General features: G+C 37.4%; 2 protein-coding genes, 1 non-coding gene and 2 pseudogenes across 9 annotated transcripts; 3 read left to right on the plus strand and 2 right to left on the minus strand.

The window, feature by feature from the left end:
- Nucleotides 1-43,071: 43,071 nt before the first annotated feature.
- Nucleotides 43,072-189,317, minus strand: WRN (WRN RecQ like helicase). Of its 5 annotated transcripts, none has more exons than XM_045989643.1 (35): nt 189,150-189,317; nt 181,118-181,252; nt 154,200-154,358; nt 153,439-153,551; nt 149,891-150,036; nt 149,078-149,226; nt 148,682-148,831; nt 147,420-147,492; nt 141,275-141,389; nt 130,830-131,235; nt 128,486-128,566; nt 126,373-126,508; nt 124,980-125,055; nt 122,838-122,905; nt 122,466-122,574; nt 121,498-121,566; nt 118,778-118,860; nt 115,085-115,191; nt 104,697-104,884; nt 99,959-100,133; nt 95,510-95,691; nt 90,994-91,095; nt 90,597-90,689; nt 85,823-85,964; nt 78,607-78,777; nt 78,432-78,529; nt 77,077-77,152; nt 76,236-76,312; nt 71,806-71,881; nt 71,467-71,579; nt 69,170-69,284; nt 64,418-64,549; nt 61,788-61,950; nt 52,028-52,242; nt 43,072-45,878 (listed from the first exon to the last, which is right to left on the minus strand). In XM_045989643.1, exons 3-35 carry the CDS (start codon nt 154,293-154,295, stop codon nt 45,759-45,761), a joined length of 4,215 nt encoding a protein of 1,404 aa, XP_045845599.1. In that variant the 5' UTR covers nt 154,296-154,358; nt 181,118-181,252; nt 189,150-189,317; the 3' UTR covers nt 43,072-45,758. The 5 variants fall into 5 exon arrangements, with proteins under 5 accessions (XP_045845599.1, XP_045845590.1, XP_045845618.1 ...); XM_045989634.1 differs by having other exon boundaries at nt 154,200-154,336; nt 189,027-189,317; XM_045989662.1 differs by having other exon boundaries at nt 128,486-128,551; nt 189,027-189,317.
- On the minus strand, nt 62,210-62,372 carry LOC123937661 (annotated as a pseudogene).
- LOC123936956 lies at nt 158,924-164,481 on the plus strand (annotated as a pseudogene).
- On the plus strand, nt 158,934-159,074 carry LOC123937713. Its single transcript, XR_006817526.1, has one exon. It is a non-coding gene; the product is annotated as a U4 spliceosomal RNA (small nuclear RNA).
- A 403-nt stretch (nt 189,318-189,720) lies between the features above and the next one.
- PURG (purine rich element binding protein G) lies at nt 189,721-228,519 on the plus strand. Of its 3 annotated transcripts, XM_045989689.1 has the most exons (4): nt 189,734-189,950; nt 190,255-191,124; nt 203,322-203,323; nt 226,034-228,519. In XM_045989689.1, exons 2-4 carry the CDS (start codon nt 190,261-190,263, stop codon nt 226,134-226,136), a joined length of 969 nt encoding a protein of 322 aa, XP_045845645.1. In that variant the 5' UTR covers nt 189,734-189,950; nt 190,255-190,260; the 3' UTR covers nt 226,137-228,519. The 3 variants fall into 3 exon arrangements, with proteins under 3 accessions (XP_045845629.1, XP_045845645.1, XP_045845637.1); XM_045989681.1 differs by lacking the exon at nt 203,322-203,323 and having other exon boundaries at nt 189,739-189,950; XM_045989673.1 differs by lacking the exons at nt 203,322-203,323; nt 226,034-228,519 and having other exon boundaries at nt 189,721-189,950; nt 190,255-193,434.
- Nucleotides 228,520-279,324: the final 50,805 nt, after the last annotated feature.

Here is a 279,324-nt window from a genome sequence, read left to right on the forward strand (position 1 = left end):
AAATGAGGCTGAAAACTTTGAAACCCTAGATCCTTTTGAACCTTCCTTAAAAGTGGAGCCAACCCTTCCCCACTCTCCATCTGAGGGATGCAGTTTTCTGGGGGAGAAACATATTTCAATGGCTATACCTGAAGTGGTTGCTTCAAAAATGGATGCGTATTCTCCTCGGGAGCCAGCCCATCCACATTTTCCTGTCTCCAAGTTCATAATGGGAGTCCAGTGCTAACAGAGCCAAGCCAAAGGAGTGAAACATCTGTCACAGGATTCTGAAAAGCACGTACACAAGTGATTTGAAGAGTGTGACACCAGGGAAACTGAAACATAAAGCTTCATTGGATGGATTTATTGGCATGAGTACACTTAGGCAGGAATTAGAATTGAATAAATTGGCTTTAGCGCCCAGGAGTGGTGTTAACACTTGACTGGACTGGTTAATTAAAGTCTGGACTCAACAGGAACAAGCAGTCAATGATGTTAAAATCCCCCAAATTCTCTGGCTTACAAGTAGAAGAAGAAATCCAAAATCTCAACAAGATGAAAATGTTGGACCAGCTCTATTTTAACCAACCTGCTCAGCCACCCCTAACTTAATCTTACCTTCTAGAAGGAACTGAGGACACTCCCTCCATGAAGACATTAGGAAATTAAGATATTTACTAATGAGAGGGGAAGGTATTATTGGTGAGGAAGGATGGTAACTAGCCACTTTGAAAAGCTCTGTGGTAGCTGTCCTCTACCAACAACAGGGAAATACACTCCCTGATTTCAGTGGAAATAATGGGATCCCCAAATAGAGATGATAGGTGGTAGCCCTCATCACCACAGACAAGGTAGACACAATTGCCACAATAAGCCATAAGGACCAAGTTGTCAACAGAAGGTCTAGACTCATAGGACTCTGTAAGATCATCAGCTAATTGATCATGAAATCCCAGAAATAAAGTGGATGAGCAGCCTACAAAAGATGCTCCTTGGCATTTATAGGTGGAAAAATTCCAGGTCTGCTGAGCAGACACCTAACTCTAATTGCTATAGTGAGCAAATCACAGCCTCTTACCTAGTTCCCACACCTAAATAAGTTCACAGATCCAGAACTCCTTGGCTGAGCAAGAACTTTGAGAAAGATCCTGTAATGCAGTCACAGATACTTATCCATAAATCATCCTTCAAGGCTTTCCCAGAGGTGCCAACAGCCAGTTAAGAGAATAACCAGAGGGGCGCCTGGGTGGCTCAGTGGGTTAAGCCGCTGCCTTCGGCTCAGGTCATGATCTCGGGGTCCTGGGATCGAGTCCCGCATCGGGCTCTCTGCTCAGCAGGGAGCCTGCTACCCTCTCTCTCTCTCTCTCTGCCTGCCTCTCTATCTACTTGTGATCTCTGTCAAATAAATTAAAAAAAAAAAAAAAGAGAGAATAACCAGACACTGGAAGGTAAAACACCGGATATTTTAGAGTTACTAGATACTGCTCTGAAGTGACCCTATTCTCCAGAGATCCAATATCCACTGTGGTCTACCAGAGTGGAGGCTTCAGGTCAGGAGATAAATGGAGTCTTGTCCTAAATGGATTACCTAGTGGGTCCAAATGGGAGGAGAGACCCATTCTATTTATGGTTATTCCCCTAATTCCAGAATGTAGAGTGGGAATAGATATATTTAGTAACTGGTAGAATCTCTCTCTTGGTTCCCTGGCCTTTGACATAAGGGCCATTTGGGTAGGCAGGGCAGAATGGAAGCCTCTGGAACTACCTCAACCCTTTCCAAGATAGTGAACCACACACAATACAGCATCCCTGAGGTAACTGCAGCAATCAGTACCACCACCATTAAGTATCCGAGAGATGCAGAAATGATAATTCATGGGTTGGTTTGTTTTACTTTTTCAAAAACTGTGGTTAAAATATATATATATACATATATATATATATACACATATATATACATATATATATATATATATACACATATATATACATATATATATATATACACATATATATACATATATATATATACACACATATATATATAACATATAATTTACATCTTAACGATCTTTAAATGTACAGCTGAGTAGTGTTAAGTGTATTCACATTCTCGTGTAAAAGAACACCAGAACCTTTTTATTTTGCAAAACTAAACTCTATACCCATTTAAAAAATTCTCCATTTCCCCTTCTCCCCAGTTCCTGACAACCACCATTCTTCTTTCTGTTTCTATCAATTTTGACAGTATGTTATTCTCTTTTTTTTTTTTTAATTTTATTTATTCATTTGTCAGAGAGAGAGAGAGAATGAGAACAAATGCAGGCAGAGGCAGAGAGCAAAGTAGGCTCCCCGGTGAGCAAGGAGCCCCATACAGGACTCAATCCCAGGCCCTGGAATCATGACCCAAGCCCAAGGCAGTGGCCCAACCCACTGAGCCACCCAGGCATTCCAATTTTGAGAGGATGGTATTCTTAACACACCATTTAACATTTGCATTTGCACAATGCAAAAGCCAGATAGAGCATAAAGATGACTAGATTATCACAAACAGGAGCAAATAGTGATGCCAGTCACTAGGCAATTCAGATGTGGTATCAGCACTGGATTAGCATAGCCCCTGGCAATTAGTGTGCACTAGGCAATTTTTTTCATTCTTATTAAATACAATCAGAAGTGATGACTTCCTGTGGTAGGAGGAACCATATACCTACACTGCCTTGGGTCACAGCTATATACACAAATCCCAAAATTCAAAAGACATACTGGGAATAAAAATAAAAAAAAATGATGCAGGAAATAAAATTTAGTAAGAAAATGAACAGATCAGATCTAAATCAGAAAAACATAATCTCAGGGCGCCTGGGTGGCTCAGTGGGTTAAGCCGCTGCCTTCAGCTCAGGTCATGATCTCAGGGTCCTGGGATCGAGTCCCGCACCGGGCTCTCTGCTCAGCAGGGAGCCTGCTTCCCCCTCTCTCTCTCTGCCTGCCTCTCTGCCTAATTGTGATTTCTCTCTGTCAAATAAATAAATAAAATCTTTAAAAAAAAAAAAGAAAAACATAATCTCTTTTTAAGAAAGAGAGAAGAAATTATCTAAGAAAAAAAAATTTTTAATATTCCAGAAGTTCTCTATTGAAAATATGTACTAAGTGCCCAACACAGTGAACGAGAAAACACACAAAACACATCATCAGGAAATTTCAGAAGCCTAGCGATAATGAGAAGATCTTAAAAGCTTCCAGAAAGAAGAAGAGTTAAGTAATGAAAATGATTTCAGGGGTGCCTGAATGGGGCAGTCCAATTCTTGGCTTCGACTCAAGTTGCGATCTCAGGGTGGTGAGATTGAGCTCTGTGTTGGACTCCACACTGAGTGTGGAGTCTGGGCTTCTGTCTTTCCCTCTGTCCCTCCCACTCTCTCTTTCTCAAATGTTTAAATAAATCTTAAAAAAAAGAATAGCTAAAAAAATGATTTCAGACTTCTCAACAACTCTGGAGGCTAGAAGATAATGGAAAATTGTCCTCAAAATTGTTAGGAAAAAGTATTTCTTTCTTTTTTTTTTTTTTAAGATTTTATTTATTTATTTGAGAAAGAAAGAGTGCTCAGAGGCAGAGGGAAAGGGACAAGCAGACACTTCGCTAAGCTTGGAGCCTGATGCAAGACTCCTGAGATCCAGGAACCAGGATCATGACCCGAGCAGAAGGCAGACGCTTAACAACTGAGTCACTCAGGTGCCCTGACCAAAAAAAAAAAAAAATTTTTTTAATTTATTTGACAGAGAGATCACAAGTAGGCAGAGAGGCAGGCAGAGGGGGTGGGGGGAAGCAGGATCCCCCCTAAGCAGAGAGCCTGATGCGGGGCTCAATCCCAGGACTCTGAGACCATGACCTGAGCCAAAGGCAGAGGCTTAACCCACTGAGCCACCGAGGCACCCCAGAAATATTTCTTATGTAGAAAAAACATATATATATATATATATATATATATATATATATAGTTTTCTATGAACTAAATGTGTGTGAACCCTCAAAATTCATATGTTAAAGATCTTACCCCCAATGTAACTGTATTTAGAGATAGAGACTCTAAGGAAGTAATTAAGGTTAAATGAGGTCACAAGGGAGACAGATCTGAAAGGATTAGTGTCCTTACAAGAAAAGACACTGGAGAGCTCTCTTGGTCTTTTTCCATATTTAACAAAGAAAGACCAGATGAGGACATAGTGAGGAGGTCCATGTCTGCAAGCGAGGAAGGGTTCTCACCAAAAACAGAATCAGCTGGAACCTTGATCTCAGACTTCTAGCTTCCAGAACTGTGAGAAAATAAATGTCCATGTTTAAGCCACTCAGTCTGTGGTATTCTGTTATGGTGTCATGAACAGATTAACACATAGTTGAAACTACTTAAGTATACAAGTCAAATGAGAACATGTTCAAACATGCAGAATTTCAAAAAATTAACCTGACATGAACCCTTTTTCTAGAAGTTTTTAAAGAATGTGCTTGACCAAGTATAGGAATACACCAAGAAAGAGGAAGGCATGTGGTCCAACACAAGAAAGAGGCAAAAAGAATTTCCAGAATGATAGTAAAAAGGAAACCAATATTCAGAAAACCTCTTGGAGAGAATCTATTCAGACTGGGGCACAACTCAGGGCTACAGAAAGTCACCAAGTGTGGGTGGAACTAGAGGGAGAGAGAGGAGGAACAGAGAGAGATTGGCAGGAAGGAAGGAAGGAAAGGGAGAAAAGAAAAAGCGACCTATGTCTTAGAGTGTATTGTGATGAAATTTAGTTCTGACAGATGCAGTTTGGGACTCAACTAAATAGGACAATAAAAAAGCTAGAGGGCACCTGGGTGGCTCAGTCGGTTGAGTGACAGACTCTTGGTTTCTGCTCACGCCATGACCTCTGGTCATTGGATGGAGCCCCACATCAGGCTCCATCCTCAGTGTGAAGTCTGCTTTAGATTTGTCTCCATTTCCCTCTCTCTCTGCCCCTTTCCCCACTCTCATCGTCTCTCTCGCAAATAAATAAAAATAATAATAAATTTTAAAAGCTAGAAATTTTAAAATAAACACTATATTTAACACATAAAAACCTAAAGTTGTATAAAAAAGTAGACTACAGGGGCGCCTGGGTGGCTCAGTGGGTTAAAGTCTCTGCCTTCGGCTCAGGTCATGATCTCAGGGTCCTGGGATGGAGCCCTGCATCAGACTCTCTGCTCAGCGGGCAGCCTGCTTCCCCCTCTCTCTCTGCCTGCTGCTCTGCCTACTTGTGATCTCTGTCTGTCAAATAAATAAATAAATAATCTTTTTTAAAAAGTAAACTACATGCTTATCTGTGGATATGTTCACAGTCAAAATAAACTTAAATACTGATTTATCATATATGTGATAATATTAGTAGGATGGGGTGTTATAGGTGTGGAGGGGTGGGAGGTATAAAAGTTCTAAGTACTCATCTAACAAGTGGAAATTTTGGGGAGGGAGGAGTCAATAAATAGTGATATAAATATGGTGTTTAGAAATATGACAATAAAGGCATGCCTGAGTGGCTCAGTTGGTTAAGCGTCCAGTTCTTGATTTCAGCTCAGTTCATAATCTCAGCATTGTGGGTTGGAGTCCCACACTGCTGAGCGTGGAGCAGCGAGTCTGCTTGAAATTCTCTCCTGCCCCTCCCCCCACTGTCACGCACATGCACACATGCATGCTTGCTTGCTCTCTCCCAAATAAATAAGTAAAGGTTAAAAAAAAAAGAAATATGAGGTAAATAACAAAAGGAGTGATTAAAGGGTCAAAAATAGCAATTACGGTGAGAAGGAACAAGGCCTTGTCAAATATTCTACTTTATATACTGTTTCATTGTTCTTTATTTTATAATCATTATAATAGGATGCCAGAGAAAGAGTACCCTCCTTAAAAAGTATTAAACAACCATTTCTTTTTTTTTTTTTAAGATTTTATTTATTTATTTGACAGAGGTCACAAGTAGGCAGAGAGGCAGGCAGAGAGAGAGAGGAGGAAGCAGGCTCCCTGCTGAGCAGAGAGCCCGATGTGGGCCTCGATCCCAGGACCCTGAGACCATGACCTGAGCCAAAGGCAGAGGTTTAACCCACTGAGCCACTGAGCCACCCACGCACCCTAAACAACCATTTCTTTTTTTTTTTTTTAAGAATTTATTTATTTATTTGACAGAGAGAGAGAGATCACAAGTAGGCAGAGAGGCAGGCAGAGAGAGAGACGGAAGCAGGCTCCCCGCTGAGCAGAGAGCCCGATGTGGGGCTCGATCCCAGGACCCTGAGATCATGACCTGAGCCGAAGGCAGCGGCTTAATCCACTGAGCCACCCAGGCGCCCCTAAACAACCATTTCTAATGGTGGAACCCAATCCTTAAAATTAGTTTTAATTTTTAACAACAGTTTTAACAGGAGAAGTACAGTCTTTTTTTTTTTTTTAAGATTTTATTTATTTATTTGACAGAGAGAGAGATCACAAGTAGGCAGAGAGGCAGGCAGAGAGAGAGGAGGAAGCAGGCTCCCTGCAGAGCAGAGAGCCCGATGCGGGGCTCGATCCCAGGACCCTGAGATCATGACCTGAGCCGAAGGCAGCGGCTTAATCCACTGAGCCACCCAGGCGCCCCAAGTACAGTCTTTTTTTAAAGAGTAACTCTTTAATTCATGAAGAATCCCTTTAGTAAGCAATAAATTCAGGTCTTATGACTTTTATTTTGTTTCAGATGTTAAAACATCACTACAAACACCTGTGGCTTTTAAAAAATGGAAAGGAAAAGGAATATTTATTCCTCTGGTGACTTGTGGGGCTTTACCACCACAGACCAGGAGTAGCAATAACATATACCTGGTTCCATTAACTAATTGCTTCCACTCTGAAGGTATTATTCAAGATGAACTATTCAAATTCAAAATCTGAGGTTTTGGTAAATGTAGTCTAATACTTAACTGCCTAGAAAACCCACATGTGTGTCTCTTTGGTTAACCTGAAGGATTCACCCAGAACTAATACTACTAAATTTAGATGACTTTTTTTTCCTTCTGCTTTTATTGGGAAGCCTAAGGATTTCATGACCATGCTCTCTTGTATAAAAACTTAGAATTCATTATCCCATTTGTTTTGGTGTTGGAACACTCCTACTTTTTTCTTTTATAAAAACAAAATCAAATTAAGTAAAATAAAATCAAACCTGTGCCTCATTCATGAAAGAAAATCTTAACAGTTTTCTACCCATGACATTTGGCTACACCCAAATCAACTATCTAATACAGAACACCATCCATCCAGACTTCCTAAAGGAGTATAATCTCACAATTTTGCCATCCAGTGCTGATCAAAAGCAGTTTCAAAGCATGATTTTATGGGTAATTGCTTGACAATAAAAAGACCGTTCTTTCCTGACAATCAAAGAACTAAATACCAGGACCACATCATTTAAGTCCTCATAGGATGGTTTCCACTGAACTGTTAGTGACACCATGACAGCAGCTCGCTTTGACAGATGTAATAAGCAGCTCTACAATATCCTTTATAATATCCCATTTAACACATCTTGATCAGCACAGATTTATTATAAACCAATTTATGATGGTAAATTTTATGGGTCAACTTGACTGGCCTCTACGCCCAGGTAGCTGATCAAATATTATTTCTGGGTATGTCTGCAAGGCTGTTTATGGAAGAGACCAGCATTTCAATCAGTAGACTGAGGAAAGAGATCTGTCCTCACCAATGTGGGTAGGCAACATCCAATCAGTGGAGGCCCAAATGGAACAAAAAGACAAAGGAAATGAGAATTCCTTCTTTTCTTCTTGAACTAGGCCATCCATCTTCTGCCCCCTGATATCAGAGCTCCTGGTCTCAGGCCTTAGGTCTCCAAGATTTAAACACCATTGGCGACTCCAGTCCTCAGGTCCTTTAACTACACCAACTTTCCTTGTTCTCCAGCTTGCGGATGGCTGACTCTGGGACTTACTGGTCTCTATAACTGCATGAACCAATTCCTAGGATGAATGAATGAATGAATGAATAGATGGATGGGTAGTTAGATGAATATATATATATTCATATATATGAATATATATGATATGATTATATATATGAATGTATATATGATATGATATGATATAGATGAATATATATTCATCTATATCATATCAATATTTATATTTATATATTTATATATATATATTTATATAGTAGTTAGATGAATATATATTCATATATATGAATATATATATGATTATATATATGAATGTATGATATGATTATATATATGAATGTATATATGATATGATATGATATAGATGAATATATATTCATCTATATCATATCAATATTTATATATTTAATATATATTTATATATTTAATATATATATATTTATATATATAAATATAGATTTATATTTATATATATCTATATTTATATAGATGAATATATATATTTATATTTATATATATATATGAAACATGAATAGATGAATATATATATTTATATTTATATATAAATATATATATTCATCTATTCATGTTTCATTCTGAATACATATATATGTTTCTGAATATGTATATTCTAAATATATATTCCTGAAATATATATATTCATATAAATATATATATATTTCTCTTTCTTTATATATATAAAATATATATATGTTATATATTTAACATATATGTATATATGTATTTCTCTTTCTACTGGTTCTGTTTCTCTGGAGAACCCTAATGAATATACACCTAATTCTGAAATATCTTTCTAAATAGACATAAACTACTTTAATATGGAGTTTACATACCTTCCCAATGTTCTGCCTGCATTCTTAGGCACTCTTGATGACTCAGAGTCACCTGTTATATTAAGTAGTCCTTCTGTCTCCAACTTTGCTGTCAGCTGTCATTGCAGTTTCTTTTCTCTTAAAATGTCTCTCCTAGGCCATCTGTACCCCAATGTTCATAGCAGCAATGGCCACAGTCGGCAAACTGTGGAAAGAATCAAGATGTTCTTGAACAGACGCATGGATAAGGAAAATGTGGTCCATATACACTATGAAGTATTGTGCCTCCATCAGAAAGGATGAATACCCAACTTTTATATCAACATGAACGGGACTGACAGAGATTATGCTGAGTGAAATAAGTCAAGCAGAGAGAGTCAATTATCATATGGTTTCACTTATTTGTGGAGCACAAGAAATAACATGGAGGACACGGGGAGATGGAGAGGAGAAAGGAATTGGGGGAAATTGGAGGGGGAGATGAATCATGAGAAACTGTGGACTCTGAAAAACAATCTGAGGGTTTTGAAGGGGTGGAGGGTGGGAAGTTGGGTGAGCCTGGTGATGGGTATTATGGAGGGCACATATTGCATGGAACACTGGGTGTGGTACATAAACAATGAATTCTAGTGCACTGAAAAGAAATCTAAAAATAAAAATAAAAATAATTTAAAAAATAAAAATAAAAGATGAGAAAAAAAAGTCTCTTCTAATTTGCCACAAAGCTTTCTTTTAAGGAATCACTTCTACAAGCTGACTCTACATCAGTAGACACTCCAATAGGTCTCTCTGAGGACAGTTCATTCCCAATGGATGGTGGTTCTCAGAAACATTTGGCTATACCTTGGAGCCCTAGCCTTCTCACTGTCAAACTCCAGCCCTGATTCTGCAGCTTTCAAGCCAAACTGTCACTCTTCTAAGCTATTTTTAAATACCTCCTTCCAATCCCTCTCCCATTAGAAATTTGCTCACCATGCTCTCTCTTGCTTCAACTATTACATGTTAAGATACTATTAAAGTTCTTTTCTTCAATACCAATTAATCTCCCTTCAGTGAAGGATCAATCTCTCTTTCCCAAAGAGCCATCTTGTTGACCACACAGACCAAAGGCCAAGTCCTAATGCCTTCATATCAGAGTCTAACCTTGATGCCAGCTGCTCTACTGTTGGGTTGCTTGTACAAGACATGAAGTCCTCCTCCTCAAAAATAAAATAAAAAGATAAAAAATAAAGACATTAGGTTCTCCTACAACCAGTGTATAACTAAGTCCACTAGGTCTGTTCCCTTTCTTACCAAAATAGTGGTGCCAAAACCAAACATAGCCTAGGGGTAACATTAAACCAAGATTATTGTCAATAGGCCAGGCTCTTTGGAAGAAGGCTCCTATCTTCTGATAGGTAGTTTTGGGAAAATAACCCCAAGTATAGCTCAGGACCACCAGACATACTCTGAGACCCAGGACAGGACCCTAAACTCCAGAATGGTACTAAGATTTACTCTCCTTGGTGATGTAGGTTATCAGAACTAAGGAACTCAGGATCCAGGGAAATTAAGAGGACCCTAGAAGCCTAATCTGGGACCATCTAGGAACACTTTGACCCCACTGTACACTTTTTTAGGATCCATGATAATGTAAAACCAAGGCCAGTCTACCAGAGCCCCATCTCAGCCTCTACAGGCATCCTCCTCCATTTCCAGCAGTGTCTGTACACAGCCCTACACTTCTAATTAAGCCAGATTTTCTGCTATGCAGACCATAGAAACAAAATCAGGAACCCGCACTTCCACTAATATCATAGCACAGTGATATGGCAGAAAGTGAAAAGAAATGTCAGAGCCACTTATTAAAACTAAACTTGAATCATACCTACTCCTTGTAAACCCCCTCAATCACCACGAGTCTCTTCATTACTCCAACTGTTGATTTGCCTTCACAGTCAACTGTATTGCAAGATCTTCTTGACCTTTTTTGTTATTATATCATGGTGATCATCTGTGAGAGAGAAGCTTCATGGAAGCATTTAAGAATCTGGATGGAATGGAGTGGACCAGCATCATGACCACTATGACAAAGGCAAGAACAATTAATAGTCCCTATAAGCTGCTTCAAAACCAGGAATTCCAATTGCTCAATGGAGTCCAAGAAAACAAATCCCATAGGCCATAGGATCAAACATAGAAAGCCAAATGGTTTTTCCCTCAAGGTAATGTTTCATTGATCAAAGTACAACAAAAAATATTAGCAATGGCACAGACATCACTATGATTGTTAAACAAGAAACCTAGAGCAATGCAATCACTCATCATGACACATGACAATGAGTTTAGACTGATCTGTATTCTATTTGGGGCAGAGAAGGTGTCTTTAATGACTTCTGCTAGAGTTAGTGATAGGTTTACTTACAGTCTTTTCTATTTGTGTGATTCCCACCAATGGGAACACTGCTCTGATTGTTCTAATCTAAACAATGAGTCAGTAATTCCCCAAGATAGTATGTCTGAATAATCAAGAGTGACCTCATTTTGAAGGTCTCATGAAGATCTGAGTCCAAACTTGGTGACTTAGAGAGTTTGGATCTCTGTTACAGACAAGTGTCAGAATACTATTCCTAAAGTGTATGAGGTGCTAGTCTAAAGGCAAACAAGACCAGGTGTCCCAGCGACAAAGGACGCAGTATCCAGTAGGGGCACATGGATATACGGGGAAAAAAATGAATCATTCAGGACATGAGCTTGGAACCAAGACCTTCCATTAGTTGAGTCACATACTTGGATCCTTATGAGTCTCTTCCAGATTGTAAGTATTTGTCCCATTGCCCTATGAATTCAAATTTAGAATCACCTAGGGTCTGACTGATAGGTTGTAATTACTGGTTCTTTATCTGGGGCAAATAAATATTAGCAAAGTCATATGTTAATTTAAGGTCAGTTGTCCACATAGGTACAAGAGGAAATGCTATCAGCTGTAAATCCCTATGGTCACATGTGATGAAATCAGAATTGTCCAGAGGTTTTATCATGGGGTCTGGTGATGGACAGCATATCCAGGAGTCAGTAAGATTGAGAGAAATGTTTACTGTTTGTTTAATCTAAGAATGGTGTCGGTGTGAGTATGTCCTGACCTAAAAATTATAATAATGAGGGAGAAGGAAAGAAAGGGTTATTATGAAAGGAAAAGACCAAAAGGCCTATATAAAAGAATAATTATTATAATCAAGCAGATAAATAAAATATGAATTAGATAAGGGTCTTGATCCAACCTCTTGGGCAGAAGCTACCCAATATCCATTGTCATCTGTTTGTTCTAAAGATGCCGGGTCAGCTGTCTATTTCTAAAATTCAATGTTTCTGGAATACTCATTTTGACTTACCCTATTGGAGTAGACTTCCAATTGTGCAGGGTTCTGAATTTCTGTTTCAGTTGTAAAACATGGACCCAAAGATTAACTCCCTGGAGTTTCACTGCTGTCTTTGTTGTTAACGGTGCTTGTAGGGTCCCTTCCAACAAGTCTCAAGAGTAGTTTTTCTCCAAGGTCTCTTCCAGTAGTTGAAATCTCCTGGTTAAAAATCATGGAAAGACTACTTCAGACTATCAGGAAAATGTTGTGGGAAAGGTGGCTTTAACATGTTGGTGAGAGAACCTGGTATAGGACATGAGTCTCTTGCAATGTTTTGCCATGTCCACATGCAGTAGGGCAAAGCCTAGTGTTCGAGGTGAAATCCTAAATATACAGACTTTCCAACTACTAATACATAGGTGAATAACAAATGTGATCCTGAGAGATAGACTGCATGGCCATAAGGACTGATGGGAATACTTCTGGCCAAGAGAGCTAAAGAGTTTCTAAAAGTTTAACTGATTTTAAGAATACCATTGGCCCATTCAGTCTTTCAAGATTGAGACTATCAAGGGGTAATGCCTTACAGAGTTCTTTTATAATGGTTCCCATAAATGTGTGCCCCAATCACTTGATATGAAAGTATGAATGCCTTAATTTGGAAACTCAAAATCCAGCAGCTTTTTAACAACTGTAAGGACTATAACTTTTTGGCAAGAAAATGCCTCAACCCTTTCTGGAAATAGATATATAATAACTAAAACATATTCAAATACCACAGAGAATAGAAGTAGGATAAAATAGAAGTAGGATAAAAAGAAGAAGGATAAAATCCATCTGAAGGTGTTCTAAGGGACCTTGAGGTTTTGATTCCTAACTATGTCCCACCTTTGCAATTTTTCCAGGATTATGTATGTTGACAGAAGACACATGACCCAGAAATACTCTATGTCATCTTTTTTAAAGTTTCTGTATCAATGTTGATTGAAGACACTAACCAATTTCCCTAATCTATGATGAGAAGTTTCATGGAAATCTTAGCTAATATCCATTTAAAATCATTTGGTGCTACCAAGCAGTCATTTGAGAACACCAGAGATTATCTGAGTGGAGGGTATACAACCAGACTTTTTTTCTAATACTCCTTTTCAAAATCAGGGGCTACAGGTTGATATTTTATAATGGCCTCTTGGACTACCTCAAGATATTTATCCTTTAAAGGTTTAGTTAGGATCATAATTTTCATTAAAGCAGCTTACTTGGTATAGTGATCTTCTACTAGAACATTCCCATTAGCTTCCATATTATCTTTTTACATGGGTTCCAACCTTTATAATTGCCACCTGTTCCATATCATGCCTGGAATATAGGAGTGCATCTTGAAGTTCTTTAACTTGCTATTTGTAATAGGTATTCCAGCAGAAACGAGAAACCTCTTTGTTTCCAAAACATCTCAAAGTCATGTAATACTACAACAGCACGCCTGCTATTAGTACCTATGTTTGCTCTCTGATCTTTGGGTGGTTGACAAGCTCTAGTGAGTGCAGTAAATTCTTTCAATCTGGGCCAATTTTACCTCAGGTCAAGAACTGTATTCTTAGATGAGTGATTGTATATCCCACTTGATAACTTCAAATTTCAGCTTGAAGTATGATTCATCAGCAAATGATATTAGCTTAGCACTGGGGCACCTGGGTGTCTAAGTTGGTTAAAACATCAGCCCTCAGCTCAGGGCATGATCCCCCAGGGTCCTAGGATCAAGCCCAGCATTGGGCTTCCTGCTCAACAGGAAGTCTGCCTCTCCCCCTCTTTCTCTCCCTCTGCCTGCTCATGAGTGCTCACCCCCTCTCTCTCAAATAAATAAATAAAATCTTAAATATATATATATATATATAGGGTTAATTTTTTTTCAGTAAGAGTCTCTAATAAACCTTAGTGAGGTACAGCAAATTCCCCCCAAGGCAAGATGATCATGAGGCTCCCCTTCTTCTGGTAGGTGCAGGACAGGATTCAGTGTGTTTATGGTGGTGTAGAATTGTGAGGAGTAATAGAGTCCAAATGTTCCCCTGAGTCGCCAGTGGAGGCCCACATCGTTCTTGGTGAAGTTATGCCATTGAGAAAGACAGTCATGAGAATTAGGAGGTATTGAGAGTCCAGGTAAGATGCAGGCATTTTTTCCTGGCAGGGGAGAGGATTTAGACTTAGACAATCCCAGGAGATGTGGCAATGGTTGGAAGGAAGGTAATGCTTGTGCGCCTTGTGTCATGGGTTCCTTGACATTGCTCTACCATTTACTGGCCTAAGACTGGCTGCCTCTGAAAGCAGACCTGATCGTCTGCACTCCCACCCCATTCCAGGCAGAAAACCAAATAATGCTCTCTCAGCATGAAAGCCAAACCAAACTAACATGTAAGGAAAACCTCCTCCAGTTTTATTGGTGATTCACCACAAAGTTTGTCCCAATGGATGCTAGTCCACTCAGAACCACGAAGTCTGTGAGGCAGATTCAAACAGGCTTACAGGGCCTATGTCCTACCCTATGATTCTCCTTTTCTAAGGCTTTGAGACACCATAACACAAAACGACAATGCAAAGGATTGCAAAAAGGGATGATGAAAAGGAATGGCTTGTCTCTACCAATGATGCCCCCAAAATGGGAACCAGTAACAAAACCTAGGACCAAACTGAGAATAGTCAAGGAACTCAACACAGTAGAGCAGACTCTGCGTTGACTGACCATGTCCTCATGGACACAACAAGCCTCCAGCAGCAAGACAGAAGGGGCCACTGGGCACTGCACTTGGTTGAAGGCTTGGGTCTATGACAGCAGGCCATACAAATCAGGTGTCTGTTGCCTCTCCACAATAGCTGTGGCGTAAAGACCACCCAAATGGGAAGCGGAGGCTAGTTTTTCAGATCTTGCTATATATACCAAGGGACTCAGCCCCTGTCACTTGCATTTGGCAGAAACTTGAAGGCAGAGGAGTAGGAAAGCTTCACAATGGGAAAAGGGGACAGCCTCAAGTATGCCATGGCTGGAGGCTGTTGGCATGAGGAAGCTGTAGGAAAACTAACTGGAAGCAGGGATGTATTTGGCTTTTTCTTGTTGGTCCTAAGCTAGAAACAGACAAAAACTAGGGAAGCTGTCAGTTATTAATCAAGTCCTGGATGTTTTCCACCAACTGTTATGAGGGTTATTGTCTGGATTCCTGCATTATTTGCTAGAAAGAGTGGTCTGATTTCCCACAAGTCTGACCTGTAGATAGTAGGTGGCTTCCTGGGCTGTTTCCTATAGAAAATAGGTCAGTTTCCTGGGCCTTTGGATCATGGGTCAAAGTTCTATTTTTATATATGATTTGACCACTGTTCATTTGTATATCCAGTCTCTCTCAACATAGGGTAAGTACTATTATTCTCATTTTGCAAATGAGGGGAAAGTGACATAGAGACACAGTAAATGGTAGAGCAAGAATTCAAACTAAGGCAATCTTTGTAGGGTGTGCCCTCAGCCCTGAAGGTAGCTGTCTTGAATGTTGCTATCTTGGTGTTGGGTCCATTCCAGAAATTTCTTTTTGGTGAAAAAGTTCAAATCTTTGTTCTTCTATCCAGTTGTTTGGGGTCCTACCTCCTTGTTTTTGTGGCCCAACTAAAGAAGATGTATAAAGTATTGTTACATTAATAACTTATGAGATAATTTTTGGTTTTTAGTTTTTGTTTGCAATTTTTGTCCCTTTAAAGACTGGAGAAGGAGAATTTTTACAGTCGGGTTCCCTGAAGCAGAGATGAGTATAGAGTAAGCTTATCAGTGAAAGCTCTTGGACTCAACCCCTGAGGAAGAGGGGGAGAGGCGAGCAGAACTGAGCAGAGAGAAGCCGAGCTATGATACAGCCTCAACCAAGGTCTCAGCCACATGGGACTCAGTGGCGTTGGGATGACCCTTCAGAGTCTTCACTGTCTCCTGGCAACACTCCCAGCATCTAGGAGAATGAGTGCATCCCCCATAAAGGGGAATCACTGTGCAGCGTGTTTAGGTACTGGAAATATCATTCTAAGAGAGAAGAGCTCTAAGAAATCACTCCTCAGAAATCACTAACCATTAAAAAAAAGGTGAAGGGTGGTTTCGAGGGCTAATTCCTGGAGGTGCTCTATTTGGCTGCACTAAGATGGAAACAGTCAAGCCAATAAAGGACAAACCCTGAAGGCTGACTGACAACCTTCTGGGTAAGTGAACTAATAGAAATACATACCCAGAAATGTCAGGGATGGTGGGGGTCCCAGAAGAGCTTCTTCCAAAGATGCTTTTGGTCCACGCCTGATCCTCATTCACACCACACACTTTGGGATTTCCTTATGACACCCGTATAAGTACATGAGATTTGATTCCTGAACTTCAATAAGACCAGAGCATGGGTCAATCCATAAATTCCTTTGGACTTATTCCTACTTGCTCCAGGTAGAAATCTTCTAACCTCTGAGCCAGGGGTCTCTCCCTTGAACTCAAGGGTGATCTGGAAAGAGACTGAAAAGTTCCAAGAGGAGGCGGGGATGGGGCAACAAAATGGAAGAAGAGAGTAGACAGATGTCAATAAGGGGGAGAAAGGGAAAAAGGAAAAAAAAAAAAGAAGCAAAAATAAGACTAAGAAGGGGGAGGCCACTTACAGAGTGTCCTACCTAACCACTGGAGACAGATTAGGAGACACTTCAAGATTCTTTCATCCTCATGATTCTAAGATTAAGTTGGCATTGCAAGTGATTTCCTGGCAGAGATCATATGTCCATCTCCCCACCAACCAAGGCTGGTCTTATGTTTGGAGCATAAAACATTCTTCTACCCCCTGCACATCCTAGAGGAGAACACAGTAAAGCTTTAGAATATTTCCTTCCTGTCGGTTTTAACAAATACTCTATAGAAAGACACAAATTATGCAATGAAACAAGCCCTCCCCAAGAATAAGGAAAATGGGTGAGAGACAAAGCCAGGATAATACCTGAGTCGTGAACGCTGAAAGCCATCTTTTCAATTTGCACTAAATGCAGGACTACAAAAAGGAATCATCTGTTTTCCAAGTGATTTGCTCTTTTCTAAGAAAGTGCTCAACACAAAGCAAAAATGCTTAACAGTTCAGAAAATAGCTTTGAAAGTTCATATATGGGAACATTTTCTCAAAATGTTTCGCCTACACAAGACTATACCATTTGTGGGAGAAAACATGGCTTTCCCAAATGTTGAAGGGCAGAATAAATGCATCTCTTAGATTTTCTAAATACCCTAATACAAAATCCTTCTCTGTGTTGCACTGAATGATCCCATCAGAATGTTAAGCACAACTTTATTCTGAAAGTGTACTGCTTTGAGATTTGGATCTTTCTTCTTTTTCACAGGTCTCTGACCAAATCATTCAGGACTCCGGATCTCCTGCTGTCTCAGACAGCTCAACTCTTCACAGGTTCAGGCAGGTTTTGGAAACTTGGTTTTTTTGCTTACAATATAGCTAATTCCCAAATTAATTTTTTTAAAAGTCATTCTTACACAGATGTAGCTAAAACTCAAGTAGCCTGAACCATATTCACATTAGAAGATGTTAGAAAGTATAACCCTTGTGTTACGCAATAGGATTGTTTTTTCCCCCTTAGTTTTATTGTTTGGCATTCAGCCTATAAAAGCCTCGAAAATGATTCAAAGTTACTAAGAGGGGACGCCTGGGTGGATCAGTCAGTTAAGCCTCTGCCTTCAGTTCAGGCGATGATCCCAGGGTCCTGCTCTGCTTCTCCCTCTCCCTCTGCCACTCCCCTCTCCCTCTGCCCTGTATCCTTTGCCCCTTCCCCCCTCGTTTCCTCCCCCCCCCCCCACCTTCTGCTTGTGCTCTCTCTCTCTCTCAAATAAACAAGTAAAAAATCTTTTTTTTTTTAGAAAGTACTAAGACATGTCATAGGTATTTGGCAATCACTTAACTGTTACTTATTTAGCCAAACTGTCCACTGAGGTCACTTCCGGAGAGGTTTTTTCATTTTGTCTTTGGTTTTGTTTTTTATTTTGGTATTAGAAGATCCTCCTTCCTTTTTGGAAGCTATTAGAATTTTTTGGTTTTTTTGGTTTTTTTGTTTTGTTTTGTTTTTTTAATATTAATTAATTTATTTTTTCAGCGTAACAGTATTCATTGTTTTTGCACAACACCCAGTGCTCCATGCATTACCCACCACCTGGTTCCCCCAACCTCCCACCCCCGCCCCTTCAAAACCCTCAGGTTGTTTTTTTTTTGGCATGTACTTAGACCGGAAATTTCTTCGAAGAAATTCATAATGTTGAACCATGGAACCAAGAATATGCTCCAAGTTTTTACTGGGGGTGGGGCGGTCAGTCTGACTGAGTCTCTTGACAGGGATGACATCGTCATCTCTAAATGTGACATATCCTACTTCTTTTTATTTAGTGTTAGATGATAGTATTGTTGTTAGTACCTGAGACATAAAAAATAGGCTCACTTAGGCTGTCATTCCCCAGCCACCATAACACACTATACTAAGCACAACCCCAGTTTCATCAACATTCTGGGACCCTTGGATTTCAGAGTCACGGTGTCTCCATTGTAGTGACTTCTCCACTTCAACAAGGTTCTGAAATTTTATATGAACTGTTTCTATAACTCGTTCCATTTTGTGCAGTATTATGTATCCCCTGGCAGACACCACTTGGCAGGAAGGGGCTCTCAGAATAGAGCAAAGTACCATATCACAGGAAGGCAAAGCTCCACAGAAAATGCAGAAAAAAACTGATGCATTGCAGTCTGTCACAGGAAGGAAGGGTAAATAAAAAATTGTCACTTCGGCTCTGCTCCTATTTCCTAAATGCCAGTCTTACAGAGTGTGGATCTTGCTGGGATGGTGGAGATGACGGTTCACGATTTCAGAGGCCTCAGGGCCAAGAATTTAATTTTCTTTTCCATCAAGTTTTGAAGTGGTATTTTTCTATTTTTCCCAGAAGCACAGAGAGACTAACATAGATGCAAAAGAGAGAATAGGTTGGTGCTAGTGTTAGCAAATCACCCCAGTTTTGCTCAAAATAGACTTCGGTGAAATTCTACATAGGGTTTATGTTGTGCCAAACCAATTACATAACTAAGGTGCTAAGAGAGTATAGAGGAGTCAGCAAAAGTTTCTGTTTGAGTAGATCCGTGAAGGCTTCATGGTGGAAGTGACACTGGAACTGCCGAAGAGACGGCAGTTTCAGTGGTTGGAGGCCATTCTGAAGCAAAGCAGCATGAAAGCCCCGGAACCCCGTGGCAAGGCTGGCTGAGTGCAGGTGAAATGACTCATCTGAGCTCCTGGAAGAAAACAAAATATCCTGCAGTCACTTTCAGCCATAAAATAGTGCAAATCAAAAATTAAGAGAACAAGTCCCACATAACAGGGAAAGGTCCAGAACTTAATTTAGTGTCACATTAACTTTGCTGGCTTCCATTCAGAAGTGGGGAAGACAGTATGCGGTTCTTCGCCCTCTGCTCTCTTCAAGCTTGCCTCCTTCCCCAGGGGGAAGCTATAGTTTCAGAACTTTCCTGGGTCAAAACAGGTGGCAGCCAGGGAGGAAATAAGGGCTTCTTGCTTGACTGTTTAGTATTCCCAGATGGATCTGGCTGGTAACATCACACGGATTGTAGTAGTGCTTTCCATGAGCTCTTAGAAGTTCCCTGAAGTTTCCATGACCCAACAGACTGTTAACAACTCCTGGGCATCCAGATGGGCACCGCTCTTTCAGTGCTGAGTTTCCCTCACTCTGCCAGTCAGCCCTCTGGGACAGGCTCTCAAAAGACCCCACACCAGGTCGCCCTCCATTTGGTCCATATGTGTCCTAATCACACATGTGCTACCCTGACAAACTCTAGGATACCAGGCTGCTCCCAGCACACCAACCGCCTCTCCTGGCTCTGCCCCAGACCAGCTATTAGTCTCTCTCTCGTGCTCTGGATTCCTATACGGTTGTCAGACCCCAGTCCTCCCTGTCTCCCAGCTGTGGAGAACACGTTTCAAAGCTGTCCAACTGGCCCCATAGATGCCCTTGTAAGTTAGGTTTAGAAAAAAATGCTCTCAGGGCACCTGGGTGGCTCAGTCAGTTAACCACTGGACTCTTGATTTTTGACTCAGGTCATGATCTCCGGGTCTTGGGATCAAGCCCCAACGCAGGTTCCCTGCCAAGCCCGGAGTCTGCTTGTCTCAGTTCCTCTGCTCCTTCCTCCCCACCCCATCCCCCACCCTCAGGTCCTTTGCTCTCTCTCTCTCTCTCTCTCTCTCTCATAAATAAATAAAATCTTTTTAAAAGGAGAGGAGAGGAGGGGAGAGAAGGGAAAAAGGGAAGGGAAGAGAAGGGAAGGGAAGGGAAGAAAGGGAAGGGAAGGAAGGGAAGGGAAGGGAAGAAGAAGGTTATCCTCTCTCATCCTTCTTCCAAAAGGTGCATTTGTTTGTGCACAGGTATCAATCGGTGGATGAACGAATAGAGAGAAGAAAGATAAATAGGTAGATAGCATAAATGACATCTATTAAATGGGATCATACCTCTTTAATAAAGTGTATTGAATTTAATTTCACTTGAATTTAACTGAAGGAAAATGGTGAACATTGACTCAGTGTTCTTTCTTCACAGGAGATATTGTTTCTTAAAATATCCTTCTAAGGATAAGAAAACACATTCAAGAAAAGTTTTCAGTCATTAGTTTCTTTTGCTTACATGCTTCAATTTTAGACATAATTAACTAATGAAAGAACACCTTCTCCCATATCCCTTCTCCCAACTCCTTGATTTTTCTTAGTTATATTATTATTTTATGCTGTTCAGATTTATATCATTTACTTTATACTCTGTAACTATGATTCTCAAAAGCTGTAGTATGAGATCTATGTTTAAATGGATTTAATGTATTTCACATTTTATCAGTGTCTCTATTCTTACATTTTTATTTTAATTCAGCTTTTATTTTTCTAGGTCCATTGGCTAAGAAATTTAAATGAATATTGTAACTCTTAATGTGTTTTATATTAGGCAACAGGGACCAGCAGTCTTTAGCTGAAGGACATCTTCACTGGCTATAATATTCTTGGGTCAAAATTTCTTTCCCCCAGGGGCGCCTGGGTGGCTCAGTGGGTTAAGCCTCTGCCTTCAGCTCAGGTCATGGTCTCAGGGTCCTGGGATCGAGCCCCATGTCGGGCTCTCTGCTCAGCAGGGAGTCTGCTTCCCCGTCTCTCTCTGCCTGCCTCTTTGCCAGCTTGTAATCTCTCTCTCTGTTAAATAAATCTTAAAAAAAAAAAAAAAATTTCTTTCCCCCAGAATTTTGTGGACATTTTCCACTATCCTCTGACTTTGAACACTGGGGAGTTGGGGGAAGGGCAGGGGCCAGTCTGATTTCCCCCATGTAGCTGATTTGCTTCTTCTGTTAGGATGTCCAAAGGTACAAGTGGAGTTGAAGAAACAAAATATCACAGGAGCTGGAAAGGACCATTGTACCCATACAACAGCATAACCAAGGCAAGGTTGTTGGTTCTAGGCACAACCAAGTGCTCTCTGCTTGTGTTTTAATCACTCTCCCTAACGAGGAGCAAAGGTCTACAGGACTATTCTCTCCCCCATAAAAAAGCAATGCTTATCAGATCCTTGTGCCTGGTGGGAACAGCCCAGATAAAAGTCTGTTATCTTCCCCAAAAGTTCTAACACAAACAATATTGAGAATAGAATTTTAAAAGAAAATGAATAAACCAAGGCCTGTCAAGTATTTCTTCATCATAATATACAATTAGAACAGTACAGTCTAAATATTTGGAATAAGTATTTATAGAACCAAAGCAAAAGTTTCTTTGGTCCAGGCTTGATTTGAAGAAAATTACACATATATAGAAACTGGAACTTAAAGTTTACCAAATACATTTAAGGGGGAAAAAATCAGATCTAGGTACTAGTAATCTTTAACAAGATTTATAAATTTAAATATTGTAATGAATTTCTTACAGTACAAAAGTCAGTTAAAATTCAATGCCGGCGCCTAGGTGGCTCAGTTGGTTAAGCAACTGCCTCCGCCTCAGGTCATGATCCCAGAGTCCTGGGATCGAGTCCCGCATGAGGCTCCCTGGTCCATGGGGAGTCTGCTTCTCCCTTGACTTCTCCTTCTCATGCTCTTTCTTTCTCTCTCATTCTTAAAAAAAAAAAAAAAAAAAAAGTTTGTCCAATGCATACAGTGACCATTTATCTTAGAATAATTTCAAATTACAGTACTTCCCCTCTTACCTGTGGGTTTGCTTTTAACTTAAAACCTCTGGATACAACCAAAAAGCACTGGGAAACCTTAAAAGTGGAAAGAAAAACGTGGAATGCCCAGGGATCTCAAGACTTAAGACAGTAGTAAGCTACCTGGATGCATTATCAAGGCTCTACAGAGCAATAGAATGGATGGTATATATACAGATATACACGGAAAGAGATTTATTATGAAGGGCTGTCTCACGTGATTATGGAAGTTGAGAAGTCACACAATATACCAGCTGCAAGCCACTGACCCAGAAAGGCCAGTGGTGTAGTTCCAATCCAAACCAAAAGGCCCGAGAACCAGGGACCCACGGTGTAAGTCCTACTCTGCAGAGTCTGAACCTGAGAGTCTGAGCCTGAGAACTAGGAGCAACAATGTGCAAGGGGAGGAGAAGATGGATGTTGCGGGTCAAGCAGAGAGCAAATTCACTCTTCCTCCTTTTTGTTCTATTCAGGCCCTTGGTGGATTGGGTGATGGTCCACCCATACTGGGAGAGCAATCTACTTTACTCAATCTACCTGTTCAAATGCTAATCTCTCCCAGAAAATATAATAGACACACTCAGAAAAATTGTTTTACCAGCTACCTGGGCATCCCTTGATCCCGCCAAGTTAACACATAAAACTGACCACCACATTGGGTTTCTTTGTTGGCACACTTAAATCCCTGACACAGTGCTGAAAAGCCTCCAACCTGAGATCACCAGCAGGAACAGGTGAAGAAAGCTCAAGAAAAGTCCTCCTAGCTAAAGGACTGAGGAAAAGGTGAGCTAACAATAGAAAATCTTTTTGGTAATACCTGCTGTATTCCAGCCAAACACCAAAAGGAAAAACTATAGCCATCCCTATCTCCCTGTGGTCTCAAAGGGATGGGCAGGGATTCCATTTCCCTCCCACCACTACTCCACCTCTCCAAAGCAGGCACGAAGTGGTGTTGGTGTCAGTTGGGCCAAATAAGGAGGTGATCTTTCATCAACCCCTGGATGAAGCAAATGATGCCTTGACTCCCCCGCCGCCACCTGCCAGGAGAGTGCCAGCCGGGTCCAGGGCAGTTTTGCCTTCAACCCCACCTGACAGTAATGAGACTTGAATGATGCCATGCAAAGTTCCTGCCCTCCCACCCCCAGTATCTTCAGGACCCAGTGAGAACCATGGCCTCCATCCTTGCCCAGCAAACTAGAGAAACTGAAATCATGTCAGGTGGGTTAGTCAACACTCCACTCACCTTCTTCCTCTCCCTGGTGGCAGGGATGTGTCTTCTCTGGCAAGAGAAACAAAAGCAAAAACAGCTGGGACCGCATCAGACTGCAAAAAGCCTTTGCAAAGCAAAGCAAACATCAACAAAACAAACAGGCATCTTACTATATAGGAGAAGATATTTGCAAATTATTTGACTGACAAGTGATTAGTCACCAAAATATTTAAAGAACTCATATAACTCAGCACCAAAAAAACAATCAGATTAAAAAAATGAACAAAAGAGAAATCAAAATACATTTTTCCAAAGAAGACATATAGATGGTCAAAAGACACATGAAAAAATGTTCAATATCACTAATCATCAAGGAAATGAAATTCGATGAGATACCACTTTATACCAATCAGAATTGTTCTTACCAAAAAGATAAGAAATAACCAGTGTTGGCAAGAATGTGGAGAAAAGAGAACACTTGTGCACTGTTGTGGGAATGTAAATTGATGCAGTCACTATGGAAAACAGTATAGACATTTCTTTAAAAATTAAAAATAGGAATATAATCCAGTAATCCCACTTCTGAGTGTTTATCTCCAAAAAAATGAAAACAGTAATTCAGAAAAATATATACACACTATGTTTATTCCAGTTTTATTCACAATAACTAAGATATGGAAGCAACATAAATGTCCTCTGATAGATGAATGGATAAAGAAGATGTGGGATAGATGTATAATGGAATATTACTCACCCCAAAAAAGAATGAAATCTCGCCATTTCCAACAACATGAATGGACTCCAAGGTATTATGCTAAGCAAAAGAAGTCAGACAGAGAATGACAAAGACCATATGATTTCACTTTTTTGTGGAATCTAAACACAAACAAACAAACCAACAAACCAACCAGTAAGAAAAATAGAAACAGACTCATCAAAACAAAAAAACAAACCAGTAGTTGACAAGGGTCGGGGGAGGATGGGCAAAATAGGTGAAGAGTATTAAGAGGTACAAATTTCCAGTTATAAAATAAGTAAATCATGAGGATGAAAAGTATAGCATAGTCAATGCTGCATACTGTATAGTCAGTAATACGGCAATAATTTTCTATAGTGACACATAGTAACTACAATTCTGGTGAGCATTTCATAATGTACATAATTGTTGAAGTACTACGTTGTATACCTGAAAGCAATATAATTGTATATCAACTATACTTCAATCTAAAAAACTAAATAAATGGAGAGATGTTCCATATTCATGAATAGAAAGACTCAATATTGTCAAGATATTGATTGTTTCCAATTTGCTTTGTGGATTCAATGCCATCCCAACCAATATTCCAGAAATTTACTTTGTTAATATTGACAAACTGATTCTAATTGTGTATGGAAAGGCAAAAGACACAGATTAGCCAATACGATATTGAAAGAGAAAAAGTTGGAGTACCTATGCTACCTGACCTGAAGACTCACATAAAGCTTCAGTACAACCTAACACCACATAAAGACAAATCAATCAAGACGGTGTTGTACTGGTGAAATAACAGGCATATACATCAATGCAACAGAATAGAGAGCCCAGAAATAGACCAAAATAAATATAGTCAACTTACCTTTGACAAAGGAGCAAAGGCAATACAATGGAGAAAAGGTCATCTTTTCAACTGATCGCACCGAAACAACTGAACATATACATGCAAATAATTGAATCTAGCCACAGACTTTACACCCCTCACAAAATTAATCCTAAATGGATTATAAACCTAAATGTAAAACGCAGAACTGTAAAACTCCTAGAAGATAACATATAAAAAAAATCAAGATAACCTTGGGCTTGATGATGATTTTTATTTATTTTTTAAAGATTTTATTATTTATTTATTTATCTATTTATTTGAGAGAGAGAGACAAAGATAGTGAGAGAGAGCACAAGTGGGAAAGAGAGGGGGAAGTAGGCTCACCGCTGAGCAGGAAGCCTGGTGTGGGGCTTGGTCCCAGGACCCTGGGATCATGAACTGAGCCTAAGACAGACGCTTAACCAGCTGAGCCACTCAGGTGCCCCAGATGATGACTTTTTAGTATAACACCAAAATTGCCATCCACGAAAAAAATAACTGCTAAGTTGTACTTCATTAAAATTTAAAAATTCTGTTCTGCAAAAGACATAGTCGAGAGAAAGAGAAGAGAAGCCCCAAACTTAGAGAAGTATTTGCAAAAGACATCTGACAAAGGACTGTTTTCCAAAATACACACAAAACTCATAAAATTCAACAAGGTGAAAATGAACAATCCAATTTTAAAAAGAAGCCAATGATCTGCATGGAAAACTCACTAAAGAAAATATGCAACATATTTCTCCACTTCATTGCACCAATCTAAATTATGTATATATTTGTTTGTTAGGAACTGGATTTTGCATATTCCTAAACTCCCAGTACCTGGTCCAGTCCAACAGCATATCCAATAAATACCTATTGAATGAATAAATAATTAAATGAGTAGATGAACATAGCATAAATAAGAATGGATAGTTTCACTTGTAAACAGAGGAAAAGTTGAAGAGAGCAAAGGAGAGGGAGAAGGGAAAGGTAAATGGAAAAGAAAAGAAAATATAAACAAAAAAAGAAGAAATGCACATAAAATCAAACTCAGAACTTTTTGTTTCAAGTTGGTTTGGCTCAGGGTTTCAGAAGTTCTTATGAAGGTACAATTCAATTAATTATTCAAGAAAGTAACCTGACTGGTTCAAGTTTGGCATTCATGGTTGATTCATTTTGTCTCAGGAGCTGGATTTATAGGAATTTGTAGAGTCATGTAAATGAACATACATCCATATTCACACCCACCTAGTAAGCACTGATCAAGGAAAAAAATACATATAAAGATGACTCAACTTTGGGGTGCCTGGGTGGCTCAGTGGGTTAAGGCCTCTGCTTTCGGCTCATCTCATGATCTCCGGGTCTTGGGATCGAACCCCGAGCAGGGAGTCTGTTTCCTCCTCTCTCTCCGCCTGCCTCTCTGCCTACTCGTGATCTCTGTCTGTCAAATAAATAAATAATATCTTTAAAAAAAAAAAAAGATGACTCAACTTCTATTTCTCATCCCAGATATTTACCCAGCTTAAGAAAATGCCCATTAAACTAGAGGCTTCTTAATATATCTAGGGCATTTTATCACAAAAAGTCAAGGTTAGAGCCATCTGAATTAAACAAGTTCTCTCCCATTAGAGGAATTGAACTTTTGGAAGGAAGCGAATTGGTAGGTTCTACAATCACTCATCTCTAAAATTGCAAGGCACTTTTCTTTATTATGTTATATTGAAATGACATACTCTTGAGAAATTAGTTAACTTTTTAATATTATCAAAGCCAGGCAGCACGTTATTTTATTTTTAAATCAATAACCTGGCTCACTTGACAGAACTCTGAGCAGACTTATTGATGGATCAGCAGTCTGGGATCCCGGCATAGGAATTCTAGAGGAGACCTGCCACAGTACAGAGCAGGATTAATTAGGCAGGCTATGATAATCTGAGCGTGCCATTTTTGAAGGGCAGAGTTCATCTCATTAATTAGAAAATTACAGGGGGAACCCAGGGCATTTCTGGGAATTGATGGTCATGAGGGAAAACTAAGAACTTCAGATTTTGTTTACTCTTATTTTGCCCTTAATCATGAACCAGCCATTAGCTGCTCATTTATCCCCTGGATCTCCATTTTGTTGATCTTGCTCTAGAGTCGACCTCAGTTCCCCCATCCTGCCACCATCACTACCGCAGCCATTTGAAATTAATCTGGAGGAAAGTGGGTGGGAGGGGGGTGACCAACAGACACCTGGGATGTAGCATATGGGAGGAGGACTTTGAAAAAAAATGTGAAAAGCAATTTTATATTTTATTATAGAAGACTATACACTAACATACTTTAATCATATTTAATACTGTTGGTTGATAAAACGGATGCTAAAATCTGATGAAGTCCATGTGAATGCCTCAGCACTCATGAAAAACAAAATTGGACCAATATACTTCAGCTCAATAGTGGGAACTATCCTTCCTGCAGGCAGAGCCAAGTCCTGCTAATAAGAGAAATATTCTTTCCTTTTCTTTTCTTCCTCTCTTTCTTTTTCTTTTTTTCCCCTCTCTTTCTCCTTCTTTCTTTCTTTCTTTTTTTTTTTTGTCATCTTATCCTCATGCTGTACACTGTATCATTACATCCCCAGGACTTATTTATTCTATAACTGGAAGTTTATACTTTTGACCACCTTTACCCATTTCACCCATATTCCTTTATTTATAAAGGATTAGACCGCGTCGCATATTTTAAAAATTGCCTTCTAGACAGTTATTAGTTGACTGCCTAGCAGTTCCATTAGTAGGAAAATAATACTAGAATTAAACCTTCCCACCTTCCTTCGCCTTCCCTGGACTCCAGCCCATTCTCCTGCCTGAAAACATGTGCAGCAATATCTTTTCTTATAAATTCATTAGGTAGTCCTCTTTCCCCTTTTCCTGGGACTGAAAGATTAAAACAGAGACTCGTAGCATTTCTGGATCTCCAATTCTAACACTGGAAATTACAGGAAAATCTGCCTATGAGATTAAACTACAGAGAGAAATCACCAGACTCCTGGAAAAGAAGTAAACATGGGACACCTGGGTGGCTCAGTCAGTTGATCTTCTGACTCTTGGTTTCGGCTCAGGTCATAATCTCTAGGTTGTGGGATCAAGCCCAGGGACTCTATTTGGAGGTCCGATCTTTCTGCCTCTCCCGCGAGTCACAAGCATACTTTCTCTTTCTGTCTCTCTCTCTCTCTAACATAAATAAGTAAATCTTTAGAAAAGCAAAAATAAAAGAAATGGACTAGATGAGGAATGGGAAGTACATGTCCCTTTATGATATAATTTTCTTGCAAGAAACATATGGTAACCTTTGAAATATATTGTATTATCACTATAATTCAGAAGGATGTTTGTATCTAAGAAATGGGGGAAATCCAAGGTCAGGGAAGAATGGAGAAGATTGAAAGTCTAATTTGATAAACTCAGAGGAATGTGGAGATGAAAGAAGGACAAGAATGTGGGGGACAGAATCACAAGGGTTTAGCCTAGTCTAGAAGTCCCTCAAGTCTGGATCCAAATCCCAGCTCTGCCTAAATCAGCAACCTACAGAATTATGTAGCCTTTTTAAGACTTTTTCCCCCATCTATAAAGTAGAATCAATAATAATAGTATCTGAGTCATAGGGTTGTTGTATGATTTAAATGAAAAAAATGTATGTAATGGGGGCACCTAGGAGGCTCAGTTGGTTAAATGTCTGATTCTTAATCTCAGCTCAGGGCTTAATCCTGGGGTTATGAGTTTAAGTCCTATGAGAAAAAGAAAGAAAGAAAGAAAGAAAGAAAGAAAGAAAGAAAGAAAGAAAGAAAGAAAGATTTGTATGTAATGAATGTGACTCAGGGCTTGGCACTTAGAAAACACCTAATAATATCACTGTGGATGTTGTTGCTGGTGCTGATGAAAACGATGTTGTTAATGGCAATAAAAGATTCCGAAACATGAACACACTTGTGGTGAGAATTGCGGAACAAGAGAATGAAGTAGACAGTCAGCAGCAATATGTCAGAAAGGATGTTTTGGCCACAAGCAATAGAAAACCCCACAAAAGTAGTATAAGCAATAAGGAAGTTCACTGATTCACAAAAAAGATATCCCAAGGTAGGGCAGCAAGATCCAAACTCTCTCCTCTGTATTCCACTATCTCAGAGGGTGTCAGCTAATCTCCTCAAGTCAACCAGATGGCTTCAACAGCTCTAGGCCTCACATCCCCACATACCAACGTCTGCACCAAAAAAAGGTGGGGTGGGGGGGCTCTCTCCTTGCAATCCACTTTTTGAAGCAAAGAAACCTTGTCCAAAAATACTCCTAACCCAACAGACTTACCCATTGTCTCATTGGTCAGAACTAAGTTCCACGCTCATCCCTAAACAAGGACGTTGGGACACTATGATTTCCATTAGGCTGTCTATCTGTCCTAGCAGTTAACATAGCAGAGTTACAGGAAAGTAGACTTCTGGCAAGCCATGCTCCCTGACTTAAGTTTGTGTGTCTATCAGCAATGTGTCCAGGTGCTCGTGACAGGAAACACAACCATGACTCCATAGGTTGTTACGGGAACTTACCACCCAGAAGTCCCAAGCTTGTGCAACTTGTCAGCAATGCCATCAGGGACCCAGATTCTTTCTTCTCTGCCATTCTTTGCATGTGGGAGTTCCTTGTTAGGCTTGTCTTTTGCTGTACCTCCAAACATCAAATCTGCATTTCAGTGAGGAACTTTCGTGAGAAGGAAGGGAAAGGGGCAAAGCAGCAAAAGGGATTCTCCTGGTGAAGTCGGCCTTTTTGTTCCAGAAGCGACTCTGTCTCCAGGAACTTGGGCCTACATCTTATGACGCCAGAACTAGCTGTCAGGTAGACAGGATATTGAGTGATTTTAGCTGGATACATTGCTGCCCTTAGCAAAACCCAAGTTCAGTTTCCAGAGAAAAAAGGACGAAAACGGATATTAGGATACTAGCAACGCCGGTTATACTCGTAAAATGGGAAATAAAGAAGATAGACATTTAAAAACATCAAACACCCTGCAAATTGAAAATCAGTCTCCTTAGTAATCCTTGGATATAAGAGGAAATAGAATTATAAGGGGGCCGATTGGGTGGCTCAGTGGGTTAAGCCTCTGCCTTCGGCTCAGGTCACGATCTCAGGGTCCTGGGATCGAGTTCCGCATCCGGCTCTCTGCTCAGCAGGGAGCCTGCTTTCTCCTCTCTCTCTACTTGCCTCTCTATCTACTTGTGATCTCTCTCTCTATATCAAATAAATAAAATCTTAAAAAAAAAAGAATTATAATGCCAGCCATACCAATTATAATTATTACCATATAATAATCTATTAAACTTTATATAACTTAATAAAGTAATTATATAATAAAACATGCAAAAAGTATACAAAATAACCCCAAAGTGCTAGAGTTAAGATTTGGATATTTTTTTAAAGATTTTATTTATTTATTTGACAGAGAGAGAGAGAGAGAGATCATAAGGCAGAGAGGCAGGCAGAGAGAGTGAGGAGGGGGAAGCAGGCTGTCTGCTAAACAGAGAGCCTAATGTGGGGCTTGATCCCGGACCCTGAGATCATGAACTAAGCCAAAGGCAGGTGCTCAACTGACTGAGCCACCCCGGCGCCCCTGGGATTTTATTTTTATTATTACTTTTTTAATAAAAATAAAGAAATTAATTGAGGAAACTATAAAAAAAAGACCACAAAATTAACCAAATAAAAGAAGGAAATAGAAATGAGTTATGGTAAATCAGAAATCAATTAATTACAAAATTAAAAAGAATTACAATTGATAAATAAATACCAAGTCTGTTTTTTGAAAAGGCCAATAAAAAAAAAATAAGCGACACAAACCATAGGCAAATCTAACCAAGAAAAAAAGGGAGAAAGTGAAAATATAACGCATTAGAAATTAAATACAATTACGGATAAAGAGGAAAATTTTTTACTTGTAAGGCATGTATAATTTTTCAGTGATAAATGTGATGACTTTAATCAAACTAATAATTTCTATACAGATGTAAATTACTCAATTGACTCAGAAATAAGTTAAACTTTTTTAAAAACAATAAAAATGGTAAAAAGTATATAACTAAAGAAAAACTCAATTTTTTCATGAAAGTGGGACAACCATATACTGAAACCTATTAAAGGAAAGATGAAAAGAAGGAAGGAAGGAAGGAAGGTAAGAAGGAAGGAAAGAAGGAGATGAGAAAGGGAAGGGAAAAAGGAAAGAAATAATGAATCGCACTACAAACATAACACAAAGTAAGATATGAGTATATTAAATCTGGCTCTAATTTAAATAATTCATCACTACCAGAAAAATAAGAATTCTGAAATACTAGAAAAATATGTATATAATTAATCATGTTTACAAACCCAACGTAAAAAAGAAGATATATAAATCATTTGGACAGATGTCAATAAAAGTGTCCAATAAATAAAATATCCATCCTGGAAAAAAATTAAAAGCTTGTAAATAGAAGGAAATTTCCTAGACAAAGTAAAAATTATCAGAAATCACTATTAAATACAATCAATGATAAAACAAAATTATGATCAGAAACAAGACAAGAATACTTGATTTTACCACAAGTACTCAACATTGTTGTCAATGTTCTTTCAATGCATTTAGAAAAACAGAAGAATTAAGAGATATTCATAACACACAAGAAGATAAATCATTTTTGGGGCACATGAAATGCTAATCTGAGCTATGCTAATCTCTGGAAAGTCATAAAGACCCAATGAAAAATTTACAAAACTAACAGTGCTCGTTCAAAAAATATTATTAGTCCTACCATAACAACTGGGAAAAGTTTCTATTCAGGACACCTAGGTGGCTCAGTCAGTTGAGCGTCTGCCTTTGGCTCAGGTTATGATCCTAGAATTGAGTCCCGTGATGGGCTTCCTGCTCAGCAGAGAGTCTGCTTCTCTCTTTCTCTCTGCTCCTCTCACCACTTGTGCTCTCTCTCTCTCTGTTTCTCAAATAAATAAAATCTTTTTTTAAAAAAGTTTCTATTCAGTACACAAACAAGAATAACAAAAATTACCTAGGTATAAACTCAAGAGACATGATATATATAGAACCTAGACAAAGAAAACTGCAAAGTTTTGCTGAGAGGCATAAAAGAAATTTAAGAAAATCAAGAAATAAGCTGTATTCCTTATATGGAAATTTTTGATAATGTTGTAGTTCTCTTCCAAATTATGAAATTAATCCAATAACAATCAAAAACCCCCCAAAAATAGTCTTTTGGAACTTAAAGTAATTCTAAACTCATTTAGATGAACAAACTTAGAGTAACCAAGAAATTTTTGAAAATGGTAAGGAAGGATTCCATAGCAGATATTAATTTATTCGAGTCACAATATTTAATATAGCATAGCCCTGGCACAGGAATTGATAGGACAGTGGAACATAATAGACCAGAAGAGATCTAATTTCTAAGAATTTGGTAGGTAATACCATGAAAGCATTAGTTGTTCAGTAATTGGTCATGGGGCAACTGGCTAAACATTGGAAAACTCTCTAATCTCACTCTCCTTACTCCAAAACAAATTCTAAATAGAACTTTATTTCTAAGTAATTCTAAGTGGAGCTTAATAAAATTTTATAATATATATGTCTTTATTATGTTTGTAAAAAAATATATCATGGATACAATTAAAAGGTAAATGACTCCCCCTCAAAAAGGTAAAGGACAACCTGGGAAAAATTATTAAATAGGTACAACAGAGAAAAAGTTAAATACTTCACTGATTAAAATGTTTTTATAATTTTAAAAATTGCTTTTTTTTTTTTTTAAAGAGAGAGAGTATATGAATGGGATAGGGAGGGACAGAGGGAGAGGGAGAGAGAAAGATTCTTAGCAGGCTCCACACTCAGGGGAGCCCAACGCGGGGCTCGATCTCACAGCCCTGAGATCAGGACGTGAGCCAAAACCAAGAGATCAGATGCTTAACTGACTAGGCCACCCAGGCACCCCTATAAGATTTTTTTAAGGCAAAATTTTTGTTGGATAAATAAAAAGTATAAATTGCCAAAGAAAACCCATGAAGTAATGTTTGATCTTCATTAACAATAAAAGAAATTCAAAATATATACAGTGGTGAAACAACTTTTGTCCTGTCAGTTTGGCAGAAATACAAAAAAAAAAAAGAATAGTCCTGGAGAGGGTGAGAGAACGAGCACTTTCTGAAAGACAATTTGGTAATATGTATCAAAGCCCTAAAATGGGGAGTTTTGACCCTACAAGTCTATGGCCAGGAATTTATGCCAAAGGATTTTCATTTTTTTAAAAGCATTTAAGAAGATGTCCATTGAAGCATTGTTTATAACAGCAAAACTAGAAATACTCTAAGTATGGAAAAATAGGGGATTACTTGCATAAAGCATGGCAAATCATACACTAGAACTCCGTTAGCCGTGAAAAATGATGGGCACATGACAAAATGTCAAAACCTATTTCAAAGTGAATGAGAAAGCAAACCCCTAATGGAAACTGTGGTTAACTCTGAGTGCCTGGACTGTAAGAATTCATTTTCCTCATCGTATTTCTATTGTTTTTGATGAACATACGCTATATTTGCAACTTCACTGCTAAGTTTAACGTAAGGGAAGTTAGTGCCAAGAGCAAAAGGTCTTGCATTTCCAGCTAAGGTTCTTAGAGCCGGAAAAATCCAGACAGGACATCTTCAAATGTTAAGGAGCTTACTTCTTTCTGGCTGATTCTCTGCCATTCCCCTCTCCATTGTTCAGGATGAGCTCAACAGCTCCCAAATGAGGTCTAAAAAGGGAAGAAATCGGCCGAGGCTGCAGTCCCACCCTGGAAAACCTCTGGCCCCCACAGGATGAGTGTGTGAGTGGAAAACATCGCTCAGAGAAAGCCTGTGTAACAGTCTGTTTTCTCAGGATGAGGTTGAGCCATCCAGGAGCTCGGCGTGTTTTCATTTGCTAAGGCTCCAGGACCAAATACTACAGTCTGGGGGCTTCGACAGCAGAAACGTATTTTCTCACCCTTCTGGAGGCTGGAAGTCTCAGACGGGGGTGTTGGTCAGCACGGTTGGCTTGCTGACCTCCTTCTCCCCGTGTCCCCACATGGGCTTCCCTCTCTGGGTGTCTCTTTGCCCAAATATCTGCTTCCCATAAGGACACCAGTCATATTGGAGCGGGCCCCCACAACGTCGTCCTTTAACTGCATGACCTCTTGAAAGACCCTACTTTCAAGTACAGTCACAGTCTGAGTGGCTGCGGGAGGGGAGGGGTTAGGACTCCGATATCGAAGTGCGGGGGGAACACAACTCAGCCCACAACACAGGATCAGCCTGAGATTTCGGTTACTCCAGCTGGGGATGGGTGGCCTGAAGGTGGGTCTCATCTAGGATGACAAGCGGTGCAGTACTTACCCGAGGCTTCTGAGATGCTCTTTACAGAAGTGCTATCCCATCTTCAAGACACTTAGGATCGAGGTTTGGAGATGAGACATCATCATCCCATTTGTTACATGAGGACTAACCATTGCTCCCGTTCTGTGAGGCCCGGGGTTGAATTCTCTACATTGGGGTGGTACGGTAGATGAGAGGAAAGTTTTAAAAGCCCCTTTCTGGACTGTGGGAACCAAAGAATCTTCTACATCCAGGTCCGCGGAAGATTTCCAGTTGGGAGCAGAGAAATAAATCCTATTATGTCCTGCACATAGGAACTGATGAACAGGCTTAATTCAAATTCCTGCTCTATAAATGAATGAACAGACTCTAGCTTCTCTGTAGCTCATAAAAATTGGCCCAGAGTAAATGCCTCTCTCCTTCCTTCCAAATCTTGACACATTTGCCACGCAGCTGAAGCCCAAACCAAAACAAATGATCGGACTTTACCGGCGCACCATATAACCTGAAATTACCGAAATTGACCAGTAGGTGGTGCCCTTGCACCAGCAAGGCAAAGAATCCTTCCCTCCCTTCCAGTGTGAAAATGATGAGCCACAGGAGGAGCAAAAGAAAGAAACTGATGATTCTTGTGGATGCCTAAACGGTAAGAAATTCAAGTGAGTCAATGAAAGTACTAAACTGCCCCTATTAGAACTTAAGACAAAGAGGCTCTGGGGCCTTATCAAGTCCCATATCTTCTCTAAGGCTTACTTGCATGTTCAGCAATCCCCGGCTTAACTATCTCTATCCTTAATCAGCTACAAGGAGCCGTTGAGGAAATTAGAAGTAATTTATATTCAGAAATGTTGAGACTGGGTCTTAACAGAAAGCCAGTTCATGAACCAGAATATCTCATCAACTTCCAAATGTTTTATTATTCCAGTTACTTTTTTCTTTTTTAAGATTTTATTTATTTGACAGATAGAGATCACAAGTAGGCTGAGAAGCAGGCAGAGAGAGAGAGAGAGGAGGAAGCAGGCTCCCCGCTGAGCAGAGAGCCCGATGCGGGACTCGATCCCAGGACTCTGGGATCATGACCTGAGCTGAAGGCAGAGGCTTTAACCCACTGAGCCACCTAGGCGCCCCTATTCCAGTTACTTTCTTAAAGGCTTCTGGAATGCCCATCCCATCGTACCCTTTGTTAAATGCAAAATAACAATTACTTTAGTACATCAGGAAATCTACCTGGTGCCTTTAAATATCAAAATTACCTAACCTCTCTCTCTGACCAAACTACTAGGCAACCTTCTGATTATAATATGCTTCCCCATAGCCTTCCCCTAGGTAAAGGATGAGATAGCATTATTCCCACAGTGTACTAAGAACTGTGCTAAATCCTGTACTTGTAATTCTCCAACTAAGCCTGTTTCTTCTTCTATAAAATGGTGTTAATAAATGAGACTTATGGAGGATTGATTTGCTCAAGGTCATGGTGAAAGCTGTCAAATCCATGCTAATTCCAGAGTTCATTTCCCAGCAAGTCCTTCTGTGACCCACTTTGCAACATGCCCCACCACCTTCTCTGCTTTGTCCTCCTAATGCTTATCACCATGTAACATTTTACTTGTTCTGTTTTGTTATTGCTGTATCCCTAGCACCTGGGACAGTGCCAGGCACACAGTAGGTACTCCACAGAATTTGTTGAATATTTACATCCATCTCTGTCAACTTGGAAAAAGAGAGCCCGAATCTACCCTTGAAAGAAGGATCCACTTTACGGTGGGGACACCCCAAATTTCTGAGCGAGAACAATTAGGGGCACACACTGGACCATGGTGATTTCACAAGTAGTGACCAAGTAATGTCTAAGGAGATAGGTCGCCTCCTTTGGACACCCAACCACAGAGTGTCTTTTCCCTTGGAAATTTCTACAGCTACAACTAGGTGAATGCCAGCCATGTGTGCCAGCCATTGTTCAATGATATTCATGAACTGAGTTTAATCTCAGCTACTTCTCTTAGCGTTACAAAATGTCTAAATGAGCTCAAAGTATCTAAGCAATTTATCCAAAGTCACACAGCTAGTAAATGGCAGAGCTATGGACTTTATTGAACAAAGGGAAATTGGGCTATTGGTGCACTTAGGCACACCCTACTCTATCTGCCCTTGGCTCTTTTCTGCACCACAAAGAGCTCCTGTGCATACATGTGAACACTCAGCCTGGACATCCAAGCCTTGTCCTTTGTCCCTACAAATAGCCATTTTTTGCCCACTCTTCAGGCCAAGGAAGGAGCATACCAGAGAGTGAACCAAGGTCAGAGGCCCCTGCGGGCTCAGGAATTTTCAAGCCAGATACTCTGGGGTCCAAGGTACTGGGAATGTAGTTTAGAAAAGGGGAGAAGGTATGGGCTCCTCCAGATAAGCATGACCGCTGACAGCAAGGATTCCTCGCCTGCACAGAAAAGGCAAGGGATGTCTTCTCATGAAGGCTCAGCTGCCAAGGAATCTAGCAGGAGGCAGGTCATCAGAAAGCTGTCAAAGCAACAGGATAAGCCCCTGACCCTCAATCTCACAGAGTTCTCCCACTTGGGGAATGAAAAGAATTTGGTCTTCTTGTTTAGCTTCCCTTGGGTTCTTTGGGAGTCCAAAAGATCTGACACATCCCAGAAAACCCAAACCAACCTTCCCCCTGAGGTCCAGGCATCTCCCTGGGATCCTCCACACTCCTATCTTTGTCCTAGCTTTCCCTGATCCAGGTACCAGTCACCAGCCAGCGCTCTAAGACCTTGCTCGCCCGCGGTCCTAGCCAGCAAGAGCGGCAGATGAAGTTAAACTGGGACAGGGTGGAGGCAAACACACTGGTCTGCTGTCATCCGGGATGCCCTCCTACTCTAGTTTCATTTACATATACGTATATGTATACACTTTTTTTGTCCTGCATACTGGTCGTTAACAATGATTATTACACCAAAAAGGCATTTTCATTACATTTAGGTGTATGTTGATGTTTTGATAAAAGTGCTATTTTTCTCATTTCCCGTGGAGGTTTGGCATTATCTTACAAAAGCTGTAAAATAAAGAAAAATGTCAAACTTGAATTTAATTGTAAAGGAGGCCTCAGCTGAGAAGGTCACTTCCCCTACTGAGGTGCAGAAGAGCATTCACGGCATAAATTCTCACCTTCCCCCTTACTCTCTTCGGAACAAAGGAAGCAGGGCAGCTTCCATCTTTTTTTTTTTTTAAAGATTTTTTATTTATTTGACAGAGATAGGCAGAGAGGCAGGCAGAGAGAGAGAGAGAGAGGAAGGGAAGCAGGCTCCCCACTGAGCGGAGAGCCTGATGCAGGGCTCGATCCCAGGACCTTGAGATCATGACCTGAGCTGAAGGCAGAGGCTTTAACCCACTGAGCCACCCAGGCACCCCCAGCTTCCATCTTTTATGTCAGCCCCAGACTGTCCAAGCGCCTTCGAAGATGGCCTTCCCTACTTTCTGCAGCAACGGTGCAAGTAGGGGCCTCTTTCCCAGTTTCATTCCCTGCCCTGCAACTCTGCTGCTGAAACAGGAGAGCCCCGTGCGTGATGATGCTCCCACCCAAGGCAGAAGCAGGAGAACCGGTGGAGAACTTAGCAAAGATGATTACATCCCGAAGCTGACTGATAAGAAATCTAACTAGAGACCATCTTTCTACATAATCCTAAGCTCCCCAGAGACTTGCTGAAAAAAAAACCTACAGTTGACCTCATTTTAAAATTTCAGACCCTCAAGCGCCCACCAGACTGGTGTCTCATACCAGTGGCAACATTGGAAAGAGTCAAGTGTGACCTTGACATTCAGAGCACAGGGCCTCAATTGTAAATCTGCAAACAAGAAAACAAGGAAAACAAACAGGGGAGTTGGAGGGGTGAGCCAGGTTGGGGTCTCCTTCTCCCGCCCTCACCAGGAGCAATTTCCTGCCTCTAAACAGTGTTAAGCGCTCACAGTGGCCGCAGCAGCATCCCTTTGTTTGCTCAGTTCCCAATCCGCTGTTCTGAAGAAGAAAAAAAAAAGGCATCTTCCAGGCACTGCTTTCTGCAAGAGGCCTGTTACTGCTCACGAGGTTCCCCAGGGGTGACCTCCCTTGAGCCGATGCCGGACTGTTTCAGTAGAGTATCACCATTCTCGCATCCTGATCGAGAGTCCGTGAACAACCAGTTTTGCAGACACGTCCACAATCAATTTTGCTTTAAAGAGACTGGGTATGAATGTGTATTTACAAGATGCCCCAGGTTTTTGACATCAGTAGCCATTCCATTCAACATTTTGCTCCCATGTTATGTGACGGCGGTCTCTAAAGACCTATATATTGTCGAGTAGTTTGGTGAAGCTCTAACAGTTTTCTGTATGTATTTTCTTTGCAGATGAGGAGGAAATTTTTTTTTTTTTTAAACCAAAATCCAACCAAAACTGTAAGGATGGTACTCTGAAGAGTTTGTAATCTCTGATGTGATCTTAGGGATGGGAGTTCAGTTTTGATTTTAAAAGCAATACAGACTTCATTTAAAATAGAGATTATAAAAATGGAAACATCTGGCCCTTCCACCCATCCCCTTCCACCCCCGAAATAATGTTAATCATTAGGAGTGTCTCCGCCCACAATTTCTTTACATTCCTACAACCACATAATGGGCGGACAGGCTGGGGTATAAGCATAAGCTTCTACTTTTTCTAACTGCCACCGAGTGTCAAACCTCCTTCCCTTGACGTAGCGGCTCGCTTTATACTTCAGCCAAATTCCGGGGTTTTGCATCCCTTTGGGGATGTTGGGATGGTCTCAGTTCAGTTTTCCATCTTCAATCACACATATGATTCCCTGTTCTCCTTCCTTTCCCCCGACCCCAACTCATGCTAGACGGATGGCCGCAGCTGTCTCCCCTAAATCACCTCCCTCTTCTGCATACTTGTCCTTTGGAGTTTGGGGAGGAGGGGAGGAAGAGGAGGAAAAACACAATCCCATAACTGACTAGCAGAATTGCTCATTCCTTTTCGGTTCCGATTGTTTCTCTAATTGACTGGCAGTTGCTCAGCGTGTTGGCAGATACCCAAACGCCAGCTCTCTCCCAGGGTGCATTAGTTGGTGGTTTGTTGCCCTCCACAAACTGTGTTCCCTTGCAAACTAAGTTCTCCCTCTCACCCAATACTTGTCTTTCACGGAGAGGAGGATGGAGAAGTAGTACCACTGCCAGTTTTCCTTGGTTACATGTTCCTATCTTGTGATCTCCCCCCACCCCCACTTTTATATTCTGTCTACCAAAAGGTAAGCAAATACACGTAGGCAAATACAGGATTCTAACTCTTCATGTTCTGCTGAAGGGGAACTGCCCAGGGTGTGGTACACAGCAAATGCTTAATAAATGATTAGCTTAATGATTCCTTTATGGTCTCTTTTTTTCTTCCACATTGGTCTTTTTTTTTTTTCAATATATTAGAAGAGTATGTGATGTATCTTCTTCAAAATGTTTTGTTTGCTGCAAGAAAATACTTTTGTGAGATGCTTTTTCATTAATTCTTCACAGCATAAATCTTCCCCTCTCTTAAGCATGGGATCCATGTTGTGTTTCCTTCTTCTATTTGTTCCTTCTTTATGAGGCCAGTCAATTGTCTTGCAGCCTATGAATGAGAACGTTTACTGAATGAAGAAGTATTGAATGAATGAGTACACACTTCTCATTAATCATTTTAAATCGAGTTAGAAAATGAAGCTGGATGTAAAGCAGAAGTTTCATAAATTTCCTGAAAAATAATGAAAGCTCTGGGTTTAATGGGTACTAATATTAATATGAATCTTAGTAGTAATAGTACGCATAATGTTAGATCTTTTTTCTTTCTCTCACAAATAAAATTTGTTGGTGATACAATTCTATGCAATAACACGTTTTTTAATCCTTATTAGATAGTCCAATAATGTTTCAAACTTGGTGGGATTTCAGCTTTAAAAGAACAAGCATATGCTAATTTTTCAATGATACATATTTAAATGGAACCACAAGAATAATGTTATTCTAAAAGCTAAATTATCCTGAGCATTTTAGATGCTTACACTATCAAATATAGACCTCTTATTCCTTAACCCTAAAATATTACCACCAAAGGTTTAATTTACTTCATATTCGACTTATTTATAATTTCTTTCAACGTTTAAACACATTTACCTAAGGATGTCTGTATGCTATCCCAAATGATTTTGGGGTTGCCTTACTCCAAAAAACTATGTGTCACCTTTTCAGGTAGCTGAGATCCTGAAGTTTGCAGTTCCCCTCACTACTGTAGTGAACACTCTTCAATGTTTTTGTTGGTTTTGCATTTTTCTTTTTGCTTCCCATAAGACAGATTAATGTCTAGTTAGCTCTAAAATGACTTTACCGTCATGCCATTGGCTCTTTCATGTTCTTAGTTACTTCTATAGCAACCTCTCTGAACATGAAGAATCCTACATTCTTTTCTTACTCTATCTGGTAGCACCATAGACTTGTGGGTTTTTTGTTTTGTTTTTGTTTTTAAATTCTACATAACTGTCAGGGCATTGTCTGACTCCATAGTCAGAATTCTAAATGACAACACAAGAGATTATCATCAATACTTTGTGGAGGAGATAGCATAAGACAAAGACCTTAAAAGAAACTCCTTATTTTTGAGAACGAACCTGAGGCAAACTTGAGGCCTGACACAGCTGAGGAATAATGATACACCCGGGAAAGTAAAGCCCAGTTCATCAGTTCTTAGTACTTTGTGCTGTACTGAGTCATTTGGTACTAGACACTTGCACCTGGTGACAAGGCGGAATACAGCAGAGCCTCCCCAATGCCCTCTGGTGGTAGACAGTGATAGGGAGCACGCCCTGGTGGAGGGGAGTCCTAGGGAGCGCCCCTGGTGATAAGGAGCGGTAGGGAGCACACCCTCTTGTAGGGAGTGGTTGGGAGCTGGACGGGGTGGGGACAGCGGAAGGATATGCAAGTTCCACAGGGACTGTAGGCGAAATGGAAACCCTGGAGATTTAGGAAGTCTGCCCCTCCACCAAGGAGCAAACTGCTTTGTCGCCTACTTTGGGGAACTAGCTCTATGAGCTTCCACATCCTTCGCCATTTAAAAAACATCATTATCTTTTGTGCCTGTTGTTGGGGGTGTCTATCAATGACATGACTGTACTGTAGTGACATGTGCACAACATTGTAAGTTAAAAACGAACAAAAAGGGGCGCCTGGGTGGCTCAGTGGGTTAAGCCGCTGCCTTCGGCTCAGGTCATGATCTCAGGGTCCTGGGATCGAGCCCCGCATCAGGCTCTCTGCTCAGCGGCGAGCCTGCTTCCCTCTCTCTCTCTCTCTCTGCCTGCCTCTCTGCCTACTTGTGATCTCTCTCTGTCAAATAAATAAATTAAAAAAAAACAAAACAAACAAACAAACAAAAAAAAACGAACAAAAAACCCTTATTCAGGGCGCCTGGGTGGCTCAGTGGGTTAAAGCCTCTGCCTTCAGCTCAGGTCATGATCTCAGGGTCCTGGGATCGAGCCCCGCATCGGGCTCTCTGCTTAGCGGAGAGCCCGCTTCCTCCTCTCTCTCTCTCTGCCTGCCTCTCTGCCTACTTGTGATCTTTCTCTGTCAAATAAATAAATAAATCTTAAAAAAAGTTCTAAAAAAAAAAAAAACCTTATTCAAACAGGTTTAACCTCAGTAAGGGGAATTTAATGCCGTGTGTATGAAATATTCAAAGATATGTCTGACTTCAGGAAAGGCATGAACTAGTAGCAGGACAGTATCACCAATAACCTGATTTCCTGTGGTTTCTACTCTGCCTACCTCAGCACTGGGCTTCACTAAGCGATGACTCCTCAGGATCCTAAAATTGCTCCAACGTTCCCAAGGTTCATGCTTCCTCATTAGTATCAGCAAGGGAAAAAGAGAACATATTTGTGCCAGCATTACCATAAAAAGTCCCAGGATTCACTGTCATTGCAGTAATTTAGCCAGATCCAAATACTGCGGCCAAAGACTAGTTTACATGAAGTCATTGGTGCCAATTCCACATCCACATTGGAATTTTTCTCCTTGGAGCTAACTCAAACATAAATCAAGAGCCATGTATGCTAAAAGGCCAAATGACCACACAAAATTATAACCAAGACAAAAAATAATAACTCTCTCCCTCTGGCTATTTGGCATGAGATTATAACATATTTCATTTTAAGACTGTTCAAAGCAGAGCTTTAAAAGAGCAGAAAACTGGATGTGATTTAATGTGCAACAATAGGAAATCAGATAAATAATTCATAGTACATCTATATAATAAAATACTATGTCAGCAGTTCTCAATCTACTATATCTCAAGTTTCATTTATATTCTTAAAAATTATTAAGGACCCAAAAGAGATTTTGCATTAATGTGCGTTAAATCTATCGTTATTTAACATTTTAGAAATAAAACTGAGAAATGTTTAAGAAATGTTTATTAATTTAAAAAAAACAGCAGTAAATCCAGTATATGATAACATAAATAATTTTACAAAAATATCCCCCACAAAAATAGAAGAATGGCATTGTCTGGCTTCACAGAAGTGGCTGGAGTCTCAGTTCTGCTTCTCCATTCAATCTGCTCCTATATTCAATATATGTTCTTTTGGTTGATGTATATGAAGAAAGTGTAACCTTAATTAAGACTATTTTTAATAGCTTTTCCAGATAATTGTAGACACTCTTCTTTGAAACTATACCACAACTGGACACCTGTAGTTTCTTAAAGATTGGTTGCAGTGTATAATCTGAAACCATATAAATAAATGTTTTCATACTCTGCTACATTAAAATCCATTGGGCCACTGTGTAGTTTGGATGACTCTTTTACTCATGCATGATTTTATAAGATCATGTATTAGTCACCTAGAAAATATTAGAGTTCACTGAGTTGTGTAGATCTTCTAAAAATTTTGTTTAACCGTATGAATAATATCTCATTAGAAAAGCCTTTATATTATTGGAAGCTTTCAAACTCCTGGCAGCAGACACAAGTTTTCCAAAACTATAAATTCTGCCAGAAATCTCAAATTTTATCATTGCCAACAAATAACCATCAGTTTTCCTTGAAGTGACAGGATGACTTCATTCAATTTTGAGAAAATATCCACCAAATGCCCAACTCTCAATAACCAAACATAGTTTTCTATCAGTCATTCTTTTCAGTAAGAAATGGTATTCCATGGAAAAAGAACTAATTCAATTCACAATTCAAACAAGAGTTTTTCCTAGAGACAACCATCACACTTTGGTACAGAGCAGAAGTGTTTTATACATACTTGCCATTTCATCACATAAAAGATTGAAAAGATATGTTTAAGGATTGAGAATTAATAAAATCAGTAATCTGGTGTCATTGTCTTGATTTGCACTTAAGTACCAGTGGTTTTACTCACGACTGCTTTGCACCCTCAATGGAAAAAACATAGGACAAAAGGCAAATCACATCTTGGTATTATGAAAATAGTTTTCCTTTGCAAATTCCCTGAAGGAGTCTCAAAAACTCCTAAAAGTCTGCAGACCACACTTTGAGAATCACTGTACTATAAAAAGCCACCAAAAAAGATTCTGTGGAAAACAATTTAATGACATGGAAAAAAAATCATAATATATTCAGTAAAATATAAATTTCAATCTCTAATTCTACTTCTAGAAATAGATTATTTCTTTAGATTAAAGTAGAAAAAAAGACAAAAATCACCAATAGCAAAGTGATTATATAAAATATAATATATTCACCATATAGAATGGTAGGTAGCTATAAAAAAGAATGAGACTTATATACATACTGACAAGGGAAGTTCTTCATGACATATTAAGTGAAAAGAGTTTGTTGCAGAAAGTTGCATACAGCATGATCTAACTCACTTTAAAAAACAGGAATGTATGTGTAGATATATATGCAAAGGCATGTAAATGCGTAAGGAATGACTAGAGAACTGTAAGTCACATACTTAATAGGAGCTACTTTCTGGAAAGGGAATGAGAATGAGATGTAGGAAAATGGGAATACAGGGATCTTTTATGTTTTAACTTAAATGTTCTACAAAGAAAACACATTCATTTATTATTCACGTATCAAACTAAGAAAAGCAGTGAATACAGAAGCTTAACAGGATACACAGAAGGGGTTAACTGATTATCTGCTGGTACAACCACCAGTGATTTTTATTTTCTTCTTTTCATCTCTCCAGATTTTCTAGTTCTCCTATAATATTTCTTCTTTATTAACAGTGATTTTTAGTTACAAAAACATCAATTAAAGGCCATAAGGTGAACTGGTTAAAGTGGTTTTAACCATGGTTTATCAAATTCAGCGTCAGAGTATGGGTTTCGAGAGCGAAGTCACATGTGCTACATCAAGAGGTATTACAATCAAACACCAACATCCTCAAAAACTGAAAGTGCTCAAGGTAATTAAGTAAATAAAAGTTTAAAAATATATATATATATACACACACATACACTCATATACATATAATGCATATATAACATATATATTTTATAATATTCAGTATGAAGGAATTTAGTACTTGAAAGATAATAGAAATAGCATACAAAATACAAAGTGCATGGTTGCCCAGTGAAGTTAGTCTCCTTTGCTACATTATTTCTCTCTACATGCATGGAACCCAGAACGTTTCATTTTCACTGGTCTGTTCCACTAATACCATTTATCAATGTGTGTAAGAGTTTCTTGTAAAGATGGTAAGGACAATTTGAAAAAATAACTATGCTTCCTTCGTTCACAAGAAAGAAAGTTGGTAATATATGAAGATTTTCTATCACACACGTAATCATCCTACAACCACCAGTCTGTTATTTATATCAAATCGGCACCCCTTAAACATACTGCTGAAAGAAAGACATTAGGAAACAGAGCAGTAACAGTTTCTTAGAGCAAGCTTAAAGGAGATTAATGTATTTATTCTATTCTATGATTACTCACTCAGGCTCTCAGAAGACTCAACTTTAGTAAACTGCACAAGGCTGTTTTAAGATGCTAGCTGTTCGACAAATGGGTTAGTCTTACTTTTGAGATTAGAATAATTTGTAAACTAAGTACTCGTTGCCACTATTTTCAGAAATGAAACACAGCTCCCCTCTTATAATACAGTAAGACACACACAATTCCTCTGGCAATTGCCAGTTTAACTAAAAAGACCTTTCTTTTTTGTCCTGGCCATTGGTTTCTTGCTGGTGTCAGCTGAAGTCTCACGGCCTTTGGCAAACCACTCAGGTAATTTTCTCTTTGAGATTACAGAGGCAGGCTGTAGGAAAGAAACAGAAAAAGAAATATGTTAATGTTAAAAATGTGTATCAGTTGTAAAAAGTAACATAGGTTACTGTATATACACCCACTACCTTCCCTTGTAGAGTAAAACAAAATAGTGAGAGCCACAGAATTTATTTCTAGATCAAAAAGTAAATAAAAGACAAAAATCGCTATATCATTTCTTCAGGCAATTTCCTGCCATCTTGTTATCTGTTCTCGGGCACTCAAGTGTACATACACATTTGAGAAGGAAAGAACTAGATATTATTTCAGATTTCTGTCTCAGGTGTACTTGGTTTGGGCTGACCAAAATGGTTAATTTAATGTTCTGAGGAAGGCATCTGCTCAGGCGCACACACACGCACATATAGACACCCACACATACACACAAACACAGACACACACAGAATCACATTAGGTGTTTGAAAAAGCATGTACTTCTATGTCTCCAAAGGCTGACTGACTAGCAGAGTGATTCGAACACTATCAGCGCCTTGCAGAGTTGCGGGGACATAATAGATAACTCGAAAAACAGTCACTGAAATAAATGAAAAAAATTTTTGTTTCAAAGAGTCTTTTGAAATCGGCTAAAAACTGGAGACTCACTTCTAAATGTACACATACGTAATACTTTGCACAATTTTAGGAGACTTCGGCACCAAATGAAGCCTCAGGACCCTAAGTTAAAAGTCCCTGAAAAAAAAAATTTAGGAACCCAAAAGCAGTGGTTGTGTATTATGTGATCTGCACTTGAAAAAGATGAAACAATTCTGAGTTATGTTCCATAAGCATTAGAATTATTGTTATTTCAGTTTGATAAGAGACTCAAACCAACATGACAGACAAATCATTCCAATGTAAGCACACTTTGGAATCCAAAATTTGGATTACATTCCAATGTAAGCACAATTTGGAATCCAGTTAATTTAGTTATTGGAACTATCTGAAGGACTTTATGATAAGGTGACCTCAATCTAAGTTATAATGTGTCTGTTAGTTTAAGGTAAAAAAGCATAATTTATTCAATTTCCAGAATGAAAACTATACACGGTTCGTCAATTAGCTGCTATGCTTTGTTACATTTTCTATGTTTAAAAATGGTTTCAAAAGATTTAAGAGTGGGGAAAAAAGTAAAAGATCCTTCACAGAAAACTGGAAAAACATATACTTAGAAAAGGTTAAAAAAAACCCAAAAACCCTATTAGCCGTTTTGGCTTAATTTAAAAAATCCAATGAAGAAGAAAGAGCTACTCACACTTTAGTAAAAGGTAAAGAAAAAAAACAGGCTAAGGATAGCAAATTTCCTCACAGGGAAGAGAAGTCCAGAACAGATTAGATTTACATAGACTGTATGAGACGATATTTGACTCAGAAATAATAAATACTGGCGATATATAATGCCACAGACAAAAGGCATTTGGGCAGAGATAAAACTGATCCAGAAATATTTATTCTTGCCTTAAGATCTTTTTTTTTTTAAAGATTTTATTTATTTGACAAACGGAGATCACAAGTAGGCAGAGAAGCCCGTAGAGAGAGAGGAGGAAGCAGGCTCCCTGCTGAGCAGAGAGCCAATGCAATGCGGGGGCTCAATCCCAGGACCCTGGGATCACGACCTGAGCCGAAAGCAGAGGTTTAACCCATTGAGCCACCCAGGCACCCCTTCCCTTAAGATCTTACTAACACAATCCCTCGCAGCCTACAGTTGCTTGCAATTACAGTTGGAACACCTGTGTGCATCTGGAGGAAGGAAAGAAGTTAACATGATAACAAAACCAAAAAGCAAAACAGAGCATGGACATCTGCACAGGAACAGAGCAGAGGAAAAAACCCTAAGTCTTGTAGCTGAATACCATGGAATAAATAGGGACTGCCAACCAAGACAGAATTAGGTTAGAGCTCCAATTGAGTCACTTGCTAAATGGATGGCCTTATGAACGTTGTTTCAGCCTCGTTTTTTCACACAGAAAATGAGGATAACAGTACATAACATCACTGAATTACCTGGAGGGTCAAATGAGAATATATGCAAGCTATCAAAACACATCCTGATTTAGTCTTGGCACTCATTAATTAGTAGCTAATATCACTGAAAATGTTCTATCTTCTGTAATATTTCTACAGAATATGGCCTTCAGTATTTACCACACTATTATAATAATGATCTTGTTTCACTGAGAAAGAGGGAAAGTGCTTACTTACACTGACTATATCTTTTGAGTCTCAACAATAAGTTTTTGGAGAGACTTTAATTATGAAAACTGAGTCACCTGACAGAAACAATGCCTTTCAGTGACTATTTCCTTCTTTAGTAGTCAACCAAAATTCCCAGAAATCATAGTAAGATTTTCAGGGGGTTTTTCTGATACTCCAAATTCTATTAACAAATATCATTAAGTTGAAAATACAAAACATTAACTCATTTGTTGAGTGTATGTGAGCATATATATGTAAGCAAACAGAGAAACATATGTTATATTCACATTTAATTTCATCTAAACTAAGACAAATCTAAAAATAGTAATTATCAAGTTGAATATAGTTATCATGAAAACTACTTTATTAATTTAATTTTAATTGAAAATTAAATGAGAATCCGTAAATAAATCTGTTCTGTTTTTGAATTGCTGGTTGGCTGATTCCAAGAAGTTAGTCTTAGCAAATTTCTGTGACTTTCATCTTTTGGTGAAAAATCACAAGGATGAAAAAAAAAAAAAAAATCACAAGGATGTTTTTGATCAACCTTTGACATTATTATAGAACACAAAATAGTTACAGCATGCACTATCTTCTTAGAGAACAACACAAAACAAAAACTATGCCTAAAAAAGCAAAGTTCAAGAAAATTCTAATTGTTCTGAAGTACTGAATTTTAATAATAATAATTATAATATTATTTGTAAGGCATTTTTTTCTGCGTATCTCAAAACAGTTTATAAATAATATTGTATATATTAATTTATAATGAAACTTAGGTGGCAGGGTAGAAAATATCACATACATTCTCTCAGTGAAGAAAAATAAGGAGGAAAAAGGTGATTTGGGGGAGAGGGTTCTGGAAAGATGGTGGAAGCAGCAGATAGTGTTTTAATCCCTCTGAAGCCCACCATTAAAATAGAATTAACAGGAAAACTCTGAACTCATAATCTACATTTACAATAAAACTACGTTTAAAGGTATCCCAAGAAAATCCAAACACTGAGCATGTGAGGATAAACCACCACCAGCCATAAGACCTGCAGAGTACCACTTACCTACAAGAGAAAAGCAGAGGCAAGCAGTGAGGTGCCCAAGAACAGAAGAACCACAAAGTAGCCACAGATAGACATCAGAAACCATGATAGATTAATGGGAAAACAGCAACTGAAAATGAGAGGGCTTCTGCCTAACCCAATAGCAAGTGACTTATAAATGGTGTCTTCAATGGATAACGCAACCGGTTCCTGTGAACGCTCCTGACCAGCTACCACAATGCCTTCTGGGAGAACTACTGGGGTGAAATCGAATCAGCAGTTCAAGTAAAACAGAGACAGGGAAGAGTGACAAAGGAGTATATCTCATAAACTAAGTTTCCATATTTTGAAAAATTACACAAAATACCAGAAGGGAGAGCTCTGTGAACTTGGGAAAAACTACTTTGAAACATGCTTTCTTTTGAAAGTGTAGGAAAACTAATTTCACGTGAAAATGAACAACAGGAAAGTATTAAGATCAAATGGGACACCAGAAGAGTTCCTAAGATACAGAATAAAACTGTAACCTCTTAAATGAGTTGAAAAACATTAAGAAAATTATTCAAAACATGAAAGAACATCATAAATCAAAATCAGAAAAATTCAAAATGGAGGAGAAAAGTTTAGTTAAGAATTAGAAGCAAAAGGAAAAATGTAAAGTGAATACTAAACTAGGAGGAACATATAGCAATAAACATAACAGAGTCTGTCCAGAGAAATAGGAGGTGAAAAAGAAGAAAATAAAGAAAATTTTAAAATTAAGGAGAAATGGAAAACTAGAAAGAATTCATGGAAAGTGACAAATATTGCAGCTAGGCAAAGAAGATCCAACATAGAGATAGTCAAAGTCCCTGAAGAAGAAATATAAAGCAATGGGACAAATTCTAAAAAGTAAAATTTAAGAAGACTTTCCAGAAATAAAAAAAAAAAAGATGTACTCAAAGAATCCACTGTGTACTTGCATATTTTGAATCAGAACTACCAATATCAAGACAGAGTCTTTCTTCATTAAACAAAGGCATGATGGAGCTTCTATCTTAAGAGTAATCACAATAGGCGTAAAACTAACAATGCACCAACAAATACAAAGAATTTGTTTTGACATTATTCTTTATCAGAAGCCTCATATTCATCCGATGAAAGAAATTAAGAGATATAATCCAGGTCAGCAGAGAAGATGAATGTTAACAGGAAAGATCTGAAACCAGCTCTCCAACAGACGCTACAGTATTCAAAGCAATCTTCTGTACTTGGGAGTCAGATGAAAGAAAAATACCTAGGTTGGCTCACTCATCTCTTAGTCTACTTCCTATCCTCAATAGCCTTGTTCCCCTAAATGGGAGGCGGGGGGTAAATCCAGCAGGCTCAGCATGACTTCTACCCATCCACCCACCACCACCAAAATCTCCCCACTCTGTTGTCAGTGTCTGATATTATTTCAATAAGGGAAAAGCCGAACGCTAATATGTGACAAAAATAATAATTCATATAAATGTGCATAAATAATTAGGAAAAAATAACAAGTTTCACCTTTTCCTTTACTGATAAGTAGAAGCTGGGAAAAAAACAAGGTTTTAGGCATCTGGTATAGACTTCAGAAATAAAAGGCTGGGAACAGATGCCAAATTTCACTACTACCACCCAACATTATTTTCTTTAATATCTTTCCCACAGCTACATCAATTGACTAAATAATGTAAAGCATTCCAATTAATCAAATTTCATTGGGTTATCTATGACATGTCTGTATACAAGCCTAACTGAAGTACAGAATATAAAAAGACCAGCTCCTCTGGGGCGCCTGGGTGGCTCAGCAGGTTAAAGCCTCTGCCTTCAGTTCAGGTCATGATCCCAGCATCCTGGGATCGAGCCCCGCATCGGGCTCTCTGCTTAGTGGAGAGCCTGCTTCCTCCTCTCTCTCTCTGCCTGCCTCTCTGCCTACTTGTGATCTCTATCTGTCAAATAAATAAATAAATAAATAAAAAAGACCAGCTCCTCTTACTTTTAAGCTATTGAGAAAATGGGTTTAACTCGGAAATCTATAGACTATCTTGAAACTGGAATAGAATCCCTAATGCACTATATGAGAAAACACCTACTACCATGCTCAATTTATGATCTAGAAACTAAAATAGTTTTTTAGTAAATTACTAGTTTTCACAACTTTTATCACAGAATCATAAAATTTTAGACCTGGAAGATAACAAAGGTTAAATTTTCAAATTTTTACAATCATTTAATAGAATCATCATCAAAGAATAGTTATCTCATACAACATATAGAGCAATAATTTCCAAAGCATTTTAATAAAACTAAAATAATACTAAATAATACTAAATTCATGGTCTTTCTCAGAAATATATATGGTATATGCGCAGGACCATGGGCAACAATTTTCCTTGTACCTAAGAGATTCAGTATGACAAGAACAGAGCAGGAGGAATGACAGAACGATAGACAAACTAGTTTTGGGGGTATTTATAATGGAATTTGTTTTCATTTTCATAAACTACATAAACTGCCATATGTTCAAAGTCAATACTATGGCTATGACAGAAAAAGGATTTTTCTGTCATAGCCATACAAATATATATATATACAATACAAATATATATATACACACACACACAATCCTTTATACATATATATATGTAAAATCGGTATGAGGTAGAAGTAAAATTTCAGCTGACATTCCACACAAAAAGCTAAATAGATGGGCTACATTTCCCTTTTTCTGTTGTTTAAAAAAATCACTTTTCTAAGATTTATGAAAACAAAGGAAATAGAGCACAGATTTTAAAAAGTAACCTTATATCAGAATTTATAAGTTTAAAAAATACAGCATTTTAGTGTTAGAATATGTAAATCGAACCAACCGACAATGTATGAAAATTCTACATATAATTAACACCTTGGTATTAGCGCCTACTTCTTCCCTGCTTCTCTTAGAACTTGAACAGCTCTCTTCAGAGTTGGGGAAATATCGCTTTCTGTTGGAAGTACATGAAAGCTGGTCTAACAGTCTGTTGTCACAGTCTTTTCCCAGGATCTCAAGTGCCATGTGGATAAGGTACGTGTCAATGTTTTCCGGAACCAGTTTTCTAATTAGCTCAACTTTATTTATATCTGTAAAGGATGAAAAAAAACAAGAGTTGAAAATAAATTACACAGAACATTTTAGAAACCTATGAGCTGGAAAGAGTGAAATACTTTGTAGAAAGGAAGGAGGAAGGTGTCCGAAAAAAATGTTTCTCTGGGCACCTGGGTGGCTTAGTGGGTTAAAGCCTCTGCCTTCGGCTCAGGTCATGGTCTCAGGGCTCTGGGATGGAGCCCCACATCAGGCTCTCTGCTCAGCAGGGAACCTGCTCCCCCCCACCCACCTCTCTGCCTACTTATGATCTCTGTCAAAAATAAATAAATAAAATCTTAAAAAAAATGTTTCTCTTTCGAATGCCTGTAGCCCTACAAACCAAAATGAAGTAAAGCATGTTTTCCCCTCACCTCTTACCACCTGCAGCCTTGCTTCTAAGACTTAAAGTCAGGTCAATGCCATTGACTCTGTATAAATTCCAAATATCTATTACAATTTTTTTTTTAAGATTTTATTTATTTACTTGACAGAGACAGAGAGATCACAAGCAGGCAGAGAGGCAGGCAGACAGAGAGGGAGAAGTAGGCTTCCCGCTGAGCAGAGAACCCAATGCCGATGCCAATGCTGATGCCGATGCCGATGCCGATGCCGATGCCAATACCGGGCTGGAGCCCAGGACCCTGAGATCATGACCTGAGCGGAAGGCAGAGGCTTAAACCATTGAGCCACCCAGATGTCCCTACAATTATTTTTCTAATAGAACTTATTCTTAAAATAGAAGCTAATCATACTTGTAAATAAGATGCTAATAAAAAAAAGATCTTTTCAATGGCTATTGTAGCATAACAAAACATATCAATTATTTAAAATGCATATAATGAAATGAGTTTTCTGGAAAAAATCACTTATTTTCACAATCAAGGAATTTTTACTTTTTGTAACTCAACAGAACCAATTCAGACTGTGTGTCTTCACACCTTTTACAAATTATTTAGCAATCTCCTACAAACCACTACTTATGTTTCAAACACTTTCAACAACACATTCATCTGGAATGCCCTAGAGTATCATAAAACTAAGCAGCTCAGTTTCACCCATCTTCATGTAATTATAAAACTGGTATCAAATATTTCTGACACCCAATTCAATTAACAATCAGAATCCAAGTATTTTTAAATGTCACCCTGAAAGGGCAGTCTTTCAATTATTCCGTTTTTCAAGATTTATATTCTCCTTTCTTCTGAAGATCTTATCTTGCTACTCTTTAACTTCAAAAAAAAAAAACCCTGCAGTTAAATTTAAAAAACAAAAACAAAAAAATCAACAGGTGGTGTCTGGGTGGCTCAGGGTCCTGGGATCAAGCCCCACTTGGGCCTCCCTCATTAGGGAGCCTGCTTCTCTCTTTCCCTCTGCCTCTCCCCACCTGTGCTCTCTCAAATGCACTATCAAATAAATAAAAAAAATTTTTAAAAGATTTTATTTATTTGTCAGAGAGAGAACGAGCAGGGGGAGTGGCAGGCAGAGGGAGAAGCAGGCTCCCCACTGAGCAAGGAGCCTGATATGGGGACTTGATCCCAGGACCCCGGGGTCATACCTGAGCGAAAAAAAAAAAAACACTTATCAGACTGAACCAGCCACTCAAACATTCCTACAAATAAAATAATAAAACAAAACAAAACAAAACACGCCAGCAAGAGGTGGTTATTCAGCTAACAGAAATTAGGACCATGGGGTATATATTTAGCCTGTACTCTGTTACTTTAAAGTGGTAAGATATAAAACTGATCCTAATCAAAATCTTGGAAAATAAGATTTTACCCCTAAATGTAATAAAATTAGCAATATGACTACTATGTCTATTGACCAACTAAAATTCTATTTGTCCTTCAGTCATTATGCCATCCAAATACCACAGAAATTTGGCCAATTTTACTACTTCATTAATTTCTTAATGACTGAGGCATCTTCTTTTGTATTGTCTATCCAAACTTACTTTGAGTTCCCTTTCATCTTCAATTTTTCTTTGAAAACAAAATGTCCCAAAGAACATTATATTACACATTTTTTTTCCATATCTCTAGATTCTTAGAAGTGGGATTGCTAGTTCAAAGGTTAAACACATTTTATGTTTTCATGTGTATTGCCAAACTACCTCTATAATTGTGCTTCTGCTACGATGAGCACTAACCACATGTAGCTGACAAGCTCCTGAAATGCAGCTAGGATGGTTAAGAAACTCAATTCATCAATTTGAAATTAAATTTAAAAGGTGATACTTGAAAAAAAAACCAACTGATATTTGATTCAATTATTGGAAACATTTTAAGAATGTTTGGAACACAGAGTATCTACTTTATTCAAATGTAAAGTTTATGAAAGCTAAATACAAATCAAGTATTTTCAATTAAAATTTAGCATCAGAATTGATATGCTATAAATGTAAAATACATTCCTGATTTCAAAGGCTTAGTACAAAAAACACACAAATATCTCATAATAATTCTACATTGATTATATGTTAAAATGATAAAATTTTTAATATACTAGGTTAATTAAATTATATCATTAGAACTAATTATATCTGTTTATTTTTGGTTTTTTTAACCTTTTTATTTTTTTTTAGATTTTCAAACTTATTTTTATTTAGGGAGAGAGAGCAATCAGGCACTTGAGATTAACAGAGGCAGGGGGAGATGGAGAGAGAGAATCTTAAGCAGACTCCATTCTTTTTTTTTTTTTTTTTAAAGATTTATTTATTTATTTATTTGACAGGGAGAGATCACAAGTAGATAGAGAGGCAGGCAGAGAGAGAGAGAGAGAGAGAGAGGGAAGCAGACTCCCTGGTGAGCAGAGAGCCCGATGCGGGACTCGATCCCAGGACCCCGAGATCATGACCTGAGCCGAAGGCAGCGGCTTAACCCACTGAGCCACCCAGGTGCCCCAGCAGACTCCATTCTTAGCGTGGGGCTGACACGGGGCTCAATGCCAGCACCCTGAGATCATGACTTGAGCCAAAACCAAGAGATGGAGGCTTAAATGACAGCTACCCAGGTGCCCTATTTTTTTTTTCGACTTTTTTAAAGTGACTAGTAGAAAATTTAAAATTACAAACTGTGGATAACATATAGACTTGCTGAATCTCTGCTGTACATCTGAAACTAATGTAATGTTGTATGTCAACTATATTTCAACAAAAGAATTTGTTTTAATTTAAAAATAAAATAAAATCACATATATAGTTTGTATCACATTTCTTCTTGGATAATGCTGCTTTAGAAAAACTATACAAAAAAAATAGAAAAACCATACAAATTTTCCTGTACTCTAGCCAATTAACACAACTACATTATATTAAATTCATTTTCTTCTATGGGTATTTAAACATTGGATAAATAAACTATGCACCCTTTATTTTATCACACTGTAAATATACATTTTATAAGACAATTTTTTGGAAACATAGTTCAATAATCTTGAACTATCATAGCATCATGGGTTCAATGAATTATTTTGAGAGGAAAAATCAGATATTTTATTCCATCAAAACAATCTGTTTCTAAAATTAGAATGTCTTTTTTTCATAAAACTATGATGTATCATTTACTTACGGTTTTAAACCACTGTTAGTGATTTAACAAATACAAAAGTTATTGTACTATAATCTGAATGTAATTTCTAGATATAACTAGAAAATCCATATATTCATTTACACATTTCTGTAAATCCTCTACATTTGTACCTTAAAGTCATCCTACAATATGCTTATGCAAAAAAGGGGCATCTAGCATTAAAGATACATCTGATTCTGTCCTAACTTTCCAGGCAAGTAAGTGCTAAAAATTTCTATTGGGAGAATAATGAACACCGGCTGCACTCCTTCAGTGCTTTAAAAGAGATCATATTACTCCTATTTTTGTGGCAGGTCCCTTAGAAGCCACCCTTGATTTTCCAGTTACATGCACATAAAGAATGGAAGAGTGAAATTATTCAAAATATTACCTAGACACCTCATTAAATGCCTTGTTTAATTTATTATTAAGCAGAGTTAGAATTTCAACTCCATAAAAGAAGCTTAAAATTACATAAGTGTGGATAAAATAAAAGATTAAAATGTTATAGAATTCCTTTAAATATTAAATTACAAGGACAAAACGTACTTAGCAAATAAGACAGCATGAAATAATACAAATGATTTCTCAACTCAGAATTACTCTATTTTCAGGTATAAGATTATGCCATAACAAAACACAGAGAATTCTCAATTCAGAATTTTGAAAAATTTAAGTGCCAATCAAACTTGTTCATTTAAACACCAAATTATGTGATATAGCTACAATTAAATTAAAAAAAATAACATACCTGAATCATTAATGTAGTAAGTCCATCTGCATTTCTTTATTTTATTTTTAATTTTTTTTGAAGATTTTATTTATTTGATACAGAGAGAGAGATTACAAGTAGGCAGAGAGGCAGGCCGAGAGAAAGGGGGAAGCAGACCCCTGCTGAGCAGAGAACCCGATACAGGGCTCGATCCCAGAACTCCAAGATCATGACCTGAGCCAAAGGCAGAGGCTTAACCCACTGAGCCACCCAGGCGCCCCCATCTGTACAATGTTTTCTTGAATAGGAGAACAAACAGTATTTTATCAAGGAAAAACAAGAATTCAAAAGTAAAATTTCACATCAATAAATGTCTTACACACCATAAACGTATAATCAAAAGAAAACTGAATTCCCATAATCTTAACTTTCTCAATTTTTGCTTTGGAAGTAAACTACAATAATATATTTTTTCATATTGTATTGTATAACCTACATACAGTGTACAGACAGAAAGATGAATTAAGTATTTAATAAGTATATTTAAAAGTGTTCTCCCTTCTTTAGAATTCAATTTAGTATTTATCTCTAAATGAAAATTTATTTGCTATATTCAGTATATAATGGTAAAGATAAATGTTTTAAATACTGTTTTAGTCACTAATGATTACAGATGCTTCTTTTCTCTCAGATATTTGTTGAATCAGGCTGTGCAATTTTATATGCAATTTTATATTCACATTTATATATTGTTTGACTTTAATTTTTTTTAAAGCTTTTATTTATCTGAGAGAGAGAAAGCAGAAGTAGAGGGAGAAGCAGACTCCCTGCTGAGCAGACAGCCCGATGTGGGACTTGATCCCAGGACTCTGGGATCATGACCTGAGCTGAAGGCAGATGCTTAGGTAGGCCAGGTACCCTGGCTTTAATATTTTTTAATTTAAAAAGTTGTCTAATGTCAGAAATTAAAATTGCAAAAATCAAAATTTAGAGGAGACTAGATAGAGAATATCTAAAGGCACTATACATACAAATATGTTAAACTGAATATAATTAAGTATATCTATTTTACCTGTCAATTAGAAGTTTATAAACCCAAATCTTATATCAGGATTAGAAACTGCATACTTCGGGGTATCTGACGAACTCTTGATTTCAGCTCAGGTCATGACCTCAGGGTTCTGGGATTGAGCCCCACCTTGGGTTCCCCATGAGCTCGGAGTCAAATTGGAATTGTCTCTCTCACCCTGCTCCCCAACCCCTGCCCTGCGCACTCGTGCACTCTCACTCTCGCTCTCTTTCACTCTCTAGATAAATAAAACCTTAAACCAAAAAGAACTTGCATATTTCTTTCTTTAAATAGTTGGCAGTACACTTTAACATGGTATAGTAAAAAGAAAAACTTGCTCGGTCATTAATCTTCACGTGATATTAAAATAATCTGCAATTCTCAAGGCCTCAAATTCCTCTCTCTGAAACACATTCGTAAAGTGGAAATTTAATGATTTCCAATTTCCTTTCCAAATCTAAAATCCTAACTTTACAACTATATGTTTTGGAAAGCAACTTAGCAATACCTGGATTCTTCACCATAGCCAAATAAAATAGATGTTGTCAGTAATTGGGTAAATAACAGAATCTTAAATCTTCCCCTACCATTTTCTCCTGCCAATAATGAACTGAAATTAGAACATCTATTTTATGTCACTCAATAATATTTGCCCAAGAATTCTTCAGTACTTGAAAGAAGGTAATTATAACCAGCCTGAATTATTAAAGTCTTAAGGCTCTATAAAGTTCAGTTTTAGGGCACCTGGGTGGCTCAGTTGGTTAAGCCACTGCCTTCAGCTCAGGTCATGATCCCAGAGTCCTAGGATAAAGTCCCACATCGGGCTCCCAGCTTCACAGGGAGTCTGCTTCTCCCTCAGACCTTGTCCTCTCTCATGCTCTCTCTTGCTGTCTCTCTTTCAAATAAGTAAACAAAATCTTTAAAAAAAAATAAAGTTCAGTTTTAAAATCTCCCTTCTTGTACACTTTTTTATTAACTTCTTTTCTTAATTAGCTACTAAAAAGGATAGAGTATAAAAGCAATATTTAGAGGTTTTTTTTTTTTAACGATTTTATTTATTTATTTGACAGACATCGCAGGTAGGCAGAGAGGCAGGCAGAGAGAGGAGGAAGCGGGTTCCCCACTGAGCAGAGTCCGATGTGGGGCTCAATCCCAGGACCCTGGGATCATCACCTGAGCTGAAGGTGGAGGCTTTAACCCACTGAGCCCCCCAGGCCCCCCAGAGGGTATTTTTAAGAAGCTATAAGATCTTACCATCTACTTCTTCATTCATATCATTATAATCACCATCACTGCCACCATCACCATCTACAAAATACTTACAGGTGCCAGAGCGTTGTCAGTCAGTATCTAATTATTTCTCACAGTTCTGTAAGAAGAGGCAACATTATCTGGCCCTGTTTTAGAGATAAGGAAACTGAGGCTCAGGGACACTGGGCCATTCACCCAAAGTCACATGGTTTTGAAGTGGTGCAGCCTATGTCGAAGTAAATCAGCTGTTACCAGAGCCTTTGCTCTTACTGACCAGGCTAACACGTCCGTCAGTACTCAGGATTTACAAAAGACAGCCAATAACAGTCACAAGGGGAAAACGAAAAAAGAAAAAAAGCTGCACAAACTCAGAGAATACTGCCTACTATCCAAAAGCTCATCAAAAGACATACATTTCTTTAAGTCCTGAGAGATTATACATACATACATACATAAAGAAAAAAAAACACCAAAAGTATTAAAAATCAAGATGATGTGAGTTTTTTACCTTCTCTAAAATACTATTCTACTTTGCACTGGAGAAAGAGAGGTTTTATATGATCACAATTCTAACTCTATAGAATAATTACTGCTTTCCTTTCTCTGCCTTAATTTCTAGTTAGGTGGCTGCTGGAGTTAGAAAGACTGGAACGGGACCAGGATAGCTGCTTAGCTTTCTTGTAAGAGGACTCACAGCTAAGTTACCTTGGATGTTTTATCACAGTCCAGGATATGGCCCTAAGGTTTTCAGATTTAGAAACCTAACTTTACTTTAATAGATCCACATTAACCATGTTCACAGATTGTCAATTCACTGATTTACAATTATGGGTTGATACTTTCACATATATAAGTACCCAGATTAGCATGACTAGTGCATACTTTCACTATAGATAGACCTACACGAAAAATCAAATTGTAACCAGAAAGTGAGGAAGTGATATAGAAGCAGAATTAGTTGTTATTTTCCTCAAATAAGATCTTGGCTTAACTTATCAACAGGCCCTTAGTATACTTGAAGTCTTGCTGGTCAGGATTAGAAATTACATATTTCCTTCTTGTAAATAATCAGCAGTACAACTTTAATATGGTATAATACCAAGAAAAAATTTTAGAGGACCTGGCTGGCTGAGTTAGGAGAGCACGGGACTCTTGAGTTGTGAGTTTGAGCCTCATAGAGAGATGGGACAGAGAGATTACTTTAAAACAGTAATAATAATAATAATAATAATAACAGGACATCTGGGTGGCTCAATCGTTAGGCATCTGCCTTCAGCTCAGGTTACGATCTCAGGGTCCTGGGATCGAGCCCCACATTGGGCTCTCTGCTCAGCAGGAAGCCTGCTTCTCCCTCTTCCACTCCCCCTGTTTGTGTTCCCTCTCTCACTGTGTCTCTCTCTGTCAAATAAATAAATAAAAATCTTAAAAAGAAAGAAAGAAAGAAAGAAATTTGAATAAATAAGTAAATAATGTTTTAAGAAAAAAAAGGAAGAAAAATTTTATTCCCTGAGAATAATTTAGATGACCACTGCCCAGATTTGTCCCTGTCTTTCTCCTGTGCTTCCACAGTTGACCAATGCAACACATGAAGGTGTTCTTTCTTTACACTTCAGTCAAGTCTTTCTGGAGTTCAGAATTAATGCTGTCTTTTTAAGTATGTTTTTTATTTTTTTAATTTTTTTTAAAGATTTATTCATTTATTTATTTATTTATTTATTTGACAGAGAGAGAGATCACAAGTAGGCAGAGAGGCAGGCAGAGAGAGAGGAGGAAGCAGGCTTCCTGCAGAGCAGAGAGCCCGATGTGGGGCTCGATCCCAGGACCCTGAGATCATGACCTGAGCCGAAGGCAGCGGCTTAATCCACTGAGCCACCCAGGCGCCCCTAAATATGTTTTTTAAAGAGTTTATTCATTTAGAGAGACAGTACAAGCAAGGGGAGAGGCAAAAGCAAAGGGAGAGAGAATCTCAAGCAAACTCTGTGCTGAGCACAGAGCCCAACTTGGGGCTCAGGTTCATGACCCTGAGATCAAGACCTGAGCCAAAATCAAGTCAGTCACCTAAGGGATGACCCAGCTCCCTGGGGAGCACCCAGGTACCCAATGCTGTCTTTAGGTGACTTTAATATTTTTGTTCTGACCAATTTAGTACAGTATTGATTGTACTTTCAGAGGGTGATCGTTATTTCCCTTATTTCTAAATTTCTGGGGGAACCACCTATTTGTTCCCCAGAACAGCAGTAGACAAAACAATGTCTACTGTTCTGTCCTAAGAGTCTGAAAATTTACTGAGTTAAAACACATCTAGTTTGTACATTTATGGGGAAAAAAATCCTCTGAGTTACCTCATCCTTAATTCTGTAAAAAAGAGATAATCTAAAACTTTCTGCAGGGCAGGCAAATGTGCTCAGTCTCCACGAGCACAGCTGACACTCTGCAGCAAAGGGACAACAGGAAGCCCTTCTACAAGGGGCCGAGAGACCAAGGACCGTCCCTTCAACACCACAGCGACTGAGACCACTGATTGCACTGCTTAGAAAGCTTACTTACATGGGCCAATGACAAGGAATCTGTAAGATTTAGGGGAAAATGAGAAATCAGTAAGCAATGAGAAATGAATATGGAAAAAAATGTGTTTTTTCCAAGAGGTGAGGTAGAAGTTAGAAAAGAATGAAAGTCCACTGTTTGGGGATGGGAGTGGAAGTCATAATTTAAAGCTGCAAAGGAATACAGGAATTTCTCAGACTCAGACTTTCCTCTGATAATGGGAAGAAAGACTGTTTTTCAGAAACAACAGAAAAAGCATTACAAAAGTAAAGTTTCCCTTGTAGCATAAGGGGTTAATGCTGGTAAAGTGAAAAATACAAGTGGATTGCTTGTTTACTTCCTCTGGGTTCAATGACTCAAGTCATTAAGGCTGCAGACTAGGGTCAGAGCGATCACCTGAGTTGATGGGAGGGTTTCGGATAACATCAGCAATAATCTTCTGAACCTCTGGAGTCAGGCCTGCTCGTTCCATATCAAGTGGGCAGCCAGCTTTCACTGCTTGGGTTAAGTGCATCCCAACCGTTGTGACAGGCATAACCCTCTCCTTGGCTATATTTATCTAGAGAAACAGGAGCAAAACCACCAGCGAGGTCTTAAAAGTTTGCAATGTACCATATGTAAATAAAATGTCCAAAACCTTCAGGTAGTCAGTGTTCACTGAGAAATAATGCACTGAACCTTCACTTAAAGTTTTCATTTTTACCATTTCTTTAAAAATACCCATGTTATAGATCTCCACATGTTCTACCTTTTATACTTACTATAGTGAATAAAACAAAATCCTCCAGCTTTAGCTAAGAACTCAATCCTCATCTCTCTGTAATTATTCACTTCAAAAACCTATTAGTGGCAGAGACTAATCATTCTGTGTAAATCTAATAACTACCACAGTCTTTTGAAAATATCATAAATTGTTTCAATTAGCAATAATCGCGCCTCGGATAAACCTCATTGGCTACGATACTGCCACTGCGCAAAGCTGAAAATATCATAAATTGTAATCCAATATTCTGTATCATTGAACTAACACATGGTACTTTAGTTATGTGAATGTCCAAGAAGACAAATCCTAAAATGCTTAGTGGTAGTGTAAGGCTCCAGATGCATTCTATAAAAGGTTCTTGAGAAAACTTTAATAGGGTGTTTTATATTGGCTCTATTCTTAAAATAATAACCACAATTTATCAAGAGCTGTCGTTTTTTTGCCTAGCATTAAACTTAACATGAATTGTTTTAAATTGAGGATAGTGTTACATATTTTATGTAGCTTTTTAAACAAAAGTAGCTCCAAATCCATTTAAGATGTACATTTGATAAAACATTCTTTTAAACACTCAGAAAGTTTATGCAGCTCTAGGTTATTTCATGATACCTTCTTTAATGCATCTTGGAAGTCTGAATTTGGACTGTATTTATGAGAAGGCTGTACTTTCACACAATGGAGCATTTAAAGCAGTATTTTCAGCCTTCAAAGGTAGGTTTTAAGTTACCTTCATTAAATGTCTACCTTTTTCTACTACACAGTCTGCACATGTGTGCATATCAGGGTTATTTGATAGCAGGCATCAAATTACCTAGAACTAATTGTATTATTGCTCCTGTTTAATTAGTCCTTAGGCATGTTTAATTTTGTGGTTACCTGGCACAGACCCTCTCAGACCCCTGGGAGGAACAGATAATTATACCATGATATTACACAATAATATACAAAAAAAAAAAAATAGCAAAAGATATCAATGAAAATATACCACTCTATATTTTTAATCATGAATATATAATACAACACAAGAAACCATGTATCAGGGCTGAGTATTAGAATGTACTTTATTCAGGAAATTTGGAGGCTACACCAAATTTTCTTAGTACTGTATTCAGTTCTATTATATATATATGGTCAAATTATGTATCTATAAGCATATTTGACACATACATGTAAGTTACTATTTAAATAAGAAACTGAACTTAAAATTTCTATTTATCATGCAATTCACTTCAAAAATAGTACAATGGAATTGTTCGATTTCTTCTGTAATGGCTTTTGTACTTTTAATTTCAGGAATCTGACTGTTTAATTAGAACATCTATTAAGTGATAAAGACAAGCTATAAACTGTTTTTCTTATTTATACTGGATTTTTAACCAGAATAAGAACTATAATATAGCTTAGTGAATACAGACACAGAGAACAGGAAAAGCAGGCACTGGACCATATAGCCTTTTCCAAATCAATTTAATGACAGAGAGGATAGGAATTCAAATTAGTTAAACCTAGCTGGAAGCCTAATTCTGTCCCTATTCCACTAAGTTATACTCTTCGTTTTGTATATTTAAAGAAACCTCAACAGCCGTAAGGACTGAGGCCAGAACAGTGAAGAAACATTAAGTGTGGCCATTTTTCACAGTAAATAAGATTTTTTTCAAAGACAAATCAGGCATGGTTTAAAATAGAGAATAATAGTAGAGGATCTAGAGTGAAAAGCAAGCTGTTTTTAAAAAACTTATTTCCAGCTTCTTGGACATCCTTCCAGAGACAGTTTATGCATTTTTGTATACATACCAAAAATATGTTAATATATAAGCATGCATATATACACACACTTACATTTATGTTTTTCACACTACTCTCCATCTCCCTTTTCCTTAATGTATCTTGCAGATTATTTCTTATCAGTACTTATGCTAACAGTTTTTAAACTATTAATCCCAGTTTTAAAAAAAAGTCTTAAAATACGACTGCTCTGATATCCCTAAGCTGTAAATATGTTCAGCAGAACCTCTGATACAACCTCTACAAAGTAACCACGGTCAAAGTACACTTACTCTTTTTAATTGATTGACAAAGGTAGGCTTGGCAGAAAAAGAAAATGACATTCTAGTCTAAGATTAAATATAAAATGAAACAATATAAAATACTGCAAGATTAGAAGAAATTTATTCCAAGTCACAATTTTACTATTTGAAAAGCTGATAAAAACACATGTTTAGATAAATTTGAAAATTTGTTAACTTGAAAGTAAAACACTAACCAAAGACATCTTCTTTTCTTGGAATAAGTAATACGTGATGGCCACAGGCTGTGAAAGGGAGCATGCCTCATTTTTTCCCACCACGCTGTTCCTTTGTTCTTCCTGAGGTTTTGTCCTTGAAAAGAGGTCTGTCTACAAAATTTTAAATGTAACACAAATGATCAATAATAATATCAATATAATGATAATGTATCAGTATGATCATTAGGCATGAGGGAAAAAAAACACAAAACTTCAAAGGAACGGTCAAAAATTCCCTTTTTATGAAGAGCTGAAAAAGGTTTTGTTTTTGTTTTTTTACATATCGATCTAAAAAGGTAAAATAAGGATGGAGGGAATAAGTTTTTGAATAAGATATCTGTAATAGTAAACATGGTTATAAAGCTAGAAATTTCTAGTCTCCCCTTTAGCCAACAAAGAGGGAATAAAAAATGAACTATAATGTTGACCACTCTGACTCTAAATTAGTCCCTTAATCTCTGGAAGTGAATACTGAATGAATGAATAAACCAAATTAATATTCAAATTTGATACCATAGTCACAAATTCTGCTAACATTTTGCAAGTAAATACATTATCACTATATACATATAGTTTAAAAAGATACATACAAACTGTGGCTCTAAACTTGAAGCATTATGTAAATTCTTTTTTTTTTTTTTTTAAAGAAGAAGCCACCTAAAGACAGGGAAAGTGAGGTCAGAAGGCATTTTTTTTTTAAGATTTTATTTATTTATTTGACAGAGAGAGATCACAAGTAGACAGAGAGGCAGGCAGAGAGAGAGGGGAAAGCAGGCTCCCTGCCAAGCAGAGAGCCCGATGTGGGACTTGATCCCAGGATCCTGAGATCCTGACCTGAGCCGTAGGCAGCGGCTTAACCCACTGAGCCACCCAGGCGCCCCGCATTATGTAAATTCTTAAATATGGTTCCTTAGGAGACGTTTAAAAGAGAAAAAGAAGACAAAGGATTGAAAAATGAGATTAACAGAGCAATAGTGGAATTTTTTAAGAGCCTGAAAAAAAGGTAAAGGCCAAGTGAGAGTTATGATAGAATTATATGATGTATGATTCGCATGGATTAAGAAGAGTTTTCCCCATGCCAACTTTACTTTTCAAAACAAAAGCACCAATTTAAAAGAAATAAATCCAACAGAACTTGGTGTATTGTAACCCACAGCAGTCCATTTCTACCCTAAATAAATGAGTCTGTGGATTAGTTCAGATACCTGGGACAACGCAGTTTGGGGAACAGAGAAGCCAGATGATACCATAAATTGTTTCTAGGCACCTCTAGATTTTCAAGGAAGAATATTTTTTTATTAAATGAAGTGTTTCTATCTGAGACCTTAACACTGTCAAATCTGGCTTTAATTGCTAGGCATGCTTAATATCAGACCCCAAATAGCCCGATTCCTCAGTCTGTCAGTACAGGCTACAGCTGGAGGCAACAATGAGATATCCCGACACCAAGGTCTTAGAAATGTGACCACTGTGAATTATACTGGCAAATCCAGGAAGATTTTATTACTTATAGGACAAAGTCATGATGTCATCTGTAAATGTGAGACTAAAGGTTTAGGAACATCCAAAACACTAAGCAAAGTACTATGAGGGCAGTAATCTCAAGAAGGAAGGGCTACTCTAATTAAGCAAAAGTCTAATCAAATCATGCTCTATGTAGATAAAAAACTATACGAACAGAGAGTGATCAATGGAAACGTAAGTAGGAAATCAGTGGAAACATAAATAGGAAAGGCAGAAGGACCAAGGCAGGCAATACCTACCCAAGCACTGTTCAGATGACAAGACATCTTGGCTAACTAAATTTGAATGTAACAGTTTCCCTGGCAAGTAATGTAGGACAATGTCTAATCTGCCTTGAAGTGACAGACTACTCTGACACTATCAGAATTCCCCTTGTGATATTGCAGGCTTTCTAAGCGACTGTCAGATAACTGCTTCCCATATACCTTCTTATTCAATAGGAGAAGAGAAGACACGGGTTGGGTCAGGTAAAACTTCGCAGTTACACTTCTCACGATAAATTAATGAATTTGCACTCCAATGTAACCACTTACATTCACATATGCACACATGTATACATAAAAACAAGCTCACAGAGAAGGATAATGCAAATCTACTCCCCAAAACACAACTATCTGTGATGAGATGTATCAGATTTTTAAAGGGGGATCTAAATGTGCGTGTCCAAAGCTTACAGGAGATTCTTAGAAGCGAAAACAACCTCTTAATACTGCCTTCCATATTTTTAATGCTTCCAGCTTTTTATACCCACCCCTTATCTTTTGTCTTTCTTTTTTTCTTAAGCTTTATTTATTTATTTGAGAGAGAGTGTGTGTGTGAGCAGAGGAAGGGGCAAAAGGAGAGAGAGAGAAAGCAGACACCCTGCTGAGTGCAGAACCCAGGACTCCAAGATCATGACCAGAGCCAAGAGTCAGATGCTTAAATGATTGAGCCACCCAGGCATCCCTATCTTTTGCCTTTCTAATTAATCCATTGTTTCTTAATATGGGGAAGGAAAGTATCCTTTCCATTGTGTAGTCAGGAAATGGAAACCTAAAGATGTTAAAGAACACATACAGAGTCAGGCTCTCTGCTCAATGGGGAGTTTGCTTGTCCTTCTTCCTCTGTCCCTCCCCTCCTCATTCTCTCTAATTAATAAACTCTTTAAAAAGAAAAGGGGGGGGGGCGGTGCCTGGGTGGCTCAGTAAGTTAAGCATCTACCTTCAGCTCAGTTCAAGATCTCAGCATCCTGGGATGGAGCCCCGTACCACTCCCCCACCCCCCTGCGGAGCAGGAAGTCTGCTTCTTCTCCTCCCTCTGTTCCTCCCACCTTCTGTCAAATAAATCTTTTAAAAAAGAACACATTCAGCTTCAACAGGTAGATTATGGGAGAATTAAATTCCTAATTCTCTGATTCTGAGTCTAGTAGACTTTCTACCACCGTGCAATGCCTTACCTTCTATGTCGGAGTACACAAACTTAATAGAGTCTGCATGTGGGGTTTAAAGAAAGAAACCCAAAGGATCCTTGTGGAAATGGCCATTTATGGTGGAGCAGAATAATAAAAGAATAGGAAGAAAATGCTATTAAGACTGAAGAGAAGAACATGTATTCTACTTAATATCAAAGGACAGCATGACTGGCAGGAGAGGGTAATTAGGGAATAAAATAAATAAAACAGAAAAGAAAGTGGCTGGGTTCCACGCCAAGTGATAGCAAAGATAACTTTGCAGCTTCAATTTCTATCTCCATCTGAAAGTAAAATAACTTATCAACCTAAAACACAGTACTTTGGGCGCCTGCGTGGCTCAGTGGGTTAAGCCGCTGCCTTCAGCTCAGGTCATGATCTCAGGGTCCTGGGATCGAGTCCCGCATCGGGCTCTCTGATCAGTGGGGAGCCTGCTTCCCTTCCTCTCTCTCTCTCTGCCTGCCTCTCTGTCTACTTGTGATCTCTGTCTGTCAAATAAATAAAATCTTTAAAAAAATAAAAATAAAATAAAACACAGTACTTTTTCAAATTTAAAAGCAAAATCACTCAATAGAACAGAAAGACATGAGCAGCCTGGACAACTACTTAAGCATCATCTTAAAAATTAGGTAACATGTTTTTGTAGGTGATTTACTACAGGAGTAATCTGAATCGATTTTCTAAGTGTCCAGTGTGGAAATGAAAACACAGCTGACCCTTGAACAAGACAGTCTGAAGTGGCCAGGTCCACTTAGACACAGATTCTTTTTTCAATAAATACAGTACAGTGCTAAAATGTATTTTCTCTTCCCTATGATTTTGTTTTGTTTCAAGTTTTTATTTAAATGCTACTTAACAGATAGTGTAATATTGGTTTCAGGAATAGAATTTAGTGATTCATCACTTACATACAACACACAGTGCTCATCACAAAAGTGCCCTCCTTAATACCCGTCACCCATTTAACCCATCCCCTGCCCACCTTCCCTTCATCAACCCCTTATGATTTTTTTTTAAGATTTATTTATTTATTTGAAAGAAGAGACAGAGTATGCACGAGCAGGGGAGAGAGGCAGAGTGAGAGAGAGAGAGAGATTCTCAAGCTGATTCCTGGCTGAGTGTAAAGCCCAACGCAGGGCTTGATCTCATGACCCTGAGATGATGACTGGAGCACTTAACCAACTCACCCGCCCAGGCATTCCTCCCTTATGATCTTCTTAATAACTTTTTTTTTCTCTACCTTACTTTATTTTAAGAAAATAGTATTGGGGGCACCTGTATGGCTCAATCTTTTAAGCATCTGCCTTCGGCTCAGGTGATGTTCTCAGGGTCCTGGGATTGAGCCCAGAGTCGGGCTGTCACCTCAGTAGGAAGTCAGCTTCTCCTCTCTCTGCCCTTCCCCCCATCCCTGCTTGTACTTTCTGGCTCTCTCTCTCTCTCAAATAAATAAATAAAATCTTAAAAAACAACAACAAATAAGGAATACAGTAAATAAGACATACAACATACAAAATATGTGTTAATCAACTGTATGTGTTCTCAGTAAGGCTTCTAGTCAATAGTAGAATATTAATGGTTAAGTTTAGGGGGAGTCAAAAATTATACATGGATTTTTGATGGTGTGGGGATCGGCACCCCTAACCTCCCACATTGTTCAAGGGTCAACTGTAAAGGGAGAAAATGTTGCTTTTGAAAGGTGTTTTTTAAGTCATCAAAAAATGTTTATTCTCTCACAGTTCCTGAAAATCACAGTATTTTACCTGAATGCTATTTATTTGACAGAAATCTTTGATGACTTCCAACAGAGGGGTCAACATATTAGCTTTGCCTTCAGACACACCATCGATCCTTTTCACGTTTTCAAATGTAGTAGGTCTGTCATTTAAAAAAATTAAAAAGTCAAGAAACCACTAAAATATTATCACTCCAGCAACATAGCTGATGTTTAGCTTCATATGAATACTCAATAAACATGTATTTTTCCATTAACCAAAAACAATGTGTAATACAACTAACAATGTTTCTCTTCGCTTTCCACCATTTAAAGATTTATTATTTTAGCAATTTATGAATAAAAACACCACCACCATTATCACCACGAAAACACAGTACTAACTGGTAAAAAGGCTATTAGCATGAAGAAACAGGCTAATGTTCTACTCTATTACTGATCTTATCACTATTACTATTTTTACAGATATTAAAAAAACTATGAGGCTCTGAGGATAACCAAGAGGCTAAGAAATACAAAAGAAAATCTCATTCATTATATACAAAGTATTTACCTGTAATAATAAACTTGCTAACTACTTTAGGCTTTTAAATCAGTATTTATTGTGTCCAAAATCCAAGAGACTGTATAATGTCTACTTTCTAAAAATCTGTCAATCTAATTATTACTCATTTCCTTTAAATTATCTTCACTAAATATTAAAATGTGGTGTTGAATATTTACTTTTAATAATTATTTTAAAATATAAGCACTATATTATTAAAATTTCTACACTAAAATAACATCTTTTGGATGAAACTTAATGACAAAAACAATTTTTTAAAAGAAAGTATAAAAGATGAAAACAATTGGGACGCCTGGGTGACTCAGTTGGTTAAGCATCTGCCTTCGGCCCAGGACGGGATCCCAGGATCCAGGGATGGAGTCCCGCATCAGACTCCTTGCTCAGCAGGGAGCCTGCTTCTCCCTCTGTCTGCTGCTCCCACTGCTTGTGCTTGTGTGCTCTCTCTCTCTGACAAATAAATAAAATCTTAAAAAAAAAAAGGGTGAATACAATTATCAGACAACTGCTTTTTTTCTTTTAAAGACAGAAATTTTTTTGGAAGATTTTATTTATTTGTTTATTTGTCAGAGAGAGAAAGAGAGAGAGCGCACAAGCAGGGGGAACAGCAGCCAGAAGAAGCTTAACCCACCGAGTCACTCAGGGGTCCTTCAAAAACTGTTCTTTGGAAATAATTTCTTCTAAATACTTATTGACCACCTCATCTTTATTAGGCATTGTGCCAGGTGCTTTGGACGACACAAAATACGAGGAAAACAGTGTCTCTACTCGGAGTTTAAAATCTGGAAGATACAAGCACGTATACCAATAATAACAAAAAATAAAGCATTATGTGAGATGTGTCACAGAAGCATCTTCTAAATTTACATTTTAAAGTCCTTTATGAATTCAGGGGAAAGGAATTACTTTGCTGATAAGAGCATGAAAGACTTCATAGAGAAAATCTTGAAGGATTTCCTAGCAGGAGTTTTGGGGAATCAAGGAAACGACAAGGCAGAAGCAACACTGTAAACAAATACACAGAATTTGAAAGGGGATCTTCAACATGTGGTCGGATAAACCACTCAAAATTCTGTGACATGGATGTAAAAGCATGTGTAAGTCCATAAATGGAGGGCCCTGAATTATAAGCTAAAGAAGTTAAGACAGTTAGGAACTAGTTAGGCAGAAGCAGGACATGAGAAAGAAAGACTGATTTGGTCTCATGTATCAGATGAAACAGAGACGGAGAGATGAAGGAAAGATTTACTAGTTAAGAGGCTTCTGCAACAGCCCAGGGGCAATGGTCTGAACTAACAGGGTGTCACAAAGAAGAGAGAGGACAGCATACACAGACACATGAGGAACGCTTTAATGAAAAAGTCTCACAACTATTTAAGTAGGACTAAGGCGGGGATCCGTGTTAGAGCAGTGAAAATAACACCAGGCATTTTAAAAATGTGTCATTGAGAACATAAAGGTATGAACTGACAAAAAAAGAGAGAGAAGAGTTTTGGTAGTCGCACAAAATGCATGCACGGAGGGTTTGTGGATAATGAGTTAGATTTCATACACATTGACTGTGATGGCTGAAAACAGTTGGTTTTCATTCATGTAGAAACGTTAAGACTACAGCTCAGTGGAGAGATGGTGGGCATCATGGGAGACTGGGGAGTCACCTCATAGATGGGACAGCTGGACCCCAAGTCATACTGTCACTAAACATTACAAATCTATTATGTTAGAAGAAAATAAGTTAGAACACATGCCGACAGACGGCTTACCTCATTTTGGCCATATCCAGAAGTATCTTATTTGTTGCCAGAATAGCTGGAGGGACATCCATTTTACTGGCTTGTTTCTGCCTGGCTTCAACCAATTTGCCATACAACACAGTCTGAACGAAGAACAAAGAAACAACTGAACATTTGTTGTTGTTTTTTAATGTACTTAGAAAAATCCAGTCCTTTATTTTTAGAGCTTCGGCTATTCATTTTCCCTCAGAATGAAGAATTAACTATATCTCAGACTCATAGCTAAAGAACAACTTTTAAAATGCTGGCAACAAAATTTTCAGCATGCATATAATCCTTCTAAGCACTGCGTTTTCACCAAAGCCATACCTCAGCCTCCTGCTCTTGAGCTGAAATAACAGGTTCTGAGGACTTGTGAGGTTTTCCTGGTGAATGCACCATGATGCTAAAATATGTAAAAGAAAATAAATAGTAAAGGCTTTTCTTTCTCCATGTTCACTTTTCACTTCACCCCCAAAATGAGAATATTGTTGCAAGTCAACAGTAACATATATTTTTCATAACACCAGTAAAATAATTGTGATTTATATGGCAGCCTAGATTTTAAACAATTTCAATCAAATACATTCATTATAATGGTAAAGTTAAAACTGTAATTTGAATTCATCAAAATGTAGTATACTTAAAAACAGCATTTGCCCCATCCTCATCCTCAACCAAATTCTTTAAAATACTCCTTCCTTATCTATACTCAAGATAACTTTTTTTGTCCAAGAGAGATACAATCTATGATTCTTTACTGTGACATCATTAATTTCTGGTTGGTGAGGAACATTAGCATGGGATTAATCAAACTGTTCAAAATTTTCTTCAAAATCAAACAAAAATAAGCCAAAGGGGATTTCTCTTTTGACTCCACAAAAGAAAGATAAAAAGCATGCAATTAGCAAACAACATGGAAGGAACGAGGCAGCAAACTAGACAGAAAACCAATTTCTACAAAGAACATTTCCCATTGATAAATTAATTCTAAAGACAAAAAGATATAAAAATGAAATTGTATGGAATAGCCTATATAAAAGATGCCAAATTTAAATAAAGTCCTTTTTTGGTAAGGAAAGGTGGAACATGTTTGATATTTAACAAATGTTTATAGTAAGATTTCAACAATTATCAAATCCTATCACTAAAATAAGCAGATTTAAACTAGAGGAAAAAAAAATACCAGTTCAAAGAATTAGTAATATCAGGTTACTCAAGATAATTATAAATTTGTTTTAAATAATAAAATTATTTACCCTTTATATTAGTATTTATAAAATCTTTATACCAACATACTACTTGCAAAACGGTATTTTAAATTATTTCACAAATAAATTTTATTATCATATATACTGGCAAAATATGTGCAATATAGCCCTGAAGCAGAAATATACAATGGAAAACAATAATAAATGTTGTGCCTATGAATGCTATTACAAGTGCATAGAAGAAAAGCCCAAGATACCTATAATGAATATCATGAAAAGGTGGAGATGCGGGCACCTGGGTGACACAGTCGGTTAAGTGTCCAACTCTTGGCTCAGGTCGTGATCTCATGGTTGCGGGATCGAGCCCTACATGGGCTCTGCACTGAGCATAGAAACGCTAGTTTCTCTCTCCCTCTCCTCTGCCCCTCCCTGCCTCATGCTCTCTCTGTAATCAATCTATCTATCTACCTATCTATCTTTGGGGGGGAATAAAAAGTGGAGATGTTCTACCCATTAAGCAAGAAAAGACTACCATGTTAAAGAAGAAACAGAACAAGAAATAGTTCTTAGAAATTAAGATTTTAATAACTAAAATTAGAACCTTACTAGATGGAAGGGAATATAAAGTCAAGGAATCCAAGAGAGTAAACAAGCAAAAAGAAATTGAAAACAAGGGGTAAAATATGAGTAATAAAAACACTAAAAACCAAGAAAACAAAAAAGACAATTACTAATAACAAGGAATATTAAAGTAGTCATGCCATAGCCACAGACTGGCTTAGTAGTATACAATATTTGTGTAAGTATCATAGCGTAAAAACAAATTGTTACTATGGCCAAAATTTAAAATATAATTCTGTTTTGGTCAAGGGAGGAACTTAAGGAAGGGAAAGAGGGAAGGGCATATGGAAGATAAGCCACAATATACCATTATAGGTCAATAAAAAAACTTCTAAAATGGATAGGTCCAAAAATAGTAATCTAAGCATGTCACTCGGAAATATGGAGGCAGGGGAACCTGGGTGGCTCAGTTTGTTAGGCATCTGGCTCTTGATTTTGGCTCAGGTCATGATCTGAGGGTCATTAGATGGAGTGCCAGGACAGGCCCCATGCTCAGCAGGAAGTCTGCTTGAGATTCTCTCTCCCTCTTCCCTTGCCCCTCCCCCACCTTTAAAAAATGGAGGCAAATACGTGCAAGCCCAGCTGAAAGATTAGAGGATAACCACTTCAACAGAACAGAGCAAAGTGGATTTGGGAAGGATATGAACTGGCTTGCTTTGCTATATGCCATTAAGTACCAATTGACTTTTAAAACCATGTACATGAATTATTTTAATGAAAATTCAAATGAACTTGAAAATAATAGTTATTGATATGTAAGCATCTTTCTCGCTCCTATACACTAAGCCCATATATTTTAAAATTAATTTCTGGGCCACTCCATAAGTATGTCAAACCCAGTATGTCTTTCACTAAACTCCTCATCCCCTAAATACCCAACCTCTCAAACCTGTGTTCCTCTTATGTTACCAGCGAAGGGAATGACAACACTCTGACATGCAATCAGACACAAATCTAAGTGTCATGTTCAAGTTCTCCACTTTCCTTAGCCCACCTCTGTTTTCAATCACTGAGTCCTAACAATTCTAACTCCTAAATATGTTACAGTTCTTTCTCTTTCCATGCCCATTGCCACTTCCCTTGTCTAAGTTCCCACCCTCTCTTGCAATAGCCTCCTTCCTTTGTCTCTACACTCTGATCCTCCTGCTTTCCATTCCCTCCACAGCCAGAGTCATGGATCAAGGGTCAGCACACTAGGGTACACGTGACAAACCCATCTGTTCTGATAAGGCTTGTAAGCTAAGAATGGTTTCTTACATTTTTAAATAGTCAAAAAAAAAATCAAAAGAACATTTTGTGACATGTGGAAATTATATGAAATTCAAATTTCAGGGTCCATAAATAAAGTTTTATTGGAATACAAGCCACACTTTCTTTACATATCAACTATGGCTGCTTTAAGGCTACAAGAGTAAAGTTAGACAGAGAGCACAGAGCCCTCAGAGCCTAAATTGTTTACTATCTGATCCTTGATGGATATGTCAACCTCTGTTCTCAATCGTAAATTTGATGTCACTGTCCTACTGAAAAACCAATCCTTCCTTAGCTCCCAACAATTCCTCTGCCTTTAGGATCAAGTTGAGGGCTGCACAGGAACTGGATATTCTAGGCCCTATTTAATTCTTCAGTCTTAAATTTTCATCACCCCTCTGCTTCCCTCTACTAGGTAACTGCTAGGACTGTTGAGTTCCTTGATCATATCACATCCTCTCTTGCTTTCAGGTTTTAAAAAGTGGGCCATTCCTCTGCTCAGAAAACTTACTCTCATGTCACTTAACTTCTACCTAAAGTCTTCAGTGTCATTTCCAAGTGTGTTTCCAAAGTATTACAACTCTGGATTGTAATTTCATGTTCTCCTACCTGTATATCCCACTAGAGTATAAACCCTGGGAAGGCCAGTGACTATGTCTCTATTTTCCCCACCAAATCCCAATGCGGAGAGTAATACCCGGCACGAAGATGTTTAGCAAAAACAAAATTAATGCTTAAATGAAGAAATACTTCAGCATACTGAATGGATATCTTGTTTTATATACTCCTTAACCCTTTTGTTTACACACTGTAATTAATTAGCCCATATCTAAACAGAAAGAAATTGTTTTGAGTGAGAGACTGGTATTATGCTAAATGTTTCTGTCAGATCCAAAGTAGTATTATCCAAGTGAGAAATCCACTAGAAAGTAACAGCATCAGAGCACATTAACTCCCGTTCACCTGACATGTATATAAACAAAGTCCATTCAATAATCTGCATATCAGTCCTGACAAGTTTTTCAAACTCTCCATCTTTAGACCTTCTCTAATTCTGTATATTCTCCACACTTTCATTAAGTTAGCAAGTCAAATATTAAGCTCCAAAGTATAATAGGTCCATTCACTATTTCTACCAACTCTAATATCTACCATTTTATGTTCCCATAACATATATTTTATATGACCTTGGAATATATATTTTATACATATGTAGTGAGTGTTTAGATGCTAGAGGTTGACAAATATAGATTTGAAAGTCAGATCTGCCATACGTGACTGAACAAAGTTAACTTCTTAACCCTTGGTATCTTCAACTTTAAAATGGGAATAAAAAATAGTAGCCAACCTACAGATTGTTGTAACAATTAAATGAGATGTTACAAATAAAATACTTAGCATGTAGCGTATGGCTTGGCAAATAATAATACCCAAGAAGTATTAGCTATTACATTAATATTAATACTATCATTTTATAGGTCTTATTTAATAATTATAATTTATGTAGTATATATAATAATTTTATCTACATAATAATTATCATAGGCTTATGCTTTAACTTTAACTTCCTTCTACCAATGAAACAGTCCAACATCTGACAGACCTTTCTCTTTAGGAAAGAAAGAAAAAAGGTGTCGATACAGTTAACATAGAAAATAAACATTTTGAACTCTGTACCTTTTTTTAGGAATGTTTCTCCCAGAAGAAATTTTATCAGGTGCTTTATAAGAATACATCTTCTCCAAGTTAGGCTGCTTTTAAACATATAAAGATCCATTACAAAAAATCAGAAGTTTCAAAACTTTCAAATACAAAAAAAAAAAAAAAGATACAAAAATCTCATGATGACAACTTTTCCTCTGATTAACCAAGTCATCAAATAAAAGTCATCACCTGAAAATAGCTCTTGGATTATCAATTTCTAGGATTCTAAAGGCAGTTGGAAATGTAATGTCCTATATCTCCCAAATCTATAGAGAATACATAATCAGAATAATTATTTGAGGCACAGCAGAGGCCCAACTTATAAAATGATTCAGTTAAATTCTGCATACTTTAATAAAACAGAAAAACTCTAACAAAAAATTAATTCAGCACATTTTCCTATTACTCCAGTGCTCCAATTAGTTTAAGTCTGCCTGTGGTTCTTTAACCTGTAACTGTTATCTAAGATCCAAAAACAAAGCAAGAAAGTATGTGTGCATGTGTGTGTGAGTATGCATATAGCTTTCACGAGAACACTTAGGAATCATGCTTATTTTTTCTCTTAGTTTTAAGTATCGTACTTTGTTAAAAACAAACAAACAAAAAAACTCCAAGCCAAATGAGTTATAAAATAGGTTTTAAAAAAATTAAAATAAGTCACTTTCTCAAGTATTTTTAACTGTCCTATTAGCCCCAGAAATCACATCCTGCATCTTTTATTCTGTTCACATCACTACTCTTTCCAAAGTTTATGTTTTATTACATATGGCATTTCGAAGGAAATCAGTAGGAACCACCTCTTTAACAAACCAACCTTCTTATCTGTGGTTGACTCAGCTGGGACTTGATTATAGAAACCCTGTTCAACGCCGGGTGGTACAGTTTTAGAACTGAAAAAATAATAAAATCAAATTATCTCAAATGCTGAAATATGATTATTCAATTATCTAATATCATAATGCATCCAGTCTCAGAAAGACAGATGAGATTCTACTGTTTTAGAATCAAAATTTTTTTATTTTTATTTTTTAAATTTTTAAAAAAGATTTTATTTATTTATTTGTCAGCAAGAGAGATAGAGAAAAAGAGAGAGAGTCAGAGAGAACACAAGCAAGGGGAGTGACAGGCAGAGGGAGAAGCTGAGCAGAAGCTGAGCCCAGTGTGGGACTTGATTCCAGGACCCTGGGATCATGACCTGAGCCAAAGGCAGAGGCTTAAATGACTGAGCCACCCAGGAGTCCCCAAACTGAGATTTCTTTAAATTAGTTTTTTTTAGGACAAGCTCCGAAAGTGCTTTTTAAACTCTTTAAAATTTAAGTTTAAAGCTCTTTAGAGTTTTTTTGACTTTAAAAGAAAAATTGATAATATAATGCACACTATAGGGATTACCATCAACGATATTATATTATAAACTTCAAAGTTGTGAAGAGAGTTGTTCTCAACACAGAAATGATAATTATGTCACATGATAGAGGTATTAGCTAACCCACTGTAGTAATCATATTACAATATATAAATCTATCACACTAACACTTTGTACACTTCAAACTTACAAAATGTTATATGTCAATTATATCTCAATTTTTTGAAAAAGGAAAAAACCATAAATGATCAACAACATGTAAAGATACAAAAAAGGGTAACAAGTATATTCCCTTTCCACCTTCTAACATAAGAAGAAAATTTGAGGGGCGCCTGGGTGGCTCAGTGAGTTAAGCCTCGGCGTTTGGCTCAGATCATGACCTCAGGATCCTGGGATCGAGCCCCACAACAGGCTCCCTCAGGGAGCCTGCTTCACCCTTTCTCTCTGCCTGCCTTTCTGCCTACTTGTGATCTCTCTCTCTCTGCCAAATAAATAAATAAAATCTTAAAAAAAAAAAAAAAGAAGACAATTTGATATATGGATGATTCAACATTGATCTCAGTGCTGCTTCTTTAATCAATGGAAAAGTAGCTTTCTAAATACTATAATACTCAACTACTTCTTATCAATCAAGAAAATGTTCTATGATTTATCTTTCACCCACTAACTCCCAATTTCAAACTAGCTAAAAGACGTATGCAAAGCAATCTTTACTCACTTTATCTTTGTGGTGCCTGTAAATTGGTATAATTTGACATTTCAACAACAAAAATACAGAAGTAAAAAAAAAAAAATGAAAAATGAACCTTGGTAGAAGAAACACCCTTGGACACAATTCTTCACTAGCTTGGAGGATAAGTTTCTTAGGAGACTCTGTACCGGCTTCATGAAGCCAACATCTGCCCTATTGAACACAAGAAGAATATTTTAATACATAGTGAGAAAAATAAAATCAAAGAGGTAGTCTTCTACATTGCTTACCTTTTCTGTAAGAGTGCAAATCCTTACAAATCTGCGTTTCCCAGAAACTTCTACCAAGAATCCCTCAGCCATGAGCTGGTGGGACAAAGCCTTCCACCAACTCTCTGTCTGATTCTTGCCACTGCCAAATAAATTGTGTCTGCGATACTGATCTGGAAGACGCTGGGAACTCTGAAATGAGGAATAAAATCAGTATCTAAAAATGCTTTTTTTACTTAAACAGGATAAGTAAAATGGAACTGCCTATTCATTTTTTGCATTTAACACTAAATTTCAGCTTTAAATACCTACAAAATTTGATGCCCATCCTACTTGTTCTGAGCACTTAGGTCCTAAATAAATATATAATCAAAATAGTGTTTCTTTCCTGTGTGAAATAATGGCAGGTAATTTGATACACATGTTTTCCAATGCACGGGGTTAGATATGTTTGGCATATTTAACCTAGGCTATTTAGGCCTTTTATCAATACACATTATTGTCTGAAAACAGTAATCATAAGCTGCAGCTCAAGACTAGAAGCAGGGGTGTTAAAAGGCAGTGTGACCCCACAGCTAGTCATCAGTGAGTACACTGCAACGATTCAGTCCCCACAGTGTGGCTGCACTCACCGTTCTTTTGTTCACGAGGTACTACAAAGTTTACTTAATCATTTCTGATTTAGCTACTTTACAGAGAAACCCCAGGGAAAACAAGCGCATGCTACACAGAACTATTTTTGAGATTCTTTTTTTTTCCTAAGTGAAGAGAGGATTCCAATAGGAGACTCTGCACAGGTCATCACATTCTGGCAATGTTGGGGAAGATGGTCTGTCATGTGCAGAGTCTCCTATATAACTCTCTTGCCCTCTAACGGAGGGGACTCCCCCCACCTTCACTCTCTGTAAAGTACTTTTCCATTCACTGTGCCCTCTTACTACCTCCTCTACTTACCCTACACGTTCAAGAACTGCCTTTAAATGTCTATAGTATTTTATGAACATAATGCTTTATGGAAAGTTGCTCCTGTCTAATGTACTTGTGGTGAATATGTCAGATGGTCATTCAAGGATCATTCTAACCTTCAGCCACTGCACCCTCTTTCACTGCAGAATCCGCGAAGTTATAAATACTGGGTGTGGTGCAAAAACAATGAATACTGTTACACTGAAAAGAAATTAAAAAAAAAAAAAAACTGTTTCCCAAAATCCCTTTCCGCCAGAGTTCTGGGTATGATTTAAGAGGCATTTCTGCATGACATCTCAAGCAGGAGATGAGGTAGGGCTACTCTGTAGCTATTACTGCAGGGACACGTGATTGTGGAGGTGTTCGCTTTTTATGAGAAAGTGTTAGCCAAGAACCCATCATATGACTACTAGCATCCTAAGTCTCAAGAGGCATACACTTTTTGGCATACAGATTATAGCAAGTACAGGTGGTCACCAGAACAAGAAGGAGAACCTCCTTGGCTGTTACAGCTCCCTGTGCGGTGCACTGTGGGGTCTGGTGCTGTAGCAGCAGCTTCCCAGACTGACAGCTTCCTGTCACAGAAGAGGCAGCAGGTCTCATAATCGATTATTTTACAGTACAATCTGTAGGTTTTTTAATGCCCAGTAATACATAGCTTTCTGTTTAAATTATTTAGAGTGGTTATGAGCAAATATAAATTCTGTATTTTAGGTTATATTTAGATTTCAAAAAGAGTCATCCCTTGACTATGTCAAGAGGTTATTCTAAAAATTTCAATATTAAATGCAATCTAAAATTTTTGAAACAGGCACAGCCTGTCATTCAACATTTTTACATTTACCTATATTCCATGAAGGCTTAATAATCAATGCATATAAAAATCCATGGGTCAAAGTCAAAACAATTCATAGACAGCAGACATAACTCAAGTACTAGAAGGTTCTCTATTAAGAATGTACTGGTTTTATTCAACTGATGAAAATTGTTACAGCTACCAGTTTATCATTTTGGAACACTGAAACATGTGAATAAAAGTGAAAGAATCTTAGGAGGCCTGGGTGGCTCAGTCAGTTAAGTGTCTGTCTTTGGCTCAGATCATGATCCCACAGTCCTGGGACTGAGCCCTGCATCGGGTTCCCTGCTCAGCTGGGACCCTGCTTCTCCCTCTCCCACTCCCCCTACTTGTGCTTGCCCTTGCTGTCTCTCTCTCTCTCTGTCAACACATGAAGGAAACCTAGGCTGACATTAGATTCAAGTGGAACAAATTCCCATCAGAGACACTTCAGTACCTAGAAACTGAGCTTAACACCCATAGGCTTCTGATAGGTTAAAGAGTCTATAACATGCATTCTACTTACCTTAAAAATAGAAATAGAATTCTTTTTATTACAATAGATAAGTAACGAGCTTTAGTATCATGGTGATTATATTTACCAAAATTTTATCAGAACAAGATTTAGAGAAATAGAAACACCCGGGTACAACATGTTACCTTTTTCCCTACCTAAGCCAAATGACTTGAAAAGAATACTTAAAATCAAACATCAGAGAATTTCAGAGCTAGAAGAACACTGGAGTTCTTTGATCCACATGGTTATTTTTACTCATATTGCTAACAAATAATTAAAGGCTCATAGAGTTAAGGGGTAGTAGTCTAAGGTCCTAGAACTAGGAGTAGAACACAGGCCTCCAGAGTACTAGTTCTAAACTTTCATTACTATATCATGTGAATATACACACAAATATACATATGCAATACATACATATACAACAGAGATACCACATATCCATATCCCACATATCCATATCCATATATATATATATATATATATATATATATATATACACACACACACACACACATACACATTGCTTGTAGTTAGTACAGCAAGACTACCTGGATTCAAGTCCCAGGAATGGTACTTTCTACCTTTTTGACCAGCCAAGTTACTTAACTTACCTGGGCTTCCAGTTCCTCAGCTACTACCCAAGTATTAGCAACACCTTCTAGCCCTTGGACATGTTGTAAAGACTGAGTAACCAAGACAGAGCCTGACTCAGTAACATTAACTTTCTTCTTATTAGCTAACAGTTGATCCTTTAACTCAACCTAAATTCCCTAATCTAAAAGAAAAACCATTATAGGGGCACCTCGGTGGCTCAGTCAGCTAGGTATCGACTCCTGATTTCTGCTCAGGTCATGATCTCAGGGTCATGAGACTGAGCCTTGGAGCTGCGTGTGGAGCCTGCTTAAGATTCTCTCCTTCTCCCTCTGCCCTTCCCTCCCACATAAACACATGCATGCATACTCTCTCTCTCTAATAAATAAGTAAATCTCTAAAAAAATAAAAAGAAAAATCACTACCTAGTATCTAGTCAGATTTCCTTGTAACACTGGTAATGGTACTCTACATCGACTAGGGGCTTATCCTTGTAGCAGGAGATTCTACTGCTTGCAAACTAGTAACACCAAAGGTATTAAATGCCTAACTAATACTTACTAGCAATCTCAACACTAAAATTATTCTTCTAGCCTTTCCTTTCATAAGAAAAAAAAAAAAACTGACAAAACCTGAAGGGAATGAACACATTCACCAGTATGAAGCAATAAGATTTTTTCCTAATCAGCAGAGAGTAATTGTCCTTCCCCTCATGATCAATAATTGCAAATACTGTATACTGTGTGAATAAATTCACATTGTCTTGGTTCCATGGCAATCACCATGCCCAGAAAGCTGCTAGAGAGAACACAGGGATTTGGGCATTGATTTTAAGGAAGGCACATTTTACAGACACATCCCGTACCAACTGCATTCATTCTAGTATCTCCAGATCATTCAATCTAAAAATAAAAATGTAAAACTGCATGTGAACAGCATAATGAATAGAAAAGGCACTAGAACAGTAGTCAGGAAAGCTGCTTGCTCATCCTGATTCTGGCACAAAATAATGTGACTCAGGCAGGCCCTCTAACTTTCAGGGATTCAGTATCAACCACTGTCAAATAAGGCAAGAGGAATAAATAGATTTTTTGCTCTAGGAGTCTACACTTCTATGGGACACACTCAAAAAGGGAAATTTTCTCATTCTTTTCTTTTAAAAATCAGGTTGGGAAAATAAGGAGCACCAAACTGGTATCAAGGAATATGGAAACCCACTAACTATGGATAGGTGTTTGAATAAAAAGAGCAGACTGGCTAGAATCCATGACCCAAAGCATCACTTTCTGATCAAAGCAAAGTCTTTGAACCTTTATCTGATAGAGGGAAAAAAAAAACCAAAAAAAACAACACAACACACAAATCTGCCACTTGTCTGAAGTAACTTCTTTAAAGATCACAATCGTTTTGTAAGGTAATTCTTTCTGCTGGGAATGCCACACTCCCCTCCACCTTTCTTTCCTCATCTCATGTCTGAATGCCAAAATCTACTATATCTCCCACAAAAAAGAAAGCTCCAGCAATTGACAGCATCACAAAGACTTCTCTAACTTCCCGGCTATGACAAGCGCTCTCTCCAGAACCCGTGTCTATTCCTATGCCTTTTATCTCTTTCAATGCTACACTATACTATTTCTTCCCAAGTAACACCTTTCATACTAGAGGATGAGTTTTGGTTTTTGGATTCCCTACAAAACACAATGCCTTACACAGACACACACACAAAAGATGTTTAATAATGAGTGGAAAAAAATACGTATGAGCTCTCTCAAGTTTTAAATCTCTAAGTTCTTAAAGCGTGAAACAAGCCCAGTTTCTGTCTACATTTTCACTTCTTTGCCTCTTTCCCAACTCCTACAAGCCAAAGAAGCTTGGAGCTGCCACTTCAGGGCTTAACAAAGTCACTTCCAGGGCTTTTATTCTAAATGCAAAATAAAATCAAAAGATTAAAAAAAATAATCTCTCAGAATATATTTCAATCAGACAAAATAGGTTATCAGAAAATTAAATTGATAACCCTCTTCTGTTCAATACTTTGAAAATTATAAAGGGTGTTTAAAACCACCAGTAGTTTTCTAGTGGCTGGCTGTAGTCAAAGCATCTTTTATCAAAAGTATTACCTAATTCTGGAGCCATGACAAGGCTCAGCACTTTGATAATATGATCAGGAATGAGGTTTCACTTAATGTCCCGGTTATGCAAATTAAGTACTGTGTTTCTGTTTTCGAATCTATACAATGATAACTGTATAGATTCGAAAACAGAATCTTACTCATACAGGGTGTTTAAAAATATTTATGTGGTGAGCTATTTAGACAGCTAAAACAAAGTTTCTTAGGCAACATTTCTAGTATTTAATTTCTAACTAAACTTGTACTATTTAAAAACAAAGTTTTAAACTCCATTCACAAATACCTGGATGGGCTGCATAACTGTTTATACTATTTAGAAAAATCTTGTAAGAAAGGGGAATCACATGCTGCTTAAATTATATTTCTTATATACATGTACAAATATTATCTCTTTAAAACTCTAAAGGTTTTCAGTTTAATATACTTATCATCTTACAGATCAAAATTATCTACAAAGCTATCAATTTTCCCTAAATTAGTTAAGGTGGACAATTTACTAAATTCCTAAAGGAATCACAATTATAATTTTTAAAACAATATCCCAATAGACATCAAGATCACTGAATGAAAGGGGAAAAAAATGACCTTATTTTCCTTGTAGTTAATGTCTACAAATTTTTGTTAAGTGGTACTTTTTTGAAAAGTTTTATACCTTTATCTAGCAAGGGTAGTATAAAATTTCACAAAGAATAAACTTCTTAATTTGAAGACTCCCAGAAGAGACTGTCAGTATAAGCAGTCTGACTTGGTTTTCAAATAATAGGTGAAATCTGATCCCTCTTGTGGCCAGTTCAAGTTTGTGTAGGAGCCCACATACACTTATTTGTTGATACTGGATACTGCTGGCTTAAACCAAATTAAAACAAGGATAATTTTTATAAATTACACATTCAACTGGGATACACAGGTTTTGAAGATGACAGAGACAGAAGAAACTTTCATAGATCCCAATTAAGCTTAATCTATCTCTTGTAACTTAAATTCTTTAATAAAAAATATACTAGCAAAAAAAAAAATAGTAGCACTCATAGCAGCTAAAACCAAGTTCCTTAACTTGGAACACTACTTAAATAATAAACAGTGACAACACTTATTAAATTTCTAATCAAACTGGTGATTTAAAAACAAAATTATAGCAGGGCTAGGGAAAAAAAAAACGAAAAATAAAAACATAATATTTTAAACTCCATGCAGAATCTAAAACCATCACTACCTGAAAAGTTAACATGTTTTCAATATTTCATTAAAAATATTTCACAAATAATTTAACAGGTCCCTTTCTAAACAAGATAAAAACTCAGAAAATAAATATTTATATGAAGCATTCAAGTATTTAACAAATAAATGCTTAAATTAAAATTTTACATGCAAACTGAGAATGTTAATCTCTACTTTTAAGTATATTTTTAATAAGTATACATATTTCTACCTCCCACTTTGGTTTATTCAACTAATAGCAATGCATGACACTTGGCTTTGCTTTACAGACTTCTAAACCAGGAATAAAATCATATGAACAAAAGGACTACTGACGGTAAAGGGTCATGACTTACTCATAGTGTATTTGCAAATGTTAGCATAATTCTGGCATGTTAATCACTAAAACAAAAAAAAAGTAGCCGAATTGACTATCACTATTTATTCAATGGTAAAGCCAAAAATGAAACAAACAAACAAAAAACTTGGAATTTTAAATACCTGAGATAAGAAACAAAAAAGATGTAAAAAGAAAAAGTATACTGCCAAATATTGCTATTGAACTTAGACATTTACAAATAATCACTGAAATTAAAGTTTTGCTCAAAGAATTTACTACTTTTCAGGGCACCAAAAGAGACACTTTTGTTCTACCTGTCTCCTGATACAATGAATGCTAACTTTTCTTGATTATCCTAAGAAAGACCGGTTTAGGGATTTATCCAACTGTAATCTAATAAGCTAATACAATGCTTCTAGAATGAGCTGCAGAGCTGAACATCAACTTGAAATATGAAAACAGCAGTCCATGTGATAACAACATGCAGGTTTTGTCAAAAGGAACGAATGTAGTGCTTGACTGGAGCTTCATATGGCTGACTTCCAATAACTCATCTAAAACCAGCTTTGGTTTTGGGTTACATCCCAAGACAAACTTCTGAAGAAAAGTGTAACAGGAGTGCAAGAAGAACTATGAAGGTGATTCACGGGTATACTTACAGATCCCTGGAGAAATAAAATCGGAAGTCCAATTCCAAACTTTTCTCCTAAGACTTCCACAGCAGATAATAGCTGGAATGCTTGTGGACCAAAGTCCTTTGATGTCTCATCTGAGTCATCAATGGCACAGCAAAGATCCAATCTAAGTAACAGTATAATAGAAAGTTTAGCTAAGGCATGTACCTTTAGAAAGAAAAAGATTCCGTGTAACAATTAGCTAAGTAAAAAAAAAAAAAAAAAAAAAAAACCTCAAATATGCCAACTGATTCATAAGCTAACAAAGTTCATTACAGCCAAGACCATGTGAAGTATGTAAACCATGAAATATAAACCATAATTATAGCTTTGTATGTTATGTTGATGGTTCTCAACCCTAGTACCTTGGAACCCAAATTTCACGGGAGGTACCTTAGACCATAAACAGAAGAGTAGCGAGGTTCAAGCAAGCAGAATTCAGAAGAACAGCTTGAAAAGCTCCACTCGAATGATTATATAAATACTGGGCTTTTGGGTTAGGTTGTAATGGGAGAAAAAAATTTTTGCAAAAAAAAAAAAGTTGTTAACTTAAAAACCAAATCTCCTGTGCAATAAATTATTAGCTTAAACTCCGATGTCTGTAAAATATGACACAAAGATAAAGTGCACCTCATTTAAGTCCACTTGAAAGTTACATTCCTAAGCCATCCTTCAGGTAGATTTAGAATGATCATTAATACAAATGAGAATTTTTTTTTAAAGATTTTATTTATTCATTTGACAGAGATCACAAGTAGGCAGAGAGGCAGGCAGGTGGGGGGTGGGGGGGAAGCAAGCTCCCCGGTGAGCAGGGAGCCTGATGGGGGGCTCGATCCCAGGACCCTGAGATCACGACCTGAGCTGAAGGCAGAGGCTTGACCCACTGAGCCACTCAGGAGCCCCCAAAATTCTTTAAAGCTGGTTGAGAACAAAAGGACTCCTTAGAGAAAATCAACGAATACAGTTCAACTACCTAATTCAATAGCTTTCTTTAGAACAAATAGCTTTGAAACAGCAGTAGGAATACACTCAATATTCTAGCTATAATATGTTTTGGGGGAAAGACTACATTTAGGTTTATTCTCCTATTCTAACTTCCTTAGTAGGATACTTAGCTCACTATTTTTCTTTTCTAGTATGAATATTTAAAGCTATCAGATTCTCACAAAGTACCACCTCTGCAGTATCTTCCAAGTTTTAATGTATAATATTGTAATCATCACTGAAGTTCTAAAAATGTTGTAATTTCCAATCTGATTCTTTCTTTGATTTATGAGTAAGTTAAAAGTGTTATTTATTTTTAATGTCCAAGTGAATGAGAATTTTGTTTATGCTCTTATTTTCTTCTAATTCAATTGCATTCTGATCAGATAAAGTGGTGTGTTTAATACCAATACATTGAAAACTTTTAAGACAACACTACAATCTAGTATAAGGGACAGAAAGCTTTTTATAAAGGGCCAGATAGTAAACAGTTTAGGTTTTGTGGGCCATACTGTCTTTGTGTCACAGCTACTGGGCGTTCAACTCTGCAAAAACAGCCACAGACAACATATAAACAAAAGGGTATGTTGCATTCCAAGAAAACTTCATCCATAAAAACAGGCAGCAAAGTGGGTTTGGTCTACAAGCCATAGTTTGCCAGCCCCCTGTTCTAACACGGAGTCAAATTTTTATCAATGTTCCATGTATGTCTGAGAAGTAGTCTCTAATTCAGGGCTTCCCAGCTAGTGTGCTGTAAATGGATTATAGGGATGCTGTAGAGTTAATCACAGTTCTGGACAGAATCTGGACCCAAGTAGTAAATAGCCTAGTGTGCTACAGTGGTATTATCATTAGTTTTGTGGATCATGAACTGAAAATGTTTGCAATACATTGTTCTAAATGCTTAGTATAGAGTTCGAAATAGCGAGTGTGATAAATCAAACTTGTTACTATATTGACCAAATTTTCTATAGCTTACTCATTTCTGGGTTGCTTAACCTACAAACAACCAAAAATAATATCAAACTCTTCTACTTCTACAAATTTGTTGATTTCTTCTGGCTCTCGGTTTGTGCTTTATGTATTTGTAGGGTTTTGGGGTTTGGTGCATAGAACGATTATGTCCTTTTTCAGAAGAAACTTTTTGTCACCACAGAGATCATCTCCATCCCTAATAATTACTTTTTTGTCTAATAGTTACACAGCTACCATGCCTAGGTATCTATGGTTAACTCAACTAGTTATACAATTTGTTTTTATGTTTTCAATTAATATACACTTAAATTGACTGTGCATCTGTGCATATGTAAAGTTCTACGAATTTAAATACATCTATTGATTCATATGCATAGATTCATCCAACAACCATAATCAGCTACTATCACAAAGAGGACACACAACAAATTGATCAGAGTAAACACTCCCTTGTGCTAGCCCTTCGTAATCATACCCTCCATCTCCCTCTAACCTCTGGCAACCACTGATCTTTTCTCCATCCCAACAATATAGTCTTACTTTTGCGAGACTACCATATAAATGGGACCATACTGTAAAACTGGTATTATTTCTTCCTTTAAAAGTTTGGTAAAATTTGCCATTCAAACCATTTGGGCTAGGGAATTTTATTCCAGAGGTTTTTAACAGCTCTAATTTCTTTAACAGTCGTACAACTATCCAGGTTATCTATTTCATTGTAGGTGAATTTTGTCAGCTTGAAGTTATCGAGGAATTGAGTCTGTTTCCTCTAAATTACTGAATGTACATGGACTGAGTTATTCAGTGTTTCTTTATGATTCTTTTAATGTCGGTTGGGCCTGTAGTGAAATTCCTCTCACTCTTCTTATTGGTAATCTCTGTATTCCCTTTTTTTTCTTGTGAGAAGTTTCTATCCATTTTATTGACCTTTTCAAAGAATGAGCTTTTGAATTCTTTGGTTTTTCTCTTTTGTTTTTGTTTTCTATTTCATTTCACTTATACTCTTATCTTTATTTCCTTCCTTCTGCTTCCTTTTAGTTTATTTTGCTCTTATTTGCTTCCTAAGGTGGAAGCTTAATTACAGCTTTGAAACTTTTCTTTTATTCTAAGTATTTAATGCTCTAAATTTCCCTCAGAATTGCTTTAGCTGCATCCCATACATTTTATATGTTCATTTCATTCAGTTCAAAATATCTTCCAGTTGACCCTGAGGCCTCCTCTTTGACTCATGGGTTACTTAGTAGTGTGCTATTTAATCTTTGAGTGTTTGGAGACTTTCCTGCTATCTTTCTGTTATTGGTTTCTAGTTTAATTCCTTTAAGGTCAGAAAACACATTCCATACAAGCTGAATTCTTTTAAATGTATTAAGGTTTGTTTTATGACCCAAAATATAATCCACATTTGTGAACATTCTATCAGTACCTGGGAAGAATGTTTACTCCACCATTGTTGGGTGGAGTTTCTGTAAAAGTTAATTGGATCCAGTTTGTTGGCAGTCCTATTCATTTCTATCTTCTTACTGATTTTCTGTCTATTAGTTCCATTAATTACTGAGAGATGTTGAAATCACTAACTATAATTATGGATTTCTGTATTTCTCCTTTAACTTCTATCAGTTCTTTTGTTAAGTATATACACATTTAGGATTATGTGCTCTTGAATATGATGGTTAACTTGATATGTCAACTTGGCTAGGCTATGGTGCCCAGTTGTTTGGTCAAAGACTAATCTAGATGATGTTATAAATATTTTGTAGATAGGATTACCACTTCCAATCAGTGGTGATTACCTGATAATGCTAAGTCTCATCCAATCAAATGAAGGCCTTAAAGAGCAAAGACTGAGGTTTGCTGCACAACAAGGAACTATGACTCAAAAATATTAACACAGAAATTCTGCCTGACTTTCCAGCCTGCCAGCTTGTCCTACAAATTTCAGCCTTGCCAACCCCCACAACTGCCATCAGCCAATTCCTTAAAATCAATCTCTGTGTGTACGTATGTGTGTGTGTATCTCTGGAGAACTATGATTCATTGGTAAACTGACCCTTTTACCATCATGTAATGTCTTTCCTTATCCCCGGTAATATTCTTTCTCCAAAGTCTCCACTGTCTGATATTAAAATAACAACCCAGCTTTCTTTTGACTAGTGTTTTCATGGTATATAGTTGTTATCCTTTTATTTTTAATCTACCTATATAATTACACTTGCGGATTTCTTATGGGCAGCATATTGTTGGGTCATTTTTTTCCCCCAAGTTTACTTATTTTTAAATAATCTCTACACCCAATCTGGGCTCAAACTCATGACACCAAGACAAGAGTCACATGCTCCTCCGACTGAGCCAGCCATGCTTAGTCATATTTTTAAACCAATTCTAACAATGTCTGCCTTTAAATGGTGATTTTGGACCATTTACACTTAATATAATTATTGATACATTTAGACTTAGGTCCACCATTTATCTATTTGTTTATCTAGTTTGTTTGTCTATTATCTATTTATTTATTTGTAAAGCAAAATAATATTGCTTGCTTTGTCTTATATTTAAATAAATTATTTTGTTTTTTAAAACTGTAATACATATCATTCAACAAAAACTCAATTAAAAATTATTTGAGGGGCCCCTGGGTGGCTCAGTCAGTGGAGCATCTGACCCTTGATCTCAGGGTCTTGATCTCAGGGTCGTGAGTTTAAGCCATCTGTTGGGCATGAAGCCTACTTAAAAATATATATATTTGAGAAGGAAGAGAAACAAAGACTTTTAGAATCTCCATCTAGAAGGAAAAGATCTTTACCTGGACCTGCAATTATCACAGCATTTTTCAGTTCCCATAATACCCACGGAGGCCTTTCGTAGTTGTTTGTCTTCAAAATGAGACAAGATGAGTCTACCCAAGAGAAAATTTTAAATTAAATAAAAGAACAAAACCATATATGTTAAAATCATTGCTTAAAATCATGAGGTGAAATCATCACTAATTGATTCACCTGGGATCTCATTATCTGGCTTCAGTTTACTGAGGCACAAAGAGAGTTACCTTAAAAATTCAGCACATATGTAATACCAACAAAATACTGTTTCTAAATATTTCTAATTATTTTGCAAAACTTTTTCTTAAGAGAGCATCCTTTTTTTTAAAGAGCACCATTCTTAAATCTGTTATTAATTAATATAAAACAAATAATACCTACTGTCGCCTACACCTTCTGGAATGAAGATATTTTTCCATCTTCGCCATCATCTTTAATTTGTATAATCGAAACTTTTCATTGGGAATCTCACTAAGGCGATGCCTGTCAATTACAAATATCACAGGAATATATAAAATTGCATTAGTGATTTTGTTATTTTTACATTTATTACTGTTTACTTTTCACAACCTATACCACCTACACATCTATCAAGATAAAAAAAAATTCTATCATCCTAGAAAGTTATATGTCCCTTTCTAGTCAAGTCAATGCCCCCATAAGAGGCAAGCATTTTTCTAACTTCTATGAAAATTACTTTTGAAAGAATTCTATATCTATATTCAAGCATCAATTTTTTAGCTGCCTTTGAAAAAATTATTATAAACCCTAAAAAGTTTTTCATTTTGATTTATATGCTACATGTTTTTTGGCAATACTCCCACTATATATGAATTTTTACATTTTCCCAGTAAAAGGTTATTGTTCGTTTTATTTTATCTGAGAAACTAAAACATACTGAAAGAGGTTCAAATCCAAATATGAGCCTTAGTCCCTATTTGCTCTTCAGAGGATTTTTTACCCCCCCGCCAAAACTATCCCTTTGTACTATAGTCTATTTTGGGACACCAATAAAACATCAGAATTAAATTCTTCCTTGAACAATTATAACTCATTTTTTCTATAATACTGAATTTATTTTAAAATTGTTAGCACTAGACATGTTTGTCTTTAAAAAGTTAATTCTAGTTTACTGGGAAGAAATTCCATGAATATCAGATATCAGAAGATGATGCACATCTTTCCAAGAATTCTTTCAAGAAAAAATAGAAGTCTGAGTTGAGTAGATTTCAGATATTTCAAAAGAAAACAATGTTTGCATGTAAGCTCTAATTGATAATGCTGATCCTCATCAAAATGGACCTCACTAATATTATGACTATTCAAACTTCTGACTGATAAAAATACCTCCGTACAATTCTCAAAGATGACACCAACAGGGAATCCAGTTAAATGACTTCTGGAAAGTCTGAACATACAAATGATCACTTATTCAAAAACATTCTTGTGATTTGACACCACCAACCACCATGCCTTTCCGTATAATTTACCCAAAAATCTCTTCCAACTATTGACTCTAGTTCCCCATAATCTCATTCTTCCTAGCCCGTGCCCTAAAAATTATAGTTGACCATTAAACAACACAAGTTTAAACTTCATTGGTCCACTTACATGTGAATTTTTCAATAAATACAGTATAGTACTGTATATGCATTTTCTCTTATGATTTTTTAAAAATAGCATTTTTTCTCTAGTTTATTTATGGTAAGAATACAGTATATAATAGATACAGCATATGAAATAAGTGCTAATCTACTGTTCATGTTATCCATAAGGCTTCAAGTCAACAGTAGGCTATTGGTAGTTAAGTTTTGGAAGAGTCAAAAGTTATATGTAGATTTTTGACTACCTGGGGGAGTCAGCACTCCTAACACTCATGTTGTTCAAGGACCAACTATAGTTCTTTTTTCGCTTTATTTATTTGTTTAGCTCACCTCTTTCTCCTCAGGAAGAACAAAGAAAACAAACACCTACACTTTAAGTACTATAGCCTCCCTTGTATTTGGTTCAGATGGCCTACATTTAACTTCTCATTATCAGTGTCAGTAACAAATCTGAAAAAATAAAATTACAAGTCTCTAAAAGCAAATCTAGTAAATATTTATTTTACTTTTGGGACTATTAAAGTAAAATATTCCACAGAATAAAAATAAGTTGAAAAGGAAAAAAATTCTAAAAGCAACCCATAAATACAAATCAGATGGGACCAGATGGAAGAATTATTAAATTGAAATTAACCTGCAAATTATTCCCTTTTTAAAAAGTTCACAATAACATTGGGTTTGACTGTTTAATAGCAAATGCAGACATTGAGATGTTGCCAATCTCAATGCAGTTGGATTGCTCAAAGCAGTTGCAACTGCTTCTGCAATAAGAAATAAAAAATTACATACTTACACTGATGACTGGACAAGTTTCTTCTCTCAATCATAGCATTCTAGTATAAGATACACTCTAAAAGTTTTATGAATTACAGTAATCTTTTGACTGAGAACAAGCAACTCCATTTATTCTCAAACTTTGTTTCTTCCAAAAGAAGAGATCTGTCCCAAGGATGACACAGATCTAAATCCTCACTGAATTCTCTTTTTTCATGATTAACCCTGTAGGTTTAGTATTTCCCTTAGGATGGATGCAAAAAACAACCTGTCTTTACTAAAATTCAAGTATGGGTTTTCTGGCACCATTATTTGATTACTAACCACAACTACTTCCTGTGAAATCTTAAAGAGATAACCATTTAATGTATCTTTTGAAACCAAGATGCCTTCAACAGATGAATGGATAAAGAAGATGTGGTCCATATATACTATGGAGTATTATGGCTCTATCAGAAAGGATGAGCACCCAACTTTTGTATCAACATGGATAAGACTGGAAGAGATTATGCTGAGTGAAATAAGTCAAGCAGAGAGAGTCAATTATCATACGGTTTCACTTATTTGTGGAGCATAAGGAATAACACGGAGGACATGGGGAGATGAAGAGGAGAAGTGAGTTGGGGGAAATTGGAGCGGGAGACAAACCATGAGAGACTGTGGACTCTGAGGAACTAACTGAGGGTTTTGGAAGGGAGGGGAGTGGGAAGTTGGGTGAGCTGGTGGTGGGTATTGTGGAGGGTACGTACTGCATGGAGCACTGGGTGTGGTGCATAAACAATGAATTCTGGAATGCTGAAAATAAATGTAAAAAATAAATTTAAAAAAATAATAAAAAAATAAAGTATCTTTTGAGACGCAGACAAATATCAACTATATCTACTGATAAACCTGCAAAGTCATAGTATAAAACTCCGGCTGTTAAGTGTTTAGCACCTCTAGTACAATATATAAATAAATCAGAATTGGTAGGAATCAACATATGTTTGATACAACCCCAAATTTAATAGTATCAGATAGACCTGTTCTCTATCCCAATTATCTTAGTTTATAAAAAGCTTTTATATAGGCGACCGTCAAAAGAAAAACAGTAATTGTTCTGTTTAAGGGGATGGTTTTATGAACTCTGGGTTAAGAAACAAAAGCTACCACTGTTCTTTAAAGAGCTTAAAATTTACACCAAACGTTTTTATCTAATTAATCCCTGTTCTTCTTTCATAACTCACCCTATCGCTTCTTGAAGGAAGACTTAACGTGAACTTTTTAACTTGGTAAATACGCAATCTAGTATACTCTTTCTTACAATTCACCTGTCCTTCAAAGTACTTAACACAGCTGTAATTTTTACAAAGATTTGCATAATCTCTTTTTAAAACTCTTTTGGTTATTGAAATTGTCAAACAATGTATCTATGAGTATCTATGTATCTATGATATATATCTGAGTATCTATGTATCTAGATGTATCTAGATGTATATCTGAGTATCTATGTATCTAGAGTTGTGGGTACATACTCTGTATGTATATACATACAGAATCACAGAATCTGTGATTAAGATCTGCCATTTCCATTATACTCTCTGAGAGCTCTCTGAGAGCAGGCACCATATCTGTTTTTATTTATCACTGTATCCCCAGCATAGATCATAATGCTTAAAACACAGCGGGCATTCAGAACAAAACATTGCTGAATGATGAATAAAAATAAAAACTGTATATTGGATAGGTACTCTCATCATTATAATAATATGAGCTAATATGTCCATGCAAGAGCTCAATTTATTCAGCAACATGGATATGCATTTTGAAAATACCTCATCTTAACAGCCGCATCAATTACCATATATAGGGTTTTTCCCCTGAGATATTATCCTCCATTCCAATATAAATCTCATAGAACTCAAGTACCAATAAAAGACTTGCTTCATGTTTAAGCAGAATGATCTTCCTACATTTAAACACTGAACACTTAATGTTTTTCATGGCAGTCAATCAGTACAGTGAATGGCTAGCTATAGTGCAACACGAGTATTCACACACAATCAAGGAGAACTGGCATGCTTTCACAGAACTAACAAAAGAAACAAATGGTAAAGAGAGTCAAACAGTAAAATTCACTTGGAATAAGCACCATTGTAGCACAGGAAAAAGGAACCAATAACAAAATAAATGCTATCTGAAGAAAACTATGGCTGCAGACATATCAAAACTCGAGAGGACCTGGGGAGAAAAAGAGTTTGTCCATGCACAATATTAGGAAATCACCCATAGGATCCATGTTCCATTCCCAGTATAGTCCTGATTGAGTTAATTCTTCACACTAGATGAGGTATAGCTGAAATCAGGTCATCTCTGGGTGGCAACACTTAACCACAAAGGTTCTTACATGTCCTCTGTTTTGCTGGTTTTAAATGCACTTATACACATTACTTGGAATTTTGGATGCAGCTTCAAAATACTTTCAAATCTTATATGGAAAGAAAGAAATCTGCAAAAGTAAAAGCAATAAATGTTTTTACCTGTTTAAGTTAATGTCTGCTGGAGCCCATAGTACATGACAAGAACTCTGAAGTCCATCACGGCCAGCTCTCCCAATCTCCTGGTAATACGATTCCATTTCTTTAGGAGCACCGTAATGAATGACTTTGCGAATGTCGGCTTTATTAATGCCCATTCCAAAAGCTATGGTAGCTACGACACACTGAGAATAAATAACAACATAGTTTGACAAATATGTACCGGAACCAAAAGCTGACATCTTTACCTTCTGGCAAGAGTAATAATTAGCTCATTAACTAAAGTCCCTGGCATGAAACTGAATTTAATATAATCTCAACCAACACTTATAGATCAAAAGATTATCTGCTCAATTTATGAATTAGAGATTGTTAACCCTAAAATAGGATTTCTATTTCCTCCCTATAAAAAGTAGCAACTAAAGTGGTCTCCCTGAACACCTATGAGTGAGTACAAGACACAAAATAGATTCTTAAAATACTTACTATATTAAAAGGGACTTCATGTTATTATGAAGTTTCAAGAGTCCTTACCTGATGACCAAGTATCTAAATATTTTCTAGCATTATTCCAGGATGGAAGGAAACTTCTCATTAAAGATGGTAAAGTGGAACATGAATTTATCTCTGCAACTTTAAAAGATACCTAACATATATTAGCATACTGAAATGATAATTACATCATTGGGAGAAATTTTAGGGAAGAATGAGTGATAAGAACATAAAAAAAAAATTTTAAGTATTAACAGTAAAAGAAGATGTGCAATAAAAGTAACTATAATATACTACATGGCTTAGAGATAAAAAGCATTTACAGAAAAATATATATATTGATCTAACCAAATTATGTTAATATTGGGAGGAATGGGGGTTAGAAATACATGAACAGTGTAAGCAGAAGGGCAGGAAGGGGTATGAAAGGGAGCTAAACTTTCACTCCTCATAGTGGGAAGTCAATAGACAATGCCTACATCTAAGAAATAAAAACTAATAATAAATTTTAAAAATCTAATAAATAAAAACTAAGTAGTAACAGTAAGAGCAAATCATTGCACAATCTAGTGGTAAACACCAAAAGAATAAACTAAGAGAGATGAAAATAGGAGACAGAAATGGGGAAGGAAGGAGGGGCTGATGTTCTCACTGAAAGCACTGTAGAAGTAGCTAGTATTTTAAACTGTGCGTGTATAACCAATAAAAGTTAAAGTGCAATTACAAAAATCTATTAAGATGGACCAAGAATAGAAGAAAGAGAGAAAGAAGGGGGCAGAGAGGAAGAAAGAAAAAGAAAATGCTAAACAGATAAAGGGAAGTATAAGAAAACTGAAAGAAAAAAAACCATGGAAATAGAAATTTATTAAGAAAAAGCTTTAAGGGGTGCCTGGCTGGCTCAGTCGGTAAAGCACTGACTCTTGATCTTGGGGTTGTGAGTTCAAGCCTGAAATTGGATGTAGAGATTACTTAAAAATAAAATCTTAAAAGAAAAAGCTTTGAGTGAATAAATCTGGGTCATTTTGCTATATTTGAAAGTGAATAAGCAACATAATAATTTTAAGGTCTTTAAAAATGTATTTGATTCAATTTTCTTCCAGCTTAGTTGACATATAATACTGTGTAAGCTTAAGATGCATAATCTGATAATTTGATATACATATACACTGTGAAATGATTACCACAATAAAGTTACTTATCACATCCATTACCTCCCATAGTTACCATTTGCAAGTGTGTATGTATGTATGTATGTGGGTGAACATTGAAGATCTAATTTTCACCATGTGATCCTGGTTTTGTTTTTTTTTTTTAAGATTTTATTTTTAAGTAATCTCTCCACCTGACATGGGACTTGGAATCTACAACTCCAAGATCAAGAGTCACATGCTATACTGACTGAGCCAGCCAGGCACTTTTGTGACACTGTTTTTCACCTTCTTCTACAGATATGATGTTCAAAATACCATTATAAACTCTCCAGTGAAAATAAAGTATTTTATCAAGTAATTTATTCACAGACTCATCTCAGAAAGAAAAGAATCTGAGACCTTAAAAAAGCAAATAAAATACAAAAGAACACGTAACAAAATCAGGACTAAAATTAAGAATGAATGGTCACAGTCTAAAAATGCAAATCTACATCTGAATATGGTTAGATTTGGTTAAGAATAGTAAGAAAAAATTTTTTTTTCTAAAATTATAAGATAGAAAATAGTAAGATTCTAAGCATCAGTCAATTCAAGACATGAAGAGCTAGGGAGGTGAGCTGGGAGGTGAGCTCTACTTTCAGGCCCACACCAAAGTATAAATCAACTTCAGAAAGACAGGAGAGTAAACACCTAGAATTCTGTGCATGTATGCATTCAGTAGGCACTCAATAAATAGTCAATGGCAAGTAATCAATTCCATGAGCACCAGACTATTCTATATAGATGAGGAAATGTATTTTTATCATCTTGAGGAGGTGTCTGAGAACTCTTGATGCAAATGTGAAGCTTACGAATTACTTATTATAATAGCAAAGAAGGAGTACATTGAGGCCAGTTGTCAGATACAGCAGAACCCCTAATGTCACTAGGGTGACAGCATCAATACTAATTTATTAATTTTCCTAATGTGCATAAAACTTTTTGACATCCTGCCTCAGAAAGGGAAAATACAGTGGCACATACATACAACACCTTTCTAGATATTAGGTATAATTGGTGATCACTGTGAGGTTTTTAAAGCCACATTTCAAAGCTTCAATGTTTCACTGAAAGCTGAACGTGGGTAGCAAAACCAGATGCATCCAACGAAGTCTCCCCTCACAATATAACAGAGAAAGTTTATAATCTCTCATATCTGTAAGAGTTGCTTCTACCTAAATGAGTAATTAATAATAAATCAAGATGAAAGAAATCATTGATCAGTTAATGGCTCAAACATCAATTGTTAAGATTCAGTAAGCAACAGCCAATAAATTTTATCTGATAATTGTCAAACTCCTGAGATAATAGAATAAAACTATAAACATTTTAGAATTTAGGTAACTCTATTTTAAGCAGTTGTGATAACTGTTCCTGTCTTTAGAAAGAAGAGAAAGAAAAAGAATGCTTTTAGGTAAGTATGCATTATAGCATGACAGTGCATAGTGAACTTTATAGTGTATATGAACCATACTTGAGGTAGGTTGTTTGAACAATGTTGGTTTGAGGATCATTACCAACTACAAAACTGGACAGAAAGGAAATGGAAGACCTTCTGAGCAGAAAATGCAAAGCAGAAGTTAAGTTCATGTCATAACTTGAGAGGAGGCCTAGTCCACAGGCTTGCATTAACAGACTTTGGATAGGATACTGACAGCATGAAGCTGTAAACCTTCCAACGTGGTCTGAATTTAAGTCCTCCTAAATATTCTGCATGATACCCACTAAATCAGGATTCCAATCACTTCAGCTTGGAATTATTACATTATTTCAATCATTACAGGAATCTCAGCTGGAACACTTCACAGTGACTTCGTTGATACCCTTTCTTCCTTCAGTCTTTCCTCTTCGAATCAATCCTGCTTAGGGCTGCTAATCTAATGTTTCTATAGTACTATGATCTTGCTCAAAAACACACATTAGTCTGTCATAATGGTTTTCAAACGCTATTCTGTGGAGCTCTGAGAACTAAAGAACACCCCCAGGGACTGTCTTGGGAGAATGGAAGTCTCTTGGATCTCTTTCTCCCTCACGTCAACTTCAACAAGAATTAATCCACTTCAATTTGTTTTACCTATTAGATGAAAATGAATTAAAAAATTAAATGAAAATTTAAATAAAAATTCTAAGGCTAAAGTGTTCTAGAAAAACTACAGGTACATTACATCAATCCCAGCCTGCCTCTTTGCAAGTTTTAAGGCCCTTCTCCATAACCTGGCCAACCAACCCATTCAACTTTTTTCCTCTGAGTCTCTAACAGTTCTTCCCTGCCTTTTCAACCTATACTTTGTACCTATCCTACTCCACACTCTCTTTCTTTCCAACCATTCCAAACTATTCCCAGTTTCCTAAACCCAGTATGTACTCTCCTACCACAGTGTCTTTGCAAATGCTAGTCCCTTTCCTGGGAATTCCATAACCAAGCCCTTTGCCCTCATCATGCACTGGCCTCACATACCTGACAAACTTCCACTTACTTGTTCAGACTCTGCGCTCAAACTGCTTCTTCCTGGTTGGATCATCACAACAGAAGCTACCTTAACAGCGAGCATTCCTTCTCTATGTACCTAAGCACTATGTGCAGTCTGCTCTTTGTACTCACCTGCAACAGTTTGTTCACCTGTCACCCGTATTATACGTTAATTCCCTTTGAGAGAAACTTCTTTATACTCAACACAAACAAGATAGAAGATAAAGATAGGGGAAATAAATATTAGAGAAACATCGGTTTCCATGGGGAATAGAGAGTAATGATGATGGATCTTCACACCTGAATTTCATCTCTCATGAAACTATGATGAACCTCTCTCCTTGATTTAACACTCAGGCCTGCATGGTATGTTCCACAGGCTAAGTTGAGCTTCTTAAGTTCAGCTGTAACTTGTTCTGTCATTTTTCTGGAAGGACAATAGATGATAGCTGGACCCTCAAATTCCCAGGTGGTACTAAAATCAAATAAACAAACACACACACACAAAGAACAAAAACATATAAATATATATATAAATAAATAATCTCAGTTTGAGATTATCTTATTTAATTTCCCTTTTCTTTTTAAAACTTTAAATTTCATTTGTTAAATTTTAATTAATTTTCTTTTTAGTAAAACACTATAAAAAGAAAGCATATAGAAAACAATGATACATTTAATTACATAAAAATTTGGAAAGTCAAATGTGGAAATGAATTATATTAAATCCCAAACACCTTCGACTCATCTTTTGTTCAAATTAAAGTTAAAACCAGAGACAAGTTTATTTAAGCAAAAGCCATTGATAAAAACTTAACAAGCTATTAGAAATGCAATTTCCATACTTCTAGAATGCAAAGCACTAGATGAAGGATTAGTCTTCATTTACATAAGAAAGGTAAGTGAATATTTACATAGGAGAATAGTCTTACTCTTTCTCATGATCAAAAAATTGAATTTCTATGTATGTTTACTAGAAAAACAGTAACTTTTTTGTAATATTAAAGATCATTTTTATAGTTCAAAGAAGTATTTACTAGTAATCTTGGGACTACTACAGAAAACATCTGTTTGAAAGTCTGTTTTAGAATCCTGTGCTTATTTATTAAAAATGCAAAGGATAGTTTCCAAAGAACATTTATTTAATATCTCAATATATTCATTTACGTGAATATATTATTTATACCAACTTAATCAATATTAAAAATGTATTATTTTAGATTTGGGAAAATTTTTAATTTTTACAGCATATATTCTGATACAATTTCAACGTTAGGAATTTATTTTACAAATATCTGCCAAAAGACACATATACACAAATATTCACAATAGAACTATATTAGTGAAAAGTAAATGTTCATCATTATGTACATTTACACTATGAAATATTAAGCAAACAATAAAAAATTACTGTATCTAAAAACCTTTAAGAAGGACTACGGCAAAAGTCATTGAAAACTTAAATAGAGGGGAAAAAATGGCAATAATTTTACTCCACAAGTTTTACTGAATAATCTACTCAAAGCAATTTTTTACAGTGACCAAATGGGCTTCCATAACAAAATGTCCCAGCAGATAAAGAAAAGAGAAAAAATACAAAGTTTTTTAATACACAAAACTATCATTTTTTATTAAGATTTATGTATTTGAGGGAGAGAAAAAGAGAGCACAAGTGGGGGAGGGACAGAGGGCGAGAATCCCAAGCAGACTTCCTGCTGAGCCCAGAGGCTGACAGAGGGCTGGACACCACAACCCATGAGATCATGACCACAGCCAAAACCAAGAGTTGGAGCTTAAACTGACGGAGCCCCCCAGGTGCCCCTCACAAAACTATCATCATTTTAAAAACATTTCTCAAAGAAGAAAGATTTTTCGCCAAAATGTGAACATTGTAATATCCTACATATTAGGGCCCTAATTTTAAAAAATCACAATATGCAGAAAGATAGCAAAAATGCTTTTTCTTAATAATGATAAAAATTTCCATTTATTGAAGATATTAAAATCCTATAAGTGCCTGTACCAATTAACAGAGCTTTAACACATGAAACAAAAATTGATAGAACTAAAGGGAGAAGCAGAAACACATCTATCTCTCATAACCGGAGATTTTAATCTTTATCTTAGCAAAGACACTTCAAATCAAAGGAAATATTGCCTAAAATATGGATATACTTCGTACCTACTCCTGCATAAAGTTAACAACAAAAACTGGAAGTGCATATCTGCACAGTACAGTTAGAGAAAAGAAGGGTATAAAGCTCAATGCCCAAACAGTGATCATTTATGAACAGTGATAAATGAAGAACAGAACCGGAAGATCTAAGTATTCTTATCTGACATGTATCTGTAGTGTTCAAATTGATGCTAAGACCATGTATCAAGTTTTACATTAAAAAAAAGTAGAAAATACACAAACATTTGAACTTAGTAGAGAAATCAGAGGAATAAATTTTATCTCTATTACAAAAGGATTCATTATTTCACCAAGTGGTTTATTAAACATTGTTATTTCCTCACAACAATTTCCTGCAAGGAAAGAAATCTATCTTCATCTAACCACCAAATTAGATGGATGAGAGAGGCTTGCCTATTCAATTTCAACGTATCATGAGTATAGAAAACAAATAAGGTCAGAATTTAACAAACAAGTTAGCCCAACGAATAGGGAAAAAATGGCAAAATTAAATAAAGAGAAGAAATAGAAGTAAAAGGCAACACTCTGAAGTCTTAATTACCCTTCATCTAATTATTGCTTGTTAAGAGGAAAATTTCTATTTGTCTAAAGTCTATGGGAAGCACTCTGACTCGCAGTGGTAGGTGCTACCATAACTCTTGGAGGACTGAAAATGGGTGCAAAATCTTTCTTGCTTTGCTCTCAGAAAAACCACTGACACAAATATAAAACTCTCAGATGGTCTTGGATGTTAGGCTAAGGAGTCTTGCTGTTAGTCCACAGGAAAGAGGGAGGCATCAGTGAGGAATGTCAAGACTCAGGGATGTGCTTTCAGATGATGAATCTGACAACTGTGTCTAGAATGCAAGGAACACTGAGGAGGAGGGAGGTCTATTAAGGGACATGATAACAGTCTAGGCTAAGAGACCCCCACTAGTATAATAAACATGAAAGATGGTGAGAAGAAAACATAAAACGACAATATAGTCAGAAAGATAAAATGTCACAATGTCACACACACAAAAGGTAAACAGTTTCAAAAAGGAGGTTATTAAGGGAAGGCCACAGAGACTGAAAATAATATGGACAGAAAAGGATCAAAGATTAGGATAAAGGGAAGTGAAGTACAATGAGTACTCACTTCAGAGAGATCACCAGAGCTGTGCAAATACTCAATATCACCATTACTTTCTTGTTTTATTTTTTATTTTTTTAAGATTTTGTTTTTAAGTAGTCTTTACACCCGATGAGGGGCTCAAACTCACAATCCCATGACCAAGAGTCACATGCTCTACCGTCAGAGTCAGCCAGGCACCCCCATTACTTTCTTGTTTTAATCTGAATATAGTACAATTATGCCAATAGAAAATCCTACATTTAAATTCATCCTAAAGAACCCCAGGAGTCCTTCAGGAAAATACTACTGATGTTATTTAAACTACTTGCCCGGACTTGTTTTGTGTTTGTGCTGGTAGGTCAAACATTATTCACATGTATTCATTTTTTTTTTTTTAAGATTTTATTTATTTATTTATTTGAGAAAGAGAAATGAGAGAGAGAGAGCACAAGAGCAGGGAGGGTCAGAGGGAGAAGCACTCTCCCCACTGAGAAGGGAGCCTGATGTGGGACTTGATCCTGGGACTCCAGGACCATGCCCTGAGTCGAAGGCAGTCACTAAACCAACTGAGCCACCCAACCACCCTATTTTCATACTCTGATTTAAAAACACATTTCAGGGGCACCTGGGTGGCTCAGTGTGTTAAAGCCTCTGCCTTCGGCTCAGGTCATGATCCCAGGGTCCTGGGATGGAGCCCCGCATTGGGCTCTCTGCTCAGCAGGGAGCCTGCTTCCCCCTTCTCTCTCTGCCTGCCTCTCTGCCTACTTGTGATCTCTGTCTGTCAAATAGATAAATAAAAATCTTCAAAAAAAAATAAAAACATATTTCATAACATGACAGTTATAAGCTTTTCACCAAGAAGAAAGATCAGGGAAATAAAACAAAGGAAAGCTTCTACTATACATATAAAATGCCTCCAAACAAAAGAAACAGGAAAAAGTACTAGTGACAGCTTCTTCTTCAGTAAAATGAAAATAGTATGTAGTTTACTAAGCAGTTATAAGAGTTACCAGATCATTTATATAAAGCACCTAGGATAGTCCCTGGCACATAACAAGGGCTCAAAAATGTTTATTATTAAGATGACTTTTAAAATTCCCTAATACTCAATTAGTCATATAATTAGTGAGCTAAAGAGAATTCAGTTAAAAGACTCAGTTGTTTCTACTGTTTACTTGCCAACTGTTTTTTTTTTTTTAAGATTTTATTTATTTATTTGACAGAGATCACAAGTAGGCAGAGAAGCAGGTAGAGAGAGAGAAGACTCAGGCTCCCCGCTGAGCAGAGAGCCCGACTTGGGGCTCTATCCCAGAACCCTGGGACCATGACACACGCCAAAGGCAGAGGCTTTAACCCGTGGAGCCACCCAAGCTCCCCATACTTGTCAATTATTAAGAGTGTGGGGGTACCTGGCTGACTCAGTAGGTAAGGTATGCGACTCTTGATCTCAGGATTGTGAGTTCAAGCCTCATGTTGGGCGTAAAGCTTACTTTAAAAAAAAAAAAAAAAAAGGTGTACATCCTGTTCAAGCAACAATATGAAGTACCAAAATACCAGAATTATTTTCTGCCTTCAAAATTAAGCTATTTTCTCAGTTGTTGTCTTGATTATATAACAAAGCTAAGCAGAATGTGAAATACGTTAAATATGCATTAGAAAGAAATAATAAATAAACAAATACATACATAAAACAAAGAAAAAATAAGGAAATAGTTAACCAAAATTTATCAACATAACATCCTCACTTTGTCTTTCGGATAAGAAATTGGACAAGATCCTGAAGGATGTTTCCTGTTTTTCGCCCAACTTCTAAATACAAGTTTGGTCGATCAAAACCAGTACAGGTAATCTGAGGATTCTTCAGGTTTAAGCAGCGCACAATGTCTTCCCGGATTGAAGAACTTGCAGTGGCAGTAAGTGCAACAATCGGAACCTGAATGAAATGAAACTGATTTTTTAAAAAGTAGAGCGCTCATTAATTCCCAACATTTCTACTGCCTTCTCACAAACAGACTGGATGACAATTATAAGAGGAATATGTTTAAAATGCAACTTTACAATTACTCTTTTTCAAAGAAGAAAAAGAAAACTTCCTACTTACTTGTTTCTCACCTTTGGAATATATATATATATATATTTTTTTTTAAGATTTTATTTATTTATTTGACAGAGAGAAATCACAAGAGAGGCAGGCAGAGAGAGAGGAAGGGAAGCAGGCTCTCCGCTGAGCAGAGAGCCTGATGTGGGACTCGATCCCAGGACCCTGAGATCATGACCTGAGCTGAAGGCAGCGGCTTAACCCACTAGCCACCCAGGTGCCCCTGGGATATTTTTTTTTTATTTGAGAAAGAGAAAAAGCGAACACACCAGAAGGGGTTGGGCAGAGGGACACTGGGAGAAAGAACCTCAAGCAGGCTCCTTGCCCAGCGCAGATCCAAGGCAGAGTTTGATCTAGGGACCCTAAGATCATGACCTGGGCCAAAATCAGGAGTCAGATGCTTAACCAATTGAGCCACCCATGCACCCTGGAATACATTTACTTTTTAAAAATCAGAAAAAGTTTAAATAAAACACTAAATCCATAAGATTTCCAAATACAATCTACCTACTTATTAGCGAACTAACTCTCCACTATTTTTTATTTTTAACATTTATTACATTAGTAATAGTGCTGATATAAATGAGGGATATGGTATGCCTTATTTTTTATTAATCTATAATTCACAAATTATAAACTTTTTCATTCACTGAAAATCTAATACAAAGCAGTTAAGTCTTTTTTTTTTTTTTTTTTTTTTTAAGATTTTATTTATTTATTTGACAGAGAGAGAGGTCACAAGTAGGCAGAGAGGCAGGCAGAGAGAGAGGAGGAAGCAGGCTCCCTGCAGAGCAGAGAGCCGACGCGGGGCTCGATCCCAGGACCCTGAGATCATGACCTGAGCCGAAGGCAGCGGCTTAATCCACTGAGCCACCCAGGCGCCCCAGTTAAGTCTTTTTTTGTCTTCTGTATTAAAGATACTGGTTTATGGCTTCTCAGATGTAGAAGCAAAGCTCTTAATAACCTGATAACCTCTGTCCAGTTTACTAGGTTAATCATGGCATACTATACATAAGAACGTATAACACAAAACATCCATTATTAACTCATTCCTTGAGCAACCAAGTCATGTTCTATTTTCAGTCTAGCAAAGACTTCTTAACTGGATTAGCAGCCAAAACAGGAGACACGGCAGTTACTAGGAAAACCAGGAACATGTAATCATTCAGAAATTCTAAACTAGGATAATGACATACCTCCCATGAAACTTGATTCATTATTCCTATTATCATGGGGAGTTATGATAAATTATGTTATCTTATATTCAGAAAAAAAGGGACTAAGTCTTCAAGTTGTTCCTAAATCATTAGCTGTTCTATGTCCAAGAATACACATTCTTAAAATACTTTTTGTGGTCTATTACAAGTAAAGTAAATGACATCCTCATAAAATAGCTCTTCAGATACCCTGTACCTACCTCATAAATCAGTTTAAGCAATTATCTTCCATGGAAGTGAAAATTTAGGTGCAACTATACAAAAAGCAATTATAGAATTTGGAAAACAAGATACAATTTGCTAACACTATAAACTAGTTTTACAATCAATATAGCTTTACTGAATTAAAAATTATCTCAAAGCTCATGTAAAAAAGTTAGGTTTGCAGTAGGTTTTTTTAAATGGAAAAAAAGGTATCAGAACCAATGTGACCAGGTAATTGGCATTTTTGCATTCTCTATCCTTTTATATTCTGTGCAATTACTTAAATTGTTAAATATTATTTAAATGCTTTATTTTTTTTAAAGATTTTTTTATTTATTTACTTGACAGAGAGAGAGAGAGAGACGAGAGAGTGAACACAAGCAGGGGGACTAAGAGAGGGAGAAGCAGGCTTCCCACTACACAGGGAGCCCTATGTGGGGCTAGAACCCAGGATCTTGGGATCATGACCTGAGCTGAAGGCAGATGCTTAACAACTGAGCCACCAAGGCGCTCCTATTTTTTTTTTAAGATTTTATTTATTTATATGAAGAGAGAGTGACACAGTGAGAGAGGGAACACAAGCAGGGGGAGTGGGAGAGGGAAAGAAGCAGGCTCCCTGCCAAGCAGAGAGCCCGATGCAGGGCTCAATCCCTGGGATCATGACCCAAGTCGAAGGCAGACATCCAAGCCTGAGCCAGCCAGGTGTCCCAATTTAAATAAATTTATTTAAAAATTTTAATTTCATTATTTAAAAATGAAACTCCCAAATTAACTTCATTGATTTCTGGCTTTCAATCAGACTGTTCTCTGAATTTAGAGAATGCCTACCTAACAACTCATAAATAGACCAATTAATAGAGAAGTTAGTTTATCTAAACAAGCTTATACATATATATATATACACATACACACACGCTATATATATATATATATATATATATATATATATATAATACACACACATACGTACACACGGAAAGTTTAAACATTAGAAGCTCTTAGGACATGCACATACTCACCCTCACAAAAACAAAGCATTTTTTTTAACCACTCTAAGTGCTTTACTCAAACAATTAATATATGCACTAACAACATCCTTGTTTAACTGTATATGCAGAGAAAGACCAAGGTTTTCAGGATACAAAGAGCAAGAGGGTTTGGTTTGTTTTTCTAAGTAGTATAATGTATGAGTGGATAGGCAATGTACTTACGAAAATAAAATAAACATGTAACAGGATACCTCTTAAAGAAATTAATTTTAAAAATCAGGCAATGCTGTAAAGTGTGTAAACCTGGCGATTCACAGACCTGTATGCCTGGGGCTAATAATACATTATATGTTGATAAAAAACAAAAAATGTTTCAAAAATCAGGCAAAATAACAGCACGGTAGTGAAAAATAACTGGCTTAAAGTCAGATGCCTGAGTTCAAAACCCACCTTTGTCGCTAAGTAGATGTGAGATTTTGAGCTGGTGATTTCACTCTCTAAACTTTGGTTTCCTCATATGTAAAGTGATAACGATTACAGAAATCTCATAAAGTCATTGTGAAGACCAAATGATGCCACAATGTGTAACATGCTGAGCATGATGCATGGTACACCGTAAGCACTCGAAAAGTTTCAACTACTGGGGCACCTGGGGGGGCTCGGTCAGTTAAACATGGGACTCTTGGTTTTGGCTCAGGTCATGATCTCAGCGTGTGAGATGAAGCCCCCCACCGGATGGACTACTTCAGATTCTCTATCCCTCTCCCCTGCCCCTCCCCGCTTGTACACTCTCTCTTTCTCAAATAAATGTATAAAATCTTTAAATTAAAAAAGCATTAACTATTATTGATGTTGTTATCACAACAACGGAAAAGAATTCTATACAAGAATTCCAGAGGCATGGGCATGACTCCCAGATTTGCCACTGACTTTGGCAAGGGCTTCTTTTAGCCTCAGTTTTCTTCACTAAAATATGAGATGTAGAGGGTTATGTGATGTTGGACTCTAACTTAAAAATTCCCACCTTGCCATTAGAAACTCCCTAAGCCCATGACCTGTAAGCGATGAAAAATCAACATGAATGCAATCTTTCACCCCCAACATTCTAGAAGGTTGCGTTAAGAATGCTGCTTCCACAACTAGAAAACAGAATAAAGTAAGGGCATATATTAAACTTAAAGGAACAATGGTTATTTATATTCACTTCAGAAATGAAGAGAATCTTTTATAAGTTTGTGGTGCCTTATGACGTTTAAAACTTATAAACTAGAGTGAAGCCTGGATATAACATACAGGCTGGCTAGGAGAAAGATAATCACACATCCCAGTTTCCAGGGACATTCCTAGTTTATCCTGTCCTCACAGCATAAATACTGACACCTCGCAATCTCCAACTTTTAAGAGCAAATTGATTTGGACAATAAACTTATAGCATCACTTAGTTACATCAAGTTCTTAATTCATGAAACTCTTACTCCTTAAGTTGGAAAATTCAGTTTCTTTGGAAATAAGTACCAAGTTTTGTTAAAAGAAGCAAAACCTGTAAATTAACCTTGTGACTATAAATTTAGGAATGGTTTAATCACAGGCTTCAATGGTGCAGCATCTACACATTCAGAGAACTGTAACTGTTCCATCTGTTTCTAAATTTGGGTCATGTTGCTAATTCTAACTTCGTACTACATAATATCATGCTTCATTCATTCGTTCACTCATTTCAAGAAGTTATCATTCACATTATTCAAGTAGTGTCTATATATGCTATCTTTGGGAAAAGACTGGGGAGGGAGGAATGGAAAGAATCAACATGTCTCATGGATATCACAGTACGTTTTACTAGAATTTTACAGAATCTTAAGACTGATACAGAGCTTTCTGCATCGCTGCTCTTTCTGAAACTCACTTTGTCTCATTTTCTCCAAATGCGAATCTTTATGCCAAGTGGTTTAGTGATTCCTTTGCTATTTTTAAACTTACTGAAATCATATGGTATGAAGCTGCAACAGTTGTCCCAGTGTGATCGCAACTGGAAAGAGGAGAAAAGCACTGAGAACAGTGAGGAAAATAAGAGTCCTACAACCACCAGGTGGCATTTCTCACCACTTAGCTAATCAACAGGAGTCATGAAAGCACTAGGGGGAAAAGGTTTTCTCAGCCATTGCTTGACAAACACCCCGGGCTATACTGAGTCATTGAAAGAAATGAAAATGATCCAACAGAGTCCAAAGCCAGACATAATAAAAGATTTAATTCACCACTGAAAAGTGTTTAAGAGCTCCATAAAATATTTAAAACTCCTCTAACACAATCCTCTTAGAATCAAAGGCCTCAGAAAGGATTACAGAAAGCAATCTTCCTATTTTCCAAAAGCTTACTCTAAAGCCATTCTAAATTAATGGAAAGCAGTCCTTGAGGCACACTGAGCCTCCTGACTTTCACCATACAAATATCTTGTTTCTCTATTACATGTACTATTAACACGGTTAACCTTTCTTTATTATTTGTACTGTTTCACACACCATTTACCGTGTTCCACATACCATTTGCTGTTAGACACTTTTGCTTCTACCTTTACAGGTATGAATCTAAATTCCTTTACTGCACCATGAGCTACTTCAGGGCAGAAACTATGTTTTATACTTATTTCTCATCACTTGCTTGAGATACCAGCAGTGTCCCAGTGTGAAGCTATGGCCCAACTCTACCACTCCCTGCTGGGAAAGTGACATCTCTGATTCTCTGCTTTCTTATTGGAATTCATTTATTCATTTATCCAAGTACTTAAGGAGCACCCATTATGTGCCCAGTCCTGTTCTAGATAATATGAACAAACCCATCAAAAGCCTGTCCCCCATAGAGAATATCCTAGTAGGGACCCACAGACAATAGACAAAATTTGATATGGTAAGTTCAACAGTGATAAGTGCTATTAAAAAATAGCAAAGGAATATGAGGAATGTCGAGTGTTGGAGGGGGAAATTAATTTGAAATTTTTAATATGGTGGCCCAGGAAGCATAAATGAAAAAGTAGTATTTCAGTAAAAACTTGAGAGAAGTAAGGGATCATCCCATATGAAAAGTATTCAGGGAGGGGCACCTGGGTGGCTCAGTTAGGTAAGCGGCCAACTTCTTGCTTCAGGCTCGGGTCATGATCTCATGGGTCCTGAGACTGAGCCCCATGTCACTGGGCTCCACACTCGGCAGGGAGTATGCTTGAAGATTTTCTCCCTCTGCCTTTCCCTCAGATTTGCACACAGGCACGTGTGCATGCGCCCTCTCTCTCTCTCTCACTCTCTCTAATAAATAATCTTTTTAAAAAATAAGTATTCAGGATGCCTGGATGGCTCAGTCAGTTAAGACTTTGCCTTCGGTTCAGGTCATGATCCCATGGTTCTGGGATCGAGTCCCGCATCAGGCTCCCTGCTCAACAGAGAGCATGCTTCTCCCTTTGCCTGCTGCTCCCCCTGCTTGTGCTCTCACACATACACTCTCTCTCTCTGAAAAATAAATAATTTTTTTTTAAAATTTTTTAAAAATAAAAATAAGTATTCAGAGAGACGGAAGAGTGGGAACAAAGCCCTACCGTAGGAGCATGCTCCGTGTCTGAAGAATATCAAGGAGAACAGTGTGGCTAGAACCCAGCAAATGAGATAAGCAGTAGAGAATGGAGTCAAAGACAAAACCGAAGACCAGATCACATAAGACCTTTGTCATGACTTTTGTCTTTCTTTAGAGTGAAATGGTCACTGCTAGAGGATTTTCAGCAGAAGACATGATCTATCTGGCTTATTATTCCAAAAAGATCATTCTGGATGCTGTACTGAGACTGAAGGAGGGCAAGAGTGAGAACAGGAAAACCAATGAGAAGGCTGCTTCAATACCGCACCCTCAAGGGCATGATGGCTTTACCAGGGCAGTGAGAGGGATCCAGAGAGAAAGTATTAGATTCAGTATATATTCTCAAGACCTCAAAAGAGTTCCTCACTGTTTAAAGGTGAGATGGAGTGTGAGAAAAAGAGAAGAATTGAACATATTTGGCCTGAGCACCATGACATGGGGGAAACTGAGGAAAGAGCAGGTTTGGGATGGAGAGAAAATCAGAAAGTCAGAGGGTCAAGTTAAGTTTGAATTGCCTATTAAGCATTTAAGTAGAAAGATGCCGAGTAGTCAGTTACATTTATGTGTGTATGTATGTGTGTGTGTGTTCTATAAAATAGTGATAATGCCAAATGCTAGTAAGGAGGCAGAGAAACTGGATCACTCATACATTGCTGGTATCAACTGAGGGGGGGATATAAATTTAGGAGTTGTCAACATATAGATGGTATTCAAACCATACGTTAGACGAAATGACCAGGGGCTTAAGGGCAGATAGGAAAGAGAATAGGTCAAAAGACTATAGTTTCAGGCATTCTGATGTTAAAAGTGCAGAGATGAGATGAAACAAGCAGAGGAATCTCAGAATGAGGTGACAGGAAGGAAGGAAGAGAACCAAGATAATGTGCTATCCTAGTGAAGGTAACAGAGATATTAATCTTGCTGGCTTTTTGTGAGGCTTAACCAAGATGAAAGCACTGAACAGGGTCAGTCCCATAACTGGTGTTCAATTCAGTCTAGTTTGATTCAGTATATACTTGTTAATTGGTACACTGAAGTTTTTTGTGTTGGTTTGTTTTATTTAGTTTTATTTAGTCTGCTCTAACCGTGTCTTTATGAGAAGAGCTACAAAAAAAAAAAATCTCAATTTTGCTACCTATAAGCATAATTAATATGTAATGGAAATGAACTAGATAATTTACCAAAAGAATAACAAACAATCTCTAATGCTTTTTCTTAGTTTACTCGTATAACTGTTAAATCTTGAGCTCAGAGGAAATGATAGCTTCACTACTAACAGGAAAACCTAAACAAAAATCAACCTTGTTTATTCATTCAAAATTAATACAGTAGACTAGAGAACCCAGAAACAGATTCACCCACATATACCCAAGTGATTTTTAACAAAGTGTCAAAAGCAATTCAATAGAATTGCTTGGAATAATTGGACATCTATAGGCAAACAAAAAAAAAAAAAAAAAAAAAAAAAGAACCGCAATATAAACCTTGCACCTTAAACAAAATTTAATTCAAAATGAATCTTGGACTTAAGTGTAAAACATAAAACTATTAAAATTTTGGGAAAAATCATAAAAGAAAATCTTCAGGACCTAGAGTTAGGTGAAGAGCACAACAAAAGTTACAAGTGATAAACTGGACTTAATAAAATTAAAAATGTCTGCCATGCGAAAGACACCATAAAGGCAGCTACAAATTGAAAGAAAATATATATAAACCACATATCTGACTAAAGATTCATAGTTACAATAAAACACTTTCAAAGTTTAAAAAAAAATCTGATTAGATCAGGCATTTCACAAAAGAGGTAATTAATACATGAAAAGATGTCATCATTAGGCATTAGAGAAATGCAAAGTAAAAACAACAGGATAAGGGCACCTGAGTAGCTCAGTCTGTTAAACGTCTGTTTTCATCTCAGGGTCCTAAGATCCAGCCCCACGTTGGGCTCCCTGCTCAGTGGGGAGCCTGCTTCTCCCTCTCCTCCCCACTCGTGCTCTCTCTATCTGTCTCTGTCTCTCTCAAATAAGTAAATAAAATCTTAAAAAACAAAAACAAAAACAGGATATAGGCACTTGGGTGGTTCAGTCAGTGGAGCATCCAACTCTTGGTCTCGGCTCAGGTGTCAGGCTCCTCACTCAACAGAGTCTGCTTGAGATTCTTTCCCCCACCCCTTCCCCTCTCCTCTTCCCTTTGCTCATGCTCTCTCTTGAATAAATAAAATCTTAAACACACACACACATACACACACACACACACACACACACACAACAGGATAACACTCCACACTTAATCAAAATGGCTAACATAAAAATACTGGTACATCAAATGTTGGCAAGGATGAAGAGAAATGGAGTCATTCAGACATTGCTGGCAGGAATGTAAAATGGTATAGCCACTCTGGAAAACAGTTTGGCAGTTCCTTAAAAAATTAAACATGCACTAACTATAGCACCAACAATTTTATTCCTGGGCATCTACCCTAGAGAAATTAAAACTTATGGTCACGTTGACTCACCAACTGAAGGACCTTTGCATTGTACACAAATATCACAGCAGCACTGTTCATAATAGCCCCAAAGTAGAAACAACACAAAAGTTCCTCAACAGGTAAACGGTTAAACAAACTGTGGTATAATACAATACTATGCAGCAATACAAAGCAACAAACTTGACTTACACTCCAACTTGGATGGATCTCAAAGAATTATGCTGAGTGAAAAAAAAGCCAGTTCCAAAAAGTGACATTCTATATGATTCCATTTATACAATATTCTCAAAATAAAATTATAAAGATGGAGATCGGTGGTCACCAAAAGTGAGGGTGAAGGGTCGAAGGAGAGGTGGGCATGTCTGGAAAAGGACAGGTCCAGGAGCCTGGTGCTCATGGAGCAATTCTATACCTTGAATGCAGTGGTAGTTGCACAAATCTACATACGGGATAAAACTACAGACAACACAAACACACGTACTTATAAAACCAGAAAAATAAGGGTAATCTGTGAAGGGGTGCCTGAATGGCCCGTCAGTTAAGCATCTGGCTCTCGATTTCGGCTCAGGTCGTGATCTCAGGGTTGAGGGATCAAGCCCCTTGTAGGGCTCCATGCTCAGCAGGGAGTCTGTTTGGGATTCTTTCCCTCTCCCATTCCCCCACCCATGACCTCTCTTTCTCTCTCAAATAAATAAATAAACTTTTAATTTAAAAAAAAAAAAGAACTATAAAGACCATATCAATGTCATATTCCTAGCTTTGATATTATAAATTGGGGAAACTGAAAAGTACACAGAGTCTCTCTGTACATTTTTTTTTTTACAACTGCCTGGGACTCCATAGTTTTTCAAAAAATAAAACGGTTGCCATTATTGTGAATTTTCAAGGTGCTCATATAAAACATGCCATTCATGTAGAATACTCATGTAGAAATCTGCTATTCTTTATCATTAGGGAAGAAAGTAAATTCTGGTACTAAAAACTTTACTAAAACCTCTCCAGAATAGTTCATTTCTCATGTTTTCAATATGATGTGAGAAGAGGTAACCATGCTTTCACAGCATGCGAGAGTCAAAGGACACATGCATAAGAGCTCAACTGAGAAGGATGAGATCTAAACATGGTTCTGAAGTCCAGTCTGTGTTCTACAGGTCAAATTTGGTCCACAGACGGTTTTGTTACTGCCCACAAGCCAACAGTTTTTACATTTTTAAAAGGTGGTGAGAAAAAAACAAAGAAAAACGTGACAGAGACCATACGTGGCTTATAAAGCCTAAAATATTTATTACATGGTTCTTTCAGAAAAAGTTTTCCAACCCCTGCTTTATAGTATTCCTCAATAAATTACATGCCAACCTTAGAAGAAAGCCAAAATTAGAGTTTTTTAAAAATCCTTCCCCTGCTTTCACGACCTGTTTGCCCTTTCATAGAGACGTCTTCAGCCTTCTGGCAATTCCCCAATCCCGGACTCTCCTTTGATAAGAACAACCTTTCATGCTGTTGCACTTGACAAGCTTACCGATGGGAGTATTGCCTTTAGGGAGCCCAAAGTCCGGAACGAAATTCTAAAGTCATGTCCCCATTCAGAAATACAGTGAGCCTCATCCACAGCAATAAGGGTGATACCTAGAAAAGTGAAAAACATAAAAATGGGGGAAATAAAGTTCAAAAAGAAGTCATAAATTCATCTAAATCAATATCACCTCTACTTAGAATATATAAATACTACAGAAAGGAGAAAAAATAACTCTAATCAAAGTATATGCTTCATATAAAAATATAAGCATAAATGACATCAGGTAACACCAAAATAATCATCATGAGAACAGAGGATGGGAGATATATGGGTAAAGGCATATGGATAAAAGGAAACACTTATATATTATTCAAACAACATTATTTATTAGATTTCAGCTTTCATCATTATTCCTCAAAGAAATGAATTACTTACTACTACTTTGCCCTCAAAACTATCACTCATGAACCATTTGCAATGACAATGCCTTAAAAAAGAAGAGCTGGTTTTCTCTTTCCTCTTTGGCAATACTTTCAATTTTATCTCATCAATTAGCTATCAAAAGAGATTAAAGAGCACATTCCTACTGAGGCGAGGTGCATCATCACTGTCCATGACTGATCACATAGCAGACCTCAGAGAGTTCCTCTGGAATGCCAATATTGGAAGACAGGATGATAGCTGCATTTTCTAATGTAAAATGGTAAGAACTAAAACTCGGTATGTACAAGTAGGTAAGAAGGAACAGAACTCGTTCTTTCTTCCCCTATCAATCTGCCTACTCTGCCCCCATACCACACACCCACACTGAAGCAGAATCAATAGTGTATAGTAATGCATTTCAGAAAAGGGCTTTATTGTATAACCGTCCATTAAAATGTCCAAAGTAATGACAGTAGCTCTTTTGCCCTGTATTATGAAATTAATACTTAAGACAAAAATAATTTTTCCATTAATGGACATGATCATTACTTGATAACTGAATATTAATGATTTTCTGCCATTAGGGGGTGATGACGAATATGTGCTCTAGAGTCAGACAACCTGGCTCCACCACCAACATTATTTTAACTTAAGCAAGTTACTTAAGCTTCCAAGTGTCAGTTTCCCACAAATAAAGGTAAATATAGTAGTACCTAACATTTTTTAGTCACTCTGAAGATTAAGTTAGGTATCAAATACACATAAAATACTAAGATAGGACCTGGCAAAAAAGGCAGCTCAATAAAAACAAAACAGAACACCAAATAATTATTATTAGAGTCATTAAATACCTACTATGATCCAAACACTTCTCTATAGGAAAGTATTAATAAGGTGTACTCTATAACCTTGACAAGCTCCGAATTCCAAAAGAGGAGAAAGACAAGCAAACAATTATAATTCACTGAGATTACAAAATACAATAGAGATGAAAGAGAAAGCAAAAAAAAAAAAAAAAAAAAAAACCCTACTAAATATGAATACAGGCTGATTAGCATCAAAATTCTCTGGCTGCTGCTGCATAGCTGGGAAAAATTCAATGTTACCACTAATTTTGGCTTTAGAAACTAAATGACCCAAATTTTAAATTAAATAGGTTAAAACAAACATGATGGCTTCTCTTTTATTTTAAAACCCTGCTTAAAATTACAGGTTTAACTACCTACCTCTTAATGAAGCTGAACTTTGTCCCTTAGCATCAGTTTATGGAGCTTTTGCTAACTTTTACTTTAAATTTGCAAGTCCAAGTGTCTGCCCAAGTCCTATGCATATTTCATTTTGGCATATCTGTCACTCAAGCCTTATTTCTAAAGTCAAAAGACAATTATAAGTGTCTTTGCTTTTAAGGAGTCTCCATATAAAATTATGTTTGCTGCTTCTGTTATATACTCATACTACTTAAATAATGTAACATAAAAAGCATAAATCTGATTAGCTAAATGTCAGACTACCATACAAATAGAATTCTGAGTAGACTCATTTTTGCAAGCATTTTACAATTTCCTACAAACAAAAGCCAAAGAAAAAAATATTTCAAAAAGAACTTATCCCTTTTTGTTCAACATTGAGAGTCAACCCAAAAAAAAAAAAAGGATGTTCATCCATCTTATGCAGAGTATTCTGCTCTAATGATGGCAGTGTTCATAATTTAATCCATTACAAAAAATAAAAATAGAGAATTAGAACTAGCTGTCAAAGGATCTAAGTAAATACTTAAGCTAACAATTAATTAACTCTACCCCAGAAACAAAGCAAGTATTAAAATGGAACAAAACATATCCAGCTTACCATGGACACAAATCCTAGCTTTTGCTATAAAGCCATAAAATACATATATCTAGGGTATTTAGGCTTAATCCAAAGTGAAATATCCTTATGAACTTCATACAATCTTATAGGAGACACACCAATTTGTCTTCCATTAAAGACAAAAATATAATATGCCAATAAGGGATAAGAAATTGATAACACATCACTGATAATGTATTTAAGCAAATGTTAACTTCTGCTCTGATTCTTTTGTTCATATTTAATATATACCAAAAAGAAACAAATTTGTTTTCATTTTATTGTTACAAAAATTATTAAATGAATTCCTAGAGTTATATGCTACTAAGCAATAATTAAATGAGATGTTGCCATGTTGAAAATTAACCTATCCAGAATATCATAATATATAACTATACAATGAGATCATATAATATTAGGAAACTAAAACTGGTTGGTTCAACTGAATGATTCAAATAACAGTACCTATGACTGCAATTTGTGGGTAGCTTATTCTAGCCATCAAGAAGGAAAAAAAAGACAAAAATTTTTGAAGTACAAAAAGGGAACCAGCTATGGATTAATTCTGTATCTACATTTTCTAGGAAATAAGCTCTGACTTACCATCTAACTTTTTATTTTTTTTATTTTTTTAAAGATTTTATTTATTTATTTGACAGAGAGAGACCACAAGCAGGCAGAGAGGCAGGCAGAGAGAAGAGGAAGCAGGCTCCCCGCTGAGCAGAGAGCCCGATGCGGGACTCGATCCCAGGACCCTGAGATCATGACCTGAGCCGAAGGCAGCGGCTTAATCCACTGAGCCACCCAGGCGCCCCTACCATCTAACTTTTTAAAACCATACTCAATAGTGGGAAATAATCAAAGGTAGTATGTTTTCCAACCCCAACTACACATGAGAATCTCTCATGAAAAACTATAGGTGCCAGAGGCCCACCCCAGGCATGTTGAATCAGAATTTTCAAGGTTGGAGTACACTGTATTTTTCTTAAGTTGGAAAAATGATTATCATGAACAAAGGTGGAGAACCACTACTGTGATTTAATTTAGATTCAGAATACAGAAAAAAATTATCATTTCACAGAATCTAAGATTCAACATTTATTCAATAATACATGTAAATCCCTACTATGTGCCAGGTACTGCATTAGGGCATTTTTTTCCCCCAAAAAGTTTATAGTCTAGTAAAAGAAAAGATATATAAACACGCAATTTATAATACAGGAACCCAATTTCCACAGCAGAAGGACTTTTAGGTACTAGGGGATAAGACTGGAAAGACATCAAGTTGGAAAGTCAGAGACTTTCTGGAGGAAATACTGTTTGAAATCAACTTTAAAAGAAGTGAAATCCAATATTCAACCACATATTTAACTTTAAAGGTAACTCAAGTAAGTACTTATAAAAAGATCCTATGGTACCACTTACCAATATTAGCCTGAAGTTGCTGGAGTAGGCTCAAGTTACCTGAACAGAATTCTGGAGTTAGGTATACAATGCGGTATTTGCCTCTGTAAAAATAAGCAAACAAAAAATAAAGAGGAAAGGAAATATGCTACACTGAAGGAAACAATCATCCAGTGAACTAAAACTTAAACCATAACACCTGACAAGTTTTTAAATGATACACTACACTACTTAAAACTAAACAAATGTTATATGTATGTATATATTCACACATATTAGTCCTCTGACTCTACTTCAACAAAGCAAAATGGAAAGTGGCTCTCAGGGGGTACTCAGCATTAAGGTGACATTAGAAGCCATGTTCTGATTTCCAATAGTCTAGCCCCAAAACTATAGTGTTTGAGTTAAACAATCAAGCCTATGGTAAGCCTTTTATGTGCTGGCAAACCACCCACATACTACCGTCCTTCTTGGAGAACTATAACCCGTCACCCTCCTACTGACTCCCTCCCCATGGTTAAGCCCACAGCACCCATGTTTCTCCTATGTATTTTGTACTCTTGCCTAAAATACATCTTCTTGGGACAGGGTTAGCAACTGTATCGATGTCAAATCAATTAGTCTCTGTCCTAGATTTTGGGGGTCTGACCAAGAAACAACCAATCAGTCCCTGCCAATGGCAAGACCTGTAATATTTGAAAAAAGTTGCTGCAGAGTAGTCTTCTCTATCTTGTGACTAGAAAAGTGGAAAATGCTCATTTCCTCAGAAGAATAAGGAAGACACACAGAGGCTATAAATAAAAGAAAGCCTTATTGTATTCTTGATACCCAATTCCAAGTCTCTTCCTAAGGGGTGGATAACTTGTGTTCACTGTGATCCACGAGACATTCCTATATCCTTAATACAAAATTCAGTATTTGCTTAAGCTAGCTTGACTTTTTTCTGTTCTGGGCAGACAGAATCCTAACTAAGACAATGTTTGTAATAAAGGTTAGTAGGGCATTAAAAATATATAGTCTCCTTTTCATTCTACCAAGTGAAAACATAAAGTTAAATAGAATGAAAATTAATTTCCCTTATAAAAAGACTTTAAAATATTTCATCTACTGCATGCCAGGCATAGCGCTTTCATTAGGAATTAGGAACAAAATAGATATGCTTTTAATTTCATGAAATTATTCAATATTCTAATTCACATTAGAAAACAGTATAAATAACAAGCTCTGATGTCAAACTGCCCAAGGTTTGAGTCTCAATTCTACTTCTTATAAGCTAAGTGATCTTAGCTAAGTACTTAACTTTAGTGTGCCTCAGTTTCTTCACTGTAATATAGTAATAATAATTTTAAGGACGGGGCACCTGGGTGGCTCAGTGGGTTAAAGCCTCTGCCTCCATATGATGTAATGTATTCTCCAATAAAAAAAAGGAATGAACTATTGATACATGTAACAAGATGGATGAATCTCAAAGTAATTATGCTGTGTGATCTACACCAGACAAAACAAGAGCACATATTATAGGACTAATTCTGTTTATGTACAATTTTAGGAAATGTAAGCTAATCTAGAGGGACAGAAAACGATTCATAGTTACCTGGTGAGTGGGGTAAAGAAGGTAGGAAAAAGAGAGGGGGATGGATTACAAAAGGTATGAGTATACTTTGAGGATGCCAGATATATGTTCATCATCTGGACTATGGTGATGGTTTTGTGGGTATTTATATGCCAAACTCACCAAATTAGATATATTAAGTATGTAAAAATTATTGTATGTCAATTATACCTCAATAAAGGTGTTTAAAGAGAAAGAAAACATACATTCAAAAAAACTTATAGGAATGTTCATAGCAGCTTTATCAGTAATAGCCCTAAACTACAAACAGCTTAGGCATCTACTGATATGGAAATAAAAAAACAAACTATGGTATTTTCATACAACGACAGCACTCTGATATATTTTTAAAAAAACCACGGACACATACAACATGAAGTATTCTCAAAACCTTTTGCTAAATGAAAGAAGTCTTACAGAAAAGTTCATATTGTATGAATCCATTTACATGAAGTTCTAAAACAGACAAAAGTATGGTAGAAAAAAAAGATAGCAGTCTGCCTTAAAATGGAGAAAGAAGGACAGACTGGGAAGGAACATGTAGAAGCTTTCTGGAGTGACAGTAATACTCTATACCTTGATAGGGGTGTGGGTGATATATTTGTATGCATTTATCAAAACAATAAATACATGTATGTATGCATGTTTATTAATAAAATACATACAGTTAATCTATATAAATACACACAAATTTTTGCATGTGTTTGAAATTTTATTCTTATTAGGAATTAAGCCATTTAGGACTGGTGGGGCAAGAGATCTAGAATCCAGTCCCTGCTCAGCCATTAACTCATCGAATGACTTTAAGCAAATTATTTTCTCTGGGCCTCAATTTGCTCCTTTGTAAAAGGAGATACGAACTTTCCTAATTCTTGTTCAAAACCAAAATTTTAAAACAATATGACAACAGTGCTAACTTCACAGTCCAAGAACTAAAAATAATAGATTGAAGTCTGACAGATTTTTAAATTGAACAATTCTATAAATGTACTATAAAAACAAAGTACATTTTTAAATCATGAACATTTTGCCCACAAATTAAATAAAAATTTTTATATAAATTATATATTTTTATATATAATGTAGTATAAAATTCTCACATATATCAGAAACCATATAAATTACTCACGATTTAATATCTTCTAGAACATTTTTTGACTGTGCTGATCCCAGAAAACAAGCTGGAATGTTGGACATTCTATAAGAAGAAAAACAAGTACTCTGGAGCCATGTACATACTACATAGATCAACTTCATGCTTAAGGACTAAGGAAATACAATGAACAGTCCTCTTCTTTGTAATCCTCACTCTTTTTGTAACTCACTAATTTGATAAACAAATTCCTCCAAAGGCAGTATTAGAAAACAGGTTGTTGGGGCACCTGGGTGGCTCACTTGGTTAGCGTCTGCCTTTGGCTCAGGTCATGATCCCAGGTTCCTGGGATCGAGCCCCACTTCAGGCTTCCTGCTCAGTGGGGAGCCTGCTTCTCCCTCTCCCTCTGCTCCTCCTCCTGCTCATGCTCTCTCTCTCTCTCTGTCAAATAAATAAGTGAAATCTTTTTAAAAAAGGATTAAAAAAAGCAGGTTGTTAGGGCAGGTTTTTCAGAAAAATTGCAAGCTCACGTTAGAGGTTTAAAATTTTTCTGTAACTAAAAATTATACTTCCATGTATATACTTCATATCAAGCTAAAGAGCAAGGGTAACCAAAAGAGAAAAGAATTTTGAGATATGGATGTAAACTGGCTTAGAGTTTTGCTGTTACAAAAATTTTTATTGAGACCATCTGGTAGCCTTGGATTATAAAGAACTCAAGAAAGAGGATACATTCTTCCACCAAAGAGTCATTTATCACTAAAAAAGACAGAGCAACATTCACAGAAATGTGTTACTGGGAACTAGATTTTAAACATACATGATACGTCACAAAAGGGTGATAATGTAGCAATGAAAACATTACTAGGATATCTGCCTGCCTGAGTGGATAGAGCCTGCAATTCTTCATCTTGGGGTTGTAAGTTCAAGCCCCACATTGGGTGAGCAATGACATAAAAATGGAAGGAAGGAACGGAGGGAGGGAGGAAGAAAACATTACTTACTTAAGCTGGAGGACTTGGTCTTCCATCAAAGAAATAAGAGGAGAGATGACAAGGCCAATCCTGCCTGAATACACAGCGGGGTACTGGAAGCACAAACTCTTCCCATATCCTGGAAATAAAAATAAAGCCTTGGTACTTTGATTTCTTCTTACAATGTACTTGGGTGAGATGAACGGTCCCTACTAACATGCTATCCTCCTAAGAGCTAATTTCTGCATAAATTTGAGCATCTAATCTCAGATCACTCTCTTCTGTATTTTATACCATTTGCATTTGTATTTATACTTTGAGAGTGTAATAAAAGATCACACATTTAAAAACCTTTAAGTTTTATATTTTAGAGGACTAAGTTATTGCTTATGTACAACTTACCAGTTGCCATCACAACAACATTATCTCTCCTTTCTTCCAAAACAGAACGAATCACCTTCCACTGAACCCTGGAGGGTAAGAAGCAAAAAGGCTATTTTGTTTTACTAACAAGAAACCCAAGGACAAGTGGAAAAACATTTAATTTTTTCACTACCTCTAACAGAATTCTTTTTCTTAAAGACTGCATGTATTTATTTTATTTTATTTTTTAAAAGATTTTTTATTTATTTGACAGGCAGAGATCATAAGTAGGCAGAGACACAGGCAGAGAGAAAAGGGGAAGCAGGCTTCCCGCCGAGCAGAGAGCCCGACGCGGGGCTCGATCCCAGGACCCTGGGGCCACGACCCAAGCTGAAGGCAGAGGCCTCAACCCACTGAGCCACCCAGGTGCCCCTATTTATTTTATTTTAGATTGTATTTATTTGTTTTATTTTAGAGAGAGCATGCACATGTGCAAGTAGAGAGAGAGGAAGAGAATCTCAAGCACACTCCATGCTGAGCACAAGCCATCAAGGGGCTCGAGCTCACCACCTGAGGAAATCACAACTGGAGCCAAAACCAAGAGTCATGAGCTTAACAGAATGACCCACCCAGGCACCCTTCTAATAGAATTTCTTTTACATTTTTGAGCTTCAATATATAGACATAAATTTACTGATTGAAATAAAAGAGGGTGGCTCTTTAACTGACTGGGTGGCTCAGTCAGTTAAGCATCTAACTCTTGACTTTGACTCAGGTCATGATCTCAGGGTTGTGAAGTGGAGCCCCATATTGGGCTCTATGCTGGGCATGGAACCTGTTTAACAGTCTCTCTCTCCCTCTCCCTCTGCCCCTCCCTGTACTTGCATGCGCAAGAAAGTACAACACACCCTCTCTCTCTCTCTCTCACATGCGTGTGCACATGCTTTCTCTAATTAATTAATTAATTAATTAAAGAAATGCTCCAGAGGCCAGGATTACCTGAGAAGGGACATGAGGGAACCTTCTGGAGTTACTATAATGTTCCATATTTGACTAAAGGGTTAGGCTACATGGGTGCATGCATGTCCTTTAATATGTGCAAGTGCACATTTAAGGTTTGACCATTTTCTTGCCTATAAATTTTACACCACAAGAATAAACCAAAAATATTTAACTATAGTTAATGATTTATACCCTGAAGTACTTAGGGAGATAAATAATGATGTCCAGTCTACCCTGAGATGCGTTTTTTAAATTAGGTAGATTTAGGAACAGATAGAGAGGTGATAGATGGATATTATGATAAAGCAAGTATACTAAAATGTTGAATATACAGGTATTCATAGTAAAAAAAAAAAATTCTTTCAGCTTTCCTGTATCTTTGAAAATTTTTTTAGTAAAATGTCTAGGGAAAAATCAATAGGAAAGGTGATCTTCCGATGTGCTGAAAATGACCTATTTTTTCCTTATGTGAGTCCTGGTTACATTGGGTGCTTGTAAAAATTCATTGATCTGTACATTTATGTGCACTTTTCTGTATGTAGGACACAGTTTAATTAAAAAAAAATTTAAGATCAAAGAAGAAGAAAGAAATGTTTCCATGGGTTAAATTTTAAATTTGCAGAATAGGAAAATGCAATCTAGGTTTTTACATTCTTATTAGTTTTATTCAAAATTACTTGTTCCTCACCTCATTTTTATTCACCTTATTTTAATACTTATAAATGTGCCCCTTTAGACATAAATACATTTGAATATATTAAAACTGGTAAGATTATCACTATTCTTCAAACTGTTATCTCATGAATTTCTATTATATCAGCATGCTTTGGACAGTAAGTTGTATGAAATAGACAACACAGATACTTACTTAATGAAAGACAAGTCAACATTAAATTAAGATTAATTTACTAATGTGTTTAAACTAGTATCTACACAGAACTGTCTATGGTAAAGAAAATCACTTTCCTCTCATAAATACAATTTGTAGATACAAATTTTAAATAAATATTATTTTAAAAATAACTGCAGTTATTTTAGTCACTTACAGGAAATGCAGTATAGAATGTATAAACTACAGTGAAGCTTTGCTATTACTATTAAACAGATGGATTATTTGCCATTTTTCCTTTGTGAAGAAAATTATAAATATGCAATTTAATTAACTGAGATTATACTCACGGCTTAAAACTGGAATGGCCAAAATAGATCTTGAGGAAATTAATTTGGCTTGCACTAGGTCCTGGTAATGAATGGTCTTAAAATAAAATAAAATAGTCATTTATGTTACAATACAAGTGATAGGGAATGAAAGTTTTATTTCATCGACTTCTTTTAAAGAATACAGTGATAAGTACCAGACATCACTGTTACCTGCCTTTTAAATCCAACTAATTCAGTCCTCTGGATACCAGTCATGATTTTGATTACTTTGATTATTACCTAATACTAACGATTAGAACTTTGTGCTTCTACTACAAAATGGTTCACACTATGTCAACACTGTAAGAGAATAATGTCTTGGAATTTGCTAGTTTGCTATAGCGCTAAAACCTAACATTTAAACCCAACCATGGCAAGCGACATAACAATGTGAATTTCACAATACAACCAACTTTAAATTAATAGTAATCAAAAATTACATTACTACCACAAAGAAATCCACAGATAAAATTAAATCTTCATTTTAGTTAGCTGTCCACCAAATCCTTGACCACAATTCTAAAGGCATAGCACAATGGAGTTACGTTGATTTTATTCAACTAATTTTTATTTTCTACGCAGGTTGAACAGTTCATGAGTGGCCAACGCAGAGCAAAGCAAAGAATCAAGACTACTCATCTATAAACAAATGAAAATTCATTATTAGATTTCTCAGCTTTTAACAATTCTAAATATAGAACTAAATTGATTTGGAGATGTTATGCCTTCATTTAATACAAGAAAACAAAGAGAGTAACGTTTTCTTTAACATTTTCATGTACTTTCCATCTACAGTATGTATTTTAATTTTCCCGCACTGTAACATTGACGAATATAGCTCTTGAGGAGCGTTCTACTTTATGAGAAGACCCCGTGGTTTGCCATAACAAATACTTACACTTACACTTAAATAATAAGAGGTTCATTTCATGGATTCCTAACTATAGTTGGCACACACAGTATGAAAATCAGTCCATTTTGCTGCCTGACATTGTGCCACTTGTTTGAAGGAGTAAGATCCTAAAGAACAAACACCATGTATCTATGCCTTTAACAATAATGTTTACTTTAAGTAATTAATGATTCTTAATAATGATTTTCTATTATTTTGACAAAACACAAAATTCAGGATGAAAAGTTTTACGTCACCAAATGCACCAAACACAATGCTTCTATCCCTCTACTTTCATAAATGGTAAGATCGTTGCTTTATAAAGACCAAACACCAAAGGAGTTAATGACAAGTTTTTAGGACCTCATTAATTACACGCCACAAAATCCTTGCCTCCAAAATGTTTAAAAACTGGATCCTAAATTAGAGCCAGCAGTAGGTATGAGAGGTGAGTCGTTTCAAACATGTTACAGCACTTACCTATATCCTCCTCTTCTTCTTCAATAGCTTCAATCTCATCTTCGTCGTCTTCAAAAGGAACATCCGGATTTCTTTCCATGTCTCTGCATTTTGAATGAACTGGATCTGCCATGCCAGTATTCAGGTTTTCTAAAGACTGAAAGTTTAAAAGCAATCTTAAAAGCAAAACCATTGACAGTGTCATATCTTTTTCACCCAACACAAAAGAAGTATTATTAGCAGAACCTACAATTTTGTTCAAAGCTGGCAGATGTGCAACCAATAGCACAAAAGAACATGTGTGCTCTAGTTTAAATACGTGTTCAAGAATGGTTTCTAAGGCATGAGGCCAAAGATGGAATACTTCCAGCATAAACAGAGTTCGTTAATAGCATATCATGAACTGCCTGTGGGGAAAGTTATCAAAATTTTGAATAAAATTTGAATTTAGAACTTTTTTTCCTTTATCATACTTTAGTGTTTTCAATTGCCAAGAGGTAAATGTGAATTTTACTGCTATTTTTGTAATGAGTTTCTCCTATCATGTGTCAGCATAAGATTTAAACAGTAAGCAAACAATAAATGTGCTTCTGTGAATTATGTGAATACGTTTACGTGAATTATGAAAACAATAAAAGATGCAAATTTTAAGAATGGAATATTACAAATGTGAATACGGTTGCTCTTTATTTTGGCTTGACAATATTGGATTTTCTCCCCTAAATGAAGATTATCTGTTTAAAGAACATTAGGATATTTCAAAATTGTTTCATCTGCACAGTTTTTTACTGAAAAGAGACAGAAAGATTATTAAACCACAGTTCTCATTTTCTCTTTTTATTAAACCTTCCATTTAATAAACTTGACTTTCATGGTTTTCTAAAAAGTGTATTCATTTCGGGCCTGGAAAAGAAAAAGAGTGATTCTGTTTCTGATTTTTTATTCAAGTCAACAAATATACTTAGAAAAGCATTTTGAAAATAAAGTTCTCTCATATGGGCATCCAGATTGCCTTCTAAGAGGTTCAATATACAATTTAAGTTTGTGGAAGTCTGCAAGTGTCCTGTACATGTGCTACTTGAACAGCACTCCTCGGAGAAATGGCTAATCAGTCATGGAATATGATTTAGCATTTACGTCCTATTATTACTATTAGCTAATATTTATTAAACACTTAAGAAATGCCAGGCTCTGAACAAGCTCTTCACAAATAACACCTTAAATAATAACAGCTATTAACTGAGTATCGAAAAGACTAAGAAACTTGCCCAAAGTCACAGAGCAAATAACTGGAGAAGCTGGGATTTAAACCCATATCTGAATTCAGGCTCATATTCCTAATCCTACTTAGTGACTCCTAATCACTATATTCCTAATCATATTCGGACTATGATTCCTAATCACTACCTACTACTCCAGTTCATAACAAAGAATAAGGAACCTAATTTCATTTCATTAAAAAAAGAACAAAAATTTCACATCAATCTAAAGATGAGGAATAAAAAGCATGAATAACGATGAACTTCTGTATTTTTCTTGATTTTCAATTAATCTGATATTTAAGATTTTCTTATTGTCCATCCCTGGTTCATTCCTGGTTCATTCCTGACAAAGAAATTGGAGGTTGGGTGTAGTGGTAGAAAATTTATAATTATAAAATAATATTTTCAACTTTGATAATAAATTAGTGGAAAATGAAATAATTTAAAACATTAGAAAATGATATATAATATATCTATAGTAACTAAAGCCAAAAGAAGTAAAGAAAAATATTGAATGTATACCAGCAGAACTCCCAAATATAAGGGGATACACATGGATGGGAAGAGAAAGAAACTTATTTCAACAGAGGAGGGCAAAATCACTACCAACATTCCAGTAAAAGATTAAAAGAACTAACCTGACAAGAATACGTTTTATAATATGTAAGAATTAGTATACTACTACTAAAACATTATTCATAGGCCATATAAAGATGTAAACAAATATGAAACGGAAAATAAAATCTAATGGTTATATGATATATTAAATGATAGTAATCTCATTGTAGGGGGACATTTAGAACTAGGTAATATTTTACATAATTGTCCTTTTTGAAAGAACTGGAAGTAAATTTCCATAATTTCCAACATACCTTAATCATCTCCATTTCTAAATCTTCATCACTTTCAATTACATAAGATAGATCCTCTTCTTTATCCTTAGAAGATAAATGCTTTAAAAAATATTTTGAACATTAATTTTCCAATATAATTGAACCCATACCCTGTTTTCTACAAAATAAAGTTCCTATACACTAGATATCTGTAGACAACTTCCTCTTCTTGCCTAATAGATAAATTTATAATACCTATTTACGTGGTTATATGAGGCACAGATAGGAAGAAAGGGTAGTAAGGAAGCAGAAAAAGAAGGAGAATAAACAGAAACAAAGAATCAAAGAAAAAGAGAAAGAAAGAAATATAATTGGAAAGATAGACAAGAGAGACAGACTTGATATAAAGCCCACAATCTAAGAGAGAGTACAAGTGACAAGTTCAACAATAGTTAAACAATATCAAACTGTGTGTCCCAACTTGAGTACAAGAACCTCTTTACTGTGTTGAAAATTTCTATTCTATTGTAAGACAGTTGGTTCTTTTATATCTACTAATTTTAAAAAGATCACAAAAAGCTCCTATGACTGTAACAATACCTTTAAATAAATCATTATTTTACAAACGGCTTCTACAAATACTTGAAAAATAGTGTCAGATAAGTTATTTATACAGCTGTTGTCTATGTTTGGATATGAGAAAACTTTATAATAATTTGGGAATCCCCAGGAAGCAAGTCCCAACAGCATGGGACCCTGAATAAAAGAAATGTAGAAGGATCCCAAAAGTCTAATATTTAAATTGAAAGTAGGAAAAGGAAGCATAGTCATAATTAATCTGCAAAAACTAGTCTTAAAAAAGGATTTTATTTTTATTTATTTATTTATTTATTTGAGGTGCGGGGAAGGGCAGAGGGAGAAAGAATCTTAAGCAGGCTCCATGCCCCAGTGAGGGGCATGATCTCACAACACTGAGATCATGACCTGAGCCGAAATCAAGAGTCAGACACTTAACTGACTCAGCAACCCAGGTGCCCCTTAAAAAAGGATGTTAAAATAAGCTTTATAAAAAGAGAAAAAAATTCTTTTACTTTTAAAATAGGATCTTTAATAAGTAAAGAAAAAAAGCTGCTAAATATCACACAATAAAAATGGCAATAATTGGGATAAAAGATGAAAGATCATGAAATCCTGATCATAATTCTACATTATGATATGAAAAATACTGTCTTAAAATATATACCTAGTAAGAAATTTTCAAAAAGCTAAAGGGTGATGCAGACATTAGCAAATGATATTTCCTAAAAGGGGAATCTGTTTTACAACTGGTTGGTATGAGAATAGTCTGAAAGTCATTTTTTTAAAAAATGCATTTACATATTGGTAGACATGATTTCTAACATAGTTACCAAACAGAATTTCTCAACTACTGAGACTTCTGACTGACATTAGAAAACTGAAGAGGGAAATAGCCCTATTAAATGACTTTCAAATTTAATTTTAAAAACTATAAACTTAGTTACTACAAAATAAAATGTATAAAATTCTACCAAATATGGGCATCATAGGTAATTTCCTAAACTAACGAAAAACAAATGAGATAAAAAAAAAATACATCTATATGATGTCTCATTTTATGATATGTCTCTACAATAAAAAAAAATATAGATTTCTTCTCTAATACAACTTCAGTATTTCAAAAAATATCCTTAACTTAGCCAGGAGAAAAACAATCTCACAAATTAAACTACTCAGAACATATTAGAAATCTAAACATGAAGTTGACAGATAATATAAAATGTTTCACAATAATCTATTAAGAAAAAAACGTAGGTCACTGACTCTCCAGATAACAGTAACAGTTAGTGTCGGGTAAAAACACTGGTTTATTAGAAACCCTCTCACAATAGTAAGCAAAGAAAATCTTGTATAGGGAAATATAACTACTCCCAAAAATTAAGTTTGGAAGAGTTAACACTAGTAGGAATATGGGAAATCCAAAAAAGCCAAGGTATCTATTACATAAAAATAAGGAGAAATACTAAAATACAACAAATGTGTATTGGCATTTTAAATCCTTCCATTACAAGACCATTAAGTTGTCCTTATTACACTAAGTCAAAAGCAGCAAACTATAACTCACAAGCGAAATTCAGCCCACCTTTTGTTTTTGTTAATAAAGTTTCATCAAAATACAAACAAGCTCATTTGTTTGCACTTGTCTATAGTTGCTTTCACACTAAATTTTTAGACAGAATTGAACAGTAACACCAGAAAACGTGTAATTGATCTGCATAGTCTAAATGTTTACTATCTGCTTTCACAGAAAACAATCAGCCAACCCCTACTAATGAATAAAAATTGTGTTCTATTTTTTTAGTACCTCAGGAGATTTGCAAGTCGCATCATTATGAAATTTTTCCTGAGCCTGCTGTTCCAAAATTTGGAGGTCACGTTCTGTAATATCTAACGACATCAAACAAATTCTTTCTGTGTTCTCTTTCAACTTATTGCCTTCTTCTAATCCAGCTTCAAGCCCATCTTCTTCTTGTTTCACTTCATTTTGAAGTAGATTTCCTTCATCATGTATAATTAAATTATCAAGTGTTGTGTCCCATAGCTCATCTTCAACTTCAGTAAAAATTTTCTGTTTTCTAATTTGTTTCTGTTGTATTCTGTCAGCAGTTGGATCTTCCAATGGTAATAACTGAACGGTCTCAGCAGAACCAAGTATCATCTTCCTCAATGAATACAGATCTTCTGAAATATCACGTAATAATATAGAAATCCTAAAAAAATTAAGAAAGGGTAATTCAACTTTAACTTCAGTAACTACCAGCACAGTTGTAATGCTTTTTCATAAGCACAAGCTTTCTAAATTGACCTTCATTTAAAGGACACACTGGATTACAGTTATTCTTCATTCCCTAATAACCAAAATATGCTTACAGCTGTTGGCTACTCCCTAGTACAGCAAGGTACTTCTGCATTCAACTTGTACACTTACTAAGCATATATTATTATAAGCTTGTTGACTTGTATGCTTCCTAAGTGTCAGTAGTGTTTGGTCTCAAACTAATTCTTTATACCAGATATACTTTTTATGGTAATTAATTTAATTAAATACGTCAAATCAATGATACATGACCACCAAAAAAAAAATTTACATTGAACATGTTAAAAGACACAGCAATTTCCTTTTTTAAATTTTATTTTATTTTATTTTATTTATTTATTTGACAGAGAGAGAGAGAGATCACAAGTAGACAGAGAGGCAGGCAGAGAGAGAGGGGAAAGCAGGCTCCCCGCTGAGCAGAGAACCCAATGTGGGGCTTGATCCCAGGACCCTGAGATCATGACCCAAGCCGAAGGCAGAGGCTTAACCCACTGAGCCACCCAGGTGCCCCAGCAATTTCCTTTTTTAAAAAAAAGTTCTGTCGATTAACTATAGTCAAAACAACTATAAAAGGAGAAAATATCTTAAACACTCCTAAGACTATGCCATCAGATTCGTTCAAGTATCTTGTTTTCACTCCATTTTAAAGAAACTAAAACTAGAAATTGCAGATGATACATAATGAGTGTGCTTTAAACAAGAACCACTCTGCAGAATTCCAAAGAGTAGTCCTATATTTAGTGAAGAAACCATGATGAATATCAAAACATTGGGAAACAAATAAACACTAATATATTAAGTTAGAAGGAAATTTTTCTGATCCCATGGTTTAACTAAATGACTCAATTTGCCGATCAATTACTAGTTCCAACTGTAACATATAAGGGTGTTTATGTTATAATTCGAAAATGATGCTGTTGTGCATGTTCAATAATCACAAAACCCGACACATATTCTTTGGAACAGAAAATAAAACGAACAAAAAACTTCCCATCAGTGCAAAACTGTAAAAGGTAAGAAAATATGGAAAAGCTGTATATCGATAAATATGAATTTCTTAACTCCTTAGATATAGTTGCTAATATAACATTTTAACTAAGTGACTTTATTTTTTTTAAGATTTATTTATTTGAGAGAGAGAGCATGAGCAAGAGAGACAAGCAGGAGCAGGGAGGAGGACAAAGGAACAGGAGAAGCAGACTCCCTGCTGAGTAAGGAGCCTGATGCAGGGCTGGATCCCAGGACCCTGAAATCATGACCTGAGCCAAAAGCAGATGCTCATCTGACTGAGCTACCCAGGCATCCCTAACTGAGTGACTTTAAACAGCTATTTATAACAAACCTGGTTAACTGCAAAGGAAAACCACTGCTAGGGTATAAAATAAGGCATACTATCTGCTGGTTATAGTGTTTATTAAAGCAATTTGTAATTACTTCATAAAAGTATAAGTTTGAGGGAGAAGAGGGAATATAAGAAAAGAGACATTTTTCCTCTTTAATTAACACCTTTGATTAGCTTTTCTAATTCTTCTGTATTGAAAACAATACTTAATAAAATCCAGTATGACTTTTAAAGTTTTATATTGATGATTCAAATAAAAATTTGATCATTTATGGGAATAGACTATCAGAAATGTTGAGTTGTTTCATGATTTTTTCCATGCTAAAAATAGCACCAAAGTTGGGCTCAAGCTTAAAGTGACAAGTCTACATCAATATAAGTAAAATCAAAATCAAAATTAAATTCAAAATCTAAAAACTCACTAATTCTAACATTCTAAAATTTTCAAATCTTATAAAGAATAGTCAGTATTATACACAGTTATTTAAATATAAGAACTGTACATAAATACTTTAGTAGGAATAGGTATGTGACACTATTTAATCATTAAATGCATGGGAATGTTGCAATACATAAACACAGCGACAGTGACATACAGATTGATAAAGACTCTAAGGGCTTATTTAGTCTGTGCTAACATCAGAGAATGGCATGTCCCATACAAGATAACTATTTACTCCAACAAATATCAAACGATGTCTTCGGTAAGAAATAATATACATTTCCTTCTTTCCTAGGATTGTTATTATGCATATTAGTAGCCTACAGAAAGCCTCAACATGCAACAGAACGTTAAGTACATGACAGCAATACAACAGATGTGTAATGAATGTAAATCAGTGAGTAAGTAGTACTGTACAATCCAATAGCTTCCAGGGCCACTGAAGCATAAAGCTGTTCCCTTCTGTAACAAAACTCAAACTACTTTATTTTAAAGTTCTCAGTTGTAATTTTTATACTTTTGTCTACTCCTTCAGATTGCCAGCTGTAACTTCCAGCTATGGTCATGTGCATAACATTCCTTATCAATGCCTTGCTTTCATTTTAACTGGATAGCAATGCTTGTCAAACTGTATCTATAAATGGGAAGAAAATAAGCTCTGAATGTGCCTTCATGCACTCCACTGGAAATATAGTTAAATATAAGATTGAATTCATGATTATGACATGTATTTTAGCATGCAGAGGTCTTTTTTGTCCCTCTCTGGTTCTGAGGTGTAATTTGGTAAGTTAGGCATTACTGTAGACTTCTTACAAAGAACCTGAAATAAGAAATTTAACTAGTTCTTAATTGACACAAACTTAACAAGATCTTTCTTTACTAAAATGAATCCAGTATTTCCCATTCTCAAGTTTTAAAAAAACCTATTTTAGCTTTGTAATTACAAAGCAAAGCATTAAGCAGATATAATTTACATTCAATAGATAGTTTAAGTGCTAGAACAAATTCTGAAGTACATGGAAACATCATGTAAACAGTGATTATTTTTCTTTCATAGAGGAAAAAATGTGAACTTGAATACAAAATGGCTTAATTGTTACCTATCCCCATTTGACAGTTATGTCTTTCAGAAATTCTCAGTTACATTAAAACTACTACAACAAATTGCTAGGAGGAAAAGGGACTTTGAAAAAGAGCTAAATCTCTGTATCATATTTTGAAATATCAGAATCAAAATTTATCACAAATCTCATCCAAAAAAATACACTAACATTGCATTTTGTCAGAATCAGAATTCTATTTCACCTAACCACTTGACATTCTACAAAGTATTTTTGCCTCAATATATAACTACATTGTAATCATTCACTGTTCAAGAGCATTCCTGGTACTGGAAAAAGTCATTCAGCAATTAAGGCTAGGGAAATGGTTCCAGAAAGAGTTAGCTACAAGGCACTTATAATCCAATGTCTATTAATCCAAATATCTCAAATTATGTAGGGCTTTAGATATAAAATGGCATTTAAAATTGGAATTCCCCTTGTTCTAACAGCCTAGTGATTACATAAAATTCCTATTTAATAATCAGATAAAAACATGAAAAAAGAAGCTATTCAATATAAAAATTATTTTTATGTATACATTTTAGGTGACCAAACTATGAATATAATTAAATGAGAGATGCCTGTAAACAAAAGAAAAAGACAACTTTAAATCTTAAGTAATTTCCTTTCTGTGGACATCTGAATTTTATTTTGCCTTGTTTCATGAAACATCCTACAAAGCAGATAGAAAAGCCTTAAACTTCTTGATGGGCAATTTAACACACTGGAAAGATATTTCTCAAATTTATAGATCAGGCTGTGGGCATGTGTTGAAGCAAATTTCTATCTGTCAACCCACATGAGGCTGACAGCAGACTTGTCCACACAGACCTGGCAGGCCAGAAAGGACTGGCATAACATATTCTATGTGCTAAATGGGAAGAATATGCAGCCAAGAATACTTCATCCAGCAAGGCTGTCATTCAGAATAGAAAGAGAAATAAAGAGTTTCCAGGACAAACAAAAACTAAAGGAATTTGTGAACACTAAACCAGCCCTGCAAGAAAAATTAAAGGGGATCCTTTGAGCAGAGAGAGAGTCCAAAAGTAACAAAGACCAAAAGGTACGGAGACAATATATAGAACAGCAACTTTACAGGTAATACAATGGCACTAAATTTATATTTTTTGAGGTACCTGGGTGGCTCAGTCAGTTAAGCAGCTGCCATCAGTTCAGGTCATAATCCTAGGGTCCTGGGATAAAGCCCCACCCCGGGGTCCCTGCTAAGCGGAGAGCCTGCTTCTCCCTCTCCCTCTGCCTCCTACTCTGCCTACTTGTGCTCTATGTCTCTATCAAATAAATAAATAAAATCTTCTTTTAAAAAAATTAATTAAATAAATTTATATCTTTCAATAATTATTCTGAATGTAAATGGACTAAATGCTCCTATCAAAAGATACAGGGTATCAGAATGGATAAAAAAATAAGTTCCACCAATATTCTGCCTACAAGAGACTCATTTTAGACCCCAAAACACCACTAGATTGAAAATGAGGGGGTACGGGAAAAAAAGGAATTAAGGGGGTGGAGAAACATTTATCATGCTAATGGAAATCAAAAGAAAGCTGGAAGGTCATTCTTATATCAGAAAAACTAGATTTTGAACTAAAGACTGTAATAAGAGATGAAGAAAGGCACTATATCATAATAAAGGGACCGATTCAACAAGAAGATCTAATAATTGTAAATATTTATGCCCCTAACTTGGGAGCATCCAATTATATAAAACAATTAACAAAATTAAAGAAGCTCATTGATAATTATACAATAATAGTAGGGAACATTAATAATCTACTCACAGCAAAGGACAAATCATCAAAGCAAAAGATCAACAAGGAAACAAGAGTTTTGAATGACACACTGGACGAGATGGACTTAACAGATATATATAGTGCATTTCATCCTAAAGCACCAGAACACACATTCTTTTCCAGTGTACATTGAACATTCTCCAGAAGAGATCACATCCTGGGTCACAAATCAGGTCTCAACCAGTACAAAAACACTGAGATCATATCACGTATATTTTTAGACCACAAGCTATGAAACTTGAAGTCAGCTACAAAAAGAAATTTGGAAGGACCACAAATACATGGAGGCTAATGAGCATCCTACTAAAGAATGAATGGGTCAACCAACAAATTAAAGAATTTTAAAAATACATGGAAGCAGGGGCACCTGGGTGGCTCAGTGGGTTAAAGTCTCTGCCTTAGGCTCAGGTCATGATCCCAAGGGTCCTGGGATCGAGCCCCACATCGGGCACTCTGCCTGCCTCTCTGCCTAGTTGTGATTTCTCTCTGTCAAATAAATAAAATATTTAAAAAAAAATACATGGAAGCAAATGAAAATGAAAACACGACAGTTCAAAACCTTTAGAATGCAGCAAAGGCAGCCCTAAGAGGGAAAAATATAGCAATATAGACCTTTTTCAAGAAACAAAGTCTCAAATACACAACCTAACCTTACACCTAAAGCCTAAATCTAGGAGGAGAACAGAAATAATAAAGATCAGAGCAGAAATCAATGATAGAGAAATCAAAAACATGTTAGACCACATGAACAAAACTAGGAACTGGTTCTTTAAAAGAATTAATAAGATTGATAAACCCCTAGCCAGACTTATCAAAAATAAAAGAGAATGGACCCAAATTAAAATTATGAATGAAGGAGGAGAGCTTACAACCAACACCAAAGAAATACAAATAATTATAAGGGAATATTATGAGCAATTATATGCCAACAAATTAGACAATCTGGAAGATATGGATAAATTCCTAGAAACTTATAAACTACTAAGACTGACACAGAAGAAATAGAAAACCTGAATAAACCTATAACCAGAAAGAAAATTAAATCAGTAATCAAAAATCTCTGAACAAACAAGAGTCCAGGGCCAAATGTCTTCCCAAAGGAGTCCTACCAAACATTTAAAGAAGAATTGATACCTATTCTCTGAAACTGTTTCAAAAAAAAAGAAATGGACAAAAATTTCCAAACTTATTCCATAAGGCCAGTACTACCATGACCCCAAAACCAGACAAAGTCCCCACTAGAAAGGAGATTTGCAGCCATTATCCATGATGAACACAGATGCAAAAATTCTCACCAAGATATTAGCCAATAGGTCCAACAGTACATTAACAGGATTATTCACCACGATCAAGCGGGATTTACTCCTGGGCTGCAAGGGTGGTTGAACATCTGCAAATCAATTGATGTAATACACCACATTGATGAAAGAAAGAAGAACTATATGATTCTCTCAACAGATGCAGAAAAAGCACTTGACAAAATACAACATCCTTTCTTGATTTAAAAAACCTCCTCTATGTAGGGATAGAGGGAACATAACTCAATATCATGAAAGTCATATATAGAAAACCCACAGCATGTATCAACCACAATGAGGGGAAAACAGAGCTTTTCCGCTAAGGTCAGGCACATGACAGGGATGTCTACTCTCACTACTGTTATTTAACATAGTACTGCAAGTCCCAGCCTCAGCAATCAGACAACAAAAAGAAATAAAAGGTATCCAAATCAGCAAAGAAGTCAAACTTTCACTCTTTGCAGACAAAATGATACCCTATGTAGAAAACTCTAAAGACTCCACCCAAAAATTGCTAGAACTGATAAAGGAATTGAGCAAAGTCACAGGATATAAAATCAATCTGCAGAACTCAATTGCATTTCTATACACTAACAATGAGGCAGAAGAAAGAGAAAGCAAGGAATCAATCCCACTTACAATTGCACCAAAAACCATTGGATACCTAGAAACAAGCCTAACCAAAGAGCTAAAAGATCTGTACTCTGAAAACTATACAATGCTTGCGAAAGAAACTGAGGAAGACAAAAAGAAATGGAAAAACGTTCCAGCTCATGGATTAAAAGAACAAATATTGTTAAAATGTCTACACCACCCAAAACAATCTACATATTTAATGCAATCCCTAGCAAAAGACCAACAACATTTTTCAGAGCTGGAACAAACAATTCTAAAATTTGTATGGAACCAGAAAAGACCCTAAACAGCCAAAGTAATGATGGAAAAGAAAACCAAGGCTGGAGGCATCACAATTCTGGACTTTAAGCTCTATTACAAAGCTGTCATCATTAAGACAGTACAACACAGGCACAAAAACAGACATGTAGATCAACAGAACAGAATAGAGAACCCAGAAATGGACCCAAAACTGTATGGTCAACTAATCTTCAACAAAACAGGAAAGAACATTCAATGGAAAAAAGACAGTCTCTTCAACAAACGGTGTTGGGAAAATTGCAGAAGAATAAAACTGGACCACTTTCTTATACCACACACAAAAATGAACTCAAAATGGATGAAAAACCTAAATGTGACATAGGAATCCATCATAGGACACAGGACATAGGAATCCTAAAGGAGAATGCAGGCAACAACTTCTTCGACCTTGGCCACAGCAATTTCTTGCTAGACAGGTCTCCAAATGTAAGGCAAACAAAAGCAAATAAGAATTATTAGGACTTCATCAGGATAAAAAGCTTTTGTGCAGCAAAGGAAACAGTCAAAACTAAAAGGCAATCTATGGAATGGGAGAAGATACTGACTTATCGGACAAAGGGCTAATATCCAAAATACATAAAGAACTTATCAGTCCCAACATCCAAAAAAAATCCAGGCAAGAAATGGGCAGAAGACATGAACAGACATTTCTCCAAAGAAGACATACAAATGGCCAAGAGACACATGAAAAGATGCTCAACAGCACTTGGCATCAGGGAAATACAAATCAAAACCATACTGAGATAGCACTTCACACCTGACAGAATGGCTAAAACGAACAGCTCAGGAAATGACAGATGTTGGCAAGGTTGTGGAGAAAGGGGAACCCTCTTACACTACTGGTAGAAGTGCAAACTGGTGCAGCCACTCTGAAAACAATATGGAGATTCCTCAAAAAGTTAAAAATAGAAGTACCCTATGACCAAGCAGTTGCACTACTAGGTAAGGATACAAACATAATGATTCAAAGGGGCATCTGCACCCCAACGTTTATAGCACCAATGTCCACAATAACCAAAATATGGAAAGAGCCCAGATGTCCACTGACTTATGAGTAGATAAAGATGTGGTATATATCCACACATATATGTATATATGTATGAATGGATAAAGATGTGGTATATATCCACACATATATGTATATATGTATGAATGGATAAAGATGTGGTACACACACACACACACACACACACACACACACACACACAGAGGAATATTACTCAGACATCAAAAAGAATGAAATCTTGTGGAGCACCTGGGTGGCTCAGGGGGTAGGGGGTCTGTCTTCGTCTCTCATGATCCTAGTGTCCTGGGATCAAGTCCCAAGTTGGGCTCCCTGTTCTGCAGGAAAACTACTTCTCCCTCTCCCTCTGCCTGTCGTTCCCCCTGCTCCTTCTCTCTCTCTCTCAAATAAAACCTTTTTAAAATCTTTTTTAAAAAATGAATGAGATCTTGCCACTTGCAATGAGAACTAGAGGGTATTATGCTAAGCAAAATAATTCAGTCAAAGAAAGAAATACCAGGTGATTTTACCCGTCTATGGAATTTAAGAAACAAAACAGATGAACATAAGGAAAGGAAAGAAAAATAAAATAAGACTAAAACAGAGAGGGAAGCAAACCATAAGAGACTCTTAACTACAGGAAACAAACTGAGGGTTGCTGGAGGGGATGTTAAGTGGGGGGATGGAGTAGTTTGGTGATGGGCATTAAGGAGGGAACATGATATAATGAGCACTGAGTGTTATATGCAACTGATGAATCACTAAATTCTACCCCTGAAACTAATACTATAGTATACGTTAACTAGATGGAATTTAAATAAAAAATTTCTATGAGTCTACCTTAACAAAGAGTAATTCTTTATAAATAGGAATGTGAAGTAAGAACAAACAGAATTAAGCAAAAATGAACTTTTGGGACTTCATCAAGATCAAAAGCTTCTGCACAGCAAAGGAAACAGTCAACAAAACAAAAAGGCAACCCACGGAATGGGAGAAGATATTTGCAAATGACAGTACAGACAAAAGGTTGATATCCAGGATCTATAAAGAACTTCTCAAACTCAACACACACAAAACAGATAATCATATCCAAAAATGGGCAGAAGATATGAACAGACACTTCTCCAACGAAGACATACAAATGGCTATCAGACACATGAAAAAATGTTCATCATCACTAGCCATCAGGGAGATTCAAATTAAAACAACATTGAGATACCACCTGACACCAGTTAGAATGGCCAAAATTAGCAAGACAGGAAACAACGTGTGTTGGAGAGGATGTGGAGAAAGGGGAACCCTCTTACACTGTTGGTGGGAATCCAAGTTAGTGCAGCCACTTTGGAGAACAGTGTGGAGATTCCTGAAGAAATTAAGAATAGAGCTTCCCTATGACCCTGCAATTGCACTGCTGGGTATTTATCCCAAAGATACAGATGTAGTGAAAAGAAGAGCCATCTGTACCCCAATGTTTATTGCAGCAATGGCTACGGTGGCCAAACTGTGGAAAGAACCAAGATGCCCTTCAACGGATGAATGGATAAGGAAAATGTGGTACATATACACAATGGAGTATTATGCCTTCATCAGAAAGGATGAATACCCAACTTTTGTAGCAACATGGACGGGACTGGAAGAGATTATGCTGAGCGAAATAAGTCAAGCAGAGAGAGTCAAGTATCATATGGTCTCACTTATTTGTGGAGCATAACAAATAACACGGAGGACATGGGGAGATGGAGAGGAGAGGGAGTTGAGGGAAACTGGAAGGGGAGATGAACCAAGAGAGACTATGGACTCTGAAAAACAACCAGAGGGGCGGGGGGGGGGGGGGTGGGAGGTTGAGGAACCAGGTGGTGGGTAATAGGGAGGGCACGTACTGCACGGAGCACTGGGTGTGATGCCAAAACAATGAACACTGTTATGCTGTAAATAAAGAAATAAATTTAAAAAAAAAAAAGAACAAACAGAATTGATAAAAACAGGTAATATTTAACCTCTGGGGATCTTCCACTTTTTTCCAAGTGTCAGGGAGATGCTTAGCCAGATCCATCATATTCTCAGAGATTGATGTCAGTTGTTTCTTCACATCACTAGGTAGCATTTCCTCCTCTGGACAAGAAGAATCAGTGTTAATTTTCAAACCACAAAGCAGAGAGATTTATTTAGTCATTTATTTAAACAGTGTTAGGGTTCCCATTTTCATTTTCTTTCCTTAAGCAAATTCCATCAAAAGGACTTCTTTATTCTACCTCCATGTCACCTCAGTCACTTTATTCCCTTTCAGATTTTTGCTACTTGAATTTTAGAATAAATTCCAAATGATCTACATTCATACACATTACAACCAGTGGTTAGCAATCTAGGCTGAAGAAGGCAGAAATGAGAATCTGAACCCATCTACACTATCTCAAAATCAGAACTGATTTCTGCGGGCTCCTACTTATGAAACATAGTTCAATAAACATAACCTGAGCCAACAGCCAAGTCTCACTTCCCTTCTCATCAATCATGACCAAAATAAAATGCAAACCTTTCTAATCAGCGATCATCTTCCAAACTCTCAACTTCATTCTGTCTGGCACATCCTTCTCCATCAACACCACGCCTGTCTGCCTTCCTTGAACCCTTCTCCTGCTTAGAGTTTCTTAGAGCTCATCACCATTTTCTCTTGTCCTCCAAAGTCCAGCTCCACTGAAGCATGTGACATGTCCCATCTGCTATTCCTGATTGCTGCATACTTCGACCTCAAAATCACATTCTTTCATTCATTGAAGATTTCACTGCCTGGTTCACAGTCTTTCCCTTCACTACTACTCCTGTGATAATTCCACCCAAGATTGTGGCCTTTTCAGTGCTTTGATCCTTCCATTTCCAACAATCTTTTCCTGAACTGACCTCAGCCACCCATTCCTAGACTTATGACCTTATAATTGCCAATGAAGTCACTACTTCCAAACTTCAATTGTAAGCATTCCACCCGCCATCGGAACACCAGCATGCTGGCTTGCCTTCCAGGATGCCCCAACACAACTATTCTTTCACACTTTCAGAATCGAATCCACTGATCCCAGCACTTTTTCCATACACCTTATTCTTCCCACTCCCACTCCCCACCATGTCTTTTATTCCTTTCTTGCCCATATTATAATAATCATTCCCTTGTAGGACTCTGACCTTTTTTGCTCCTTCCTCCCTCCATGGTACTTTTTATCTAGGAAAATCCCTACTCTAATTAAACCCAGCTTTTTTACCTACTTCAGGCCTATATTCACAGAGCTGACTATAACTGAAGATAAAACACAGCCAAGATGACTCAGCTTGCTTTAAATTCATGACACAGATCTCAAAGGAACCCTCGGTAGACTGTTAAATATTCTGTATTTCCCACTTTTCTGCTATCAAGATGAATATTTCATCCCTCTTTCTTTCTCTCCAAGCCTCTAACATCTGCTTGCTCCTCCTTTTACTCAAGGAACAACTTCACCCCTCATAACACTAATAGAAAAAGAAAACTATATCATCTTCCCATCCCCACCAAATCTGCTAATTAGTCTGTACTCACAGAACTACTCTTATTTATAGCAAAATTCCATGAAAGAGTTGTCCACATGCGCCGTCTCAAATTTTCTACTCCCATTTTCCCCTAAGCCTTTGCCCAATCAACACAGCATGGCTGCTCTGGGAAAGGTTATCCCGTGACCTCCATGCTGTCAAGTCTAATTGTCAGGTTTAGTTCCTCATCTCCCTCAGATTCTCAGCTATTTGAAAGAGCTGATAATTCCTTCCTCCTTAAAACACGTTCTTCCTGTGGCTTCTGGACACGACACCTCTCGACACTCCGTCTTTCACCACCACCCCTTCTTGGACCTTCTTCACTGTGCTTTCCTCCTCTCCCTGATCTCTAAATGCCGGTATGCCCTTGACATCAATACTTGGACTTCCTCTGTTCTTTATTCCAGTCACTGCCTCTTTAATCTCATCTCCTTTCACTTCTTTAACTGCCATCTGTATCTTGATGTTTCCCAAAGTTACATCTCCAATCTCAACCTTTCCCCTGAACTCCAGAGTCACACTTCCAACTGTGATATCTGCCTGGATATCAATAAGCACCTAAAATTTATCATATCCAAAACTGAAATCTAGATTTTTCTCACCCAAACCCCCCTTTCCCATAACCTTTCCACCATAACTGATCCTTCCATTAACTCAGCTGATCCACCCACAATATGTTTATTGTCCTCTTGGTCTCTAGATCTTACCCCTATGGAGAATTCATTGGCAAATCCTTCACAATTTATACCTTCAAAACATATACACATTCCACCACTTCTTACCATCTCTACTGCTACCAGCCTAATCCAAACAATCAATTGTCATCTCCTGCTGGGACTACTAGAGTAGCCTAATAGACTTCCCTGCCTAAACACTTGCTCTTTTATAGCAGCCCCCCCCCAAAAAAATCCTTTTAAATTAAAATTTAATCATGTCCTTTTCTGCTCCAAACTCTCTAAGGGTTTCCCATCACTCTACTTTGTATTTATTGTGATTAATAAAATATGAAGCCATAGTCACCACCTCTAAGGCCCTAATTGATCCATCTGGCCCAAGCTCCTTTTCTACCCTCGTTTCTTCCCACTCTGACCCTTACTCATTTCGGTTCAGTTCTCCTCACTGTTCCTCAAATAAGGCAAGCAATCACCCTCAGACACTTAGTTCTTTCCCCGATGCCTGTTATATTCTTCCCTCAGATATTCACGTGGCTCCTTTGCTCATTCTGTGAAATGAAGGAGACCAAGTGGTCTCCTGTGTTCAGTGAACTTTCCCCCACAACTGAAACTGTGTTTGATTCATAATAAACATCCAACTAATATGTCATATGCATGAATGAATATTCCCTTACAAACCAATCTTCTGAAAAAGAAGTTGTTTATACATGCTTTCTCACGTTCCTTGGATCTAATACCTTCTCTAGTCATGTTAGTATGACTTCTACTCACACCACTCCACTACTCCCCTCTTGCTCTGCTTACAGCACCTCCATGTTCCCAAAGCCTGTGACTCTTTTTTTTTTTTTAAGATTTTATTTATTTGATAGAAAGAGATACAGCAAGAGAGGGAACACAAAGCATGCCAAGCAGAGAGCCCAATGCGGACTCTAACCCAGGATCCTGGGATCATGACCTGAGTTGAAGGCAGATGCTCAACAACTGAGCCACCCAGGTGCCCCAACCCTTTTCCATTTTAATAGCACATGCCCCAGATAACCACTCTCCCCCCGAGAACACTCTTCTGTCACCCAGTACACCAAAGCTGCTGGAGTAAAAGGTTACAAATGGTTGCCGCATTGCCAAAATTGATGATTAATTCTAAATCCTCAGTTTCTCAAACTCAGCAGGACTTAAAAGAGGCTGATAACTCCTACGTAAAGCATGCCTCTTCACTTGGCTTTCACACCGTATCTCCTAATTTCCTTCTATGCCAGTGGTAGACAACTCCTTTGTCACCCCTTCCACCATGCAAAGACAAAATACTAAGAGTTCCTCAAAATTCTTAGTCCCAGTTCTGTACCTCTAACTAATGCTGTCCTCTGAGCTACCGCCTGGATATCTGAGTCCCACCTGGCCCCCTCCACCTTGCTGACAGCCCTCCTTCCTTTAACATGTCTAAAATCAACAGTGACCCCTCAGCTCCAAAGCTTGCTCCTTTTCGTCAACGATTTTCACCTGTTGTTTGTGGCAGCAACACAGGAATGATCATTGACACATGGCTCTCATCATCACACCAAATTCTGCTGACTCTACTGCTCTATTAAATGTATTTTGAATCTATCTCCTTCTCTCCATTCTCAATACAACCATCCAAGCCGGGTCACCACCGCCTCTCCCTTGGATTGCTCTCACCACCTCCTAACGAGCCTTCCCACTGTGACCCTTGCCCTGTTACAATCCATTTTTTACTCTACAGCCCAAGTTATTCCTTTTTTCTTTTTCTTTTAATAATTCATGTCACTCCTGTGTTTAAACCCCTAATACCTCTTAGGAGGAAATTAAACACCCCACGTAAACATGGCCTATCTGCTTTCCTTGTTCTGTGCCTGTCCTGTACTCCATAATATTTAACCAGTTCACCACACTGAACTACTTTCAGTTGCCTATTGATCCTATGATTTCTTTTTGTGCCAGCTGTTTCCTGTGCCTATGACACTTTTCCTTTATTCTTCCACTACCTAACTCTTGTTCCTATTTCAGGTCTCGCCTTAAACATCACTTTCTCCAGGAAATACTGCAATACTTCCAAATATGCATCAGATGGCTCTCCTATGTGCTAACCACAGCGCCTTGTTATCCCACATCATGAGACTCATCTCCCTGTGGCCATGCCTCCTTTGTTCATCTCTATATCCCTACAAACCTGTAGACTTCCCTCTCGGGAAGCAGATCATGAGTGTCTTGTTCATTACTATATCCCCATATCGTAAGTCCTCAACAATTTTTAATAAATGAGTAAGTGTATTTTTATCTGCTATATTATTTAGTGTTTATTAGCTACCATCCCGGAGTAAGCTAATATTTTAATAAGAAGAAACAATGTGTGAATATCCTTTTATTTCCTGATGTTATAATCCACTTTAATTCTTTAGTAAGAAGAAAAGACACAATTTTATAACTAAAAGTGGACATCTGAATACATCATATATAAATACACCAGGGAAATTAAACAACAGTGAGGCTGATACCTCTGGCTTCCTAACAGGAAGGAAGGGGGGCGGCGAAGAAGACTGGTAATCTTTGTTACAATTCACTAGGATCCTAGTCAATGTACCTCACTTCAGATGTCAAAATATATTCACACATATAATGAAATAAAGAATAAAAGTGAATGTCAAACAATGCAGTACTGAAATGACAGGTACACAGATACCAGGACTTCTAGTAGAGACTTATAAACATATGGTCCTTTAGTGAGAAATACCTTAAACATTTCCTTAGAAGCATTCTAATCAGAGACAAAATTATTAAGTATAGCCCCAGAAGTAATTCGACAAACCACAGATTCAGAAAACCATGAATCCCTCTGTTGAGTTTAATTCTGTTATGACTTAAATAAGTTCTATATTGTTCTCCAGATTAGCTTCAAAAAATCATCTGCTCAATTTAAGCAAGATAATTTCTAGCCACAGTACCTTTGGCTATAGAGAGTCAGCAAGCTCTTATCAGAAGTGACTTTCCAGGGAAAGAAAGAAAGCCTAAGGAGTCTTCTACCTTCTTAAATAAAGAAGGAGGGTCTATTACAAAGGACATGAATCCCTTCTTAATGGCAATCAAAATGGGTACAACATAATTTTATATGAGGAGGTCACGCCTTATCTTTAAGCTTATTTAGCAAAATCACTAATTTAATTAACATCTTAACAAACATGATTATTTAAAATCTCCAAAACAAGCTACAAGAATAGGAATAACAACTCTATATAGATCAATACAGGTGCTTATAATAGTCTGTCCCTTAGTGCTCATTATTCTATGCACTAGATATGGGGCTACCATCTATATTCCAAGCATGGGGAAACATGTAAATCTCAAGTCACATGGCAGGGATTCCCCTTTGATTTCTGTCAGAGGAAGAGCCCAAGCTCTTTCACTCTACTGTGTACAGTGTGTAGCTATCACTGACCTATTGAGGCGTATGAGAAAAGCATAGAAGTGGAACAAAGTGGCCTTACTTTTTGGAGAAAAACAGCAATTATCTTACCCTAGAAAAAATTTAGAAATTTAAACCAGGACACTATAAAGTAACTTGTACATTTTAAATATTTATAGCAAGAATGTAATAATCTCCAGTCTGGGAGATAACTGGTTGTGTCACTGATGTTATCCAACCCACAAATCCCCAACCAAAGAAGCCTAATGAAAAGCTATCTGACAAAGCAGTAATAAGTCCTCCTCTGACACAAGTAACATGCCTGAAACTCCAATCTTGGGCTACAGAGATCTCATGCCCTGATGTCAACATGGTTCAGACACTCAAGGAGTTGTAATACTAAACAGTTTGCACATGCATTAATATTGACTTTTTGGAGATAAACCTCACAAGAGAGTAAATTCAAATTTTATCTTTTATTTTTAGAGCACCACATACCTTTTTTATTTATAGCAAACTTTTGTACAGCATCACCCAAAATCTCTAATTTTTGATAAATGATGAGACCAGCCTATTAAAAAAAAAGGCAGAAAAGTGAAAAGAGTATGCTAAAGGTAACCAAAATAAGGCTTTATGTCCCATCTTTAGAAAAACCAACAGTGACTCCCAAAGCACCCAAAAGGCTGCATTCAACTTACTATGTTACACAAAGATCTATGTCTTCATTAAATCACCATACCAATTTCGAGAGTGGGTAAAATAAGCTACTTGTGCCTTAAAAGTTTTACATCTTCATCTTTCAATATTCAATATTCTAAGGAGTTATCCAAATCAAATAACTTTTAAGTGGGACTCCAACAAAATACAATCTAGTATGAGACGTCTGTTTTTGGTGACACATATCTACTCCCCTGTATCTCATTAAATCAGCTGTGAATGTCGGCTTAATGAACAGCCCTCCTTTCAAATCACACTGATTTTTCATGAATAAAAATATTACAGAACTTGCACAAGTTCTCAACAAGTTCTACAATTTTTTTTAACAGAATGCAAAGGAAAATTATCACCCTATTTCCTGACAAGATTGAATTTTTTTGTTTGGAAAAAAAGGAGTTTCCAGGCCTAAAAATAGATGTGAAAAGGGAAACAGCAAGATATTCATTTACAAATGAAAGTATAAATTAAGGAAAAAGAAATCCACAGGGACATAAAATGTATTTCTTGGCAAAAAACAAAAATGAGAAACAAATAATGCTATACATTAAGCCCAAATTTTAGTATGTATGAATATGTAAATATGAAAATATGACTAACAGCAGTGGAAAGCTAAATTAGGTAATTTTCCTAAATTTTTAGCATATTTTAAATGTAAATATAAGAAATAATGCCAGTCTCAATATAGAAACTATAATTATTTTTATTCTGAAGTTGCTTATAAATCAAATACATCATCAATACATTTGAGTTTGCTCTGCCTGTGTTTATTAGCTATCCATGTTTTCAGAAAGATTACATTGATTACATAGAAATTAGACATTATTCTGGCTTCATGACAATAAAAACTACTAGCAGTGAACAATCCATTGATTGTTACTTGCCAATTAATATTGAGAATTATCAGTTTCACTGTCTTCTTAAGCATTTTTAATGCCAACCTGATTTAAAATATTTGAGTTTGTACAATTACAACAAAATTGTTCTAAAGTAATTTATTATAAGTTTAAAAAACACATCATAGTTTAAAGATCTTTGATACATACATATGCATCAGTGGCTGCATATAGTTTCTGATCCTCAGTGAGAGGAAAGTCATTCCAATTGCTACAGCGGATAGACCTGTCTTTCAGAAGCTGTTTGCCGAAGAGATGTTTAACCAAACCATTCAGGCTCCAGATCTCTGTACATTTCAGCTGGAAGTAAAGAAAAATCAATACTGCAAAGAAGTATTTCTTTCTATTTTCAGATATTTCTAAATACCAGCAAATGCCCATGCCACAAATAAAGCTGGAAATGTTATACCAAAATATATGGCAGAGTTAGTCCTTAATAAATTTTCCAAATGGTGTAATACTAGTTTCGGGTGTCCCGACATGGTGATTCAACACTTCCACACAACACCCAGGGCTCATCACAACAAGTACACGCCTTATGTCTACCTTTTCATTGGCAACATCTGTCAGCTCCACAAAATTCTTCAAATCGATGTCAAAGTCACATAGAAGCTTCCGCTGATCTCCTTTGATTCCTACACCTGCTTTTTTAATTGCTTCATTTTCAAGCAACATTTTTAATCCCTGAGGAAAAACTGTAACATTTTATTATTATTTCCATAGGTTCTATCAAGTATTACTGATTTATTTTCTACTTCTTACACATGCTATATTTATATTTAAATTTATGTTTATGTTAAGCTTAAATTCAGAAACACATTCACCTTGAGTATTTCTTTTTTTTTTTTTAAGATTTTATTTATTTATTTGAGAGAGTACAGAGGGAGAGGGAGAAGCAGACTCCCTGCTGATCAGAGAGCCCAATGTGGGGTTCAATCCCAGACCCCTGAGATCATGACCTAAGCCAAAGGCCGACACTTAACCAACTGAGCCACCCAGGCGCTGCCACCCTGAGCATTTCATTTCTTACCTAAAGCAAAATCCTGACTGATAAATAACAAGAAAAACAACTGGTTTGGCTACTTCCTCTGCTAACATTAACAGTATATTCCTGATCATTTAGCCCATCTAAACTTCACTTCTCTACTGTCTAAACCAGGAATAATAACAATACCTGATGGAGACGTTGTAAAAATAAATAAAACAGGGATATGAATGAATCAGGTGAAACATGAATACTTCAATAAATGTAACGTGATGAGAAAAGCACCAGCTAATTCAAAAGCTTAATTTTGTAGGGATAAGGTTGACATAATACAACTATCAACTATATAAAAATTGAAACAAAGAGATACTAACCTGACATAGAAGAAATATGAAACAAATAACACTTGCTCTCTGACACACACAACTGAATCAGTGCAACTCTGCTTTGTTTCCCTTTATTGTACACTGGTGGCCATTCCATGTCAAATCCTACCACACCTCCAGTACACAGATCCGTGCTAAAGGGGAAAAACATAGTGCAGATGAACTACATTAGTATTTTAACTTCTGTATAACTCCTGCATTCCAAAAGACAAGTCATATATGGTAGAAGATATCTATGATACAAATACCTGATAATGAACAGCCAGAAAATATTAAAAATTCCTTGAAAAGTTGGTAAGAAAAAAAACAGATAATCCAGTAAAAAGGAGGAGGAAGAGGAGGAGGAGGAGGAAAACGAGCACAGTATCAAGTACTGAGAAAGATACCTACCTGCTCAAACACTGGTGAATGTAAACTGGTAAAATCCTTTTGGAAAAGGCTTTGATAATATTTAGCTGAAGATGTATAAACACTATGACCCACAAGTTTTTTCTCGTAAATATATCAAACTCTCAGATGCATACAGCCAGACAGATGTTTAAGAATGTTCACTGCAGGGGCACCTGGGTGGCCCAGTTGGTTAGGAATCCAACTCTTGATTTCAGCTCAGGTCACGATCTCATCATTCTGGGTCTGGCCCTACATCAGGCTCTATGCTCATCAGGGAGTCTGCCTGAGGTTTCTCTCTCCTCTCCCTTTGCCCCTCACCCCACTCACACTTGCTCCCATGTATGCTCTCTCATGTTCTCTCACTCTCTCCAAATCTTTAAAAAAATAATAATTTGCTTTAAAAAAAAAAGAATGTTCATTGTAATACTGTTTTTTCTGGCAAAAATGGAAACAAACTGTATTTCCATCAACAAAAGAATGGGCAAGTTGTGGCATATGGAAATAATTAAATATTATATAAAAATGAAAATAGAACTACATATACCAAAAAGAAAAAATTCTCAAAAAAACATAAAATGTTGAGTTGAAAACACAAGTGGCAGAATATACATATAGTTTGATAGCATTTTTTAAAGTTTTTAAATGGGCAATATAACAGCATATGGTATTTGAGGATATAAAAGCATAGATATAATAAAAAACATGTGAGGGAATGTTAAACACTGAACTCATGCTAAAAGTTATCTCAGAGGGCTGCAGAGGGGAGAATCAGAATACATACCTGGGGATTCAGCTGTATTTTACCATACCACTTCTTAATAAAGATTTAAAGAAAATGGATATTAAGATTTGCTAAAGTGAGGGTTTTGTTACATCATTTTCTATTTTTGTTTATATTTACATATTTTATAATTTTTAAAAATTAAAAATGTATATCACAAAAGAATCTCAACTTCCACTTTGGGCCAAGATGATCAGACATATCTTTCCTCTGTGAACAAACAGAAAATTGGACATAATAGGTACAGACACCGAACAATAGGCAATACAGGACTGTGCTCTCTGAGGGAAAGAAAACCATGGGGGAGCCCTACCACTGCCCCCACTTTCTACCTGGAACACTTTCCAGACAACAGAATAGGGAGAAGTCAAAGCAAAGCACAGAGTTAGGGAGACAGGGTTCCCAGCCAGAGAGGCTGAGGGAGCTGGAAGAAGTTTCTAGAGAGATGGGATCTGGGCAAGAAAGAGGCTGAACAAAGACCAACCAGGGAACCATGGGATGAACAATTCCTAGGGCTTACTTACATGTAGGGAAGAGGCATTAAAGTTCTGAAAAGTGGCCTTAGAGAGTCTTGTTGATCGCCTGGGGCAGTCAGCAAGGACTCCATGAAGGCCTTATTATTATAGGGCTAAATTACTCCCAGAGTAAAGACTCCTATCAACCTGCCCTAATAAAGCTTAAAAATAATGGCTCAAAAGGTAAAAGCTAATCTTCAGGTAACTTAACTTTCTGACAGAGTAAAGCTCTTTTCTTTGAAGAAAAACAAGCAAATGCAACAGTCAACAAGGTAAAATCACAATGTCCAATCAAAACTGCTGGCATTAGGAAAAAAGAGGAAAATGTGACCCCTAACCAGGATAAACATCATTTCATAGAAAAAAATAAGTAAAATAATGGAATTAATAGATAAGCACACTGAAACAACCACTATAAATATGCTGAATATCTTCAAATATTTAAAAGAAAACATGAATATGAGAGCCAAACTGGAAGATACTTCTTAAAAAGAAACAAATAGAACTTCTAGAGACAAAAAAAATAATAAAATTAAAAATTCACGGGATGGGATGATAGACACTACAGAAGGGAATAGTGAACCTGCAAACAGCAAAAGAAATGATTCAAACCAAAACACAGAGAGAAAAAGAATTAAAGAAAAATATAAGACTGAAAGGGAAAAGAATCCCATGACCAATGACACAGTATTAAGCAATTCAACTGGTGTGTATAGGAGCTACCAGAAGGAGAAAGGAATAACAGGATGGTGGGGCGGGGGGCGGGCAAAGAAATTTTTTAAATCTACTGAGACAAGAAACCCACAGGTCTGAAAAGGTCAATGAACTCCCAAGCAGGATGAAGACAAATCACACTACACAAAGAGACATCATAATCAAATTGCTGAAAACCTGTGATAGCAAAAATCTTTAAGCCAGCCAGTGGGGGGTAAGAAAAAGAAGCCTGCCTATCATAATGCACACAGAATTCATCGGAACTACATTCCTCAAATCACTTATGCTTATTGCCTTTACATATGACATGCTATAGCCCTGACAAAGGTAAGATGGTAGAGTTAATATATAATCGTAACTGACAGATTTTACCTTCTCTGTGAGACAAATTTTGTTCTATATAAAGAGACCCAATAGCGGGGCCAGTTAACTAGGAGTGAAGACACTTGAATACTATTTCTAGAATTCATCAACCACCAGGAGATCATAATAGCTTAACTTACCTCTGTATCTTTTAACCACTGCAATGTACACAGTTAAAAAAAAAAAAAAAAACAGGTATAATAACTTCAAAGAAGATCTGAATGAATTCCTTCGTCCTTCTTCTCCTTGTAAAATTCTTTAAGAGCCTTGGATTGCATGACTGCATAATCCTAATTTAACAGGGCAATTTTAAAAAATACTAACAGTCATTTCTAATGTTCTTCTTAGGAATCATTTGCTATAACTGTTGCAAACTAAATGCAACAGAGCTGATCACAACCATTATTCACTACTAATTTGCTATTTTTAATGAAATATAAAAGGGACATTTGGAGCTTGAATAATTCTTACTTTTTTTTTTTGCCCCTACATTGGTGAAATAAACAATGTGTTTAAGTATTTAAGTACTGAAAGTAATAAAAAATTAGCTAATAGAAAGGATTATGAACAACATGTACATTATACATTTAATCCAGTGATTTTAAGATTTTTTAATGTAAAATTAGAACTTGCCAAATGATATTCTACATGTAGAAATGATTATCTGTAGAACACACATTAACTGTAAAATTCAAAATACTTATAAATATTGTCATAAGAGTTATCTTCTAAGGTTCAAATTCAAATGAAACTAGAAAATTCAAATCTCTTACCTAATATCTTCTGATAGAAAAGAACAATCACTAGCTTCATAACTATAAACAATCGATCCAGTGAATTCTAAGAAAGGGAGGTCATCTTCGAAAACACTCTTCTGAATAGATGCCTTGAGTTAAATAAAATTTCAAAAAGGCACAAATAAAGTTCACATTAAATAAGAGATATTCATGGAAAAAATACAGCTCAATGGAGCATTCAAATTATGGTTCCAAGTTTTATCAACTAAGGTTTTACAGACTAATGAAGTCATAAGGACAATGTAGCAAAAATAAAGCTATCCACTATAAAATTATTTTTCTAAAAAGTTATTTACAAACTTCTACTCCTATTTTCATAAGAGCACTTATAGTATTAATTTTTTTCTGTAATTATATTAGCATTCTAGATGTAATAATGTTACCTTAAGTTGTTGAAGAATGGCTGGTAAATCCTGTATCTATGAAAACTTAAACATGCTTACCCACAAAAATTCACCAAAGTAAATACCTTTCTAAATTGCCTAAATTAGAACAAACTAATAAGGTCAACCCTACACAGCAAGAAAAAAGGTAAAATACAGAGTGAGAATTCCCATTTTGTAAACCCCATTAAAATTTAGTCCCATTAACCCAATAAATGAGTATGTTGTGGTTCAATCACACAACAGCTATCCTAACTTAAACGGTGACCTGAAGTTTACAAGTGAAGACTGACTGATTTTATAGTCAAAAGTACACTAAATTTCCCATTAACGAATAACTGGTGAACTGCATACCTTTCCTTCTACTGCAGGACAGGTCTCATTCTGCCCAGACATCCATTTAGGAAGTTTCCGCTGCTGTGGAGTTGTTTCCAACTTTTTTTCATTCATCTCTAATAGGCTCCAGTTGCAAAATCCAAAAATCAATTACTCTGTGAATAAATACAGTGCAATCTTTGAAAAAAAGTAAATAAATAAAATTCAGAAAGAGTCCTGTGGATACGACTGAGGAACCAAACATGCAAATTTAAAGTTATAGCATTTGGCCCACATATAGGTTTTAAGAGCTAGAATTGCAAAACAAAAGGAAACAGATATAATATGCTGGATCTAAAATTATATACTCAGTAGTATTTCTTCTTTTTAAAATAAGTGAGCCAATTTAATTGAGTTCTAAGGTTCTAGTAGTTTCAAAATCCTATCATTTTATGACTTTGATCCTTTCAAAGAATAATCTTTATCTCATCACCAATGACAATCCTTGAGTGTGTAAATTCTTACGGATTTTGACATCTTTAGTTTTCTTATCATCTGTCCTAAGATCTAAGTAAACTCAGCAAACTGTTGGACTTGTTCACAAGTCTACTTGAAAAATGAATTTTTAGACAGAGAACAGCTTTTCTATATTAAGGTTTTTTTTTTATTATTAAGCTCTTGGCCTAGTAAGTGAACAAGTTTCCCTTAGAAGAAGAGTTTCGCAGAGGATATTTTTAAAAATCTGTTACTAGCTGTGAGCGCTCTTCTAAATGTAAACCACACGTAAAAAATTGTTATAGAAAACACAATGAATCGGAGAACCATGACAAATTCTTTTTGTTAATGGCAAATGGATCCATACCCTAGTGTGAAGCAGCTTTAATTTCTTAATAAAATCTTTCCAACTCCAATCTTAGTTCCTATTATCTCAAATTGCTAGTAAAGGAGCAGCAGTTTTAAATCTATACCTTATGATGAAAAGATTCTTATGATGAAACATGTTAATATGAAATAATCACAGCAACTACTTATGATTTAGGATAATGTTATCCCTATTGATACTTAGCAATATAAACCCAGAAGAAATTACACAGTATCAGCAGGTATCCATTTTAATTGCTCATTTTCCCAAGCATAAAGCCCCAAAACTGAGAACACTGATAATTTATAAAGGAAATATTTTTAAGGAAATTTTTAAAAGATTACTCTAGCAAAATTTTCTGTACAAAACCAACTCCACCACTCTTATGCATTGGGAAAGAAAGGGTTAAAAACGGGCTAGTAATTTATTCTCCTTACTGGGGGAGAGGAAATGAAAGACCTCAACCAGGGATCCCAGTAATAACACTCATGATCTCAAACCAGATGGTAGCCTTGTAAAACTATCAATGATATTTACTAGCAGAAAAATGCCAGAGTACCTATCTAGAAAGACTATTCACAAGATACAGCTCAACTATCTTGACTGCTCATCACAAATGAGCCTAGAATTCAGGATTTATTAATTTATGGCTGAAAAATGGGAAGTAGTCAAGTCAGCTGTGTAATTAAAACAATATAAAATAGAGGCATTCCAAAACCAACACAACTTCCTTTGTGCTTTTTTTTTTTTTTTTTTTTTTTTGCCCACATTGCTCAAAACTATTATGTTAATCTAAAACCATAACATGTCCTATTGCAAAAGAAAAGGACATTTTTGGAATCCGTGTCTGACAGTCTGGGGATCCTCCAAAAAAAGAATATGCCATCTGCACTTGGTGCTTGCTTGTATTCTTTGAATCATTAGCAAAGTTTGGCGTTGGGTAAGATCTATGATTCATTGAATCAGAATGGACAACTCAAGTTTGGGTGTTACCATTTACATTATATTGGTAAGATAATATATGTAAAATATATGTTTTTATAGTCATCTTATAAAACATTTTTCAAATGTTAGTAGTTATTAATACGTTTATATGTGTCACAAATTCAAAACTCTTAACAGGAGAGTTAAAAATTGATCCCAAAGTGTACTTTTTATATATGCTCTGTTCTTGATCTTAAAATATTATTTTTATGAAGCTGGAAAACAAGTTTTGGCTATACACAGAGTAGATAATTTGCAAAACTGCCAGAAAATTGTGGTTTCTGCAAATAATAGACAACTCTATAAAAACACTATAAAATCTTGGAATTTTTTTACGTAATTCATTCACACTGCCAAAACAGAAATAAACTTCAGTAACTCTTCCCTGAAGCCACCTATAACACTAAAATCATTTTAATTTGAAATGCTTAGTTTTCACATGTAAAATACTCTCTTTCGCACACAAAATTCTGTCTAGATGCTTCCAGGCAAAGAATTTGAAAGTAAACTTGTTTACGGACCTAATATCTTCCTCAAATTTACTTAGATCTCAGGACAGATAAAAAGCACACAGAAAATAGGGTTGTAGAATAATTTGCAACAAGGAAATTCTTCAAGATACATGAGGATCTGATCAGATAAAGGTTACTCTTAGAAGGGATCCAAGTCATTGAATGACAGAATTTTTCATTTATATATTTAGCTGTTGTGTTGTTGAGTGTAAACAACTTTGACATGTCTTTTTCTAAAATCAAGACTCTTATCATTTCATAACACTTCATCTTGTACCATTAAAAGATCTTAAATTCCTCTTTGAAATAAATTCAGATAGTCCCTGACTAACAGTGGTTTGACTTGGGATTTTTCAACATTTCAATAGTGCAAAAGCAATACACATTCACTAGGAACCACAGATTTTGAACTTGGATCTTTTCTTGTGCTAGTCATATGTGGTACGACCTTCTGTGGTGATGCTGGGCAGCAGCCTGGAGCCACAGCTCCTGGCAACCATTCTGTAACCATGCAAACATTCTGGTTTTCACTTTCAGTATAACATCTAATAAATTACATGAGATGCTCAATACTTTATTATAAAATAGTCTTTCTGTCAGATGATTTTAGCCAACTGTAGACTAACTTAAGTGTTCTGAGGACATTTATGGTCAGCTAGGCTAAGCTATGATGTTCGGGAGGCTAGGTATGAAATAAATTTTCAACTTTCAATGGTCTATCCTGGAAGTCCTAAGTCAAATAAGATCTGTAATATACTTTGATTTGCACTGGTTTGGACTTTCCTGGAATCATCCTGCCTATCTACCCACCATTATCTGCTACTTTTCAGTGTTGATCACTCTTTTAAAGGCTACCTTTAAACATTATTCACCTGGGATTTTTATTTTGCTATTTTTGTTTTGAATAGTGCCATTGAACATGTCTCTCAATAGAATAATTCATCTCATTTCCATTTAGTGTAAGAACATGAGTTTTCTCTCTCATTTTACTTTGGTTAGTATTTACCTTACTTTCTTCAGTTTTCTTACTTTTTTTCATTTTTCCTGATTGGCTGAAATTACCATCCATTCTCTTTTTCCATTATCAATGACAAAATGTCAATTTTATTTCCATCCGACTATTACCACACTATCTCAGCAAAATAATACAACAATATCCCTTCCCCACCATGACCCTACATTTGCCCTGTCCTGTTTTTTACTTCCCACCCCTCTAATTACTGTTTTATACTGATATGGTTTTGGCTACCGCCTGTCAGTCTTCTTAGTACTGCTCTTCTATTTCAACAATCCTTACTATTTTCCAAATATTTATTTTATAAATTTCATCATCTATTTTAATATAAATGTATTTATAAATTTAAATAAGTAAATATATTGTTTACTATAGTTTCTTCTTCCCTTCACCTTACCCCTCTTGAATCTTTGTTCTGACTCAACTGTTTAGAGAACTCTAAATTATTTTCATCAGGTAGAATAAGAATGTAATAAACTCTGATTCCCTACATATGTGAAAATGTATTTCTTCAAATAGATAAAATGATGTGTTTGTTGGCTGAGCAAAACAGTCCCTCAGTTATCTGTAGCTATTCTCTTACTGTCTTCTACCTTTTGATGCTGCAAGGAGGAAATTCATTGTTTCTCTGATGCTTTTTCTATTGTGAGTCATCTATTTCCCATCTGGGAACTTGAAAGGCTTTCAAGGTTTTTTAGATTTTAAGAAGCCTAAGCGTAAATTCTATTCTCCTTGGGATCAGTGAGTCCTTGGAAAGGGCTCCTTTCCAAGACTTTTTCTTAAGATCAGAAAACTTTCCCCTCAATATGGGTTCAAGAGCATTCCTCCTCAAAAAAAAAAAGTGTCGAGGCGCCTGGGTGGCTCAGTGGGTTAAAGCCTCTGCCTTCAGCTCAGGTCATGGTCCCAGGGTCCTGGGATCCAGCCCCGCATCGGGCTCTCTGCTCAGCGGGGAGCCTGCTTCCCTTCCTCTCTCTCTGCCTGCTTCTCTGCCTACTTGTGATCTCTGTCTGTAAAGTGAATAAATAAAATCTTTAAAAAAAAAAAAAAGTGTCAGAGTCCTAACCTCCAGTACTTCAGCATGTGACTCTTTATTTGGAAAAAGTCATTACAGAAGTAATCAAATTTAAACAAGATTATTACAGTGGTCCCTAATCCAAACCAAGTGGTGGTCTTACAAAAAGGGGAAATATGGACACAGAGATGTCTCAGGCATGCACTGAGAGAAGATGTTGTGAAGAAAGACATCGAGAAAGAGCCATCTACAAGCCATGAAGTGAAGGTCTAAAATAGACCCTTCCCCCACAGCCCTCAGAAAAAAACAACTCCACCAACAATTTGATTTCAGACTTCCGGCCTCCAAAACAATGAGACAATAAATTTCTGTTTAATCATGGAGTATAAGCTTTGCGCAGTGGCAGTATCGTAGCCAATGAGGTTTATCCGAGGCGCGATTATTGCTAATTAATCATGGAGTATGCAGCACTTAACTGTGGCACCCGCAGCAAACTAATATACCCCTATTTCTAGTTTAGTTATTAATTGCCACTATCTCTTCCCTTTTTTCCTTCTACATTTATTCACATGCTGATGAATTTCTTCCTGCCTGGATTTCTTCTCCTAGACTCTATTTTTTCCTTCCTGACTACCATCTCTTGAATTTTGTTCTTTGTATTTTAAGACACTTCTTACACGTGACTTCCAAGATGCTAATTTCAGTCCCAATGGTGATAGTCCTTTTCAGTTTGTGTACTGAATTTTTATAATGTCGGATCTTGATTGTTAGTTCCAGAAAGTTTCCTTATGCTCTAGTTGAATCTCTCTAAATATGCTTATTATTTCTTTTTTTTTTTTTTATTTCTTTCTTTTGTAAAGGTTATAATCTAGTTCAAATATCTGTTTCAATAAAAGTCTCCTATTCTGGGTGTTCTTTGGTCTTCTTTCCACTGATGCTGGCTTCCTTAGTTGGACCATTATTTTCCTTTGCCTATAAACTCTATTTATCATCAGCAGTCATCTGCTCTTAGGGTCCCTCAGGAACCTGAGAACAGGACAAAAACTGTTAAGTCTTCCAATGAAGTATCAGGAAGCAATTTCTCCATTAACAGGTCTCCCAAATTGTAATCTCAAGACCTAGACCACCAGCAGGCTGAGCTCATCCGTACAACACCTCTGGAAGTGCTCTAAGACAGGAAAGATGAAGCAGGCATCCCAGGACCAGTTGTTCAGTTCACTCAACAAATACCTATTTCATTTTCCGCCATATTTGTTCTACCACAGTAATTCTACTGAGTATTTTATTTAGGGAATTATGTTTCAGTTCCTTTCTTATCCTACTATTTTCCTTTTCAACCACTTTCAATTTCTTTTTTTTCTTTTTCAAATTTTTATTTAAATTCTAGTTAGTTAACATATTGTGTAATATTGGTTTCAGGAGTAGATTTGGTGACTCGTCACTTACGTAAAACACCCAGTGCTCATCATAACAAGTGCCCTCCTTAACACCTGTCACCCATTTATCCCCTCCCCCCCCCACCTCCCTCCATCAATCCTCTTCAGGGGTTTTTTGTTTGTTTGTTTTTTGCTTGTTTTTTCTCTTCGGTTCTTTTATTAACACATTTCCTGCTGAACCCATTGCTAATACTTATAAAGACTTTTAGGGTTTCTTTGTTTAGAAATTATTTTTTAAAGATTTTATTTATGTGACAGAGAGACTATAAACAAGGGGACTAGCAGAGAGAGAAGAAGAAGCAGGCTCCCCGTTGAGCAGGGGGCCCTACCCTGGATTGGATCCCTGGACCCTGGGAAGGCAGAAGCTTTACTGACTGAGCCACCCAGGTGCCCCTAGAAATTATTTTTTATCAAGGGTCAACTACTCAGCTAAGCAAACTTGATAGCTGTTGATTTTTCTCAAGTACATGCCCACTTCATTTATAAATGAAGGTCTATACCAGGAGTCTACAACATTCAACTTGATGGCACATTCAGAAAATGAAAATATTTTTATAGCATTACTGGAAAGGCGATCTGAGAGTATGCATATGACATTTTGTAAAAATTGTGTATCTTCATTGTAAAATTAAACTTTTTAAACAAGAAACTAAGTTGCCTGGATGAACATAACTTTTGCATATTAGGCTTTCTACTTAAAATGACTACGTACAACTCCTGATTAAAACATTTTAACATTTTCTTAATATTCTATATAGTCACCATCACAGGGAAGCTTTATTAGTACAAGTGGTAGCAAATGGCAAAAGAGGAGGCTTTACTCTAAAAGGCTGAAAACTTCTTTTTAACAATTAACCAGCATTCCAACAACTCGACCTCTTTAAATTCTACTTCAAGAATGTTGAAGTTCTTTAAATCTAACAGCTTCTCCTTTTCTTCTATTGAAAACTATGCTAATTCCTTCTGATGATATAAATAAGTTTTGAATACAAATGAATTTTTTATATCAAGTACTTCAATATAGTGTGCTAAAGCTCTGTCATAAGCATACGCTGAATTTGCTCAAGTATTATTAATCCATTCTTAGGATTCAAATGATACCAATTATATGTCACTTCTAAAACTATTTTAACTTCATTCTCCCAAAGCTGCATTATTACTCTGAATCCATAAACTTTGTCAGTACATGTTAATATATTTTTCCACATAATCACTGCACTTTCAAATTAAATCAGGTGCTCAAAATGTCCGTTAAGAATACTGTTTATTGGGGCGCCTGGGTGGCTCAGTGGATTAAGCTGCTGCCTTCGGCTCAGGTCATGATCTCAGGGTCCTGGGATCGAGCCCCGCATCGGGCTCTCTGCTCTGCAGGGAGCCTGCTTCCTCCTCTCTCTCTGCCTGCCTCTCTGCCTACTTGTGACCTCTCTCTCTGTCAAATAAATAAATAAAATCTTAAAAAAAAAAAAAAGAATACTGTTTATTTAAGCCAATAAGTATACTTCAACAAATCTGTAAAGTAAGAACCATTCATATGGAATAATTTGAAATTTTCTTTTAGCTTATAAATCTTCCTTTAGACTGTCATTACTTAAATAGCTAACCACATTTCTTTACCTAAAGCTGAAAAGAAGGTACTACAGTAGCTTAGACTTCATTAAGTTCACCATTTTTACGACTTCATTTAATGCGGAGCTCAGAACTACAGGCAATTTTTAATACACAGGACCTTCTCTGTGAACAAGACAACTTATTACTTAGAATATCAGGGGTTTTTTTAAATATATTGAACTAAATGCACAGCCTAAACCCGGTTATTACCAGTCCCAAATTTCCACTGTTTCCATAATATCTTGTATGTTTCAAGATATTTCCTTTGAATACTTCAGTTTTGAAGCTTCTTTGCCAAGCAAATAATGTCCTTTCAAGCATTTTTCTTCAAGGATTCTTATAGCTTTCTGAGGCCCATTATCAACATTTATGGATCGTATCTACAATGAACACCTTTTCATTAAATACTCTTCTGAATTAGTACTGTCTTTGACAAATCTTGAACATTCTAACAAAATAATTGAAAATGGCAACTTTTTCATTTCCTTTGCCTTACTGATCCCAAACAGAGCGTTCCATACAGGCAGGAAAAAAGAGCAAATTCGGCAAACTAGTGAAATATAGGTTTTACTAACTGAGCAATCCTTTTTCTGGTTTCTTGAGCTCAATCTGATGATCACAACCTCTTAAAAGAATTTTGTTCTACAGGCACCTGGGTGGCTCAGTGGGTTAAGCGTCTAGCTTCAGCTTAGGTCCTGGTCCCAGGGTTCTGAAAAGGAGCCCTGAATATGGCTCCCTGCTCAGTGGGGAGTCTGCTTCTCCTTCTCCCTCTCCTTCTGCCTCTCCCCATCCAGCTCATGCTCTCTCTCAAGTAAATAAATAAATTTTTTTAAAAAGAATTTTATTTTGTGTTCAAAGATGATTTCAAAAGTTCATACTTTTTTTTTAGTAAAATTGCTGTTTTATGAAAAGGTATCAGAGTATTTTATTTGACACCCTTATTTCATTTGATTTAGCCTATAAAGAATTATGGAAACATCATATAATTCTGAGATAATTCTTTACTTTAGAGCCTAATTATTGATGAAATACTTAGTGTTTTGGTAACTCACAAATCAGATGACTTTACAGCTTTTACCAATAAATTAGAGATTACAGTGGGAAAGTAAATATCTGCAGAAATTAAATTTATTTGAATATGCTTGAAATACTGTAAGTCCTTCATTCCTTGGGAAATGCTTCTTGTCAACATTTTAGTCTGTCTAAATTCTTATGCTGTTTTTTTTTTTTAACAAATCTTATCCCAAGAAACTTCTTTAATGAAAAAGACTAAACAAAAACAGTGTACTGAAATATTTTCAGTTCTTTAATAATTTAAATTTTTAAAGTAAGCAAAATACACTTATAATCAAAATATTTTTAAATGAGGTTCTGAAGTTACAAAGGCCTATATTTCCCTTGTTAAAATCAATGGAATTGCATTATGCTCAATTATTGATTATTTTTAGATATAAGCACTAGTATAAATTCTAAAAACAAACATATTGTGAAACTCTATCAAATTCAGGGTTTGAGGAACTTTCCAGAACGCTCGGGGTGAGATGCGGAGGAGCGGCGGCTACCCAGCGGCTACCCAAGCTGCGCCCAGCAACGCGCTCCTTCCCGCCCCCGCCACATCAGCCTGGGCCCTCTCATCAGCTGTAGAAAATAGTGAAAGAAACCACTTACTATGATGTTTGGGGGGGTCAAACCCAATGCCACCCAAGAAGAACTGAAAAAGGCCTACAGGAAACTGGCCTTAAAGTACCACCCTGATAAGAATCCAAATGAAGGAGAGAAGTTTAAACAGATTTCTCAAGCTTATGAAGTACTCTCTGATGCAAAGAAAAGGGAATTACATGACAAAGGAGGTGAACAGGCAATTAAAGAAGGTGGAGCTGGTGGTGGTTTTGGCTCCCCCATGGACATCTTTGATATGTTTTTTGGAGGAGGAGGAAGAATGCAGAGAGAAAGGAGAGGTAAAAATGTTGTGCATCAGCTCTCGGTAACCTTAGAAGATTTATACAATGGTGCAACAAGAAAACTAGCACTGCAAAAGAATGTGATTTGCGATAAATGTGAAGGCCGAGGTGGTAAGAAAGGAGCAGTTGAGTGTTGTCCCAATTGCCGAGGTACTGGAATGCAAATAAGAATTCATCAGATAGGACCTGGCATGGTTCAGCAAATTCAGTCTGTGTGCATGGAGTGCCAGGGCCATGGGGAACGGATCAGTCCTAAAGATAGATGTAAAAGCTGCAATGGAAGGAAGATAGTTCGAGAGAAGAAGATTCTAGAAGTTCATATTGACAAAGGCATGAAAGATGGCCAGAAGATAACATTCCATGGTGAAGGAGACCAAGAACCAGGACTGGAACCAGGAGATATTATCATTGTTTTAGATCAGAAGGACCATGCTGGTTTTACTTGGCGAGGAGAAGACCTTTTCATGTGTATGGACATACAACTGGTTGAAGCACTGTGCGGTTTTCAAAAGCCAGTATCTACTCTTGACAACCGAACCATTGTCATCACCTCTCATCCAGGTCAAACTGTCAAGCATGGAGATATCAAGTGTGTGCTAAATGAAGGCATGCCAATTTATCATAGACCATATGAGAAGGGTTGCCTCATCTCGAATTTAAGGTAAACTTTCCTGAGAATGGCTTTCTGTCTCCTGATAAACTCTCTTTGCTGGAAAAACTCCTACCTGAGAGGAAGGAAGTAGAAGAGACTGATGAAATGGACCAGGTAGAACTGGTGGACTTTGATCCAAATCAGGAAAGACGGCGCCATTACAATGGGGAAGCATATGAGGATGATGAACATCATCCCAGGGGTGGTGTTCAGTGTCACACCTCTTTTTCTTTTTTTTTTTTTTTTAGTGTCAGACCTCTTAATGGGGCCAGTGAATAACACTGCTGGCATTTTATGTGCAGTAGTGAATGAGTGAAGGACTATAATCATAGCTCACTACTTGCTATTGTTGTTTTAATATTCAACTATAGTAGTGTTTTAAAAGTTAAATGAAAAATAAAGTCAAATATAAAAGCTCTGACTTTTCCCTGTATGTATGATGACTTCAGTGTGGAAGATAAGTTTAATATTTGTAAAAACTGCTTAAAAAAAAAATCTCCCCTAGCATTTGTTAGGCCATACCTTGTAATTAATTTCAGTTCTATGTATATGAAACAGCTCAGACCGAAATGCTAGGTGTATGTATTGACTTCAGTGTATGACCCTTAATTATTAAGCTATGAAGTTAAAACTTGTATTTAATTGGCAATCAGACAAAGAATTTGTAGAGAAGTGTTGGTCTATAGTTATGTTAAGTGGGATTCATTGTGATGCCTCTGCATTTATTGCCTCAACTGTTATTGAAGATGGCATGCTATGTAATTTGGCCTGTGGTATCAGTGATAGAAAGGATACCTCTTTAAAGAAGGGGTTTATCATATGCTGCTGCTTGAGGGCTTGCACTTCTAGAATTGCATTCCCTTCTGTGCCATCTTTTTTTGTCCCTTTTTTTAAATATATATATACTTACATATATATATATCTATCAGTCCTGGTTATAACTTTTTTTCCTTCTCTTTGGACCACGATAAGCTTCAGAGTAGTGGCTTCGGGAGCAGGGTAACTTGGAGTGAAGAGACATTTACGTGGAGAAGTGTGCATGTATGAGATAGGAAGGTTTTTTGTTTTTGTTTTTTTTTTAAGTATGTTACAGGCTTACTTTAAATAACTTAACGCTCCGAAGTAACTTTAATTTAATGTTGGTAGTATAGCAAATTATGATGAATAGCTTTAATTGTAAGTTTAAAAGTCATGTTCACAAGCTTAAATCTGGTTATCAGAATTAAGCAATTGGAATGTATGAATGTCTCCTTAATATACTGATTACAAAGCAAAAAAAAAAAAAAAAAAATTCAGGGTTTGACAAATTGTCACATCAAAAGGCCATAATAAATAAGTAATTAAAAGTTACATAACAAGCAAGAAAATAAACAAAATTCATTGTTTTCTGTTAGAAAATACTGATAAGAATTAGCTAACAATCATGCTCTTTTCTGTTAGCAGTAAAATAATTATGAAAATTAAGACAAAATGAAAGAATTTTGGGGTGCCTGGGTGGCCCAGTCGGTTAAGCATTCGACTCTTAATCTCAGCTCAGGTCTTGATCTCAAGGGTTTTGAGTACAAGCCCCGCATGGAGCCTACTTGAAAGAAAGAAAGAAAGAAAGAAAGAGCTGATGTACACACATATAACTTTACCAAATATTAAATAATAAACACATACAAAATGAAAATAATAATTAGATGGTAAATTATTTAACAGGAAAGTCAGGTGGAAGGGCTACATAATACAGCCACAGAACAACCCTGTCTGACCATGTTTCCTATGCACAACCATCCAGGCTACTGTATTGTGGATGGAAGTTTCTGTGACTTGTCCTGCATAACGGACCACCCAGGCCTGCATGGAGGCAGGCAGGTTAAAGAAGGCTGCTTATAAGACTTGTGCTGCTGAATGATCTCGGGAGCCTGGTTGGCTGACATTAGCTAGCGTCCGGGTCAGAACTGGTCCTTCTGGTCTAGACACCAAGAGCTCTAAACTTTGCTTTGCGTCCCCTCTAGCTCCAGGCTGGGCAGGCCCCCAAGAAGAGAATCCGAAAGGAGAGGCCAGCACATATGGCCCAGGCTCCTTGAAGATGTAAAGACGTGGTAACACAGAAATGTTATCTCTGTGTTAACTCGCTCTAAACTGCACAGAGACAAACAAATGCTTAACTTCACACCTCGTCATTTGCCCTATAAATACCACTCAAACAGGGATGGTCAGTTAGAAGTTTCGCCTGAGAGGAAGACGCTCCGCTCGGGCCTCTCAATCTGGACCCCAGCCGGGCTGTCTCCACAAGGCTTCCCCAGCTAATGAGGTTGGACACTGTAAGTACCCAACTGGATGTAACTCTTCCTTATTCTCCTTTACTGCTTACTATTGCCCTCATTTATGCATAGATTTCCCTTTTCTTCTATTTGCACTACGTTTTTTACTTTATAATGAAGTGTTTTCCTCCCCACTTCCCCCTCGAAACTGAGTTATGCTGCTGTGAATCCTTCCTTTAGAAGTTACCTAAGTAGTTTACAAAAGGATCACCATATAGAATAATGTTCAAATATGATTTCACCTATTATAAATCTTTGAATGTTTCATAAAATGCTTCTATGTTTGAAAAACATAAAAAATATGCAGCCATCAAAATCTTGCCTTATAACCCACATCACCATGCTACAGCACAAACTCGAAGCCGCTAACTTTGCTCCAGCTAACTCTTGCCATTAGTGAGTATGGACCCAGTCAGTGTTACCAGGTCTTCCAATTTTTCCAAATATGAAGAAATTGCACCATGCAATCTTCCACTTAATACCAGTATCCAAGACCCCTCTACAGGCCAAAATTTGGCCTGCAGTCCTTTCAATTTACAACTTCTGCCGCAGACAGATCAGTACTAGCAGCTGGTGTGGGTACCCATAGTAATTTTTAATGTCAATATCCATTTCCAAATCATTGAGTGAAATACTTGGGTACATTTCTATAGGAACACTGTGGAGTTAGTGATGGCAAAAAAAAAAAAAAAAAAAAAAACCTAGGAATATGCTAACAAATGGCAGTTCCTTTAAAGAAGCATACAAGGACACAGAGTGGTTGACTGGAACAGCTACTTAATTAGAGCAGAGCAAGTGAATTCCCCTAAGAATGGAGGACATCTCCTTTTACGCATCTCTGAGTCTACTGTGTCAACTCGCACTAGACCGGAGCATTACTCCACTTTCCTCAATGGCTCCGATAATAATGCTAGGAGCAGGCACACAAGAAATCTACTTTCCCAAGATGCCAAATTGTGAGTATAAACGATGAAGCCACAGCAAAGCACAGGCCCAGTTCCTTCAGTCCATCTACTATAGTATCAACTATATGCTTTGGCAGTCAAGTTATTTAAGGGCTGGTTTGATGGTCTAGTGTGAAAATTATTATGTTTAACCAGAGCTGAGGCTAAATGAAAGATAAGCCATCTATTTCATGAAGGCGGGCCAAGAAAGTATTTTCATGCACTACCAACATTTCCCTCAAAATAATTCTCTAGTTTTACACAGTTTCATTTTTAAGAATTAATCTTACCCAAAAAAAAGTATTACTCAGAAAGATTTATATACAAGGATAGTCATTCTTGTTATATATGGTAGTATTTAAGATATAAAATGTCATATACAATATTTATAGTGATAAAGAGTTGAAAACAGTGTAATATCCAACAATGGTAAGTTAAATAATAAACTGTTACATCCGTAAAGCAGAGCACTATGTAGCTATTAAAAACATACTTATAATTTATCAAAATTTATCAAAACCAAGTTAGACTCTAATTTTACATAATAAATATGTGTGTATTTGCATGTGTATGTATATATATTCTATAGAAAAAGACATGTATACATACACATATACAGGCAAACATTTACATATATACACATACATATTCTATATTTTTACAGGTGTGGAGCAATGTATACCAAAATATTAGTGGTTAGTCCACAACTATAGATGGCTTTTTATTTTCTTCTTTATACTTTTCTATATGTTTCAAATTTTCTATAAGAACATGTGTTACTTTTAGCAATCAGGAGGAAAGTATGCTAAAAAAGGGGAAAGGTTGGTTTTGTTTTGTTTTTTTAATGAACAACCAAGGCTACATTTTTTAAATTCTAGAGCAAGAGTTAGCAAATTTTTTCTCTAAAAAGCCAGACAGTAAATATTCTAGGGCTCATGGCAGATTGTCTCTGTTTGGAACTACCAAGTCAGACATTATGGCGCAAATGTCATAAATAATACTTAAATAAGCATGGCAATGTTCCAATAAGACTTTATAGACAATGAAATCTAGATTTATGCAAATTTCGCACAATTTTTCCTTTTGATTTCTTAGCCACTTAAAAATATAAAAACCAGGGCGCCTGGGTGGCTCAGTGGGTTAAGCTGCTGCCTTCGGCTCAGGTCATGATCTCAGGGTCCTGGGATCGAGTCCCGCATCGGGCTCTCTGCTCAGCGGCGAGCCTGCTTCCCTCTCTCTCTCTCTGCCTGCCTCTCTGTCTACTTGTGATCTCTCTCTGTCAAATAAATAAATAAAATCTTAAAAAAAAAAATATAAAAACCATTTAGCTCATAGTACAAAAACAAGCAGCAAGTCAAATGTGACCCACCACAAGTTTGCCAACTCCTGCTACAGAACAGACAAAATGGTCTAAGACTGTAAAATGTCCAATCCTACTGGCATTAACAACTACAGTTTTTTAAATTACCATAACACAGTGATAAAATAGTTAATAAGAAAAAAATACCTAATAATAATACAACTTCTAAGTAAAACCCTTTTTTTTTTTTAAGATTTTATTTATTTATTTGACAGACAGAGATCACAAGTAGGCAGAGAGGCAGGCAGAGAGGGAGGGAAAGCAGGCTCCCCGCTGAGCAGAGAGACCAATGCGGGGCTCGATCCCAGGACCCCGAGATCATGACCTGAGCCGAAGGCAGAGGCTTTAACCCACTGAGCCACCCAGGAGCCCCAGTAAAACCTTTTTGATATATTACTTGCAAAATGGACTTCATGATAACTGAATGGGTAGGCTTACTACGTAGGGTTAGTAATATTACCCAATTAAATGTTAAGAGATTATCTCCTAAAATTAGGAATTAGGTTTTGAAAAAATTCATCTTAAATGATTTTATTTGACATCCATTAGATGGAACACTGTCTACTGCAGGCACTTTTAGTGCCTTTTAGTCCATGGTAAAAGAAACACATCAGTAAGTTCTAAGATTTAAGTTTGACCAAATACAGGAATTAAGACCAACTATATCCTATATTAACTAAGAAGGGATAGCTTTTTAATTACCTAGCTTTTAGATCATATTCTACTTCACTCTTATCAGAGTAGAAATTCATCTCAAGAGTACATTTTTCTACTTGAAATGGTATCCTCTTCTAAAGAATGGACAAACTAACTCCTGTTCCATAGAAGCTGGGTTTCACTGGATTAGCTCAGAGATGTCTTTGCTCCTAAAACCTTTAACGAATGCTGGGGTGCCTGGGAGACTCAGTGGGTTAAGTCTCAGCCCTGTTGGTTTCGGCTCAGGTCAGGATCTCATGGCTCCTGAAATGGAGCCCTGAGACAGGCTTGCCACTAGACACAGTCTGCTTGATATTCTCTCCCTCTGCTCCTCTGCTACTCTGCCCCTCTGCCCCCTTCCCCCCACTGGTTCTCGCTCTTAAATAAATAAATAAATCTTAAAAAAAAAAAAAAAAAAAAACCTTTAACTAAGGTAAGGAAATTAAACCTACTGTTACCATGGTAACTGACTTGCCTAATTGCTTGAGGGCTAAACTGAATAAAGTATCCCAACCTTCTTAAAAAGCATTAAAAAAAAAAAAAAAAACCCCACTGGTAAGTACAAATAATCGTTTCAGGGCCAGGAAGAAATTGTTAGTAAGTAGTGAAATATCTAACTGTTAGGTATTTGTTTAACATGAACAAATTTTCACCTACTACTTAAAATGGTTCACCTTTATTTTTTTCAAACCTGACGCGGGGCTTGATCCCAGGACCCTGTGATCATGACCAGAGCCGAAGGCAGAGGCTTTAACCCACTGAGCCATCCAGGTACCCCTGATCAAATACAGATTTATAAATTCTGATTATTTACTCAAAAATCAAGAATGTTTACAATGACTCTGAAATTTGCTAACAAAATGTCATAAAAGAGTAATTACAGTACATAAGCTATAATTTTAATTTCTCACTTTTGGTATTTATGCAAATTTTCAAATATCCATTTGAAATATTGAGTTTCACAATATTCCTCTGAGGAAGAAAACTATCACCATCGCTGTATAACAAAGGAAAATGTATCAAAAAAGAAAACTAATAACAAAGACTAGCTAATTTTGCAGAAGTTAGCAGACTACTCTAATGGTAAAAATTATGCTATGAAGAGGTAGTAAAGTAGAATGGAAAGAAATCTGGACTTAGAGTCAGAAAACTCATACTCTCATGCTGCTTTGTGTCAAGAAAAATTATCCAAAATTTAAAAGACAAAGAGAAGGCAGTATGTCCTTTCAATGTCATAAAGGAGCACAATCTTAACCAAAGATGACTTCATTAGAGAATAGACCTTTGTATGACTTGCTATTCAGTACTGATAAAAACTGAGGCTCTGTAAAGTTACTTGTTAACTTGCAAATTTTTGTCTAGTAAAGGTACAACTGAATTCTGTCCAGTAGAAAACATAATCTCAAAAGCTATGCTTTTTACTGCTCTGTAGGGATGGTTTTTGTATCTAACCCAGAAATTTTATTCCAAAATTCTTTCTCCAATATGTATATGTACTGGTCAGTTTTATGTGTCAACTTAACTAGGGGGTTACCTACCCAGAGCTAGTCAAACACTATTTCTAGGTAGGTCTGGGAGGGTGTTTCCAGAGGAAATTAGCATTTAAATAGGTAGACTTTGTAAAGAAGACTGCCCTCACCAATAAGGGTGGACATCATCCAGATGTCCAAAAAACATCTGAGTCTCAAAAAAACTAAAAGGCAGACAGAGGGCAAACTGTCTCTCCATTTAAGCTGAAACTTCCATCTTCTCTTGTACTCCCACATCAGCACTCCTCAGTTCTTGGCTGTCATACTAGGAGGAGAACTAGACCACTCGCTCCACTGCTTTGTAGGCCTTCAGGTTTGGACTACAATTACATGACTATATTTCCTGGACCTCCAGCTTGGAACAACAAATTGTGGAGTTTCGCCCTCCACAATTGCATGAGCCAATCCCCCACAATAAATCTCTTTCTGTACATCTATATATATCCTACTGGTTTGTTTTTCTGGAGAACCCAATCCACTATATCTTTGTTCCTCTTTGAAATAATTTTATCCCCTGCTGGTTCTCTAATTAATGAGCTAAATAATGTGACATATGTTCATTCTATATTTGTATGAGAACCAGTCTTTAATATTTTGGAAAATTATACTTTGACGCTTTGCTACTTGGTATCCATGTGATCTTGGACAAGTCACTTTACTTTTTTCATTTCCTCATCTGTAAAATGGGGTTAAATTCCTACTATATTACTTGCTTTGTTATATTATTTATTTTTTTAAAGATTTTATTTATTTGACACAGAGAGAGAGAGCATAAGCAAGGGGGAGGAGAAGAGGGACAGAGAGAATCAGACTCCTCACTGAGGAGGAGTCCCCAGGGGAGCTTGATCCCAGGACCCTGGGATCATGACCCCAGCTGAAGGCAAATGCTTAACTGATTGAACCACCCAGGGTTCCTATATTACATATTATTAAATATTATATTACCGGGGGGCCTGGGTAGCTCAGTCATTAAGCATCTGCCTTTAGCTCAGGTCCTGACCCCAGGGTCCTGGGATAGAGCCCCGCATCGGGCTCCCTGCTCAGTGGGAAACCTGGTTCTCCCTCTCCCACTCCCCCTGCTTGTCTCGCTGTCTTTCTCTCTGTCAAATAAATAAATAAGATCTTTAAAAAAAAATAAATATATTACTTGCCTTACTGCATTAATATAAACAGTGATAAATAGGATGTCACATTTTTTAATCTATAGTTACACTAAGTTGGTATATTGATAGTGTTAGCTAGGATGTAACAGAAAGTTACTCAAATTAGAGGCCTGAAAGCTATCAGCAGAAGGGAGAAGGGGAAGGGACAAAAGCAGGGAAGCAATGTGTTTTGTTTTATAGAACCAGCAGTTTGACCAATAAGATACCCAGCCAGATGGTTTCAGCTAATAGCTCCTTGCTAGGTGTTTCACCTAATAGCTTCTTACGTGAGACAGTTTGAGCCCTCTTGGACTGGTTGAGGACCTGAGCAGAAGCCCCAAGCTGTCTTGAAGTTATCCTTAACTCATTATAATATGAAGATATCCTTCTATGGGGAGGAGTTTTCCCCCATTTTTTGAACATACTACGGATGCACTAGCATGCTGACATGCTAGGCATAAATAGTTGAACCGAAGTGCCTAGGTAACAAAATATGTATAAGTTCCTTGATGTATATACAAGCTCCCTCCCTCCACCCCTAAATACACTGAATAAAACCCTCATATACCAACCCCACAGGGAGACAGTGCTTTGAGAGCAATCCCCCTGTCCCTCCCTTACTATGAGAGGTAATAAAGAGTTCTTTGCTTTCAATACTTCCTTGTGTTGTGTTCAATTTTTTTTTAAGATTTACGTAGTTATTAGAGAGAGAAAGCATGAGTAGGGAGAGGCGGAGGAGCAGAGGGAGAGGGAGATAATCCTCCAGCAGACTCCCTGCTGAGCACGTAGCCTGATACTGGGCTCAATCATAGGACCCTGAGATCAAGACCTGAGCTGAAACCAAGAGTCTAATGCTTAACTGACCAAGCCACCCAGGCACTGTGTTCAATTTAATGCATCCCAAGGAGCAAACCCTTTGAGTTCAGTTACAATAAAAATTATGATAGATCTTTTACTACTGTTATACCTCATTCTCTTTAGCGTATTGAGAGGAATCAAGGAAAGACAACCAAATTCATACCAACTAGACAAAGTTTATAAATTTATCAAAAATTAAGTACTGAAGTGCTTCATCAGTATAATGTTCTTTTAAAGGATAAATTCAAATAGAGAGAAAATTGATTCATTTATCCAAGAAGACTTCATTCTTACCCATCAGACCTGACCCAAGGAGTACTGGATTTCAACATGAATCCACTTTTTTTTCATCTGTAACTATACTGTACAAACTGTATTTAGGAAGTTTCCAAATACAATCTAAATTACAACAGTAATAATCATATACTCATCTAACTTTCTGTGTATGTAGAAAGTAGTAAGACTGATTTTAAAAAGAAAGTGTCAATGACTTGTAAAATGGGATTAGTAAGTATTTAAAAAAAAAAAAACCTAACATAGCCTATAAAACCAAAGCAGTTTAAATGTTTCAGCAGTTCGGGGTGCCTGAGTGGCTCAGTGGTTTAAAGCCTCTGCCTTCGGCTCAGGTCATGATCCCGGGGTCCTGGGATCGAGCCCCGCGTCGGGCTCTCTGCTCTGCGGGGAGCCAGCTTCCTCCTCTCTCTCTGCCTGCCTCTCTGCATAGTTGTGATTTCTCTCTGTCAAATAAATAAAATATATATATAAAAAAAAAAAGAAAAGAAAATTTAAATGTTTCAGCAGTTCAATTTGGTTACCTATGCCCTAATTTTGGTTAGATTCTGTGAGTTTCACCTGTACATTATGTTCTTTTTACTGAGAGGCAAATTCTAGTCACAAAGTCTTTCAAATTTAATCAACAATGCAATGAACTTTAAAAATTCTGGGTTTGCATAAAACTTCTAAAAGAAAACAGGCAGTTAACTTTTGGACATCAGTCTTAGCAATATTTTTGGAATCTGACTTCTCAGGCAGGGCAACAAAAGCAGAAAACAAAACAAAAGAAAACAAAACCAAAAAACAATTAGGACAACATCAAACAAAAAGCTTTTGCACAGTAAAAGGAAACAACCAACAAAACAAAAAGGCAACCTACAGAACAGAACAAGATATTTGCAAATGATATATCCAATAAAAGATTAATATATTCAAAATATATAAAGAAATCATACCAAAAAATCTGATTAAAAAAATGGGCAGAGGACCAGAATAGACATTTTCCAAAGAAGACAAACAAATGGCCAATAGACACATGAAAACATGTTCAACATCAGTAATCATCCTGGAAATTCAAATCAAAATTTGAGATACCACCTTACATATGTCGGAATGGCTACTATCAAAAAGACAAGAAATAACAAATGTTAGCAAGGATGTAAAGAAAAGGAAACCCTTGCGCTCGGTTGATGGAAATGTAAATTGGTGTAGCCACCACAGGAAACAGTATAGAGGTTCCTCAAAAAACTAAAAATAGGTATAACAAACAATCCAGTAATTTCACTGCTGGGTATTTACCCCAAAAAAAATGAAAACACTAATTCAAAACCACCTAAAGCATTTTATTGTATATAATGTTTATTGCAGCATTATATACAATAGCCAAGATAGGGAAGCAACCTAAATGTCCACCTATGGGGGAATGGACAAAGAAGATATGGTATACAATGGAATACTACTCAAAAAAAAAAAAAAAAGAATGAAATCTCGCCACCTGTGACAAAAGGGATGGCCCTGGAGGATATTTTGCTAGGTGAAATAAGTCAGAGAGACAAATCCTATATGATTTCCCTTATATGTGAAATCTGAGAAACAAAACAAATGAACAATCAAAACCAAAACAAGACTCATAAATACAAAAAACAAAATGGTGGTTGCCAGAGGGAGGGGGGTTCAGGAACAGCCAGAATGGACAATGGGGATTAATAGGTACAAACTTTCAGTTATAAAATAATTAAGTCAGTAAGATGAAAAGTACAGCATAGGGAATATAGTTAATAATACTGTAACAATTTTGTATGGTAACAGATGGTAACCACACTTATCATGGTGAACATTTCATTCTGTATATACAGTTGATCCTTGAACAACATAGGGGTTATGGACACCAACCCACCACACAGTCAAAAATCCACCAATTTGACTCCCCAAAACTTAACTACTAATAGCCAACTGTTGATGCGCAGTCTTACTGATTTTATAAAAAATTAATATGTATTTTTTTAGGGCACCTGGGTGGCTCAGTGGGTTAAGACTCTGCTTTCTGCTCAGGTCATGATCTCATGACCTGATCTGGATCAGTGGGTTAAGACTCTGCTTTCGCCCAGGTCATGATCTGGGATTGAGTCTCGCATTGGGATCCCTGCTCAGCAGGGAGCCTGCTTCCTCGCTTTCTCCGCCTGCCTCTCCGCCAGCCTCTCCGCTTACTTGTGATCTCTCTCTCTCTCTGTCAAACAAATAAATAAAATCTTTTTTTTTTTTTAAGATTTTATTTATTTATTTGACAGATAGAGATCACAAGTGGACAGAGAGGCAGGCAGAGAGAGAGAGAGAGGAGGAAGCAGGCTCCCTGCCAAGCAGAGAGCCCAATGCGGGGCTCGATCCCAGGACCCTGGGATCATGACCTGAGCTGAAGGCAGAGGCTTTAATCCACTGAGCCACCCCGGTGCCCCAATAAAATCTTTTTAAAAAATGTATTTTTTAAGTTATATGCATAAAGTAAGCTAGAAAAAAAACATTTCATTAAGAAAATCATAAGGAGGGGTGCCTGGGTAGTTCAGTTTGTTAAGCATCTGCCTTTGGCTCAGGTCATGATCTCAATGGCGTCCTGGGATGGAACCCCGCATCGGGCTCCCTGCTCAGTAGGAAGCCTGCTTCTCCCTCTCCCACTCCTCCTGCTTGTGTTCCCTCTCTCACTGTCTCTCTCTATCTCTGTCAAACAAATAAAATCTTAAAAAAAAAAAAAGAGAATCATAAAAAAAAGAAAACACATTTATAGTACTGTGACTGAAAAACATTCATGCACAAGTGGACACGTTCAATTCAAACCCATATTGTTACTATGTTGCACACCTGAAACTAATAACATGTCAACTATACTTCAAAAAATTCTGGGTTTGCTTTCTTTTAATTTATCACGTATTTTCTGAAAATATAACCTCACCCTTTAAGTTTACCTACACTTACCAATATACTAGCAACTACTTTTTTTTTAATTAGCAACTAATTATACACACACACACATACACACACACCCCCAATCTATAACTTATTGTAGAAAATATAATTTATAGGGTATTCTTCTGCATTGTTTTTGAGAATTCTTTCTACTTTTCAATGTACTAACAGGAATAGGAGGGGGTAGAGGAAAACAAAGAAGAATCAAAGAATCCATGACAAAGCCCTCATTAAATCCCTAATTAAAGAGGCTTTCAAGACTTTCATTAATCTGTTGCTAGATTTCTGGTAATCTTAATTTCCTCTCAAATAACCCAGGCAAGCAAATTAGAAAAGCTAAATAAAACTACCTAGGGGATTTTTTTAAAATATTTTATTTATTTATTTATTTGACAGAAATCACAAGTAGGTAGAGAGGCAGGCAGAGAGAGAGAGGGGGAAGCAGGCTCCCTATTGAGCAGAGAGCCCCACTCAGGGCTGGATCCTAGAACCAGAGATCAGGACCTGAGTGGAAGGCAGAGCCTTAACCCACTGAACCACCCAAGCATCCCTCACCTAGAGCATTTGGTTTGGATAGTAAGTCACTGAAATTTGAAAAGTAACAGGATGGGTTTTTTTGAGATTATTTATTATAGATATCACCAAATGTTCCTAACTACCAAGTATTACATATGATTGATATTAATAAAGTCAACTGAAATAAAGTATAAATGAAACCAATGAAATAAATATAATAAAATACCATTAAAACACTAGCAACAGGGAAAAAAGATAAATGCCTCTCTCTATGCTGTGTCACTGTGAGAAGCCACACTGCCCATAAACCAGGAACACAACTTGACCTGAACTGAATCCATAGCTCAGTGAAGTGCTTTATAACTGAATTTCACTATCCAACTGAATAATTCATTATTTTTAGTGAATTTCCTCTGTTCTGTAAGTAGCTACAGCCAGTCAGCTGAAATCAACCATTATAAACTGGGAAAACGGTAGAGAAAGTTTTCGAGTAAGTCAATTTAAAACTTGCTTAGGCTGCCCATTTTTCCTTTTATATTTATTACTGTTACTTCACATGGCCCGAGATGAAATTGTATAGGACTCATTATCAAGGGTACATTGATGGTTGCCCACCCACCATCCATTTCACCCAACACCCTTTTTATGGCCATAAACTTAATTTAGAACAGACCAGTTATTTACCCACAAAGGCAGCATGCTTCAGGAAAGCTGCCCTCACTCCCAGCTCCCACGGTAAACCCAAGTGATCTACAAGTAATCCCATTCCCTTTGACACAGTGATGATTCAGAAACTCAGGTTAAATTCAGGACATTCCCCCAAATTTGGTTTAAGAATAAAATATACAGGGGTGCCTGGGTGGCTCAGTGGGTTAAGCCTCTGCCTTCAGCTCAGGTCATGATCTCAGGGTCCTGGGATGGAGCCCCACATCAGGCTCTGTGCTCGGCGGGAAGCCTTCTTCTCCCTCTCCCTCTGCCTGCCGCTCTGCTTGCTTGTGCTCTCTCTCTACCTCTCTTTCAAATAAATAAAATCTTTTCAGAAAATAAAAGAAAAGAATAAAATATACAGGGGCACCTGGGTGGCTCAGTTGGTTGCGCGTCTGCCTTCAGCTTGGGTCATGATTCTAGGGTCCTGGGATTGAGTCCCACATCAGGGTCCCTGCTCCAAGGGGAGCCTGCTTCTCCTTCTCCCAATGCTGCTCCCCCAGCTTATGTGTGCTCTCTCTCTCTCAAACAAATAAATAAAATTTTAAAGAAAAAAAATAGAATAAAATATACACCTTTTTTTTTTTTTTAGTAATCTCCACACCCGACGTGGGGCCTGAGTTCATGACCCTGAAATCATGAGTCACATGCTCTTCTGACTTGATTTAGGGGTAGCTAGGTACCCCTAAAATATGCAACTTAATTCAGGCCAATGAGACACAAAGAGGAGGGTTCCTCTAAAAAATACTGTCTTGCAATGGTAAGAGATGCCCTCTGCTTGAGAATGTGAAGTCTGGGCCTTCTACACCCATTTTGCCACTATAATAGAAGTCAGCTTGAGGAGAAAGCCAACTTAAATACAAAGCCAACACACAGAAGAAGGCAATGATGCGAATAGAGCCATAGTCAACAGACAAAATCAGTCTACTAGTGAGTCCTGCCTCAGGCTTCAAGTTACATTTTAATAATAAATTTCCTTATTTCTTTAAGTCTGTTTGAAAGAAGTTTTCTGTTCCTACATTCTAAGTAATACACAAATATAAATGAAAATTAAATTGTGTCATTAATCCTTCCCTTTAATCTCTCATCTTAAAATAAATTATAAAGCTAAAATAGCCACACAAAGCATACAATAACAAAAGTTTCATAACTTGGTATATAGTTTCAAAACCTTTAAAAATCAGAGTAAAAATCAAAAGTAACAGTAAATAGCAATTTAACAGAAACTTATAACAACTAAATGGGAGTAAAATTTAACTTCAGGATGCAAAGTTCTGCACTAGGTTGAAATGCAGCACTGCCACATACAAAGAAAAAAAATGCATGAATTTTATTTATTTATTTATTTATTTTGGAGGGGCAGAGAAGGACAGAGAGAGAGAGAGAGAATCCCAATTAGGTTCCAAACCCAGCATAGAGCTCAACACAGGGCTGGATCCCACAACCCAAAGAGCATGACCCAAGCCAAAATCAGGAGTCAGGTACTTAACTGAGTGAGTCAACCAGGGGCCCCAGAAAAACACATAAATTTTACAACAAGATCAGTAAGTATCAGAGGAAGAGTAAAAAATAAAGATGGAGACTGGGTGAAAAAGAAATTGAGAAATTAATATAAAATTCCAAAAGCAACCGTAATTTTATCCAACGAAAATCTTTTCTAAGAACAGGGTGAGTGTACATAAAATGAATAAAAGGAAATATCAGCAATTTTGTGCTTATACACCTCCTAGAAGGCAAAAGTTATCTTCCGTCCAACTGTCTTTCTACTGTATTTCAATGCCTTCATTTTTAAAAATATATTATTTACTTATTTAGGAGAGACAGAGATGGAGGGAGGGGCAGAGGGAGAGAATCTTCAAGCAGACTCTCCACTAAGCACAGAGTTCAATGCGGGGCTCACTCTCACCACCCACAAGATCATGACCTGAGCCAACACCAAGAGCTGGACACACGTCCCTTCAGTGACTTCATTTTATGAATGAACAGCAAAAGCAGATCAGGTTCCAGTAGGTGATGGCACATGCTGTATGTCAAAATTTCTAGGAGAAGCATAAGAGCTTCGATATTTTGTTCAATGGCTTCTATTACTGCTACCGCACACTAGGAAAGTCCCATCCCTCTATCTTCTTGGCTTCAAAGACCCTAAAGAGAGGGTGACTCTATGCCTTCCTCTGAAAAACTGGCCTATCAGACAAAAGATGGAAGAGATCATAAAATGTAGAGATAAGAACTTGAAAGTCTGAAAGAAACAAAGGTTTGAAGTAGGCTCAGGAGAGAAGGTCACACTGGTTTTACTTATTTTGGGAAGAATATGAAATTACTCCAATTGCTTATTTTCTCATGAAGAAATTATTTAAAAACCACCCTCTTTCTTAATTCTCCCATAAAATTAAGCATCTTCTCAAAAAAAATAAGAAAAAAAAAAAAGAAAATCACCTTTAGAAAAGGCTGACTACTACTACTAACCAGCTTTTATAAGAGATAAGCTTAACTTTTACCAAATAGCTAAAGTCTCAGGGCACCTGAGTGGCTCAGTTGGTAGAGCATGCAACTCTTGATTTCAGGGTTATGAGTTCAAGCCCCATATTAGGCATGAAGCCTACTTACAAAAACAAAAATAAAAACTAAAGTCTCCTAAAATAAGTAATTTTCCCCCAGTATCTCTACAGCAGGCAATTTACCTCTTCATTTAAAAGGAACAAATACTCTGATCAGATTCATGATAAGCGTACCAAATTAAGTACTTTTCTATGTACAAGCAAGAACCAATTAGAAAATATAATTTATATTTGAACTCAGTAACAGCAAAAATGACAACCTACTGAGAAATAAACCTAACATAAAATATATGAGACCCAATTAAGGACAACTCGAAAAGTCTACTAAGATGTCCAAAAGGGGCTAGATAGGACACACTGACCTCCTGGACAGTCTCAAAATTATGTTAATTACATCAATATACTCAAGAAGCAATACCAGGAAAAAAATGTCAACAGGATTTTTCATCAAATCACACAGATTTATATTAAAGTTTTCTAGGAAGAGAAAATCTTCAGTAGTAGTATTTTTTGAAAAATAAGACCAATAAGGGGACGCTCTTACATCCCACCTTTTTTTCCCCTCTACTTGTCCAAGCACTCCTAAATAGGAAATGGTACAAAACAATAGTAATTAAAATCATGTGGAACTGGTATAAAAAGAGGTATAAAACAAGGGAATAATATATACCATGTCTGGAAACAGATCCATGTAAATATTGAAATTTCATATACAATAAAGGCATCTGTCATCTTTATTTATTTTTTTTTTTTTTAAGATTTTATTTATTTGTCAGACAGAGAGTATAAGCAGAGGGAGTGGCAGGCAGGGGGAGAAGCAGGCTCCCTGCTGAGCAAGGAGGAGGATCTGGGACTTGATCAGAGGATCCTGGGGAATCATGACCTGAGCCAAAGGCAGAAGTTCAACCAACTGAGGCACCCAGGTGTCCCATTTCTCATTTTCAGAAAGAACAAAGTATTCAATGAATGAGGCCAATAAAACTGTCTATAATCCTGATATACCATTATCAGCAAAAATTTAAAAGATTAATCATATATATTTGCAAGAGAAGAAAAACTGGCCTTACCATTTTCAAAGACATTTCGTAGAAGTTATCAGCATTTTAAACTGCATACCCTTCAAGCCACCAATGGTATCTATCCTATGGAAATCCACGCACACATGGACCAAGATATATGCAAAGGATGTTCATTACATCAATCTGTAATAGCAAAAATACAAGAAGCAATTAGTAAGGTAAATTAATAGTTAAGTAAACAATGACATAACCATAAGATGGCATAATAAGCAGTTAGTAAGAAAACAGAGCTACATGTATTCAGATGACAAGTTCTATAACTTGTGCTAAGTCAAATAGGAAAAGCTAAGTGTCAAAGTAGTTACCATTTAAATTTCAAAATACAAAATGACATTCTGTGTATATATAAATGCAAAGAACAATCCAGGAGGATATGTATCAGTTAATGGGGGCCCCTACAGGGAAAAGAATGAAACTGAAGTCAGGTATGTGAATGGAGAGTTTGAACATTCTATAGTTTGTTTCTCAAAAAGCATCTCTCTCTCTCTCCCGCCCTTCCTCCTCCCTCCAGTCTACCTCTTTCTTGCAACCTGAGAGTAAAAGAGCCTCTGTAAATAATGAAATCAATAATGATTTATAGTTTTCCAATCTGGGATCCTGAAGATAAACAAATTCTCACAGTTTTAGTAAAATCAAGAATGAGGGGGCAAAACTAGGCTGATTATCCTAATGCTAGAAAAGAGGGTAACAAACCCATTTAGTCCATCCCACCACCCCCCTAGTGTATAATAGCAAAGCACTTTCAAAGAGAATGACCTCATCACCAGTACCAGGAATGAAACCCAACTGTTTTAAGGTCAGGGAGGAAGTCCTATTCCACCTGCCATACAACTGATTCAGGGGCAGGAATTACAACCTAGGTCTCAGTTCTCTGGTCTCTATCCCTTGTCCATAACTATAAGATCCAAAGTGATCCTCAGGAGTCTCTTTCCATGGTATGGGAAGGGATGCTTTTGCTACTACTAGATAAGAAGGAAGAAATATATTAGCAGGGTGGATGCACACAGCCATCTTACAACTATAAAAGAAATCACCCCGAAGGCAAAACACTTCCATGCCTTCTTTGTGGAAGAGGGTCAGGCATGGCTAGAAAAATAGAGCCCTGACTGAACTTGCCTGCAGGCCACTCTATTTCAGGGTGTATCAATTAAGCAGGCCAGTAACCTTTCATTGCTGAAGTCAACTGACTTGGGTGTCTCAATATTTGCAATTGAAACATCCCTGTTGATGCGATGGAGTAAGTAAAACCCAATGCTACTTTTTGAATTGATTTTATCAAGACTATATAGAATTCCATTTTCTCTATCTACCATAATTTAACTATTCCCTATTGATGACAGGTGGCTTACAAATTTTATCACCAATAACAGTCAATGAACACCCTTATGTGTATCTTTAGGCATTCATACTATTATTTCTATAGGATAAATTCCTAGATATGAAATTACTAAGTCACAGAAAACTACTTCTCTGCCTGCCTTCTCACCAATAAATTATTCACAACCCTGAGAGAGAAGACAAGCCAAAGAAGACTACACAGAAAGCAGAAAAAAATTTCTACAGAAGCTGCACTATAATAAGCCTTTGGTGAAAGATTTCAAAATGACAACTAAGAAAAGATGCCATATGTCACCTGCCACTCTTACAAGAACACTTGGGTCAAAGAAAAGAAGTCCATGAAGGGCTTATGGGTTGACTATGAGTTGTAATATAACCATATGTAACTCAACATCTAACTTTCCAGGTTGGGTATAGATCAAGTTGGTGATATCTGAGTTGCATGTTAATGGACCATTATCATCACCATCAACATCAGTCTTATGGCCATTTACATCTACATCCCACCTTTTTTTCCCCTCTACTTGTCCAAGCGCTTACAATCTTTGATGCAAAATTTCCAAAGAAGATAGCGCCTCTCAGTTTTCTGACTAGTTCTCCAACTACCCTGCCTACGCCCTGCTCTACTCATTTGTTCCCATGGGGATGCCATGTCATTGCCAATGACTGAATCCCTCTATAATCTCAATTCTAAGCATCTCATTCCCCAATCAACATCTCCTGTTTTTCAAGTTCATTCCCTCTAGAAACTGAATTCAAACAATACTCTGACTCAACTAGGACCTAAAATCTAAATGGTCCTGCTACCTTTTCACTCTCCTCACCCCCAAGTAGTCCTTACTTCCCCCTTGACCAGTTTAAACTGCAAAATTTAACCACTACATATAGTGGTTTAATATAACCACTTCCTTTCACACTCCCTTAACTTCGCTGCCCATCTCTGGCTTCGTGTTTCTCTCCTGTCAAAACTCTAACCCTGAATAAGAAAAATTCTCTGCCTACTCTGTGCCTATACCAATGCAGCTAAATGAATACAGCATGTGAAAAACATAACCATCTTGACTGGTCTCACCTTAAATTTATGAGCACCATCCTCAAGTGGACCCTCCAACTTCCTAGCAATTCTACAACTTTTCACTTACCTATTTACCATCCTCACCTTCATAGCTCTTCCTCTCTACTTAAACCCAACACATCTCCTCCCCATCCTCATTCTCAGCTCACCACCTTGCTTCCGATTTCACTGAAAAGAAACACAATTAACAAAGAACTTCCATAGGTCCGTACCCTGTAGTTTAGTCACATAATTGTATCTATACCCATATACTCTGCCATGATGGTTAATTTTATTGTGTCAACTTGAATGGACCACAATGTGCCCAGGTTTTCAGAAATCATTATTCTGGGCATGTCTGTCAGAGTGTTTCTCGATGAGATTAGCATTTGAATTAGCAGACTAAATATGGCAGATTGGTCTTCCTGGGTGAGCCTCGTCCAATCTGTTGAAGGCCTAAATAGAACAAAAAGACTGAGTAAGAAAAATTCACTCTCTGCTCGAACATATTCAATCTAGGTTATTAGTCTTCCATCTTCAGAATCAGACTTGGAATGAAACACATACCATTAGCTCTCCTGGTTCTCAGGCCTTCAGACTTGGACTAGAACTATGCCTTCAGCTCTCCTACATCTCCAGTTTGCCAACTGCAGATTACATGTGTGTGTGTGTGTGTGTGTGTGTGTGTATAATATAGATAATATATAATAACATATAGTATATGTAATACACAATACATACAACATACACACATTATAGTATATATCTCTCACAATAAGGAATTGGGAACTAGCCCATGCTACTAAGGAGGCTGAGAAACATATATACACATCGATATCAACATCGATACAGGTATCAGTATAGTGCGTGCATGCGCGCGCACACACACACACACACACATATATATCCCATGTGCTATCTGTGCTCCTAAATCCAGCCCCTCCCTGTGTGCACCAGATTCCATACTCAAGGGCATTTTTCACCTCTCTCATGCATCACCAATTTTTCTCTCTCTACTTGTCTGCCAGAAAAGTCCCAAAGTCCCAACAATATATACACATACTGCGATTTCTTCCATTTTTAAAACACACTCTTGGCTAACTACTCCATTCTTTTCCCCCTCGTTATAGAAAAACTACTCAAAAGAGTCATCTATACCAGCGATTCCATTTCCAATCCTTCCACTGTCTCTTAAACTCACTATAACCACTCCATCCCACCAAAAGGGCTCATACCAAGGTACCAATGACTTTCATGTCACCAAATCCTACAGTTAATTCTCAGTCGTCATTTGGCTCAATACATCAGCAACATATGACACAATCAGTCACACCCACCTTCATAAAACACTTTATTAAACTTCTGTAACAATTCTTGATTCTCCACCTACATCAGTAAGAATTCCTGCTCAGTACCTTTTTTTTTTTTTTAAAGATTCTATCCATTTACTTGATAGAGAGAGTGTACAAGCAGGGGGAGTGGAAGGCCGAAGAAGAGACAGAAGCAGACTCCCCACCTAGCAGGGAGTCCAAGGCAGGGCTCCATCCCGTGATCCCAGGACCCTGGGATCATGACCTGAGCCAAAGGCAGACGCCCAACTGGCTCAGCCACCCAGGTGTCCCCTTTCTCAGTATCTTTTGCTGGTCCTTCCCTATTTCCCCAATCTCTAAACATCATAGCATTCTAGATTCAGGTTACAGACCTTTTCATTCTCTTCTCTTTACATTCACTTCCTTGAAAATCACAACCTGATGACTTTAAAATAATCTATAGCACACTGATGACTTCCAAACTTATATAAAGAGCCTGGCCCACTGCTCTGAACTTCACACTTGTATATCCAATCACTTACTATATACTTGATTTCTAATGGGCATATCATGTCAATATGTATAAAAATTTCCCCAAACTGCTCCTTTTATAAGTTAGAGTTCTCAGTAAGTGCACCTTCATCCTTCTGATTACTCAGGCCAAAAACCTTAGTCATCCTTGACTCTTTATTTCACACTTCATATCCAATCTATCAGCAAAAATTTTACCTGCAAAATAAAGCTGAATCTACCTTCTATCACCACCTTGGCAACTAAAATCTTGGTTCAAGCCACATTACTTCTTATCTCCTTGCCTCTACAATCTCTTCCCAAAATAGTAGCCAAAATGATTCTGTTGAAAGATAATTCAATTTAAAGAATGATACACCATAACCAAGTGAGATTTATGCTAGGAACAAGAGTGGTCCAACATGAAATCAATCAATGTGATGTATCACTTTAACAGAATGAGAAAAAAATACCACATAATCATCTCAATTAACACAAAAAAGGCATCTAAAAAATCCAACACTCTCTCATAATAAAAGAGACTCAAAAAACTGGGAGTGAAAGGAACTTCCTCAAAATGATAAAGGGCATTTATAAAAAACCCACAGCTAATATATTCAATGGTGAAAGACTGAAGTTTTCACTCTAAGAGCAAGACAAGACTAGTGAGCATATCAAAATGTGTATGATTGTTGAGTCACGATGCTATACCACTGAAACTAATTTAATATTATATATCAACCATCCTTTGATATAAAAAAGAATTATTTGGGGGGCACCTGGGTGGCTCAGTCGGTTAAGCATTTACCTTCAGCTCAAGTCATGATCCCAGAGTCCTAGGATCGAGCCCTGCATTGGGCTCCCTGCTCAACAGGGAGTCTGCTTCTCCCTCTCTCTGTGTGTAATTGCTTGCTCGCTCTCTCTCTCAAATAAATAAATAAGTAAATCTTTAAAAAAATAATAATAATTCAGAATTATTTTTAAAAAGCAAGACAGGGATACTCACTTTCACTGCTGCTATTCAACACTGTATTGGAAATTCTGGCCAGAGAAATTAGACATGAAAAACAAATAAATAAAAAGCATTCAAATTGGAAATGAAGAAGTAAAACTCTCTCTATTCACAGATGACATGATGCTACTTACAAAAATCCCAAAGAATCCACAAGAAACTTACTAGATCTAGTAAGAAAATTTAGCAAAGTTGGAGGGTACATGATCAACACACAAAAGTCAGCTGTGTTTTATATACCAGCAATGAACAATCTGAAAGAAAATTATGAAAGTAATTTCATTTATAATAGCATCTAAAAGAATAAAATACTGGCACAAATTTATCCAAGGAGGTGAAGAACTTGTACACTGCCAAAACATTGCTGAAAAAAAAAAATGTGAAGATACCAACTAACGGAGGGGTGCCTGGGTGGCTCAGTCAATTAAGCATCTGCCTTCAGCCCATGTCAGGATCTCCGGTTCCTGGGATCAAGGCCCATATCAGGCTCCCTACTCAGTGGAGAGTCTGCTTCTCCCTCCCCCTTTGCCCCACCCCACAGCTTGTGCTCTCTCGCTCTCTCTGTCAAATAGATAAAATCTTTAAAAAAAAGAAAAAAGAGAAAGAAAATTATTTGGAAAAGATATGGAGAAATTGGAATCCTTGCAAAATCGCTGGCTGAATATAAAACAGGGCCACCAATGTGGCTGTGCAGTTAGTCCCTCAACAAGCTAAACAGAATTATCATATGATCCAGCAAGTCCACTCCTAGGTATATACCCAAAAGAAATGAAACAGGAACTCAAGCAGATATCTGTAATGTCCAATGCAGAATCATTCACAACAGTCAAAAGTGGAAAAAAACCCAAGTGTCCATCAACAGATAATTAGATAAAACACAGCATAATCACACAATGGAATATTATTTGGCCATAAAAAGTAATTAAGTTGATACATGGTACAACATGGATGAACCCTGAAAGCATTATGCTAACTGAAATAAGCCAGATGCAAACACACAAATATTTTTTAATTAATTAAAAACAAAAATAAAAATAAATTTAAGAGCCCTAATATTGTGATTCCAGAATTAGCAAATTCATAAAAAGAGATTATATTAGAGGTTACCAGGGGCTAGGCTGAGGGGGCAATAGGGAGTTACTGCTTAACTAACCAGTTAGTTAGAATTTGTCTGGGGTGAAAAAATTTTAAAAATAGTGGTAATGAGGACATCTGGGTGGCTCAATGGGTTAAGCATCTGCCTTCCGCTTGGGTCATGGTCCCAGGGTCCTAGAATCCAGCCCAGCATCGAGCTCCCTGCTTAGCAGGAAGCCTGCTTCTCCCTCTCCCACTCCCTCTGCTTGTGTTCTCTCTCTTGCTGTCTCTCTCTGCCAAATAAATAAATAAAATCTTTTTTTTAAAAAATCATTCCCATGATGGTGTTTCCCTGTTAAAATTCTTCAGCAGCCTCCCATCTCCCTCAGAATGAAAACCCAAATTTTCAAAAATACCCTACCAGGTTCTACACTATCTGCCCCCTACTCTTTCCTGTCTGATGTTTATTTTTTTTAAGATTTTATTTATTTATTTGACAGAGATGACAAGCAGGGAGAGAGGCAGGCAGGGGGGGGGGGGGGGAAGCAGGCTCCCCGCTGAGCAGAGAGCCCTATGCGGGGCTCGATCCCAGGACTCTGGGATCATGACCTGCGCCGAAGGCAGAGGCTTTAACCCACTGAGCCACCCAGGCGCCCCGCCCTGTCTGATTTTATCTCCTACAATTCTTCCCTATTTCATTCTGCTCTTACTGGTCTCCTCAGCTGCTCTTTGAACACAAAAACAGGCTTCCTCGGGGCCTTTGCACCTTCTTTCCCCCAGATAGCCACAGATCTAGCTCTCCCATTTCCTTCAACTGTTTACTCAAAAATTACCTTTGCAGTGAGGACTTCCCTGACAAGTACTATAAAACTGCAGCTCCCTACTCCCACGCACAGTCATCATCCCTCTTTATTTTTCTTGAAAGGATTTTCACCTTCTGACATACTGGGCATTTAACTTACTGTCTATGTCTCTCCAAAATGTAAGGTCCAAAAGCAGAAAGATTTGTGCCCATTTTGTTCATTGTTGGTATCCCCAGAGCCTGGGGGAGTGCTCAATAAATATTTATTAAGTTAATAAAAGGAGACCACTATTCAATGACATCAAAATCTAAACTCCCCTATCCATCCCAATATTCGTAAAAGTAACATGCCAGAGTATACAAAACCTGAAGTACCATGACTTAAAGGCCGCCAAATAAGCATCCTAAGGACTTCATATCATAGGGACTGGTATTTTCACATACTCAGATCTATCCAGAAAACAACTCAGATTCAGCCGGGGGAGGGGGGAGGAATACGGATTAAACGATTTAAACTCAAGAAATCCAACTTAATTTGCTAAATTACACACAACAGTTTATCTCCCCTGACTCTGCTGTATAAATGGAGTGGCTCCACTTCTGCAGGAGTAAAGGCTGGATCCGAAGGGCACAATCCTACGGCCCCACGACAGGCAACCGGTGGCACAAGATGAGGGAGGGAAGCTCTAGGCAGGCCAGCGGCAGGTGGCGGGGGGGGGGGGGGGGGGGGGGGGGTTGCCCTTTGCCTGTCTGCTCCGGAGGTGGAAAGGGGCAGAGGACACCCATTTCTAACGTACCTCCCACACACTGTCCAGAGGCCTGGTCTGCTGGACTGAGCACCTCCAAAGTCGGAGAAGGGTCGAATGATCGAAAACCCGGGGTCTGGAGCTAGCTCAAACGGAGTGGAGAGGACACGTTACCCGGAGAAGAAACAGTTCAACCGGCCTCCTCTTTCAGCTGGATGACTCGGGAAGTGCCACAACAGCAGGGCCTGGAATACAGGACAGGTAGCAATTCGACAGACTTTATTCCCGCGCTGCGGAGCGCACGCCGCTGCGTCACGGCGCCCCCAACACACATCAGCTCTGGAAGGCGGACGCCCCGCCCCGTCGCCGTCCTCCGCTCCCGTGGCGCAGCAGCCCGGCCACCAAGCCCAGCTGGCTACGCGGCGCGCATGCGCAAAGCCTCTCCCTGCCGCTGAGTACTCCGGGAGGTGTAGTCTCTGTGCGGGCGCCGGTGGGCCGCCAGAGTCCTGCGTCCCGGAGGAACCTGGAGAAGTCTGAACACACTCGCCACCCCCGTCCTCATTCCCATCTTCGCACCTGTCCAGTCACCTCGCACTTACGCTCCGTCCCCGCGCGCTGGGCTTCGGTCTCCGCGCGCCCGCAGGAAGAGCGCGAGACCTTCCCTTCAGCAGGCTGTGCTGGAGGAGGCGGGGTCCACGGCCCGCCCCCTGCCGCCACCCCCGCCCCTCCCGGCGGGTATCGGGCCGGTGCCCGAAGAGAGGCGGCGGCCCCCGCAGCGGCCGCAGGAGGGGCGGCGGCGGCGGGCGCCGCAGGCGATGCCCCTGCCCGGCTGCTCCGGCGGGGGACGGTGCGAGCGGCGGCGGGGGAGCTGGCGGGGGGCAGCGGCTGCGGCGGCTGCAGCAGAGGGGCCGAGAGCTGGCGGCGGTGGCGGCGGTCGTGAAGGGCATCGGTAGCGGCGGTGATGGCAGTGTCGATGTGAGTGTTGGCTGACTGGGGTCCCCGGGGCTGCGCAGCCCGAGGCTGGCGGCCCGGCGGCGAGCGGGAGGCCGGGGCGGCGGAGGGATGCTATGTGCGCGGTGCAGAGCCGGAGACGCCGCCTCTCGCCGCCGACTGTCGGGCAGAGGCGGGAGCCGGGGCTCTGCGGCTGCGGGCGCCGGGCACCGCGGCCCGGAGTGGGGGTCCCGGGCGGAGGCGGGGGCAGCGCAGGCAGAGGGGCGTCTGCGATTGTTCTCAACACCCCTCCCCCACCCCACCCCGTGTGTCTGTTTGTCACTTGCAGCTGAAGATGGAAAGAGCCAGGCGAAGGGGAGGCGGCGGCGGCCGCGGCCGCGGCGGCAAGAATGTAGGGGGCTCTGGCCTAAGCAAGAGTAGACTCTATCCCCAGGCCCAGCACTCCCACTACCCCCACTACGCGGCTTCAGCCACCCCTAATCAGGCTGGGGGCGCAGCCGAAATCCAGGAGCTGGCCTCCAAACGAGTGGACATCCAGAAAAAGAGGTTTTACCTAGACGTAAAGCAAAGCTCCCGGGGCCGGTTCCTAAAGATAGCCGAAGTCTGGATAGGGAGAGGCCGGCAGGACAATATCAGAAAGAGTAAACTGACTCTGTCCCTGTCTGTGGCAGCGGAGCTGAAGGACTGTCTAGGGGACTTCATCGAGCATTACGCCCACCTGGGCCTGAAAGGCCACCGGCAAGAGCATGGCCACGGCAAAGATCAAGCCTCCAGGAGGAGACAGAAGCACTCGGCACCCTCCCCACCTGTCTCTGTAGGGTCCGAAGAGCACCCTCATAGTGTCCTCAAAACAGACTACATTGAGAGGGACAATAGGAAGTATTATCTAGACCTAAAGGAAAATCAGCGGGGTCGCTTCCTAAGAATTAGACAAACCATGATGCGAGGGACTGGCATGATAGGTTATTTTGGTCACAGTTTGGGCCAAGAACAGACTATTGTGCTCCCAGCACAAGGAATGATTGAGTTTCGTGATGCCTTGGTTCAGCTCATTGAAGACTATGGCGAAGGGGACATAGAAGAACGAAGAGGTGGAGATGATGACCCACTTGAACTCCCAGAGGGGACTTCTTTCAGAGTGGACAATAAAAGGTTCTACTTTGATGTGGGCTCTAATAAATATGGAATTTTCCTGAAGGTAAGTGAGGTGAGGCCACCTTACCGTAATACTATTACTGTTCCATTCAAAGCTTGGACAAGGTTTGGGGAGAATTTTATCAAGTATGAAGAAGAGATGAGGAAAATTTGCAACAGCCATAAAGAAAAGAGAATGGATGGCAGAAGGGCCAGTGGTGAAGAACAAGAATGCCTCGACTAGAGTGAAATTGAACTCCATCAGGCAAAATTTAAAATCATAAATTGGCTAACAGTACTGATCCATAATCATTTGAAGAAGTTTTTCCTCTTTTTTTGGCCCTTTGTTATTAGTAATACCTCTGGTAGTTTATACTTCAAAGAGTCTGATTCTCATGTTATACACAGAATATTATAATTCTTAAGGGAATTCCAACCTTCCCAGAGCTAAATAGTCCAGCTGCTTCACCTGCTCCAGACTATTGAAGTATGCAAATCAGCACAAAATGTGATATTCTGACCTTCTAAATACCATAACTAAGATTTACATTGCACTACGACATGATCCCGAGAAAATATACATATACGTAATATGGAAGTGTGAATTTCTATTTAACAAGTTCCCCGAAAAAGTATTCCATCCCTACTTCCTTAAAAGCTGCTAAGCTTACCTGTAGGGCAGTTACCACAGAAACAGAAATTGACCTCAAGTATAGTATAAATATATTTCTTTATAAAAGTACATGTAGAAATATATTAGTTGCTCACTGGATGACTGAATATCAAAAGTACCATGAAAGAATTAAATCTTACAGTTATGATAGTATTCTATAATTTCAAATTTTGTGGTAACCCTGCAGTTGATAGTTGCCATATCAAAGCCGTGGGAGAGTTTTAATTGGTCATTCTAAACTAGTTGTAATCCATCTTTACCTCTATTCACTATACCCTATATTTTTATTGACTTTCCAAAGTTTGAGGAATTACTTTTATGTCACTGTTGAGTGGGAGGCATCATCCTATGGCTTTGCTATGGAAATCTTGGTGTTTTAGCCTTTCATGCTAATTTGAAGGTTGTGCGAGGTTTTTTCCCAAAATATATCATGGACTCAAGGTGTTATATTTTATGCTTCTTCTTTAGCACTATTTCAGAGGGGTTGGTGCACCAGTTAACTGATACAAAAATACATCTGTAATAATACATTTTAGTAGCACTTTTGCAATTGCTACCCTTAAAACCGTGTCAACACTTCCAATATAAACCTGGCTTTTACAGGTATTTTAATTCCAGAAAGAAAAAAAAAAAACTCTTTTTCTAAAAAGCATTTAGAATATAAATTTTCAGCCTGGGAAAATTATTTAAAGATTGGTTATAAACATATTTGAAAGGAAAATTCAGGCATTTTCCAAGGTGCTCTTTATGATACTTAAAAATAAGGTTTACTTTACACAAGACTCACCCATTTACCTGTATTAAAAATTACTTTCCAGGAAGTGCCACAGCAATTTTTCAACACCTAAGCAATTTTTAAACAAGTGGTTATAGTTATATGTGTACCAACCCACCGTGTATTAACTGACTGGAATTTTATCTGTTGAGCTGCATTTTATTCTGATTGAAATTATTGTCTTTTATCTTGGCTTTATTCACCTCCCACACAATAAGTCCATATAATCATCTTTAAGAGCCAGACACTGATTTCAACCCCCAAATATAGCTCTCATTGATGAGAGCTGGCTGCATGGATTGAGATCAGAATGTAGCTCTCCTTTTATATGATATAACTAGTTCAAAATTATTTTAATAATTTTTTCCTTCAGCAGTTTGTCCCCAAATCCATTTAAGTAAGGTCACTAAGAGAACTTTATGAGTTAAAAAAAGAATATTTCTGGCTTATCTTATTTCAAAACAAGCAATCAGTAACCCAGATATATACGCTGGTATTGGTTTTCAGATAGTATTTCACGTTTCCTCAAGTAGTATGAAGGAATCTCATTAGTTCATTATAATTGTGGACCATCTGGATTACTATGGAACAACTGAAGGTTAGAAGATAATGTTAGTACTAGAGTTAATAGCACATGGTGGGTGTTGAGACTCTAAAAGTAGCAAGGATCTTTAAGCAGTCCTAACTGTAAAATAACTATTGTAGACTTGATAAAAAGTAGTTTTTGGTATATGAAGGAGTGATGTGCACTTGAATTACTGTACTACTGATTGTTATTGCTGCCCATCATAGTGCCTACTAATAATTATCAACCTGTCAGATTTTGGCAAACTGGAGTGATGAATGTTCCAGTATTTGAGTGTTCCTATCACTATTGCTATGACTATATACTCTTTCTTAAAACCTTCCCTCCTAAAATATTTATATCCATTAAATCTACATGATTTCTTTTTTGGTTTTAGTCTGATAAGATTTGAGTGTTTATGTCTATATATATACTTATGTGTGTATATATACATATACACAATACAATGTCAGACTTAAAGATAAATATCTTTAATTCATTGTATATAAATATTAATTTTGCATTAATTATTTAAGTCAAGAATTAGTTAAGTAGCCAAATCTTCTACCTTGTATGTATACTTCAAAGTTATTACCGTCTCAAAGCTATAGATTGGTAGATGCATACATACCGGCAACTGAATATACATTAGAATCACTAAGCCTTCTGCCAGTTCTTTTGTTTCACTTTTTTATATGTATTCATTGAAAAATGAAATGTTATGATTTTTTGATACTTAAAATTCCCAATTATTCATTAGCCATAATCAAATAAGATCCAGTTCAAAACTCTGGTATTAGGACATGTATTGCCATGTATCTTATAAAATAAGCTACTATTTTTATCTGTGCAATATGCATTTTATTTATTGTCATTTGTAACATAAATGAAGCTGCAAGTGTACATGGTATTCTTCAAAATAATAGGATCCCAGCCTTGAGGATATTAAACTCTTAAGGCAACTGGATGTTAGAAGTCAAAAACTGAGCATTCAAGTTAGTAACCAAAATTACTAGTTCACTGTATTATTCTAAAACACTGATGATGTTTGCACATAATAACCCAAGTATAATGTGGTATAGACTCAAAACTGTAATAATATAAGCTAATAGTATGAGATTTGGAAACGGGTTCCTCATAATGGTTGGCAGTGTGCTCCTAGCAATTGAAAGCAACACTAATCTGTTGCTTATATGCAAAAGATGCAATGTATTATAAAAGTGTTAAAAGTTCTGCCACATTTTATAATTTTCCTTGTTAAAGCCCCAAACTGCCATGTCCCTTAAACTTGAGTCAAACACAAGCTTATTTGCACTAAAGAGCATGGCCAAAAAATAAACGACAGGGTGGAAAAGCTAGTTGGAACCTCTTGAAATAATTGGTTCTAATGGGAGAATTTCACATTTGTCTATTTGAAAGCTATATGGTCCAGGCAGACAATCTGTCAGTTCACTAATTTAATAATGCACTTTACCTTTTGTATATAGAAGATGTACATTTATGCCACTTGACAGGTGGGATGTGTTTCAATAACTATGTAGTTAGAATCTGTAGGGTGATCTCTTGCATGCAGATGTTTGTGTTGGAACTGCTATAATAACAAGTTTCCATTAAATCAGTGTAATGGAGGAGGATAGAAGATGCTTTTGAAACAAGTCCCAATACATTTAACAAACACTTTTAAAGTAGAGTTCATATTTGTATTCTTAAGACCTAAAATCAATAAAAAAAAAAAACCATACTTCTAGCCCAGCTTAGTATTACAGTTGAGACTATATCTAGTTGAGACTCCTCATAATACCCTGAAAGTTAATTTTGGGAATTTGTGCAGACAAAAAAAAAATTTTAATAATTCTGTTTCATTGTTGATGTGTGTTAAAATGACTATTGAAAAGACAGTACATGATACTGTATTAGAATTAAAAGTATGGTTGGCTGATATGGCATCATTAAGAAAACACCCAGACTAAAGAAATAAAGTTTCAAATTAAGAAAATGCAAAGAGCCTAAGAACCATCGCTAAAATAAACGTAGTATTATTTCAAAATTTGCAGAACTAACTTTCACCAACCAAAAAGGGTATTGGGAGATTTAGCGTATCCTTTCATCCTAAAAACTTCCTGAGATGTACATTTGAAAACTAGATAATTGTTGCTTAATAATAGGTTGTATGTACTTTACTAAGAAACACTGTGTACTAATAATTCATTGAGAATATGCTATATTTACTGCATTCATTTTATATATATGGATAAGAATACATTATATATAGTCATTCTATCTTAATATATTCATGTATTTATATTGTAATTTTGCAAATATTTTCAGTAAAATAAACATTTATCTGAGCTGCACAATTTGAAGAGGATGAAATTGGAATACACCCTCAGACACTCATTTTTAATAAGCAGCTACCATTGAAAGTTGATGTATGTACTATCACTCCTTTAGATTTTGTCATATGGTTTATTTTAATATTTAAATGATTAGGACTTAATTTGAACTTTTAATGGTGTTCTGAAAATAATTTTTATAAGTGTGAGATTTTTTTTCCCTGCTTATTTCAAAATGCCTTTCATTGGAACTATTTATAAAATCCTATTCCAAGCTTTATGTAAGGGCTTGGCTTAGTCACCACATAGTTTGAAGTCTGTCTTTACCAAAACACCAAACATCTTTGGCAGGATAAAATCTAAAGTAAACCACAAAGAGAAGTTAAAATTGATTCTATGCCAACAAAATAATACAGGTATAATATTTATCACTGCCAAATAAGGTTCTTAAAGTCCCTCTGAAGTTTCCTTAAAGATTTCTTAAATTTCTTAGAGATATGGTGGCTAATGGCTAACCCATCAGAAGAGAATAAGGATGTTAGCATGCTGGTGAGACAATCCATAGTCCACAGTGCTGTAGCAATGAGGTGCAGGGAAAATGTTTTTTTCCCAAGCTAAGGTCATGCAAAATTTGAATTTTTAGTCATAATTACTATCAGAAAGAAAATGTAGCAAAATTTAGGTAGGTGGATCTTAGGAAAACAATATATGCGTTAGTATATTTTCTTATATATTGTAAAAAAATTAGTCGTTTTTTCTTAATTTGACATGATTGTTAAAATTAATTTTGGTAGTGGTTTTTTAATCAATATTTTTGAATAGGGAAAACATATATATATGGTACAAAATTTAAATGCTACAGTTAGTGAAAAATAGCAACCAGTGTTAACCAATTTCTTGTGTATCCTTCTAGAGTTACTCTGAATATACAAGCATATGTGTATATACATATATTCTTTTTGCACATACAAATGAAAATATATACACTATCCTGTACCTAGTAATATCAATTTTAGATCTGTCATTTTAAATGAATTTTTTTCCCTTTTATTCAGATACCATACTTGATCTAGTTAACATAGCACTTAATTTGAACTGTATTATTACCAAGGGAACCTCAAGGAAATTTTGAATGAATCCCATTGATATTTACTTAAAATGCAAGTATATGTATATATTAATTTAAAATGTATAAATATTTAATTTCCCTTCCCTATCCCTAACCACCTTGCCCCTCCTGTCTTCCCATCTTCCTTCCCACAGAAGAGTATTGGTCTTTTTCCTGAAGTAATAAGGTTCAGGACTGGCAGGATATTAAGCTATTTTACCAAGTGTTATTTTATCTTAACTGTGTTCTCCAATGAAAAAAACCCGTATTTAAAAGCTTTAACAAATTATCACTTTAAGTCAAGTTTTACTAACTCTGATATTATCTCATTTTTATCCAAAGACCTTGCCATTATGAGAGCAAATGAGCACTAGAACTATAGTGGAAGTTTATGCTATGTCTGTTGAAATCTTTTGATTTGTTAACATGAGCTTTATCTTTATGATGATAAGGTTATTAATGAATAATGCCTTTAGCAACTTAGTCAAATCCAGCCCTACACAAAAGGGTAACACTAGTCCTGATTGTTTAAAGCATTGATTCCCCCACAGAAGGACTCTGGTCCTTGGGACCAGAAGGGGTACGATGATGATTTGGAGAGAGATGAAAACTTTGGGGCTATGAGGTTTCAAATACAACTAAACCATGTCCATTCTCTGCTAGAAGATTATAAAGCAGTAAGTTACTTTTAAAAATGAAGTTATCATAGTGCTTTAATAGTTTTTCAAATCTCCCAAGCCCCCAAAAAGATCATTATTCTCTTTTCATTCATATCAGGCATGTATTTTAAAGTCACCTTTCTAATAACCACCAAGAAAAAATTATCTGACAAATTGGAAGTCCTGTACTGGAACCCTGAAGGATACTATCTAGTTATAATCAAATCAACCAGAGTAAAAAATACAGTACTATTAGAAATATCTTAATATATGAGGATTGAGGAGGAATTTTTTTAATGGATTTGTTTCTGTAAATTTTATAAAAATTTTAAAAGGTTTTAAAAAATTCAAGCATTGGTTTAAACTTTAAAATAATATCTCCATAATTGGTTGCATGATTTTCTGTTTGTAAAATGACAGAGTTGTTCTTAGAAGACAGAATCTTCTTAAACATATATATTTAAAGCATAAAAGAGTTCTTTTAACGATGGATAACTCATCATCCTTTGCAGAATCTATAACATTGGTAAAAAAATCTCCAGATATTTACTTGTTAAGGCTTAAAATGGTTTGTTTTATGTTTTCTTCTTATTTAAAGAAAGGGGTCAAAAGGGAGGTAAATTCTCCTGCAGGAATGAGTTTTGCTAAAATTCAGGCTAAAAAAATTAGGAACTTCCCATGCATAATCAGGGGGTTTCCCATGTTAGTCCTTTCTGGTAAATTATATTTTCCAAACTTTATCTTCTTTTGAACATCCTTTGTGAGAAATTGCTTATTCTTATTGAGGCCAGTGATATTTACCAGTGAATAAAAACTGGCTCATAGTGAAATTGGTGCTGCTATAGTGAAGTTAGTTTGCAAGGTGAATATAAAGAAGATACTCATTTAAATGGAATATACAGTTTCTTCTGTTGTTGACTTATTTCTAAGACTAAATAGGAGTTCCTCGTTCTCTCATTTTTCCCCCTTGTATACTTAGTTTCTGTGTTATTTTATTCAAAGTTTTCATCATTCCCAGGAAATAATAGGGGTAAAGAAAAGGAAAAGTAATCCCTAAGAAAAATGTTCATAGTAGTTAAAAGTTAGAGTTGCTCAAAGTGTAAGATTGAGGGGAGAAAAACGCTTTTGTGGGTTTTTGTCTTTATCAAAATGATTATATAAACCTGTTTGCTTTATTTGATCTGATTAAAGACAGAATTTCTTTTGAGATGCCGATATTCAGAAATATTTGGTATCTTATTTTTCTTAGAGAAAATGGCTCAGTAGTATAATACATACTTTTCAGGATTTTATTTATTACTTGTGGATTTGATGAGGTTGTTGCATAGAGGTAGCAAATGTACAAGTAAGAGAGAAGAGAAAGGTAGTGACTCATTATTTTGTTTGCCTATAACAAGGGAAATCAGTATAACTGAAATGGAAGAAATAAGAAATTCTCAAAACCAAACCCCTATTTATTTAACCTTTAAAAGATAAGGAGGACACGTATTACTTGGAGCACTGGGTGTGGTGCATAAACAATGAATCTTGGAACACTGAAAAAATTAAATTAAAAAAAATAAAAAATGATTTGAGAAAGAATAAAAAGACCTAACTCTACCAGTGGTTGGCCTCTCAGCAAACCATTTCACTTCAGTAGGAAGGCGTCCGTTTATGAAAAATGAACAAGGGGCTTCTGGGTTGCTCAATCCTGTAAGCATCTGACTCTTGGTTTCAGCTCAGATCATGACAGGGTTGTGAGATCGAGCACTGTGTAGGTCTCCGCACTCAGCTCAGAGTCTGCTTGAGATTCTCTCCCTTTCTCTCCCTGGTTCCCCAACAATCTCCCCGCTTCTGCTTACTCTCTCTCAAAATAAAATAAATAAAGTCTTTAAAAAAAAAATGAACAAGATCATGCTGGAAGCTAGTTCCCTCCTACTCTAAACTTCTAAAATTCTGTATCAATGGAGTATGAAAGAAAAAAACAAGAGAGTACCAGAATTGGAAAATGTAAGACAGTCTCTCTTTATATTAAAAACATCTGTAATAATGCAGCAGTCTGTGATAATACCCAAAGAACATGCAGACGTGGCGGTTTTTTATCACATGTATGTACCTCTTTAGCCACACAAAATGAAATTTTGTTCCTAGTCCTTTTTAAGATCAAATTGTTATGCACTATCTACATAACTATCTTATGCTTTAATTTTTTTATGGAAATATTTTTGTTATCTATATGAGGTCTTATCCTTTGGAAGCATCACTTGTTTCTATACACTCTGTAATAATTTCTTATATTCTCCATGGCAAAAGAATTTTAAAAATAACATCACTTCCTGAAATGTCATTGTACCTGAAATAACCTTAAATTACATTGCTAAATGATACACTGCTACTATCACTGCAGGGGCCCCTGAGAAGGAAGTACTACCCTTGACCCCTATTTCCTTGGTCTGTTGAACATAGTATGTTACAAGTAATGATGTTTAGCAAAGGAAATCAGGAAGGGCACTGAACCGTGAACAGTAGGGTTCTACTTTAGAGGACCTGTAACTACTAGGGTGTACAAAGATAAAACATCATAATGAGTTCGTTTTGTTTTTAGCCTTGAGAAACTATCAAGGTTGATGATTGAAGGGGAAGAGAAAAACACACAAGGGTTTTTTGTCCCAGATGCATTTATTAGGTGCCCCAGTCCTCTAGTGGACAGTATGCTACCACCACTCTCCATAGAGCAAAGATAAAAAGGAGAGACCTCTCCTGCTGTACTAATCTCTTTGGTGCCCATTTGTTTATCAAAGACAGTGCTTAAGAGTAACCAAAGTGTATTTTGAAGTGTGTGTACACATACGTATTTTATTAATTTCAAAATATCTGTGCACATAAAATTCCATTGCAGGCATACTCCATATACTAAACCAGCCTTTAGCCAGGTGGTGGTTCACAATAGCAATCTGGTTGGTCAGTTCTCAACAAATTGTATAGAGTGAATTGGCTGTTGTAGAAATGTTTTTCTCCCCCCTCTTCTCAAAACAACAGATACATTTTATTGTTAAATTGTTTCTCCTTCAATGTTGCTTGAAATCTAAGTGGGATCTGAGAGAATCGTTTAGTTTTGTGATAATTTGCCCTTGCCCTTTTGTAGAAATTGTCCTTAGCTTCCCATTTCAAACATTCTGAGCAACTTTACCAAAAGAACACACACAAGTGCCGGAAGTACCCACTGTACAAAACAGCAGAACCATAAGATAATAACTTAGAAAAAAGGATATGTACAAGACACCTAGATACAAAAAAAAAAAAAAAAGTCCTTATCATTTGCTTCAGAAGCTGCTGTATTTTACTTCTAAGTTTTTCAGACTAGCAATGTGATTTATACCAATGGTTGACAGTCTAGAATCTCAATAGGATAAAATGGTTTGAAAGTTCAGTTGAATTTATTACGGAATTTTATCTATTGCTTCTCTCCAGAAAGGGTAAGCCATGCTATAAACATATATAGAAACAGAGTTCTAAAATTCCATCACTCTTAATCTTCCTCCCTTCTTTTTCTCCCTCTCATGCACTGTACTCTGTTGGAAGTGGGTAAGAACGCTAATTTCTCCCACTGCCCCCATGGCCCCACTCCATCCTATTTGTTTAGGGACAGTTGAAACACAATAGAGAAGGCTAAAGAAATTGCCTTATGAACTAGATCTATAGACTAAGGAAGAAGGGCTACTACTTCACTCAATTATTCTCAACACTCTTGCCATATTCCTTTACCGTAATTTAGGATGAATAGAAACATTTTCTTGGGAAGATATGGACTGAAAGGTCAGTTAATCTAACTTTCAGTACACAGTGAATCTTCAGGAAATAATTTGACTAGCATGATTGACAGGCAATTTCAGAAATGAGTTTAGCCTCTAGAAAAATTGCCCCATGACTTTTTAAAGAGAAGGTGGTAACGAAAGGAAGAGTTGATTAAGATTTATTAGTACTAACAACTATTACTTATTGAATACCTATCATATATTAGGCATTGCTGAACCCCTTGTAACTATTCTAATCCTTCTAACAACCCTATTACTATCCCCATTTTAATATGATTTTCTGGAGATTTTTGAAACTGATTCAGTATTTGAGATGAAATATTAGTATTTCAGAACTAATATATTTGAACCCAAATTGACACCAAGCCAAAAGATTGTGCTCATTCAATTAAGCCAAAGTATCTTGAAGACTTCCTCCAAAATTTAACCCCCCTGATTAATAAAGCACAATCTATCCTGGAACACCACTGGTAAATCTGCCTCAGGTTACTAGGAATTATTTTATCCAAAACTATTACCTATGTATGGGGCTAGTATCACCAGGAGACCCTCCTTATTGAAGGGTTCATCTAGTTCCTTAAAGTTCAATACTAATAAATACAATTTATTTGATTTTTAGTATAGTTGTGACATTGAACCTCTAATCTCAACCAACTATGTCAATAATTTTGAAAAGAGATCAAGTTATGAGAATATAGATGGATCAACCCAATTTTATCCTTCAGGGCAGAGAGGAGACAAATTACTATTTACCATGGATCTGCAATTTCATTTTCATGAACCCAAACCAACAGGTCGTGTTGAATTGATTTGGATATAAGTCTTATCAATATTAGTGAAAAGTTTATTGTTTCTTGCAACTCTTTTTACTATCTTTTTTTTTATTTTTTTTAAAGATTTTATTTATTTATTTGACAGAGAGAGAGATCACAAGTAGGCAGAGAGGCAGGCAGAGAGAGAGGAGGAAGCAGGCTCCCTGCGGAGCAGAGAGCCCGATGCGGGGCTCGATCCCAGGACCCTGAGATCATGACCTGAGCCGAAGGCAGCGGCTTAATCCACTGAGCCACCCAGGCGCCCCCTCTTTTTACCATCTTATTCTTCCTATACCACTCTACTTATTTTCATATTTCATTACCAATTTTCATCCTCTTTTCCTTATCCCCAGCAGAATAAACTGGTATGGCTACCCTATTTACAGATACACATTTTCTCCATGACTCCAGGCCAGTGGTTTTCAAATTTTGCTGTGATTAAGAATCACTCAGAGGGTTCATTAACACACAAGATTGCTGGCCCCACTTCCCGAGTTAATGGTATGTAGGTCTGGGATGGTGAGGAGAGGACCAAAAATTTGCATTTCTGACACATTCCCAAGTGATCTGATGCTGCTAAAATGGGGGCCCCACTTTAAGAACCACTGCTGTACGTTGATGTGATTTTGCCTTAGCTACAAAAGACCGTGAAAGAGAAATGTGGTCAAAATAACTATAGCATCTTGGTAGAAAGGAGACTCAGAGCTATTCATTCTGCCTTGAGAAATTTACAAATCTAAAACAATATTTTTTATAAATTGCTTAGATGTTAGATAAAAACCATTTTCTTCTCTTTTTATCCTTTCATTACATTTTATAACTTCTATCTGATTTTTTGACAGCACTCTTGAGATAATTCTGGTAGGGATTAACAATTGTGAATTCTTATATGAAAAGTTTAGCATTCAAATTTATGGAGACTGAAGCATATTTTTAATTTGTTAAATAACTGATATATAAATCTTAGTAAAGGAAAGTAAATAATTTCTATACTCAACAGTTGTTATTAATACATAAGTTATTAATACAAGTGTTAGTGAATATTAAATATTAAGACTTGAAGGGACCCTAGGATTAGTTCAGTCCCTCAATTTTCCATTTGTGACATATGTCATGTAGCTCAATGGGTCATAATTACTAAAGTAAACCAGGTAAACAGAAAATAAAAGCTAAAGCTCAAAATGCTGATTGTTTCTTAAGATATATAAATGATAATAAATATACTAATTTCTTTTAAAAGCATATGTTTTCACCATCTTCCTGTGTCTTATCTATATGTAAAGGATAGAGGAACTATATATGTACTGTAATGTATTTATGGTAATTTTTCAAATTAACAGTGGGACCCATTGATTTAAATTGAGAGATACTTCCCCTGGATGCTTGTTGAGCATATTTGAAAACATAACTAACATACTTAAAAATAATTAATATTATGTTTGCTAACCTGTGGACATTCCATGATTAATGTGTTGATCAAAATTAATAAAATATTTTGTATATAAATCTATATAATTAATATGTATGACATAACCTTAATAGCTGTCATTCTAATGGATCATATTTTATCAGAAATACTAGATCATTCATACATATACATTTGGCAGTGCTGCAAGTTCATTAACTTCTTTTTCCAACTACTACGCTTTCAATGATTAGTGCTCCAAAACAATGAATTCCCAGTTGTGAAAAAGATCAACATAACAGAGATAGGCACCAAATCAAAAAGATCATTACAGGCAATATAACTTAAAAAAAAAATTCTCTGTCCTGTTTGTATTATAACTACAATTTAAGTTTTAGATTTGAAAAATTTAAGTGTTACAATTATAATCTGGGGAAGCCTCAGGCAGAATGGAGATTTATAGGAAATTTCAGCTCAACATGAGGTCAGACTTCAAGAAGTAGTGCTGTTTCCCTGTTTCTGAAATTTTTTAAGGCAGAGAAGAGACATGCAATTAATTTAGGATGTGTAAAGGGAATTAATAAACCAGAAAAAATGGATTATTTTTACCTTGAAGATTCTTTTCAACTCTGAGAGACAGGATTTTGAGAATTCTTAGAACTTTTGTATTCAGGTCTTCTATTAATGATCAAGTTAGATAAAGAATTAGGATTTCAATATTCTAGCATTATTCTGAAAACATGTTAAGAAAAAAAAAATCATTTCCTCCCACCCCTGTTATTGCAACACAATATAAGATACACTTTCAAATATTTATGAGCTGTACTAATTAAATGAATTAGTTAAGATAGGTTTCATGAGATTTGCCCTACAAAATTAGGTCTATTTTTTATGATTTTCATAAGAAATTTTGCACTTTTAATCATATTTTTCAGAAACAACCATTTGAAGGAATGAACATAGTACTTAGGTTGCTTTTTCAAAAGTACCTGCTACAGGTTTATTTGGAAAGACATAAGTGATAGTACAGTAAGTTAGAAACCCAAATCATTGGATATTATCAAAGTTTTTCTTTGTAAAAGTCTAAATTAAATTTGTTTAAAGATTGAAGCAATCAAGTAATATTCTCCTTCTCTATTTTTTTCTTGCACACTAATTTAAGATGGAAAGAAAACAACATGGTTCGCTATTTCATCTGAAGATTTCCATATCAGAGAACAAGATTCCAAGTAGGTTGATTATTGCTGCAAATAATATATGTGATTCTCTCCCAGAGAGTTTCAAGGCTTTATAAAAGGCAAAAGGGTGGCTGTGGCAATAATATCTTAATTCAGGGATCTTGTATGAACCAATATGGAACTCCGTTCTCACTTGCAGGGTCCACTTTTTCTTGTCCTTCTTTCAGTCATCTTGCGCTTTCTCATGATACAACAACCTTTCCGTATTTCGGTGGACAAATAATAATGCCTTTTAGAGAGACAGCTGAGTAAGTCAAAATATATTACACCAAAATCTATAAGCTATATCTGCATTACACATTTCTAAGTATTTAACTAAGTGAATTTTACTCTGCATGAATATTACACATGTGTGTGCATGTGTGTGTATAAAATTTTAAAGGGAAACCAATCTTCCCCCACCCCACACCCCCTCCATGCCCCCAGAGCAGTACTGGCAAATTGGTTTCATCTTGTTCGTTACTACAGTTGATGGGCTGCCCTAAAGTGCTATGTTGAGAATGTGAAATCTGCATCTATATGGAAAGAGAGAAGAACAACATTCATGCCAAATATTTGCTATTTGTCATCCCTGCTTTAGAGCTATAAAAGTTCTCATTATAGCTCTAAACATTTCAAGCTTAGCCAGGCAGCTGGTTCTTGCAACACAGACTACCACTTAAGAATATCTCTTCTAATATTTCAAAGAGATTGTTTTAATCCAATAATTCCTCCTTTAAAACAATAGAGACTCTCGGATGTGCCTCTAAGGAGCTCAAAGAATCATGGCCATGATGGTGTCATCAAGAATACCCTTAAACATTAAACTGTGTATTTACCTCTAATGAGTTCTAACCTCCATTAAAATGACAGCGGTTTCTCCCTTTAAAATTTAGCCCAGTCATTCTCAAACACTCGTGTACATAGTATATTTATTAAACATGTAGGTTCTGGTCCCCACCCCCAGAAATTCTGATTTGATTGGTCCAGAGTGGGGTTCAGAAACTGGCATTTTTGTCTTGCTCTTTCTGAATGGTGTGGAGGCCATTCTTTGTCATGCATGGCCTTAGACTTGCATTCTTTCTTCCGTATCATCTTTTCAGCTGGAATTGTTTAGATTTTAATACCATCAGCCAAAACGATTTTTTTGGTTATCCTACCAACAAGTAATATCTAGGGCTTACTTTAAACATAGAGAGGCTAAACACATAAATCCAAGTATTTAATCTAGGACTTTGTATTATCATATTGTCTAGCTTTCTGGGCAATGATCACTGGGAATGCTAGTTTCTCCCCCACCTCTTATGCTCAAACTATTTGACAAGTAACCATTGGTTACATTTCAAAATTCAAGAGATTTCAAAACCAAAATATTCTGTCTTTCCAGCCTGAGTCAAGTCCATAAGTGGGTGGTCTTTCACATTCTCACAAGTTGACTCTCTAAGTCTTGAATGACTTTTCTCATTTTTTTTTTTTAGATAGAAACTCACATGTATTGGGAGTACAAAAAATATCTTTAGTCAATCTGAATACCTCACTTTTCCAGTCTAGTTCAACTCTTTTTTTTTTAAATTGTGGTTAAAAAAAAAAAAAACATAAAATTTACCATCTTAACCATTTCTAAATATGCAGTTCATTAGTGTGAATTATATTCACCTTGTTGTACAACCAACGTCCAAAACTTTTTCATCTTGCAAAACTGAAACTCTAAACCCATTGAATAATCCTCTATCCCTCTGCCCCATCCCCTGGCAACCACCAGACTACTTTCTTCTCATATCTACTTTCTCCTATCAATAATGGGTTTATAGTTATTGCTACTTAGCTCTCCAAGTATAATCTTTACAACCTGTGTTGTTACAGTTCTCACATGTGAAAAGATTTACATTTGCAGGACATCTGCGTGGCTCCATCCGTTAAGCCTCAGCTCTTGATCTCAGCTAAGGTCTTATCTCAGAATTGTGACTTGAAGCCCCACGTTGGGCTCCACACTGGGGTGGGGCCTTCTCAAAAAAAAAAAAAAAAAGATGTATAATCACAAGCAATTGTGCTTATATTAAGCGATCCTTATAATCTTAGGGTGACTGCAAATGAAATACATCTGGTCCTGGAAGCTTTCCTCTGAGTTACAAGGAAAGGGAAACTTTATTCCTCACGAAACCTAGGGAATTCCAGAGGGATACTTCTTGTATGTTTGTTTGTTTGTTTAAGGTTTGAGGTTAGAATTTCCAGAGCAGTTAAGTTTAAATCACCGAATTTCTGTAGATTTTTCCTATGTATATTCCAGAATTTGGTTCCTCGTTATTTATGTAGTAGATTGGAAATTTGTCTGGAATTTGGCAGAGTTATTGTTCGTTAAATGCTTTCAAAGTCTTTGCTGAGTCCAATATGAAACTTTATCTTTAAGCAGCTTTATTAGAAATATAATTTGGAGAAACCTAGGTGGCTCAGTTGGTTAAGTGCCCAACTCTTGATTTCCGCTCAGGTCATGATCTCAGGGTCCTGAGATCGATCCCCATGTTGGGTTCCACCCTGGGCATGGAGCCTGCTTAAGATTCTCTCTCGCCCTCTGCCCCTCCCCCCCTTAAAAAAAGAGAAATAAATGTAATTTGGGAAGAAATAGGCATAAATAAAAATGCATTTTCTGCAAATGGAGTGTTTTAAGCACTCTTTTCAAAATCTTTGGCAGTAAGAAAAACCCAAACCCAAGAAATATTCTTAATACTCTTCTCAAAAGTTTTTTTTTAAATTTCTATGCCCCTGTTATTAAAATTTTTCAAGAAGTTAATAAAGTTTTATTTTTGAAGAAGTTAGTAAAGCATTAAATCCTACAAGCAATATTCATCTAAATAAACAGAAATGCTATAATTTTGAGTATTATGCTCATGATTTTGACATAGAAAAATATGTATCTTTTCTTGGCCTAAGTTATCTTGGAACTAACACAAAAACTAGTTGATAGTGATTCTTGGATAATGGTAACAGAAGCTTTCTTCATCTTATGAATGTAACAATCCATAATATGAATGTATATGATTTTTTCAGACAAATGTTATTTATTTAGAACAATTTTAAGTAATTTCATAATTTTGGTAGCACCCAGCCATTGCTTTAATGATCTCCTGCAACGTACTGATAATATTTACTTCCAAGAAAATTCTTTAATATTGAATCTCATTATTCCTTTGAACTCCATTAAAGAATTAGAAATGTTTTCGCAATAAGAGGAACAATTTTGAGTTGAAAATATTTAGTGAAAGAGTTGTAGTGCATCCAGTTCAGTGGCCTACTAAGCAATTACTCTTTATCCTTTCCAGTGCCCCATCACTATTTAATATCTTTCCTCATTGCACACCATTATCACACCTAAACAACAGAAATTCATCGAATGCCAGCCATGCGATCCTCAGGGCACACACTGCCAGCCACCTAGAACTTAACCTCTCTTCCGTAGTCGCTAACATAAGCTTGGCACTAGTATTTTGCCGGGAAGACTCTTTAATACAGTATAAACTTCAGGCTGAAAATTCCCCAAATCCTGAGCCTTTTTTGATAATTATATACTTTATCAATTATAGTATAAATTTACTTACAATAAAGAATGCCCATTTGATTTATAATAACTAAAGCTAGTTTGCCTTCTTGTTCTTTGTGTGCGATTAAACTGTACTCCTACGTAAGGAATCCTTTGAGTCATCAGGTTACTACATGCAATTTGGTTTGTTAATCACCATTTGCTGTTTGAATGATTTAAAAAAAAAAATTACACTTAATGACATACCAAGCCGGGATTCACGCAGTGCACATTAAAGTGAGTTGCTTCTGACTTCAGAAATATTACATAAGATCTATGTTTTCTTTGATAGAAATTTTTTTACAGTTTATGTTGGAGAAAATCAATCTTAGGGAAACAGAGTTCGATTCTTACATCAATCAGATTTTCAATAATTTAATTCTAAATGATTCATCTTAATTACTTTGTTACAAAATAACTACAAAATGAATGAGATGACAAATTACTCACTGTATTTGTGCTATAATTAATAAAACCCCCCAAAATATATTATGTATTAGTCAAACTATTGTTCCAAGCATTCATGGAAGTTTAAGAATTCTAAGTTCTCTCTTTTTCCTTCCTGGTGGGTAGTGGGTGTGGTACCGAACAGAGGGCTTGGTACCCAATGGAGGTAATGGTGCTGTGTGAGAAGCCTGGGCTCCCTGCCTTGTAGATGACCCTGGGGCCAGTCATTTAATCTCTTGCTTATTCATCAGTTGTGGGAATTGGATCACAATAGGTGATAGGAATCTTTCAATATCTATATTCCTGGGGTCAGTGAAACTTCTCTTCCAGGGACCTTCGGCTTCCTTGTTAGGCCTTCCCTCATTTTTCTCCGGATGCTCTTTGTCTCTTCTGACATTTATGGACCATCCTATCCTCCTCGGTATCCTTCATACTTAGCGATGGTTGCTTTAGAAAAGTGTTTCAGTGGATGGTTCCCTCTGTCTCATTTGCCCAGTCCCCTTTTTTATTCAAGTTAAAACCAGAGACTGTTTCTTCCTTTTATCTGTTCCCCTTCACACCTAGCACTGTGCTGATTACTTCCATCCTCTTTCCTCACATAATCACCACTGTTCCCATTCCTGTTTTGCTTTGAAATCTTGTTGCTTCAGGATTACAGAACTTCACAGACAAATCAAAATGATGCCAAGTGGGAATGAAAGCGGTAATTTTAAAACCCGGTAAGAAATACCATGTCATTTTATTTCAAGAATTGACTCAACAAATAAAGATGCATAGAATATGGGATCTTTTGTTTCCTGCCCATCCTAAATTTTACTTCAGAAAATTCTTTCCCTTGCTTAAAAGATCAGTGATCCTGTTCTCTTCACCCAGTGGATGTCCAGTGGCTACCCTGTGCCAGGCTTTATGCTAGGGACTGGAGATAAAATAATTTACAAAAGAAAAATATCCACTCCCATTAGCCATGTCTGAAGTTACTTGATTCAAAGCAGCTTTTGGAACCTAATCAAACTATCCTTTTTTCATTCAACAGATATTCATCTGATTATCCACAGCGTACCAGACAGTGTGTTGGTATATGTGAGAGGTGTGTTTGAAGCTAGCGATTATAAAATGCTGAATGTTATTTTCCCTTTAAATATGATTTGCTTACCTACATTACTTAATTTGAATATGATATAATTATCTACCTATGTTATAATGATCAAAGTATATTTCACTGATGCAAATTTAGAGAGCCGCAACAATGCTGTTTTAAATAATGATTCTGTCTTCTCCGTTCCAAATCTCTTTTGATGTCCCAGGATGAGAATAATGATTCTGTTTCATTTCATGGGACATCTTCATGTGACTACTGTATTCAAGTGGTAATGATTTCCTAAACTCTAAGCTGGAGATGATTGTGAAGCCCCTTGCAGGCTCATCATAGAAGACTGCTGTGGTTTCTGTGTGTGCATGGGGGATTGAGTGGGGGAGAGGTTGAGGAAGGCGAGGAGTAGTGACGTCATATCATATATTTGCTCTCCCAGCACTTTAATTTTATTTCACTCTCTTCGCACATAACAATATCTTCACAAAATCCTTTTCTCTCCATATGTCTGGATTTAGAGCAAACCATCAATGTTCTCAATTACGAATCTCACTGATACCTTAGCCAAATGAAATGAGCCTGATTCTACTGTTACCCTGTTAGTATATCTGAAGCTAGAACAATTTTCGGTAGATGTGTTTCAAAGAAGAGCCATTAGTGGATAAATTCAGTTAGTTACTGATACAAAAGATTAATTTGTCCTGAAAGTTTTTCCATAACCGGAATTTCTAATCAAATTAAATGTAAAAAGAATATGGAATTTTAATTACAACAGTTTACATATAACTTCACATATTTTTCAAAGTTCCTTCACATATTGTATCTCATTTCATTCTGATAAAAATACTGATTTTGTTCATTATCTCTGACCTCACTTAACAGATGAAGAAAACAGGCCCAGGCAGGTTAAATGATTTACTATAGATCACTTAGTGATCTAATAAAATACCAAGGTTTATAAGAAGCCCACTGCTCATTGCAGCCTTCATAATAATGTTACAGAAATTTTAAATGGTAAACTTGACATCAAAATTTCATAAAATTAAGCACATATTTTTATGGATAATTTCAATAGTTATTTTAAAATTTAAAATTGGCATACAGTATTATATTAGTTTCAGGTGTATAAGAGAGTGATTCAGTATTTTTATACATTACAAAATGATCACTACAATAGGTCTGGTTACCATCCGTCACTATACAAAGTTATTACAATACTGCTGATTATGCTGTACATCACTTCCGCATGGTGTATTTATTTTATAACTGGAAGTTTGTATCTCTTAATTCCCTTCATGTTTTTTGCCCATCAACCCGTACCCCCACTTACCCTCTGGCCACCACCAGTTTGTTCCCTATATCTGAGTCTGTTTCTGTTTCTGTTTTGTTCATTTGTTTTTTAAGTTCCACATATAAGTGAAATCACATTGTGTTTGTCTTTCTATAACTATTTCAGTTACCATAATACCCACCAGATTCATCTGTGTTGTCCTCGTCATGTGTATATCTTGTTTGGGGAAATGTTCAGGTCCTCTACTCATTTTTTAATCAGCTTGTTTCTTTTTGTTGTTGTTGTTGTTATTGTTGAGTTATTTATATATTTTGGATATCAACCCCTTCACAGATAATCATTTGCAAATATCTTCTCCCATTCAGCAGCATGTTTTTTCATTGTTGGTGATTTCCTTCATTGTGCAAAAGTGTTTTAGTTTGATGTAGTTCAAATCATTTATCTTTGCTTTTGTCACCCTTGTATAAGAAGACATCCAAAAACTATTTCTTAGGCCAATGTCAAGGAGTATTGCATGTGTTTTCTTCTAGGCATTTCATGATTTCAGGTCTTACATGTAAGTCTGTAACCCATTTTGAGTTATTTTGTACGTGGTGTAAGAAAGTGGTCCAGTTTCATTCTTTTGTGTGTATCTGTCTAGTTTTCCCAACACCATTTATTGAAGAGATTGTCTTTTCCTCATTGTGTTTTCTGTCCCTTAGTTGTAGATTAATTGACCATAAAAGTATAGGTTTATTTCTGGGCTCCGTATTCTATTCCATTGCTCTGTGTGTCTGTTTTTGTGCCAGTACCATACTGTTTTGGTTACTAGTATACTATACCATACTAATATACTAGTATACCATACTGTTTTGATTACTAGCTTTCTAGTATATCTTGAAATCTGGGATTGTAGTACCACCAGCTTTGTTCTTCTTTCTCAAGATCGCTTTGGCTATTCAGAGTCTTTTGTGGTTCCATACAAATTTCAGAATTATTTGTTCTAGTTCTGTGAATTAAGCACATGTTTTTATAGCCAATTTAAATGTTTTTTTTTTAAAGTGTGCTCTAAACATTTTCCTGTTTTCATCACATCTTTGGGTTCAATTCTGCACTCAATATACTGTGGGTTTTGGCCCAGGTATATCAAATCATTATTTTGGTGATCAATATATTTGTAATCAATATGTTGATTAATTGTAATCAATATATTTGCCTAGATTCAGCCTTTTTTCTCTAATTATTGAGTCTTTGGCCATCTCTATTCTTTAGTCTATTTCCTGAGCTCCCACATTTAAAAAAAATATATACTTTATTTATTTATTTGTCATAGAGAGAGAGAGCACAAGAGGGGGAGCAGCAGGCAGAGGGAGAAGCAGGCTCCCCGCTGAGCAAGGAACCTGATGCGGGACTTGATCCCAGAACCTGGGATCATGACCTGAGCCAAAGGCAGACTCTCAACAGACCGAGTCACTCAGGTGTCCCCTGAGCTCCCACCTTAGTGAACCTTCCAGAACTTGATCCTAACGACTAGAATACAGATCCCTTGCTGTCCTATCATCACAAGTCTTATCATGGCTCCTGCAATGCAGTGTAGCCTTCAAAAAGTGTTATTTCGAGAACTTCAGAGATAAAAATACTTCATTTTCAGTCAGTTCAGTTAATAATTAAAAACCAACTAGAGAATTTTTTCTTAAACTCTTATGAGCAAGAGTAAATGGCCACATAATAAGTTGGAAGCAGGTTTTTTTCAAAACCTATTTGAAGGGGAAGTTTTAAGTTTATACGAAATTAAATCAAGAACCTATATATTCTTCATTTACACCATTATATGGTGATTATAGTTTTGCTTCGTTGTTTTTGTTTGTTGTCCCTGCAGTGATTATAGTTGTTAACAAGGAAGATTATAAAGCATTGAAGTATTCTCATTCATACAAAATTTCACTGTGCTCTCTATATTGTATTCATTCAATATTCAATAGGAGTCAATTTCAATAGGATTAAAAGTATTGTAGTCAAAGGTCTGTTGCTAGAAATTCCTTTAAATAAATAACCTTGCTCCTAGAATTCCCAGTGAGCAGTGGCTTTGCAGCATCACTGAGGAGTTAGCAGGCTGAGCTCTAAACTGCATGTGCAGATTGAATTTTTCTGGCCCCATATATCCATGGCCATAAAAGTTTCGTATTGGCTCCATCTGCACAAATTATCACATGGTTATAGATATAAAAAGATTAATATGGCTAAGATTATCAAGAAGGAGCTTAGGGGCACCTGGTGTTTCAGTTGATTAAGTCTCTGACTCTTGATCTCAGCTCAGGTCTTCATCTTGGGGTCATGAGTTCAAGCTCTGCATTGGGCTCCATGCTGGGCGTGGAGCCTACTTTAAAAAAAAAGGAGGGGTACCTGAGTTGCTCAGTCCATTGAGCGAGGATTGGACTCTTGGCTTTGACTGCGGTCATGATCTCAAGGATCATGGGCTTGAGCTCCGTTTGGGCTCTGAACGCAGCACAGAGTTTGCTTGAGATTCCCTCACCCCTACAGCCACTTGTGCTCTCTCAAAAAATAAACTTAAAAAAAAAAAGAGGGGTGCCTGGGTGGCTCTGTTGATTAAGCAACTGCCTTCTGTTCAAGTCATGATCCCAGAGTCCTGAGATCGAGTCCCACGTCAGGCTCCCAGCTCAATGGAGAGTCTGCTTCTCCCTCTGACCTTCTCCCCTCTCATGCGCTCTTTCACTGTCTCTCTCTCAAATAAATAAATAAAATCTTTAAAAAAAATAAAGGGAAGAGTGTTTAAGAGAAGTTCCACATTTGCTTTTTGCTAGGAGAGGAATAAAACAACAATAACTTTAAACCATTCCGTCCACCCCCTTAAGTAATAGCAGTAATTTCAGCTGTATCTTTAGGTTCTGGGTTCCCCCAGAGTTATCAGGCAATCTTACTGGCCTCAGTACGAAATTATAAAGAGCACAGAATTTGGTGTCAGCCAGTCCTAGGTTCAAGTCCAAAATATGTCACTCATGTGAATAGTGGGCAAATTATATAACATTATAGACTTACTGCATGAATTTATTCATTCAGAATTCAGTTTATACCTATTAATTACTCTGTTCTGGGGCAATTGTCGTGGTCCAGAGGATGTAGCAATAACAAACAGATAATATTTCTTGCCCTTACAGAAGCCAGGATTCTCTTTAGAAAATTAAATGTGTTAAGATATATGAAGCTGTTAGTAAAGTTTCTATCACATAATAAGCATGTGATAAATACTAATAACATCATTATTAATTCTTCCCAACCCATAACATGAACAGCTCCCCAGAGAGTATAAAAAAAATTATGCAAAATTGGAAGGGAACCTCCTTTTACCACAGGAAGTCTCAGGTCCAGCAGGAGCCAGGGAGTTGGACTAGTTATAATCTCCTGAAGCTATTGTCAGTCAAATATAAAAGCACACAACTATATAGGCAGAACTTTCTTGGACAGGAAACAAAGGTACTAACTTTTATAAAAGAAAAAAATTAAAAATTAGACACTTCATCAAAATTAATGTGTTCTTTTTATCAAAAGATGCCATCAAGAAAATGAATAAAGCGTCCACAGACTGGGAGATATCAAAGTATATTTGTACTGCTGGAGAGAATCTGAACTGCTTCATTTCCTTTTTTAAAAAGATGATCGTCAGTTTGCATGATTTGGGGATCAATGACCCCACTACTAAAAGGATTATATTCACCTGTTTTACTTCATGACTTGACAACATAAGATTTTCTTGTCTAAATCTGCTATCAACTTTAATATTTTTTTTGCCTGAAGGAGTCTTTGGAGTCATTTAACACCCTCATTGTACAATAGACAAGAAAAATATTAAAGAGAGTGTGTGACTTGTTCATAATCATCTAACCAGTCATTTCAGAACTTGAACTAGGTTTCAGGAAGTGCTCCTTCCACTACTCCATTTCTGCTTCTCTGTTGCTTCCTTGAAAGTCAGCGGGAGATAGTATTTGGGCTTCATTCAGGATATTTGTTTTCTTCCGTCAGCCGGAACGGTTTTCACACTCATTTATTTTAAAGTTGAAAGCATTGCAAGATTATGGTTGTGGGTCATTTTTGACTGAAAAAATAGCTTTTTGATAGTTAATACATGCTTTAAAACATGGTTTCAGGATGGTAAATGTAGTTACTGGTCCCAGTTAACTGTCATAAAGAGGCCCCTGCAAACCGTCATCTTGATTTCTGAACTTTTTCTCATTTCATATAATCTCAAGCTATATATTTTTTTTCTGTCTTCTAGCACTTGATATTCCGTTTATCTTTGGTACTTATGAACTTTGAACTCTCTATGTCAGAGATTTACATGAAACATTTCACAACTATCCAGTCTGTTAATTATGAAAGTTTTTATTGTTCATCTAGCAAAGCAAACAATGTCCTTTAGTGTCATTGATTTAGTTGGGTTTTTAAAAGATTTTATTTATTTATTTATTTACTTACTTACTTACTTATTTATTTATTTGGAGTGGGGAGAGGAAGGAACAGAGGAAGGAGGACAAGCAGACTCCGTGCTGAGCGTGGAGCCCAGTCCAATCCGAGGTTCGGGCTCACAGCCCTGAGATCACGACATGAGCAAAAATCAAGAGTAAGATGCTCAAACAACTGAGCCCCCCAGGCACCCTTAATTGAGTTCTTATTTTTTTTTTAATTTTTTAAACATTTTATTTATTTATTTGAGAGTGAGTGAGAGTGAGCGAGAGAGCACAAGCAGGGGGAGCAGCAGAGGGAGAAGACTCCGAGCTGAGCAGGGAGCCCCACTCGGGGCTCAATCCCAGGACCCTGGAATCATGACCTGAGCTCTAGGAAGACACCTAACGACTGCACCACCCAGGCGCCCCTTTAATTGAGGTGTTGTTGTTGCTGTTGTTGTTTTTAAGATTTTATTTATTTATTTGACAGACAGAGGGCACAGGTAGGCAGAGAGGCAGGCAGAGAGAGAGGGGGAAGCAGGCTCCCTGCTGAGCAGAGTCCAATGCCGGATTCGATCGCAGGACTCTGGAATCATGACCTGAGCCTAAAGCAGAGGCTTTAACCCACTGAGCCACCCAGGCCCCCCCTTTAATTGAGTTTTTAAAAGGAAAATTTTATAGCTAAAAAATCTCATCTTCTATCAATATAGAATTTATCTTCCAACAATTTGTTTTGCTTTCACAATTGTGTTGGTTTATATTTATGTGATTTTTATGTCAACAAAAGCAGGAGCAGCAATAATGACACATGGCGTAGGGGTTTCAGAGCACTGCCCTCTTTTACTAAGTCAATGTCTATGCTTTTCCTTTTCCATCATACTGAATTTTTAATTTGCAGTAAGAAGCCTCTATGTGAGGTAAGAAATGGTAATCAAGGGAAAGGAAAACATTCATTCATTTATTCAGCAAATACTTACTGAGTTCTTCTCAGAGGCCAGCCATTATGCTAGGGAAATGGGTTACTTTTTTAAATTTTTTTTGTCTAGTCTCAGGTGGATATCATGATGAGTAGTAAAATTATGTGTTTTAGATATCGCCATATGACATGCAGATTTAAAACATAAACCCTTGGTGGATTTGAATTGGAATTAAAAAAGAAATAAATTGGATAAAAAATTATCTGGCTTTTGATTATAGTTTTAACTGCCCATGAATCCTTGGCATTACTTGTAGGTAAATTCTATTCAGGGTATTACTACTTTCTTCTCAGAATTAATAGAATTTTTTCACTTATTTATTTTTAGAGCTGTCAGTGTAATAAGGTTATTTCTGTAGGAAATTGGGACTTCTGTGGTTATTTTGATTCTGATTATAACCTCTTTAAAGCTGATGAACATATGGCCCCTTAGATTTGAAGTGGCGAGGTAATCATAAATGAGGCCCCAAACACTGGCATTCAAAATGGTTTTAAAATGTGATATTCAATATATACACTTGAATATGCACCAAAGTAACATAAGTAAAATCTTGCTTTCTTTCCACCTAAATGTTTTAAGTTCCTCAGTCTTCTTTAGATACCAGTGATATACTAGAGTGAAGGCTATATTGCCATGATCACTGCTAAGTAGCGTTTGAGCCAAGTTTTTTATTGCTATTTTTTATGCCTTTATAAATTAGTATTTTCACAAGGATAATTTAAACTTAAAAACCCTTTTCTGTTCTAGGGTATTTTTTTAATGTAAGATGTTTTATTGTCCTTTCTTAGAGCTGTTACATTTAGTATGGTCCAAAAAGAATTTTTCTTTTTTTTTTTTTTTTCCCAGCAATAAACTAAACCTGGTTTAGTTCAGTGCCCTGATATAAAATCCACATTCTCTGTAGAGTATTGGTCATGGGTCCCATTCTAGGATGTGTTGCTCTTTATGGGACAGTGTGAAGGCAGAAGTTTTTAAATGAAAACAAAAACTCCATCCTACACTAATGCTTCAGCAAGAACATTGTGTTCAGTGGCAATTCTTTTTCACATTTTCTATTAAGGTATAATTCACTTACAGTAAAATGCTCAAATCTTAACATATCATTCAATCAGTTTTGACAGATGTCAAGACACAGAACATTTTTCTCACCCCAGAAAATTTCTGTTTCCCTTTCCAGTCAACAGCCCCACTCTTTCCCCAATCCACACCTCCAAAACTAACCCCTGATCCAATTTCTGTGACTACAGGTTAGTTTGGTCTGTTCTGGAATTGTATGTAAATGAACATGTAGTTTCATCATTTGGTTTCTTTCACTCCACCTAATATTTTTGAGATCATCTGTGTTGTGGAGTTCTTCAGTAAATAGTTTCCTTCTGTTGCAGATAATACTTTAAAAAAAAACAGGCAAGAAATAATTAGATCTTCACTGAGCATCTTCAATGACACATGGCTGTCATTCAAGGCAGGGCAGCAAAACTGCAGCAGGAATGAGGGGACAAAATATCCTCTAATATTCATATCAGTGACAGTACTCCCACCTTAATTACTGCTGGAGGCATCAAGAGGTGCCATTCTGGGAGATTTTATTAACAACAAAGATACTGGGCAACTAGCTGCACCCCAGCAGTTACAACAGCTCTGCTACTGTATGTTTCCTTCCCTTTGTACCTCTGCTTTGACCTCAGAAAGCAAATGTGAGAAATAGCTCCAGGTGAGGAAGTATGTCTTGCGGTATCTCCGTAATCAAAGCAGGCCGGAAGGGATGTTTTCACTGTTTATCAATATGGTGGTGATGGCTCAGTAGCTTTTATGCACTCTTAAAATTGTATAACATAGACTTCATGAGCTCAGTTTTATTATTACAAACTCACTTGGATCCATCATTTTTACAAATGGAAGGAGAACAGATACAATGAAACCAACATCCCCAGATTACGTTTTTGGGGTTTTGTGTGTGTGTGTGTGTGTGTGTGTGTGTGTTTGAAGTTCTAATTGAATTTACCTAAAAATTGCCATTTTAAGCAAGGATTCATTGAGATTTGGAAGCTGTAATAAATTTAAGTGAAGATGATACCGTGACTCTAGAGAGTCACAATAAATTGTGTGCCAACAGATGTAAAGGGTGAATTGTTACTATTTGCTGTTGTCTTTTGTTTCTTTTTTTTTTAAGATTTATTTATTTATTTATTTATTTGACAGAGAGAGAGAGAGCGCGCGTGCACAAGTAGGCAAAGGCAGGCAGAGAGAGAGGGGGAAGAAGGCTCCCCACCGAGCAGAGAGCCCAATGCGGGGCTCGATCCCAGGACCCTGAGACCATGACCCAAGCCGAAGGCAGAGGCTTAACCCACTGAGCCACCCAGGCACCACTGCTGTTGTCTTTTTCAAGAGAACATTATTCTGACTGAAAAGGACTCCGAATTTTGACCTAACTACATAAAGGCGAGAACTGAGTGGCCCTGGGCTAGTTCCTCCCAATCCATACCATCTACACCTTTAAGATTCTTAAATAAGAAGCTGCGGAACCACAAAGAGATCGCAGAACATTAATACACACCAACAGTACACACAACGACCACCTTCTTAACTTTATGGGATGTTAGCATGTTTTCAGTGTTTATACAACTCTTTAGCCAGGAGAAAAATAACCGTAAAGTACCATGGTGCTTGTATCAGTCCTATGGAAAAAGGCATGCAAAAAAATTAGAAGTTTTGCCAGATAACTGAGAAAATAATGTTTCAGATTATTCCCATCCTGTGGCTCCCTCTTATCTACTGATTTTCTCATTTCTTCTGCCTTTCACTAAATACACCTTTCTTCTCCCCTCTCATACTTATTTTTCTCCTTACGGTTCCTAAAATATTTTATATACCACATTCATATTTCATTCTAATAATTCCAGAAATGTTGAAATGATACTTTCCTTATACAACCCACCTTAGTGTAGAATTTGGCTTAAGTTAAGCTTACTTCTCGTAAGTCTTAGTTCATATAAAAAAAGAGTTACATTTAAATCCTCAAAGAATCTCATTAGTATAATTTAACCTATACAGAGGACTTGCTGTGCTATCCTACCAAGCCTCAAGGATCTATGTTCTAAACCATAAAGATGATTAACTACTTTTGAGCAGTATGCATGAATTCTCTCAGCAGTTTGTCATCATTTTAGTTGGAGTAATTAATTTTAATTAGCTGCCAATAATGTTTGTTGCCATGTGGAAAAATGAGAATATGGCCCTTGTTCCCATTTTAGCATGAGTAATGATATCAGTTTAATGTTAGAAGGGTAAAGAGGTCCTAGGTTGTGAAATAAAGAATTATAAACCTGATTTCCCAGGGAGTAAACTCTGCTTGAAGGGTTTTGAGAAGTCTTAGCTTAGCAAAATTAAAGCTAATAGTAAATCATCTTTCCTCCTCCCACGTATTTTGGGTTCTGGCTTTTAAAAATTAGATTTTTCTCAAGAAACAAGGACAGTCTCAAGTACACAATCTAACCTTACACCTAAAGGAGATGGAAAAAGAACGGCAAATAAAGCCTAAATCCAACAGGAGAAGAGAAATAATAAAGATTAGAGCAGAAAATAATGACAGAGGAAAAAAAAAAAAACCAACAACAACAGTAGAACAAATCAACAAAACTAGGACCTGGCTGGTTCTTTGAAAGAATTAATAAGATCAATAAACCCCCAGTAGACTTATTAAAAAAGAAAAAGAAAAGAGAAAGGACCCAAATGAAAACTGGATTTTGCTTCCTAGTTTTGGAATTAGTATTGTTTTTGTTGCTTCTCACTCAAAATGTTTGAGTTCATAGTCCTGTTTTATAAACATATACAGTAATTTAGAGATTCAAACTTAATAGCATAGCCTTTTGTTTTTCCACTGCTGTGATTGAAAAAAATTAAATAATTTCACCTCCTCTCTTTGAAGTTGTAAATGAGGTCATGAATTGTACTTAATTGTAATTACTTAAGACTTCTTTAGGGGACAGGTTCATGCAAAGTAGCAGGACCAGGGGCAAACTCCTCACTACTAATTTTGCTTACAATATGAAGTATTGCCACCAAAGTAATATCCACACCACATTGACGTAATTTAAGTATATTTATTCAGGATTTAAAAGGCTTTACATGGTATTGTTGCAAAAGAAGGAATAATGGTGCTTTAGAGAAAACTTTTAATATTCACAGTTGCTCAAGTGTTCTGAAACATCAAACTTTTCAAGTTTAACTATCCGTTTTTTAAAAACATGAAATACTCTTTGAATACTGTGTAGATTCTCATCTTACCAGAAGAGGAATCAGGCAGCACAACATAGAATTTTAGAGCTGGAAAAGACTTTCAATATCTTGTAGTTTAAACTTGACATTAACCTTGTTCACTAAAATCACTATCTTCTCAAGGATCTTGGTTTTCCTGCACTAGTTTCCAGAAAATTAAAGGACCTCTAGTCCCCAGTGTTTTTTGCTGTAATATGTCTGTCTTTTCAGTCCCTTCTGATATTCTCCATAGTCATGCTGATGATTACAGCTGTGAGGATTTTCTTGATTCTTTATGTCTGAATTAGCTTAATAGTATATTGTGTGCAGAAACACAACTTTTAATTTAAATACTTGGGCAAAGAAAAGGTGAATAATGCAGTTTTAGGAGTAGTAGCAGTAAAAGTTGAGTCACCAGTATTCTGGAGGACGCATACCATAAGGGTCTTTGCCATCAAGATTTAAGAGTGAGTAATACAAGCCTATTAGATAAGAAGGGTTATACCACTTACATTACTGTGGTGGAGAAGCAAGAGTGGGTCCGCATGGCTTTTCACTTGGAAGTCAAGGGTGAGGGGCAGTATGTTAAGCTACTTTGTTTCATTTTTTCCGTCCTATTTCTCATTCCTCAAATCAACAAATATTTATTTTGCATTCAGCATGAGCTAAACATTCTGATAGATCTAGGTGTACAGCACACAACAAGATCGAGTCTTTGACCTCAAGGGGTATAGACACATAGCAGAGGGCACTGCATACAGAACAGAGAAGACATAGGATCTTGAAAAAGCCTGTGTGGTTCCACCACTTCACAAGCCATTTATTAACTTTGCCCTCCTTGTGGAATAAGAAATAACTATTATAATCAGTTGTTTGGCATTTTGGAAATGAAAACTGCTATAAAAGAGCGGAATAAGAGAAAACAAGAGTAAAGTATATGGTAGGAATGGCTCTTACAGGTTTGTCCAGTATTTGTCCTCACTCTAGGACCTCTTCCAGGGAAAAGCTGTTAGGTAAATGCAATTGCCTAGGTTTTGCAAAGACAAGAGAATATCTGTGTGTATTACCAAGAGGGATTATGCAATTTATATGATTTTGGATAATGCAGGAACTAAAGATATTGGGAATCTCACGTGGAGTATGGGGTTTCCACTTGCTTATAGCTTCTATTAAGGATCTTCTTCATTTCGGTGTTCATTTGAGGTATTTCTTTAACAATTTTTAAACCCTGCCACTACCCAAAACTGTAACCCACAAGTGATTATATTTTCACATTCAGAAACTACAAGAAGATTTATTAAATTATATAGAATGAATATCTACCTTTCTGTGATTGACCTATCTGTATATTGGATTTGGGGAAGTCGTTATCAGTGATTTATCATGCCCGATTCTTTCTGATTTTACCTCTTTTTTTTTTTAAAGTTTGTTAATTCTCTCAGAAGACTAGGATACCAATTGATATCCCATTCTCCATCTTCAGAAGATGGAGAATTTACTGAATTGGGCATTTCTTTCAAATGCTTTTATATGATCACATTCTTACCCTGAACATGGAGGTTCTTGAACTGTAGGGAAAAGAAGGGTTTCTTTTTTGATAGTCATTGAATGTTCCTTGACTATGAACTAATCTTAATTTTATTATTTGTTTTTTGTTTGCTTTTGTGTTTTTTTATGGTTTTGTCAGCACTTTCACCCTAATTAAATGAGGCTCTACATCACAATGTTTAGCTTGTGGCATAATACAATGCAGGTGACCTGTCATTGAGAATCATGATCTTACCTTCTCTTTTTCCCTCTGAACAATTTTTTTGGTCTCAGTTTATAATGACATACCTCTGTAGTTTAACTTCATCACATTCAAACAACAAAAATATTAAAAATCTTACCTTATATATATGCCACTGATTTTTTTAAAAAGCATATTAATATAATTATTACTTGGTAAACAGATCTTATTTTTGACTGTCCTCCCCTGATTTAACAAATGTGATGATATGGAAAATTTCCATACAGTTGCTTATTACTTTATTTGCTCTGCATATCTGTGCTCTGGTCTCTAATATCCTGATGTCCTTATTGTATTATCTCTATACATTTCCATTTAGAATAAAGAGATAGAAGCATGAAAATTAATAACCCATGCACCAGACCTTTTTGCCGTGCTTAATAGGAATAAGCAGTTAAGGCTAGAAACCTCAATGTTTAATGCTGTTTTCAAAACTCGGTTATTCCATATATTGTCACTTCAGTGATTAAAGAGAGTAAGTATAATATGTAGTCAGATTAAAACAGGATAACTAAACCAGTGTTTAAAAAAAAAAAAAAAGCTATGGTGTCTGTGCATTGCATGGCAGAATACTACTAAAATTTGCCTAAATAAATTCTCATGATGCTTTTGATACTATGGAAATGCTTTCGCTATACTTGGGTTTGAATCTTCATAATGACAAAGGTTCTAACAGTTATCTTTAAAAAAAAAAAAAAAACACTATCCTGTTTTTAGAAAGTTATAACTCATCTTCCCGGTTATATTTGTGATAAGTTTGTGAAACTATACTATACTATTATGAAAAAGGTAAAACTTATGTGTACTTAGATTTTGATAAGTAGCATTGTATGCATTTAAAAAGATTTTTTAGTAACTTGTGGCACTTTGGTAAAGGAATGTGCAATTATAAAGGTTTATGCCATTTTGATTTTTTTTTTTAATCACCAGGAATTACTCTTACTAGGCTTTAGATTGAAAACCAAACCCAATTTTAAGACTGGCACTTTTTCCTACTGGTAGTTCCTGTTTCTCTAATCATGTAGAATATTTCATTTAAATCATTCTTTTCAATGAATTTTAACTTTCCTCCTCCCTCCTAACCTCAAAAACCTTTAATTTAAGGAGCATTTTAAATTCATCCAGTGGTAGTTAGATAAGCATTTTAGGTATCATGGACATTTAATCCGGTGCCTGGCTTTAGTAATCTTCTGATAAAAATAGCTAAACTAAAAAGAATATTCGAACATTTTAATTAGTTTGTATTGGTTATAATCAACTGAGTAAGTTGATGTCCATATTAGTCATAATTTATCTTAAAATTTGGGGCTGTCAACATAACTAACTATACAGATTGCTTAAAATACCCTTATGTATTCCAAAGAGAAATGACAAGAAGAAATAGAATTCTGTATGATTATAGCTATTGTATACACTTCTGTTAGGTTTCCAGTATTTACTGTGATACACCCATGGGTAGTAGAAGCAAACTGAAAAGAAATATAAATGCTTTAAAATTGGTTGTTGGCATACAGTTCAGATTATGCATAAGCTATTGCAATAAAAAAAAATACTCATTGTGCCTGTATTTGAAGAATTTATCTTAGATTTCCTCCGGCCTTTTATACTTAAGGCTGTGCAATCATTTAAATGTAGAGACAACAGAATATATGAATGAAGGAAATGATGGCCCTGTTGGGCCATGGGATAAATATTCTGTTGAATTTTTTGAGAGCATTGCCTGTTGTCTATTATGACATAAACTAAATTGTTCACAAGCCACATGTGAGTCTTAAGTACAAATCACAGCATTGAGAAATTATACGTCTCTCTTTTTCCTCACAAAATGAATTCATAATTCATAATTCAGACTTATAATTTTAAGCTGCTGATTATTAAAAAGTACCTAATATGAATTTAAAGACTAAATGAAATAAGACCTATGAAAGAATGCTAATTAATAGCATAATCCTGTATACTATCACACTTCTGATAATGTTAAGTTTCTTATAAAGCCTTAAAATATTTTAGTGAAAAATTAATTACCTAGAAATGAAGGCACTTTATTACCTTGAACTAGCTATTTGTCTGTATAGAATTTGTCTAAAATCCCATAAAATATTCTTTATCCTTTTATAAATTTATCCTACTTATGTGTTTTTCTAAAGCTTCTTATAATACAATAATTCAAACTATTTTAACTTAATAGAAAATTGTGTTACGTGATAGAACCAATGAACAATTCAGAAATAAAACTCTAGAGAAACTAAAGTGTGTGTGAGAACAGCAAAACTGTTAGTCTAAGTCTACAATCATTTGAGGTTAAAATGTAAAATTTGGAGGCTTTTTCATTGAGCGATTTTTAGACAGCTTTTATTTTTTTAAATCTTATCTTTAATTGGTCCTACCTTGTGTTGAAATGTTGGTCAAATTATAAGGGCAATCGAAAGTATTAAGCCAGCCTGTCATAACTCAATTTTTTTTATTTGGGTTTTTTTAATGTAACTCTAAAGCATTAAGAAATAAGTTTTGATTCTTCTATGTTCAAGTCAGCCCTGCCTGGCAAATCATCAAATTTAAATCAGGAACGTGGATGTGCAGCTCTCTAGAGCTGCTGTACCCTCTTCAGAAAATTAATAGTTGATTTATACAAAGGATTTGGTTCAGAGGAAAAGGCATAGGATCCTTTTTTTTTCAAAAGTTAACTTTTTTCTGAAGTTCATCCTTACATCTTTCTGATATTTAAAAAGAATAGACTAACTTTTATCCAAGAATGTTTTTTAGCAGAAGAATATTTCACAGCAAACAAACTTTGCTTTCTTTTTTGTTTGAGGGCAGTTCACTTAATAAAAAAAAAACTGGTTTATGATTACACTTATCTTTAGTTCTTTCTCTGTGGTGGCCATTTTTCTATCACCGGTTTTAAGTGTTTTACTAAATGTAAATGCTGCTTCATAGACGCGGTTACCATTACACAGTACAGACAGGAGTCAAGTTTATCAGCAGTCTTCTCTTATCAAGGAGAAACTAAAAATAAATTCCATGTCAGTTCTTTGGTTTGTATCTTGGTATCTTTTTAAAATACGATATATTAACCCAAAGGTGTGTTAATGTCATGGCATGAACAATCTTAAATGTAGATCTATTGAGTATTTTGTGATGCTAAGTAACAAACTTTTCTCAAATCTCTGTGATGCTGAATATTTTCCTTAGGAGGTTTTGTTTCATGTTAGATTGTTGTTCTGAAAGACGTTGGTCCTAGTGGGATTTTTTTTTAAACTGGGAAAACAAATAAACGCATGTATTACAAGTATAGCAATGGTGAATTGTAAACTTACCGTATAATATTGATTCTATTTTCAAAAATGTTTTGCTGTTAAATATATACGACATAAAATTGCTGCCATACTGTAATTGAGTACTTTTTCTCAAATGACCCTGTTATCACTATTCCAGAATTAGAAGTTGGGCAGATACATGATTGATTCATGTGTCTGCATAGATGCGTCAAGGTATATTCTTCTCTTGGTGAGTAAAAATATATTTTCCATGGCATCAGTGCATTGAGATCTGAATATACCTGTATCTGTCTGTTCCTACTACACATTTCTTATACAGTATCTTCTAATATGCCAAAATTGGCCTCCACACAACTTAAAATTGAGGGTTTGTTACATGCTTTCTAACAGAAAGGTTTTCAGTGATATTCATTATGGGTTTGTACTGTGAAAATAGTGAAACTCCCGTTAAGATTTCATATATGCTAAATTTAAATTAATATTTTTTCTTTAGCTCAAATTTCCCTAAATCCAGAGAGAATATCAACCCTTTTCACTGTTGTCAAATCCAGCATAAGGAACAGCCCTATGACACTACAAAAACAGTTGAGGAATAAGGAATAAGTCTCTTATGTTACACTTCAGAATAAAGGCATTGTGTGAACGAAATGAACCGAAGTTCATCGTGAATGCAAGGCTTCTTTACTTGACATTCCTCCACCGAAGGGAAGACAAGTATCAACACCATTGGCGTCATTTTTCAAACCGATCTTGAGTGGAATACCTTCCACCATCCTGGAGTACTTGTTGACTCTTACCAGGTTTTGGTTTGGGTTTGATTTGGTTCTAATTCATCGAGCCTTTCAGTTTTCCAAAAAAACCATTTGTCAGCACTGAGGTAGAGAGACATAATTTGAAAATACTTTCTTAAGAGATCATGTAACTCTATAACTCAATTTCAAAAGAGGAGGAGGGTATAGTTTCAACCCACTGCCTCTCACAAGAAACATGTTTTTGAATCTGTAACTGTTTTAGTGTTAACAGGGTACAAAGTGTTTTTGTCCTGTATTGTACTTAAAGGTTCTCATTGATTGGTGATTGTATTGTACTGTATGAAAACAAATCATAAATTGCCTTGTACCGTTTATAATAGACCATACCACGTACTACTTCAGTTTTTATGTTCCAAGTTTTCCAGTGATGCATGTTAACAGTTAGGTCCTAAAATTCTGTGGTGCTAATTCTTCCATATCCAATGGTGCTTTTGTGGATGCTAACTGCACACATGCTGAACAAAGCTTGAAGTTTAAAACTTTCCTCCCTTCCTCTGTTTATATAAAGTAAAATGAAATAACTTGAATTTGTCTCAAAGTATCACTGACAATCTAATAAACTGGTTTCTATGTGTGATTACTTTGGATTCTTAATTATTCTTCAGAAAGCAGATTAGTTCTCCCGGGCCCTTCAATCAACCAAAAGTTGATTTTACTATGTGCTTATTTCGTTATTTCATTCGTGCCCCAAATTTTGGGGTATCTATGGGAATTTAAATCCAGTTGGCCTAGTTCCCTTAAGCAAGTTCATGTTAGAGCTACAAAAACTAGACCCATCAGACATGGAAATTAGTATGTTGAAAAAACCAAAAATGTGCTGTTTGAGTGCCTTTATTTTAGTATGTTACTAATAAGGTTTGATTATCTACTTGAACCATGAGATAACATTTGCATGGAAACAAGTATGCCTTCAGAACGTTTATTATTGCTCAAATGACATTGAAAAGGCCATTCCTGTATGATGACATTTAGAGTAAAAGTTCCACTTCACGTGTATGAAAACATGAACAAAAAAATAAAATAAAATTGGAACTTTCCACGACAAACTGATTCCATACGCCAGAATGGCACGGTCTTATTGGATTTTTAATTTTAGCATCAGCACTAAGAATCACAGCATTAGGACAAGTGAAGCTGCTATCCTCATGAGGGCAGAGGTCTGTTTGTCCCAAGCTAGAGATAAAGTCAATATTAAAGCAGTGTGCAAATTTGCATTCTAATCTTGGTCTCTTGTCCACCCCATGGGTAACCTTAAATTTCAAAAGAAAAGATCAAAATCAATCTATTAAAGCTCCTTAAGCAAAAATCATTGATCTCAAATAGAAGATGAGCAAACCTGTCCATCTAATCTCGTGGGCCCGATGACTGAAATGACATTCCCATGGTGCTGTGGTTTTTTATTTTATAAAGAGTGTAGGTACAGCAATTTTGCCTCAATTAGTTATTGAATCATGTCTAACTTCCAATATCAGAAAATAAAGTTCACAGAATAGAGCCAATAGGACTATCTTGAACATCTCCAAGACTATCTTGAACAAATGCAGTATTTACTAAATCACAACCTCTCCAAAGATATTTCTACTGTATATTTTTGTAACTATTTTTACATCATTCCATTCTATGAAAACTGGCAAACAATAAATGTGCTACAAAATAATTTCAGGTCTTCTTTCATCAAAAAGAGAGAGAAAATAAGTAAGTCTATGAATGTTTTAGAATATCTTTACTTCTGCGGTAATATTTTGCCTGTTAATTGAAAGAAAAATTAATTCTAATTTTATGAAAGGATAAAAGAATAAATTGCTTTTGGAAAAATATCGACTTTTCAATCTACATGAAAAAATCTCTCATTTTTATACCTACAGCCACCAGTTTTATGTATTATTGTTCACCATAATGTTTGTCCCACCTAAAAAAATTATTCTCACAAAATTTATCAGGTTTTTTTTGTATGAAATTATCTTTAAAAATCAGCCTTAAATAAAATGAGTATACTTTGTAAGTTTGGTTCATTTATGAAGATAATGTAGTCTCTCCCTCTTTAAGTTAATTATTTAAGCTTTTTAAAAGTTACATAAAATTATGTTTGTCTTTAGTTTTAGTAATATTATTTTGGTAAGTTGTATTTTCTGTTCCTAAGATAATAATTTCCCTTGGAGAGCTTAAGCTCAAGGTGTCATCTGTAAATCTGTGAATGAAAGTACTTTCAATAAAGATCCAGATATTCTCCATTGAGGAACATCTTTTGAAATAAATTTCATGTACATTAAAAGCCTAACCTGATTCATCTTAGGGAACTGACTTTTCTCATCAGGAATTGCTTTGAATTTGAAAATGGCCAACAATAATAATCTTGCCCTTATTTAAAAAAAAAAAAAAGTCAGTCTGTAACCTGTATCATTTCAGATTTGTCTTCTTCATGAATTTTTTTAAACCATTGAGGTGGGTGCATACTGAGATCACATTAAGACTAAAGTCACTTTTCTTACCCTCCAGTTTATTGTTAGGGCAGTGAAAATTCATGCAAAAACAAATGAGTGGTAGTTTATAAGATTGCATAAGCCATATAATGCATGAGCACAGCATTGTACGTATTCTTCCAAATTGGTCTCATAGTCTGTCAGTAGTACCTAAAACTTACGCTTTCTGTAGAGCATAATGCTTGCTATCATAAAAGACTTAACAAAAAACCAGCTAATGAAAATATAAAGGACTCTTAATGAAAGAACTGGCCCTCAGTTTGGGGTATGTAAAAATGCAGTTTTGTTAGTTCATTCTGAGTAAATACACAAGAGATTCCTTTTAAACAAGATCATAAAGAAAACACCTTGAGCATCAGATACCCAGGGAAGAAGATTAATATACAACAAAAAATAAAGTGTTATTCCCATTGAGTAGGACTGAAAGGAAACTGTATAAGAAGTGGACTTCAAATTTTGCTTTATACAACTCTTTATTTATTGATAAGCATGTATTACTTTCATCATTTTTAAAATGATTTTTAGAGGAAGGAAATAAATGCTAAATAAATTAGAAGACCTGCATCAACTGGTTGCATATTCTCTTTCTGGAAGGAAAGTCTGCTTATAACATCTAATTAACGTCAGGACGTTGCCTCATAAGTATAAAATCAGGTAAAGGGAAATGAGTAATATTAATGAACAGCCTCATCATGTTATGATGGGCTCCATAAGGAACCAGAAATCATTACATTAGCTCATCAGGGCAATCACCCCAAGTCAGAGATGGAGATCACTAACACGCCCTTACATTTTGTATCTTTTTTTCCGATTCCATCTTTCAGTGTGAAAATATTATTGCTTACCAATATAATTAAACTACACATTATATTTTTATCATTTTAGGTTCCTTAATGATATAATTATCATTCATCATTAAGCATTAACATCATTCGTATATTACATAGTCATTATGTATTATATCATTATTACTAGTGCAGTCATCATTATTAGTAATAATTAGCCATACTTGGCATTATTCATTCACTATAATAACACCACTCATCATTAACAAAAGTTTCATATACAACAGATATCCCTCAGGCTGCAACCCTTCTTGATGGAGATTTTAGGAACATCCCAATTCACCAGTAGCAACTAATGAAGGATTAAAACCCTCTTCCCTTGCCCTCAGGGCAGAACATGGCAATAGGTCATGGAATTCTTTCCAATGGACCAGATGCAGCTCTAGAATCTTTTTCATCTCAGCACTCCTGGCAGCCATGACCAGTTGGTATAAGGTTGGCATAGGTAACACTCTGCCTTTGACATCTCAGGAACATACAGAAGCCACCTGTGTAAGTCTGGGTCCTTCAAGAAGCAGACGCCAAGATGGGATTGGATGTAAAAGTAGAGTTATTAGAGGAAATGCCATTGAGGGAAAATGGAGTTGACGGAGGCGTCCCAAGGCAATGCCGGTCTGTACCCTAGGAAGGAAAAGCCAGAAGAAACTAGGAAGGGAGGGAAGAAGGGTGAAAGGAAATTACTTCTTAGACTTCAGCACAGTTCTGAGAAAGTTTCAACGGAATGATGGGCAGTCCTTGAGCCAAAGTGACCCTTCAGAGGAAGCCGGCATCTTACAGGTATGGGCTGGCTTAATTCCTCTGCCACACTCGGTCAGAGGCTGAGAGCCACCAAGGCAGAACACAACCTCAGTACCAACTTGGTGATGGATTGCAGAGCATAGCAGCTCGTCTATGGGTCACTTATGTGCCCCGAAGGAGGAAATCTGAGAGATGCCTTTTCAGGGCCACCACAGGCTTCTGTTTGCACGGCATAGGTCTACATGTCCTTCTAAGTGGGAGGATCACCCTCTCCGTGGTCCTCACAGGCCTTTCTTCCCAAGGAGAAAATTCAGGAAAGAGAAGTAAGGGAATAAAGCCCCGCCCCTGACGCTGCATTAGATCTCAGGGCCACAACCGGAATGTCTCCTCTTCCTCCTCCCCCATCCATTCTAAATGACACCTCACCTTAGCACGACTTGCCTTGGCAGGGCTTGTCTGGTGGTAGGACTCAAACCTTCATTCCTAAGGGATATGATCTCACAATCATACTCTTCTCGGGCTGTGGTTGCTGTCCAAGTCCATTAGCAGTTACAAGGGGGCAAGGAAGTACCAGGAAGCTGCCGGAGTAGATCACGCACACATTCCTTCCTCCCTGCCTCCATTGTTTAAAGCAGCACGATCTCCTTCTAATGGCCAGGGTTAATTATCCCTGCCCAATTGGTGACTGCTGATTCCTAGGCACAAAAAGTCCCCAGTGCCCTGGCAGCAGCTATAAGTTATAGTTCACTGGATACAGGCTGTGTCCTTTGCCAAGAATATGCCCCATTTGGGGACTGGAACCTCCAAGCTGCAAAGCCTAGAGCTGCAGGGACAGGAGGCACCAGCCCCCAGTGGGTCATTAGTAGTGATGATACGTGAAGCAACACCTGTTTCCACACCCTTGATTCCCAGATTGATGTACTCTTCCTATTAAGTGCACAGCACTATAGAGACAGGGGTCCCTGGTTTAGTGCACATACTGCGTCTTGAAGGCTGGCATTCCATGCTTTCAGAGTATTGCCTCCCATTGGCCCTTCTGCTTTCCACAGAGCTGACTTCCTCAGGATGGTGTGATAGTCATAGCCATAGCAGAGGCCAACTCCATCCACCTCCTTCACTGGGAAGTGGGCGTCCTGGTTGGATGCCTCTGTCTCTGCTGCTGCATGAACACACTCTGTTCATGTGCCCATAGGCTAGTTCTGAGGTGGCAGTGGCAATCTGACCCATGTCCGTTGGCCAAGTCATTTTGTCTACTTGTTCGGGGCTTCTTCTGTGATGGACGCCTTCTGGTGGACATTCACTTACATAAAATGTCTCTACCCCAGACTTTTGTGTTCCGATCTTCCAGTTTTTTTTTCCTTTCAGGCCACTGACCAGAGAGCCAGGCCAATGACCACTGTCAAGGAACTGTAAATACTTTCACCTCAGGCCATTTCTTCCATATAGAGTTGATGATAAGGTGCACTGCTTGCAACTCGGCCCACTGGAAAGATATTCCCTGTCCACTGTCTTTTAAGGCCACCTCACCCATTTTCAGCTTGTACCCACATACCTAGTCACTTATCCATAAGCCAAGCTCAAGCTTTCTCTTTCTCCTTCATCTGGCTTTATGCGAACCCTCATATGAGCACAGGTGTGAGATGGGAGAGAGAGGGATGCTGGTGCATCTGTTGAGGATGCTAAGGATAAGGACCTGGGGCTGCCTGTTCGGACAATATATTCATAACCTCTGGTGCTACCCAGGCTTGATCTTGCAGGTATCATTTCCATCTCTTGGTGAATTACCCTTGGGCCCATTCCACTTCATGACTTGGAGGATTCAACAGAACCCGAACAATGATAGGCAGTTTCTAGTCCACAACCCTTATCTCCATCAACACCCTATCCCTACCCTTCAATATCTGTTTCTCAAAAATTTCAAATTTCCTGCCACTTGGCTTGGTCTTATTCCAGAATTGCAGGTGCCTGTTCTGTGAATCTTCCACTGGGTTTTGCCAAAAACTCTTCTCTTTTCTCACTACATCCTTCTCAATACTGAGACTTCCAAAGAGGCAGGGTCTGCCTAATTGTAGGAACCAAAGAGCAGGACTGCTGTTTCGGCAGCAGAGCATTTCCTGCTCTGAGCCCTGCCCAAATCTGGCAGTTTTCTAAGTCACCCAGTATGCCGGCCAGAGTAATATGCTTATCTGTGGAATGTGTTATCTATCTCCTGAGCCCCAAAAAGCCAACCAGGGTGCTGAACTTCCTCTATATTGTAGGAATGAAAGATGCACCCCTGTATCTTTTACTTTGGAAAAGATATCCTGGCATGCTCCTGATCATCGGACCCCCTAAAAACCTCACCGAAGTGGCAGGAGCCTGAATATTCACAGGGTGCATAATGGAGCTCCTGCTTTCCACAGCCTCACTATTCCTTCCCCTGATTGTAGGGAGCCATGAACAATGTGGCCTGCACTGCAGCCTGAGCCCATTGCCGAATCCTTCCCTACTGAGAACAACTCAGAAATTTCCACTTCACTGAGTGTTGTCATTGCTCTTTCCAGACTTCTCTAAGAACTGCCTAGCCGTGAGTTTGCCCCATTCCCTGAGGTTTTTGAAAATATTAGATCCTGAGAAAGTTAAATTCCCGGCCCTGTATCAAGTACTCTCAAAATATACTCCAAGGTATATGCCTCTGGCTCCTACTGGTATGTGCCAGAGAATTCTGGCAGCTTTTCTGGTGTGCAGTTTCTTTTCTTCTTCGTCATTCCTAGCGTGTGTCCACCCAGGCTATGCTGGGACTGATGTTTCGTTATCAGACAAGGAGGAAGTGAGGCCAGCTGTAGAGGGGAGCCTGTCTTCCTTGTGAGGGAGAGGTCTCTGCAGCATCTTCTAGGGGGACAGAGTGCTGGCTTTTATCAGGGAAGGGTGGGACACCTCTGCAAACCTAAAGGATGTGGCAGCGTTGGGGTGGGAAGGGGAAACCTGCAGAGAAAATATACTCAGGAACATCCATCTACATGTCCTTATCCTAGCTCTCAGGTTAAGGGTCCCCCAACCAGCACCTTGACCTTGGCAGGAGAGATCTGTCTTGGCTGAACATTCTAACATCTGAGGAATCTCTGCAATTCTATCTGATTCTCAGTCTGTTCAACTGTGTCTATCTCCCACACTATGGAGGTAAGAGCCTCTTTGTAAGCTACCCAAGAGACCCTCTGGTTCTCACACTTAGCCATTAACTGCTTACTAATGGCTTTGAGCCTTTCATTATCCTGCTGGTATCAATAAAGCTTAGCAGTCATCAGCCAACTCTGCTGTCTTTGAGGACATTGTTCTCACCATAACTTTAAAACGCATGAATCATCACATCTGCAACAGCTTTCCCTCTTCAGGCGGGATATCTCCCTAGGTCACTATCAATGAAATATGTAGCACTTGAGTCACCACTTCATGCTAAGGATTGTCCTTGCCCCATCTATCAATCAGGTTAACACCCTCTGTGCCCACTAAGTGATCAGTGGGTTGGTCCCAAATTGCAATCTTTTCTTGGATCATTCTTTGGGACTCATTGTGTTAGTCCAGGTCATCTGAAAAACAGAAGCCAGGATAGAATTAAGTAAGTGTAAGAGATTTCTTGGGGCAAATGCTGGTGAGGGAAAAATGGGGAGCTGGAGGAAGCTGGGAGATCCATCAGACCAACTCGGATCCCATCCGTGTGCAGGAGAGAAAGAACATCTCAGACAACAGCACTGTTTTGGCAAGCCCAACAGGAGTCCTTAAGCCAATGGTATCCTTCTGAGGACTCCTGTGTCTTCGAAAAATGGACCTGCCTTTGTATCCCTGCCATGAGAAGTCACTGGGAATAGTTCAGGGGAATGGAGCCTTAGCATGGATAGAATATAAAGGTCAGAGCACAGCAGCAGAGAGGCCTTTGGTTAATTATCTTCCCTGCAGTAAGTGACCAGGGAGGCACCGGCTCCTGGCTGCCAGGCCATGTCTTCCCCTAGGGGCATTTGTGTTCACAAAAAGCCCTTCTCAGCCATTGTTGAAATGCTAATGCTTACTTGGCTCAGTTGGAGAAAGGGATAATTTTGATCCTTATACTTAAAACTGGGGAAGAAAAATTAACCTAATTGGAGTTTGAGCTGACAATAAGCAATAAACTTAAAAGTAATATTAAAATACGAATGAATACTGTGTAAATTTTTTTTAAGATTTTATTTATTTATCTGAGAGAGAGAGAGACAGAGCATGAGCGGGGGGAGAAGAGCAGAGGGAGAGGGACAAGCAGACTCCGTGCTGAGAGCAGAACCCCACACATGGCTGGATCCCAGGACCCTGAAACTGTGACCCAAGCTGAAATCTAGAGTCAGATGCTTAACTAACCGAGGCATCCAGGCGCCCCATATTAGTGAATAGTCTTAAGTTCAGTAGTCAAATTTATACTCAAAAAAACTACTTTAGAAGTTTTAAAAATATTTCGACATACAAATATCTCATGTGTATTTATACACCTTTTATTTTGAAAGAAATATTTTCAATACAAAAAGCCTAAATTCATACAAAAAGTAAATAATAGGTTGATTTTTGTGGAACTAAGGATTTTTTTTTTTAAAGATTTTATTTATTTATTTGAGAGAGAGATTGAGAGCGAGAGAGAGAGCATGAGAAGGGGGAGGATAAGAGGGAGAAGCCGACTCCCTGCTGAGCAGGGAGCCCGATGCGGGACTCCATCCCAGAACTCCAGGATCATGACCTGAGCTGAAGAGAGTTGCTTAACCACCTGAGCCACCCAGGCGCCCGAAGGATTATTTTTAAAAAAGATTTCCTATGTGATGTATTGATGAGCAAGCTGCTAGTATATTTATTTAATAATTTAAAAGTATTTGATTTTACTCGACCACAAGTTATATGTATATATCATATCCTTTTTTTTAAGATTTTTATTTATTTATTTGACAGACCGAGATCACAAGTACGCAGAGAGGCAGGCAGAGAGAGAGAGCCTGATGCGGGGCTCGATCCCAGGACCCCGGGATCATGACCTGAGCCGAAGGTGGAGGCTTCAACCCACTGAGCCACCCAGGTGCCCCTATATCGTATCATTTTTAAGGATTTATTTATTTGAGAGAGAGCGCAAGTGAGTGAGTTGGGGGAGGGGCAGAAGGAGAGAATCTAAGCAGACTCCCTGCTGAGTGGGGAGCCCAAGGAGGGGCTTGATCTCACGACCCAAGAGATCATGACCTGAACAGAAACCAAGAGTCAGATTTTGTTTGTTTGTTTTTAAATAATAAATAAATAATTTATTTTTTTATTAATTTTTTTATTATGCTCAATCAGCTAGCACAAAGGACATCATTAGTTTTTGATGTAGCATTCTTAGCATAATGTTTTCCAGGCTTATCCATGTTGCAACACGTACCAGTGCTTCATTCCTTTGTAGGCCTGAATTACATTCCATTGTGTGGATATACCATTTTATGTTTATCTGTTTATCAGTTGATGGACATTTGAGTTATTTCCACTTCTTGGCTATTATGTACAATGCAGCTATGAACATTTGTATGCAAGTTTTTAAGTGGACACTTCTTTTCAGTTTTTTTGGATATATAAACACTTAGGAGTAGCATATTTGAGTCATAGGGTAATTCTGTGTTTAATTTTTTGAGGATTGTTGCCTACAATGGCTATACCTTCTCACCAGCAAGCAAATTACTTTTTCAAAAAATGATTTATTTATTTTGAGAGAGATACGGAGACCACCAGCAGGAGGGGCAGAGGGAGAAAGAGAGAGAATCTCAAGCAGACTCTGTACTAAGCCTGGAGCCCCACTCAGGGCTCAATCACATGACCCTGAGATCATGACCTGAGCTGAAACCAAGAGTCAGATGCTTAACCAACTTGCCACCCAGATGCCCCAAGGAAATTACTTTTACACTTCAAATATCTTGGGCACGTTTTTGGGCATAGAGATTAATAAAATTATTTTAATAGCTATTTAGTAGTCCATTACAAGAGGGCATAAAATTTATTTAATTAATCTCCTGATGATGAACATTGCATTGTTCTCAGTTTTTTACAATTTCAACTAGTGCTGTATTCCATTTTACACATATTTTAACAAGTAAAGTTACTTGTTCAAAAGAGATACTTGTTCTAATTCTTTTGTTGAGGCATACATAAGTGGCATATAATACACTGTACCCTTTTCAGATATACAACCTGATACATTCTGATTATGTTTACAACCATGAAACCATCAGTATGATCAAAATAATAAACATACATATCACCTGCAAAGTTTCCTTCCTTCTTTTACACCCAACCTCATCTTTATTCCTACCCCCAGGCAAACACTGACCTACTTTCCATCAATATGGGTAAATTTGCATTTTCTAGAACTTCATATCATTAATTCATATATTATATTCTCCTTTTTGTCTGCCTTCTTTTACTCAGCATGATTTTTTTTAAGGAATCCAAATGGTCTGTATCAATAATTAATTCCTTTGTGTTACGAAATAGTGTTCCATTGTATAAATGTAGTATAATTGTAAATATATTAATCACTTGATAGACATTGGAGTTGTTTCCAGCATCTGGCTATTAAAATCAATCCACTGTGAAAAGCTGTGTTCAGATATTGTCATATACATTTGCTTTCATTTCTCTTTAGCAATGGAATGGAATGACCAGATCATGGTGAGTATAGGTTTAACTTTTTCTTTCTTTTTTTTTTTTTTAAGATTTTATTTATTTATTTGACAGAGAGAGATCACAAGTAGATAGAGAGGCAGGCAGAGAGAGAGAGAGGGAAGCAGGCTCCCTGCTGAGCAGAGAGCCCGATGTGGGACTCGATCCCAGGACCCTGAGATCATGACCTGAGCCGAAGGCAGCGGCTTAACCCACTGAGTCACCCAGGCGCCCCTAGGTTTAACTTTTTAAGAAACTGTCAAACTGTTCTCCAAAGTGTTTGTTCCATTTTACACTCCTTCACATCCTCGTCAATCCCTGGTATGGTCAGTTTTTCTAATTTTTGCCATTTGAATAGGCGTGTAAGGGTAATTTATGTGATTTTAATTTGTATTTCCCTAATGCCTAGGGACATTGTGTATCTTTCCGTATGTTTATTCACTATCCATATCTCTTAAGTAAAGTTGCAAATCTTTGCCTATTTACCAATTTTTTCTATTACCTTGTTTGAATTTTCAGAGTTCTTTATACAAGTCCTTTATCAGCTATGTGATTTGCAAACATTTTCTCCCATTCTGCGGCTAGTCTCTTGGTTCTCTTAGCAGCGTCTTTCAAAGAACAGAAGCTTTTAATTTTGATAAAGTTCAATGTATCAGTTTTTTTTCCTTATAAATTGTGCTTTCTGTACCATTTCAAAGAACTCTATGCCTAACTCAAGGTCACAAAGATTTTCTTCAATGTTTTCTTTCATAAGTCGTCTAATTTTATGTATCGTATTTAGGTCCATGACCCATTTTTGTACATCCTGTAAGATATGGATCCAATTTCATTATGTTACAACAGAATATTCAGTTGTTGAACCACTATTTTTTGCTAAGACTCTTCTTTTTCACTGATTTACCCTGACGTCTTTGTGGAAAAATCAGTTATCCACCTATGTGCGGGTTTATTTCTGAGCTCTGTTCTGTTCTATCGCTATATGTGTCTATCTTGGTGCCAATACCACACTATCTTGATTAATAAGTCTTGAAATCAGGAAGTGTTAGCTTCTCAATTTACATATTCTTTATAAAGTAATTTTGCTATTCTAGTTTCTCTGCATTTCCAAATGAATTTGAGAATCAGTTTCTCAATTTCTGCAATAAAGCCTACTGGGATTTTGATGGGATTGTGTTCAATCGATATACCCGTTTCGGGAGAAATTACATTTTAACAATATTGAGTCTTCCAAGCATTTATTAAATTCTTCTTTAATATCTCTCATGAGTTGTAGTTTTAAATGTACAAGCCTTGTACATCTTTTTTTCAAATTTATTAAGTAGTTCATAACTTTTATATTATTGCAAATCATGTTGTTTTTATTTTGATTTTTCATATTTTATATCTTGCCAAAATCGATATCCATATATGCATATGTATTATAGACTACGTATATTTAATAGTTAGTAGGATACCCTATTTTGGCTTTTTTTTGTTGTTTTTTCGCTGGCTTTTTTTTTTATAAGGAGCCATATTTACTTATTCCTCAAGAAATTTTTTTTCTATTTTTAAAGTGTAACATAAAGCCAGAAAAATACAAGATACACAGGCATATTTAAATAAAATACACAAATAAGTAAACAAATACGTGAAATACAAAAGTCCTAAGCTTGATAATTTACCACAAAATGAACACAACTAGAAAAAAAAAAATGAACACAACTATGTAACTAGTCCACTGGCCAAGAAATAAACATTATTAGCCTTCCTAGATAGACACCCCACCGAGCTCCCAAAGTCTGACTTGACTCATCTTGCCTCCCCAGAGTTTATCACTTTCCTGACATCTAACTATAAAGACTAGCTTTGCCCATTTTTAAAACTTAAAAAAAATTTTTTTTAAATTAATATAAAATGTATTATTTGCTTCACGGGTACAGGTCTGTGAATCATCAGTCTTACACAATTCACAGCACTCACCATAGAACATACCCTCCCCAATGTCCATCACCCAGCCACCTGTCCCTCACCCGCCCCCCCACCAACCCTCAGTTTCCCGAGATTAAGAGTCTCTTAAGATTTATCTCCCTTCCCAGTCCCATCTTGTTTCTTTTTTTCCCTCGTTTCCCCCCCATAACCCCCTACCCTGCCTCTCAAATTCCTCATATCAGAGAGATTATATGATAATTGGTTTTCTCTGATTGATTTATTTTTCTTAGAATAATACCCTCTACTTCCATCCACATTGTTGCAAACGGCAAGATTTTGGGATTTTTGATGGTTACATAGTATTCCATTATATATATACACACACACACACACACACACACACACACACACACACACACCACATCTTCTTTATCCATTCTTCTGTTGATGAACATTTAGGTTCTTCCCACAGTTTGGCTATTGTGAGCATTGCTGCTACAAACATTCAGGTGCCCATGTCCCTTTGGATCACTACATTTCTATCTTTAGGGTAAATACCCAGTAGTGCAATTTTGGGGTTGTAGGGCAGCTGTATTTTCAACTTTTTGAGGAACCTCCAGATGGTTTTCCAGAGTGGCTGCACCAGCTTGCATTCCCACCAACAGTGGAGGAAGGTTCCCCTTTCTCAGCATCCTCGCCAACATCTGTTGTTTCCTGACTTGTTAATTTTAGCCATTCTGACTGGTGTGAGGTGGTATCTCACTGTGGTTTTGATTTGTGTTTCCCAATGTTGAGCACCTTTTCATGCGTCTGTTGGCCATTTGGATGTCTTCTTTGCTGAAATGCCTGTTCATGTCTTCTGCCCATTTCTTAGTTGGATTATTTGTTCTTTGGGTATTGAATTTGATAAGTTCTTTATAGATTTTGGATACTAGCCCTTTCTCTGGTACATCATTTGCAAATATCTTTTCCCATTCTGTCAGTTGTCTTTTGGTTTTGTTGACTGTTTCCTTTGCTGTGCAAAAACTTTTGATCTTGATGAAGTCCCAATAGTTCATTTTTGCCCTTGCTTCCCTTGTCTTCGGTGATGTTTCTAGGAAGAAGTTGCTGTGGCTGAGTTCAAAGAGGTTGCTGCCTGTGTTCTCCTCAAGGATTTTAATGGATTCCTGTCTCACATGGAGGTCTTTCATCCATTTGGAGTCTGTGTGGTGTGAGGAAATGGTCCAGTTTCATTCTTCTGCATGTGTCTGTCCAATTTTCCCAGCACCATTTGCTGAAGAAATTGCCTTTTTCCCATTGGACATTTTTTCCTGCTTTGTCAAAGACTAGTTGACCTTAGAGTTGAGGGTCTATTTCTGGGCTCTCTATTCTGATTGATTGATCTCTGTGTCTGTTTTTGTGCCAGTACCATACTGTCTGGATGAGTACAGCTTTGTAATAGAGCTTGAAGTCTGGAATTATGATGCCACCAACTTTGGTTTTCTTTTTCAACATTCCTCTCTATTTGGGGTCTTTTCTGGTTCCATATAAATTTTAGGATTATTTGTTCCATTTCTTTGAAAGTTGATGGTATTTCGATAGATATTGTGTTAAATGTGCAGATTGCTCTAGATAGCATAAACAGTTTCACAATATTTGTTCTTCCAATCCATGAGCATGGAACACTTTTTCATTTCTTTGTGTCTTCCTCAATTTCTTTCATGAGTACTTTACAGTTCAGATTCTTTACCTCTTTGGTTAGGTTTATTCCTAGGTATCTTATGGTTTTGGGAGTAATTGTAAATGAGACCAACTCCTTAATTTCTCTTTCTTCTGTCTTTCTGTTGGTGTATAGAAATACAATGGATTTTTGTGCATGATTTTATATCTTATCTTGACACTTTACTGAATTCTTATATGAGTTCTAGCAGTTTTGGAGTAGAGTCTTTTGGGTTTTCAACATAAAGTATCATATCATCTGCAAAGAGTGAGAGTTTGACTTCTTCTTTGCCCATTGGATACCTTTTATTTCTTTTTATTGCCTGATTGCTGAGGCTAGGACTTCTAGTACTGTGTTGAATAGCAGTGATGACAGTGGACAGCCCTGCCATGTTCCTGACCTTAACATTAAAGCTCTCAGTTTTGGGGGCACCTGGGTGGCTCAGTGGGTTAAAGCCTCTGCCTTCAGCTCGGGTCATGATCTCAGGGTCCTGGGATCGAGCCCCACATCAGGCTCTCTGCTCCACGGGGAGCCTGCTTCCTCCTCTCTCTCTGCCTGCCTCTCTGCCTAGTTGTGATTTCTCTCTGTCAAATAAATAAAATATTTTTTTAAAAAAAGGCTCTCAGTTTTTCCCCATTGGGAATGATTTTGGCTGTGGATTTTTCATAGATGGCTTTGACAATATTGAGGTATGTACCCTCTATCCATACACTTTGAAGAGTTTTGGTCAAGAAAGGATGCTGTACTATATCAACATGGAACCATAACACGTAGAAAGGATTTCTAGGTTCTGGGAGTACCATACTCTACACTTAGAAATATGGTTTGGCCCATTTTACCAAATATCAAGGAAGTCTCCCAATTTGAGTAAGCCCCAGAGTAGCAAAGGGCTCTAAAGCAAGTCCAGGCTGGAAGAAGCTCTGTCACTCTGCCATCTGACCCAGGAGACATTATGGTAGAGGTATCTGTGGTAGAAAAAGATGCCATATGGATTTTATGGCAAGTCCCAATGTAAGAGTCACAGTACAGGAGCACCTGGGTGGCTCAGTCAGCTAAGTGCCTGCCTTTAGCTCAGGTCATGATCCCAGGATCCTGCAATCGGCACATCAGACTCCCTGCTTAGCAGGGAGTCCACTTCCCCGCTTCCCCTTCTCCCTCTGCTTTTCCCTGTGCCACTCACTCATACTCCCTCAAATAAATAAAGTCTTTTAAAAAAAGTAGAGAGAACTACAATGCAGTTCCTTTGGATTCTGGAGTATGATCATGCCATTTGCTGCAGGTATTATAAATTTGAGGGACACCTAGCTGGTTCAGTTGGTAGAGCACACAGCTCTTTATCTTGGGGTCATGAATTCAAGCCCGTGTTGGGAGTAGAGTTTACTTTAAAAAAATCAAAATAAATAAATCATTTGAAAAACAGTTTCTGGTATACCATTAGCTTCCATGGAAAAGACAGAAATCTTGGCTGTTGGACATCAAGTGACTATATATCCAGAAATGCCTACCATGAACTGCGTTCTGTCAGACCCACACAGTTATAAGGTCAAGTGTGTTTGGCAGCATTCCATTCTGAAATGGAAGTGATGTATTTGGGATTGAGCACCAGAAAAGGCAAAGGGCAAAAGTAAGCTGCACAAGCAGCTGACCCAGGTTCCATGTCACTCACCACCATGGCACCATCATCTGTCCCACAGCTCACCCAGGACTACACAGGGGGACCTTTGTGAACAGCTCACAGAGAAGGAAAAAGACAGGACTTGATTCATGAATGATTCAGCTCAGTATGTGAGTACAAGTCAGAAATGGACTGCAGCTATACTAAATATCCACATCCACTTGGGGACGGCTCTCAAGACCAGGAGTGAAGGAAATTCTTCCCCCTGAATAGTTTCCCTTGGAGATCTTCATTCACTTTGTGTGAAGGGAAAGTGGCCCAAGGAAAGACTGTATAGACTCATGGACATGGACCTGTGGTTTGACTGTTTGGTCAGGATCTTAAAATGAGAAGGATTGGAACACTGAGTATAGGGAGGTCTGGGGAAGAAGCTTGTGGATGGACAAATGGGACGAGGCAAGAAGTGTGGAGATCTTTATATTGCTTATTCATATCCACTAGAGAGTAGTAATCAAGGGAGAGGCCCTAAGAAAACCAAGTCACTAGAACAACCCACACACAAATCTTAGAGTCTCAGAGCCTTTTTCCCAGAGGAACCTACCTATGGCAAATACACAATCTTTGGTTCTTTATCTGATTATATTCAGTACCAAACTGGATCTTTCCTCCCAAAATCATAATTCTGATATCAGAAGAGTGTCCATATTTTTCACATGTATATAAAATGGTACCATTTATACAAAGACAGGGAAAATATTATAATTGCTTTCATATACAGAAAATATTCCTGGTAGGACATACCAGGAACAATGAACAATTGGTGCCTTAGGGTAACAGAACAGTGTGATAGATTAAGATGGAGAATTTCTTACTGTACACTCTTACTTTTTCTGAAACCATGCACTATGAACTTCTAAATAAATTAGAAAAATTTAATTTGACCCAAAAATAAAATTCCAAAAGAGTGAGTCACTTTTTCAGACAAAATTTCTTTGCCCTCTTTCCTTATCATAATTCCATACTCACAGAAGTTGCCACAAAAGCCCTAATCCATCCATCTTCAGGAACTTCAAAATTAGTTTCAGGCAAACTCCACTTACACAAGCTCTTCGCTCTCCCTAGCTACTTCCCCTTTCCATCTCTATTCTTTGTCATCTTCTAGTAAAGCCTTCTTTTTTCTCATGCAAGCTCACTGATCTCCCCATGCTCTTCAGGCTCTTCATTTATTTGTTGTTCCACTCCGACCATTATCCGCATGAACTTAGGCTAGTAATAACACAAGCTTCTTCCTCCCAAGAGGTGAGGGGAGAGATTAGAAACAACTAAAATCTAATATATCTTTTGTTTTTGTTTTTGTTTTTTTTTTCTTATTTTACCATTTTATTTATTTTTTCAGCGTAACAGTATTCATTGTTTTTGCACAACACCCAGTGCTCCATGCAAAACGTGCCCTCCCCATTACCTACCACCTGTTCCCCCAACCTCCCACCCCTGACCCTTCAAAACCCTCAGGTTGTTTTTCAGAGTCCATAGTCTCTTATGGTTCGCCTCCCCTTCCAATTTTTTTTTTTAATAAACATATAATGTATTTTTATCCCCAGGGGTACAGGTCTGTGAATCGCCAGGTTTACACACTTCACAGCACTCACGATAGCACATACCCTCCCCAATGTCCATAGCCCCCCTCCCCCTCTCCCAATCCCACCTCCCCCCAGCAACCCCCAGTTTGTTTTGTGAGATTAAGAGTCATTTATGGTTTGTCTCCCTCCCAATCCCATCTTGTTTCATTTATTCTTCTCCTATCCCCCATAAAATCTAATATATCTTATTTTCTCATTATGACATCCCTTTTCAGCATCACTATCAGTTTTAATGTCTTGGTTTAATAGAGTATCTCCAGTGCCTAAGACAGGACCTGGCACATGATTGAGGCATATAATTTATTGAGTTAAATGAAAGGACAGAATTCGTAAATAAGCAATACTCTCTGTTCAGAGGTCAGTTCATTTTTTCTATGCAACCTTAAAATAAATGTTGCCACTCCCAGATTTTAGGAAGTCTGTGGCCCCAGTGTCTGTCCTTGGAAGTCCCCTAAAGGTGATCTGGAGAGACATGTTAGATGCTTCCCACTGTGGGGATATTTTTGTTGGTTCTGTTTTTGTTTTACCAGATCATTAGTTTATGTGAAAAGTATATAACTTAGGAACAGCTACATGGAGGAGATAGATACACAGGGCAAGTATGGAGAGCAGAGCAAGCGTCAAGGGGTGGGGCATTGAAGACCTTTCACACCCTCTCTGGATGCTCCATTCTTCCAGCACCTCCATGCATCCACCAAACCAGAAGCTCTCCGAACCCCATCCTTTGAGGGTCTTATGGACACTTCCTCACATGGGCGGGATTGATTAAAGCATTGGCCATTAGTGATTGAACTCAATCTCTATCTTCTCTGGGCAGGGTGGGTTCCCCTGGCAATCGACCCCCAGCCATGGGGGCTTTCCAAAAGTCAGGTCATTAACATAAACTCAGATGTGGTTAAAAAGGAACTTGTTGTGAATAACCAAAGACACCATTATTACCCATATTATCACGCTCTTTTCACTTAGGAAATGTCAAGAGTTTCTGGAGCTCTTAGGAGCCAGGAATAAGACAGACAAAGACCAACACCATGGTGATATTTAATGATACTGCAGGGGTGGCTTGCTGTGCTTCGTGATTTCTCTGAATTCTCTAATCTCTCCATCTCCTGTTATTGTTGCCGTTAAAAGCGTTTTGGCTTGGTGTCCGTGCACTCCACGCCTCTCTCAAATCAGCTGAAGGCTAGGGCTGCTAAATTGGAAAATGTCCTTGTCTCTCAGGACACTACTTCTGTAACTGCTTGATTTGTAGGTCTCCAAGCAGAAGAGTGAAAATTTTTAAATTTCCTCACAGTTCTCAAAGGAGGCCGGAGAGTAAAAGATTGAAAACACCAACACCTACCACACAGATTGGATATTCTTTCCTCCATGCTAACAAAGTGGAGATGCTAACAAAAATCAGATCATCTGCTTTCTCTGTTCTGTCCTTTCGCTCCTGCCCAGGAAGCAAAGGTCTAAATACTGAAAAATCACTAATTATATTCTGAATCCCTCGTATAGCTGCAATTGTGTATTAGTGAAGAGCTTCAAGCTGAAGCCTGCTTTCTATTTAGCAGAAAACTCCCCCTCCTGCTTATTCAGAAACTACTATATCATTTATTTATCACACACCCGCCATATGCTAGACACTATGTTATTTTCTTTCACATAAGTGACTTCCTTTAATGTATCTCTTTGTGTGTGTGTGTGTGTGTACATTTATTCATTCATCACACAACTGGTAGCAGGAGAAAAAAAATTCTAACAAGGATTTATCCTTCTTGACTTGCTGGGGGTCCTCAGCCATGAGGACAAAGCAAATGAAGGGTTAGTGTAATCAACTTCGGATTTTCTACAGATGGAGCATTGTTATTTAAATATAATTTCTTTCTTTATGTTGTAGTTCCTGGTTTTAAAAGACCGGTTTCATGGTTGAGCTAAAACTAGATACACAGCATCAGTCATTTAAACTCTCACTTGTTAATTATATGAGAAAACATTGCACCCTGTGTATGGATCTGAAATTGCTGGCCATACTCCAACTTTGTGAAAGATGCGGTATAAACAGAAGTATGTCTCACCACCAAGTTAACTCCAAATGCAACCAAGTGATTTTGCTATGTCAGTACTTGAAGTGATATATACTTCTACATGCAAATTTACTGAGGCTTAAATAGAAATAAAAGAGGGTGGCTCACCAACAGCCCTACAATCTAATTTTAGGACATTTTCCTCCCTTATAAAAGAAACCCCATACCTATTTGCTGTCAACGCCATCCTTCCCCCATCCCCCACTCTCATCACTTCCCAGCTCTAGGCAACCCCTAGCTTTCTCTCTCTACTGATTTTCTTATTCTGGACATTTCATATAAATTTTTAAAAATTTTTTAAAGATTTTATTTATTTATTTGACAGAGAGACAGAGAACATAAGCAAGGAAAGAAGCAGACACAGGGAGAAGGAGAAGTAGGCTCCCCACTGAGCAAGAAACCCCACGTGGGGCTCGATCTCAGGACCCTGGGTTCATGACCTGAGCCAAAGGCAAACACTTAACCAACTGAGCCACCCACGCGCCTCTGGACATTTCATATCAATGGAATCAAGGCTCATCCGTGTTGTAGCATGAATCAGTACTTCATTTATAAAGAAAGCTTTTTTAATATCTACAAATCAAATAAATTCTTTGTAAGGTAATGAAAAAGGTATATGGAAGATAAACACATGATTCAGTTATGTACCAAGTATCTTATTTTGATCGTGTCAAGGTCAGGATTTTTAATTTGCACATTTTGATAGACAGCTGTGTAGGTTCAGAAAATGATAATTAAAGAGAAAGACTAAAATAAGACATGTTTTATTGTTAAATTTGGTGATATATTTCTCCATTTCTGAAAATTCATAGATATTATGGAAAGATGCTGGTTTAATGCAATCACAAAGGAAAAAAATCTGAAGGGCTGAAGAAAATGGGTGTTTGAAAACTGACGCAGAGATTGCTTTTCTTTAATCAAATACCAAACAGAGGTCTGAAAACTCATTTTAGCGTAAGAATATTCAGTTGCCTCATAAATAAAGCAAGGTCGTGGGTTTTCCATTGTGTAAAGGGAACATGAAAAATATCATGCTTATTGCCAGCTGCCCTTAGGGCACCAGGCAGCAATAATACCTTTCAGCAATTCACCCCTAATTCTTCTCAATTTTTCATAGATCCCTTCACGGTTCTTTGCTCTAACCTTCCTTTGACTTTCAGTCCCCTCTTTCCCTGTTCTTGGTCTGCTTTCCTATCATCAGATGCGTCTTACAAGGAGAAAGAGAACACAAGTCACCAGGCACAAAAATGCCCAAGTGACCTTTCCTTCTGCAGAAGCCTAAAGTGACAGTCACATTGTTCTGGTCTTGCTCGGGCTCTATACGAGGCCAACTAAGCCTTGATTAAGTCTTCAACATATCAGGGATGCCAATCACGAAGAAAAAATTAGGTAAGCCTATATTTCATATTTTCAAAACTCCTCTGGTTAGCTATGGTGGTATAAATTTTAAAATAACTGGAGTGACTGACACTTACTGTATACGTTAATATTGCTTGTATTTTATATCACACAATGGTGAGGTGTTGCAAACGGATCTCAGCCACTTTAGTATGCACGACACTTACGTTCTTTTGGAAAGATGACAGTAGCCACCTAAGAAGTTTGCCTGGAATAAAGATTAGCACTCCCCCACAACCTTGGCGCCTGGCTATGAAGAAAGGAGAGCCCGCAGACGACATTCTGCCAACACACACACATTCACCATCTAACCATTGCCTAAGCAGGCAAGCACAAAAGCCATTCATACCTCCTATTCTGAGCTCAAAAGAAATTCCTGCTTGCTTGCTTTTCTTTTCTTCCCTTCCTTCCTTTCTGCCTTCTTTCCTTCCTCCTCTCTCTTGTTTCTTTTGTCCAGATGCTCTAGCCACTCTAGGCAGACTCTCCAGGACAGAACGCAAGAATCCTTTGAGCCTAAGATTACACACCGAAGAAATCCATGCTATAGAAATCTGTTGATTTTATACCTTATACATGCAAGAACGGGGAGTGTCTCTAAAACACCTCACAAATCAATACATCAAAAATACTCATTTCTAACTTTCTTCATGCTATTTTACAAGTCACTAATTTTACCAGTAAAATGGCCATGGTTAACCTTTAGTCTGCTAAGAAGTAGAGTAACTATCAGTGGGCCACAGCACGAGTAATCACAGAAACACCATCTGTGTAGGCTAGCTGTCTCTGGAAATCTCTGGTTAGAATGCTAGCTGTACTTGGTTGTAGCTTAATCTTAGTAACAAACACATAATAACAATCCATCTATGCTAAATTGTTTTTTTTTAAGATTTTATTTATTGATTTGAGATAGAGAGCAAAAGACAGCAAGTGAGCACAGGGTGGCGAGGGACAGAGGGAGAGGGAGAAGCAGACTCCTCACTGAGCAGGACCCTGAGATCATGACCTGAGCCGAAGGTAGACGTTTAACTGACTGAGCCACCCAGTGCCCCCTGGTTCTAGAATTTTTTATGGTTTCAGGTCTCACATGTATGTCTTTAATCCATTCTGAATTTGGTTTTGTGTATGGTATAAGAAAGTGGTCCTGTTTCATTTTTTGCATGTTACAGTCCAGTTTTCCCGATACTATTTGGTGAAGAGACGATCTTTTTCACATTGCTATTCTTTATTGAAGATTAGTTGACCATATAATTATGGGTTCATTTCTCGGTTTTCTACTCTGTTCCATTGATCTATGTGTCTGCTTTTGTGCCAGTACCGGAATGTTTTGATTACTACAGCTTTTTTTTTCCTAAGATTTTATTTATTTATTTGACAGACAGAGTTCACAAGCAGGCAGAGAGGCAGGCAGAGAGAGAGAAGAGGAAGCAGGCTCCCCACTAAGCAGAGAGCCCAATATGGGGCTCGATCCCAGGACCCCGGGATCACGACCTAAGCTGAAGGCAGAGGATTTAACCCACTGAGCCACCCAGGCGCCCCTGATTACTACAGCTTTTATCAGGTAATTTGAGGTCTGGAGTTGTGATGCCTCCAGCTTTGCTTTGCTTTTTCAAGATTGCTTTGGCTATTCAGGATTTTATTTTGTTTTAAGTAAACTCTAGGCCCATTGTAGGGCTTGAACTCATGACCTTAATTTAAGATCAAGAGCCACATGCTCCACCAACTGAGCTAGCCAGGTGCCCTGCTCTTTGGGGTCTTCTGTGGTTCCATACAAATTTTAAGATTGTATGTTCTAGTTCTGTGAAAAATGCTCTTGGTATTTTGATAGGGATTACATTAAATGTGTAGCTTGCTTTGGGTAGTAAAGACATTTTTATCAATATTTATTCTTCCAATCCATGAGCATGGGATGTGCTTCCATAAGACTAACTTTAATGGGGACATATACAAACTGTGTCAATTGTGATTGAGTCCCTACTATATGCTAAAAGTGCTAGGAAGTGTCAATGACTAAAACAGGAAATTCTCTGCTTTCATGGAGCATACATAGATTTGTGCCACACTGTTAATACCTCTTTCTCCTATTCTTGGATCACTTTGCTTATCACCAATTCATTTAAAAAAAAAAACTGTTGGAAACCTAGAATCACTTTTCTTAAATCATGTTAAATTTCATAAGTGATATGCAAACAAAACTTGTGTTATGAAAATCTGGTTTCAAGCCAATTTTTTAAAGCATGGGTCCTCTCCTGTCCTATTCACAATCCTGAACTACCATAAGGACTAACGCATGCACTCATTTTTAAAAGACAATTATTTACTGAGCATTTATTATGTTCTGGTGATATAGCAGTGAACTGAACAAAGGTCTTGCCTCAGGAACTTACTATTCTAGGGCAGAGAGACAAACAATAAACAAACAAGAATGTGCTGGGTTGTAACAGGTGCTACGCATGGAGGAAAAATAAAGCAGAATGTGAAGAATAGGGCTGGCCAGGGGTAAAACTTACTAAGTCCTCATCCTTAGGGAAGGTCTCTCTGATATGTTGAATTTCTGCAAAAACCTGAAGGAAGGGAGGCAATGAGTCATACAGATATAAGGGGGAAGAGCATTTTTTAAAAATTTTTTTCAATTTAATTTACTTACTTGAGAGAGAGAGCAAGAGAGAGTGAGCAGCAGGAAGAGGGAGAAGCAAGCTCCCAACTTCCATCCCAGGACCCTGAGATCATGGCCTGAACTGAAGCCGCTTACCTGACTGAGCCACCTAGGTGCCCCCAGAGGAAAGAGCATTACTGGCAGGGGGAACAAGTGCAAAGACCCTCAGGCAGGACTGTTCCTGGCAAGTTGAAGGCACAGGAGGGAAGTCAGGGTAGTGGGAACAGAGTGAACGAGAGAATAGGTAAGATCAGAGTGTTGAGAGGGGTAGAGGAGACAGATTCTGTGGTAGAGTGGAGGCCATCTTAAGGACTTTTACTCTGAGATGAGAAGTTACCAGAGTATTTTAAGCATGTGAGTGCCGTGATCTGACATATATTAATAGAACCAAATAAGCCACAAAGGGCAAGGTGGAAACAGAGAAACCGATAGGAAGCTTTTGGAGTGACCCAGACAAGTGATGACAGTGGCTTGAACCAGGGTAGCAGTGGAGACAGTGTGAAGTGGAAGGACTGTAAGTATGTCTTGAAGACTCAATTTGGATACATTTTGGATAATGTATGTGAGTTATGAGAGAAAAGTGGGACAAGGGGGACCCAATTTTCTAAAAGGTGAATCCCTTCCAAAAAAGAGATAATGTATCTTTAAAACTATAGTGAAATTTTACATGTCATGTGTGTGAGCTATAGCTACATAGTAACTTTGTATTTGACATTCTAAAGGCTTCTCATACTTATCTCCTTTTTCTTCATGTATCTGTCAGGTAACCCAAAAATCTCTGCTACTACATTATGTAAACATACGTATACATATATAAAATACCTCTGCCTATCCATTGGTAAAACACCAAAACAGTGGGCTGGCTTCCTTAAGATTTAAATGACACATTATTTCGTACTCTCATTCCAAACATTGCTTTTTCTTTTCATTCCCATGCACAGCCACATCAACATTATCCTCCAAAATTCTGTTATACATGGTATGAAAGTTCACATGAATGATGGGTATTATGTTCAATTTTCAAGAACTTTCAGGCAGAAAAAATGTCTCCTCTAGTCCCTTTAAAATGAGGTGACTATGAGTAAAAGTTTTCAAAAAATGATAATTCAGGAAAAAACATTATTTAAATCTAATGTATTTTTGGTCTATTATTATTGGGCTTTTAATATCAAGTCATGTAATTCTGTAGGCATTTGCAAGTTAAATTTTCACAAGGTTGAGCTCTTCTCTGGCATGTTTTACACATCTTTAAAGCTCACCAACTCTTTTCATGTTCCAGCTCTGTTGTACATTAGCGGACAATCTTGGACATTTCCTCGTTGTCTAATGAAGACAATAATAGTGCCTACTTCATTAGATTATTGGGGATTAAATGATATGCAGAATGATGGATGGCACATTGTAAACACTCAAAAAATAGTATCTTCAGCCACCACCGCTGCCATTCTCATCATCAGGCTACCACAGTCTGTTAGTTGGTAAATCTTAAAATCTTAACTTGTTTCCACTCAATGCAAAAACAACCATTCGTTGCAGTCAATCCATTAAAAATATCGTGAAACCTAGTACAGACAAAACACCAGTTGTCCGTTAGAATTTTCCCCCACTGCCTTTTAGCTGATAGTTTTTGGCATTCCAGAGGAACAGACAATGGAAAGAAACTTTGCTTTCCATCTAGCCAGTGTTTTTTCCCTTTTGGAAAATTGCTGCCAACAGGTATGGTCACTTAAACAGCAAGGGATGGCTCCTCTCTTTCAGGGCAATCCCTTCTCGTTCCAGACGTTAGCAGCCTGCTGGTTAGGGAGCAGCAGAAACAGGTCAGTGCAAGTGCTTAGCGTTGGCTTTCTCTCTTGCTCTCATCATTATCCTGTAGAAAGTTGTTGGAACAAAGCAAATTCATTCATTACAAATAAAATAAAATAAAATCTTCAAGCTTGAGTTTCTGCCCATTTTTACCTTAAAAGGATGATTTCTAACAAAATTCACTTTCTCTACAGAGATAAAGCACATTTGTTTTGCCCTTTGCCCTGTATGTTCTATGGATTTCCTACACAAAATCTAAGCGATATCTTCCATCTCTCCTTTAAGTTTTAAGAAAGCCACTCATCTTATAAATAATGTTCCATGCTGGGGAGAGGGAAAAGGGACCCATGCGAATGATGATTATTTTAATCCCAAACATGAGGTTCCTCTTTCTCTGCATCCTCGCCAACACAGGTTGTTTACTGTGTTGTCAGTTTTAGCCACTCTGACAGGTTTGAGGTAAAACTGTTGTAGTTTTAATCTGTATTTTCCTGATGATTGATGAAGTTGAGCATCTTTTCATGTGTCTGTGGGCCATCTGTAAGTCTTCTTAGAAAAAAAGATGTCTATGCATGTCTTCTGCTCATTTTTTAACTGGATTACTTGCGTTTCTTAATGTTGAGTTTTATAAGTTCTTTACGTATTTTAGATACTAACCCTTTATCAGATATGTCATTGCAAGTATCTCTTCCCATTCCAAAGGTTGCCTTTAGTTTTGTTGATTGTTTCCTTCACTGTGCAGAAGCCTTTTATCTTGATTTCTTATTTTTTAAAGAAAGATATGTTCAATGTAGGTATGTAATCAAAAAGAATTCTGAGAGAAATCACTCCACTTGAGGACTTTTAAGTAGAAAATTCAATCTTGCAAATTATTATTCTTCCACTTGCTCAGGAGAAGTGGTGATTTATTAAGGACAAAAGTAAAGAGATCAATTAGTACCCGTGTTAAGCATTTGATAGAATCAGAGATGATACCCTTTTCTGGTCTTGATTCTTTTAAATAAATCATAGGAAAAAATTTTAAAATGCCAAAAGACTTAGAGACCAATAAAAATAATTTTAAACACCTGTTTATTCTCTAACCAAAACAGAATTAAACGACAAAAAAACAGGTTATTGTCACACAAGGTTTAGCCTTCTGTTTATGGGAGTTCTTCCTTTCTTCATATGTTTAATCAGATGTAGCCCCCCCCCACACTCAACAAAAAGGCAAACACAGTGGTTCTCACCTACACTGGTTTTCCCCTACTTCAAGGGGAAAAAGAATCTGGACCTCAGGGTGACTGGCTAGCTCATTCGGTGGAGCATGTGACTCATCTCAGGATTGGAAATATGAGCCCCATGTTGAATGTAAAGATTGTTTAAAAATAAAATCTTAAAAAAAAAAAGAAAAGCTTCTGACACAGAAGAGAGGGACAACAATGACATCTGATTGTATTTCTATTACCTTGGTTAAAAAGGGTTCAATAGATGGGTCCCTCTCTATTCTTTCATACTGATATTAGCATTTTTATTACTTCAAATATTAGTACAAAATTAATAAATTTCAGTTTATACTAATATTAGTACAAATATTAGTGATTTCCCACGGGAACTTTGAAAACATCACACGTTTCATTTGTGGTGATAATGCAATTTTTTTTAATCCAAGAAGAGTCCACACAGATCTTGATGAGACTTGCTTAAGAAAACTAGTTAACAGTCAGTTTTTTATTTCTATTTTTTTTTCCTAAAAGAGGAGGGGAAATGAATGTATAATGAGTATCAATAAGCTCAGGGCTATAAAAAGGAATTTTACAAAAGGTCTTCTAGAATAGAACTCCAATATATAAATAAAATATTTACACGAAAAAAACACGTAAACTGACTTTATGTAAATAGGTTTACTTTCCAAGTGCTGCTAGGGTCATTCCTATTTAAGAGTGTCTGTGGAACACTTTTTTGAAATTAAAGAATCTCTTTGTGATATGAATCTTCTTAACTGAACAACTTGGGTGTATATTGAATTTTCTTAGTAGAGAATTCATCAATGTGTAAGTGAATTGTGGTTCACTATAGAATGGCCTGCTATGTTGATTATAATACCATTCAGCAATGGAATGGACCAAACTACTGATTGAGAAATGGCCTGCCATTTCAGCTATTCCCCAAAAGACCATTATAACAATTTGATCACCAAGAAACCCTACAAACACCCATGTATCCCAACTTTTGCCCCAGGAAATGGCTGGCCACAGAACACCCTCCATCTAACACTGAACACTCCCTCCTCTTTTGAAATGTCCCCAAGCTGTTCCCCCTTGCAGGGTACCAAGGACTACCAAATACCTGAAAACCCGCTCCCCCAAATCCCACCTTAATAGAATATTTCCCTGTCTGAGACTATCTCAGTATTTCCCCTTTTTCCTCCATAAAACTTATTTTCCTTTCTAATACATCTGAATCCTTGCTGAAGAAAAAGTGATGACAGATGGGCTCCCTTGCCAAGAGTAAATGAATAAACAGTCTTTGTTAATTTTGTCTCAGATTTAGTTTTGTCTTTGACATGATATCCACAACATCCTGGATGAATCTCAAAAACATGAAGTTGCTTGAAAGAATCCAGACACTGTATGTTTCCATTTATATAAAATTCTGGAGAAGGCAAAACTAAGCTATGATGATAGAAATCAGCTTAGTGGTTGCCACTGGGAATGGAATTGGCTGGAAAGGCCCAAGGGATCTTTCTATATCTTGATTGGGGTGGTACTTACACTGATATATATGTTTTTCAAAACTCATTGATTTATACACTTAAGCCTTGTTCACTTTGTTTTATGTGAATTATACCTCAATTTTGATAGGAGAAGAGTAAATGAAACAAGATGGGATTGGGAGGGAGACAAACCATAAATGACTCTTAATCTCACAAAACAAACTGGGGGTTGCTGGGGGGAGGTGGGATTGGGAGAGGGGGAGCGGGCTATGGACATTGGGGAGGGGAGGCGAACCATAAGAGACTATGTACTCTGAAAAACAACCTGAGGGTTTTGAAGGGTCAGGGGTGGGAGGTTGGGGCAACCTGAGGGTTTTGAAGGGTCAGGGGTGGGAGGTTGGGGGAACAGGTGGTGGGTAATGGGGAGGGCACGTTTTGCATGGAGCACTGGGTGTTGTGCAAAAAGAATGAATACTGTTACACTGAAAAAATAAATAAAATGAAAAAAAAAAAAAAAGAAAAGTGAGAATGTCTGATTTGGAAGAGTCAGAGATTATAACATTCAGTGTCCACCCATGATTGATTTAGAAAAACCAAAGCTCGGATCGCCTGGGTGGCTCAGTCAGTTAAGCACCTAACTCTTGATTTCAGTTTAAATCATGATCTCAGGGTCCTGGGACTGAGCCATACAGGGGGCCCTGCACTCAGCAGGGAGCCTGCTTCAGGATTCTCTCTTTCCCTCTACCTTGCCCCCCAATCTCTGTCTCTAAAATAGATGAATAAATCTTTAAAAAAAGAAAAATCAAAGTTCATTTTGTGCCTTACAAGGAAATCCACCATCTCTCTAATGAACTCCAACCTCTGTACCCCAAAGCTGGCAATAGAGGAGGAATCCCCAGAATAAAAATCACAATCACTACTGTTTCTTGAAATCTTACCATGTTCTTCACATACATTATCTCATTTAATTCCCACAATAACCTTCTGAGGTAGTATTACTTTTATCCTCAGATAAGAAAAGAGAAAACATGGGCCCAGAGAGATTAACTAAACTTCCTGGTTTACTAGTAAGTTGGAACTAGTAAGTGGAGAAGTCCAGTATGAAACCCAGTCAGTTTGATCCCAAAGTCTATGATTTTACTCATTGTGCTATATTGGCAAAGAGGCCTTGGCTTTCACCTCAAAACTCATTTCCTCTTGGGAATTCTTATTAATCTGCTGTTACAAGACACCAAAAGTAATAAGCCATTTTAGGAAGTTTATTTCTGTCTCTCACAACAGTCCCAGTGATGGTCCACATTGGTAATCAAATCTGTCTAAATGTCCTTCAGGGACCCAGGCTGATAGCTGCCCTACAGTCTCAATGTGTGGTTTCCAAAGTCACTCCAATCTTCTTCTCCCCAGGCAACTAGCAAGAGAAAAGAACAGTTACCCAAAGTCAGGAATTTTCTTATAAGCAAGTGAAAAGTCACAAAGATCACTTCTATGCACTGCTCAGGGATACTTTAGCTACAGGGCATACCTAGCTGCAAGAGAAGCCCGGAAATGAAGTCCTTAACTATGCAGCTGTGGTCTAGTGTAAGTTTTTTATTATGGAAGAAGCAGAGAATGGATTTCGTTGGACAGTTAGTAGTCTCTTCCATATTACTCTAGACATATATACATCATTCTCAATTTCCCTAGACATACCTAAGACAAAGCTGGAAAATGAGAAAATATTATATGTTTGGGAATAGCAAGAGGAAGAATTAATGCACAATATACTGCAAAATAATGTGTCCTAAAAGGTACAGTTTGCTTGCTAATGTCTTTTCCCATTTCCTAGTCTATTTTCTGAGGCAAGAACTGCCTCAATCTAGGCTCTTTATAGAAGTTGGAGGAGAAAAGAACTACAGTCAAATTTAGCTCAAGTAAAAAGACATCTTTTGAAAAGGATGCACAGGCAATCTAAAAGATATCCCCAGAGGGTACCTGGGTGGCTTAGTCAGTTAGGCATCCAACTCCTGATTTCTGTTCAGTTTTTGATCTCAGGATCCTGGGATTCAGCCCCACATGGGGGGGCGGGGGCGTCTGTGCTCAGTAGGAAGTCTGCTAGAGATTTTTCTCTCTCCCTTTGCCCTTCCCTACCCCTGCTCTCTGGCGCTCTCTCTAAAAGAAATAAATCTCAAAAAAATAAATACATAAAAGATAACTTCGCAAAAGAAATAAAGTAGAATTGATTAAACTACTTAGGAAAGAACTAGGGAAAGAAAATTCCGGGTATTATTCATTCATTCAACAAATATTTTTGAGTGTTTATTATGAGCTACAGAGCACTGTTTTAAGTAATGTAAACACAACAGCAAAAAATCTCCCCGAACAAACCTTCTTAATCATAGAGTCTGCATTGTAGTCGTGGAGACAGATAATAAACAAAATGAATAAGTGAAATACATAGCATATTACATAGTCTTAAAATGTTATGGAGGAAAAAGAAAGAAAATAGAAGTAGAGGAGCATCTGGCTGATTCGGTCGGTAGAGCACGTGTCCCTTGATCTCAGGGTTACAAGTTGGGGACCCATATTGGTTGCAGAGATTACTTTAAAAGAAAATCTTTAGGGGTGTCTGCGTGGCTCAGTCATTTAGGCCTCTGACTTCAGCTCAGGTCACAATCCAGGGTCTTAGGATTTGGCCCCTGCCTCACACTGGGCTTCTGGTTTTGCACTCAGTGAAGTGCTTATCCCTCTCCTCTGCCCCTCCCTCTGCTTGTGCCCTCCCTGTCTCTGTCTCTCCTAAATAAACAAATAAAATCTTTAAAATAAAATAAAATCTTAAAGAAAAAGAAATAAAATGGGAGTAGAAAATATTCAAGTGATACTTTGCAATAAAGATTGGTCCGTTTACTACTCAAGCCCACCTTTCTCTTCTTCCTGGGCACACGGCTAAATTACATTTCTCAACCTCACTTTGTAGTTCGCTGTGGTCAAATGACTGAGTTCCACTCCATGGAACATAAGTAGACATGATACTCACCATCTTTGCATTTCTTATCCAGGACACCTCCCTGAAAAACCCTCTGTAAAATCCAACAAGAACAAGACCCCAAAGGGGACATACATTCCTTGTTATACATTCTAAATTCTGGTTTATTGAGTTAAGGTCAATTGGATAAATGACACCAGGAAAAATTGATTCCTTCAGAGAAAACTCTCACTCTATAGGGGGGTGTATTCTACAACATCTGCAACACATTAACCAAATCTGGATTCAACATACTAACCCCAACATGACTAAAGAATTATATGTAGAGTAACAAGCAAGGCAGCTATTTTGATCATGGTGAACTACTCTCAATTGCCTTTCATCACTAGTTCCTTCTATTGTCCTTAAGAATTTGGGGGAAAGCAGACCCCTGGGTGGCTCAGTCAGTTAAGTGGCTGCCGTGGGCTCAGGTCATGATCCCAGGGTCCCAGGTTCAACCCCCGCATTGGGCTCCCTGCTTTGTGGGGGACCTGCTTCTCCCTCTGTTTACTCTGCCTGCCATTCCCCCTGCTTGTGCACTCGCTCTCTCTCTCTCTCTCTCTCTCTGTCAAATAAATAAAATCTATTAAAAAAAAAGAATTAGGGGGAAAATACATATTCCCACTTGTGGTAAGAATTCTTGATGGGGACCATTATCACGTCTCTTGAATCTTCCATTGAAAGATAGCTGAGGGCTTGAAATAGCAGAACTCCTGAAAACACAATAATCTAAAATCTACAAGGAAATTTCATGCCCGTATACCAGTGAACATGGCTCCTAAACTCCTAAAACCCCAAAGGGCAAATCCTTGGGGAAATCAAGGAGATTCTTAGCCTAAATGGACTCATTTGGGATTTCTAAAGGGCTTTGGGGACAGGCTGAAGTGTTACCGACTGCTGCCTCTGGTGGTGTTGCATGCAGGACTTAGGAAAAGGAGAAGAAGAGAGGGAAAAGGGCACATGTGGGAGAGAAAGTGTGTCAGGAGAGAGATGGAGAAGGACAATGGGGAGAGCAAAGGAGACAGGCATTTTTGAAGGATGGGAAGTGAAAGATTGCCTCTGACATCCCCTTCAGATTCTAAGTGAAGGCCACCACTGGTTACCCAGTTGAGACCGAGACGGTATCTTTCTCAGCTTTCTCTATATTCTGCACCTCCCCACCCCCAAACCCCCACCCAACTCCACTGCAGGCAGACACACACACACACACACACTGTTTTTACTATATTCTAATGTGTACTTCCCATCACCAATTCACTTCAATGCTTTGTGCTCTCTTTTCTCTAATTTTTTCCCAAGTTTTAAAATGCTTTCAAATTATTTTTTTAAAGACTCAGAAAAGTGAGAACACTGTAAATCACACCACCAAGGACTTGGAGAGTTTTGATTTGCCAGTGGGAATCCCATATATTTACACATCCATCAGTGTCTCTGATGATGAGTCTTAGTCTGCTTTCATTACTTAATAAGACTTTGCTTGTACTGGTACTTTCTATAATCATAATATTAATGCTGTGGACTAACAGGTCTGCCCAAATTCATACATTGATGCTCTCATGTCCAGTGTGATGGTATTTGGAGATGAGGTCTTTAATTAGGTCATGAGAGTGGAGCCCTCATGAACGGGACTAGTCCTCTTATAAGAGGAGACACGAGAGATAATCTCTCTCTCTCTCTCTCTCTGCCATGTGAGGATACAACAAGAAGGCGGCCATCTGCACTGGGAACTGAATCAGTGGGTACCTTGATCTTGGACCGCTCAGCCTCCAGAACTGTGAGAAATTAATGTTTGTTGTTTAAGACACTTAGTCCATGGTATTTTGTTAGAGCAGTCTAAACTAAGATAATTAGAGTAAGAGGCACTCAGGGAGAAGCAAGACTGTGTCCACTCAATATGAAATTGGGGGAAATAGCTCCATTGTGACTTGTGGACAGCTTATTTCCTGGCCGCCACGGTTTTGCCAGTATAAGTTAATTTCATATAATGGTTTTAACTCAGCATTATTGAAATTGACTTGCTCTCTTAGGAAACAGATTATAAAGAAGAAAATTTACCTGAAATGCTATTTTTTTAAACAGGTTAAGCTAAACGGATAGGTTGATAGTTATATAATATTATGAATGTATTTAATATCACTGGACTTTAAAATGGTTAAAGTGGAAAATTTTATGTGATGTATATTTTACTACAATAAAAAAGGCTAAGCTTATAATAATAATAGACAAATCAAATAAAACAATGGAAAGAAAAAGCCATTGATCAATTAAAGGTTATATCAGCCAGATTTCTTTGGTTCTTAAGCACAAGAAAGGCAACTCAAATTTGCTTATGCAAAAAAAAAAAAAAAGAAAGAGAGAGAGAGAAAAGAAAGAAAGAAAATGTATTGGCTCATGTAACTGAAAAGTCAAGGGATAATTTTGTTTTAGTCTAGTCATTGCTAGATTGAAATATTCATTGTCATCATGACTCCTGTCTATATTGGTTGTGCTTTCCTTTGTGGTAGTTTCATTCTCATGCAGGTTCTCCCCAGATGATGGTAAAAGTGACTACCCACAGCCCCAGGCTTATATCCCAGCACCTTAGCAACCACAGCAGAAAGAGAATGATCTCTCCCAAAAGTTCCAATAAAAATTCTGGAGCTAATTTCATGGTTTGGCTTGGATCAGGGCCATTCCCTGAGCCAATTACCTTGTCTAAGGGGGGGATGAAATGCTCTATTACGTAATCCTGGCATGTGTTCTCACCTTTAGAGCAAGGAGAGAAAATAAGCCCCACCTAAGCCAACTGAACGGAGCATGGGGGAGAGGTGACTCCCTAAGAAAATTATGTATTATTACCAAATGGGAGGAGAGACATTGGGCAGGCAAAGAAGATAGATGTCCAAGAAGGGTACCGAATTGACACTGGGACACGTTTGCCCCAAAAATGAAAATCTGGGCTCCTGGGTGGCTCAGTGGGTTAGGCATGCGCCTTCAGCTCAGGTCATGGTCCTGGGATGGAGCTCCCCTCTTCTCCCTCTCCCTTCACCTCCTCCCCCTCACTTGCGCTCTCTCTACCTCTCTCTCTCAGATACATGAATAAAATCTTTAAAAAAAAAAAGAAAGAAAGAAAAAATCAATGAAGTCATTTACAGACTAAAGACGGAAACAAAATTTTCTGACTGTATTTGATAATATCCCATTAGGATGGGTGTTGCTTTCTTGACGGTTTGCTGGGTTTTGACCCTGCATTTCTCCATTAGCTACCACTCTCTCTCTCTCCTTCCCTTCTTGGCCAAGATTCTTGAAAGACTTTGAGAGGCTCCTGTAAAATTGTGGTCTGAAGCTATAAACAAACGACATTGCCACTCCCCTTCTCCTTTCCCCGCCCCGCGAAATTAACATAATGCACTGCCAAGCGCTACCGAAATGAGAACATTCTGTGAGTTATAGATTGAATCTGCATCTTTGGCCTCATACTACATCACCTTCTCAGACTGTTTCCATGGGAGAAAGAACTGACATTTGCAGGCTAGAATTTCGTAAATATACCTCTGTGTCTTTTCTTAATATTCATTATCACAATAGAGGAGTGCTCCCAAATAAAACAGATCCAACATAAAACTCAACTTTCAGAACTCCTCTGTGTAGACTGATAGCGCACAATGGCTAGCACCCTCCAAGCTCCTGTGACTTTGTCCCTGCATTATCACTGGAGGCACACATATGCTTTGCCATGTCTGACCTTGACCAGCAAGCAAACGGATGGCCAAGAAGATAGCTGCACGATGGTAATCATAGTCGCTCACCACATAACCATGTAGTTAACGGAACTATAACCTGAATCCTCCCCTACCATCCCAAATTCTTTTGTTTCTCTTCTTCACAAAACTTTCTGGAAATATAACCACATGATTAAATATTGAGCAGAAATACCACTTTGTCAAGACAACAGATCACCTGTGCCCCCGTGTTCAACTGACCATTTTGTCATCATTATTCCATTAGCCCAAACAGTAGTCAGGAAGAGGGAGGCTGATTTCTGAAGCCATGTTTAAAATCTGTAAATGTGTAGGGTGCCTGGGTGGCTCAGTGGGTTAAAGCTTCTGCCTTCGGCTCAGGTCATGTCCCAGGGTCCTGGGATCGGGCCCCGCATCGGGCTCTCTGCTCAGAGGGGAGCCTGTTTCTCTCTCTCTCCGCCTGCCTCTCTGCCTGCTTGTGATCTCTGTCTGTCAAATAAATAAATAAAATCTGTAAAAAAAAAAAATCCATAAATGTGGGGCATCTGGGTGGCTCAGTTGGTTAAGCCTTCCGCTTGGTCCCTGATCCCAGGGATGGAGCCCTGTCCTAGGGTGGGGAGGGGTGCAGGGATAGGGAGTGGTCTACACTGGGTGTAGGGGGTCTGGTGCTCCCTCTACCTCTGTCCCTCCTCCCTGCTTATGTTCTCGCTCTCTCTCTCTTTCAAATGAAGATATAAAATAAAAATAAATAAAATCCATAAATGCTACCTGGGATACATTTGTGAGTCAGAACAGACAGGGATTGTCTTTTCTTGCTCTTTCCTAACCCAAGGAAAAATTCACCTCGTTTCACCTTGGAAACCAGAAAAGAGCAGAAAATCTCAGCATTACATTAAAATCTCAGTAAATTTGGAGACCAGAAATTTCCGCAGAGGGGCAGTCATTATGCAGGCACTGGAATAGGAAGGGAAAGTCCCAGATGAACTCACAGTCCTTGGAAAGAATTTTAAAAGGGAGAATCAGGTTGAAAGGGGTGGGGGGAGGGCAGAACACAGGCAAAGAAGTTAACAGGAGAAAAGCAGGTATATTTGTCATTCAATCTAGGAGAGATAAAGAAAACCGAACAAATAGATATTGTGCCTACTGGGGAAGAAGTAATTGAAACATGGTGAAAGGGAGTCCATAAAACAAGAGATTCTGCCGTGGTCTAGTATGAAACCAAAGCCCTGTCACTTAGATGGGAGGCAGGGAAGCAGACTGGGGAATCACTCCCTCAGTCAAACCAAACTGAATAGAATACATTAAGGCAGTTCAATGTTTTTCTGTCTCAAGCTTAGAAATTTCTCTGTATCTCCTATAATATTGTAGGAGCTTGAAGCAGATCTGAACTACTGAAGAGAAACTCATGATGAGAATTTATGCTTCGGAGAAATCACCCTATCTTCGTTATCTTGCAGCCTTACACCTAGAAAAGTGGCAAGCACATAGTAGGTATTCAATAAATGCTGAGTAGTCGAATGTTGTAGCAGATAGAGCTAGAGCCTTGATCTTGTCCTCTTGGCCCCCCCACCGAGGTCATCAACAGTCTTAATTGTAAAATCCCTTCTTGCTCAAGGCCTCTGTTGTGTTGGTCACCGTCTAGGGAGAGTGATGCTTTGGACATTTTCTTTTGGGCATGCCTATGCTGCTCACTTGGGCCCATATGACTTGTGGCAGCCCCCACAGCCATTTCTGACTAGAGCTAATGTTGTGGCTGGACTGGTCCTTTTGTGGTTCTCATTATGAGTGCAGGAAGAGAGCACCGGAGCAAGGACCTGGCTTCTGCCTTTGTTAGGATCAAGGGTAGGGTGCCTAGGGTTTCTTAGATTCGCTCTTCACTAGCAAATATAAAACATAAGAGTGGGAATTAGGGTGCAGGAAGGGAGAAGTGGGGGTCACTCAAGCGGTCAGTGATCCATGTCACCTAGGGCCTTCTAAAAGGGGAACTTGATGGGTGGGGGTGGCCTGGTTCCTTATCTGGTTGTGTTACTAGTAGTTGTGTCCTACAGCTGGCAATAGGTTTGATCAGGATGGGTGTCTTGGAAATAGATACCTTGGCAACGAAAGCTTAATGTCAGGCACTTACACTACAGCTTCCTAGCATTTCTTGCCTGCAGAAGCTGTCGGCCTGGACATAGAGCAGACCACAAGTACCATAGGAATGATCCTCAACTAAAGATAGGCAGGAGTTGGTGAATTTAAAATCTTCCTTGTTCGTGGGGGAGACAAGTCTGAGGTATGGTCTGCAGGGTGTCCCAGTGGGTCCCTAAAGATAGACCCTTGCCACCGCTGTAACCAGCTCATCAAGGAACATTGATTGACTTTCCTCTCTTCTGTCTTATTTCTCTAACCCTTTGCTATGGTTTCTGGGATACCCTCTGAAGAAACTACTTACACTCAAATCATCGTCTTAAAGTTGTCTTTTGGATGGTTCAAAAACTAAAAACAAATCGCTGATAACCTATTACGTCAAGTGACTTTCTCTTGTTATTCCCTTAACCTTGTGATTCCTTTCACAGAGTCTATGAACTCTGGGCTATAAAATTATTAGTCAGGGAGAAACGTGGCTTTGAATCCCAGGAGACAAATTTTGTTATTCATCGGAGTGAATAAAGTCTGAATAATAATCAGATTCTGTTGATTATAAAGCCGAGGCAAGATATCCATTTATCAGAATTTTTTGGAGAAATCTGAACACCAAACTGTGTTGAACCCGTCATTTATAACTCATATCCAAGAGGCTTGTATTAATTCTAGTATTAATTCCCTACGTAGACCCAACTTATTCTCGTCCAAATTACCCTCTAAGCAGCTCCATTTTTCTTATTTGTGGAATGGAGATAATCACGCTCACCAGCTCCTTCACAAGGACGCTGTGAGGATTCATGAGTTAATGCTGGGAAGCAGAGTTCTGTCTTTAGATGAATGTTGCTATATAAATGCAAATTATTGCATTACAGCAAGGCTTACATGTGCTAATGCAATAACTTTTAGATCCTAGATTCTTTCAGAACACGGAAAAACAATTCTGATCTGAACACAGCTGCCTCAGTTTTTTTGTCCACGAGAAAAAGCAATCCATCCGCAGGGTAGCCAGGAATGATCGAGGTGCTCCCAGTACTTTTTCCCCAGGCCTTCCCCCAGGTCTGCTAATTGCTCCGTGGTGGTGTGTCGTGGCTCCTCTCAGCTACTGTGCAAGAGATCATCCCTCCCTCACCTGCTGTGTGACCAGGAGTTCCCATCACTCCTGGAGCTCTTTGAGGCTGATTTAAATGAGCTGTGTGTTTCTATTCTGTATCTTACTTCTTTCTCCTAACTCACCTCTTTGAAGCCTGACTCTGTAGATTCTGGGCAGTGGTCAAAGAGGAGTGGAATAAAGTCTTTAATATTCCTTTGATCAAATTATTCCCTGCATCACACTTGGGCCATTTTCCATGATCCGTAGGATGACGTCCACACTCCTCCTCTTGGCTCTCTGCCTTGTCCATTCTTAAGTTGACCACAAGGCTCTTTCATCCCTCTCTGTCACTATCATCCGACACAGAAGGAAAACCCTTCTCTTATCTACCTTACAGCTTTGAACACTTGGATTTAGTCCTTTTTTGGGCCCTTACTACCTGTGTGACCTTGTGTAAATTCTTTTTTAGCTTAATTTTTTTTTATCAACATAAATGCATGTGGCACAACATTCGAAAGATACAAAGAGTGTAAAAGCAACTCCAACGATCTGCTGTCTGCAAACTGAAGGACCAGGAAAGCTGGTGATACAGTTCAGTCCAACACTGAAGGCCTGGGAACTGGGAGGGCTGATGGCCCTGGAGTCCAAAGGTACAAGAATCAGGAGCTCCAGTGTCCAAGGACAGGAGAAGATGGACATTCCACATCTAGAAGAGCGAGCTTGTCCTTTTGTTCTATTCTGGCCCTCAGCCGATTGGATCAGGCCCACTCACATTGGTGAGGGGGCATCTTCTTTACTCAGTCTACCAACTCAAATGCCAAGCTCTTTTGGAAGCACCCTCACAGACACCTGAAAAGATAATGTTCTATTAGATCTCTGGGCATTTCTTAGTCAAGTCAAGTTGACAAATAAAATTAACCATCCAAACATCTTTTCTTTTTTAAGGTTTTATGTATTTATTTGAGAGAGAGAGAAAGCAGAGTGAGAGAGAGAGAGAGAGAGAAAGAGCATGAGTACAAGCAGGGGCGAGGCAGAGGGAGAAGGAGACTCCCCACTGATCAGGGAGCCTGATGTGGGACTCAATCCCAGGACCCTGGGATCATGACCTGAGCAGAAGGCAGATGCTTAACTGACTGAGCCACCCAGGTGACCCTATCACAACATCTTGTACAAATGAAAGGTACTATATATTGTCACCTAGCTATATCTTGTATGGGTGTGTGTTTCATCTCTAAACTGTTACACGTCCCTCTCTAACTCCCCCTGACTTACCAGCTGCATTTCAAGTGTACCTTATCTTTACTCTCTGCTCCAGCCACTTTGGATTTTTAATATTCAATTTTTATTATTTTTATTATTACCTAATAAAATAAGGCTTTATAGTAGTGTGTGTGTGTGTGTGTGTGTGTGTGTGTTTAAGTAGAGGGAGTGGACAAATTGGGTGAGGGTGATCAAATGGTACAAAACTCCAGTTAAGACAAACAAGTCCTAGAGAGATAATGCACAGCATGGTGACTCTAGTTAACAATACATGTGAAAGTCACTGAGAGATTAAATCTTAAAAGTTCTCATCACACACACAGAAACTCTAGCTATGTGTGATGATGGATGTTGACTAAATATGTAATCATTTCACAGTATATACATATATAAAATCTTATGTTGTACCCCTAAAAATATACAATTCTGTATACCAGTTATATCAAAAAAATTACATGTTTTCTTTCTTTTCTACAATTTATTTACTTATTTGAGAGAGAGAGAGCATGAGCAAGGGAGTTGGGCAGGGGTAGAGGGGGAAGTAGGCTCCCTCGATGCAGGACTCAATCCCAGGACCCTAGGATCATGACCTGAGCCAAAGGCAAACGCTTAACTGAGCCAGCCAGGTGCCTGCACTACATGATTTCAAAACATAAAACAACAGTTCCCAAGTCACCCAACTCATAGCCTTACCTCATTTTCAGCTCTTTTAAGTGTTTTGTTGGTATAATGCTCTGTTCTTGATTTATTAATTTCAGATATTATCTGTGAACTCATAATGGAAAATAAGGATTTAGCATTCATAAACCATCATTCCTAACACTTCTCTGCTAATACCACCAATGTTATTTGTTTGAGAGAGAGAGAACAACCAGAGGCAGCAGCAGAGGGAGAGCGAGCTGCAGAGGGAGAGGAAGAGGGAGAAGCAGGCTTCTCGCCAAGCAGGGAGCCGGATGTGGGGCTCGATCCCAGGACCCTAGGATCATGACCCGAACTGAAGGCAGACACTTAACTAAGTCATCCAGGCTCTTTTTATTTTTTTAAATCCTGGACTTTCTTTTGTCATCATCTTGGGAGTTCTTTTTTTTTTTTTTTTAAAGCAAACACTATACCCAATGTGGGGTTTGAATACATGACCCCAAGATCAAAAGTCTCACATCTATGGACTGAGACAACTAGCCAAGGACCCATCAGGAGTTCTCTTTACCCCTCTTCTCTGTTGTATCTACTATTTCCTTGATCCAGTGTCTACGTCTTTCTTGGTGTCCTTCATTTCGATGTAATATACCTTTCAGAACCTTCCTGAGAAAGAGCGCCTGTGAGGTAAATGTTTCTGTCTGAGAACATGTTTATTCTCCCATCACCATTTTTCAATAGTTTATCTACACCGAGAATCTAAGTTAAAAATATTTTCCCTGGGGCCCCTGGGTGGCTGAGTCGGTTAAGCCACTGCCTTCGACTCAGGTCGTGATTCCAGAGTCCTGGGATCAAGCCCCACAATGGGCTCCCTATTCAGCAGGAAGCCTGCTTCTCCCTCTCTCACTCCCCCTGCTTGTGTTGCCTCTTTTGCTGTCTCTCTCTCTCTGTCCAATAAATATATAAAATCTTTAAAAAAAAAAAAATTCTCCTTAAGCTTTTGAAGACATTTCTTCTCTGCTTTCTTGCTTCTAGTGTTACTGTTAATAAGTATGACATATTTCTAATTCTTGATCCTCTGCAAATATGAGGGTTTTTCTTTATTCCAGTGAGGAGGATTCTTGGAAGACAGTATGAGCTGAAGCAGTTTGAATCTCTCCAAATCCTCACATAAAAACAGAGTAATTATAGCGCAAAATAAAAACAAAAAAACTGAGTAATGAGGTCTCTCCCAAGCCCCAAAGAAACAAGCAGGTGAAGACAAAAGACAGCAGTCTTAGAATCTGCAGTGTTATCTGCATTTAAGCAGGAGAAATGCAAAGGGAAGCAAAACAAGAGAACCCTGAGGCTAACAGGTATTCACTGGAAAGCCCAATGGGTCAAATTCAGACCAGCATCTGAACATGAGAAAGGTTTTGTCCACTCCAGGAGCAGGTAAGATCTCCCCTTGTAAAATAAGCTAGACAAAACAAATATTAAATCCATAAATCAAGAAATCTTGTCTTAAAAAAAAAAAAAAAAAAACTTAAAACTACATGTTGAAAGCGTATACCACAGACATATTTATGTCAACCTGAAAATCACCAACCCAGGACACTTCTAATAAAATTACTGACCTTGAAAGAAAAAAATTATTTGGGCATCAAGGCACAAACAGCAAATGACATAAAGGAAAGAAAATTATACTGTCATCAAACTCTTGTCAGCAGCAGTCGAGGCCACAAGAAAATGGAGTGGTAGTTTAAGATACTCAAGAGAAGAAAATGTGAGCCAAGGATTTTATATCCAGCAAAAACGACTTTCAAATATAAAGGGGCAGAGGCAGACGATTATTAACACACACAAACTTGGACTTCTTGCCTGTTGTTCCCATGGGCCCTTTCGGGGACCTACTAAAGAAGAACTTTGAACAACCAGGGTGATTAGAAAGACAGAGACAGAAGAAATGCCTGAGAACATGCGTGTGTACCAACTCTGTATCTGCGCTTCAGGTAGGCGTTTCTTCATGCATTGTCCTGGGAATTTAAAGGACAGTTTCAATCTTGAAACTTAGTTCAGAGAAATGTTCTTGTATTCTTCGTTTGGAAATAACCTCTGAAAACAAAAGGGAGGGGAGGGGGGTTAGGCATCTGACTGGATCAGTCTGTAGAGTGTGCGACTCCAGTTCTCAGGGTTGTGGGTTTAAGCCCCACATTGCATGTAGAGATTACTTAAAAATAAAATCTTTAAAAAAAAAAAAAGAAAGAAAGGAAAAAGAAAATCCTCTCCCCTACGTTTTTTGTTTTCTCTTTCTGAAACGCCTATATATCAGATTTACTGTGTCTGTCTCTTTGCCTTTTTGTTACACATTTTGAGTTCCTGACTTTATCTTCCAGCTGTTATACTAAAAGTTTTCATTTTAAAAAAATTTTTTAAAGATTTTGTTTTTAAGTAATCTCTACACCCAGTGTGAGGCTCAAACTCACAACCCCAAGATCAAGAGCCATGTACTCTACTGACAAAGCCAGCCAGGAACCCATGAAAATCTCTCATATCTTTAATTTCCAAATACTTTTTCTTCTATTTTTTTTTAACAGAAATTGGGTATTGTTTAATGGATGGAGTATCTTCTCTGATTTCTGTGAGGATATTATAGTTACAACATTTTTCTTCTGCTCTTTGTAGTATCTGTTTCCCCTGAGTCGCTTTCCTAATCTCTGTATTTCATGATACTGGCTTTCTTCCAATGTATGGAGACCCATAATTGTCCACTCATATTAAATTGAAATTTTTTTTAAAGATTTTATTTGAGAGAGAGAGAGAGAGATGGAAAAAGACAGATAGTGAGAGAGAACAGGAGTGGGGAGGAGAGGGAGAAGCAGGGAGTCTGATGCGGGGCTCAATCCCAGCTCAGGGCTGACTAAGGTTTGAGAGCATAGACTGGTTTGACCAATTGTAGGGCATTTAGGCAAGGACCCTGTTGATTTAAGAGACCAAAAAATATCTCTTCTTGTAACTTCTTTCCTCTGGAATCATTCTGTTTCCCTGGAAAAGTATCTTGCAGGGGGTTTTTTGTTTGTTTGGTTGGTTGGTTGTTTGTTTTGTTAGTTTTTTGCCTGTTTTTGTTTTTGTTTTTTTTACCTGGAAGGCATAACCTTGATTGCTACCATCCTGGGAGATAAACAGGGAAGGGTGATTGGTTGGGGGTGGTGGGTGCTCTGACTTTCAATTGTGCACATTATTATTATTATTATTATTATAGATTTTATTTATTTATTTGACAGAGAGAGCACAGCAGAGGGAGAAGCAGGCTCCCACTGATCAGGCGACTCAATCCTGGGACCTGGAGATGGTGAGCTGAGCCAAAGGCAGACACTTAACTGCTTAACTACTGAGCCAGCCCTCAATGTGCAAATTCTTATACTGCTTTCTGTCAGTCACACACCTGACTCTCCTTCATGCTGCCCAGTGTCCTCAAGCATGGAACTTCTCTAATTCAGTTTTTCCAGATTAAAAACCTCTGCTGCCCTATAGAGACTGGAGAAAAGCTGCTTCCTACAAAGAAAGGAGGAATACAGAGACTTAGCTATGAAATATGGCAGGGGGGGGATCCTGGACTCTGTCTTATATATAGACTTTCAGTTAATCATTTAGCCCCATCACTTACTCTTACCTTCCACTGTTCCTAGAGCTTCCAGGAACTGACCCTTACTGTAATTTGGGGGAAATGGGATCTCTCTTTTTCGTCATCCTTTTTTTTTCTTTTATTTTAAGATTTTATTTTTTTGACACAGAGAGAGAGACACAGCGAGAAAAGGAACACAAGCGGGGGTGGGGGGCGCTGCGGGGGTGGGGGGCGCTGCGGGGGGTGGGGAAGGCCTCCTGCTGAGTGGGGAACCCAGACTCAGGGCTTCAGTGGGGGCTTGATCCCAGAACCCTGGAATCACGACCCGAGCTGAAGGCAGCCGCTTAACGACTGAGCCACCCAGACTTCCCCTTTTTTGTCATCCTTATGCAAACATGTAAGATTTCAGCTTTCTCTCTTCTGTCAAAGTTATCAGTCACTCCTCCCTATGCTTACTAGCCTCCAAAAAATTCATCGACGTACTAGTCCATTGTTGTCTCTGTGTCTCTTTACCCTTGTGAAATCTTATATTTCAAATTTATTTTCTGTCATTTTATTGGGGCTTTGGGAAGAAGCAGCTATAAACAAACCTATTCAAAGTATGCTTAAAAGGAAGTCCTCCTTTCTATTTCTTGAATAAAAGTATTGTGCTACTTTCAATGGCGGAGTTTTCACACATGCTGTTCCTCTCTATAAAAGACTCTTTGTCCTTCCTTCACTCCAGAATATCCATTCACCTGATGTAGGGGGTTGAATTGTGTCCCCAGGCAAAAGATAGATCCAAACCCGTACCTGTGAATGTGACCTTATTTGGAAATAAGACCTTTGTGGGTATAATTAAGTGAAGGATCTCCAGGTGACATCTTCCTGGATTTAGGATGGGCCCTAAATTCAGGACTGATGTTTTTATGAGAAAGCAGAGGGAGGTTTGTGACACATACACACAGAGAAACCCAAAGAGGTCCCTGTGAAGACAGGGGCAGAGATTTCAGTGATGCAGCCACAAGCCGTAGAACTCCAGGAGCCACAAGAAACTGGAAGAGGCAAGTAAGTCATTTCCCTCTGAGACTTCACAGGGAGCACACTCCTGCCAACACCTTGATTTTGGATTTCTGGGCTCCAGAACCATAAAAGAATAAATTTCTATTGTTGTAAGTCACCACCTTTGTGGTTATTTGTTGTGGCAGCTCTAGGAAAGCAATACTCCTGGATAATTTCAACTCACTCTGCAGGTCTCTGCATAAACATCACACTAGTGTACATCCACCAAATCCTGTCCCTCTGCTGTACAACCTCACTGCAGTCCTTGTAGTATTACGACAATTTCCATTGTATAATCATTTGAGTACTTTGTTTTGTATCCACCTCTCATAAGGGGCAGGACTACATTAGTCTTGTTCACTCTTTTTTTTTTTCTAAAGATTTTATTTATTTGAGAGAGAGTGAGAGAGCAAGAGGGCACAAGCAGGAGGAGTGGCTGGCAGAGGGAGAAGCAGGCTCCCCGCTGAGCAAGGAGTCCAATATGGGACTTGGTTCCAGGACCCTGGGATCATGACCTGAGCCAAAGGCAGACTCTTCTTTTTTTTTAAGATTGATTGATTGATTAATTGATTTGACAGACAGAGATCACAAGTAGGCAGAGAGGCAGGCAGAGAGCCCAATGCGGGACTTGATCCCAGAACACTAGGATCATGACCTGAGCCGAAGGCAGAGGCTTAACCCACTGAGCCACCCAGGCACCCTGAAGGCAGACTCTTAACTGCCGTCCCGAGTTTTGTTCACTCATATATCTTCCTGACACAGTGCATTGCATAAAATAGATGCTTCATTCATTCGTTAATTCACTCACTATTCTGCGATATATTCCTTCATTTTTTTTCAGTTCTACCCATTTTGATAGGTATAGCTGCAAAGCATTTCCTTATTCCAACTACGTTACTGATGACCTAGACCTGAAATATTATAATCACTTTCTCATGTGTACATAACTCCACCACTCCAATACCAACTCCACTATGAGGTCTTGGCGTTCCAATTACTCATTCATTCACTTATCCATGTACATTGAGTAAAAACCACCTACATGTAAGCTAACAAGGGACACATAGCCTCTACATCTAAAAATCAAACACTGGGGGCACCTAGGTGGTTCAGTCAGTTAAGTAGCTAACTCTTGATTTTGGCTCAGGTCATGATCTCAGGGTTTGCGAGACCAAACCCTGTTTTGGGCTCTGCTTTGGGCTCCATGTTGGGCTTGGAGCCTGCTTAAGATTCTCTCTCTCCCTCTTCCTCTGCCTCTCTCTCCTTTCCCTCTCTAAGGAAAAAACAAACAAACAATGAATTAGAGAGATAGAACAAACTGTAATATGTAGTATGATAAATGCCAAAGAAGAGTAAAAATGTACAGAGAAAATTTTAGCTGGAGAGGCCAGGAAATCATTTGTAATATCCCCCCAGCAACCACAGCATCTATCATGGTGGGAGCAAATAGACATTTGCTGGTGGTGGTCATAATAAATCCTTCAAGAGTTAATCATTTATCAGACAACATAGTTAAGTTGTCTTCTCCTCTGTGTAATCGTCAAGCCTTTAAACAGTCAGAAGCAGATGCAACATACTTTTCCTACCATATCTCTGATTGGGGAAAAAAAAAATCAGTGACTCTGTGGGCTTCCGTTTTATAGTCTTTTAAAAGATTTACTTATTTGAGAGAGTGAGAGCAGGGGGAGGGGCAGAGAGGGAGAGAGAATCTCAAGCAGACTCTGAGCTGAGCATAGAGCCCGCCCTGGGCTCAATCCCATGACCCCTTGATCATGACCAGAGCTGAAACCTAGGGTTGGATGCACCACCCAAGCACCCCTGTGTTTATAACTTTTGATCACATTTAACCAAGTATTCCTGAAGCTGGAGCAAGAGGTCCTCTAGCAGCTTTATCCTATACCTCTTTTAATCTGTACAGACCCTTGGTTTTACACCCAGCACAACTATATGATGTAGATATGCGTGTGTGTTCATATTATGTAACTATACATTTGTGTGCCTCCCCCACTAATAAGAAAGACCAGAGAGAAAGACTATGACTTATTCATCACTACATGCCTCTCCCCTAACAAAATGCCTGGCATACAATAGGAGAGCAGTATATGTTTGCTAAATAAATGAATGTCACTTGGTGAAACTTGCTCTGTACCTGAAAGTTCTCATTCTGGATAATTTCTAAGAGTTGAACTTTTTAAATACTATAATTGTATGTGCAGACATCTAAGGTGGCTGTAAATCAGGGCTTAAACCAGATAGCTGCTCTTTTGGAATTCCTGGACCTAATTTCAATGTGTGTATGAGGGGTGGGGGACTTTCCATGCACAACACTTAGCAAGTCTTGAACACCAACAAAGTGTCCAAGACAATTCTAACACTGTCTACCTGGAGATAACATCAGATTCCACAGATTAAGGGCTCACTCCTACTAGAAGGCCCCCTGTCCTCCGTCATATACCAGTCACCAGCTCCAGGCTGTTACCTGTGCTTCTGACCAACAGCTTACAGATTGGAGGTTCCAACGACCTCTTGGGTTTGATTAATTTGCTAAAGCAGCTTACAGAACTCAGGGCAACACACTTACCAGTTTACTAAAGCATATGAATCAACAGCCAGGTCAAGAGATACACAGGGCAAGATCCTGAACAAAGAAGCTTCTGTCTTTATGGAGCTTGGGCGTGGCTTGGTGTCACATGGAAGTGTTCTGGTCTTGAAACTCCCTGAAGAGAACCAAAAAGTTGTCCTCTTGGATTTTTTTGGAGGCTTCATTACAAAGTCGTATTGATTAAGTTGTTGGTCTTTAGTTGATTCAACCTCCAGCCCCTCTCTCCTTCCCGGAGTTTGGGGGTATAGGGAGGACTAAAAGTTCTAGCCCATTAATCACATGGTTGGTCCTCCTGGCCTCCAGCCTCTAGCTTTGGACAGGGTCCAAAATTCACCTTCATTAATAACAAGACATTCATTTCATCTTTATTGCTCTGAAACATTTTCAAGAACTGTGGATAAAGACTGAATATATCTGAGAAATCTATTTTGGTCATATGAATGACTGAAAATAAGAATTTTTTTTAAGAATTTATTTATTTGACAGAGATCACAAGTAGGCAGAGAGGCAGGCAGAGAGGGAGAGAGGAGGAAGTAGGCTCCCTGCTGAGCAGAGAGCCCAATGTGGTACTCGATCCCAGGACCCTGAGATCATGACCTGAGCCGAAGGCAGAGGCTTAACGCACTGAGCAGCCCAGACACCCCGAAAATAAGTATTTTTATAAATCATTATATCATGGGTGCTCATTAATGCACATATTGATATCCATTGTTCTATTTGTTTTGTGTTCCTGTAAATAAGCACGGTATAGAAGTCCAACTTACAGTGAGACAAAGGACAAGAATAGCTACATCCTTCCTTTATACTATTATCACTAATATTAGAATGTGTACACATTAATCCTGATGACAGCTAAACAATGAGAGACATAAGCATGTGCCCAGACGAAACCTGCTAGTATTGAGGAGTCACGAAGTGCACTCATACAGACATACAAGAGAGAATTCTTATCTCCCCAATTTAATAAATAGTGTAAAAGGCCTACCGATTTGGCTATGTTGTTGTCCAACTGCTGTGGTTTGCTCTCCTCTTCCAGAAGTCCAACTATCTAGGTAATCAGAAAAATCTCTTGGAAGAATTGATGTACCACTACAACTCTTCAATCAGTGACATGGACATTATGGGAATTGTACCTACATTCCCTTCAGACTTCTTGAAAACCTTGAACTCTCTGGGTCTGCAGAAGTGGCCTCAGTGTCCCTGGCTAGAGGATAGCAGCCCGCCCCTTGCCTAAAGACTATATAAGGCCTCAAACGAAGCAGATGCCCTGTGCTCCTCAAGACCAAATATGCCCCCAACCTCAAGTGTGGCAAACTCTTCCTCTCCTGGCCACTAAACTGGTAACAAGGAACAAATCTCACTGTAATCTGACTGGAGAGGTGCTGGCCTTACCGCAAAGAGTATTTACTCAAGGAGCTTCAAGGCCTGGCTAACATGTCTGGGAATGGTTGTTGAGGATGCTGGACCTGAGTGTGGGACAGTATACTAACCTGGATAAAGAAGAGTTTAATATGAGGCACTATTATATCACTCAGGATTTAATACCCAGGTAATGGAATCAGTTTTAATGTGCTGTTGAGATGGCTTTTAGAAGTTTATGGGGGAAGATAGCCTACATTAAAAGAAGTGGAGATGCCAGAAATGCCTTTGGCAGAGTGTTAGGGATGGCATTTAAAGGCTCAGAGATAAGAGAATGTCAGAGTGAATCAATTATTCAAGACTCAAGTACCCACTCTATTCCTTGTAAGGGCCCAAAGAACACTCCTTTCACTTATGCAGTAAGGAAACTTCTAATGAGAGGGACATAGCACTCTTGAGACATTCAGTTGTGAAGTCCTTCATTACCAAGGGCTGATGGTTCCAGATGCTGTTATGGAACCATTTTCCTTAATGACAATGGGGATGGTGGGATTCCGGAATAGTAGAGGCCAGGAGGCAGATCTTAACTACCAGAAACAAAGTGAACTTCATTACTATAATATTTGGCAAGGTTGGAACAGTTCATGGATGGTCAGCTCATTGGAGGAAGCTGCACGTGAAATGGACTGCACCACAGACCATCCCATGCAAAAGTGTTCTTGAAGACAATGGTGAGGAGAAATCCTCTTAAGAGGCTGAGTTTCAAGTAGTAGTATGTCTGGTCCTCTACTAGTATGGAAAGAAATGATGCAGAGTGAGGGTATTATGGACTGTTGGACAGATATCATTGGGAGAAGGGGCAGTGGGGGCATGCCACCCCAGCATGGAGGGATAGTTTAATATGTACATTGTTTAGAATGTCACTATACCGTGACAATAAAAGTAAACTGGATTTTAGGCATTTTTATTATTGTTTGAAAATCTCTGCTGATAACACACACCCATCTTACCTACACAGGAGAGGACCCATTTTGCCTCTGTCTCCCTAGTTTAGTTGATTGGTTAGAGATCTGGAAGGAGTACGACTGGGGACATGACAGCCTGGGGGCCAAAGTATAAGGATTTCTGTGTCCCCCATATGCTCACCAGAGTGGATCCATTGCAGAAGTTGTGTTAAACAACTTGCCCAAAATGTCAGTCTTCTGGCACTAGCCACTTGGTGCCTGCACAAAGATGGCCAAGATGGAAGCTACACAGGGCCCATCTGAATGGACACCCATTCACCAGGACTGATTTAATAGCTATTGCAGCTGCTAAATATGTCTGGTCTGTCATTAGCGGGGACCAACACGGAGCCTGCAGTATGGTACTTTCCCTGAAGGAGGCCAATCAGTGTCATGGTGGGAAGTTAATTACACAAGATCCCTTCCGCCCAGGAAGGGGAAGTGACTGCTCTTGATTGGGATTGACACATTTTCCGAGTTTGATTTCCTTGCCCACGATATCTTGGAATCCCACATAACAAAGCCTCACTTTACATGCAAAGGGAACCAATTAAGAGCAAAGGAGTCACAGCAAGGGCCAATGGCCCTGAGATCCATTGGTCCAACCATAGATGGCATCCCGTAGGCACAGCTTGCCTGATAGAGTTAGAATGATCTTAAAAATGCTCTTAAAGATACAGCCCTGGCACCAGCTTAGGGATGACTCCCTACAAGTTCAGGTCACTGCCTTTCAGAATGTTATAACTTCAACCACATCCTTTCTTTTATTATTATTATTATTATTATTATTATTATTATTATTAATCTATTTATTTTTAGACAAGGAGAGAGAGCAGCAAGTGGAGGGGTGGTGGCCGGTGTGGGGGCTGTGCAGAGGGAGAGGGACAGAGAGAATCTTAAACAGACTCCACACTCAGCACAGAACCCAACATGGGGCTTGATTACATAACCCTGAGACCATGACCTGAGTCAAAATCAAGAGTCAGACACTTAACTGACTGAGCCACCCAGGCACCCCAACCAACAGCCTTTATGTGGTGCTGTGAGCCTCCCCTCACAATCAGAACACAGGCCCAGACACCAAGGAGTAGAAATGGAAGTGGCATTGTTGGAGACAGACCCACTTGGAGAATTTATTCTTATTTTTACAGGTATAGGTTCTGTGAGTCTACATATCCTGGTTGCCAGAGAAGAAATGTTTCTGCCATGGGACACCATATAAGACTTCTAATAAACTTGCAGCTATAATGCCACATGGTCTTCCAGTGTTCTTGCCATTAGAGAAAAAGCCAAAGAAGAGTTACTACACTGACAGGGGCAGGTGACCCCATTCATCATGAGAAGATAGGGCTGATGCTACAGAATGGAGCGGGATGGATGCCCTCTGAGTCCCACTCAGAGGACCCACTGGGGCAAGGTGTGCTGTCCCCATGCCCAGTTTTAACTCAAAATGGGCAACTGCAGCAGAAATGGCATAGGGGCCTAGGAACCAGGGGCTGACCTTGCAAAGATCAGGGTCTGGGTCACATCAGTAGGTAAGCCCTCTGTGGCCAGAAGAAATGCTCTCTGAGGAGCTAAATGAGAATGGGTAGAGGAGGGCGATGATGAATATCAGTTATGACTTCCAGACTGTCAGTACCAGTGGGGTTTTAGCTGATTTCACCAACCATCTTTTGTTAAGTTTCACCCAAGAAACGTGGCCAACCACCATCTTGAAAGAACCAAGACAGGATGGAATGAACTTAAAGTGAGACTCAAGTAGATCTGAGTGTTAGAATGAGGGGATGGTAGGGGCCACTGTTGGTATTTTACTGGATCCCCTCTAATTCCTTAGTTCTTTCTGTGTGCCCTCCCTCATTTTCTGCGCTTTTTTGTTTTTAATGGTTTGGATATGCAACTTTCTGCATACAACTGACTGAGAGCTACTGGAGCCTCTGCCCATACTTGCTGAGAGTCCAAAATACCTGGGAACTCATACCCCCTGGAGAGGTCTTAACCCGTAACTGACTGGTGGGAGAATATGAAAGTCAAGCTTCCTTGCTTTAAGTTTCCACAGACTCTGAGATATAATTTATACTCTAGAGCTCCCCACAGCATCATGTTAAGGCTGGTACTATTCCCTGTGGTAGGCCGAATTCTCAGATGGCTGCCATTGACCCAAACCCTTGTATAATCCCCTCCCCTAGAGGGTAGGCAGGACCTATGGGATATCACTCCCGTGGTCATATTGTATTACATGGCAAAGGGGAAATGGTTTTGCAATTGTAATTAATGCCCTAAGTCAGTAGACTTTGAATTAATAAAAAAGGAGACTGGGGCGCCTGGCTGGATCAGTCGGAAGAGCAGTCTTGGTCTTGGGGTTGTGAGTTCAAGCCCTATGTTGGGTGTAGAGATTACTTAAAAATAAAATATTTTAGGGTGCCTGGGTGGCTCAGTGGGTTAAGCCTCTGCCTTCGGCTCTGGTCATGATCTCAGGGTCCTGGGATGGAGCCCCACATCGGGCTTTCTCCTCAGCGGGGAGCCTGCTTCCCCCCCTCTCTCTGCCTGCCTCTCGCCTACTTGTGATATCTCTGTCAAATTAAAAAAAAAATCTTAAAAAAATTTTAAAAAATGAAAATAAAAATTGGGCACCTAGGTGGCTCATTGGGTTAAGCATTTGACTTCGGCCCTGGTTATGATCCTGGGGTCCTGGGGTGGAGCTCCCCATTCAGCAGGGAGTCTGCTTGTCTTTCTCCCCCCACTCATGCTCTCAAATAAAGGAGTCAAAGTCTTTAAAAATCAATGTAAATAAATAAATGAGATAATCTCATATATTATGCCAGGATTTAAGCAGGTGAGCCTTTCAAAGAAAGCTCAGGCCTTTCCTGAGAAAGGTAGCCTAGTATGGAGGGGACTGCAGTGGTCCAGGCAGGAGTTGATGGCAGGGGGGCTGAGGATGGGGTGAGGGTAAGTGGTCAGATTATAGATGAATGTAGAAGAAAAATGATGGGCTTGCTGATGGTTTTGATGGGAATTCTCTCAAAAACACCTTCCTAAATCTTCAGACAACTCTAATTCAACTAACAACTGATAAAAAAAAACAAAAACAACTCATTTTTTTGTTCTGCCATAATTGATAGAACCTTCTTTTCTCTGATGCAATAAGTCAGCTTCATATGACTCTGCCATTTGGTCCCACTCTCCACAAAGTGTAAGCACCTGAGAGTTAGCCTTTTGGATTGCAGTGCAAATACCTGACATAAGCTTTTGACTGCGGAGGCATCTACTTCCCAGACTGCTTTCTCAAATAACCACATTGCCAGCTACCAGACTGAAGA

The sequence above is a fragment of the Meles meles genome, chromosome 2 (assembly GCF_922984935.1).
Source record: "Meles meles chromosome 2, mMelMel3.1 paternal haplotype, whole genome shotgun sequence".
NCBI lineage: Eukaryota > Metazoa > Chordata > Mammalia > Carnivora > Mustelidae > Meles > Meles meles.

Excerpts from the sequence above, each read along its gene's own strand:
- WRN (XM_045989643.1), bottom strand. The coding sequence starts at position 154,295 with ATGAATGAAAAAAAGTTGGAAACAACTCCACAGCAGCGGAAACTTCCT. Across the intron at positions 90,690-90,993 it reads TCCAGAAGGTGTAGGCGACA|ACTCATCTTGTCTCATTTTG; the intron begins GTAGGTATTATT and ends TCTCTTGGGTAG. Across the intron at positions 78,778-85,822 it reads TTTTATTTCTCCAGGGATCT|AGTTCCCAGCGTCTTCCAGA; the intron begins GTAAGTATACCC and ends TCCTCATTTCAG.
- PURG (XM_045989673.1), top strand. The coding sequence starts at position 190,261 with ATGGAAAGAGCCAGGCGAAGGGGAGGCGGCGGCGGCCGCGGCCGCGGC.